Source organism: Sciurus carolinensis, chromosome X (assembly GCF_902686445.1).
Source record: "Sciurus carolinensis chromosome X, mSciCar1.2, whole genome shotgun sequence".
Lineage (NCBI taxonomy): Eukaryota > Metazoa > Chordata > Mammalia > Rodentia > Sciuridae > Sciurus > Sciurus carolinensis.
This window is the reverse complement of record NC_062232.1, coordinates 113,436,163-113,724,520: the sequence shown is the minus strand read 5'-3', so window position 1 is coordinate 113,724,520 and position 288,358 is coordinate 113,436,163. Positions and strand designations below refer to the sequence as shown.

Sequence of the window (288,358 nt, the reverse complement as noted above, 5' to 3'; positions counted from 1 at the left end):
GTTAGAGGCTCTGAGGAGGAGAGGGCTATTGTGACCAGCAAAGGTGGAATAGCCCATAAATGCGGCCCCTCATTCAGGGGTTTACAGCCTAGAGGCAGGGAGAAGGCCTGGAGCAGCAGCAATGTGCAGAGCTGCTCGTGGAGGCTGAGGACACCAGGCTCTGGTGGGGGACCTGTGACAGACATCGTGTATTCAAGACATTGAGGGCTATGAGGCTCCTGTGCTCAGCCTCAGCTCGCTTCCTCTGACCACGCTCTGCACATCCATGGGAGGAAATAAAACCCACGGGTTCTGTCAATGGCAAGTTCAGAGCCTGGCTTTGCAGAAACCTCCGGGTCAGGTCTCCAGGCTGGCAGCAAACCCCTCCTTCTGTTCTCCAGCTTCACAGGCCACAGGCTGAAGATGTCACTTCCTCTGTGTGTGCAGGAAGCCTTGGTGGCTTGGTGGTCCCACCCAGGGTCCTGCGTTCCTCTCGAGGGCTGCCTGCATTGCCTGGAGACTGCTGCACTCTCAAGGAGAGAGTGTGGCCAACACAAGGGGGAGGAACTTGGAAATCCCTTGGAGTGCTACAGCCCCTGGGACTGCGACAGGATAAGATTCAGCTGCGGTTTGGGGCGGGGGACACAATAGTCTCCCTGTGTCAGGTTCCATGTAAGCAAGAAAGTGAGTTTGCTCCCTAGATGAGGAAGATACAGGCAGTTCTAGCCTGAGGGACTTCAGTGTGAAAATGTGAAGGACCTTGGGGGTCTGAGGAAATGCACCTGTCCCCCTTCCTGTTCCCTCATTTGTGGGGCAGCCTGGCTCAGCGGCCATTGCTAATGTGAGTGACATGAGAGAACGTGCCCTCTGCAAGTGGAGACATTTATGATTGGGGGGTGTCCTTATGTTCCATTTCCCCCAAGGACGCTGGGTTTGTCTGTTGGTGAAGGTTGTGCTGGGTCAGTCTTAGGCTGTGACGATGGCCATGGAGGTAGGTGGCCCTGCACACTCTCTCCATGTTGGGCAGTACAGTCGGGTGAAGGAGCTGTGAGAAGGAGCTGCTCCTGCTTTTGCTCAGTGATTGGAACCTGGATATGCTCTAGACACAACATATCTGGTCCATCTTCTGGGTCTTTCTCCTGTGGCTTCATGGGTTGCCTGGGCATTGGCTGCAATGTGCATTTCCCTGTGTCTGTCACAGGAGGGCCTGGACGAGGTTCTGGTTTCAACTTCTGCCCCCTCTTCCTCTTTCCCTAGTTCTCATGCAGCCCAAACCATTTTGCTGTCAACTGCTTGTCCATTCTTCCCATCCAACGGTTGCTGAAAGCTTGGTCCTTGTCCCCAGTGCCAATCCAATAAAAAGGACACAATTTTGAGAAAAAGGAAAAAGAAGGTTATTGCTTTGCTAGCAAAGGAGAAACACAGAGGATTCCTGTCCCAGAAGCTGTGGTTCCACCTATCAGCAGGAACAGGGGGCTTTTAAAGAGGTGACTCAAAGGCTACACTCCCTGTGTTCTCTGGAATAGTAATTCACTCGTTAATTTGTGAGATAGTCATTTCTGAGATCTTCTGGTGCCATCCCCAAAGTCTGGATTGATTACTTGGTTCCTGTGATGGGTGTGTCCTGAAGTACAGATAACTACCTAAAATGGGGAAGCAAGGTGATCCTGTTTCCCCTGAGATTAGTTAAGGGGAGAGATTGTAGAGGAGCAGGGAGAGAGGAAGAGAAAGAAACATGTCCATTTTTAAAATAAGTTGCAGTGGCAGAGCAGCAAGGGCTGTATTCAAAGCATAAAGTGGACACTGTTACACAGGTACTAACTGGACCTTAGAGATCAGAGATTATCAGGTGTGCTCAGGGTGGTATGGCCATCTTTGTCCAGTCCTGATTGTAATACTGGCAGGAGGTTTCTTTAGCCTTCAAAAAGATTTGTATATTTTGCAACATAGGGTAGAAAAAAAGCAAGTTTCCTAAAAGAAATACTCTAAGAAAATGAAAGGGGTAGGTTTCTTCCCTCTTTTACCAAGAAAATTAAACTTTTATTTTGTATTTTACTGTGAATTTGCCCTTATAACATTCCATCATGAGATACTAGTTCCCTCCCTCTACTCCCTGCTTGTGGTGATTCCTGAGTCCTGGCCAAAGTCAGGTGTGTACAGAGAATTCCTCAAGTGGAACTTGTGCAAAGGGGACACCCAGGACAAGTTGCTAGTCTGAGCAATTGCTTTTGCTTAATCTTGTCCCAGTCAGTTGGGTTGAGGAATGCAATGCGACACCTGATTATGGATGATTTAAATTAATATGCTGATGTCGACAGTCTGTTGGCATAGGGGTCTGTACTGTTCCTGTCATATCCCCCCGTCCTTGAGTACTCGGCATAAGCCAAATCCTTCCAGCTGGCAGGGTTTGATCTCTATGACTTATCATTCGCATCACCTGATGGAATAGCTGGCAGGAACCAAGCATGGTGGCATGTGCCTATAATCCCAGCAACATCAGGAAGCTGAGGCAGAAGGATCATGAGTTCAAAGCCAGCCTCAGCAACTTAGCAAGACCCTAAGCAACTAAATAAGACTCTGTCTCTAAATAAAACATTAAAACAAAGGGCTGGGGATGTAGCTCAGTGGTAAAGCTCCCCTGGGTTCAATCCCTGGTACCAATGAAGAAAAAAATAGTTGGCAGGATGTCAGGAATCGGGTTCTTTGTTAAGGAAATTTAGTGCATGGTGCTATTAGAGAAGGTGGGAAGAAAATGAAAAATGTGTGTAACTGCTATCCAATTTGAATCATCTCCTACAGATCCCTCTGGATTTGCATATGACCCTCCAGCCCATGGTGCTGAGTACACTAATACAGTGTGTATGTTGCTCACTGCTGCTGGGCTGCCCACTGGACACCTGTATTTCGGTTAATATTCTGAGTTTCTGTTGCCTATTTTCATTCACATGCAGTCCCCCTTTCTTATATAAAATTATTGACCATTTTTCGATAGCCATATTTTAAGGGGGTGATAGAGGCTATGTGGCGAGGCGGGGGTGCGGCTTGCCCGAACAGGTACAGAGCTGGAGTGACAATCCCTCGGGAACTGCGCCTGTCTTAGGTTGTCCGTGGCAGAGCAACATCCTTACCCGTCATTGGATAATGAGGCTCTAGCCCTCATTTCCTGTCTTAGGTTGGTATGAGCTCTCACGAATCTTACCCGTCATTGGCTGTCACCAGTTCAGCTCACAGGGGTAATGGTTTTTTAAGATCACCATCACGATCCATCATCTCCAGTCGATAGTAATGAACCTGAATAGGTTTCGCCTGTATAGCCTCAATTTCAGCTCTAAGAAAAGCCATGATCTTGTTGAATATCAAAGGACCTATAGATACGATAAGCAGCAAGCAGAGGAGGGGACCTAGGAAGGGAAGGAGATAGGGAAGGAGTCCCCTGAATCCAGTCCATAGTGGATTATCAGTCAGTGCTCGTCGGCGTTTTTCTAAGTCTTCCTGCAGCTGTTTGATCTTGTCCTTAACAATTCCGGACTTGTTGGTATAGAAACAGCATTTTTCCTGCAAAGCCAGACAAGTGCCTCCCTGTTTGGCAGTTAGAAGATCTAAACCTCTCCTATTTTGTAGGACCACTTCTGCTAAGGAATCCACCTGATCTTGAAGATCTTGTATGGTGCTCGAGAGTATCTGTACATCAGAAATCAATTGTCTGGATATGATAGAAGCTACCTGAGCAGGATAGACAGCAATAACTTTAGAGGATGTGGCGGGCAAATGAACCCAAAGCAAGGGGCAACCTTTATTTTTAAAATGTGGATCCCACTGCCAGAATAGTCCCGTGGGTCTATGAGGGGTGTGTAATATAACCAAAACCAAAGGAAGGTTATAAGATATTTGTGTAACAAATTGTTGAGCAATGGCTTCTGTGACTTGAATTAATGCTTGCCACGCCTCGGGAGTAAGCTCTCGAGGAGAAGAAGGGTCAGAATCTCCCCTTAAAATATCATTAAGAGGCAAAAGCACATAAGTGGGTAGTTTTAAATATGGTCTTAGCCATTGGATATCCCCTAGTAATTTTTGGAAATCGTTAAGAGTGTGGAGATGGTCCACACGCAATTGTATATTAGGGATTTGAATTTGATTAGTTTGAAGTTTGAGGCCCAAGTAGGTGTAGGGGTCCTCTGTCTGAACCTTATCAGGGGCTATCTGAAGTCCCAAGGCAGTAAGGGCTTTATAGAGATCCAAATAACAATTGTTAAGATCATAGGTATTAGGTGCAGCGATTAACAAATCATCCATATAATATAATATATAAACTTGTGGCCACTGCTCTCTCACAGGGTCTACTGCTTGAGCAACATATTTTTGGCAAAGACTAGGGCTGTTAACCATACCCTGGGGAAGGACCTTCCATTGAAATCTTTGCATAGGGCCCTGAAAATTGATGCGGGAAAGGCTGAAAGCAAAATAGGGTCTGTCCTCAGGATGTAAAGGAATAGTAAAAAAGCAATCTTTTAAGTCGATGACCATTTTATAATAGTCCCTAGGAATAGCTACCGGTGTAGGGATGCCTGGCTGTAGTGCCCCCATCGGGTGCATAACCTTATTGATAGCACGCAAATCCTGTAAAAGGCGCCATTTGCCTGATTTCTTCTTAATAACAAAAATAGGAGTGTTCCAGGGTGAGGTTGAGGGTTCCACATGGCCGGCTGTCAACTGTTCCTGTACTAACATGGAGGCAGCCTCTAATTTTTCTTGGGTAAGGGGCCACTGATCCACCCACACAGGAGTTTGGGTTTCCCAAATAATTTTGTCTGCATGGGGTACAGGAGGGTCAGGGACTGACACTAAAAATCCAAATACCCAAGTCCAAATTTGTCTGTTTTTTGTATGGGCTGTACAGGCTCAACCTGTCCTTGTCCTAGCCTCCCAAGGCCTGTACCAGGGACAAAGCCCATAAGGAGCATTTGATGAGTAACTAAAGAGTCGGGACTAGCAAGAATAACTTTCATTTGGCTTAGAATGTCTCGTCCCCAAAGGTTGACAGGGAGATCAGGAACAATGAAGGGGGTAACAGTTCCTTTATTTCCTGTGTTATCTTTTGTGTCAGTCCAATTGAGCACCCTGGAGCTAACTAAAGGGTTTTTTGATTGCCCTATTCCTTTAATGTCAGTTAGTGATGAGGTGAGGGGCCATTCTGATGGCCAATATTTTTGAGAAATAACTGTGGCGTCCGCACCAGTATCTAGGATCCCTTGGATTTTCTTTCCTTCAATAAATAAGGTAAGAGTGGGTCTTTTGTGGGAGATAGGTTGGACCCAATACACATCAGAGGAACCTAAAGAGGCTGTGTTTCGTGGTGAATTTTGGGTGGCAGGAGTGTTTCCTGAATTGAGGGGAAGGAGTATTAATTGTGCAATTCTTGTTCCTGCAGGGATGGCCGCTACTCCATTAATAGCTGTGGCCAGTATTTTAATTTCTCCAGTGTAATCGTTATCAATGATGCCAGGGAAGACCTGAACACCTTGTAAGGTGGTAGAAGCTCTCCCAAGAATAAAAGCACACATATGAGGTGGAGGGGGGCCTACAACCCCAGTGGGTACTATTTGGGGTCCTTGCATAGAGTCTAATATTGTATCGGTGGAGGCACAGAGGTCCAATCCTGCACTGCCTGGGGTAGCGCGTTGGAGGGAGGTGATTGTGGAGAAGGACAGGGAGCCTGGATTGGGTTGGGAGTCTGAGAGGAAACAAACCTTATTGCCCCTGGGTTTGTTCTGGAGGCGGTCGGGGCCAGCCCGAGAGGAGTTTCCCGAGAAGTTAGAGGGAATAGGCTGTCCAAGGGCATTGATCTTGGATCTACACTCCTTGGCCCAGTGGCAACCTTTACCACATTTAGGGCAAAGGGTGAGTGGAGGTGGTTTAGCCCCTGTTTGAGGAGATATGGGTCCTTGACCCAGTCTCCCTATTGGGCACTCTTGCGCAAAATGGCCAGGTTGTTTGCAAGTAAAGCAAGTATGTGGGCCAGGGTTGTGAAGGGCCTTGGTGAAGGCGGCGCCAATGGCGAGACCAACAGCATGGGCCGTTCCTACCCGGCACACAGTCTAATGAAGTCAGAAAGGTCCCCTTTATCTTTGTGGGGCCGAAGAACATCTTGACATATCGGGTTGGCATTTTCAAAGGCAAGATATTTTACAAAGGAGCTCTCGTTTTCACTTGGTCCAAGTAAGCACTCCGCAGTTAGATTAAGCCGGGCAACAAAGTCACTGTAAGGCTCGTCAGGACCCTGACGAATTTTTGCTAGGGAGGTGGTGGCCGAGTCCTTTTGAGGGAGCCGTCTCCAAGCGTGCAAACCAGCAGTTTGAACCTGTGCTAGGAGCCCAGTAGGAAAGCGTGCCTGTTTAGGGTTAGCATCAAATGGTGCATTACCCACTAGCTTAACATAGGTCCAGGATTTAGAGGAAGCCTTGGTTGAATTTTTTGGGGCAGTTTCCCGACAGTATTCCCTAAAGTCTGCGTTCCACAACAGGAAGTCACCCACACTGAGGGTGGCTCGGGCCAAAAATTTCCAATCATTAGGGGTGAGCCATTGTGTACTATGGTTCTCTAGCAAGGCCAGTGTATAAGGTGCAGTGGGGCCATACTGTGTACAAGCCTTTTTAAGTCTTTCAAGAAAGCGGAGGCTCAGCCTTTTATAAGAACCAAGGGCTCCACTCTGTCCAGAGGTGGGCTCCTCCTCATCCCCTGATTCCTGGTCCTCCTCTTGTTCTCTCTCTGGTTCTACCTCTTGTTCCTCCCCTGATTCCTCTTCCTGACTTCCTTTTAAATTCTCTGCCTCAGTTTGGGGGGGCTGATCTGCTTGACTGCGAGTGACTGGAAAGGCAAGAACAGGCTGACCACGTGGCTTCACCTTACGAGTATTAAGGGGTTTTGGGCCAGTTTGTGTTAACTCCGTGCCCAAGGCCAGTGAGCGAAGTTCAGCATCAAGGGCTTTTAGTTCTTTTAAAAGTTGGATTTGTTCCCACCTATGTTGGAGAGACTCGCGTAAAGGGGTTAGATTAGGCAAGGGAAGCGGGGAAAAAATGTCTGGGGGGGCAGTAGGTCCCTGAAGGGCCGGAGCACCAAAGGCAGGGGATATATAAGAGGGAGGTGGATTTTTAAGAGGTGGCAGGTCTGGAGAACGGTATCGAGCCGCTGCCTCCTCCAGGGTAGCCTCATCCTCTGGGGTCAACTCATCATGGAGATTTAAAACCGGATAAATCTTAGGGGGATTTTTAGGGGACTCCTTTGGTATGGTGGGGTCTGGGAGGTTCCCAGGGTCTGGGAGGGTCCCAGGGTCCTGAGAAGGCTGAGTAGGGGGCATTTGAATACTAACCGAAGGGCATGCCACGGGGGGGTGGGAGGTGGATTGCATTGCCTGCTCCCCAATTTTTACAAGTTTTAAAGTACCACTGTCAAAGGGTGAACTTTTAAGAATCTCATTAATTAAATTCCAATAAGAAAAGGCAGTGACGGGCACCTTTTGAGGACCAAAAGTCTCATAATAATCTTTGAGGCAGTCTCCTACTCTGAGCCACCTTTTACCATCAATTGACCCCTCAAGGGGAAACCAAGGACACAAATCCTCTATGTATGAAAAGAATGATCTTAAATCCTTTTCCTTAACACGCACTCCCCGAGTCTTGAGGGCCTCCTTGAGACCCGTCAGAAACAAATCATGTGACAAAACTGCTTGTCCCATGGTGTGTCACTCACCTTGCGCCGGCCTCACTCTCCTCCTGGATCTGACTCCCGGTCGCATTTACCGAGGTGATCCGAATCCTGCTTGGCCAAGGCTTCCCTGGAGGGCGGCATTCGCTTCTCAGACAAAAGGCTCGAGTCAACCACGTTGGGCGCCAACTGTCCCGGCCCGCGGGACATCAACGCAGGACGGCGAACCTAAGAGAGAAGGAATGAAAGGGACAAGAGACACAGGGAGTGACAGCAAGACAGGAATTCTGATCAAGCTGCAAATTTTTATTGTTCTCACGGGTATTTATGCTGAGGGAATGAGGGGTATGACGAGGCGCAGGCTGGTTGGCTGTGTTCTTCTATTGGGCTCCTGATAGGGTGCAAGTTCGTGCCGGCGGGAAGGTGTAGTCCCGGAAGAGAAGCAGGGATGGCGCCATAGGCGCCATATTGTAGGAACTATCAGCCAGGAGTGGGGGAGGGACGCTGCTGCTTATTGTAAAGGTCAGAATGTTCTCAGAATGAGAACTTCTTGGTCCCTGACAGTGCAGACCTGTTTACTGCTTCCAGTCTTTTTGAAAAAACAACCAAGGAGTGTGTCCAGTGACGACCAAGGGAATTCCTGGATTTTCTCAATCTCCCCATCAGTCAGAGTTGCCTGACACAGAGTTGGAAAGGCTGTGGTAGATTTCACTCTAGTACCAGCTTGGGCTGGTTGAGCAGTCAGTGTGCAGATCTACAGGATGTGAAAGACAATTTCAGGCAGAAACAAGCACCTGTGCTTCTCCAAAGTTCAGATGGGATTGATCTGGGAACCTGGAATTAGAGGCATGCTTGGAAGCTTCTGTAATTATAGACACATGCTCCCCCACAAATGGTTTTAGATTTTATTTTTTAATTTATGTACTTATGTTTTTGGGGTACTGAGCATCAAACCCAGGGTGCTTTACCACTGAGTTACATCCCTAGTCATTTTTATTTATTTTTTATTTGAGACAGGGTCTTGCTAAATTGCCAAGGGTGGCCTTGAGCTTGCGATCCTCCCATTTCAGCCTTCAAACTCACACACTGGGATTACAGGTATGCACCTCTGCCCTCTGCACCCTACATATTTTTAGATTTTAGAACTCAACTGCAGGATACTACTTGTACATGGAGGAATGAGCAATGCCTTTCACTGCCTGTATACTGTTATTTTGCTTTGATTCTTCAGTTTCTATGTAGTATTGACAATATACGTAGCATCATATGTAGCACTGGCAGTTTTTCTAGTTACCATTTAGTCCATAGGGGTTTGAATTTCACAGCATGGCAGCAGTCCTAGAGAAGTCACAAACTTCACTTGGAGCACATCAACTCAAGAACTGGCCCCATGACATCAGCTATCTGCATGAATGAACAGGAGTTGACTTTGGGATACTGTGTGTATGGGATGAGCTCAGAGTTTGGGTTGTTTTCATTGTCTATGATACATTTTTTGTGCTTATTCAAGAGATGCATTTAAATGCTTTCCTTATGGGACATATTGAAAAGGGTCTTCTAGTACATTTTTGTGCCTACATGGTGAAGACAGCCGTCTCAGGCTGACTGGTCTGTCCAGCAGGTGCATTTTCTTTGAAACCTTCCCACAGCCTTCAGTTTTCTGCGTGACTCAATCAGTCCCCTGACTACAGCTACTTGGTTTGGTACTTTTCACCTGACCCTAGTTGAGCTAGTCATACTTATGAGGCCTAGAGTGAGAATCTGCAATCCCCTTCATACCCTTTCATGCACAGAATGTAGTTTAGAAGACCTCCTAGTAGGTTTGCCTGAGCTATGCTCATTTCTGTCTTTAAAATATGTTTGTCATCCTCCTGTAAGGGGCCAGAGGTGATCTGTGAAAATGGTTTGCTACTCTCTTGACCCAGAAAACCCCACAGAATCACACAAATCGAGAGGTTCAAATCTTTGTGTTCACTGTAAGAATACCCATGAAACTGTGCCGACCTTGAAGGGTATGCATATCCGAAAAGCCATCCAATACCTGAAAGATGTCACTTAAAAGAAGCAATGTAAAAAATAAAAAAATAGAGGAAAATAAAAAAAAGAAGCAACGTGCGCCATTGCAGTATTACAATGGTGGAGTTGGGAGGTGTGCCCAGGCCAAAGAGTGGGGCTAGACATAGGGACAGTGCCACAAAAGAGTGCTGAATTTTTGCTGCACATGCTTAAAAATGCAGAGGGTAATGCTGAACTTTAGGGTGCAGGTGTAGATTCTCTGGTCATCGAACACATGCAGGTGAATGAAGTACCCAAGATGCACCACCGTACCTACAGAGCTCAGGGTCAGATTAACCCATGCATGACTTCCCCCTGCCAAAATGGCATGATCCTCACTGCAAAGGAACAAGTTGTTCCTAAACCAGAAGAGGAGGTTGCCCAGAAGAAACTGAAGAAACAAAAACTTATGGCATGGGAATAAATTCAGCATCAAGTAAATGCAAATAAAAGTTTAGAAAAACAGGTTTGTCACTTCGTTTCTTTCATTTTGTAAAATATTTGTATTCTTCCAATAAAATGTTTGAGAAACTCCCGCCTGTAGATTTTTATTATTCACAATGCATGATCAAGAAGACTGTGTCTCTGCCACATGCATGAACCAGGGCAGAGCTCTAAACTACTCAATCTGGTGCATTGAGGACAGGGGCTTAGGGGCAGAGGTGTGAAATTTCCTGGCTGTGTAGAAGTTTTCTCCTTTATTTATGGAAGTGCTCCGCCAAAGGTAGTAAGTAATAAATACCTCCTTATGAGAAATGACCCTTCTTGTTCACTTCTTAAAAGCCACAAATACAAACTGGGTGCAGTGGCACATGTCTATAATCCCAGTGGCTCAGGAGGCTGAGGCAGAAGCATCACAAATTCAGAGCCAGCCTCAGCAATTTGTGAGGCTCTAGGCAACTTAGTCAGACTCTAACTCAAAATAAAAAATAAAAAGGGCTGGGGATGTGGCTCAGTGGTGAAGCACCCTTGGGTTCAATCCCTGGTACCAAAGGAAAAAAAAAAAATCTTAGGACACCTGCATTGCATTCTTGGTCCCTTGTATCTGAGGCTTCTTTCATCACACCATACCAGTAGATCTTATAAAGTCTTTGTAATAGTAGAATTTCATTAAATGGGTAGAAGGGTTTGGTTTTCATTTGGCATTGATTTTTCTTTAAATATATCAGTACAGTTTCCACTGCTTGTATACAATTTCCAGCTAACTGAAATTACCTGTTCTCTGTGCAACTTACCTTGGTTTAAACATTTCATCAAATAGCCTTATCATTGTGGTCATTGAAATCCATCCCCACAGAAAAGGAAATGAGACTATGGCAGTCTGTCCTGCCTATAGAAGTGCTACTCTGTGTGTCTGCACATGGGTCTGTCCGTGTGATTTCAGAGAGATCTTGGCGGCAGGCGTCATCAACTATATTCTTGCCACTCAGTATGTAGAGGGACCTGAGCTACCATGCCTCTTCCCTGCTTTGCTGAGAGGTTCACCAGTGTGTAGACTTCAAATCACTTCTCTTTTTCTCCATTTGTATCTAGAACTTTATTTATATGACTTTTATTATCCTCTCTTGTGTTTCAGAAAGAGTCTCACGTTAGGCTATGAGCCTCTCCTGACCAACTCTGCTCACCCATGTCTCCAGCCAGTATAGTGTCCCCAAAGCATGTGCCCCTCTCCTAAGAAATTCTCTGAAATGCTCTTCTGGGCTGTGAGGAGTTTTGAAGGGACAGAGGGGTTAGAGAATAGATGGCCAGTGACACTGGGTTCTTACCATTAACCAGAAACCCAGCACCATCCAGTGGTAGGCACACATGGTCTTCTTAAGCTTATGATGGGTAGCCAGTAATGGACCTTAGTTATACTTAAGATGAGGTTTGCCGTACTAGTTGTATTGGCCCCCAGATAATGGGGGACATTGGCCAAATGTATGGCATCTTCTCTATGCAAGGGGATGTGTGAATTAAGGTGACCATAGTCTCAGAAAACCAGGGATGCACTGAGACTAGAACTGTTGCTGCTGGAGGTTCTCTGAGCTATTACCATCCACGGGTGGCAGATTATATAGGGCTGATTCACTTTGCCACTCTAATACCCCCAAAGAGACTACATGACAATGAGAGGTACACAACCTGGTAGAGAGGGACAAGTCTGGGAGAAAGGACATGATAAGAGTGACAAGGTGTATTAAACACCCTCAAGACAGAAGTAGGAGCTACTGGGCAAGAACCTCTTAGACAAGAACTTCTTAGGTTCGTACATGTATTAGCAGCATAAAAACAAACTATTAACTTCAGCAAAATCACAAACTCATCAAACCCCCTCTGTAATGGCTGTAATAGCTCCTTTACTGCCTCTGACAGGCCCTGTGCTAAGTAGCAGTCTGTATTCTTCCTTCACACTCATGGTAATCTGGACAGCCAGGTCCCACGTGTATGTCTCAGAGAAGCCAAGTCACTTGCTTAAGGACATGCTGTCAATGAGTTACACAGGCAAGATTAGAAGCAAGATAGGCTGTGTGCTCTTAAGCCCATGGCACCTTAGAATGGCATGAACTTTCCTTGAATGTGGAGGCTGGTGAACAGATATTCATTAAAGGAAATTTGAAATAGAGATATTAGGTAAAGTGGGTTGGGGAAAGAGCTCAGTTGGTAGAGTGCTTGCCTCGCATGCACAAGGCCCTGGGTTCAATCCCCAGCACCGCAAAAAAAAAAAAAAAAGAGAGAGAGATTAGGAAAAAATTGGCATTTTCTTTGCCATATAAATCAAAAACACCTTTTTTTATGTTTCTATTGCTATCTAGTATCTCTCTCTCTCTATGTGTGTGTGTGTGTGCACGCATATACATATATATATAAACTATTATGTATGCAATTTATTTTCCATTGGTTTCACTCAATGTATTAAAAAAACTTTTAAAAAAGAAAAAATATCTTATTTTATGTCATTTTTTTATGACCTCTGTATTTTCATTTGCTTTTTAAAGCAACTGTGCTCTCTCTGATTATAAAAGTGTTCTCTCTCTTACTGCAAAGGACTTGTCAATTCATAATAGCATGAGGGGAAGAATAACAAGTGAAATACAACCATTACTCATCCAGAAAGAACAACTTTCATTTTTCCTTTTGGTTGTAAGTAAGCAGAGGAAGAGGAAGCAGTTATCCCAACTGGGGCTCGGAACATCTGTATAAAGGCGTTTAATGGACCTGTTCTTCCATTGGAGAACTTTCCTTCCCCTTCCAGCTGTGTGCTTCTTCTGTCTCCTGGTTTCTGCCTAAGACAGACAGACTCAGAATTGTCACCGAGGTCTGGGGTAGAGTGAACTTTAGGCAGCTGGAGCACCCCAAGGTTGTTCTCCCTCAATGTTCTGTGTTAGAGGATGGAGGATGGAAGCAAAGAAAAATGCCCCCTTTGTCTTCATCTGAGCCCCGTTTCAGGTCAGTGGGTATGGGTATGATTTTGCCAGAGACATTTGCTTTTTTTGGTACTGGGAATTGAACCCAGGGTACTTAACCACTGGGCCACATCCCCAACCCCTTTTTTATATTTATTTAGAGACAGAGTTGCTTGAGGCCTCACTAAGTTGCCAAGGCTGGCTTTGAACTCAGGACCCTCCTGCTTCAGCCTCCTGAGTCACTAGGAGTACAGGCGTACATGCCTGGCGGCATTTGCTTTTAGTCTTATACCAATGCCATAGAATTGTGTTGCCACTCTGATCTTTACATTCCCACGTGGAACCAGGAGTGCTTTCTCCACAGTTGTGTTCAGGGCTGGGTGGGCTGTGGGTGTGGTGATGAGGCACCTGGATGCTAGGAAAAATAATAGGAAAATCCTAAATATTAGCAAATATAATCCAGAGCAGCATAAGGATCCATGTGCAGTTAATGTAAGAAGAGTTGACCATTGCAAAGTCTGTTAACATGCTATATTAAGAGACCAAAAGACAATAATCATAGTTCTCTTCATAGATGTGGATGGGAGACATAAAAATAAGAGGTTTTGGGGGATCCAAGATGGCGGACTAGAGGGAGGTTGTGTTCCTTGTCACTCCGTAACTCCGGTTTCAAGCAGAGGATATCTGTTTCTTGGTGAGACAGTTTTTGCTGCTTATTGATCCCCTGCTGTTTACCCCATTTGCCTGCTGTGATCACCTGCAGTCTGCCAGCATATTGACACCTTTTTTGAGTGCAGATTCCTCACTGTCAGGCACCTATCATCCCCCATCTGTCTGTCTCTGGCCGGTCCATAGCCTGCCTTACACTGCTCCATCACCCAACGCACGAGGTTCACCTCCCAATAGTCTGACAACAGTCAGCAAACTGATCGCCGACCACCAGCGGAGCACCAGCTGCCTGCTGTTGCCTGGAAGTTCACTATGACAGTACCTGCAGTTTTGATTACACCTGCCGCCATTTTGAGACAACAGCCAGGCCCCGTAGGACCCCTGGCCGGACTGACTGAGCCCCGTCTCCAGGATCCCTCAGCCCGACCGATCACTCCCTGCCTCTGGGGCCCTCACATCGACTGACTGCTCCCTGATACCAGGACCCCCAGACCAACTGACTGCACCCTATCACTGGGACCCCAGACCGACTGATTGCACCCAGCCTCCAGGATCCCACAACCACACCAAACACACCGGACCTCCAGGACCCCTGCCTGACCAACTGCATCCCACCTCCAGGACCTCCAGCTGATCACATCCACACCCTGAGGTGCAGCTCCCCATTTGCCAACACATTTGGAAGCCAGAGCAGCCATCTTGGATAATCCTGGAAGCTGTAACTCTGATCTTTAGGTGGGGTAAATCCCATCCTGAGACGCCTGCTGGAGGCTTGAAGCTCATTGTCAGGGACTATTTTGTCTAGGATTGCATAGTGTCTGAATTGGGCACTGCTAATATTGATCTCCCCTTAAAGAAAGGGTTTTGGAAAACTATAGGGCCACTATAAGCCTATAGGGGGAAATCTGCAATACCCCAGATCTGCACTGCTAGAGGGGAAGATACATGAACAACATGAAAAAACAAGGGAAGAAAATGATCCAAACAAATCTAGATTCTATATTAATAGAATCCAATGACAGTATGGTAGAAGAAATGTCAGAAAAGGACTTCAGATTAAACATGATTAAGATGATTCACAAAGCAAAGGATGAGATGAGAGCAAATGCAGGCAATGAATGATAATACCAGTAAGCTGAAAGAGCACCTGCAGGAAGCAAAAGATCATTTCAACAAAGAGGTAGAGTCTCAAAAAAAAAAAAAAACAAACATAAATCCTTGAAATGAAGGAAACAATAAACCAAATAAAAAACTCAATGGAAAGCATCACCAACAGACTAGACCACTTGGAAGACAGAACCTCAGACAATGAAGACAAAATATTTAATCTTGAAAATAAAGTTGCCCAAACAGAGAAGATGGTAAGAAATTATGAACAGAATCTCCAAGAACTATGGGACATCATGAAAAGACCAAATTTAAGAATTATTGGGATTGAGGAAGGCACAGAGATACAAACCAAAGGAATGAACAACCTATTCAATGAAATAATATCAGAAAATTTCCAAACCTGAAGAATGAAATGGAAAATCAAATACAAGAGGCTTACAGAACACCAAATGCACAAAATCACAACAGGTCCACACCAAGGCACATTATAATGAAAATGCCTAACATTCAAAATAAAGATAGGATTTCGAAGGCCGCGAGAGAAAAGCATCAGATTACATATGGGGTAGACCAATACGGATAGCAGCCAACTTCTCAACCCAGACTCTAAAAGCTAGAAGGGCCTGGAACAACATATTTCAAGCTCTGAAAGAACATGGTTGCCAACCAAGAATCCTATACCCAGCAAAACTAACCTTCAGATTTGAAGATGAAATAAAATCCTTCCATGATAAATAAAAGTTAAAAGAATTTACAAATAGAAAGCCTGCGCTACAGAATGTTCTCAACAAAATATTCCATGAGGAGGAAATGAAAAACAAAAATGGAGGTCAGCAAAGGGAGGAACTACCTTAGAGGAAAAACCACTCAAGGGAGAAACCAAGCCAACTTAAAAACCAAAAATAAGCCAAATGCCTGGGAATACAAATCATATCTCAATAATAACCCTGAACATTAATGGCCTAAACTCATCAATCAAAAGACATAGACTGGCAGAATGAATTAAAAAGAAAGACCTAACAATATGCTGCCTGCAAGAGACTCATCTCATAGAAAAAGACATCCACAGACTAAAGGTGAAAGGATGGGAAAAAGCCTACCACGCACATGGACTCAGTAAAAAAGTGGGGGTTTCCATCCTTATATCAGATAAAGTGGACTTCAAGCCAAAGCTAGTCAGAAGGGATAAAGAAGGACATTTCATACTGCTTAAGGGAACCATAAATCAGGAAGACATAATGATAGTAAATATTTATGCCCCAAACAATGGTGCATTCCTGTACCTCAAACAAATCCTTCTCAATTTCAGGAATCACATAGACCACAACACAATAATTCTGGGTGATTTTAACGCACCGCTGTCAGCACTAGATAGATCTTCCAAACAAAAACTGAACAAAGAAACCATAGAACTCAACAACACAATCAATAACTAGACTTAATAGACATATAGAATGTTCCATCCATCAACGAGCAGATTCACTTTCTTCTCAGCAGCACATGGAACCTTCTCGAAAATAGACCATATGTTATGCCACAAAGCAGCCCTTAGGAAATGCAAAAAAATAAAGATACTGCCTTGTGTTCTATCACATCATAATGGACTGAGAGTAGAAATCAAAGACAAAATAAAAAAGGGAAATTACTCCAACACCTGGAGACTAAATAATATGCTATTGAATGAAACATGGATAACAGAAAACATCAGGGAGGAGATAAAAAATTCTTGGAGGTCAATGAGAATGATGATACAACATATCAAAATCTCTGGGACACTATGAAAGCGGTACTAAGAGGAAAATTCATTGTGTGGAGCGCATTCCAGAAAAGAATGAAAAGTCAACAACTAAATGACCTAACATTACAGCTCAAAGCCCTAGAAAAAGAAGAACAGAATAACAACAAAAGTAGTAGAAGACAGGAAATCATTAAAATCAGAGCTGAAATCAATGAAATTGAAACAAAAGAAACAATTCAAAAAATTGACAAAACAAAAAGTTGGTTATTTGCGAAAGTAAACAAACCCTTAGCCACACTAACAAAGAGAAGGAGAGAGAAAACTCAAATTACTAAAATCCGTGATGAAAAAGGAAATATCACGACAGACACCACTGAGATACATAACATAATTAGAAGGTACTTTGAAAATCTGTATTCCAACAAAATAGAATCTACCAAAGACATTGACAAATTTCTAGAGACATATGCTCCTCCCAAACTGAACGAGGAGGACATACATGATTTAAACAGATCAATATCAAGTAATGAAATAGAAGAAGCCATTAAAAATCTACCATCCAAGAAAAGCCCAGGACCAGACGGATTCTCAGCCGAGTTCTACAAGACCTTCAAAGAAGAACTCATTCCAATACTTCTCAAAGTATTCCAGGAAATAGAAAAGGAGGGTACCCTACCAAACTCATTCTATGAAGCTAATGTCACCCTCATACCCAAACCAGGAAAAGACACATCAAGGAAAGAAAATTTTAGACCAATATCCTTGATGAATATAGATGCAACAATCCTTAACAAAATATTGGCAAACCATATCCAAAAGCATATTAAGAAAATCATGCACCACGATCAAGTGGGGTTCATCCCTGGAATGCAAAGATGGTTTAACATCCGTAAATCAATAAACGTAATCCATCATGTCAATAGACTTAAGGATAAGAATCATATGGTTATTTCAATTGATGCAGAAAAAGCGTTCGACAAAATACACCTCTTCATGCTCAAAACACTAGAAAAATAGGGATAGTAAGAACATACCTGAACATTGTAAAGGCTATTTATGCTAAGCCCATGACCAACATCATTTTTAATGCAGAAAAACTGAAACCATTCCCTTTAAAAACGGGAACAAGACAGGGATGTCCTCTTTCACCACTTCTATTCAACATTGTCCTTGAAACTCTAGCCAGAGCAATTAGGCAGACCAAAGAAATTAAAGGGATACGAATAGGAAAAGAGGAACTTAAGCTGTCACTATTTGCTGATGACATGATTCTATATTTAGAGGATCCAAAAAACCTCCTCCAGAAAACTTCTAGACCTCATCAATGAATTCAGCAAAATAGCAGGCTATAAAATCAACACGCATAAATCTAAAGCATTTTTAAATGCAAGCGACAAAACAGCTGAAAGGGAAATGAGGAAAACAACCCCATTTTCAATAGCCTCAAAAAAAATAAAGTACTTGGGCATCAATTTAACCAAAGAGGTAAAAGATCTCTACAATGAAAACTACAAAACATTGAAGAAAGAAATTGAGGAAGACCTTAGAAGATGGAAAGATCTCCCATGTTCTTGGATAGGCAGAATTAATATTGTCAAAATGGCGATACTACCAAAAGTGCTATACAGATTCAATGCAATTCCAATTAAAATCCCAATGATGTACCTTACAGAAATAGAGCAAGCAATCATGAAATTCATCTGGAAGAATAAGAAACCCAGAATAGCTAAAAACAATCCTTAGCAGGAAGAATGAAGCAGGGGGTATCGTAATACCAGAACTTCAACTATACTACAAAGCAATAGTAACAAAAACGGCATGGTATTGGCACCAAAATAGACAGGTAGATCATTGGTACAGAATAGAGGACATAGACAAAAACCCAAATAAATACAATTTTCTCATACTAGACAAAGGGGCCAAAAATATGCAATGGAGAAAAGATAGCCTCTTCAACAAATGGTGCTGGGAAAACTGGAAAGCCATATGTAACAGAATGAAACTAAACCCCTATCTCTCACCCTGCACAAAAATCAACTCACAATGGATCAATGACCTCGAAATCAGACCAGAGACCTTGCATCTTACAGAAGAAAAGGTAGGTCCAAATCTTCACCTTGTTGGCCTAGGATCAGACTTCCTTAACAGGACTCCCATAGCACAAGAAATAAAAGCAAGAATCAACAACTGGGATAGATTCAAACTAAAAAGATTTCTCTCAGCAAAGAAAACTATCAGCAATGTGAAGAGAGAGCCTACAGAGTGGGAGAATATCTTTGCCACTCATACTTCAGATAGAGCACTAATTTCCAGAATCTAAACGAACTCAAAAAACTCTACACGAAGAATACAAATAACCCAATCAACAAATGGGCTAAGGATATGAACAGACGCTTCACAGAAGAAGATCTACAAGCGATCAACAAACATATGAAAAAATGTTCACCATCTTCAGTAATAAGAGAAATGCAAATCAAAACTACACTAAGATTCCATCTCACCCTAATTAGAATGGCGATTATCAAGAACACAAGCATCAATAGGTGTTGGAGAGGATGTGGGAAAAAAGGTACACTCATACCTTGTTGGCGGGGCTGCAAACTAGTGCAGCCACTCTGGAAAGCAGTGTGGAGATTCCTTAGAAAACTTGGAATGGAACCACCATTTGACCCAGGTATCCCCCTCCTCGGCCTATACCCAAAGGACTTAAAATCAGCATACTACAGAGATACAGCCACATCAATGTTCATAACTGCTCAATTCAGAATAGCCAGACTATGGAACCAACCTAGATGTCCTTCAATTGATGAATGGATAAAGAAACTGTGGTATATATATACAATGGAATATTACTCAGTTATAGAGAATAATAAAGTTATGGCATTTGCAGGCAAATGGATGAAATTGGAGAATATCATGCTAAGTGAGATAAGCCAATCTCAAAAATCCAAAAGGCGAATGATCTCACTGATAAGTGGATGATGACACATAATGAGGGGTGGGAGGGGAGCAAGAATGGAGGAAGGAGGGACTGTATAGAGGGAAAAGAGGGGTGGGAGGGGTGGAGGGGAAGGAAAAAATAACAATGAATCAAACATCATTACCCTATGTAAATGTATGATTATGCAAATGGTATGCTGTTACTCCATGTACAAACAGAAACAACATGTATCCCATTTGTTTACAATAAAAATAAATTAAAAGAAAAAAAAAAAACAAGAGGTTTTGTGCTATTTTGCCAGAGGCCTTTGCTTTTAGTCTTTTACCAAAATAGAATTGCCATTGTGGTCATTACGTTACTTTCTCTAATATTATAATCACATGTATGCACATAATATACCATTTATTTAGGACAATCTGTTTCAATGGCCCTCACTTCAGTTTCTTTCATAAATCACAAGTTTTATGATAATGCTGCAGGTCAGCCCCCCAGATGACCACAGAGGTCCACCAAAGATGATGGGTCTCATATTATTCCATTTTTGTTGTTTTATTTTGTTTTGTTTTTGTACTGGGGATTGAACCCGGGGACACTTACCCACTGAGCCACATCTCCAGCCCTTTTTTTATATTTCATTTAGAGACAGGGTCTCACTTAGTTGTTTAGGGTCTCTCTAAGTTGCTAAGGTGGGCTGTGAACTCGTGATCCTCCTGCCTCAGCCTCCAGAGCTACTGGGATTACAGGTGTGAGCCTCCATGCCTCCCTGTTTCAATTAAAAAAAAATAGAAAATATAAAATAAAATACATAATTGAATAATGGATTTAGAGTTAGAATTTTAAGGAGAACTCTAAAGTTTACAAACATGTAAAGGAAGCTTAGTTTCACTATTTTTTTCAATTTACCTTTTTTTTTTTTTTTTTTTTTTGCAGTACTGGGGAAGGAACCCAGGCAGGGCCTTGAGCATGTTAGGCAAGTGCTCTTTCACTGAGCTACATCTCCAGGCCCTGTTTACTTTTAAAATAAATATAACAATTTAGTCATCATGAAGGATTTGTTATTGACTAATTTTTTAATCTCCCCAATCTGCTCCTCCTCTGTCTTCTCCATCTTGGTGGATGACAACTCTTTTTTTCTTTTATTGCTCTAGCCAAACACCTTGCTGTCCTTCTTGAATCCTGTTTCTTTCGTGCCCCTTACTAACTCCATCATCAAATCCTCAACTCTACCTTCAACGGACAACCAGAATCTGACCACTTCCTTGCAGCAACTCTGTTAGCACTCTTAACTAGTCTTATCCAAACCACCTTTGCTACTCTCCTGGATTACTCATTTATTTATTTATTTATATTATGATGGGGTCTGACTCTATTGCCCAGGCTGGTCTCAAACTTGAGGACTCAAGTAATTTTCTTGCCTTAGTCTCCCTGGTAGCTGGGATGACAGCCTCCTCTAACTAGTTTCTCTAATTCTTCACTTGCTCTAGGACAGTCAGTTCTTATACATATCTTTTATTAAACATATGTACATATTTGTTTTGGTTAAAGAACTTATAATTACAATTCCTAGATCACAAGGGATGCTTATGTTTAGCTTTAGTAGATAGTACCAAATAGATTCCCCATTTGCTTGGGTCAATTCTTACTCCTCTGAGTAGTGCAACTTCATAGCAATGACAAGGGAAGTAGCTGTGTATAGATTCACCAGATGCCAGTTCACATTATGAAATTAAAAATTAAGTCTCAGCTGGGTGTGATGGGCTGACAGATCTGACTCCATGAGAATGTTATGGGCCAGACTCTAAGGGAAATGACTAAACAGACTCCATTTTGCTCTGAGACTCCATGTTATGTAGGAAATAAGCTTCTCCCATGGGAACACCCCACCTCTGTACCCATCCTCAGTTACTTAGCGTGACATGTTTAGCAATACAAAATGACAATTCTTATGTAATGAAAAACTGCTCTCTTTTGATCTCTATTGCTCTTAACCAATGTACCATGTGAACAGTGATTGTGTGGATGCTAGCAACCATTCTTCAGTTTGTACCTAGGTAAGGGTCATTTTGACCCACTTCCCCCTCTGTCGATGATCTCATGATGTTAGTTTGTAATTTCGAATCACAGCAACAGACACTTATGATTAATGTGATTTTTGGTATAAGAACCCCTACAACCCTGTGGTCGGGGCTGTTCTCCCAATAGCCATTTTTGGGGGCATTGTGTGAGACAGTCAGCTGGCCAGCTTAATAAAGTCTCAAATTTGGGCTTCTCAGTGGTGATTGGTCTGTTCTTAAGTTGCACCCCATAACACTGGGAATGGTGGCTCATGCCTGTAATCCCACCAACTCAGGAGGCTTGAGAAAGGAGGATCACAAGTTCGAGGCTAGCCTGAGCAAGCTAGTGGAGCCCTGTACAACTCGGTGAGACCCTGTCTCAAAATGAGAAATAAAAAGGTATGGGGATGTGGCTTAGTGATTAAACACCCCAGGGCTCAATTCCTGGTCCCTGCCCCCCGCAAAAAAAATTTTAAGTCTAAACCAGGTGTGGTGGTGCACACCAGTAATCCCCATAATTTGGGAGGCTGAGGCAGGAGGACAGCAAGTTCTAGGCTAGCCTCAGCAACTAAGCAAGACTGTCTCAAAATGAAAAATAAAAAGTCTGAAATTCCCCAATATTCTAGGATTCTAAAGAAGAGCAGTAGGGACTAGAGAAAAGTTCCTTGAAACGACTGGGGTTTCTTTGGTTTTTTGTTTGTTTGTTTTGAGGGGGTTTTATTGTGGTGGTGGTTTTTGGGTTTTTGTTTTTGTTTTTGTTTTTTGCCTCTGTTTATGTTGCTGAGGATGGATTGAACCCAGTGAGACACAGGCTAGACAAGTACTCTACCACTGAGCCCCAGCCCCAGCCCCAAATCACTGCCTTTCAAAAGGCATCTCTCCAAAGGCCCCTTCACCAAGTGTATTTATAAAACATTCATTCTCAAAGAAGACATCATCTGAGGGGGGACAGTTGTCTCAGGCTGACATAAAGTATATACCTAGGAGGTGCTGCTGTGGACACAACTGTTGGCTTCTTAGCCATGGTAAGTTCCATAGGAAACACCATGCTTTCAGGGTGACAGTAATAATTTGATTATTGTACTTTAATGCTCAAATTCATCCAATAACTTTTCAATTTTTCTGCTTGTTCAGGAAAAGACTGAAACCAAGGAACAGACTGCCATCTAGCGGTCGTTTGTATCACAGGGAACAGGTTTCAAACATTTTGTTCTGTTCTTATCAGGGCAAGTCATTTCTCTTAGTTGGATCTCAAATTTCTCACCTGTAAAAGGAAGGTGTTCCCTTTTGGTTCCTGTGATCAAGAAGAGTGTACGCGTTGTGATTGTCCCCACGGGCAGTGGGAGATCATAAGTGGTGCCGAAACCCGGGAACTCGAGTTACAAAGAAGGAAGTGATCAGGATAAAACATCGCCTATCTGGGTTCCTGAGCAACTAACTCGACCAGTGCCAACGCTACCAACAAGTAACTCAGACCAACAAAATGAAGATGCTGAACATACTCCTGATGACCATGATGCTCATAGCCTTTCCCCCCTTGAACTAACTTACAACCTCTTTTTAGTCTCTTAGGAGGAACAGTTCAATTATGTACCTTTCCACCTACCCCAGTTTGTGTGTTTCCCCCTTTTTATGTCTCTGCTAACTAACAAAACAACTGCTTCTCTCAATTGTACTTCAGATTTATGCTATCTCTCTCAATGTTGGAATGCTTCTAGGTTCCCGCTGGCAGTCTTAATGTGTGTTCCTACCTTCCTACCAGTCCCAGTCTCTGTTACAGATGCAGAATTGCCAGTGTTACTGTCAAGAAACAGGAGAGATTTTGGCATCACAGCGGCCGTGGTCACCATGGTAGCAGTCTCTGCAGCGGCAGCTGCAACTACAGCAGCAGCATTGACACAACCATACAGACAGCAATAACAATCACTTGGCCGAAAATACAGCTGCAGCCTTACAGACTAAAGAGACCCTAAACCAACATCTAACAGCAGACATACTCCTTGTAAATCAAAGAGTGGACTTACTACAAGAACAAGTGGATATCTTGCAAGAACTTTTGGGACTGGGATGTGTTTATACTTTAAGAGCAGTGTGTGTCACCCCTATTGCTTATAATAACCTTAGCTCTGTGGTTATGTTATCTAAAAATCTCTCTGTCTACCTTACTGGTAATTGGTCATCTACGTTTGATAATTTAACCAGTCAGCTATAAGCTGAAATACTCAGAGTCAATGCCACCAGGGTTCAAGTTGCATCGGTATCTGAGATGTTCTCTTTGTTATCTAAAGCCCTGAGATTGACAAAACAGTGGGCTGGAACAGTAGCTGTTCTGATTATTATCTGCTTAGGAAGAGTCTATGTTATACGCAGCCAAATCAGAGCTCGCCAAGATGCCCGACATCATCAACGGGCTATAGTACAGACTTTGACAGCCGTTGAGACAGGCACATCCCCCCAAGTATGGCTAAGCATGCTGGACCAGTAGTCAAAGACGGGTAAGATCCGTGGAAATGCATACCAACCTAAGACAGGGTTCTGACGCCTGGAGGTCAGAATTCCAATGACGGGTAAGGATGTAATTTGCCATGGACAACCTAAGACAGGCATGGTCCCAAGTCATCTTTTCTTTATTTAAAGAATAAGGGGGAGATGTCAGGGGCGGGCTCTGAGGGCCCCAGAGCCACACCATGGCCTGATCTCTAAGATGGCGCCTGGCAGCTTGCCAGACATAGCTGCACTCATATTCAAGTTTTAGGAAGTAACTCTGGTTGGCTGTTGTACGTGAGGTGATCCTGGTATCTGCCTGGAGGCTGTTCCTTGATAGGCTGACATTCCTGGTAGTCTACTCTCTGATAGGCTGATGTTTTCAATATAAGTCTGAGACTTGTGGAATAAAGCCCCTTTTGGTTCCTGTGGGGGAAAAAAAAAAAAGGAAGGTGTTTCCTACATCGGTAGTTCCCAAACTCAGATGTCCACAAAACACGGATATCTTTAGTGTTTATAATTACAATTGTTGCATTTTGTACACCTGTGGTCACAGCTACTCAGGAGGCTGAGACAGGAGGATCACCTGAGACCAGGAGTTAGAGAGCAGCCTGGGCAAAACACTGAGGTCCTGGACCCTGAAAAAAATTTGCTAGGGGTGTGGCTCAGTGGTAGTGTGCTTGCCTAGCATGCTAGAGGGTCTGGGTTCCATCCCCAGCATTACAAAAAGAAAGAAAAAAGAAAAAAAGTCTGCATAATTACAATTGCTCCTTAGAATGATCCAAGGTCCCTGAAAATGTATATGCTTCACCTTAGATAGTATGATTCAGAAAGTATCACAGTTTTACACATATACAAAAACTAATCCCCAGCTACTTCTTTTTTGGGGGAGAGTACAACTTTTCATTTCTATGGTTGTGCACAATGTAGATTCACACCATTCATGTAATCATACATGTACCTAGGGTAATACAGTCTGTGTCAGTCTACTATCTTTCCTTCTCCCACCCCCTCCCACCCCATCTTCCTCTACACCATCCAAAGTTCCTCCATTCTTCTCTTGCCCCCCTGCCACACCCCCTTCATTATGCATCGTCATTCACTTATCAGAGAAAACATTCAGCATTTGTTTTTGGGGGCTTGGCCTATTTCACTTAGCATGATATTCTCCAACTTCCTTCATTTACCAGCAAATGCCATAATTTTATTCTTCTTTATGGCTGAGTAATAGTCCATTGTGTATATATACCACAGTTTCTTTATCCATTCGTTGGTTGAAGGGCATCTAGGTTGGTTCCACAATCTAGCTATTGTGAATTGAGCTGCTATAAACATTGATGTGGCTGTATCTCTGTGGTATGCTGACTTTAAGTCCTTTCCCCAGCTACTTCTTAATCACTCCTCAGGTAAAGAATCTGCGATGTAGGTGTTAATAGGAGGTCCTTTGACAAAGGTAACCAGGTTTCTTCGCTCCAGGGCTTCTAGAAGCCTTTGATATTCTAATGTGCACTGCAGATCTAGGTATTCATATTAGGTCCATTTTCAAAGGTGTTTGAGTATGGAACCAATACTTGCTAACAGTTCAGTAACACTAATGTCCCTCGGGTCACACTTAGCAATACTCTAGACTAGGAGCTAGCGAAGGCCACTATGAGCCAACATTTTCTTCAGCTGAATCATTATTCACAATATTAAGAGAATTAATATTGGGAAAACAGCATACACCAACCTCATAAAGGTGTATTTTTCAAAGTGTTCTTAGCATTACCAATGAAAGATATTCCCAAAGAACAAAATATTACTGCAATCCCCCACCTTTTGGAGGTCTGTCCACTTTTCTTTTTATTATTAACCCTGGAACCTGCTCAGAATGCCACTCTATCAAATTCTCATTTCTAACCCAGGAGATGCCAAGACCTGCTGTATGTATCATAACAAAGCAAGGATCTTTGATCCCTTACTGTGGTTCAAAGCCCTCATCCTGCATCTGAACTTCACACCACATTCCAGATGTGGACTACATAGACATTTTTTTTTGTACCAGAGTTTGCTGAGGCTGGCTTTCAACTCTCTGATCCTCATGCCTCGGCCTCCTGAATTTCTGGGATTACAGGCGTATGCCACTGCACCCAGCCTCACACATGTTTATTTTAACTCCTTACTCTCCTAGAGGCAGATCAGAGACACCCTTTTATTGCCATCCCTCTTAGGATATAAGGAGGGAAGGCTGAGCTGAAATTCAAACCCCGGGATGGTTTGTTTCCCTGCAAACCCAGAGGCAGTTTATCTCTACACAGTTTTTGTTGTTGTTGATTGGGGATTGAACCTAGGGGCGCTTTACCACTGGGCTACATTTCTGCTCCTTTTTATTTTTATTTTGTTAATTTTTGAGTCAGAGCCTCAATAAGTTGCTGAGGCTGACTTTGATCTTGGATCCTCCTGCCTCAACCTCCTGAGTAGCTGGGATTACAGGTGTGCGCCACCACACCAGGCTCTACCCAGTTTTTGACTTAACATTCACACCAGTGGATTAGAAGGGATTCACACCCCTTGGGTAAACCTGTATCTACATACTAACTTGATTGCTATCTATTGGCTCCTGCCCTTTTATAAGATTCTATTCTGCTCTAGGTACTGGATCATATTTTCATATACAGACCATGGTCAATGGTTGCAAAGAAGACCACAGCAAGTCCCCAGACCACAGGATGTAGGTGCTGCCCTTTGCTCTACGACTTTACCACTCCTTCCTTTAAGAAGTGAAGGTGGAGTCAGTTTCTGCACCCCCAAGAGTTTGAACTGGCCTGTGAATTGCTTAAACCTATAAAATGTAGTAGGACAAACTGGGACTCCTGAGCCCAGTCAGGAAGGCTCTGGTGCTTCTACTCTCATTCTCTTGAAACCCATATCAAAAGACTGGGAGCCTAGCTGGGCATGGTGGCACACGCCTGTTAATCCCAGCGGCTTGGGAGGATCGCTGAAGGAGGCCCCAGAGAACTTCCCTCATGTGCCACTCTTCCCCTCCCGCCCTCCTGCCATGCTGTGGGGAGATGTCTGTGGGAAACTGCAGCTTTTGTCATTGCAGTGGAATAAAAAAGAAGCCCAGGCCTCAGCCAGAGCAAGGCAGGAAGGGAAACCGGGGAGAGCACAGAAGGGACTTGCAATTGGCCCCCACCTAGAGCTGAACTGGCTGTCCCCAGTACTGGGCCCCCATGATCTCTAGCCACACCCTTTGAAGGACATGGAAAATCACAACCCCCAAGGAGAAAGGGAGAGGAATGGGCTCTGCACTTGTTGCAGTTTTCCTTTTCTACAGCCCTTCCCCTGAATGCCAAGGTCTCCCTCCAGCTGTAACGAACACATTTCCTGCCAGGCCTCAGCCCTGTAACCCTAAAAACTTAGACCCTCATTGTAGCCAGTGGCCATTTCCCCCCCTTGAAAATGGGCCCCTCGCTGCTTAATAAAGCACTGCTGATCTGTTGAGGTCTGCCTCCATTTCTTTTTCTTTCTGGATTCTCTTTCATTTGCTTTCAACCACAAGTACAAAGCCAGGCCCTAAGCAACTCAGTGAGACCCTGTCTCAAAATAAAAAATAAAAAGGGCTGGGCATGTGGCTCAGTGGTTAAGTGACCCTGGGTTCAATCCCTCAGTACAAAAAAGAAAAAAAAAAAGACTGGGAGCCTAAGTTTCCTGGGACCTTAAGGAATCTGGACACCCCTGAACTATACTGCAATCTGAACCACTGCATTTGGGACCCCCTCCCTTGTAAGGTCTGTACTTCTGCTCTGTTTAAAGAAAGAAATTCCATCGGTTTAGGTTTATGCCATTCTTTGGATCTGTGTAAACCTCGCAGCTGTGTGTTTCACTGCTGTATCTGTCAAATGGCATGAAGAAAGCATGTTCCAAATGGAAAGTGGGGAGGAGAAATGGATGCACTGGGTGCATTAAGTGGAGCGGGGGCATGAATTCCCTCCTCACAGCTACTCTCATTGCTGTTACAGTGAAGTTGTTTTGCAGCAACTTTTTAGGATCACTGGTGTGAAAAATCATGTCTTCCTCAAAGGACACTTGAGACCCAGTGCCAGTTTGTTGAGAGATGCAGTACTAAACAATTAATGTGGGAGGCAATGTCTCAAAAGTTTAGTTAACCTTCCAGAGCTTACCTGTCATCTGGCTACTTTAGAATTCAGGGAAGAACAATGACAAAGGCACTAGGCCCAAGTCTGTTGTGCCTGCCACTAGAAAGCCAATACTGTGGAGATGAGAGTTGGTGAGAAGGAAATCAGAGTATTCAGGGGCCAGTCCTGAGGGGGTAGAGGGGTTGTTATCCTCAAAGCTCCCTTTAGGAAACTCAGGGGCCCTAAGGGCATTTATGAGGAGGAAAGTAGGGTCACAGGGAAATGGACAGGAAGGCTGCAGCTGAGGACAGCATCTGGGCTCAGTAACAGTCTTTGTCCTTCAGGGGATGTTTTCCTTTCTCTTTAGTCTAAACATTCTTTCCAATCACAAGTGACCTTTGTCTCCTGTGTCAGTCCTTGTAACCCTTTAAAGTAAACATGTTATTTTCCTGCAAATTAAACATTATCTTTGTTTTAATTAGAGAGCAGGGTGAGCAAGTCCTTTGCTGGTATTTGAAGACCATCTAGTATTCCAGGTTCTGAACAACTAAAGATGACTGATTACGAGGCCTGGGTTACTAATTTTTGTCCCCTTCTTTGATCCTCTTTCCTGGAGTGGTCAACTCTGGTAGTTAATAACTCAGCTCTTTAAAGGTTGTTTTGTTGTTGTTGTTGTTTGTTTTTGTGGTGCTGGGGATGGAACCCAGGCCTCCTCCACACTAAGCAAGTGCACTGGGCCACATCCCCAGCCCCCAAAGGGGTTTTTCTTTAGAAGTCACCGACTAGCCAAAGGGAAAAGCAAAGGATAACTCACAAGGTTCAATTTGGGGAAGTAAAGCGAATCTAGAATCAGGTGGGGTAAAACACAGTGGCATAGTCATACCGATTTCACAACAGGGGCTGTGTGTATGAGAGTGCACAGTGTGTGTTTGGGAGGCTGGAGGCCTCGCTTGTTACAAGTGTTCCACGATGAGAATCCACACTGCATTTATAATCACATATTTTGATGGGTCTGTGTAAGGATGGAAGGGAGATCCAGAGCTTCTTCTCAGGGATCTGAGGTGATCCTTTTTCTTTTTCTTCTTTTTTTGTTTTGGTACCAGGGATTGAGCTCAGGGGCACTTGACCACTGAGCCACATCCCCAGCCCTTTTTATTTTTTATTTAGAGACAAGGTCTCCCTGAGTTGCTTAGGGCCTTGCTAAGTTGCTGAGGTTGGCTTTGAACTCATGATCCTCTTGCCTCAGCCTCCCAAGCTGCTGAGATTACAGGTGTGTGGCACTGCACCTGGCTGAGGTGATCATCCATCATATTGTCTGACCATCCTCCATCATATTGCAGCAGACTACTTTGGTTTATGCTTGTGTGTGTGTGTGTGTGTGTGTGTGTGTGTGTGTGTGTGCATGTGTGCAGAGAGGGATGTGGGAGTTGAGTGTGCATTTTGAAAGATGCAGGACATCATTACTACAGCAGCAAACGTCCTGCCAGCCCCTTGACCCTGACTCCAATTCACAAAAGAAGAAATCCAGTAGCTGATGGGTGTGAGGGAAAGCTCATCATCTGTGACTACTTGTTTATCTTTGATTTTGTTTTGGTCATGCCCTCATCTCCTTAGAGCATGACATGGGAGGATGGGAACAACGTCTGCCTTCCTTCCTGCTGGATTCCTAGTGTTTAGCACAGGAGGAGACAAATAATCCATGCTCATTTAATACTTCCTTTACCCTTGATTATTAAAGAGGTAAAATTTAAAACAACCATGCAGATGAAAGTCATTGATGCTGGGGAGACTCCTCACTCTCTTTCTGGAAAACAACTTGTCAAAACATGTCACAAACCTAAAGAGATTATGTTGTTTGAGCTAGCTACTGCTCTTTTAGCCATTGCTAACCTAAACCAAAGAGTTTATCAGTGGTGTGATAAATTATTTAACCATGACAAAGTGTATCATCTATGTTTTGATAATAATTAAACATTAAAAAATAACGCTGTAGGAGAATATTTAATACCTTGGAGAAATCACCACAAGATTGTTAGAAAGTACAAACAAGATGCCATGCAAGTCTGGGTGCAGTGATGCACGCCTGTAATACCAGCTGCTTGGGAGGCTGAGGCAGGAGGATCACAAGTTCTAGACCAGCCTCAGCAATGGCGAGGTACTAAGCAACTCAGTGAGACCCTGTCTCTAAATAAAATATTCAAAAGGACTGGGGATGTGGCTCAGTAGTCAAGTGCCCCTGGGTTCAATCCCCAGTACCAAAAAAAAAAAAAATGCTGTGCAAGTAAATACTTCCATTTAAAAATTTTTATTTACTCTTACAGGGAAAAATAATGTAAAGAATAATGTAAACAAAATGCCATTGTGTTCTAAGTGGTTATCTGAGATATTGCATGCCAGGTAATTTTTATCTTTGTCCATTGCTTTTTCTACATTTTCCAAAGGTCTACACATTGGTAATAAGGTACCATTCAAATTTACTAAACTAGAGCAGCTTGGCCCCCTGGTGGCAGGTCCAGTCATTGTCTGCCTTTAATCAGAGAGGGATGTCGTCATCAGATTGCAGAGCAGATACCACTGCGGGAGCCTGATTGCGTTTGTGTCAGGGCAGCTGGGAGCATCCTGCCATCGTATGGCCAAAGGTAGCAATTACAGCACGGCCACTTTCCCCAGAGGACCTGTAAATCTTGAAAGTTCTACCTGGGATAAAACCTGCAGTCTGTGGACAGAAGAGGGCAGGCAGTTGGAATTGGGGTCCCCTCTGGCTATGGAGAAGAAGGGATCTACTGAAGTGAGAGTCAGGGGACAGAACAGATTTGGTGACAGTCATTGGAGACCAGTAGGAGAATGGGGATGAAGAGGACTGGGGTTAGGGGGAGAAAATGTGCAACTACAAAGGAGCAGTGTCCAGGGAAGAGGAGGAGCTCAGTTCTGAGCCAGCAGCTACAGAATCAAGCCAGGAAGTCTACTTTGGGCTATAGCCTTCTTCATTAAAATATCAAGGTACCTTCTATTTCTTAGGGGTTTATCTTCGTTAGAATGGAAAAACAATTTCCAAAAACAATGGTTTTCCAGCTTTCGCTGAGCTGTGTCCTACCTGACAGTGGTTTTAGGTCCCATACAAAATTTTGGGTGAGGGTCTCTGATCAGTTCTAGCATGTGGCAGAATGGAAGAACCCGTAACACCCTACACCCTCTCTCTATTCCTTTGTAATCTGCTTTTATTACTTGATGTTTTGGCAGGGCCATTTCCCATAATAGTACAAAGATTTGGAGAATATGATATGTTTTCATTTTATTCCACTGGATGTGTGTTCTAATAATCCCTTTCTCTCCAGTTTCTGGGCTCCATGGATCTCTGTATGGTTCGGTTTTTAGGCTCACTGGTACTCACATCTGTGTGTAGGAAAACCTAAGTGGACACTATTCCCCACCTGATGGGAGGGAAAGCAGTGTCTTCACTCAAAGTCTTTTGTCACAGAAACATGGAAATCATCTGCCATGGTACCTATTTTGCAGGCATAGAATGTGCTATGGTCTGTATGTCTATGTCCCCCACCAATATCATAGTTGAAATTAATCACCAATGTGATGGCATTCGGAGGGGAGACCTATGGAAGGTAAGGGCTCTGCCCTCAGAAGTGAGATTAATGCCCTTATAAGAGAGGTCCTAGAGAGCTGCCTTGTTCCTTCTGCCATGTGAGGATACAGCAAGAAGATACCATCTATCCCATATACCAGATCCTCTGTCAACTTGACCTTGAACTTCTCAGCCTCCAGAACTGAGAGAAATAAATTTCTGTTGTTTATAAGGCTCTCAGTCAAAGACATTTTGTTATAGGAGCCTGAACAGACTTAAGACAGAATGTCAAATTGGTATTAGTAGGTTTAATTTTAAAGAATTAATAGGCAATTGGAAATATAAACAAAGACTAAGGGCCTTCCCTAAATGGTCAAGTTTCTTTCTATTTCTCTTTCTGTTCTCTCACTGAACAATTTAGTCCAAAATCCAAGCAATGTATTCAAATTAGGGAGCCAGTGTGACTATGTATTAAGTGGTATCAGGGACTGAGCAGAGTGAGACAAGCATCTTTGAGAAGGGAATGGTGCCAGTGGTGAACCAATGTTGGGGGTCAGAGCCCAGGGGGGATGAAGAGAGCAATGCCATCGAGAAAGGGAACTGATGGCAGTGGCCCAAGAGTCTGGAAACAGGTAGTCTGGCATGGACTTTCAGAACCTTATTGCAGTAAGGAAGACAGTTACATGAGGTGGGAAGTAACAGTTACTGGTTGAACTGTGTCCTTCCAAAATTCATGTTGAAGTCTTAACTGACTTTATCTTGAGACAGGGTCTTTGCAGAACTAATGAAGTTAAGTTGAGTTTATTAGGCCAAGCCTTAACCCAGTATAACTGTTGTCCTTATAAACAGGGCGAATTTAGACAGAAAGATACACTCAGAGGGAAGAGATAAAGGGAGAAGACAGCCATGTACAAGCCAAGGAGAGAGACCTGGAACAGAGCCTTCTCTTCAAACCCTCAGAAGGAATCAACCTTATCAGCACTTTAATTTTGAACTTGTAAAATCCCACAAAAACCACGCCAGACACGGGATATCACATAAGAGAGTTTATTAAGCAAAGTGTCTCCCTGCAGGGTAAGAGAGAAAATGAGAGGAAAAGAAAAGGAAGGAGAAAGGGTGTGTGCTAGAGAGAGTGGAAAGCGAGGAGGAGAAAGAAAGCAAGTGAGTAGGAGGGAAAAAGCAAGAGAAAAGATGGCGGGGAAGCTATCTTTTAAGAATCCAGCTAGGCTAACAGGGGACCAATAACAGAGAACGATACTTGCAAGCTGACTGATGAACCAATAGCTAGCTAGGACGTTCACAGATTGACAAGTGGTTGGGAGGCAGGGAAAATGGCTATACCGGAAAGGGCGGGGAGAGCAGCTTTCAGACTGACAAGCTAGGTTGTGATGCAGAAGGCAGGGAGAGCAGCTTTGTATTACAGAACTTGAGACTCTAAAACCATTTTTTCAATGACCTGGTTTATGGCAGCTGTAGCAAACAAATACAATAATTGAATTTTGGAGGCTGAACTTTGTAGAAAGGGTGTCTACCTTCAGGGCAGGGGGTAGTGGTGAGCATGGCCTGAGCTGGGTTAGGAGCTTAGGGCATCCATGTAGTAACCAGGCCCAGCAGAGGATATCAGAAAGCAAGAACATGGAGGGGGGCTTCCATGGGCATGGGAAGAGGGATCCTGGCAAAAGACTTTAGCGTCTAATGAGGCAAACATGGGGTTTACCCATGAGGTAAACATGGAGCATCTCAGCATAGAGTACCGAAGCCTAAAGTTAGGTGAGATGGGCACCCTGAAGGGAAGGTGGACCATTAAAGTGTCAGTCAAGCAGGGTACTGTGGTTTGAATATGTCCCCCAAACCTCATATGTTAGAAACTTAATTCATAAATTCATATGTTATTGGTATTTAAAATTGGGCCTTTTGGGAGGTGATCTGGTCTTAGGGCTCCACCCGCATGAATGGATTAAGAGGTTATTGAGGGAGTGGCTTTAACTTCTCCCAGGTTTGTTCTGTCTCACCAAGTGATACACTCCATCACCAGAAACTGAGCAAATGTCAGTGCCATACTCTTGGACTTCACAGCCTCCACAACTGTAAGCTAAATAAATATTTCTTTATAAATCACCCAGTCAGTGGTATTCCATTATAACAACAGAAAACAGACTAAGACATGGGCAAGGACAGCTTCCATGATGAGGGGTCAAAGGCAGTAGTTGGAGATCAACCTATTATCCAGAGTGACAATACAATACATTAAGTTACATATAGCAGAATGTGACATAATTGTAAGGAACTTGAACACACTTAAAAGTAGGGAAATTTTTGCAAGGCATGCTGACACATGCCTATAACCCTAGAGACTGGGGAACACTAAAGCAGGATGATGTTCAAGGCCAGCCATGGCAACTTAGCAGGATCCTGTCTCAAAATAAAAAATAAGAAGGGTTGGGGGTGTAGCTTAGTGGTAAAGTGCCCCTGGGTCAATCTCCAGTACCAAAAAACAAAATGAATAAAAAGGAAATTTTTTAAAGTAGGGAATTTTTTGTTTAGTTATAGATGTCCACTTTCATTCCTCTTATTCAATACAGTATTGGAAGTCTTATTCACAGAAATAATACAAGAGAAAGAAAGCTGGACACAGTGGCACACACCTGTAATCCCAGTTACTTGGGAGACTGAGTCAGGAGTATGGCAAGTTGGAGGCCAGCCTCAGCAACTTAGCAAGACCCTGTCTCAAAATAAAGGACTGAGAATGTACCTCAATGGTAAAACACCACTGGGTTTGATCCCCAGTACCAAAAAAGGAAAAAAAAATATACACCCAAAGAGGAAATGAGAGGTCAAATTATCCCTGTTTGCAGATGATGTGTCAGAATTAAAATTAAATTTTAGTTAATACAGACCTTTTTTTAATAACCTTAAGCATGTGGAAGTAATGCTAGATTTTCTGATTAGTAATGCCAATATAAGAAGTTCAGGTGGTTATGTTTAATTAGGATCTCCATGAGAAAACCAACCCAAAACTTACCAAAAAAACTACATTTGTATTATAATTTCTGTTTGTCTGTTTATTTATTTATTTGGGTACTAGGGATTGAACTTAGGGACACTCAACCACTGAGCCACATCCCCAGCCCTATTTTGTGTTTTATTTAGAGACAGGGTCTCACTGAGTTGCTTAGGGCCTTGCTAAGTTGCTGAGGCTGACTTTGAACTCATGATCCTCCTGCCTCAACCTCCCAAGCCAATGGGATTACAGGTATACACCACCATACCCGGTTGCAGTTTTCACTGTTAATAGCCTGAAAAAAAGATCTGCTTTAAAATTTTTTTTTGTTTTAGTTGTGTACAAACCTTTATTTTAATTTATTTATATGTGATGCTGAGGATGGAACCCAGTGCCTCACACATGCTAGGCAAGCGATCTACCACTTAGCCACAACCCAGCCCCAAAATATGCTTTTTTAGAACCAAAATGATCAAACGAATGTATTTTGTCTGAAGACTCACTTTGAATATGTGAACTTGAATTTTTATTTAAAAAATTATTTTGAGCTCTCAGGGTTTTTTTTTTTTTTCTTCTTTAAAGTCTATCACATTTCAGCCCGTTCCGCTGGCATGCACCTATAGTTCCAGCTACTCAGGAGATTGAGGCAGGTGGTTCATTTGAGTCCAGGGGCTGGAGATCAGCCTGAGCAACATATTGAAACTCCATCTCAAAAAAAAAGTTACAAATAAAATCAGGGCTGGGGTTGTGGCTCAGTGGTAGAGCACTCGTCTAGCATGTGTGAGGCCCTGGGTTCAATTCTCAGCACCACATAAAAATAAATAAATAAATAAATAAATAAATAAATAAATAAATAAATAAATAAAATAAAGGTCCATTGACAATTAAAAAAATTTTTTTAAATCAAAAAGTCTACCACATTTCTATTCCAAAGCACATAATAATTAGATTTCAAAAAAGGGAAGACAAATTGGACTTAGACAAGAACCAGAAATAAAAATAAAGAGATGGGAGGAGGAGATTCTATTTCCACTTGAGAGTCACTCTGAGAATCATAAAATGTTATGGTATATAGAAATTCTAAAAAGACAGGAGATAGGCCAGGCATGGTGGTACATGCCTGTAATCCCAGCCTCTTAGGAAGCTGAGGCAGGAGGATCTCCAGTTCAAAGCCAGCCTCAACAACTCAGCAAGGCCATAAGCAACTCAGCGAGACCCTGTCTCTAAATAAAATATAAAAAGGGCTGGGGATGTGGCTCAGTGGTTAAGTATACCTGGGTTCAATCCCTGGTACCAAAAAAAAAAAAGTAAATGAAACAAGGTTAAACTCCCACCGTAGGACCCTAAGATGAATTTGTGACACTGAAGAAGTACAGGTTCATCCTTTGGTCTCACTTCCAAGTCATAGATAATTATTGCAAAAGTAGCTAATCTATGGAATGTTCTAATGATTTGGTTCCTTTTCCCTCTTTTCCCTTCCATAGCTTACTAGGATCTGATCTGTAGTCTGAAAATATGGAAAAAGATTCTCCAGTGAATAGGACTTACATTTTAAGCTGTTGGAAACTATATGGTTATGAAAGAATCCTTTAAATTTTTTCCATTTTTAATTGGCATATATTATTTGTACTTACTTGTGGGTATAGTATTATAATTTGATAATATCAAATTTGATAATATCAAAGGAGCTGTAAGTTCAGTCCTTGTCCCCAGTGCCAATCCAATAACCGGGCACAGTTTTGAGAAAAAGAAAGAAGGTTTATTGCTTTACTAGCAAAGGAAAAACAAAGGGAACTCCTGTCCCAAAGGCTGTGATTCTGCCCATCAGGAGGAACAGGGGGGATTTTATAGAGGTGATTTAAAGGGAATGAGATCAGGGAGGACAAATGAGGAAGGAGAAGATCAGGGAAAACATAAGGGAGGAGAAGGTTAGGGAAAAGAAGATCAGAGAAGGTCAAGGAAAAGGTTAAGAAAAAGAAGATCAGGGAGAAGAAGGTTGGGCAAAAGAAAAAAAAACATGTAAGTTTCAAAGCCGCAGGGGATATACTCAAAGCATCAAGTGAACCCCTGTTGCAGATACACACATACAATGTGCAGTAATCAACTGAGGGCAATTAGCATTTCCATCTTCCCAAATACTGTCATTTCTCTACAGTAACTTCATTTAAAGGCATAATATAGTTTGCCTTCAAGTTTCCACTTTAATATTTTCACTCTGAGTATGCTAATATTCCTCCTGACTCTTGACATTTACCCAAAGCAATTCTCAGAAGTTTCTAGAAATATGTAGAATATACTGTAAAACAAGGAAAGACAAGCTTAAAAATCAACTGACATTCCACCTTAAGAATCAAGAAAAAGGCTGGGCACTGTGGCCTCCCCTGTAATCCCAAGCAGGAGGATGGCAAATTCAAAGTCAGCTTTAGCAACTTAGTGAGGCCCTGTCTCTAAATAAAATATAAAAAAGGGCTGTGGATGTGCCTCAATGCTAAAGTACCCCTGGGTTCAATCCCTGGTACCAAAAAAATAAACTAGAAAAAGAAGTCTACAAAAAGAGTGGTTGGATTTGATCGGTGGATGTGTATGCACATATGAAAATGTCACACTGAACCTCATTAATATGTACAATTAATGTAACAGTGTCCACTTTATGCTTTGAATATAACCCTTGCTGCTCTGCTACTGCCACTTGTTTTTTACAGGGACATGTTTCTCTCTCTTCCTCTCTCCCTGCTCCTCCCTAATCTCTCCCTCCCCCCCTAATCTCAGGGAAACAGGATCACCTTTCTTCCCCATCCTAGGCAGAGTTATCTGTCCCTGAGCACACACCTACCACAGGAACAAGGTAATCCAGACTTTGGGGATGGCACCAGATCACAGAAATGACCAGTTTGCAAATTAACAAGTGAATTACAACTCCAACAGAGAACTCGTGGAATGTAGCCTTTGAGTTATCTCTTTAAAAGTCCCCTATCCTGCTGATGGGTAGAATAAGCAATAAACCTTCTTTTTTCTTTTTCTCAAAATTGTGTCCTCATTATTGGATTGGCATCAGGAACAAGGACCAAGTTTTCAGCAATATTAATATGTTAATCAAAATTTCATTAAATTATTCCATTGTATGCATGTATTCACTGCATTTTGTTTATATGTTCATCAATTCATGGACAATGAACATTTCCACTTTTTGGCTACTTGGAAATAATGTTGCTATGAGCATACCTCTTAGACTCAACAATAAAATGTTAAACCACCATATTTTTTAAAAAGGATCTGGAAAGAGGACATGAAATCAAGGCAAATGTAGAAGGAAGGACATAGTAAAGATAGGTGCAGAAATTAATGAAATAAAAAATCAACAGAGCCTCAAATGGTGTTACTGAAAGCTTTGTCTTTGTCCCTAAGGCCAATCCAATAATGAAGACATGATTTTGAGGGGGAAAAATGAAAGTTTATTGCTTTGCTAGCAAAGGAGAAACACAGGGGATTGTTGTCCAGAGCCCATGATTCTGCCCATCACAGGGAACAGGGGGCTTTCAAAGAGGTGGCTCAAAGGCTACATTCCATGTGTTCTCTGTTGGAGTTGTAATTCACTTCTTAATTTGGGAGATAGTTGTTGGCATCAGATCTGCCATTTTGCTGCTGCAAATATTCTCCCTCCCCCACACCACTTTACAACCCAGATTGTTAGCCCAAGAACTTCCTCGCCAGCCATTGGTCCATTGTTATTAGCCCGTGAAATTCCACTACTTAAGAGTAGCTCCCCTGCCATTCTCTCTCTCTCTCCTCCTCGCTTTCATGCTCTCTCCTCCTGGCTCTCTCCTCCTGGCTTTCACTCTCTCTCTCTTTCTCTCATTTTTTTCTCTCTCACTCTGCAGGGAGACACTCTGCCTGTCTGCTTAATAAAATCTCTTGTGTGAGTTCCTGCATCCGGAGTGGTTTCTGGGTGCTTTCAATAGTCATTTCTGAGATCTTCTGGAGCCATCCCCAAATCTGAATTATTTGGTTCCCGTGATGGGTTTGTACTCAAGGACAGATATCTGTGCCTAAAATGTAGAAGAAAGGCAATCCTGTTTCCCTAGAGATTAGGGAGGGGGAGGGATTCGGGATAAGGAAGGAGAGAAGAGGAGAAAGAAACATGCCCATTTTAAAAATAAGTTGCAGTGGAAGAGCAGCGAGGGCTATATTCAAAGCATAAAGTGGACCACTGTTTCAAAGGTTCTTTGAAAACACTTAAATTAATAAACCCGCTGGATTTGGTAGTACAAGCCTATAATCCAGTGATTTGAGAGGCTGAGGCAGGAGGATCCCAAGTTGGAGGCCAGCCTCAGCAATTGAGTGAGGCCCTAATCAATTTAGTGAGAACCTTTCTCAAAATAAAAAAATGGGCTGGGATGTGACTCAGTGGTAAAGCGCCCCTGGGTTCAATCCCAAGTATCAAAAAAAAAAAAAGATAACTCTATAACAAGAATTTTCAAGGGGGCTGGGATTGTAGCTCAGTGGTAGAGCACTTGACTAGTATGTGTGAGGCACCGGGTTCAATCCTCAGCACCACATAAAAATAAATAAAAGAAAGGCATTGTGTTCATGTACAACTAGAAAAAACTTTTTAAAAAGAAGAATTTTCAAGGGAAAAAAAGAGAACAAATACCAATTTCTCTTGTCAAAATGACATCAATACATATCATACAAACATTAAAAGCAAAATAAGATCTTGGTCTCAACTCTTGAGCTGAGGGAGGGATATACCGGATCCCAGATGCTACCGGCTATTAGTTTGTGGATGAGGAAGAGGAGCATGTGGGGAAGGACTGTCCTCAACTTGATCCCAATGGGAGAAAGTGAAGAAATAAGAAGGAAAATCGTGGGCCCTGCACCAGATTCCAGTCATAGTTATCACCGGGTATTTCACTGCTGGGAAGACAGAGACGACAACTTTTTTTTTTTTTTTTTTTTTTTTTTTTTTTTTTTTTTTTTTTTTTTTTTTTTTTGGTACCAGGGATTAAACCCAGAGACATTTAACCACCGAGACACATCCCCAGCCCTTTTTATATTTTATTTAGAGACAGGGTCTTGCTAAGTTACTTAGGGCCTCACCAAATTGCTGAGGCAGGCTTTGAACTTGGGATCCTCCTGCCTCATCCTCTTTTTTTTTTTTTTTTTTCTTTTTTTTTTTTGGGGTGCTGGGGATTGAACCCAGGGCCTTGTGCTTACAAGGCAAGCACTCTACCAACTGAGCTATCTCCCTAGCCCCGCCTCATCCTCTTGAGTCACTGAGATTACAGGCATGCGCCCCAGCACTCAACAAGACAACTCTTCTTGAACTATATTTTATAGAGCAACATAGTAAACAGTAGCAGTCACTGTAGACAAATTTGAAGAAAGGAGTACAGTAGAGATCCATAGCTGTAAGCCACGGGATGAGCTCTATAAAGCATAGCTGGAACTTGGAAAGCGTTGCCTCTGATAGACAATGGCCTTAGAGTTATTGAGAATTTGATGCAGAAAGGGAAATTTGATCACATACTGTTAGTGACCACTGAGTTAGCAGATCCCTGTGTCGTGGCTTCTATGTTTTGAGTTGATACTGAATTGGACAGTGATATTTATCTTGATGGTAGCATAAGTGTTATGAATTCAAAATATGGATTAAAACATTTAACAGAAGAAAAATCTGATGGCCTCATCATTGAAGCTGCTAGGTGAGCTGCTTCAACAGGTGTCCTTCTTATCAATAAGATTGACTTGGTTCCAGAAGAGTAAAGATTTAAACAAATTAAGACCAACTATTAGCTGGGCTCGGTGGCACACGTCTGTAATCCCAGGGGGCTCAGGAGGATAGGGCAGAAGGATGGCAAATTCAAGGCCAGCCTCAGCAATTTAGCAAGGCCCTAAATAATTTAGTGAGACCCTGTCTCAAAATGAAAAATAAAAAGGACTGGGGATGTGGCTCAGTGGTTAAGCACCCCTGGGTTCAATCCCCAGTACGTCTCCCCACAAAAGAGTAACTATTAGATCAATAAATGGACTAGGAAAAATCTTAGAAGCATAAAGACCAAGAGTTGATCTCTCTAATGTATCAGATATCTCTCTGGAAAGTGTTTGCAGAAAACATAGCCTCACCTTGATCAGAATATTGTTATATTCACATTTGAAGTACCAGGAAATGCAAAGGAGGGCTAAGTATATTTATTCACAGTCTCCTGTGCGAAGAGTGTGAGAAATAAGGACAGTCACTGCATGGAGGTCACATGGCACTAAAGGGGCTGGTAAGAACAAAGACAAACCACAAGTGATTGTCCAAGGTATCCACAAGCTCTGTGGTCTGGAAGAAAGTCCAGTGGGCTGGAAAGATGACACTGAGAGAACAAATCAATTGGTCCTTATTGGCAGGAATTTAGAAAAGGATATCCTTAAACAGCTATTTATAGCCTCTGTAACAGAAAGAATAGCAGTGGACAGCACATTTCAAAGAAGATCAAATTTGTCCATAACAACTTTAGAAGCATTTCTTACTAAAAGGAAGGAGCATTTCTTACTGAAAATGTGTGTGTGTGTATGTGTGTGTGTGTGTGTATAATTTTATTTTGGTACCAGGGATTGAACCCAGGGGTACTTAAACCCTGAGCCACATCCCCAGCCCTTTTTAAATTTAGAGACAGAGTCTCACTGAGTTGCTTAGTGCCTCACTAAATTGCTGAGGCTGGCTTTGAACTTGTGATCCTCCTGCCTCAGCCTCCCAAGTTTCTGGTATTACAGGTGTGTGCCACCAAGCCCAGTCCTACTGGGTATATTTCAAGCATCTATACTTTTCATTACATTTGTTATTAATTCCAGTGTATTTTAAAATAGTATGTTTTTAATTTGGGGGAGGGGTGGGTACTAGGGATTTAACCCAGGGGTACTTTACCACTGAGCCACATCCCAGCCCTTTTTTTCCCATATATTATTTTAATTGTTGATGGACCTTTATTTTATTTATTTATTTATTTATTTATTTATTTATTAATATGCAGTGCTGAGGATCAAACCCAGTGCCTCACACACGCTAGGTAAGTGCTCCACCACTAAGCTACAACCCTAACCGCCTAAAATAGTATTTATTTTCTAGAATACATAAAATTAAGTAAATTGGTACTGTGAAACATTTGAAACTCATACAATAAAATATAATATCCTGTGGGGTTAAATAAACAAAGAAAATAAGATGATATACTGAATAACTATATGCAAAAAATGAGAACCAGAGTGAAATGAACAGAGTTCTTGAAAAAACAACTTATTAAAAAAAAGAAAAAATGACATATAAAACAAGTAGTACAAAATCTGAGTTAAAATCCTTCTCTCTTGGTACATGTCTGCAATCCCAGCTACCTGGAAGCTGAGGCAGGAGGTTCACAAGTTCAAGGACAGCCTAGACAACTTTGTGTGACTGTGTCTCAAAATGAAAAATAAAAGAGGATGAGGATATAGCTCAGTGGTAGAGCTCTTGCCTAGCGTGCACGAGATCCTGAAAAAAAAACCCTTCTCCCCTGCTAACCAAGTGTAAATAGGTTAAAGGAATACAAATTATCAAATGTCCTTTGGTGCAAGGACACCCCCATTGTTGGGGGTGGAGGAAAGACCTACAAAACATGTGGGAAGAATGTCTTGAGGCCAGAACACTGAGGTATCCAGGTGGACAGCATCCTGTGTCTTTAAACCTGTAGCCAGTTCAATGGACCAAAAATTCAGGTACTTGCATGATCAAAGAGCTTTTTTTTTTCCTTTGGTAGTGGAGATTAAACGAAGGGGTGCTCTACCACTGAGCTGAATTCCCAGCACTTTTTATTTTTTCTATTTTGAGCAGAGTCTCACTAAATTGCCTGTGCTGTCCTCAAACTTGCCATCCTCACCTGGGCAGGGTGGCACATGTCTGTAATCCCAGTGGCTTAGGAGGCTGAGGCAGGAGGATCACAATTTCCTAAAGCAACTCAGTGAGACCCTGTCTCTAAATAAAATATAAAAAAGGAATGGGGATGTGGCTCACTGGTTAAGCACCACTGAGTTCAATCCCTGGTACAAAAAAAAAAAAAAACCCACCAAAAAAAAAAAACCTTTCCATACTCCTCCCTCAGCCTCCCCAGTCTCTGAGATTATAGGTATGTGCCACTGCACTGGCTAGAATAGGACTTTTAGAGATGTACTTAAAGGACACCATTAGGGTAGGCATGACTGGCAACTGGTGCCTTTATAAGAAGAGGACATTAGGACACAGACATGTGCAGAGGCAAAACCAGGGTGAGCTAGTCAGTTTTTCAATGCTGTGACAAAATACCTGAGAAAAACAACTTAATGGAAGAAAACTTTATTTCGGCTCACTGTTTCAGAGATTTTAGTTCATAGTTGCCTGGCTCCATTGCTTTGGGTCTGAGTCAGGCAGAGCCTCATGGAAAATAGCAGAGAAAAGTTGCTCACCTTGTAGCAACCATGAAGCAGAGAAAGGAGCCTGGGAGAAGATATAGTCCCCAAGAGCATGTCCCCGTAGATCCTCTTCCTTCAACTAGGTTCCTACACTTTGCACCACCTCCCTGTAGTTCATTCAAAGTATGAATCCATCAGTAGTTGAGGTTACAGCCCTCATATCCAAACACTTCCTAAAAGTCCAACCTCTAAATATTGCTGCATTGGGGACCAAACCTTCAATACATGAGCCTTTGGGGGACATTCCAAATCTAAGCCACAACATGTGGGAAGACACAGGGATAAGACACTGATTTACAAGTCAAGGTAAAAGGCTTTAGGAGAGACCAATCTTGCTGACACCTGAACCTCGAACTTATAGCTTCGAAAATTATGAGGAAATAAATTCCATTGTTTAAGCCACCAGTCTGTAGTACTTTGTTATGGAAATCCTAGCAAAACGATACACCTGGATTCTGGAGTCAAGCTAGGAGAACAAGATCACCTGAGTATCCATGGATTCAAGGTGCTCTTGCCTGATCCACTTCCACCCAATTTAGGGCAAAAATTTAAGGTTATGTCCTTGTTCAGGGAACCACTACTCTCTAGGGATTGTGGAAACAGGTTCTCTAGGAGGATAGGTTGTCCTGAGACTTGACCCATGGAGCTAGAAGCTGGTAGAGCCCATGTTAACTCCTCCCAGCCCCTACTAAAAGTACTGACACCTGAGAAAGAGCTGAGGATGTAATTTGGGACCCTTTCTTGTCACAATACCCTCTTCTTCCTTGCTTCAGTGCCCTAACCTCAGAAGTAAGGAAAACTTCCTGACCTTAAGGCAGAAGGAAGGACAAGCCTTTCCCTAGACCCATAGACTAAGGGAGACTGTAATCTAAAGTTACTTGTATGCCTCCTCCAAAGGGAGGGTTAACCTTTGAATTTAAATCTCCATGGGATTCTTAAGAGCAGCAAGGGGCAAGGAAATGATGAGTCTCTTCATCAGTGTTCAGGTCTCGCAACATCCCACCCTGGACATCAGCTGTCTCCCAGGGGCCACTTCACTTATCATCAATATGGAAGTAAAAGTCTTCACATGGGCTGGGTGCCATGGTGCACACCTGTAATCCCAGTGGCTCAGGAGACTGAGGCAGGAGTAGTGTGAGTTCAAAACCAGTCTCAGCAATTTAGCAACTTAGCAAGACCCTGTCTCAAAACAAAATATCAAAAGGGCTGGGGATGTTGCTCAGTGGTTAAGCAACCCTGGGTTCCATTCCTGGTACCCATCCCCCAAAAAAAAGAAAAGAAGAAAATCTAAAGAAATAATTAAGAAATAAAAAATGAAATTCTCAATAATACTATGTATAATTGATACCAGATATGGGAATTTTTGATTATCTGAATCAAAAGTTGAAACAGATGAGTCGAGTGAGCATGAATATACAGGGGAAGCTTTAATAAGGAAAATGAAAAGGTCGCACCCAACAAAGGATGAACAGGCCTCTTATGGAGTGGCTTTGAGTCAGGAAGGTTCTGGTGCTTATAATTTCTGTGAGCTTTTTTAGAATTTTATTTGTTCTTTTTAGATAGACATGACAGTAGAGTATAAAAAGTTTTCTTGTGGAGGAGACTCCTCTAAATTTTTTGCCATGGCCCTACACCTGGTTTTTAGGGTTGATTTGGTTAAGAACAGGAGGGTAAGGGGCTCCTTCCACATACTGTAAGAGTGGGGAGGAGGAAAGACTTAGCAGGTAAAGACTGGGAATGTAGGCCCTAGAGTTTATCTGCCATTTGGTCCCCTGTCTAGTTTCTGTCTGGCTTTAAGTACTATCAAATAACTATAAGTAAATATTTTCAAAAGGTGTAAGACCTCTGCCAGGTGCAGTGGTGCACCCCTGTTCTGCCAGCGACTTGAGAGGCTAAGATGGGAGGATCATGAGTTCAAAGCCAGCCTCAGCAACTTACGGAGGCCCTAAGCCACTCAGCGAGAACTGTCTCTAAATAAAATACAAAATAGGGCTGGGGATGTGGCTCAGTGGTCGAATGCCCCTGAGGTCAATCCCTGGTACCAAAAAAAAAATTTTTTTTTAAGCAAAAGGGATAGGGATGTAGTTAAGTGGTAGAGCGCCACTAGGTTCAATTTGTACTACAAACAAAAGATTGTAAAGAAGAAAAAGACTGGGGAGAGTAGAAGCACACACAAAAGACTTGAGTAGGTATTTCCAAGTGGTCAGTAAACATATGAAAATGTACTTAGCTTCATTAATCATCAGGCAAATGCGAATTAAAACCACAATAGGATACCACCACATACCGACTAGAGTGGCTAAATCAAGAACGAGAAAATACCAGGTGTTTGCGAAAATGTGGGACAGCCAGAATCTTCTCACTCTGATGGTAGAAGTCTAAATTGGTGCAGCCACTTTTGAAAATCACTTGGGAAATCTGAATATAGGCATTCCTTATAATCCCACACTACCTCTCCAAGGTCTGTACCTAACAGGAATGCATGCAAATGCTTATCAATAAACGTTTTTGAGAATATTCATAGCAGCATGCTTTTTCTCATCCCAGGGTTCTGGGGATGAAACCAGGGTCTCACACATGCTACACGTGCACTGTACCACAGATCTTTACCCGAACCCCATAACGACACACTTTGCAATTGCCAAAAACTGGACCTGGTCCCAATGCCCTTGAAAAAGGGAATGAAAGCTTGGCATGGTGACACATGCCCGTAATCTGTAACTCTGGAGGCTGAGTCAAGAGGGTCATATTTGGAGGCCATCATTGGCAATTTGTAGAGGTCCTCAGCAATCTAGTGAGACCCTGTCTCAAAGTAAAAAGGGCTGGGGATGGGCTCAGTGGTTAAGAGCCCTTGGTAGCAAAAAAAAGAAAAGAAAAAGAAAAAATATATATATATATAATAGAATTATATCAATTATATATAATCACATAATGGTATATACTAAACATCATGAAGATAAATGGGTTACAGTTTCACAAACATAATATCAATGAAAACTGAAGAATCCAGGGCTGTAGGTAGAGTTCAGTGGTAGAGCACTTGCTTAGCATACATGAGGCCTAGTTTGATCCCTACACTACACACAAAAAAATACATATGTATGATTTGATTTCTTTTCGATACTAGGGATTGAACCCAGGGGGGCTTAACCACTGAGCCATATCCCCGGCCCTTTTGTATTTTATTTATAGACAGCATCCTGCTAAGTTGCTGAGGCTGGCTTTGAACTTCCAATCCTCCTGCCTCATCCTCCCAAGCCTCATGCCCAGCATGATTTGATTTATGTAAAGGCGAGAAACATGCAAAACTTTTGTCAGAACAGTAGTTATTTTCAATGGGTAGTGACTTCAAGCACAAGTGACACAGACTAAGTGGCTTAACAGAAATTTATTTCCTCACAGTTCTATCTAGAAGTCTATAAGGAAAGAACTGAATGAAGGAAACAGAGGGAGGAGAGGCAGCTCAACAGTGACACAGGTTTATTTGGGACAAACGTGCAGAGGGGGCCTAATGGAGTTTGGAACTGTCTTCTGCTTACAGCCTAGGGAAGTTATAGGAGAGTAAGGGGGGTTGCACTTAGGACGTTGCTAGGGGGCTGTCAGGGAAGGGTCCTTGTGGCTGTCACCTTCATTCTTGTGGTGGCCACTGTGCCATGTCAGAACAAGGTGTTTCTCAGGATCCTATCAGTCATGATAAAAATCCCCTTTCTTTGTGTAATGGTGGAGTATTGTCTGGGGTTTAGGTCAGGCTGGGTCACAGTGACCGTGGGGTGACACTTGTTCTAAGATGAAGAATATGCTTCAAAATGGCCTTACCTAGGTCACATTCTCCCTAACAAAGTCCAAGATGAAAGTTTTAGCAGGGTTGGTTTCATTTCAAGAACTGCCTCCTTGGTTTATCAATAGCTACCTTCTGCCTTCACCTAGTCTTCCCTCTGTGTCTATCACTGTCCTAATCTTTTTTATAAGGACACCTATTATATTGGAATAGGATCTACCCTAAGAACCCCATTTGACCTTTACTGCCGCCTTAAAGAATCTCCAAATACAGTAAAAAATGTAGTCTTTTGCTATTTTAAGTAATGTTGCAATATATATTTTCCTGTGTAACTTTTTTTGTACCAGGGATTGAACCCAGGGATGCTAACCACTGAGCCACATCCTCAGCCCTTTTTTATTTCTTATTTTGAGATAAGGTCTTGCTAAATTGTTTACAAGCTCACTAAGTTGCTGAGGCTGGCTTTGAGCTTGCGATCCTCCTGCCTCAGCCTCCCAAGCCACTGGGATTACAGGTGTGCACCACTACACCCAGCTTCCTGTGTATCTTTATCTGCTTCTGTGCTCACAGTCTAGGTTAGAGTTCAAGAGTTAGAAATGGAATTGTTGCTGGTTATGAAGTGATAATGGCTTTGGGAATTAATCATGGTATTTGATAAGCAAAATGGATTTCTAATCATTGATTTCTGAGGTACTGGAGGTTAGGATTTCAACATATGACTTTGGGATGTGTATGGGGGACACATTTGATCCCCATGGTAAATTCTACCAAACATAGCAGGAAGCAGAAGAGCAGAAGACAGAATAAGAAAAGGCCCAGGTAGAGCAAAAGGAGGAGGGGCCATCATCATTCCCTGCAGGTTGATACCACCATTAACACAAATGGAAAGACAGGGGAGAGACCCTGAGGGACAGAGACCTAATCACTACCTCAAAGTCACACAGCTCTTTATTTCTAACCCTAGGAGTGAACAATGATACAATCGTGCCTGTGCAAAACTCTGTGTAGGAAGGAAAAAAACTCAAAATATTTAGAAGTTACTAAATCAGAACAGCTATTGCCCCACAGAGGCTCACTCAACAACAGCCTGTCTCAAGGTGAGTAAATAACACAGTTGTCCACTCAGGCCACAGGGCAGGTACTACTGCTGTCCTAATCTCAGGGCCCAAAATAAGGTTCACCATGTCTCTGTGTACAACAAAGGTTGTGAAATTCTAAATGTTCTTCCTTTGATCATGTGACAATATTCTCTCAACTGCCTTAAGACAGAGAAGCAGTCACAGCAGGCAGAAGACAAGTCCAGGCTCTGCTGGGCCCGGTGGTAGGGCCTCTGCAGTCATTGGGCTAAAGGGGCAGGTGATTGGGATCCAGGCAGGGATTTGGTTGAGGAGAAGAGGGGACCCACTATAGTGAGAGTCAGTGGACAGAATGGATTTGGTGACTACTGTTGGAGACCAATAAGGAGGTGGGAGAAGTAGTGCCAGGGATGAGTGGGAGAAGGTATGCAACCACCAGCAAGGCCCAAAGGGGCAGAGTTCAAGGACAAGAAGGAGGGCTGGGGAGATAGCTCAGCTGGTAGAGTGCTTGCCTTGCAAGCACTAAGGCCCTGAGTTCAATCCCCAGTACTGCCAAAAAAAAAAAAAAAGGACAAGAAGGAGCTCAGTTCTGGACTGGCAGTTGTGAAATCAAACCAGGCAGCCACAGTCCTGTTGTACTTCATCATGAGGACAAGGACCACCCTTCTCACCCCCAGGTTTTTCAGGACCCAAGGTTTCCTCTTGAGGATCCCCGAGAGTCTCTCAAATATTCTATCAATAGTGGTTTCCCAGCTGACTTCTCTGTTTTCAGTGTGTTAACAAAGAAGGGGTAACACTCAACCTGTGACTGAAACTGAGACTGAGACTGTCCCTACCTTATGCTTAGATAGTCAAGTTTGACCAAGCGAAGAAACATAAGTGTGGAAAGGAGAGAACTCTTAGGAGTACTGTCCCATGACTCAGGGTTTAATGGCCTGGAAGGCTCCATAGAGCCAGTACTAACATGCTGCTGGGTGGCTAACTGAAACTAGGGAATGGGAGCTGGGGAAGATAAACAATGGCCTACCATAAGTGAAATGGACATACCAGAACTGCTTCGATACTGGGGAAGGAGTCCAAAATTACACAATGTCAGAGATATGGAAATGTTAGAATGGAGTTACGTTGGGAGACCAGCTAAACCACCACCTGACCACATTCCCTGGGAAAGCTCAGAAGATGCTCCCTTCAACAAAACACACTGATGAGCAGGCACACCAACCCTACTGAGAAGATCAGTGGTTCAGTGGTAAGAACACTCGCCTAGCACGTGCAAGGCCCTGAGTTCAATTCCTAGCACGGCAACAAAACAAGACGAAAGTGGTTGTCTTCTGCAAACCAGGATTGTCGGTAGGTAATGTGTCAGTCACTGCAATGGAAAATCATGGTCCTTTTATTCAGTCTCCAGATTTAAGTCATTGCAGAGACCTAGGGCATAACAGTTGAAGGGCAGGCTGGGTACCCTTGGGAAGAACTCCACAAGGCCACTGAAAGAATATATAATAAACATCCCCCATTGCTTGCCCAAAGATGCCAGCGTCATTCACCCTTAGTTATACTGCTGAGGACTGAACCATGCCGGGTGCGATGGTGCACACCTGTAATCCCAGCAGCTTGGGAGACTGAGGCAGGAGGATCACAAGTTCAAAGCCAGCCTCAGCAAAAGCAAGGAGCTAAGCAACTCAGTGAGACCCTGTCTCTAAATAAAATACAAAATAGGGCTGGGGATGTGGCTCAGTGGTTAAGTGCCCCTGAGTTCAATCCCTGGGACCCAAACAAAAACAAAAACAGGAGTTGAACCAAGTTGGTCATTCAGCAAGGAACTCATATGCACTCATAGGCAGTGGAGAACAGAGATGCCGAAGATGGAGATCGGACAGTAGTATGTCAAAGCCAGAGAAGTCATCAGCAGTACCTGGAAACAAATGCCAAGGTTAGGAATGGGTCAAAGTCAGTCAATACTCAAGGGAGTAGAAGCAAACATAGTTCTGGTTCATTGTTGCCCACTTGTTTAAGCCCAAAATGTGATAATTAAAAAAAATTCACATGCATTCATGGATACTAAGTAGACAATTAAAGGAACCTGAAAATGTCTGAAAAAATCTTTTGCAGGTTGACACTAAAGGAGAACAATTTTCCCTTTCCACACCAGTCCCTTGGTTTCTGTCAATGGCAGAATCCTGGACTGTGCAAATTTGAGTGTTGACCTCATTTGCGTTCATTCCATTTGTACATTTTTTGGAATGGTGCCATATTCTAAGGTGACCCAACTAGCTAGAAAGTATCAGGATTTAATAGAAAACCACCTTGTTAATTGAAAGTACAAGAAGCTGAATGAAACAGACTCCTTGCATTAAGAGGATTTGGATTAGGCAATATTTTCATCCAAGAGAGAGATTATCAATAGTGGCTATGCCATTTTTGCAAATTCATATCAACCTAACAAGGTTTTATTGCATTTCCTAGCACCCACCTTTCAGTGCTGAAAATCCTCAGGCCTGGTGAGTCTTGAGACAAGCTTCACATTGCTTTGGCAGTGACTGTGAAACTAAACTGGATTAAAGGGTAGTGTTGCCCCTGGTTTTGAAATCTTCATAAATAAATGTGAAGTGTTTGTTGCTATTCGCTATGTGAATGTTCTTAAGAATTTTAGAATCAACATTAACAGAATTCCTGTGACTCCATAACCCATGCAGATACTTAGCAAGAAGCTTAGGGTAGAGATTTCTTTCTTTGCTAGGGCTATAGTAAACATCTGTGCAAGATTATTGTTCTCTATCATGAAAGAGGATTTTTTTTTTCTGTACACGAGCTAAGAAGTATTTGATTTTTTAAATAATATAATGGGAATTTAACCTGGGGTCCCTTTACCACTGAGCTACATCCTCAGTCCTTTTTATTTTTATTTTGAAACAGGGCATAAGTTGCTGAGGCTGGTCTCAAACTTGCAATCCTCTTGCCTCAGCCTCCTGAGTCACTGGGATGACATGTGACACATGATTTTCTTAACCTACCAACTCATGCCCTCATATTGAGGTGATGCTTTGTAGGAAGCATTTCTACCAGTTTACTGCAGGAGGACCACATTGCCTGTGAGGATCTGATATGTGGTGCTGGCATCCACCCATGAAGAGTGGAGACAGGCATTATGGGATGGGCACAGCTATGTAGTCTGACAGATAAGTACAACACCCAGAGTAGCCTGGACAAGGACTCAGCTTTAAGTTTGGGTTCCAACTTGAAGCGACAAGAAGTATATTGCCAGAAACTTAGATCAGGGAACTAACTAGAACATTCTCAGGGTTACTCTCAGGAACCAAACCTCTGGTAGCTAAAGGGGAAGGAAGGTCTCCAAGTGGAAGAACACATATTGGACACCCTGAGTGTCCACTGGAATCTCTCTACTAATACACTATGGTGCCTTCTTCCTTGTCTCCCTGACACACACATATAAGGAAGCCAGGTGTAGAAGAAGAACCCAGAATTGGGTTCAAATCATAGTTCTGTCATTTACAGTCACCCTTCCATATTTAAAGGTTCTACATGTGCAGATTTGACTACCACAGATCGAAGATATATTTAAAAACCAATTGCATCTGTATTGAATATGTACAAACTTATATCACCTTATCATACCCCTAAATAATACAATATAACTATTTACACAGAACTGTGTTGTATTCAGTATTGTAAGTGATCTAGACATGATTCAAAGTATATGGGAGAATGTACATAAGATTCTATGCAAGTACTATATCATTTTAGATAAGGGACTTAAGCATTCTCAAGTTTTCGTATCTATAGGGGTTCCTGGAACCAATCACCCCCAGATACCAAGGGATGATTGTATTTCCCCGTTATGTGACCTTAGACATTTTACTCACCTTCTCTGATTTTAAATTCCCTCATCTATAAGATAGAAAAACAAGTACCTACTTTATAAATTGCTTTTAGGGTTAATGGAGGCGACAAAAGTGTAACAGATTTATTGAAGTGCCTCAACTCGGGGGTACACACACAAAACGGTTTTAATTTATTTACTTTCTATTTCTCAGCTGAGTCTTCCCTCAATTGCACTATGCCCTGCTGGAGGCATAACATGATATTCTTCTAATGTGTGAAACTCTTTGTCCCCATATTGTGGTAGTTTTTGGCAAGATCATGAGCTCCAATCTTGTCTGTCCTTCCAAGACAGTACTTGGGCTTGCAGGTATGAGTCATGTATACCTTACTTTCTCCTCAAAGATCTAGAAGTTGAGGGGCACCAGGCATGATAGCACACACCTATAATCCCAGTGACTTGGGAGACTGAGGCAGTAGGATCTCAAGTTTGAGGCCAGCTTCAGCAACCTAGCAAGGCCCTAAGCAACTTAACGAGATCCTGTCTCAGAATAAAAAATATAAATAAAAGAGGCTGGGGACATGGCTCAGTGGTTAAGCGCCCCTGAGTTCAATCCCTGGTACCAAAAAAAGAAAAAAAAAATAGAAGGACTTGTTCAAGGCCCTGCTCCACCTAGCAATACCCTAGGCCTCTATCCTTCCTATAAGCCCCAGCAGCATCAGACACAGTGACAGGGCAGTGACTTTGCAATTTTCATGGAAAGGATATATACTAGTTCCCATCTTTATTTTTGCACTGGTGGCTAGCCCTAACAGTTGCTAGTCCTCCAAACTTAAAATGTGGAGTATTAAGTGCCTTTTGCTTTAAGCTTTGGCCCATTTATAAAGCAAATGAGTGACTCAGGGTGGATAAGGGATTTGTAAAAGTCAGTTGCCAACTGGGATTTGTAAAAGTCACATGTAATTGACCTGATCTCCTGCCCCCTGTCCAAAGGAGCCCCATCACCTGTCTGGGTATTCTGGGGAGGACCTGGTTTTGTCCTAATCACACGTCTCTGGTTGTGAGTTCTTGCTTGGCTGCATTAGCTCAGTAAACAGCTGCTCCCCACATCTCAGACTTCCTGACACTTTTCTCCACGTTGGAGACAGTGAAGAATAGAAATCAGGAGCCTGATCCTGGCTGCACATTTGCCTTGCCTGGGGAGTTTTGAAAACTCTCAGTGTTCAGCTGTATGCCATGCTAATTATATTAGAATTCCTGGAGGTGGAACCCAGGCATCAGTTATTATTTATTTATTTTGGTACCAGGGATTGAACCCAGGGGCACTTAACCACCAAGCTACATCCTCAGCCCTTTTTATTTTTTTATTTAGAGACAGGGTCTCGCTGAGTTGCTTAGGGCTTTGCTAAGTTGCTGAGGCTGACTTTGAACTCTCAATCCTCCTGCCTCAGCCTCCTGAGTGGCTGGGATTACGGGTGTGTGCCACCACACCCAGCTCCTCCCTTGTGCAGTCAAGGTGGGGACACAGTGTATTCTAAGTTCAGACAGACCTGAGTTTAGTTCTGGCCCTGTCACTTATGAGCTGATGAATCTAGAATAAACCACCTAAACCTTCTGAATCTCAACTTCTTCATCTCCAAAAAGGTTGATATGAGAAGTCCATGAGCCAATGCAGGTGAACTGTGGTGTCTGGCAGAGTAAGCACCCAATAAATGGAAGCTGTTAATATATTTTTATAAGCTGGTCTGTTGACATTATTAATGGTGGATGAAAAGCAATTTCATACCCTTAGAACCACTAGCTCAGGAAAGTAGTGCTACAAATGGGAGAAAAAGAGAAGATAAATTATAGCCACAAGTATTTATTAAGATTCTAACTCCTGCTAAGCTTTGAGCGAACAATAGAGAATGTGATCCATGCTCCCCAGGTGTTACCAAAAGCTCGGTCCTTGTCCTTGATGCCAATTTAATAAGGAGGATACTGTTTTGAGAAAAAGGCAAAAGAACGTGTATTGTTTGCTAGCAAAGGAGAAGCACAGGGAGTCTTGACCAGAGGTTGTGATTTTGCCCATCAGGAAGAACAGAAAGCTTTTAAAGAAGCTCTTCAAGGCTGAATTCCAGATGTGCCCTGACAGGGGTCCCAGGTGCTCCCTGATGGTGTTAATTTGGGAGATAGGCACTTCCTAGATCTTCGGATGGCATCTCCTTCAGGTGGAGGGAGTGCACTCAAGGACAGACAACTTGGCTAGGATGGGAAAAGGTAATCTTCCCCTGCCCCCTGCCAGGTCAGGGAGGGGGAGAGGGAGAAGAGGAAAAGAAAAACATGTCCCTTTTAAAATAACCTTTGGAATATCAAGGGCTAGACTCAAAATGTGAAGTGGACTACTGTTACACAGGGACTCAAATCTAGTTGTGAGAGAATACATACAGAGACAAAGGAAGGGGAAAGTTAACCCTAACTTACACTAGAGACCATAAATACATTTCCACTCTGTGCTGGAATGGTCAGGAGAGTTTTCACAGAGAAGAATGACCTTGGTTTTGAAATATGGGTAGGATTTGGAGGGGTGGCGAGAGCTTCTCGGGGAGAGGAAATGGCCAAGTACAGATCAGGGGCTGGAACCCAAGTGGGCGGAATGGACTGAAACAGAGGATTTGTTAGGGGGAGACAAGGGGAAGGGATAAGTGTGGATAGGCCAGTTTGTGAACTTGAATTCGAGATAAAGGGCAGTGGACTTTAACCTACAGGGTCTTAAGGTAAGGGTGTGTGTGCCTGTGGGTGTGTAGGGGTGTAATGGGATCCCCTAAGCATTGAATGAAAAGCCATGTATATGGTAGGGTAGTGGGGTCAAGGATGCTAATTACCCCATCCCTTCCCTATGGGATCTGAAACAATAGAGAAATATATACAGAATCTGATGGGAATCAAAACGCGACTTCGTTAATGTTAACATGAAACTCGCTATGTTGGAGAACATAGAGTGGCTCCAAGGCACAGATGACACTTTACTCCTTCCTCCTGAAGTAGACATGTCGAACGGAAAATCAATTGTTAGTTTAACAATCTTTTTTCAAAAATATATTTTTAGTGTAGATGGACACGATTCCTTTATTTTGTTTATTTATTTATTTATTTTTAATGTGGTGCTTGGGATTGTGCCTGAAAGCACCCAGAAACCACTCTGGACGCGGGAACTCATGCAAGAGATTTTATTAAGTGGACAGATAGAGTGTCTGCTCCAGGGTGAGAGAGAGAGAGAAAGAAAAAATGAGAGACAGAGAGAGAGAGAATGAGGAGAGCAAGAAAGAATGGTGGTGGAGTCATTCTTAAGTAGTTGAATTTCGTGGGCTAATAACAGACCAATGACTGATGAGAATGTTCGCAGGCTGATGAGCGGACCATTGACTGACTAGGACGTTTGCAGATTGAGAGTCTGGGTTGTAAAATGGTGTGTGTGGAGGAGTAGAATACTGGCAGCAGCTGATGCCAATGGTACCCCGTGCCTCACTTATGCTAGGCAAGCACTCTACCACTGAGCCACAACCCCAGCCCATAGTTTAAAAATCTTAATTGTCCTTATTTTCAATTCTAGAATCTGGAAAACCTCACTTCATAAAATAGAATAAATGTTCCCATGGTCCAAACAAAGGAGGCTGATTGTATCTATAAAGAAGGACTTAAGGGACTGGGGTTGTGGCTCAGTGGTAGAGTGCTTGCCTAGCACATGTGAGGCACTGGGTTCAATCCTCAGCACCACATAAAAATGGACAAATAAAATAAATAAATAAAATAAAGGGACGATGTCCATCTACAACTAAAAACATAAGAAAAAAGAGAAGGACTTGAAGGAAACAAAATCAAAATGCAGACTGGTCGTTTCAAAGTTACTTTCCTTGTAAGGCAGGTACAGGGAGACAGAAAAATAGGAATATAAGTGATTGGCTAATATCAGGTATTTCAGGTTAGTTCTTTTGTACAAAGATTAAAGCAAAGGGCACTTCATTATCATGCCAATTAAAACTGGACTGTTTTGGAAATCTGGCTGCTATCTCTCTAATCCTGATTTTTACCAAGGTCAGATAAATAGCTAGTTTCACCTTGGTGACCATGGAACTTTAGCATGAGTAACTCCATTTTGCTTTTCAGTCTGGTATGTTAAAGAGCCTAGTTTAAACTAATTCCTACTAAGCTCTGAGAGAACAAAGAGATAATGTGATCCATGTTCTGTAAATAAAGAGCCTCTGCAATTTTTGTTTAACAGAATTAGCCATCTAGTCACAGAGAGGAGAACCCTAACCTGGTTGCAGAAGCAGGAAACAGAATAGTTGCCACTTGCACAGAAAAATGGAGCAAGAGGTTAGGTAATTTACTGACAGTGACCTTGAACATAATAACCTGGCTCAGAATTGGGAACAATGGAAATCCAGCCATCATAAGCATTACTTACTCCTCTTCCCTGTGGGAAGAACTAAATGTGGGGTAGAAAAGGAATAGAAACATTCCACCTGGAGAGTATGAGTGTCCCTTCCCTCTGTGGAAACATAAGTGTTGGGTTAAAAAGAGTATCTTTCAATAAAAGTAATGGACCTGCTCCAAAGAAAAATGTCTTAAATATAATTATAGGAAACCAATGGACTCCCTAGAATAAAGAACCCTTATTGAAGCACTTTTTGGCATGCTTTGTTTCTTAGGGGATTGAAGTGGAAGGTTAACTTGTCACTAGCATATAAGATAGGCTAATGACAGCCTGGCCTAGTGATGCATACCTGTAATCCCAGGGACTCAGGAGGCTGAGACAGGAGGATTACAAATTCAAAGCCAGTCTCAGCAAGTTAGCAAGGCCCTGTCTCAAAATAAAAAATTAAAAGGTTGGGGGTGTGGCTCAGTGGCTAAGCACCCCTAGGTTCAATCTCTAGTACAATAAAAAGACTGATAAGAAAATAGACACAAGGAAACTTATACTATAATAAACTGAGCACCACAAAAAATATATGAGGGCTGGGGATGTGGCTCAGTGGTACAGCACTTGCCTAGCATGTATGAGGTACTGCGTTCAATCCTCAGTGCCACATGTAAATAAATTAAATAAAGATATGTGGCCATCTGTAACTAAAAATATTCAAAAAATATGTATATATATATATGATTGGAGGATAAATTTGTTTCTGTCATTGGTCCAGCACACACCAACTCAGATCATATCATGGTTCTAAGAAATAGAACCTCGGGCTGTCCTTTCAACAAGTAACTTTCAACCAGACATGGTGGTGCACACCTGTAATCCCAGTGACTCAGGAGACTGAAGCAGGAAAATCGTGAGTTCAAAGCCAACCTCAGCAACTTAGTGAGACCCTGAGCAACTGAGAGACCCTGTCTCTAAATAAAAAATAAAAAAGGGTTGGGGATGTGACTCAGTGGTAGAGCACCTCTGGAATCAATCCCCTGTGCCAAAAATTAAAAATAACCTCCAAAACCCAAATAACTTTCTTGTGGCATGTCAGCAAGTTCATAGAATGGTCACCATCCCACAAGACAGGGGGTCTGAATCACAAAATGGAGTCACTGCTATTAACTTTCACATGCATTCAAGCATGTGGGATCACAGAGAGAGTACTTTTTCATATTAGCGTACTTCTGCTTAATGAGTGCTCATTGAATGAATGAATAACTAATGTCTAGGTAGTTAGAAAAGGACTTATAGAAATGGTGACAGTTGAGCACCAAGATTCAAAAATACAACGGCTTATTCAGGATGGTAATACTATGGAGTGCCTACTATGTTCCAGGAACTGATGCTACACAATGAGGTTCCATTTTGGGTCCACCCAATAAGCAAACCAAGCTCCATATTTCCTGACAACCTTTCCTTACCTTCAAGACTCCTCATATCTCTCATATGGGTGCCATTTTCACTTGGCTATGGCCTGAAAAAAATGAAAGAGGTAAAGGATGAAGAATACAAATCTTTAACCTCAAAAGTATAACAAGTGTCTTGCCCTGAGCGCTTCAATGGCTCTAGAATATACAGTGCTTGATATGACTGACTATGGATGATGGAGAGATGCTAATAAAAAAAGGCCTCTTATTCTCAAGGGTATAAAAGATCTTTTAGATACTAACAAACCAAACTTATTTATTTATTTATTTATTTTCCAAACTTATTTATATACATTCTTTATCAGTCAATTTACTCTCCTATACTGTTGGTGAGACTGTATACCAATAGAAACTTTTTGGAAGGCAATTCGCAATGTTCCTTACTATGGTTTGAATATCTTCACCAAAGCTCATATTGAAATTTAATCCCTAGTGCGAGACATTAACGGGGTGAAAACTTAATCCACAAAGTCATATGTTTTGGAGGTAGGGCCTTTGAGAGGTAGTTAGGATTTAAGGAGGCCATGAGGATAGAGTCCCCAGGATGGAATTAGTATATTTATTTTATTTTGTTTATTTTTGTTACGAGATTGAACCCGGGGTACTTGACCACTGAGCCACATCCCCAGTCCCTTTTATTTTTCATTTTGAGACAGGATCTTGCTAAGTTACTTAGTGCCTTAGGCTGACTTTGCTGAGGCTGACTTTGAACTCATGATCCTTCTGCCTCAGGAATTACAGGGGTGTACCACTGTGAATTAGCATCTTTAAAAGAGAAAGAGAGCCTAGCAAACTTGTTCTCTCTCACTGCGTGATACCTTGTACTACCTCAGGACTCAAGAAAGTCCTCACCAGCAAGAAGGGCCTCAAAAGATATGGCTTTTGTACCTTATGCCTTCAGAATTGTAAGCTGAATAAACTTCTATTCTTTATAAATTACCCACTCTGACCAGGCATGGTGGTGCACACCTGTAATCGCAGCAGCTCAGGAGGCTGAGGCAGGAGGATCACAAGTTCAAAGCCAGTCTCAGCAACTTAGCAAGGCCCTAAGCAACTTAGCAAGACCCTGACTCTAAATAAAAGTAAAACATAAAAAGGGATAGGGTTGTGACCAGTGGTTAAGTGCCTCTGGATTCAATCCCTCATACCAAAAATAAATGAATAAATAAATAAAAAGAAAAGAAAACAAATTACCCAGTCTGTGGTATTCATGTCTATCAACAGAAAACAAATTAAGACATCCATTGAAATTGTAATTCCACATACCCTTGACTTAGCAATTTCATTCAAAGGACTCTAGTCTACAGAATTAGTGTGTGTGTGTGTGTGTGTGTGTGTGTGTGTGTGTGTGTGTGTTTGTTAGGGAATTCCCTATAGCATTTTTTAGTAAGAAACATTGGGGCTGGGATGTGATTCAGGGTTAGAGTGCTTGTCTAGTATGTGCAAGGCCCTGAGTAAGAGAGGAGGGAAGGAAGGAAGGAAGGAAGGAAGGAAGGAAGGAAGGAAGGAAGGAAGGAAGGAAGGAAGGAAGGGAGGAAGGGAGGGAGGGGGGGGAGGGAGGGAGGGAGGGAGGGAGGGAGGAAGGAAGGCAGGCCACCATCTGTAGAGGAACAGGTAAATAAGGCATGTGCATCCATACTGTGGACACCCCTCGCAGCTCTTTTTATTTGTTTTTTGCAATGTGGGGGATTGAACCCAGGACCTTAGCACATGTTAGGCAAGCGCTGTATCATTGAGCCACATCCTCAGCTCCCCTTGGCATTTCTTTAAAAGTGTATGGTGCCTAATTATATGTACATATACATACAAAGATGTCAATGATATATTGTTAAGTTTTAGAAAAGCAAGTTTGAAATAAATGCTTAAAATACATTTGCAGAGTTGGATGGTAAGCAAATATTTACTTTTGTAAGAATCCACCATACTCCTTTCTTTTCCAAAGTGGCTGCACCATTTTATACTCTCTCCAGCAATGAATGAGTGATCTAGTTTCTCTGCGTCCTCTCCAGTATTTGGTTTTGTTCTAATCGCTTATTTTTATTTTAGCTATTGGATAGCTATATAGTAATCTCTTCCTATAGTTTAATTTTCATTTTCCTAATGATGAACGATGTCGGCCTTCTTTTCATATGCTCACTGTCCATCCATATATCCTATTTGGTGAAATGTCTCTTCGAATCTTTTGTCCATTTTCCACTGGGATTTTTTGATTTTCACTCTTGGCTTTTTTTTTTCAGTACTGGGGAACTCAACCAGGGATACTCTACTACTGAGCAACATTCCCTGCCCTTTTTATTTTTATTTTGAGATAAGTTCTCTCTAAGTTGCTGAGACTGGCCTCAAACTTGGAATCCTCCTGCCTCAGCCTCCTGAGTAACTGGAATTACAGGTGTACACCACTGCACTGGTTTTTTACTGTTCACTTTTGAAAGTATATTCTAAATTTGAGTCCTTTATTTGATTTGTTTTTCACACACAAAAAAATTTCTCCGTCTGTAGCTTGTATTTTTTTGTTTGCTGTTTGTTTGGTTTTGGACTAGGGGATGAACCCAGGGGCCATCTACCACTGAGCCACATCCCCAGCCCAATTTTGTATTTTATTTAGAGACAGGGTCTCACAGATGCTGAGGCTGACTTTGAACTCTCAATCCTCCTGCCTCAGCCTCCTGAGCTGCTGGAATTACAGGCATGCTCCACCATGCCCGTCTATAGCTTGTATTTTTATGCTCACATGATTGTATACAGAGCAAGTTTTTTAAAAATTTTAATAGAGCTTTGTTTGTCACATTTTTCTTTTATGAATTTTGCTTTTGGTGTCACGTTCAATAATTTTTGTATTAAAACTTACAATCACACACAAAAAATAAATAAATAATAAATAAATAAATGTGTCCATCTACAACTAAAAATACCTTTTTTAAAAAAAATAATGGATCCTCTTACAGACAAAGGACATTTTAAATATAATTCAGGAAGTCAATTAATTCCCTAGGAGCTCATAGAACCCAAATAAAGATCCCTTATATAAGCAATGATAAGTCATAGGTCATTTTCAGAAAGGAAATGAAATAAAAGACTAGTCATGTTATGCAAAAATCAGAAGCAACCAAAACAACCTTCCATTTTAAAATGGTGAAACAAACTGTGGCACATCCATATCATGGAATACAATTCAGCAATAAAAAAGAATGAAATACTGATATACACAACACCCTGGATGAATCTTTTTTAAAAATCAATAATAAATTTATTTATTTTTCTAATTAAAATATTTTTTATTTTTACAAACACATTTTGATTCATTGTACACAAATGGGGTACAACTTTTCATTTCTATGGTTGTACACAATGTAGATTCACACCATTCATGTAATCATACACATACATAGGGTAATACTGTCTGTTTCATTCTACTGTTTTTCCATCCCCCCATCCCTTTTTCCTCTACACCATCCAAAGTTCCTTCATTCTTCTCTTCCCCCCGCCACCCCCCATCGTTATATATTGTCCTGCACTTATCAGAGAAAACATTCGGCCTTTGGTTTTTTGGGCTTGGCCTATTTCACTCAGCATGATATTTTCCAACTTCATCCATTTACCAGGAAATGCCATAATTTTATTCTTCTTTATGGCTGAGTAATATTCTGTTGTGTATATATACCATAGTTTCTTTATCCATTCATCTATTGAAGGGCATCTAGGTTGGTTCCACAATCTAGTTATTGTGAATTGAGCTGCTATGAACATTGATGTGGCTGTATCTCTGTAATATGCTGATTTTAAGTCCTTTGGGTATAGGCTAAGGAGTGGGATAGCTGGGTCAAATGGTGGTTCCATTCCAAGTTTTCTAAGGAATCTCCACACTGCTTTCCAGAGTGGCTGCACTAATTTGCAACCCCACCAGCAATGTATGAGTGTACCTTTTCCCCCACATCCACGCCAACACTTATTATTGCTTGTGTTCTTGATGATAGCCATCCTAATTGGAGTTAGATGAAATCTTAGGGTGGCTTTAATTTGCATTTCTCTAATTACTAGGGATGATGAGCACTTTTTCATATATTTGTTGATCACCTGTATATCTTCTTCTGTGAAGTGTGTGCCCATTTCCTTAGCCCATTTATTGATTTGGTTCTTTGTATTTTAGGTGCAAAGTGTTTTAAGTTCTTTATAAGCTTTGGAGATGAGTGCTCTGTCTGAAGTGTGTGTGGAAAAGATTTTCTCCCACTCTGTAGCCTCTCTTTTTACATTATTAATTGTTTCCTGTGCTGAGAAAAATCTTTAGTTTGAATCTATCCCATTTGTTGATTCTTGCTTTTATTTCTTGTGCTATGGGAGTCTTGTTCAGGAAGTCTGGTCCTAAGCCGACATGATGGAGATTCGGGCCTACTTTTTCTTCTAGGAGGCACAGGGTCTCAGATCTAATTCCTAGATCCTTGATCCATTTTGAGTTGATTTTTCACACAGGGTGAGAGATAGAGGTTTAATTTCATTCTGCTGCATATGGATTTCCAGTTTTCCCAGCACCATTTGTTGAAGAGGCTATCTTTTCTCCATCATAAGTTTTTGGCACCTTTGTCTAGTATGAGATAACTGTACTTATAGGGGAAGAAAAAAATGTATTTTAATTGGAGAAAAGGAAAGCTAGAGAACAATATTGTACTTAAAACATATGCATGTGTGCATGAGTGTGTGCGTTACATATGGATGAACACTTGGATATACATAGAATGTTTCCGAAATAAACTATTATTAGTGGCCACCATTAAGGAATGGTGTGATAAGCAAAATAATGTCCCCTAAAGATACAAACACCCAAAAAAAAAAAAAAAAAAAAAAAAAAGATACAAACACCCTAATCCCCAGTAGCCGTGAATACACCATGGTACAGAGCAATGGGGAGTTAAGGTTGTAGATGAAATTAAGTTGCTAATTCGCTGCCTGTGATGGCAAGATCATCCTGGATTGCTCAGGCATGCCCACTGTAATCTCAAGAGTCCTTTATAAATGAAAAATGGAGTACGGGGTCAGCATCAGAAAGAGATTTGACGATACTGCACGCTGGCTTTGTAGATGGAGAAAGAGGTCATGACCAAGGAATGAAGGTGATCTTTAAGAAGCAGAAAAGACAAGCAAACACAGGGACACTTTGATTTTAGTTTATGAGACTTGTTTTGGACTCTGACCTCCACAATTGAAGATAATAAATCTGTATTGTTATAAGCCACTAAGTTTGTGGTAATTCGTTACAGTAGCAGTAGGAAACTAAGATAAATGAGAATAAAGGTAAGAGAATACACTGAATACTTGTATTTTTCAATTTGCACTTTTCTTTAAAGACAAAAAGAAACAAACATCAAATTTAAGAGTTAAGCGATGCTGTGGATGAATGGCTTTCATCAAAACTCTGTAACCCAGAGGGAGAGAGGGACTTTGAGTGGATTGCTTTAGGCCCACTCAACACTGTGACAACTGAAACATTTCCACTTTAATCCATTACTGATATTGAACTTTTCTGGCTGCATTAGTCAGGGTTCCCAGAGAAACAAAACCAATAAGCGATGTATTATATTATCACGTGATCATAGAAGCCAACAAGTCCCAAGATCTGTATGGGGAGTCAATGAGCTGGGGACCCAGGAAGATGTTTCAGTTTGAGACCAAAGGTAAGCAAAAAGCCAATGTCCCAGTTTAAAGATCACCAGGCAGCCAAGCGTGGTCATGCATGCCTGCAATCCCAGCAGCTCAGGAGGTAGGAGGATCACAAGTTCAAAGCCAGCCTCAGCAACTCAGCAGGGCCCTTAGCAATTTAGCAAGACCCTGTCTCAAAATAAAATATAAAAAGGGCTGGGGATGTGGCTCAGTGGTAAAGCATCCATGTCTTCAATCCCCAGTACCAAAAAACAAAAAAAAAAGATCACCAGGCAAGTAGAGTTCCCTGAGTCTGGGGAGGGTTGGCCTTCTTGGTCCATTTAGGTCTTTACCTGATTGAATGAGGCCTATCCACAGTAGAGAGGGTCATCTGCTTTACTCAGTTTATTGATTTAAATATTAATCTCATACCAAAATGGCCTTATAGACACATTCAGAATATGTTTGATCAAACATTCTTGACCCTGTGGTCCAGTCAAGTTAAAATATAAAATTAACCATTACAATAGCCAAAATGGTTTAAACACCACAGACCCAATAAACATTCACTATTCTACTGACCAGTAATGTGAAGCCAGAGAGGGAGGAAAGTCTTTGATCTTCTGATCTTCCTTACTATATTTATTTTTGCTGATAGATTTAAGGTGCAAGGATTCACTCTTTTGTAGAGGTGCCAGGAGAACATCATTTCCTTGCTTTGTGCAGTTTCTAGAGGCCACCACATTCCTTGGCTTGTGACCCTCTTCCTGTCTTCAAAGAAATAGGTCAAACCTTTCTCACATCAAATCAATCTGACACAGATTCTCCTGCCTCCTTTCTCTTAGAAGGACCTTGTCCTTATATTGGGCCCACCTGGAAAAACCAGGATAATCTCCTGATCTCAGGGTTAGCTGATTAGAAACCTCCTTGCCATGTGACAACATATTCCCAGATGTTGGGGATTAGAAAATGGACATCTGTGAGGGACTATTATTCTGCCTACCACAATAGGACCATCACAGACTTCTGAAAAAAACTCTGTCTTTACATCCATGATCTTTTTTCCAGAGGGACATTGGCTCCCTAATTCAAGGTTGAACCCTTCCCACCTTCTGGTATCCAGGCCTCTCTACACCAGGGGTCTTCTTAGCGGGCATTATCTTCTCAGAATTTATTCTTTGATTTATCATCCTGCCTAGAAATTAGTCATTTCTCTTGGAACCCAGATGACAGAACCACCAACCAACAACCAACCAATTAACCAACCAACCCATCAACCTGAGGTTGGCTTCTCATTATTGAGTGGCATATTGAACCTGAATTCTAAATAGTTCCTATAAACTTCAGGGCCTTTGTAGTCACTGTTCCCTCTGCTTGGAATGCTCTTCCCTGGGTTTTCTTTTTTTTTCTTTTGGGTACTGGGTATTGAACCCAGGGGTGCTCAACCACTGAGCCACATCCCCAGCCCTTTTTATTTTTTATTTAGAGACAGGGCCTCACTAAGTTTCTTAGGACCTCACTAAGTTGCTGAGGCTGGCTTTGAACTCACCATCCTCCTGCCTCAGCTTCTGAGCCACTGGGATTACAGGCATGCGCCACCATCCCCACCCCCACCCCAACTCTCCCACAGGTTTTCTTATGGCTATCTCACTTAATTTTTTTTTGTGGTGCTGGGGATTTGAACCCAGGGCCTTGTGCTTGCAAGGCAAGCACTCTACCAACTGAGCTATATCCCCAGCCCCACTTCCTTCAGTTTGTAACACTGTTTCACAGAGGATCATATAAAAAATGGCATGTCTCTGCCCACTACACCTGTTTTTGTCCCCTTACTCTTTATTTTCCTTCTTAGCATTTATCATGACCTTGCATAGATCACATGTGAAATTGTTTTGCTCTTCTTCCTTTCCCAACTAGAATGTGAGGTCCATGAGAGCAGAACTTTGTTTTATTCACGGCTACATGCCCAGCATCTAGGACCAAGATTGCTGCCTACTAAATTACTCTTCTGTCTATCCCAGTGGCCACACATTTAAAGTACTCGTTATCATCTCTTATTTGGATAATCAAAAGAGTCTTCTAACTGGTCTTTAGGATTCCCACCTCCCGTTCTGTAGTCAAAATAATCTTTGAGCTGGGTGCAGTGTAATCCCAGTGACTCAGGAGGCTGAAACAGGAGGATCATAAGATTGAGGCCAGTTACAGCAACTTAGTGAGACCCTGACTCAAAGAATAAAAAGGGTTGTGGATGTAGATCAGTGGAAAAGTGCCCCCGGTTCACACACCCACACAAAAAGGATCTTTGAAAACAAAACAACAGATTTAATCTTGACATTCTCCTGCTCAAATCTTCAATAACTCCTCACTTTTTTCAGGATAAAGAAAACTTGGCACCAAGGCCCTTCATGATTTGGTTCCCATCATTTAATCACAGAATAAGTATACTTTGTGAGCATCTACTTTGTGACAGACTCTGGAAACACAGTAGTGAATGATAGAGACCTACTGTAGTAAGCTTGTAGGACTAAGTCATAGGTCTTGAAATTGACAAGTACAGACAGAGCAGAGTTGGTTGGAGGACAGAAGGCAGGATAGAACAGCTGGGATAGAAGTTCACTCCTGTGTTCCAAGTTTAAAAAGTGCCATGTGTAACTAGCGCCCATCCCAATAAGTGATTCCTTTACAGAGTAGAAAATTTGCCTTGAATGGCCCCAAGGAATGGGTATTGGAACAAGGGAGAGAGGCAGACAGGGCTTGGGGTTAGTTCCAACCTTCACAATAGGTCCAGAGGGCAAAAAGGAAAGGCAGTAGCACCCAGGGGTAAAATACACTAAGAATCAGGTCCTCTTGTTTGGGCCCCGCAGGTGCTGGAAGGACTCCTGAGAGGGCTTCTCTGCCCAGTGCCTAAAGGGATGCATGCTCACTGAGGGGCCCATCTGCTTACACAGAGGCTGCAGTCAGGTAGTCCTTTCAGGGAAGGTGAACTCAGAGTTAACAGATTTACACAAAGGCAAAGCGCTCCCCCGCTCCAGTGCTGAAGGTCCAACACAGGGCCTCGCACATGTAAGGCAAGCACTCTACCACTGAGCTATACCCCAAAGCTACTTCTCTTCTTTATCAAAGTCCTCTGATCATAAACATAAACAGTCAGCCAAGAAACATCAGGTATTTGAGGGAAAACAACAACATAAAAGAAGTACAAGATGAGCAAAAAAAATCTGATCCTGAGGGAAGCAGATAATGAAAAGATCAAAAAGACCCTCAAAAAGATTAGAGACTATATTACATAGAGAAAATCAGAAAATGCAATCAAAATAATAAAATATTTCTTGGGAAAATAATGATTAGAAAATACAACAAATATGGAGACAGCACAATAGTTAAATTAGATTCTCAGGAAGTCATAGAAAGGCTGAAAGTGATTTCATCTATATTATCAAACTTGTAAAGGGGAAACATATATATACATATTTATAATATATTTATAATATATTATAATGTATGTGTATATATAGATACACATATTTAGTTCTGGTGACTGAACCCAGGGGCACTTAACCACTGAGTCACATCCCCAGCCCCTTTTATTTTTTACTTTGAGAGAGGATCTTGCTAAAATGCTTAGGGCCTTGCTAAGTTGCTGAGTTGGCTTTGAACTTGCGATCCTCCTGCTTTAGCCTCCTGAACTGCTGGGATTACAAGGGTGTGCCATCATGCCTGATGGGAAGAAATATTTTTAAAGCATTTTTCACAATTGTTCAGAAAATTCACTGCATTTTTGCATTCAGGGTTGATGGGTTTCTGCAAGTAGTCTATATGTCTACAACCTATTTCCATATTTGGTGGCACAAATGAGTCACTGAAAAATGACCTCTCTCAAATTTGGAAGTTTTTTGAAAGTTTTGCTCTTCACATCTGTAATGGTTAATATGATTTGTCAACTTGATTGGATTAAGAGATGCCAAAGATTAAGAGGCTTCTGGGTGCGTCAATGAGGGTGTGACTAGGAATGACTGGCATGTGGGATAGCGAACTGAAGTGCAGACCCTCCCTAAGCGTGGGCAGCACTGCCCAATAGGATGGTGGCTTGGATGGAATCAAAGTTGGAAGAACAAGGAAGCAGCTGCAGATGCAGGCGTGGTTCTTCTTGAACGGGTTCTTGATTGCTGCTGGGATCACCTCGCTCCTTCACTTTTCCAAAGTGACTCTGCCAGTGATTCTCCAGGTCGTTTTCAGAAGCCTTGGTCTCGAACTGGGGTAGCATCATTGATCCCTGTTGTTCTGAGGCTTCTGCCCCTTGGACTGAGCAACTGCTGGTTCCTCCAGCTCTCCAGCTGCAGACTCTCCAGCTTCTGGTCAGGTAAGCCAGTCTACTAAAGCCCTTTTTTATAATCATACTTCCTGTTGATTCTGTTCCTCTAGAGAACCCTGACTAATACAGCATCCAACCAATAATTATATTTAGTAAATAATAAGATAAAAGTAACCATTTCTAAGGACTAGACTGATTCAGATATTTAAGAAAATACTGGAATATTTCAACTCTTACAATTGGAACTGGGTGGGATCTTAAAATACCACCTGACTTTTAGGGAAAGAAAACTGAGGACCATAGAGGGGAGATGGGTTGCCCTTGGTCACCCAGAGTATTATTGCAGAAACTGGCCTCCATATTTCTAGCCCATTGCAGAATGAAAATCAGTTTAAAGCTCATGAAAAAACTTATCAGAGTTTCGTAAATTATCTGATTTTCAAAACTTCAGGGATTGCTTCTATCAAACAGATGTTCATTAATAGAAAAAAACAATAGCTACTTCACAAAACAAGATTTTTTTTGTACTGGGGATTGAACCCAGGGACATTTAACTACTGAGGCACATTATTAATTAAATTTAATAATTTAATTAAATAAAGTATTTAATAATAATTTATTATTTATTAAAAATAATAAATTTTTAAATTTATTATTTAAAGACAGGATCTTGCTGAGTTCTTCAGGGACTCACTAAATTGCTGAAGCTGGCTTTGAACTCGAGATCCTCCTGCCTCAGACTCCCGAGTTGCTGGGATTACAGGCATGCACCACCATGCCCAGTACAAAACAACTTTTAAAAAAGTACTGATACAAATAGTGTCAGAAAAAACACAATTCAATTCAGCTCAACAACTGTCAGGGTGGCAGGGAAGCCATTTAGGTCTTTTTTTTTTTTTTTTTTTTTTTTTTTTTTGTCTTTTTTGGAACTAGGGATCAAACCCAGGACTTTGCAAATGTGAGGCAAACACTTTGCCACTGAGCTACATCCCAGCCCGCCATTTGGGTCTTGATTAGGATTTTTTTTTTTGTACTGGAGATTGAACCCAAGGGTACTTTATCATGAACCTATATCCCCAGTGTTTTTTATTTGGAGAGACAGGGTATCAGTAAGATGCTGAAGCTGGCCTCAAATTTGTGATCCTCCTGCCTCAGCCTCCTGAGTCACTGGATTACAAATATGTGACACCATGTCCATTGACCAGGATTTAAATGCCTATTCTCAAATATATGTTCCCAATCCAAACAACATTTTAGGGCTTTTAAACAAAACTTCAGTTTTAGTCAGTTTTTTATCACTGTAACCAAAATACCCCACAAGAAAACTTACAGGACGAAAAATTTATTTGGGGCTCACGGTTTCAGAGGTCTTGGTCTATAGTTGGCCAACTCCATTGCTTTGGGCCCAAGGTGAGGCAGTGCAACCTGGGGGAAGGGCACAATAGAGAAGCTGCCCCCCTGGTGGCAGCTGGGAAGGAGACAGAGAAGGGGGTGGGTCCGTGGGGAAGATGCATCCTTTCCTGAGCACACCCCCCATGACACACCTATACTAGCCACACCCCACCTGCCTATAGTTACCACCCAGTCAGTCCATTCAAACTAGGAGGGACAGGTTAGCTTACAGCTCTCATAATCTAATCATTTCATCTCCGAATATTCTTGCATCAACACAGGAACTTTTGGGGGCACCTCATATCTAAATCATAACACTTCCCATAGAGCTCAGTGGTAGAGCACTTGCCTAGCGTGTGTGAGGTCCTGGGTTTGATCCCCAGCAACTAAAAGATACAATGATCAATAAAAAATTACTTCTCAGTGCCCATCACATTTTATGAGTGATACATGTATAGCCTCACCAATGTGGGTTCTAACTCTGGGTCTGATACTTAAGAGCTATTAAAAGACTTTGGATGCGCTGGGGCTGTAGCTCAGTGGTAGAGTGCTTGCCTCATATGCGTGAAGTACTGGGTTTGATCCTCAGCACCATATAAATAAATAAAAAAAATTTTTTAAAAATTTAAAAAATGAAAGATTGGGCAAGTGATCTCTCTGAGGTATCAGATATTCAAGAAGTTACAATTATTGTATTATTACTACCATGTCTAGTATTATAAATTCCCACTTAAGATGGGGATAATGAAGTACCTACCTCAGAGGATTGTTATGGTAAATGAGATAATGCATTCCATTTTTAAAGGACTTAACACTTAGCACTTTGGCAGGTAGTAATTGCTCAGTAAATGATAACTATTAGTAGTAGGGATAGCACTCGTGGTATTGCAATGCTGCATCTAAAGTGCAAGTTAATTTATAAAGTGAGCATGTCAAGTCAAAGTCACAATTACGCATTTTTTTTGGTGGTATTGGGTACCAAACCCGGGGGGGGGGGCACTTTACCACTGAACTACATTCCTAACCCTTTTTCTTTTTCTTTTCATTTTCAAATGGGGGATCTCACTAAATTGTCCAGGCTGACCTTGAACTTGTAATCCTCCTGCTTCTATCTCTTAAGTAGCTGAGATTAGATGTGTGAGCCACCATAACCTGGCTGTTCCAATATCTTTTTTGAGACTTGACTCTCCCACATTAAAAATAAACTCTCTCTTTTTCAAAACTCTGTTTCAGTGATGGGCATACTGTGCAGTAGGCAAAATGGGCCTAGTTCAGTAACACTGGCTCCCTAGTGTGAGCCCTAACCTTTGGATCACTGTGTCACCTAGTGTAAGCCCTAACCTTTGCTGTCTTCTTGTCCTCTGAGACAAAATGAGCTTAAGGTTTTTCAAAGGCTGACCATGAGACTCTTTTAAGTAGATACCAAGGAATTTTAGAGTTGGAAAAGATTCTGAAGGTGTTGACCAATGCACTAGATAGGTACACAGTATCAGAATTTCAGATGCAATTGTGCTACTTACAACCAAATGAGACATTTAACCTCTGATCTTTCAATATGCTTATGGGTAAAATGATGGCAAGGTCTATGCTGCCTGCCTTCCCAGGCTGTGGAGAAGATTCCAAGAGCGAGTGATTATTACAATAAAGATTGTAATAGCTAACACTTATTGAAGGCCAATAAGTGTTTAATTCTTGTTTAATTCTTTTTTTGTTTGTTTGTACTGGGGATTGAACCCAGGGGTGCTTAACCACTGAGCCACATCCCCAGCCCTTTTTATATTTTATTTAGAGACAGGGTCTCCCTGAGTTGGAGTTGCGTAGGGCCTCGCTATATTGCTGAGTCTGTCCTGGAACTTGCCATCCTCCTACCTCAGCCTGAGGCAGGCCCACCCTGAGTTGCTGGGATTACAAGTGCGCACCAATGTGCCTGGGGAATCCTGTTTAATTCTTAGACAACACCTTTGAATAAGATAGTCCCCATAATTATCCCCAATTTGCACACGGTGAACCTGAAACACCAGGTGTGGCAAAGCACTTTGAAAACTCAAGCAATTGGGACAGGGATGTTGAGGGATAGAAAGACAAATGTGGCTTCGAGCAAATCACATCCCCAACTGGGCCTAATTTTCTCATCTGTAAAATGGGAAGTTTGAACACTTTCAAAGAACATCCCAAACTTTAGAGTCCAAATACAAAAGCTTGGAATATGGTCCATTGTCTATACACTAAAAATAAGTTAATTCAAGAACAGATTCTAAGAAATTCACTTATCAAGCTCTCTACAACTGCTAGCTCTATTAGGTTCTCAGGTTGAAACATGCATGACATTTCACCCACTGCCAAATTGCCCCTTTATTTTATGTTTATTTGACAAGCATGAATGCTTCAAAGTGTTCTAAATATTTCCTCCTTAAAGCACAATAAAAAGACCAAGGAACATTCCCAGTAAAGCCTGCTTAATGTGGATTATAATTTAATAATATGTTTGTGGCTCCTTTGGTCTGCCTCACTGAAATAATTAATGTGCACTTTTCTGTAACACAAATATAATGCATTAATTTCCCCATGTTTAAATTGTAAATATAACATTAAAATCTTTCAGAAAGAAAGAAGGAAGGGGGCTGGGGTTGTGTCTCAGTGGTAGAGTGCTTGCCTAGCATGTATGAGGCACTGGGTTTGATTCTCAGCACCACATAAAAATAAATAATAAAATGATAAATAAATAAAATAAAGATATGTGTCCATCTACAAATAATTTTTTTTTGCAGTGCTGGGGATTGCAAGGCAAGCACTCTACCAATTGAGCTATATCCCCAGCCCCAAAATGCCTCCTTTTGATAGGTACAGTCTAGATGATATATGAACATGATTTCATTTACTTTCATCTATACTGTGGCCTTGTGAGGTTGGCATATCTTATCCTCATTTTACATGTAAGGAAACTGAGTCTCAGATGAATTTGCCTATAAGTGCTGAAGCCAGAATTGGAGACCCAATCTGTGTTGCCCCAAATATTTCCCTTTACTCTTGGGATGGAGTGAGGAGCTTTGATTTCACTCCATTTCTTTGATTTTGGGAAGGTAGAGAGTGGAGAATCATTCTGAATCCTCTTAACAAATTTTATAATTACATCCAGGTTTGAAAGAGACAAAAAAAAAGTTATATGCAATTTAGATGAAGTGAAAGAAAATAGGAGCCCTTCCTTTCTTTTTCTTTTCTCACCTTAATTCCTGCCAAAGCATCATTCTTGTTTAAAGAAACAACTGAGAAAATAGTACAAACTATTTACAACAGCATAAAACACAAATTGCTAAGCTACATTAACAAGATTGAATAGTTATGGAATGTCAAAGACTTGTAGCTTTATTGTGTATCCACACCAGTGGTTGAAGGGAGGCCAGGGTCACCTTGAATCCGTGAGATATCACCAAGGTAATAATGGCAACAAAAACAAAATTCTAATAATAAAAATCCCTGGACAGCTCTTTGCAGTTTTCAATGTCCTGTGTAGCAGTTTCTCCAACATGAGCAACATGGGGGCATTCTCAATTGGAAAAGAATTACTTCAGATGGTCAGGGTTTATGTTTTCTAACATTACCTAAACATACGACAACATAAAATGAGAGGTAAACTCCTTATGCTTATAACAGTTAAACAGCTATAGAGCCAGAATGATTTTGCATACTAAATGCAAACAAAACTTAAAAATTCAATAAAATTCAAGTTACAATCTTGAATTTAATATGATAGATGGTGTTGTTTTACTGAAGCAACACCACTTGCTTCATTGTGAATGTTGGTATTGCATTATTAAAATAGTTTCTCCAAATTGATGATGGTATTATCTCCCTTTGTTTGGAGCCAATATATCATTTATGCATTCAGTCAATCTCTGTTCTTTTCTCTTGGATCTAAAACAATTAAAACAGTGTTCTTTGGTACTGTTAGGGTAATAAACAGATGCAAATTTTGATGCTGAGATTGCATGGCAGGACATGGTTATAAAGTGGTCACCACTTAATGCAATACTGGGAGACAACTTGAGGACCACGGTTCCAGAAACACTGGTGATTAAGAGCATAAACTTTGGAATCAGACAGATCTGAGTTGTATCCTGGCTCAGCCTTTCCACTTTCTAGTTGTGTGAAGTTGGATCAGTTACTTAACCTCTCTGTTCCTCAGGTTACCTCCTCTATAAAATGGGTATGATAAGAATAGTACTTTAATTTTGCCAGCAGATACAGGCACCTTGGTGCACTTTGTAGACATATGTAATGTTTAATCCTGAAATTGTAGAGAAACTAGAAGTCTCTGAGTGTTACATCACAGGCTCTCTGCATCTTAAGAATTACATGGAATTGGGCAAATTGAGAAAAGATGCTGGTCCCCCATCCTTCCCTCCCAACATCTGCATATGCTGTCCCAAGTTCATGTTTTAGGGCAGAACTGGAAAATATGATTGAGTCACAAAAGGGAAATGGCAAAAAGGCAATGCCAGTAAACACAGACAATCGAGAATCAGTTGAACCCACGCCCCACACAGCTGTTTTTATCCAAAGCCCACCAATAAGGGTTTGCTATTTTGCTTCCTGGCCTGGCATGAATCCCTTGATTCCTGAGGCCCCCAAGGTTGAAAATAGCCCAGCCACCTGCCAATGGTTGGGTATATTTTTAGGAGCAGCAGGATTGGAAACAGGGCTCTGTATGCTTGGAACTTGAGCCCGGCTGCTGGGTGGGTCTCTCATCTCCATTGGGTGCCTGGGTCCTGGGTTGCTGAATCCAGCAAACAGTCAGAAGAGGAGAGAGAACTGTGCAGGGAACAGATTGGCATAGTAGGGGAAGGAGGACTTTGTTTAGGGGAAGTGGTGATGCAAGAAGAATGGAGAGAGTAGAGGGTCATAGCTAGGGAATATTTGCTTAAAGGATAGAGGAAAGTCACATAAATGGTAGAACTCTACAACAAGCAGAAACAATAGCAATAGATCTTTTTAAAAATACAGTTTAGAGGCTGGGGCTGTAGCTCAGTGGTAGAGCACTTGCCTAGCATGTTGGAGGCACTGGGTTCAATCCTCAGTACCACATTAAAAGAAATAAAGTTATTATGTCCATCCACAACTAAAAAATAATCTTATTTTTAAACTGTTGATAGACGTTTTATTTTATTCATTTATTTCTATGTGGTGCTGAGAATCGAACCCAGTGCCTCACACATGCCAGGCAAGCGCTCTACCACTGAGCCACACCCCAGTCCCTAAAAAAATAATCTTTAAAAAAAATACAAGTTAGTACACCATGGGGGTAGCTCAGTGGTAGAGTGCTTGCCTAGAATACAAAGCCTCAGGCCTAATTTCCAGCACTGCAAAAAACAGTGTAGTTAAAATTGATCTCATTATCTTCTATCCATCCTTCAGAAGAAAAGCCCAATACACTGGAGCCAATAAGTTGTTGTTTGTGGTGCTGGGGATTGAACTCAGGCCCTTGGCACATGCCACATAAGTGCTCCACAAGTCCAGCCTTTGAAATTGTCCATATGTCATGTATTTGTCAAAGTATACTAGATGAATCCAAAGATTTTTGTTTTCCTTTTACTTATACCCATCTTATTCAAGAAAAAGAAATCTTCTTGTTTCACTGTGGGTCTCTTTATCCTGAGTGATTTATCCAATGCTGTCTTCCAAACCAACATAACATTTCTTCACAGCAAAACACACCCATCTAGACAGAGAAGACATGAATAAATGGGAGAGCAGAAGAGGGAGACTTAATCTAACATGGAAGCTAGAAAACATTACCCTGAAAAAAATAGGATTAATCCTGATTGTACATAAATGGTCATAGAAGTTTTATTGGTTATAGCTGTAAACCATAAACAGCACAAATGTCTATTATTTGGTTAACAGATAAGCAAACTATGGTGTAGCTATACAATGGAATGCTGCTGAGTAGTAAAAGGGAACAGAGTACGGATACATACAAAAGCATACAGGAGGGCATATAGCTGAGTTGGTAGAGTGCTTGCCTCACAAGCACAAGGCCCTGGGTTCAATCCCAGCACCGCCAAAAAACAACAACAACAACAACAACAACAAAAAAAAAAGGAGCCTCAAAGTAATTGTACTGAGTCAAAGAAGCCAGACCAAAAATACATGGTATGTTAATCCATTTACATAAGACTCCAGGAAGTGCAAATTAATCTATAGCTGCAGAAAGCAAATCAGCATTTGCCTGGATGAGGTGGGAGAGGGGAGCCCATGGAAGGGATAATGAAGGGACACCAGGAAACTTTTGGGGTGATGGATATGGTCACTATCATGATTTCGTGAATGTATATATGTCAAAGTTTATCACATTGTACACTTTAAAGAAATGTATGGTATGTTAATTACACTTCAATTAATACAGTTGAAAAGCATTTTTCATTTGGGAGCTGAAGGATGAAAAGTAGCAATTTGTGGTGCTGGAGTTGGGGAGGGGCCGGTGGGATGAGAGGGAGAACCCTCCAGGAGGAGAGCAGAGTGTGTAAAGGTCCTGAAAAGTGTAGAACATACCTCAGGAGTTCCAAAAAGTCCTGTTTGGACAGAGTTGAAAGATCAAAGGGGAAAGTCACTGGGGATAAGGTCAGAGAGGTCAGCAGGGTCAAGAACACTCAGGGCCTTACATTCATCTCTTATTTTGCAAATATTTGCTGAGCCCTTACAATGTGCCAGGAGCTAGTCTAGGTGTTTGGGCTTGTACTAGTTTCTAGGGCTGTTCAATAACAAGGTAAGGCACATTGGGTGGCTTAAACAACAGAAATTTATTGTCTCCATTATTGTCTCATGGTTCTGGAGGTCAAGATGTCAGCAGGATTCTTTTCTCCAGAGTCCCCTGTCCTTGGCATGCAGATGATTGCCTTCTCTTTGTGCCTTCACATGGTCCTCTCTCTGTGTGGCTGTCTCCTAATCTCCTCTTCATGTCAGAGCACCAGTTGGATTGGATTAGGACCCACCCACATGACCTCATTTTACCTCAATTATCTCTTTAAAGACCCTATCTCAAATATAGTCACATTCTGAGATACTAGGGGTTAGGACTTTAACATACAAATTTGAGGAGGTCCACAATTCAGGCCCAAGTTATGGTATATCTATGTAAAAAATAAGGGTGCATGGTCTTGGGGGAGCTTACATTCTAGAAGGGGGAGTCAGAAAATAAGTAGCAGAGTAAAATACATAGACTCTTAGGTGGTAAGTGCTATTTGGAAAAAAAAAGTAGGGCAGATGGTGAGTAACATTGCTTTCATGATATCCAAGGGTCAGGCAGGTGTGTGAATCTGGAGGCCAGGGAAATGCATGGACTGGAGGGACAGTCTTGGAACCAGCAATCAATAAGAGGGTAGAAGTGATGGGAATGGATGAGATCCATGCTGCCTGGCGAAACTGCTTTGTTTCTTAAGTCTGTTCGACCTCTCACTTTTTTTTTTTTTTGTACTCGGGATTGAACCCAGGGGCACTTAACCACTGAGCCACATCCCCAGCCCTTTTTTTTTTATATTTAGAGACATGGTCTTGCTGAGTTGCTTAGGACCTCACTAAGTTGCTGAGGTTGGCTTTGAACTTGCAATCCTCCTGCTTCAGCCTCCTGAGCCGCTGGGATTACAGGCGTGCGCCACCATGCCCAGCTTGACCTCTCACTTCCTACAATGACAACTTCACACTTTTCCATGCTCCTCAAAATTTCTACCACTCCTACTCATCCAAAACATGAACACACATCACCATCACCTTCCCCACTACCATCCCCATCATCAATGGATCGCCAGATCCCAACCTCTTCTGAATCTTGTCCACTATTTCCTGTCTCTTCAGTCACTCCCTCTTTACTCTCTCCAGCCTATCATCATTTATACATGGTCAAGTCTCTCACATCCTTAGAGCCATTTTCCTTGACTTCCTCTCCAGCTGTCATCCTATCTTTTCTCCCTTCATTGTTGAACTTCTCCAAAGAGTTGTCTGTTGTTTTTTTTTAATTTGGTAGATTGAACTCAGGGTGCTTATCCACTGAGCCACATCCCGAGCCCTATTTTGTATTTTATTTAGAGACAGGGTCTCACTCGTTGCTAAGTTGCTGAGGCTGGCTTTGAACTCGTGATCCTCCTGCCTCAGCCTCCTGAGCCGCTGGGATTACAGATGTGCACCACTACGCCCAGCTGAGTTGTCTATTCTTACCACCTCGATTTTTTCACTACCCCACTCATTTCTCAGTCTACCATAATTTGTATTCCACCCTCACTATTCCACTAAAATCTTTTAAGGTCAGCAGGATCTTCATGTTCCTACATCTAATGGGTTTTTTTTTTTACTCTTTTTTGCTATCTTAGGAGCATTTGTAACAGTTGACAACAAATGTTCTTTTAAAGTGACAAGTTCACTCCATTCATTTATGAAAAAAAAAATCTGCCAAATACTCAAGTCTGAGTAACTACAGTTTATCAGTTACCTTTTTTTTTTTGGTATCAGGGAGTGAACCCAGGGGCGCTCAACTACTGAACCACATCCCCAGTCCTTTGTATTTTTTTCATTTTGAGACAGGGACTTGCTAAATTGCTTAGGGCTTTGATAAGTTGATGAAGCTGGCCTCAAATTGCGATCCTCCTGCCTCAGCCTCTCGAGTCACTGAGATTATAGGCATGTGCCACCATGAGTTACTCCTCCATGTAAAAATGAACTTCAATCTATAAAAGCAGCCAGTTCAATTTGTGGCTCAGAGGTTAAGTGCCCCCAGGTTCAATCCCCGGTACCAAAACAAACAAACAAGAACAAAAACCCAGAAAGTAGAATTTTTAATTTGGATAAGTTTCTGCTGACTACAAGGTCCAGAATGTGATTGTTAGAGTGGACAGTTGGGTGGAGGGCAGGGCCACTGGAAATATGGCCAAGGGATAGAATGGCTATGGCAATCTGTAGGTTGATCATGTGGACACTGAAGTCACCCAGAATGATGGCAGCAAGGCTTGAAGTAGAGAGGAAGACCAAGGGCCAGTTGCCAAAGTCTCCAATGAATATACAAGAATGACCAGGAGTTCAATAGATAATAAAAACCAAGAGGGAAACATTAGCACAGCCCAACAGTATGGAACTCAAAGGAGGAGAAATAGTTTGAAGGTGCCATTCACCAATGTGGAGGACACCAACCCCACCTCCTAAACTATAAACCGTGGCATGTTGGGAGAATAAGTAGCCATCATTAAACATGGCTGTAAAGGAAATGGTGTTCTTAGAGGAGAATCAAATTCATAGTAAAGAGGCAGAAAAATGCTCTAAAAAGGTGTTGAAGGTACAAAGGTGTTACAGTTATGTAGTGGCCATTCTAGAAAAGTCATGCTGGAAGGTTTTGGTTACTGAAAGGAGTGGAACTTTGAGTAAGAAGAGAAGAAGCAGAGGATTGGGATGAGAAGCATACTTGCAAGATGGGAGGGCAGTTCATACGTAACTCGGGGGGCAAGGAGGTATCATACTCCCCTAGATTTAGTTCTTGATGACTAGGAGGAATAGACTCAGGCTTTCAAAATTCAGTTAAGGTTTGGAAAAAAAAGGGCATGATCTTATCATGTCCTGTGGATAATGAGAGCAAGATGGGATGATGGGAGTTGTTGATTTTGTTATTTGTTGTGAGATCACTGGATGATTTTTCAGAACAAAGGAACTATGCTTCAAAGAAGTACAAAAATGCATACTTTTTTTGTGGTGCTGAAGATGGAACCCAGGGCTTTGCACATGCTAAGCAAGTGCTGTACCACTGAGCTACATCCTTAGCCCAAATCCATACCTCTTAAGACATAGAAAATTCTTGAAACTTGGAAATGAACTTCTTCAGTTTCTAACAACCCCATTCAATTATGTAGTTTTAGGGGCTTCTATCAAAATATATAGTTACAACAAATCACTATTAAGTGCTATAAACAGGACCAAAAAAAGGCTAAGGGATTTTTGTTACAAATAAATTTGTTACCTATTTCTAAATAATCTTTTAAAAATTTTTTAGTTGTCAGTAGACTTTATGTATTTATGTGGTGCTGAGGATCAAACCTGGTGCCTCACACATGCTAGGCAAGCGCTCTACCATGGAGCCATGACTCCAGCACCACCCCTGAATAATCTTAGAGTCTTTTTTTTTGTGTGTGTGTGTGGTACTGGGGATTGACCCCAGGGGTGCTGAGCCATTGAGCCACATCCCCAGCCCTTTTTTGTATTTTATTTAGAAACAGGGTCTTGCTCAGTTTGCCTAAACTGTTGTAAGTTGCTTTGAACTTACAATCCTCCTGCCTCAGCCTCCTGAGCCACTGGGATTACAGGCTTGTGCTGCCACACCTGGCTTAATTTTAGAGTCTTAATCTGAATAAAGTCTCGTGGTTTGTCATGCTGCTTTTAGGCAATATGGTTCCGAGTGATCACTTCCACTGTGGCCAACTTCACTTAAAATGCTGCAACTCTAGCAGAAGTTTAAAGGTAAGGAAGTGGTTTGAGTTGCTGATGGTTAAATTGTCACAGTAGTTTTTTACTTGCCTATTTTCAGAACCTTGCTAATGTGACCACAAAAGAGTATCACTGGACCTGAAACTCATCTGTCCTTTACAATCACAAGGGGACAGGCAATCATGGGCACTCTAACTGCAGAGAAGATACAATTAAGCCAGCTTGAGTATCCCAGCTTAAAAGAACCACTGGCCAAAGTGTATTTTGGTGACATAATCATTTGTAATTTAGTTTTTACTGGTTAAATGTGTTTTTATTGGGGGTTTTAATTCAAAGACTAGGAGTTTGGGTGCTTGTAATCAGACTAAATTAGAATTGGCTTCTTAAATATAGTTTAGGTGAGGTTTTTTGGTTTTGTTTTTGTTTGCTGGTTTTTTTTTTGGGGGGGGGTTAGGGATTGAACTCAGGGTCCTGCTCGTGCTAGGCACATGCTCTACCAAATGTCCATCCCCAACCCTATAGTTTAGGTGTATTAAATGGTGAATTCCATGTATTTAGTAATGTCATTGATTCTGAATATATATCTGGACTCTGATATCACTCTAAATGCCAATATTAAAAATGTGTTTTGTTTGGTATGGTAGTGCACACCTGTAATCCCAGCGACTTGGGCAGCAGAGGCAGGAGGATCACAAATTCAAAGCCAGCCTCAGCAACTTAACTAGACCCTATCTCAAAACTCAAAAAAAAAAAAATAAATAAATAGGAAGAGCTGGGGATGTTGCTCAGTGGTTAAGCACCCTGGGTTTAATTCCCAGTACCAAATAAATAAATAAATAAAAATGTGTTTTGTGAAGTTATACAGAGAACCTCAACATTTATATAATCACCCCTATTTTATAAATTAAAAAAAATGAGACTATAAGAAGCAAACTAAACCAACATCATATACAGCTAGGAAGTGTCAAAGATGAGGTTCTGACCCATATCTGAATGTCTCCTATCCATGCTCTTAACCACTGCACTGTACTCCAAGGTACCTGCCTCCTGCCACACAAGTTTGGAAAAATACTTACAAATGGATTATGGGACCAGTCACTTTTGAAGTACAAAATCACGTGGGCTGAAGGGGAATATAATTACATACAAGCTACATCTTAAGTATGTGTTGCTACAGGATCTCCCTGTCACCGCTTACTCATCCCAATCAGTGAAATCATCTGTGCCTCTGTGAGGAAACACTCCCAGATGTGCTGTGGCATTCATGCTTACCTTAAAAACATGTTTTTCTGTCCCAGGTATATTAGTTCAATCTGCCTTCCAAGTTGCCCATGAAGAAAGTAGGTGAGCATGATATATCTCCATCTTGGAAGCTTAAGGAAATTTTAGTGTTGTCCTTTGGCATGTTCCCTAAAACACAAGGTGTTCCAAAAGCCTTAGTGAAATCTTAAGCTTTAAACATAAAAATTTTATTGAGCACCTACCAGATTACTAGATAGAAAATTCCAGATTAAACTGGCAGGTCTGCCATTTATATATACAACCCTCAAATACCAAAAAAAAAAAAAAAAAAAAAAAAAAAAACCCAAAAAAACTCATGTAGCTAAGTATGAAGGGTAGGATCTCAGGGAGGGAGTACAAACTGTGAAAAGGAGCCGAGTGAAAGGGTTGGGGGCAGGAAGATATTAGAAATCTACTTGGGGAACAATGTGTGATCCTCCAAACCTCAAAAAATTGCAGTGAAGTTATCAGATTTAGAAAATGCCAAGTATGTCTGGATTACTTTGGAAAATGGCAAAACTCATTGGAGTTCAATGCAGAGCAGAACCAAAATGGCAGGCGCAAATAATCTGAGAGCAGAGAGGCTCTGAAATACAAGGAGGTACAGTCTGAAAATCTTCTAGAGGGTGCTGAGATATGAGTTGGAACTGGAGGTGACCCAAGTCAGTATTTGGGCTATAACATCATTTAGACAGTATGGAATCCTCTTGATGTTTTCTTTAGAGACTTTATTTTCTTAGTATTTTTAGATTCACAGCAAAATTGAGAGAAGGTACAAAGATACCCCATTTAGTCCCATCACCAAGTACGGCCTCCTCTTGAATTTTCACAAGAAAGTTTGACTAGTCTTAGTATGTATGGAATTAGCATGTATGGAATGCTTTCCATGTTCTAGTCTTTACAAACATGCATTATTTTCTCTAACAGGCCACCCCATGAAAGGTTTTACAGATGAAGTAGCTCACCCAGTTTCCATAGCTCATGACTCCATGTTGCTTCTAGTAAACCACACTGCCTCACATGCCTCATTCCAAACAGTCACAAGGAATTCCTGACTTTTCTTTCTTTTCCCTTAATTCTGTGCCTAAGACCCTTTTCTTGTCTTGGTCAACTTTTCCTAGAATTGCAACTAGACAGCCTTGTGTAATGGTGTTTTATCCTGAAAGGTGCATAGAGTACAAGTGCCCCGGTTGCCACAACAGATGGTAAAAACCATCCTTGCTTCTGACACAGGCTCACTAAGTCATAGACCACTCCTGGCATCCCTGAGGCCACTCCCTAGTTCCTGGAGCATGGAAATTCAATAACTTTTTTGACTGGTCACCTAGTAGTTTTTGTTTAAATAATATGGGCCATGAGGTAGAGAAGATGAGAAATACAGAACAACTTCTCTGTGGTTTGACTTGGACAGGGAATCAGGGCAGGAGCAAGTCTAGTTCCAGGGCCTTGAACAGAAATTTTTGGCCAGGTCTGCCACAGACTCAATCTAGTCCAGCAACCTCAACGTACAGATGAATGGAAGAAAGGATTAGCCCGCAGTCATACACTTAGTGAGTGGAACAGGGGAAATTGGTTCCTACTTTTGCAAAAAGTACTCCAGGCAATTAAAACAATCTCTATTCTCTGCTTGGCCACGAAATGACTGCATTGATGGTTCCTGATCCTTAGTTTTCTCAACTAATGAGCTGAGGCAAAAATGAACAGGAGAGGTCTGGGCAAAGGGTACCAAAATGGAGTAGCAATGCCGAGTGTCTGAACACAGATCTGATCTTCCATACCTTTATGGATGGGTTGGCCAGGTGTCTGGATTGTTGGCACAGGAGAAGGCAGCTGAAGTGTTGGTGGCAGCCAACCTTGGTTTTGCTACCTCTTCCCTGCCACTGCCTCAGGGTAATGGGAGAACAGGCAACATTCAAAAGGCTCTTCTCAAACTAACCTCAGCTCAAAAATGGCATACCTACATAAAGCAGTAGGCTCTCACTGAGTCCTCCTCCCAAGATTTCCAGTGCCAATACCTAATGGACTCTGGGACTTTCCTAAAGTGACTAACAGACTTAATCAAAAGGGGGGCCGTTTGCTCAACAAATACTTCCTGAAGGATGGGGTGTGAATGGCAAGTGGATAAGAAGTCGTACTGTGGCTACCCCCAGTAACTCCCAGTCAAGTAGGTGAGGTAGTCGGTGAACAATTTCAAAGGTCAACTCAACATAAGCACCCATGATGTATCGGGCACAATGCAAAGGCTTGGAGATGCCAGGGTGGATGAGACTAAGTGCAGTCCTCACCACCTTGGAGACAAACAGGAAAGCAATGACAGCACAAGTATTTATGACAGAAGTCTGCTGCAGAAGCTGGGAGAACTCTGGAAAGAAGAATCTAAAGGGAGTGTTGATTGGCCAAAGCCACGTGTTAGCAAAGGATTCTTGTCCTTATTTTAGGGATGGGAAACCTGCCATAGTGTATCTTGTAATATAATTGGAGAGAAAGCAAATACACCTTAAATGATGAATGAGTAACAGATGCCCACTTTTGGAAAAGAACACCTTATAACGCACAACATGCAAGGTTTGAAGGGTGTGGAGCCCAAGGTAACCTAAAGCAAATGGGAGTCAAAAGTCACCTAAAGCAAGGAGATATGTCTGTCTGCATTTGGAAACTCAGTTATTTTCTCTGGTATCATATACTTTTTTATGCTGGATTCTCATGAGCTGTACCAGTTACATTTTCCACAACCACATATTGTATCACAAACCAGTCTGACCTGCAAGGGAAGTACAAGCTCTGGTCCTTTTGCAATGCTCTGCTGCCTAACCAGTTTGTGTTTGCAAAAGCAACCCATGGCCAGGTCAAGATGGAGATGTCCTAGTGAAGGGAGGGTGGTTATTATGTGAGGCCCTTTCCAGAATCTTTTCTGGGTCTACTTAGAGCCTGTAATCAGTGGAAAGATTTCATTTCATCAAATTGTATTAATGTCTTTTCTGGATCAGGCAGTATATTGGCAGCTACGGGCTAATTCTCAGGTATTCATAGTCTAGACAGGAAAGAAAGGAAGACATATACATGAGTACTGATTACCTAAGTCAGGAAGAATTGCAAAGCACAATAAGCAACATTCTATGGTGATAGGGCAGGAATTAATAGTTCTCATGGAAGATTCTGGAAGATTCTGGAGAAAAGTGGCATTTGCATGGGGTCTTGAAAGATATGTAGGTATTCCAAAAATAGATAAGGGCAATTACAAAGTGAGGGAATCTTTGAGCAAAGGTATCAGAGGCCTGCGCCTAAGGAATATCTACTGGTAGGCAGGTCATAGCTTGGGTGGGACAACTAGGGAGAATTCTTTGGGCTTTATACTTGTGGACCGGGACCATGGCCATTGCACCTTACTCTTCCTTTCTGAACATCATTAAAATTACATTTTGAAAAATTTATCTTTAATAATACTCCAAGAGGCCTATGGAAGTTGCTGACAATGCAACGTCCTTTCAAGGAGTATTTGGGGCAACCAACGGTGGTGAGTTGTTCCAGCCTCCCGCCCCCATTCCATGGATAGCCAGTTTATTGATGGGAGTATGGGTGCATGGGAAGAGGATTGCCAAAGGCCTTATATACCATGCTAAGGGGTTGTAGGTACAGGTGAGACTGAAAGGTTTTAAGCAGAAGAACAAGGAAATCCATCTATCTATCTATAATCTAAGATCCCTCTTGCTGCTCTTTGGGAGATGGTTTAGACAGAGGGAAGAGTGGAAGGAGGGAGTCCAAACGGGAGACTACTGTAGCAGTCCAAGCAAAAAGTCAAAAAGTCCAAGCAAAAGTCTAAACAGAGTCTGTGTGCTGGACTCTGCCATGGAGTTGAGAAAGAGGAACTGTCAATAAGACATGTCAACTAGCTTGGGTACTCACTGGGTGTGTGTGGGATGGGGGAGGGGAGTGAGACTGGGCCGAAGTTAGTGCGAAGAGAGGTGGACTTCTGAGTCTCCAGGCCCCTCAAGGGGCGGCGGGAGGGAGAGGCGTGTCAGAGGACAGAAGGAAGAAGTTTGGCGTAAGCAGAAGAAAGAAACCCGAGAGGCCAGGTGGCGACACCGAAGCCCCGCCCCCGGCTCCACCTCCTCTCCCTGTTCCCACCCACCCCCCAGCCGCGACTCATCCTCGAGGGCGGGGAGAGGTGGCATTTGAGTCCTCCGGTATCCCAGCAGGCAGTGCAGTCTGGAGACGCTGACAAAGGAGCGGAGGAGCAGTCGCAGCTGCTTTCCGAGGAGCCGGTGTTGCCGAGGTGAGAGTCCCCCACCGTCCCGACACCCACTTCCTCCGACTTCGGGAAAACATGGAAGTTACGTGGCCGAGAGCCCCCGCCAAAAGAACGACCCGTACCCAAAGCCCGGGCTCGGCTCGGTGACTTGACAGCCGGGCTCAGCGGCGCCGGGCTGCGGGTGGGCGGTGGGCAGGAGGCAGAGGGGCTCCTTACTGCCCGATCTCTGGGTGTCAGTGTCGCCGCTGCCCGCGGCTCGCGGGTGCAGGGTCCGGCCAGCTGGTGTGTGGCTCTCCCTTGCCCGGGCGAAGGCAGCGTCGGAAGCCTCCGGGTGCCTGCCCGGTGGAGTTCGGTTGCCCCGGGGATGCGGCTCCAGGGACAACTCTTCGGCGGACGTTGCGAGGAGGGCTGGGAGAGGGAGGCTGGCTCCCTGTCCGGGGTGACACTGCCCTCGCCCTTCCTCCAGCCCAGCCTGTCCCCCCAGCGAGCAACTGGAAGGAAATGGGGGCGGGGGGGCTGGAGCGAGGCGTCCCGGGATGGTTTCAGCTCCGCTCCGTTTGCCTGAAGGCAGATGGAAGTGGGGTGGAGAGCCAAGGGAGGAGAGCAGAGGCTTTCTTGGAATAATGGGGTGGCGGGAGAGAGGGGGGACGTGGCCTGTATCCTTTCCCCCTCCCTGGACCTTCGCACGGATCCTGATGGTTGCACCAGCTGCTCGGCTGTAAACAGGCTCACATGACCGGTTTCACATGGAGCGGGCCGGTGTGGGGACGAGGGCTGGAGAGACCGGGCCCCAATCAGGTGGAGCTCAAGTCTGAGGGCGGACTACTCCCCTCCCAACCCTCCAGCCCCTTAATCAATGTTCTTGCATTTCTCCTTTGGGGAAAGTAACTGACATCTGCCCTCTCCAGACCGAAGAGGCATTTCTGTCCCAGTAGAACCCAAGGGATCTCACGTCGGGGAGCAAGGTGGCAAATATTAAATGAAAACGCGTTCTTTGGGTTTTGCCTAGAAAGCAGTCCTGTTCTTTCAGCACGCATGCGTTCTTAAATGTGAATTCCAGACAGGAGACTTTTTCGGGCAAGGCACACATGGGATTTAATGCATTCTTGATGAAAACCTTGTCCACACTTCCTCTAAGTTCTGGGAAATCTCTGCCTATAAAATATTACATTCAGGAAATTGAGTAAGGTGTGGACACCAACTTTTAGATTACACATATATTTGGTATAAAGCTGTGGGAAATTTGGAAAACAGGAGACAGGGCCAAATGTGTCTCTCAAGTTATTCACATTGACATATCCAAACAGGATGGGAGATGAAACTAGTTACTGGAGCATTTCTAGAACTCTCAAAACAACAGAGGTTTACTTAAATATCAGGATATTTGAAATTTGGGAAGTTTTGAAATCCATGAGGGGTAGTTGTGATAGATTCCCTTTATGTGTAATATATAATTAAATGTAATGGACAAATAGTATATAAAGGAGTGCACATTTCTTCCTTAAATGGTTCAGGGAGGGGATGTGGCTCAGTGGTACTGCACTTGCTTAGCATGTGCAAGGCCCCAATTATGTATATAATTTCTAAATGGTTCTTCCCAGTGTTTTATATTAAAAATTTTCAGAGCAATTTTACATTTAATTTCATTTCCTGAAAACAAAGCAATTAAACTAAAAAAATAAAAAGCAACATCATTCCTTACTAGCCCAATAAAAGAAGTAATTTGCTACCTTTTTCTGGTTTCTTTTTTTAAGTTTAAGATGGAAGGTAGACTTTTAACTCCTTCCTAAAAGTTAGCTAAGGAGCACATTACCAGCGTTGGTTTGAATCTTGTTTTGCCACCTTGTAGCATTCTGGAGAATCTTGTCCTACAATAAATATATTAAATGATTGCCTCTTCGAGGTCCTCGGTATCTTCATCTTTGAGAAATTTTTGTTTTGATCTCTAAGGTTCTCTATAGCTTACAAATTCCCTAAAAGAGTGCAGTTTGAATTGGGAACTATTTTTAGACAAAATAAGTTGGTCAAATAAGGCAAGATAGTAATATTAATTAAATAACATCCAGTAACAGGAAGTATCCAGAACGGTGATAGAAATTGTACCCTGCAGAATTCTCGTTAGGTAAATTAGCCATATAGGTTGACCGGTACCTCTCTCACTCTTCATCAGGAAATTGAAGATGCCCTCTGCTAAATCATGCCTCCCAAATTGGAAATAACAGCAACGCTTGACTTTCTTGACCTTCAGGGTGTGGTACAAAGTCTGATTCTTTCACTTATTCAGCTTCTTCCTGAATTAAGCAGGCTATGTGATTTTCCTGATGACTTAGCAGGAACAGGGGAAGGCTTAGCAGGGTCTCACTTTGGCACTCACTACCTTGGTTAGATCACCAGAGCCAGTGTGTGTTTTTCAGCTTTTCCAGGTTCGAAATTTAATTTTGTCATCACATCTTGAAATTATCAGTGAGTCTCAGGGACTGATTCACACCAACCAAACTCACAAAAGATTTCTGATAACATGGATGCCACGTTACTGACTTACAGTGGGAAGGACTACCAAGGAAACCAGAAGGTCCACGTATAAGCTACCAGCCACCTTTGTTCTGGACTGTATGGAAGCATGTAGAAATTGCTTGTGACCTTCCCTTTCTAGGGTCTACATGGACCACTATTTTCAGACTGTCAGTTGATAGAATTGACAAGATTACGGCTTTATATAAAAACCATTTCAGTGACACCCTTGTATTTGATATGTCCTAGTCACTTGATTAACTTGGCTCAGCTCTAAAGCATCTCTTAAATCTGTTTCCTCTCCATTCCTACTTCCTTAGTGTGGGTCGTCATCATCCCTTCATGCCACATTCATTCAACAGTTACTTGTTTATTTTCTTATTGTAACTACTCTGGAGTCAGGTGTTGTGCTTGATTGGTCAAGAGCAACCACTGTCCTACTTCAGATCTTATCAGGTCAGTTCCCTGCTGATAGTCCTTTAGAGGGTGCGGTGGTTCATGCCTGTAGTCCTGGCAATTTGGGAGGCTGAGGCAGGAGGATCATAAGTTCAAGGCCAGCCTCGGCAACGTGGTGAGACCCCCATTTCAAAAAAAGAAAAAAAGAAGTCCTTCATATTTCCCCATTGCCTACAGTAGTGGTTCGTCCAACTTTGGCATACATCAAAATCAACTAGATGGCTCTTTAAAAACAGATGTCTGGGCCCCACTCCCAGAATTTCTGATTCAGTAGGTCTAAGGTGGAAAGCAGGAATTTCCATTTCTACCAAGCTCTCAGGGGAAGCAGTGGCTGCTGTACTTTTGAGAACCACCCGCAAAGGGAATCCTAAAGCTCCCAACTTGGCTATTTTGAGATTCTTCACTTAGATTTTCTACAATCTATGTCCAATTTACCTTTTCAGCTTATCTCTTGCCACTCCGCCAGACCTACTGTTTTTAAGCGCATGCATGTTCCAAGCTCATTGTGTCTCTGATGTCTCTACACATGTTCCTGGAATCCACCCCCACCATACTCCTGTTGCAGACTCCTATTTGGTGACGGCAGACTGTCACTTTACTTATGCTCCCACAGGACCTTTCTCTCTCCTGGCATATCCATATCCTAATGACTGCTTTGTATCTATTTTTCCTGCTAGATTGAGGTTGGTTTTAGAGGGCCGAGACAACGTTTTCCTCTTTTCTCCATATTTCATAGCATAGTGTGTGGTGCTGAATAGTAAGTGCTGAGGAAATGTTTGAATTTGAGATTTCAGAATTTGAGATTCTGAAACTTCTGAACATGTAGCATCATGTGTTTCATATAATGAATTAATATAGATGATGCTTTGAGAATCATTTATGCATCTTGAAATAACTGAAGACACTGGGATGTTGTAAAACATGGAAGCATGTTTATTACAACAGGGTCATGTTTTTTTTTAAGGCTCATGTTTTTTTAAGAAGACATTACTGCTGGGCATGGCGATGTACACCTGTAATCCTAGTGGCTCAGGAGGCCAAGGCAGGAGGATCACAAATTGGAGGCTAGCGTCAGCAACTTAGGAAAGCCCTGTCTCAAAATAAAATACAAAATAAGGCTGGGGATGTGGTTCAGTGGTCGAGTGCCCCTGAGTTCAACCCTGGGTACCCCCCCCAAAAGACATTATTGTAGGGTATTCTTTATTAATCTTAAAACATATATCATGCAACTTTGACATCTTGAATATGGAATAGCCTACCACTACATATCATTGGTAGTGGCCAATCCCATTAGTAAGATATCAAATTACACCAAAAACAGAAAAATATATAAGCAACATTGCCTACTATTGAGCAAGGAACATTAACATATAAAAATGTTCATATAAAAATGAAATTATAACATTGTAAAAGAGTTGACTTTAGGAATATACCAGCCATCAAAAGTCCTAATAGATGATCCTGGGAATTCAATGAGGAAGAGAGCTGTTTTTAAAATGGGAGGCATAAAGTTTTTAATACTAGTGAAACTAAAGCCACAAAAAGTATTGTTCTTCGCTAGTTAGCATTTACTTGGCTTTGGCAAGGACTCCACCCTGTATGGAGGACAGAGATAGCCCCTGTGCCCAGATAAAAGGGGCTGACCTGAAGGTGGAGCCTGGAATTCTGATCAGAGTAAACAGCAAGAACCAGGGAGACAGGGGTTGGAGATTTAGCTCAGTGGCAGAGTGCTTGCCTAGCAGTGCAAGGCCCTGAGATGCTCAGCCCTGGGAAGGAAAAACCAAAAGAGCCAGGGAGAGGTGGTTAGGCAGCTGATATACTGTGTCCAAGTAGACACAGAAGAGTATACTTTGAACCATCCTTAACTTTTTTTTTACATCTTGAGCCACATTGGTGCAAGAATCCCTGTAGGACCACTTATTTGACTTGATTTCATTTTTTATGCAGCCTCTTTTTCTGCTTTTTGGTACCAGCTACCTAAGATTTATTATGCATCTAATTAGGATTTTTTTGCCTGTCTTATGGACAAAGTATGTCCAGGAGCACTTAACCATTGAGCCAGATCCTCAGCCCGCTTTTATATTTAGAGACAGGGTCTCACTGAGTTGCGTAGGGCCTCCCTAAGTTGCTGAGGCTGGCTTTGAACTCTTGATCAGCCTCAGCCTCCCGAGCCACTGGGATTACAGGTGTGAGCCACTGCCCCTGGCTCTTGCAGCCTCCTTTTTCCAGGGGGAAAAAGAGGGAGGTGTGTTTGGAGGGAGAGGGCAGATGAGAATATTTAAAGGGGTTTCTGTGCTCTTTAACAGTCTCTTGAGTTTTGAATCTATGGTGCAAAACCTTACTGAAATACCCCTGTTTATCTGAGACTCTTATCCTGTCCTTCCTCTGCTGAAGGCAAGGGAAGGGGCAAGAATCCCAGTTTGGAGCCCTGATCTCTGGGTCGATGCGCGAAGCGTATGTGAAGATTTCAGTGTTGATGTTGCTTCTTGTGAGCGAGTAGTTTGCAAACCGGTCACAAGGTGGTGTGCACACATAAGGTTTTCCTTGCAGTTTCATTCAGGATTGCTTTTCTGTGCTGTTAGTACAGAGACAAGGCCATGGCAATCTCCTGTGTCACCACCTCCCAGCTGCACTGTCTGCCTGGAAGGTCGGGGGCATGTTGGAGCCCTGGATTTCTAAACATGGCTGGCCCAGTTTGACTCTGAGGAGCCAGGGGAGATGAGAGAAATGGAAGGGAAGGGAGAGGAGACGCAGCTGGCGATGCTGATTCTCTCTGCTCTCCTCTTGCCTCAACCCAGAGCCAGCAGCCACCTAAGATTTATTGTGCATGTAATTAGGATTCTTTGCCTGTTTTGTGGACAATGTATATTCAGCTATGGGGTAGGGGGTAATGTTCCTTGATGGAGGAGACAGTTTTTAGTAGACACCTGTATGGCAGCTGATAAACTCAGTATCTGCTAAGGCCAGTACTGAGCTTGGGATCTAATGAGATACGCAAAAACAGACAAAAAAATATGGCTACACCTGAAATCTGCTTGAAGACTCACAATTAATCCACATAGAACAAATGTCAAGATATTGAATCCACACAGTAATTGTATTAAAAAATACAACATTGGTAAGGTTCATGGAGATCAGAATATTAGAGGAGTGTTGCAAGGAGGGAGAATTAGAACTAGGCTTTGAAGAATACATAAAATTTTGCTATCCAGGGAGGAAGAATGGGGCAAACCTTGGTTATTAATGTCCTAGTGAATAGTTGTTGGCAGCTACTGCATTTCACAATCAGGAAAAAGAAAGTATGTGTAGCCCAACAAGTGAAATGATCGATCTCTTTTTTTTTTTTTTTTTCCTCATAAAACCGAAAAGGAAACATGAATCAAGACAATGCAGTCTTGGTCATGACTTGAATTTTGGATCATTCTTTGAGAATTCTGATCTTGAAAAGACAGGAATTTTTCTAGAGACAGAGTATGTGTGGCAGTCCATATCAGGGAGGCAGGACTTTTGAATTGAAACTCAGGACATGAGAACCATAGAAGGAAGTGTAAGTCTAGAGATGAGAGGTCTGTCTCCCCTGCCCTGTGCAGTGCTGGGTAACTGTCTTAACCATTCTGGTCCTGTTTTCTTCATCTGTCAAGTGAGAAAGATTGGGAGTTAACATTCTTGGACTTGGCGTGCACTTGACTTTGGAAAGAAACTTCATAAACCGATCTGCAGTGAGGTTTTACTGGCTTAGTATGTAATCTCTCCCAAAGATTTTTACACTTTATCATTTTGTAATATGGACTGGGGCAAAGAGAAAGTGTTAGTCTCCCAGAAAAACCATCAATTAAAAGCAGGTGTTATGTTTCATTATGTTTGTTGGCAGAGTTGCTAATACTGCTCTGGTGACCTGGTGCTAATTCTTTCGTAATTTCTACTGGTTGGAGTTTAGGAGGCAATTTATGTCCAAGCCAAGATAAGTGATAAATGGGAAGAGGAATATGAAAGAAATAAAAAACTGCTCAAAAATGATTGAACCCTTCTTTAATGGTGACAAGGAGATGGCCTATTTATGATCCATGGGGAAATGTGTACGTGTTCAACCAGCAAACAGAAAGCTTCAGAATGAAAAGAATTACTTCTAAGCCTTCTGCCAAGCTAGTAAAATTTCTGCTCTGACCTGTGCCAACTAACTTCTCCTTACTCTTAGAACCAAGAGTTTAGTGCTTGTCTACGTGGTTATTTTTGACTTCCCAGTCAGATTTGGGAACCATCTCATACTCTTTCATAACAAAAAGTTTGGCATTAGAGTTATACATATTCCTAAGTTGCAAAGAAATCTTTTTCTCATTGTCATGAGTTTCTGTTGCATGAAAAATTTTAAGTAATTGAAATCTTATTTAATACATAGTTTGTTTCCAATCTGTTATTTGAGGATCAGAAATTAGAAAATAAAGTCAGCAGAATTTTTACACATTGTTCTAAATTATTTCTCCTGTTTTAAAACCAACACCCTTTCCCCCTTATGCCCTAGCAGAGTTGTTATTGTTTTCTTTAATTCAGGCTTTTGTTTTTAAAGTAAGTATTCATAGGGTTCAAAATTAAAAATACAAAAGGATATCCAGAGATAACTTCCCTCCCTTTCCTGTACTCAGCCACTCAGTTTTTTGTTTTTTTCTTCATGGACAATGGGGTATCCTTTCAAAGATTTTTTTACTTATATCCAAGAGAATAGGTTTACATATTCTTTTTTTTTTTTTTGGTACTGGGGACTGAACCACTGAGCCACATCCCCAGCTCTGTTTTGTATTTTATTAGAGACAGGGTCTCACTGAGTTGCTTAGGGCCTCGCAAAGTTGCTGAGGCTGGCTTTGAACTCATGATCCTCCTGCCTCAGCCTCCCCAGCTGAGCTGCTGGGATTACAGGTGTACGCCACCGCGCCCAGCTTACATATTTCTTTTTTCCCTTTTCCATACAAATGGTAGCACGTGCTTCTGACTGCACTTCTCCTTGCTTTTCTCATTTAACCCTACATCTTTTTTTGGGGTGGGGAGTTTCTGGGAATGGAACCCACGGCCTACCACTGAGCTGCACCCCTAGCCCTCACTTAACCCTACAACTTGAAGATCATGACACAAAGAGCTTCTTATTTCTTTTTGACAGATATCTGGTATCCCAGTGAATGGATCCACCATACTTAAATGAATCCCCTCTTAACGGACACTTGGGTTGTTTCCAGTCTTTTGCTTTGAATAATTAGCTTGTATTGAATGTCGAGCTCTGTTCTCTATGCTTCACATAAATCATTTGATTTAATCCTTAGCACTTCAAAGCAAACCTTTCTCACATACATAACTTCCTAGAAACATATGCCAAATAAATTCCTTCAAGTAAACTGTGGATTCAAGGGTATGGGCATTTAATTTTGGCAGGTATAGTGGTTATGCCAATTTACATGCCCATCAGCAAGTTTAAGAATGTGCCTGGTGGCTTCCCATCGTGTGAGATCAAGTTTTAAAAAATATTTGCTAATCTGAAAGGTCACACACACACACATCACAATATGGTTTTAGTTTCCATTTCTCTTGTGAGGTTCAACATCCTTTTGTAAACCAAAAATAATTTTTACATCCCTTTCTTAAAATAGAGTTAGCTCATTTTTATATTGGATTGGCTTTCTCAAAACTTTGTAGGTCCTCTACTAGGGAAATTAGCCATTGTCTCTGATGCGAGTTGCAAATGATCTCTTAGTTTTTTTTTTTTTGGGTGCTGGGGATCGAACCCAGGGCCTTGTGCTTGCAAGGCAAGCACTCTACCAACTGAGCTATCTCCCCAGCCCCGATCTCTTAGTTTTGTTAAAGTTTTTTGCAGCTAGGGGCAGTGGTGCACACCTGTAATCCCAGCAGTTTGGGAGGCTGAGGCAGGAGGATCTTGAGTTCAAAGCCAGCCTCAGCAACTTAGGGAGGCCCTGTCTCAAAATTAAAGAAAAAAAAAAATTAAAAGGACTGGGGATGTGGTTAAGAACCCATGGGTTTAAACCCTGGTCAAAAATGATAATAATGTTTTTTCATCGTGCAGAATTTAAAGGGTTTTTGAATTTATCAATATTTTTGGTTTCCGGTTTTATGTCATTGTTAGTCTGAGATTACAAAAAAATTTTCCCATGATTTAGTGTTTTTATAGCTTTGTTTGTTTGTTTACATTTAAAGTTTCAATCTGTTTGGAATTTACCCTGAAATAAGGAGTGAAAGATAAATTCAACTTTATTTTTGTCTAGATGGCTATTCAGTTGAACCAGTTCTCACTGATAAATCTATCTTCCACAATTCAGAGATGCTACCTTTTATCATACACTAAACTCTCATCTCAACATAGTTTTACAATGAAACAGTGCATATTTGTTAGTGATGTCAAATTTGAATCTTTTCTTCCTAATAGCCAAGCTTCCTATGAAAATAATTATAAAGCTTAGTATTTTCTATTGAAAAAAATATGCCATACTTCTGAGAGCCAATTATCCAAGTAGAAATGTGTACAGCTTTGATCGAATGAAAGAAATCCAGGGCAAATTAAAATGCAGAATTAGAATTATTTAATCAGATGTTTTTCAGAATAATTTCAGTTTTATTTTATGGAAATGGATGCAGTTTAGTGTAATGGGAAGGAATTCTAGACTAGGAGACCTGCTGACCTTCCCCCACATTCAGTCTGGTGTCTTCATAATTAAACAACAACAACAAATACTTAGAACATTGCCTGGCCTACAATAAGTGCTATCTAAGAGCTTATTAATCATGCAGTCTATGTAAGTAATAAAGAATTTGTAATATTATGAATTATACAAATGTTAGATGTTATTAATAACAAAAATGTCAATAGACACTATTAGCTCAGTCAAAACAAAAACCAGAAACAATTTTGACAGTTATGAACTATATATATGTAATAAAGTATATATGGATATAAAGTAGACTGATTATCTGAGACTATCTGTAGATTCAGTGCCTGTTTATTTGTCTGAAATACCTTCCTCTCAACACTTAAGTGTATACCTATCTTTTCTTTCTTTGCTTTGGGAGGGGTGTCTTTTAAAATTTTTATAAATTGGTGCATTAATCATACATATTAATGGGATTCATTGTCGCATATACATTCATCCACAGAACATAATTTGGTCAATTTAATTCCATAGTACCCATCCTTTCGCTAAAGGCCACCTCACGTGCCATCTCCTGGTCTCTCTTCAAGGTGGAATTATTCCTGTGGTCTTCTGACTCCTTAGTACTTTTTATACAAAATGGTATGCATTATAATAGAGATAGTGTTATTATTTTCATCTCACCAGTTAAACTTGAACTTCTTGAGGGGAGGGCCTAAGCATTACTTTATCTTTGTATCGCTGCTCATCTCCTGATATAGTTTCTGGCATAACAGCTGTCCAGCTGAAAGAAAAAAATAAAAATTTGCACATATAGTTATATAGTATCATATTTGATAAAAGTTGAAAAGACCTCAATCAGAAGAACACTGGAGCCCTGCTAGCTGATAAAAGCATGTAATTTATTCATTGGTTATATTTCCCTCTGAATGTATGAGAACCTGAAATTAAAGTATTAAATGTTTTATAACCTATTTTAAAGGTGTGATCCACAGAGTGAAAATCATTTTCTGTGATTTTTTTGGGGTTTTTTGTATTTTTTTTTTTATTTTTACAGACTGCATTTTGATTCATTGTACACAAATGGGATACATCATTTCGTATCTATGGTTGTACACAATGTAGAGTCACACCATTCGTGCAATCACACTTGTACGTAGGGTGATACTGTCTGTCTCATTCCACCATCTTTCATACTGATTGTGTGTTTTAACTTTTGCTTTTTTTGAGCATGCTGGATCGAACCCTACATTTTATTTTTAAAAGCCCCACTTTGGGGGTGACTTGCTGAATATGGATATTGATTAAAATGAGGTTAGGAAATAAATACAGAACTATTACACTTAACAGTCAGACTTCTGCCAGCTACAACCATCTGGAACACATTCAAGTCCAGAAGGAATCCAAAAAGACCTCTGAAGTTGGAAAATAGCTCTTATGAAGCCTGTGTACTTGACATAGTGGCGCCACGCATGCCAAAGTCCACTTAGTGACTTTGAATTTTCATAGAAAACTCCAAGTCCTGCGTAGCAAATATGGCTATTTAGCTTCCTTTCAAGACATTTTAACTTGTTTTGAGTTTCAGTAGAAAGAAGATTAAAAGAAGTCTCCCACCCCTGCTGCCAATGCACTAAATAAAGCTTTGTTGACATGAGTATAAACGTGATTCTCATGTTTTTCTCCCATAAATCATGGAAACTTCCTTTGTTTTATTTATTATTTTTTTAGTCTTTTTTATTGTTTTTTAAAATCTTGTTTATTTAGTTGATTGACTCACATAAAAAGTTGATTGGCTCACATAAAATCAGTTGTGACAATACTTAGTTTATTCTACTTTTTAAAAAAAATACGAAGTTTCAAGAGGGATGTTCCTTTGATCTCACCTCTTCGAAAGGAGATGATCAGTTTGAGAAAGACTTCTATTTTTCCTTTATTCGGGTATTTATGTAACCTATCATAGGTTGAAATCCTGAATGTGAAAGGAACACGTATAAATTTCTTTGCATGATTCTGGTCAAAGCTCTGTCAGTAAGCCAACAGGAAAGGTCAAGAGGCCTGTTTCTGTGATTCGGGGCCTATTTTCATGCACACTAAACCTGCTTTTTGTGAAGAAACTATATAGAGTAATGAAAATCAGTATCATTTGGTTTTCCTTCTTCCTTTCTCCTTCTATTTCTAGATTGCCAAAATGCTTTGGAGTTTTTAACTGAAACTAAGAAAAGTCCAAAATAGATCTGAGTCTGTAAAAACAGAAGCTGCAGCGAGGGGATTCAGTGCCAATGCATCAACAAAAAAGACAACCAGAGCTAGTGGAAGGAAATCTTCCCGTTTTTGTGTTTCCCACGGAGCTAATATTTTATGCAGATGATCAGTCAACACATAAACAAGTGTTGACTCTGTACAATCCCTATGAGTTTGCCTTGAAGTTCAAAGGTGAGTCTCCTAGGTCTTTCTTAATGAATTTTTAACTAGTCCCTACTAATTTTTTACTTATAGAAACTAATTGTTTTAAAAACACTAATGGCCATTGTGACTTTTTCTTTCAGTTTTGTGTACTACTCCAAATAAGTATGTTGTCGTTGATGCTGCAGGTGCAGTAAAGCCTCAGTGTTGTGTGGATATGTAAGTCAAAATCACTTCCTGGTAACACGTTTTCGGTGCATTAATATTTTATGTTTTTAACTGGAAAGGGATCTTAAAGCTATTCCCATGTAGGCATTGGTAATATCTTGAATTCGTGATGACATTTTGTCTATCAAAGTTTATGAAGTTTCTTAAGAGATTCTAAACAAGTCAACCAAATAATAATATTTCATTATGTTGCCACTAATGTACATGTCAGTATTTCCTTGACTATTTCTTCCTTGTGGTTTTAGTTAAGGCAGAGATGTTTATGAAATTCAAGTTCTGAGTTATGCCTTTTATTAATTTCTCTTGCAGTAATAGGGAATTCAGCTTTCTTTGGAACATCCTCCTATTACAATGACATTTGAGAAACTAGTAATACTGTGGCGTAAGAACAGTGGTAATGTGAGTTCATCTGAAATGATTCAGCTAATAAGCCTGGAAGTTAATCTATATAAACAGGAAGCAAAGCATGTAACTACTCATCTGTAAAAGGTTATCTGAGTGCTTCCAGATAATTTCATCTTAGAGTGTCAGATAAATGATTGTTTGTTCAAGCTGTTGATATTTAATTTTCACTTTAGAAATAGTGGTGACCAGATGGATCCATTGACCAGCCCTTAATTTAAGCTACCAAGTCAACTTTGTTTAAATCTTCTTTGAGAATAAAAAGCAGAAGCCTTTCCTCTTGAATATATTTTCTTCATCTCAAAGCTAGAAGATGATGTATCTTTGAGAACGTGTTTTTTGCACATTTCTTTCTTTCTTTTTTTGCAGTACTGGGAATTGAACCCAGGAGGGCCAATGAGCTATATTCCGACCCCCTTTTTAAATTTTTTATTTTGAGGCAGAAAATGGGTTTGCTAAGTTACCTGGGCTGGCCTTGAACTTGCCATCCTCCTGCCACAGGCTCCTGAGTCACTGGGATTACAGATGTACACCACTGGGCCCAGCTATATATTTCTTTTCATTTTCATTCAGTCTATGATAGGCAAGGGCTATTCCATAAAAATGTAGTCTCGCAATTTTGTTACCCTTGACCTAATTATTTTGTACTCCCTAGGAAGAAGAAAGTACGTCTGAAAGTGGAATTGCAAAATCTCAAAAATGACAGTGCTTTATACACTTTCCTTTTAGAAAAATACAGAGGTCTATTGTTAGACTTCTAGTACCCTGGTCAGAGTGGATTTATCACTTACTCACTTGCTTATTTTTACCTGTGTGTATGTAAATCAGTTTTTAAGTCTTGGATGAACTTTGTTAGGCAAATAGTAGATAAATGAGCCACGTACAGTGTTGCACACCCATAATTCCAGAGGCTCAGGAGGCTGAGGCAGGTGGATCACGAGTTCAAAGCCAGCCTCAGCAACTTAGCAAGGCCCTAAGCAACTCAGTGAGACCCTGTCTCTAATAAAATATAAAAAGGGCTGGGGATGTGGCTCAGTGGTTAAGCGCACCTGAGTTCAATCCCCGGTACCAAAAAAGATAAACAATATAAATTTATGATAATATTTGTGGGGAAGAAATTTTCATATATTCCTAATTAGGCAATATTGCTTTAGATGGCCAGAAAAAAAAGGTTATTGTGTTACCTATCATTCTTTTACTTAAGACTTTTCTTGATGTTTTAGAGTATGTGCTTTCATCAAATATTTCAATTATCCATTTCTTTTTGGCTTGTACTATGATTTTTTTTTAGCATGATTAGTAAATTTCTATTTTTGAGTATTTGGTTATAGTCAGTTAATATTGTTTTACTGCATTGAAATCTCTTGCTGCATTCTGTTTGACAGGCCCCTAGAAACCTAAACAGTAGCTTTTGATTTTTTTTGCTGCTTTACAGTGTGATTCGTCATAGAGATGTTCGATCCTGTCACTATGGTGTAATAGATAAATTCCGTCTCCAAGTTTCCGAGCAAAGCCAGAGGAAGGCTTTAGGAAGGAAAGAGGTCATTGCTACTCTTCTTCCATCTGCAAAAGAACAACAAAAGGAAGAGGAGGAAAAAAGAATAAAGGAACATTTAACGGAAAGTTTATTTTTTGAGCAGTCATTTCAACCAGGTAGTATTGCGTCTTATATGTTTCTAACTTTAAAATCATCAGGGGGCTAAAAATAATTGCTAAAAAGTTAATCTGCCACTTTAAACCTAGTCAACTACTTCAAAACCAATCCTAGAGAATCAGGTACCTGAAATAGAGCAAAAGACCCAGATCTGGATTTTCAGAGGAGAGAATAGCCCTCAGTAGACTAGCCTGTAAGGAGAGGGTAAATGCTACTGTAGCCTTTAAAAAATGTAAATGTAAACATATATATATATATATATTTTTATATATATTGGAGATTATATATATATACATATATATGAGGTTGTAATTGGAGACTGTAGGCATGATCTTGTATGCTAGCAGAATTTGGCAATCCTATACTTTTGTTTCTATGACTTTCCTATATCCTTTCTCATTTAATTAGTTCGAAGGAGGAGAGAGATTGTGTTTGGCAACAGGCCAAGCTTAGTGCACTGTTCATATTATTTTGAAAAAAAAAATCTCATTAAAGTTGAAGTTAATTAAACTAAGTAGATTATAATATCCCCTGTGGGCTATTAATTGAATCCCTCTCCATTCCTCATTTCCTTCCAGCTTAGATATTCAGAAGTGTTATGATATATTCTTTCAACACTGACACTATGCTCATATTCAACTCTTTGGACGTCATTCCCCCTCCCTCCCAACTTCTCATTATCTTCCACCACATGGATAAGAGGAGGGAGATAAAATTTTCCATTGAAAAACATGGAAACTTTTGCATGTAGTGATATACAAATGTGATAGCAGCTGTCCTTGAAATTGTGACATATTGTATTTGAGGGATTTTTAAAAATCTACTTGTCATTACATTAATTCCTAGATCCATATCAGCTTGTTCATCTTTGAATATTTATTTCAATAAGATAGGGAATAGTGCCTTTTTGTGTCTTCTCAGTCCATGCAAGGAGAGCTCAGATTTCCTGGTGATACCAGGACTACGGAGGAGTTAGTAGATTGTTTTCTTTTCAGCATGTATTGTTAATTGACGGCACCATCTTTTCATCTTTCTAAGAAAGGGAACCTTTGAGAGAACATTTTCATTTACATTTGTCAAATGTGTCAGATCAATATTGTGAGGTCAACTTACTTATGAAATCTAAGGCTCTCCCTTCAGAATGCCTCCTCTGAAACAAGAAGGGCTATTGCATGAGCATTTGTTTTTCTTTGACATTAAATTCATCCATTCAAGGGGTCATTGGTACTCATTTTGTATTTATTAACAGATTGGTTTAATAGCCAAGAATATAAACGTTAAGATTTAACAGTGTATGTACATGTACATATAAGGAGAACTTTGTTTAATTTTTTAATTTCTTGGAAATCATCCTAAAAGGCTAAAAAATTATAATAGGTATTGTTTTATTCTTCTTTTACTTTTGTAACGAACTTTGACATCCAAAGTAGCTGAGAGAATTCTAACTGTAAAATTGGAGTAGGTAGATGAATGAAGATAGGTGACATTGGCCTAACATGCAGTGGTTTCTATTTTGGAGAGGAAAAAATCTCTCAGTCATTCATGTCGGAAAGCTCATGGAAGGCAGGCACTTTGTCTTGTTCACCTCTATGTCCTCAGTACTAGCACAGTGCCTGGTCCAGAGTAGTTACACAGTAAATGCATGAATGGACTGAATAGAGGCCCACTCACAATCCTGGCCAACATGCCCCATTGATGGGTAGTTACCCCACTATAGCTAATAATCTGGAAATAATTGAGTAGTTTTTATTTTCTTTAAGTATAATGATGACTGACTGGGTCTAGGTTGACAAAGTGATATCTTAAAATTTCTCCTATTAAATTAATAATCATTAATCATTTCTAGTATATAGATTGTTTTTTTCATTAAGTTTCTCTGAACCAAAATGTCAAAATAAGTTGAGATTGTTTTCTGGAGGATTTTTTTTTCTGGGAGGTTTTAAAATGTCAATATTTTTTCAAGTTGTTAGCTTCGAAAACATTTCAATAAAAGCATATTAGAGGCATTGGAAATACAACATGTCATGAGACTACCGCTAAAAAATGGTTGAAGATTACATTATGAAAAATTTGGATTTTAAAACATTGAAAGTTGGTAAATGAGAATTTTTTTCTCAAGATTATCGTATAAAAGACATACAGCAGTAACAAATTCCAAAAAGAAAAAGAACACCTTTAATCCCACACACTTAGCAAATCTCCTTATGTAAGTGTTCCATGTTACTTTCCACACCATTCCAATGTGTAGAAATACAATTTTATGTTTTGTGAGTTTTTTCATTTAATAGAAATTTAACTGTTAAATTAAGAGAAACCTACAAAGTATACTTTAATAAAATGCTAGAGCCCAGGTTATTAAAAAGAGGTAAAAAGATATAACTGAATTTTAATTACATTACTAATAAACTGCCATGTCTTTGCTATGTTTGAGTCTTTGCCCTCTGGCTCAAGAAAATGATGCTCTTTATTATTTTTTATAATAATGCAAAATTGAAAATGACCCCAAAGCCCATCAATTTGGGAAATGATTAAATTAATAGTGTTCGTAAGATGGGATGCCTGGCAGGTATTTACAAGGATCCGATAGAATGATAGATGTTTATGTATCAACACAGAAAAAGTTTCAAATGTAGTTCTTAGTGAACGGTGAAAAACAGTTATGTAATGGTATATATAATATGTTCTCCTTTATGTAAAGAATTATTTTACATATTTATGCAGGCATTTATGAAATCTGAAAGGATATTACCAACAGCATTACCCTATCTATAGGAGGATGAGATTATGGAGGAAACTTTGTTTTCTATATCTTGTTTTTGTGATGCTGGGGGTTGAACCCAGGACCTCATATATACTAGGCAAGCATTCTAACATTATGCTACATCCCAAGCCCTGTTTTCTATATCTTTATACATTTTTTATAATCATGTACCATCAGGAAAAAGGCTATTTTCATTTTGTTTTTGGCATTTCTGTAACTACTAAATTCTTTGAAATTATCTTTATTGTAAGTTTGTAGTGTGTGGTGTGATTGTCACAAATCATAAATATTTTCCTTGAAAATTCATCTTTGATTTATTAACTAAAGTGAGATGGTTTTTTTTAAAGATACTTATACTATTGTTTCATCCCAAGCAATAATCATTATGAAATTTGAATTTGTTTTTTTACCTATCTGGTGTTGGTGAGGTTCAATTAGACTTTCCAACAGCTGAGGTATTAATAATTTAGAAAAGCATCATTTAATAATAGAATGAACTGTTATTTCATTAATAAAACACCAAGATTGTGTTGCTGTTGGCTATTTTTAATGAAAAGAACATTAGTGAGAAAAGCCATATAGCAGAAAATGCTGTTATTGAGTTTCCTAGAAAGAAGAGTATGTTTGTTGCGCGCATATATATATATATATATATATATATATATATATCCAGAGCTGTAGAACAGCAGGCTTGATAACAATTTTTTTTTTTTTTTGCAGTACTGGGGATCAAACTCAGGGCTTTGTGCTTGCAAGGCAAGCACTCTACCAGCTGAGCTATCCCCCCAGCCCGATAACAAATGTTTGAAAAAAAAATTTCTTTAGTACCAGGAATTGAACCCAGGGGTGCTTAACCACTGAGCTACATCCCCAGTCTTTTAATATTTTATTTAGAGACAGGGTCTCACTGAGTTGCTTAGGGCCTCAGTAAGTTGCTGAGGCTGATTTTGAACTTGTGATCCTCCTACCTCAGCCTCCAGAGCTGCTGGAATTACAGTCCTGTGCCACCACACCTGGCCTCTTAACTAATTTTTAAGTGTATATTGCAGTATTGTTAACTATGGGGACTTGATTGCAGAATGGATCTCTAGAACTTGTTCTCTTGCATAATCAAGAATTATACCTATTGATTAGCAATTTTATCCTTCTCCTCCAGGCCCTAGCAGCCACCATTCTCCTCTCTGGTTCTATAAGTTTGACTATTTAGATGCTTCATATAAGTAGAATCATGAAGGATTTGTTTGTCTATGACTGCCTTATTCCACTTAGCATAAATTTGCCAGACAAGCTGTTATTTTTACAGCTTTCTTCTTTACTATGAATGGGGTAGGGCAGGGGGCATGAACTTTTATGGGCAACTTTATAACATTCAAATAGTGTTTTTTTTGTGTCTTAACATTTTTTAAGATGGTAGCAGCATGCTGTGGTTATTGGAATCAAATCTGTCTGGATTCCTCCCTCAGATATTCCCTGCAGACCTAATGTAATAGCCTCATATGGAGTACAGATGCTCCTTGATTTATGATGGCATTATGTCCCAAAGAACCCACTGTAAGTTGAACACATCAGTCAGAAATGCACCGAATACCCCTAACCTACTAGACCTCATATCTTAGCCGTATAGTCGACTATGGAATGTCAGTTGCTTCCTCTCATGATTGTGTGGCCGGCAGCAGCTGTGGCCCACTCCTGCTGTCCAGTATCATGAGAGTGTCATGCCCCACATAACTATCCCAGAAAAGAGCAAAATCCAAAGTATAGTTTGTACTGAATTCATAATGCATTCACACCATCTTAAGTCTAGCCATTGTTGAGTCAGGAATCATTTATAAACACAAGCCATTCTTTGGGGTACAGGAAGAAAATACTGAACATCAATTTATTTTTAGCACATTCTTTGAGAGTTCTGTTTGTATGTTTTATATTAAGCATACTAGTACAGAACTTGTACATATGATTTATAAATACACGTGCATCAATGTTATATGCTTGAACACTTTCTACTGATGAGGGTGGGATATCAGGGTGGGGGCATTTGGTGCCCACTTTTTTCAGTAGGAACTCACTAACTCACAGTGCCATTTTGGCATGCCATCCTGTAATGACTCAGAGCAGTTTAGTTTTATAGGCTTTGAGAAAAGTATAGCACATAGGTCCCCGTGGAATGGGAATGATGGGGAAGGGGTCAGAGAAGACAGCCAAAAGAGAATCCCAGCGAGTGATGGCCAAGTATGTTTTGTTTTTGGTACTGGGGATTGAACCCAGGGGTGCTCAACCACTGAGCTACATCCCCATACCTTTTTCTGTTTTATTTTGAAACAGGTCTCACTAAGTTGCCTAGGGCCTCATTAAATTGCTGAGGCTGATCTTGAACTTGCGATCCTCCTGCCTCAGCTTCCCAAGTGGCTGGGATTGCAGGCTTGCGTGATGATGCCCAGCTGGTGGCCAGTACTTGTGAGGGAACTTTTGTCTTCAGTTTGCTTGTTTTTAGAAGCAAGCTCAGGGATTTTTGTCTTTTTACAGAAAACAGAACTGTCTCCTCAGGACCTAGTTTACTAACTGTCTTCCTGGGAGTGGTGTGCATTGCAGCCCTGATGCTGCCCACGCTGGGGGATGTGGAATCGCTGGTGCCTCTCTACCTCCACTTAAGTGTGAATCAAAAATTAGTGGCTGCTTATATCTTAGGTAAGGGGTTTAAAGATGCATTTGGGACATATGTGTAGGGTTTTATGTTGGGGGGGTAGTGGGTTGGCTTCTTTTTTCAAAAACAGGTTGAAGGATTGTTCAAAAGCACACTGAGTTCTGAGGTGGGGTACATTTGAAGATTTAATTTGGGGCTTGCATTTCGTTGTCTTTGACTTGTTTATCTAGTGCCTACAACTGTATTTACTCAATTCTTTTCCTTTCACTGACTTACGGTGCTATAATGGATGTATGAAATGCATATGTTTCGTAATACAGTCTTTCTACTGGCAGGAACTGCTCCTGGGGAAACACTTAGACAAGGTGTACACCGTGATAAAGATGAACATGCAACGTTGCTTAATATCGTGAACCTTTCTCTTTAAACCAGTTCCCCATTTCCTGTTCATTCTTGCAGTCATCCTGGCTTGAAATCCTAGAGTTAATTATTTCAACGGAGCCAACCTGTATTCAGTGCCTTCCATGTGTTGAGCAGTGTGATTGTGGTGATGCATGGCTCTTTCCTCATATCCTTCTCTCACTTCAACTCTTTCCAGTATCCTCTCAGTATTCCCTACTGTGCCCTTTCTTTTTTAAATTTCTACATTGTCTCCCTACCTTCTGTCTGTTTTCTTTCTCACTCTTCCTTCCCCTCATTCCCCTGTCCCCCACAACCATCCATCACATTGGTGTCAGGTCAATATCCATTCTCTTTTGGTTTTATAACCATTCCCTACTGAAAACCTCAGAAGTTCCCCATAGTCACTGGATGAAGTTAAACTCCATATCTCAGCATTTAAGACTCTACAATCAGCTGGATGCAGTGGCGCATGCCTGCAATCCCAGCAGCTTGGGAGGCTGAGGCAGGAGGATCGGGCGTTCAAAACCAGCCTCAGCAACTTAGTGAGATTCTATGCAACTCAGCGAGACCCTGTCTCTATATAAAACATACATAAAAAAGGCTGGGGATGAACCCCCTGGGTTCAGGCCCCGGCAAACACACACACACACACACTCAACTCTCCACAATCTGAGACTTCTTGAACCAGTCTGGTCTAGCCACTTTCCTGCGTAAGTCCTTGAGTACAGATGGTTGGATTATTTATTGACTCTGGAAAAGTTCATCTAACGTCCTAGTTCTCCCAGGCCCTTGCTCATACCATGTCTTTACCTGGAATGTCTGCCCATCCCATTGTTCTGTATCTTTTCTGTGCATCTTTTAAGGGGACAACCTTTGGGGACAACTTTGTAGATTGCCCCAGTGTTACATGATCATCCTCCTTTCTCCTGTGTGACACATATGAATGTGTTTTGCTGGGGATAGAACCCAGGGCCCCACACATGCTAGGCATGTGTTCTACCACTGAGCCACAACTCCAGCCCTGTACTTTTTATCACTTGTTCTCCTCCCCATCCATTTAGGACTGAGCACATTCTTATATTATTTACATGTTCACGGTCTTGCATGCAGGATCACTGAAGAAAAGCAGGAACTCTGTGCTTCTGTCTCTGTGGCCCTACGGCCCTGATACAAATAGCCTCTTGAAGCTTCTGTTGCCGAAGCTTGCTGGCTTTATTGACACTTTAAAATGGCATGTCTGCTATAATTATAGCCGATGTGACTGGATAAAATAGGAGGTATGTGTGATGGTGAGATGAACTATGGCCAGACATTAGTGATTTAATTAAAATCTATTCAGTGACTGCCCCTTGCTGTGAATTGGATTTTTTTCTGTATAATATCAACTAAATTCAAATTGACTTTGGGGTCTTGGTAGAGTGTCTGCCTATGTGTTAGATTTTTGAATTCATTGAGGCCTAAAGAATTGCTTGTTGAATGGAAGAGGCTGTCAAATGCATGTCTTTAACTGTTGTCTGTTTTTCCTTTCAGGTCTTATCACAATGGCTATACTTAGAACGTGAGCAAGGATTTCAACTGACTTCTAAAGTAAATTTATCTTGAAAATATGAATGTGGACTGCCTTTTATCTCTATTCACTCCATTAACATGCCACAAACTATTGAATGATTTCAAGTAACTGCAAATGTATAATATATATTTTAAATTTCTCTATAATTTTATTTGAAGGACGCCAGCACATTATGTTACAGACAGCAAGGATGCTTCTGAGTGACACCTAGGAAACTATTTGAAGAAATTCTTTTTATATCTATGCCTGTTGTGCAAAAGACTTTAAAACATTTGTTATTTTCTCATCATTTTTCTAATTCACTTTGATTGATAAGAGTCGTGTGTCCTTCAAAGCTAAAGGCTGAAAAGAACAAAATGACCAGCCTAAAAATAAAATTACATTGACTTCCTAGCTACACACATCAATGTTACTATGTAAAGTATACCTTGCCCTCTATTATTGTAAACAGTTGCTATGGTGTTTCTGAGAGTTTTACAGTTAACGTGTGGAGGGTTAAAAAAGTATAAGGTACTAAGGGATCATGCTTATCCTAGGGTCTCACGGAAGATAGGACATATTTAATTCATCTTGTGAACTACAGATGGGTTGTGGTCCATACACCAAGCATATGGGTTTTTTAAAAAACCTAATTGAAGTAGGTTGACCTATTTGGTCGTCCAGAGTTCTAAGGGAAGGTAGGCATTTGTTTAGTTAGTTGGTTTGCCCTGGCTTTACCTCGGGTTAATGCTTTATGTTAATAGGGGGGGAAATCCCTTTATCTTTTCTCCCAAGACCCTTGCCTGCCTGACTGTAAGTGACTTGCCCAGATTGGGATTATCAGGTATCAGATGGTTTCTGTGGAGATGACTTTTTCACCTTTAAATTCTTAAGCTGAGAATGGAAAACCCTTGATACCTGTGTCTATTTTATATCAGTCACTGAGACATTTTTTAAGTTTTTATTTATTAAAGTTTTTATTTATTAAAACAACTTTACCAAAAAGTCCCCTAAGCACAACTATTTACATTTCTTTGTAGCCTCTTCTGATCTCTAATACATATATATATATGCACACACATATGTGTATATATGTATATAATATGCAGTTTTAACTGTTATTGTCATAGCAACTGATCTTTTTGTCTTAGGATTTTTATCTGAAAGCACAATGCATTGAGTCTCTTGAAAATCATCTTTCAGATCTTTTTACAGAATGAATTTATGCACTGCTACTGTAGCATTCTCAAGGAATATACGTAAACACAAATGTACGCCTGAAGTTGGTTTTTGGAGGAAACAGTTCTGCTTCTAAAAGCTTTTATGTCTAGTCTTTCATAGAAAATCATGTTTAACCATTTGGGGAGCATAAATCATTCAGTGGCTCATGTCTGTACATTGTTTAATGACTGAGAAGCACATAAATATAATCTACTTTGAACTTTGTTAAAAAAATCTTATGTTTGGGAGGCTCTCTTGTTTCTCTATCCATTTTTCAAGCTGTGTGTGTGTGTGTGTGTGTGTGTGCGCGTGTGTGTGGTAACATTGCAAAGAACAGAAATTACTTTTAAAAAATAAAAGAAAATGGAGGCCTGAGTTTCACATTGATTTAAACAGTTTATTTGGTTTAACTCAGAGGAACTCAGAGAATTTTAACTCTCCTATTAAAGTTGTCTCATATTTTTACGAATTAAGTAGGGAAAATAAGAACAGTGAAATATATGAGCTAGAGATGTCCTTAGTTTCTTATTTTACCAAGGTGGTTAATTTTTTTTTTTTTGTACTGGGGATTGAACCAAGGGGTGCTTTGCCACTGAGCCACATCCCAGGTCCTTTTTAAAATTTTAATTTTGACACCACTTCTCACAAAGTTGCTTAGAGCCTAGCTAAGTTGCTAAGGTTGGCCTTGAACTTGCAATCCCTCTGCCTTACCCTCCCTAGTAGCTAAGATCACAGATGTGTGCCACCACACCTAGATAGTTAATTCATCCTTTTTAAAATATCTTTTTGTAGGTGGACACAACGTCTTTATTTATTTTTATGTGGTGCTGAGGATCGAACCCAGTTTCTCAAATGTGCTAGACAAGCGCTTTACCACTGAGCCACAACCCCAGCCCATAATTCATTTTTTTTGGGGGGGGGGGATAGCAGGGATTGAACTCAGGCCCTCGAACACTGAGCCATATCCCCAGCCCTATTTTATTTTTTTATTTAGAGACAGGGTCTCACTGAGTTGCTTAGCACCTCGCCATTGCTGAGGCTGGCTTTGAACTCGGGATCCTCCTGCCTCAGCCTCCTGAGCTGCTGGGATTACAGACATGCATCACCATGCCTGGCTCCATAACTCATTCTGAATTTAACTTTTTGAATAGGTAACAGACATACTTCAAAAATTAAAAGCTATAAAAAGGTATAGAGTGAAAAATCACACCTTCCCACCCTGTCTACCCAGACCTACAAATGACCACTTTTATCAGTTTAAATATACTTCCGATGATTCTTTATGTAAAAAAAAAAAATGTAGTCTTATTTCCTTTATATCTAAATGATAAGAATTTTGTGAGTAGAGAGCTGGGACTTGAGATAGCTCTGGCTCAGTGAGTTTGGTTTATACATGCAGAAGAAAAGGCAAGGAAGTACATGCCACCAGGTGGAGACTGGGTTTGGAATGACATTTACAGAGAGATTTGAGGCTATGATGTGTGCCATGAAGAAAATGTTTTGCTGCCATAATTCAAGGGGAAGAAAGTAGAATGTGAAAGAAGTAGCAAGCTGGCCAAAGGGCCATAGGTATTTCTAAGTTCAATCGTGGAAGAAGCAATGAACTAGTTGTCCTTGTGAGATCAAATATGACTCATCCTGAAAGTGGCTGGCAAACAGGAAACATGCAGCAAGAGACGTGGCAATGGTTGTAATTATCTGTCACTGCAGGTGTTTCTGCCACCTCGAAATGGTTAGGTCAGCACAATCCCGCCGCCCTGGTTCACTTCAAGAGGAGTTGTAGCAAGTCAGCATGTAGGTTTCTAGAAGGATTCTGGAAATGCCCCTAGAACTTTTCCTTCGCCAAGCAATTAAGTGAAAGGACTATAGCAGCCACTGAGGGATAGCTATAGGGTTTCTGCACACCCAGGGAAACAGGTTAGGCTTTCAGAATGTCACTATTGCCAAAGAGAGTGAAGATTTCAAGTATCACCCAACGCCCTGAAATTTAGGGAGAACATGCCTCAAAAGAACAATTTAGACCTAAGGAGAAGTTGGGCGAAACTGGCTAGAAGATTGAAAATGGAGGAGCCTAGCAGGGCCTGGCTGGATGATACTAGCAGCAGAAATGTCAAATCTGTGATTATTGCACTAGGAAGATATTTGCTACACCTGTGAGCTGGGAGTGATTAAAAACATACCAGAGCACAACTTCCGTCTATGGGACTAAGTGCCAAAGAGAATAACAAAAGAGTTGACCCAGCTTCAGAGCATTAGGATGAGGCCTTGTCTGGTGACCACATCAAAGATCCTTTAAGCCATAGGCAGAGAAAGGAAGACTCAATGAGGACACTGTTTAGAGAGGCTTTCTGTGATGAAGAGAACAAAAATGAATGGACTAAACTCAATTTGGCTATTTCCCTTATTTTGTTCTTTTGTTTTTTCTCTGATTTGCCCATCATTTAGCTAATCACAAAATCCAACAAAAAAAACTTCACCAAATTAAAGGGCACCAGCTCTGGGTTACGTCAGCTTCAATACCTAATAAAAACTGGGCCCAGTTTCAGGAAGATGATGGCAGGGAATGTCCAGCTCACTCAATGTATTTTCCAATTAGCTGAGCAATTGCTTTGTGAATCACTGACTTAATGAGAACAAGCGAGGCAGTTCAGGCTGTGATCAAGCTAGGTGGCAGGCAAGCCTGTTTCAATAGAGTGAAAAGAATAAATGATTTCAGGAGAACAGAGGTAGATTTTTGTCCAACAACGTGGAGAAAAACGGTGCAAAATCCCACTTGACAAAATAAAGTGTGAACTGTGCTAATGTTAAGAAAAACATGCGGAACCCTGGAGTAGATGGCGGAATGCAAATTCAGTGCACACATGTGGATAAAATCCCACAGTAATTCACTTTTTTTTGGTCAATTTTTTTGTTGTTCTATTTAGTTATACAGTAAATCACTTTTGCACAATCATAAGTTATGGGAGGTCAAGGCTTGGAGAATTTAAAAAAAACTCTCCTCAAAAATGTATTTTTGGAGCTAATCACTGTGCTAGGTAACCTATATCTTCTGTTGTTCTCAGGCTGTTAGGAAACAGGTGTTTTCTATTTGTTTGTGGTTCTCTTTAAATGTATTTTGTAGTGTAGTTTTGGGTTCGCAGCTGAAACTGTGAACTCTGTGCTGAAAGTACAGAGAGTTCCTTTTGCATGCACAGCTTCCCCCTCTACCAACATCCCACACGGTGGTGGGACCACATTTGTGACAATCCAGAAACTACACTGATGCATCATTATCCTGCAAAGTCCACAGTCTGCCAGGGTTCACCCTTTCATGCACATCTATGGGTTCAGACAAATGTATAATAACATGTATCAGCCAGTATGATGCAAAGTTTTACTGCCCTAAAAATTCCTTGTTGGGCGGGGCGCGGTGGTGCACACCTATAATCCCAGCAGCTTTGGAGGCTGAGATAGGAAGATCATGAGTTCAAACCCAGTCTCAGCAACTTAGCGAGACCCTGTTTCAAAATAAAATCCAAAAAAGGGCTGGGTATGTGGCTCAGTGGTTAAGTGCCCCCAGGCTCAATCCCTGGTACCGAAAAAAATAAATAACAAAAAACATTGACAGCATGTCCTGGATTCGATCCCTGGCACTGGGGGACCCAGCTCACTAAGAACAGAGAATATAGTACAATGAATTTCTCCTATGCACCCACTACTTGCCTTCAGAAATTACTAACCATAGTCAATCTTAGATTTTGTAAAGGCTACGGGAACACAGCAATTGGCATACTGGTTGTTACTTTTGTGGAAAAGGGGCTTCTTCTCAGTCATTTTTATTGTATTTATTTGTAGCACTGGGGACAGAACCCCAGGGCCTTGTGAATGCTAGACAAGTGCTATATAACTGAGCCATATCCCCAGCCCTCATTTTAATTTAATTTATTTATATAGCAGTACCCAGAGGACCTCTACCACTGAGCTCCATCCCCATCTCTTTATTTCATTTTTTATTTTGAGACCATGTCTTGTTAAGTTGCTGATGCTGGTCTTGGACTTGTGCTCCTCCGGATCCATCTGCCTATGTGCACCATGGCACCCAGCCCTCAGTCATTTGTTTTTGTGTTTTTGGTGCTGGGGGTTTAACCCAGAGGCACTTTACCACTGAGTCACATTCCCAGCCCTTTTCATTTTTTATTTTGAGACAGGGTCTTGTTAAGTTGCTTTGCTAAGGCTGGCCTTGAACTTGTGATCCTTCTGACTCAGCCTCCTGAGTTGCTGGGATTACAGGTGTGGGCTACTGCACCCAGCCCTGTTATTTTTAAATGTGACTCAATTGTTCTGCAGTGACCATGTATTGAGCAGTTAACTATGCCAGGCACTTTGCCAATGAGACCTAGACCATTGCTACTGCAAGTGTGGTCTATGGCCAAGCAGCTTGGGCATCTCCTGGAGCCTACTAACAGTGGAGAGTCTCAGGCTCCACCCGAGACCAGTCAAATTAGGGTCGGCCACCTAACAAGATCTCCAGGTGACCTGGACCTGTATTAAGAGTTGAGAAGCACCATCTGACTGGCAGAATAGCCTTCTAACAATCTTGAACAAGGCCGATATTATCATGCCCAAGTTACAGATGAGATGACCGAAGCTGAGAGATACCACTAGGCTTTTCCAAGAGCCCACAGTTAATCAATTTAGGTCTGTGTGGCTTCAGAGTCTGTGATTTACAGCATGCTTCCTTCCAGGGAGAATTCACTTTTGCAGCAACTCCAGTTGAAAAAAATATAGAATCAGAAATAATGTGTGTACACACAACACAAAAATATCCAGTCATCTCAGCCACAACAATAGCAGAAAACCAAACTGCCTGCTCTGGTGCTGGCAATCCCTTGCTCCACTGAAAGGCCTTTTCACTTTTCAGCTAGTTATTATGGTCTCACATAGATAGCTAAATATTTCAGAGTGGTCAGGCAAAGAAAACTGGAACAACTATTAGAGTTACTCCATTTTGACAGTGACTGCTGACCCAAATAGGATTCAAATTGCAAACTACAAACTCTCCCAGAACAAAGATTTGCTATAAACCCAAATAACTGGTAAAGGCATTTAAAAAATGTGTGTCAGGACTGGGGATTTGGCTCAGTGGTAGAACTCTTGCTTAACATGCTCAAGGTCCTGGGTTCGATCCCCGGCACTGGGGGACCCGGCTCACTGGTGCTATCAATCTCTCATATGCTGTTGCTCCCCTGCCTTCACCAGATGCAGGCCCCTTGACCTTGGACTTTCCAGCCTCTGGAACTGTAAGAAATGAATTTCTTTATATAAAAGTTTTTTTTTCAGACCAGTTTGACATCTATAGGCAGGAAGGACAAGTGGCTGACTGAGTTGCATACACCAAGAAGGGAGCCTTAATGCTTGAATCCAGCTGGGTACAATAGGTCCTTTTGTTTTCTGGGCAGCTTTTTGAAAGGAATATTACTGGAAAAGGTAGAAAAAGTGTAATGCCTGGAGCACACCTCCAGTTTAGCAGGAACTCATTAGATCTCAGGAACTTTTCTCCTCTGATCCTGGGAGGAGATTGGGCTATTTCCTCTCTTTCACTGCCCTAATGACTCTGGAGACCTGCATTAATGGATCAGCATGGCTACTCGGTTTTGCAATGAGCTGATGTGATGATTAATTAGCCTCTAGCAGGAACCTGATGAAGTCCTCAGGTCAAAGCCCCAGGGATCTAATTCGGGACAATCTGCACACACACACACACACAAGAACAGGTGAAGAGGCCCACAAAATGGCCTGGTGATAGGCGACCGACCATAGGGATTATGATTGACTTTTTGACAACCAAATGACCTGGACACAATGTGCTGTTGTGAAACAGTAATCCGACTCAAAAGTACTAAACCTGTGTGCTCCACAAAGCTAGTTATGTTTAAGCAGGAAATCAAATTTTTAGTGTAGGGCTGGGGCTGTAGGTCAGTGGCAGAGTGCTTGCCTAGCACATGTGAGGCACTGGGTTCGATTCTCAGCACCACATAAAAATAAATAAGTAAAATAAAGATATTGTGTCCATCTACAACTAAAAAAAATTTTTTTTAATTCTTAGTGTATTTCCTCTGCAATTTAAATAACTATTTGGATTGCTTTATCCCACATTCTAATGGATTGAATTAATGCTTTGCAGCCAACTTACCTCACTAAAAAAATTATAACAATGCTAAGAATGAGTTGAAATAAACAAAAACAAAAGACCTAGGGTATAATAGTTAAGAATTACTTTAAGAATATTTTTTAAATACTGAAGAGTATTTTAAAGAGAGTATTTTCAACACCACATTTTAGTAATGTATTCATCAGTGTATTTTCCCTCCAAAACCTTCACAAAGGCTTTTCTAAAATCCCTTTTTATCTCATTGGTCACCTTTGTAAAGTTAGAAGGGCAGTTATTATTTATCTCTCTGTAGTAGATGAGGAAACTAAGGCCCACAGTTGGCATTTACTGGCTCTCCACGAGAAGTCTGCTGTAAAGAGTAAGCTGTGCCCTACTGATTTACTCCATTATGTACAGAACAGTAGTTTACAGGCTGTGCCTAAACCTGAGTTACTCCATTTTATAAAGCACTAGCTAGCCATAAGTTCCTCCATTTTGAGTATAAATACTGTGAGGCAGAATGACTCTACACCTTGTTTCTACAAGTAAACAACAACCATCTGCTTAGCACAACCATAAGGCACAAACTGATAAATTAACCATGCTAATAAAAATGACCACCTGTGAACTTATCAAATTAATCAGAAGCCCACGAATGCATAGGCATATCAAACTCATATTAAAAAAAGAAACAGGCCTACAAGCTTATCAAACATGTCAGAGCACTGAATGAAGCAACCCCCTTGCCAAGGCCCATAAAACAAGCACCCCAAGACAGGACACAGCTGCACAATGACCCGGTCACCTGGTCACTCATCACAAGCCTTGCCCAGGAAAATTCGAAGTGACAAACCTCTGAATCTATTCTCAGGCTTCAACACAACACGGTTTCTCCTGCCCCTGACGACCTTGCATGGCCCACTCTAAGTTGCTGACACTTCCAGCTGACACCCTGAAACTGCCATCCATCTGGACTTTGGACTGGAATAAGTTCTGTGCTTTGCAAGCTCTGTGCCCCGCATAAGTTCTTTGACTAGTATCATCCTGACTACCACGGTGACTCTGTCTTCAGGTATCTGCTCTTTGCCTTTGCTCTCAGTTCAGTTTCCTGAACTGTGGCCACCTTAACCCTTTCTGTAAAAAAAGAAAAAAAAATATAGTATGTATATATATATATATATATATAGATATAGATATATAGATATATAGATATAGATATAGATATGTTTGTGTAAAGGGTGATGTATGACTTCAGTGTTACAGATATTAGTAAATATTGGAATATAAGAACCTGCAATAGCCCAGCTTATGACTATCAGATCACCCACAAGTATTTGATGAACCACCACAGCTGAGAGTGGTATAGCCTGCAAATTTATTGTTATTCAATAATTCTGACACCGCTGAAAGACACAAACATGTATGGCATGTATGGTCTATGTTAACAGCATCGCTTGCCCAGCAACTAAGAGGCAGAGTCAAGACCAGCATCCAGACCAGACACTGGTCCTGTGTTGTTTCCAACTTCTCAAAAATTGAAGAAAAAGATAGTACAGAAACAGCCACAAAAATTACCCCCCAAGAAAACCAAGGCAGCCAGGTGCAGTGGTGCACACCTGTAATCCTAGGGCTCTTGAGAGGCTGAGACGGGAGGATGGCAAGTTGGACGTCAGCCCCAGCAACCTAGTGAGACCCTGTCTCAAAATAAAAATATTAAAAGGGCTGGGGATGTACTTCAGCGGTAGAGTGCCCCTGGGTTCAATTCCCCATACCACAAACAATTAAAAACAACAAACAAACAAACAAAAAGGCAACAGAGAACACGCCAGGATTATTAAATGAGTTCAAAAACCATCTTGTAATAGGGGCTCCCCTTGAAATTGTCCATCACTTCCCTCCTTCCCTTTTGCCCTTCTAGCCTTCCCTATCCTTTGGACTAAGAAAAGCCCTGCCTAGATGGTAACTGCCACCAAGAGGAAGAGCCTGGGCAGCCTACAGACTCCTAGCCTCCATCCCTCCCCATGAACGCCATTTGCCTCCCTGAGCCAGGGGACAGATCTTTGAGAAGCTACTCCTTTACCTTCCTCAGGGTTGGCCTTGAACCAACCCGACTTGTTCCTCCCAACATTCACCTCCTGAATGTTGGTACTTAAGTGGTGGGCAGCCTGGACTTAAAAAAAAAATATATATATATATATGTGTGTGTGTGTGTGTATATATATATATATATATAAAAAATTAATATTTTTATTTGTTCTAATTAGTTATACATGACAGTAGAATGCATTTTGACACATCATACATAAATGGAGTATAACTTCTTATTCGTCTGGTTGTACATGATGTAGAGTTACACAGGTTGTGTGATCATATGTGCACATAGGGAAATAATGTCCGCTTCATTCTGTTATCAATCCTACCCCCATACTCCCTCTCCACCCTTCACTCCCTCCTGTCTAGTTCAAATTACCTCTATTCTCTCCCCCATTGTGAATTAGTATCTGCATATCAGAGGAAACATTCGGCCTTTGGTTCTTTGAGACTAGCTTATTTCACTTAGTATGATATTCTCCAGCTCCATCTGTTTACCCACAAATGCCATAATTTCATTCTTCTTTAAGGTTGAGTAATATTCCATTGTGTATATGTACCACATTTTCTTTATCCATTCATCTGCTGAAGGACACTTAGGTTGGTTCCATAGTTTAGCTATTGTGAATTGAACTGCTACTAAACATTGATGTGACAGCCTGGACTTTTAATTCCAGTAACATTTTCACTTTGGAAATTACAAATTACACCAATGGGTTATTTGGTAAGGGGAGCAACCTGAAGCATAAGTAGCTGCTTTCATCATGCATACTGAGGGCCTTTGGTTGTGACTATGATGCAGCCCAGAGCAATGGCACTCGGGGTAGGGCACAGAACTAGGTGCCTTCTGTTCTGCCTTCCCTAGCTGCCTCATCAAAGAGGAAGGATGGAATGTTCTGGAAGGTGGGGGGTTCCTACTCAGAAAGTAGGGAACTGGGGCCAGTTACCAGGACTATAGTGCTCCCTAGCTCAAAGGCAGATATCAGCTCCCTCCTCTACCTCTGGGGCTGGCTGTGGAGGGAGCCACTAGTTTGAAGTCATTTCTTCTAAAGGGCACCAGGTCCTAATAGGTCTGACCCCGGCTTTGTGTGTGTGCCACTGTTAAGGTGAGGAGAGCGTGGTGCTCTTCATGAAGAGCAAGGTAAATGCACGTAAAGGGGAAAAGTCAAAACAGCCCAGGGGTCTGAATGAATCCTTGCCATGGAACCTGGGCTTCCCTTCTGCTAGCCCCTTCTCATTTTAGCAGTACTCTGTGTTATTATTTTCTTTCTTTTGTTTTGGCAGTACTGGCGATTGTACCCAGGACCTCATCCATGCTAAGCAAGCACTCTACCACTGAGCACCACACCCCTAGTCTTTTTAAATTTTCTATCTTGAGACAGGACCTCACTAAGTCGCTGAGGTTGGCCTTGAACTTGCAATCCTCCTACCTCAGCCTCCTGAGTCACTGGGATTATAAGGCATACACCACTATACCCAGCTAGGAAAGTACTTTAAAATTACAAAATTATAGAGAACAAATTAATGGTTACCAGAGGTAAGGATGGGGAAGGGTGGATATGACTATAAAGGAGAATAGAAAGGAGATCTTTGTGATGGTAAGTCCATGAATCTATACATTTAATAGAATGGCATAGAACTAGACACACATTGTAATTTTCTAGTCTTTCTATTGTACTATCATTATGTGAGATGTAACCATTGGGGGAGACAGGGTGAAAGGCAACTTCCCGTGAATCTATAATTTATTTCAAAATAAAAAGTAAAAAACAAAACAAAACAAAAACCTCAAGCACAATCCTGCATTTCTTTTAAGTGCCCTACAAAACCTTCATTTTCCAATTTTTCTTTTGAACGAAGTCTATCCCACCCTCACTCTACACCACCCCTCCTTGATTCTTGAGAACTAAAAGTATAGACTTGGGAACAAACTTGCCCACTTGGCTGTGAGACGTTAACCTGTAATGCCAGCAACTCGGGAGGCTGAGGCAGGAGCATGGCAAGTTCGAGGTAGCCAGCGTGGGCAACTTAGTACACCTTGTCTCAAAATAAAAAATAAATAAGGGCTGGGAATGTGACTCAGTGGTAAAGCACCACTGGGTTTAACCCCTGAGCCTGCCAAAATTAAAGAGAGAGAAAAAAAGAAATAGTTTCCTTATCCCCATCTTAATTATCCCACTGGAAAAAAAAAAGTCAGAGAATGTGTGTGACCTTCTTTTATTTGAATCTACGGACCTGATGTTTCAGGTGGAGCTATCCATTGGTAATGGCTTGAAAAGACTGGAAAGATTCTATATCTGACTAAGCCAGCTCTTCTTCCTACCATGGGAAAAAAGCAGAAACATGTTAAATTCCTTTCATCCCCTCAGTGTGAATAGAAGTAGCAACTGGAAGGAGGGAGAAGGGCAGGCCAGGAAGCTCTGGGTATTGAACTGCCCCTGAAGTCAGGCACTTGGAGAAAAGCAGTAGTTCAGCTAGCCTTAGAGAGGGGCCATTTTGAGTTGAACGTAGAAACCTGAACCAGCTTCTCCTCCCCACCTCTCCAGAAGAGATAGACAAAGCTGGAGCCCTTCAGGGCAATCAGGTGGTTATCTCAGGCAGGGTATCAAGGGATCTGGGAGGGGAACATGTGCTGCAGGTCATCAGAGTCCAGACACACCCTCCCCTCCCCAAAAGGCCCCAACTTGGCCTTCATACATTCTGTGTTATCTCCCGGAAACTTCTTCAGTACCCCTCAGTTGGCCCATGCAAGACAACAGTTGATATAAATTGACTCATATTATTTTCTAATTTTAAGCCTGAGGGACCTGAGTTCAAATCCTAGTTCTAACACTTACTAGCTACAGGATCTTAGGCATGCAGTCTAGACCTGACGCCCCTCAGTGTGTTCATCCATTCAGTGGGGGCAACTCCAGCCTGAAAGGGTTTGTAAAGCGTTTGGCACCTCACAGGTGCTCAGCAAATGTTAGCCCTGTTGGCTCGGCTCATTCTTTGCCATGTGGATGCCACATTGCTCACTGGAAAGGAAGCTCTTCTTTCTCCTTTAGTACCTAGCCTAGGGTTGGGCACACAGTAGCTTGTTAATGAATCCTTGTTGGCAAGGCTAAATGGCACTAGTTGTTTCAATGATGCTGCTGATGGAGACCTGAAATGGGCATAAGGGAATGCCAACATTCCACATTCCAATTCAGAGGATGAAGGGGACGTGCTGATTTTTTTTTTTTTTTGGCAGTACTGGGGATGGAACCCAGGGCCTAATGCACGCTAGGCAAGCACTCTATCACTCAGCTACACCCGCTGCCAACACGCTGAACTCTTTACTTCCTTGATACATTGTTAGAGCAAAATCCTTCACGTGGTAAAGCCTGCCTTTCCTCCAGTTACACAACCCCAGGAAGATTAGAAGGCAATGCTTTTATGTACCCTGACAAAATGGTTTCTTAAACAGTTTATCAGGTGTAGAGCAGAAAGAAGAATGAACTACAGACTAACATGCTTATTGCCATAGAAGTGAGAAGATTATCAAAGACAGCAATAAGATCTGACATTGACCTAGTTATATATATACACCCCAATCACTGTCTTGGGACTACACTTCGTGAGGTAGAGTGGAAAGAAGAATGCATCAGGAAATGAAGACCAGAGCTCTAGCCCCAGATTCGATCACTCATTCTCTCGCTCAGCCGTGGCAGACGCTCGGTAAATATCTGATGGCTCATTCAGTGAATGACTATGCTCTATTGGGTAAACTTCAGACATGACCCTGCCTTTTTGGAATTTACTTAGTCAGTAGTTGTGTGACCCACAGGAAGTCTCGCTTCTCACAAATATATTAATATATATATATTTTTGTACCAGGGATTGAACCCACTGGTGCTTAACCACTGAGCTATATCTCCAGCCCTATTTTATATTTCATTTGAGACAGGGTCTTGCTAAGTTGCTGAGGCTGGCTTTGAACTCTTGATCCACCTGCCTCAGCCTCCCGTGCTGCTGGGATTACAGGCGTGCGCCACCGTGCCTTGCTATATTTATATCCTTAAGCAACTATTAGAATTATAGGAGAGAATGCAGAGGCAAGACTGTGCACACTGTGATTGCTTTCTATTATTGTCTGCTATGTAATAGTTATATGAATAGCTTGTGATCATTTGAAAATGATGTCCTAAATCTATTTCAAGGGGGCTGAGCATGCTCTGCCTATGTCATTTTCTTTCCTTACGTGTTGGCAAGCCACCCACAACTAGAGTGAGTAGGAGAGACAGTTGTGCTCTACTGGGCTAAATATCATAGACAACAGCACTCCATTCTGGATTCTCAGATGGACTGGATTTCAGATATGGTTCCTCTTATAGATGGAATCATATTCCCCAAAAAGGTATCTTGCAGTCCTGTGGATGTGCCCGTATTTGGAAAAAGGCTTTTTGCAGATGTAAGGTTTGCCACTATAAAGATCCAACTGCGAGTTAAGAAAAGGTCTTAGGGTGGGCCCTAATCCAATATGACTGGTGTCCTTTAAGAAGAGGCAAATTTGGACACACACACAGAGGAGAACATCACGTGAGACACAGAAGAAAGAAGGTCATGTGAAGATGGAGACACAGATTGGAGTTCTACAGCTCTAAATAAAACACTCCCCAAACAGAAACAGCACCCCCACCCTCTGCCCTCTGCCCTCCATGTAGTCTTGGTGAAGACTGCGATTGTTTTCTATGTATGTACATGAATGCACACGAAAATGATACCTTGGCCCAAGCACACGGACACACAGTCTTCAGAATGACACGAGAGCCCGTGTGGGACACTGAACTGCATTCCATATTTTCCAAATACACCAAAAGGGAACTCTCTGAAGTTTGACGGAGAAGAGCAAGGGCAGGCGGGCATGGGATGCATGGTGTGGGGTATACCAAACCAACAGCTGCCGCCTGCTAGCCTGCTGCAGGAGACTATCTTGGGAACGCTGTGGAGTCCATTCTGGGCCCCAATAAAGGTCAAGGAACTTTTGGGAGAACCAGCCTCATCTTAAGTTTACAAGTGCTATAGTGTCATGTGCTTTCAAGCCAGGCTGTACCTTGTCTCCGCCTAGACTCTTTGTTGGTTACCAAATAGTAATTTTCAAAATAGCATGTACCCACTGATTAAATGAGTCCTGCCGAAAGGATGAGTTCTTTTGCTTAGAATGGCAGCTTCTGGTTGGTCAAAGTTGTCAATAGCCATCAATGGATTCTAAAACTAGGGAGTAAAAGTTTTGTGAGAAACATAATTATTTACATAGTCTCAAAGAAATTCCCCATATATTAGTTATGAAGTACAAACAGAAAAATGGAATCTTTACAGTGAAAATAACCTGAAGACATCATCCTGACCAAGGAATCAAAGGTAACATCAACACTAATCTTCACTAGCTTATTTGTTTTACTTCTGCCAAAAGACATAACCTGACTCATCATTCCAGGCAAAGGACATATCAGGACAAACCAGGCAAATTCAAACTGAAGGACATTCTAATTGACCTGTACTCCTCCAAAAGACCATTACCATAAAAGACTAAAAAAAAAAAAGGCTGAAGACTGTTCCAGACTTAAGGAGATTTAAGAGAACTAAGACACGTGACAACTAATTACAAATGTGATTCTAGACTGGATTGTGGATGATTAAAAAAATAGCTATGCAGGTCATTATTGGGACAATTAAAATTTGAAAATGAACTATAGATTATATGATAGTGTTCTGTATCAATGTTACATTTCCTGAGCTTGATAACTCTATTGTGTTTATATAACAGAATGTCCTTGCTCTTAGGAAACAAAAACACTGTAGTATTAAGGGGCAAAGGGACACAATGTCTGCAACCTTCTCTCAAGTGTTTCAGGAAGAAAACTGGAGTGTGTGAGCTTGTCTGTATGTGTTGAGAGAAACAGTGATAAAGACAATGTAACAAGACCTTTATAACAGATGAATCTTGATCAAGGGTCTATGAAAGTTCTTTTTGCTATTTTGCATACAATTTGCATAAGTTGCCAATTAATTTTTTTTCATATATAAACATTCATTTATTTAGTGTTAAATTTAACAACTTTTTATATACAAGTTTTTTTAAATTTTATTTTTATTGTAAACAAATGGGATACATCTTGTTTCTCTGTTTCAATTAATATTTTTAAAACATATTCTTTAGGGGGTACAGGGTCAGTGGTAGAGTGCTTGCCTGGTATACTCAAGGCCCCAAGTTTGACTCTCAGCACTGCAAAATATGTTTGTTTTTTTATTTTGAAATATATATGTGTATATATGTTATTTTGAGCATTTAATCATGTGCCTGAGGCTGTGCTGTCTGTGAGATATTCAAGGGAGAATAAGTCATGGTGTCTATCCTTAGCTCACAGTGGGGCAGGAGGGACAAACAGAGAGGGGATCATTTTGGCATGTGGTGAAGGCTGCTGTGAGCGCCTAGAGGACAAATATAAAGCCCAGATTTGGGGGAAGGGGGTCAGAGGAGCTCTTTACAGAGGAGGTAGAGGGGAGGTTTAACGTTGGGAAACCCGGTGGAGATTTGAGGTGCCAATGAGACATGTGAGCAGAGGGCCTGACGGACTGGGATATGGGGAAGATGCCTGGACCTGTAGGCAACCAGAAGCCACCTGCTTCCCGAGGACAGACGACGAGGCATGGCACGGATTAGCAGGCGTCAGGGGCCAGGCTGAGGCCGCCATAGCCTCTGAGGTAACATTAGAAGCAGAAGCTTACGTAAGCAAAACCACTTGAGGTTGAAAGGTTGAACACAAGTGTGCTTACAGATGACCTTTGCAGTGATGCACACTGAATGTCTGAGGGACATCAGCCCCCAGATTAATAAATATAAGTAACCTGGATAAGGGCACGGCCCCAGCTGAGCTAGAGCTGCTAATAATAAACAGCGATGCAGGAAGAGAATGTCAAGTGATCATAAGAAACTAAAGAAGTGATTTTTTTGAGAACAGGATGAGCTTTACCAGCAATAAGGATAAGGGAGTAGCCAATTAACACACAACAGGATGGAGAGAGATTGTCGTTAATAGGAAAAATTCTCAGAACAGTACCGGGTCCCCTAATAAAGAGAATCAGCAAAGCAGTACTGCTGTTTCACAAGTCGATGGGGGAACGGGAATTTCCACTCAATTATGAGATACAAGAGCCCACATGAGAAAGTACGCGAATGTTCCTAGCAAGGGCCTGATGGGACATTTTTTTTCCTTTTCTTTTTTAAACTTTAATATTATGAAAAAATTTGGAAAACAGCATTAGTTTAAACCACATGAAATTGCCAAAATTGAACCATTTTTGACCTACGAAGATGACAATTTTGTGTTCCAAATGAAAACAAATGCCTGTATACCCACCCCCAACTTTAACAGTTACTGATGCATGATCAGTTTCATTTCACCCAAATCCCCCCACAGTATCCCAGCAAATGGATTGATTTGAAACAAATCTCTGGGGGAAGTTTGGTTATGCTTTTCAGTATTAAAATCTGTAAAACAAAGTCCAGTTATAATATATAAACCTAAAATTGATCGAAATATTCACTTTATGTGTCTATATAGTATTTTAATTATTTTATTTTCCCAGTAAGTTCTATATTCACATGGCTCAAAATTCAGAAGGTACAAATAACAAAAAGCAAACAAACAAACAAAAAAAGACCAGTGAAAAGTCCTTTTCCATCCTTGTCCCCTAGTCAACAGTTTTGAAGCCCTGTGCACCTGCCAACAGCTGGAGTCCTTAGAGGCAACCAATCAATATTAACAGTTTTTATGTATCCTTCTGGAGCTGTTTTATGCACAGGTTAGTAAATAGATTGCAAAACACTCACTCTTCTGCTTCTTGCTTCTTCTACTTATTAAATCATGAATATCATCCCATACCGACACATAAAGAACAGCTTCCTCCTTTTTTACAAATACCTAGCATTTAATTTTATGAACTGAAATTTATTTAACTCATCAAATCACTATCGATCAACTTTCAGGCTGTTGCCAAGCTGTTGTGAATACAGCTTCCGCTGCAGCAACTGGCCTTACCCATCCTCTTGCACGAGAGCAAGTAAATAATTAGGTAGGAGACATTCCTTAAAGTGGACTTGCAGGATGTAAGAGAATGTGCCTTTGCAATTCTGGTAGATACTTCCAAGTTGTCCTCTTTCCATTGAGAGTTGTTTGCATGCTGTCTGTGCCCTTTTATCAAGCACAGTATCCTGGGAACTCCTCTCTTATTCCCTAGGTCCCATCCGGGACCGCTTCAACAACTCAAAATCAGAAACTCTCCTCTGACCTCGGCTTATTGGACTCCCTGAACTGCTCCTTGGCCACCCCAGTCACTAGCCCACCCTTCCTCCCCTCTTCTTTCCCAGAGGCCATCAGTCGCCTCCTGGCTTCCTCCTCCTTCCAAGTCCGCCCCATGACCAGCCATTTTTGCTTTGCTAGTGTTGATGCCTGGACTCATTCTCCCTGTGACCTTCGGCAGCACTTGCTCTGCCAGTTCCCAGCTCTGTGAAAACCCCACTATGCATTCTCTCCATCACTCGCTCCCGGCTGCTAGCTATTGCTGGAGAAGGTCATGAAGTTGGCTCCACTACAAAGCCCGGCCAGCCAGCCTTAGCTGGGCCCCAAGGGCTTCGAGGCAGTCCTTTTATATACCTGTATCAAATTTCTCTCGGCGATTGTTCCAAATCCTCTTCTCCTCACATCCTCTGCCCGACCCTTGCCCCAGAACCCTCAGTCGATGGCCTAGCCCTGGATTTCAATGAAAGAATACAGGCCACCAAGCAGGAACTCCCTCAGTCCCCTTCTTCACCTGCTTTCCCCAGTTCTCTGCACACTTGACTGTGGTTTTTGCCTCCCAGTCCCCCAAGTCTCATGGGAAAGAGGTACTTCCTTCTCAAGCTTGTTCCTTCCACTTGTGTCCTTGGCACTCAATTCTCCTGCCTTCTCCTCACTTGGCCCCAGGAGCCATCCTCCTGCCCTTTGGAGAAGCTCTTCCTCCTCACTAGGAACACTTCCCTCATATCTGTGCCATCGTTCCCATCAGATTTTTCAAATTTAGTGATCTTTGAAATGATACAAGGAATGTCTGTGCCTCCTGGCTCCGCTTTCTCCTCCCTTGTTGGCCCCCAAATGTAACAACATAATCAGAAAATACTAAGAGAATAAAAATCACCCACAAGGCCACTACCCACCTCTTAACATTTTGATGTTTCTTTCCAATCTTTTTATACACACACACATATATTTATCGATATTTTTGACAAAATTGGGTCATAGTATACAAATGTTTTGTTAGAATGTTTTGCGAGTTACTTTTCTGACCCTGGTAAAGTAAATTATCCTCTCTGAGAGTACATTTCCTCCTGTTTAAAATGTGGACTACTAGAGTAACTGCCTCACAGGGTTGTTATGAGGATTAAATGAGATAAAAAATATTGTTTAAAAAACCACTCATCACAGTGCCTGACACATGGCAAGTTGAATTAATTCGAGTTACTATGCTTTTTAGTTTTTGTGGTAACTGGGATTGAATCCAGGGGCGCTTAATCACTGAGCCACATCCGAAGCCCTTTTTATATTTTATTTAGAGGCAGAGTCTCACTGAGTTGTTTAGGGCCTCGCTAAGTTGCTGAGGTGGCTTTGAACTTGCCATCCTCCTGCCTCAACCTCCCTAGCTGCTGGGATTACAGGCATGGCTTGGCCGCTATTATGATCTTCTTGGCATCAACAAAGATAGCTCTACGATAATTCAGTGAGTTCTGTCACTACCCTGTCCAATATTCATTTGGTACATAAGCAAATATTGATATGGGACAAACTCTCAAAAGCAGAATTTCTGGGTCAAAGCAATGTGTATTTGTAATTTTTAAAAAATTTTTTAGGTATAAATGGACACCATACCTTCATTTCATTTATTTTTATGTGGTGCTGAGGACGGAACCCAGAGTCTCAAATGTACTAGGCAAGCGCTCTACCACTGAGCCACAACCCCAGGCCCCTGTATTTGTAATTTTGATACACATTGCCAAATTGCCCTCCACCAAGTGTAAGTTACCACGATTTCTTTAAATGATAAACTATTGATGGATATTGAGGTTATTTCAAATTATTTTTTGCAGATATGAGTCTGGGCTGTGAAGAATATTCTTATAACTGATTTTTTGCATAGATCCATGGCCATTTATCCAGGGCAGAGGAAAGAGTAAGAGTGAATCTATAGGGATGAGGGTGCAAATGGTGTGTGTGGGAAACTGCTAGAATCAGTGACACAGAGTGGAGAATGGCGAGAGATGAGGTTGGAAAATAGAGCAAGACCAGACTACAAAGGATTGTGAATGCCAAAGTCATTCAATCAGTCACTTGCTGAATATGTATTGACCACTTACTACATGCTAAGCATGGTTTTAGATAACTTCATTCACTGAGTGAGCCAAATTAGGAAAAGATTCCTGCCCTGGGGGAGCTTACATTCTATCAAGGAAAGGCAAACAATAAAAATAAAAATACGTTGGGCGTAGTGGCGCACACCTATGATCCCAGTGGCTCAGGAGGCTGAGATGGGAGGATGGTGAGTTCAGAGCCAGCCTCAGCAAAAGCAAGGCACTAAGAACTCAGTGAGACCCTGTCTCTAAGTAAAATACAAAAGAGGGCTGGGGATGTGGCTTGGTGGTCAAGTGTCCCTGAGTTCAATCCCCAGTACCAAATATATATATATTTGTTACTACAATTACTATTTGTGTGTTAGAGAGTGGTAAGTCCTGTGGAACAAAGAAAAAGTAGAGTAAGTAACAAGGGATCAGGAGTGCTAGAAGTTGGAACAGACAAGATACACTATTAATCGTAGTGGTTACCCCATTATGAACTTTGTACTTACTCTACAAGGAGGAATCACTGACATAAGCATTCACTTATATTCATCATCATCTTTGACATGACCACATATGACTTCATACCTGATATCTAATGAATTTCTTTAAACCAACTTGCTTCCCTGGCTATGGAACCAACCTAGGTGCTTCAACAGATGAATGGATAGAGAAATTGTGGTATGTATACATACTGGAATATTACTCAGCCATAAAGAAGAATGACTTTAGGATAGTTGCCAGCAAATGGATGGGTCTGGAGAATATCATGCTAAGTGAAATAAGTCAATCCCAAAAAACCCAGGGTCAAATGTTTTCACTGATATATGAAAGCTAAACCACTATAAATGGGGGAAGAAGAGAAGTTCTGTGGATTAGACAAAGGGAAATGAAATGAAGAGAGGGATAAAAAAGCCAGTAGAACAAATCTAACATAATTTTCCTGTATACACAAATGAAATGACCTAAATGAACCCCACCATCATGCCCACCCACAAGAATGGGATCCTGGGCTGGGGAGATAGCTCAGCTGGTAGAGTGCTTGCCTCGCAATCACAAGGCCCTGAGTTCGATCCCCAGTACCGCAAAAGAAAAAAAAAAAAAAAGAATGGGATCCTAATTAAAATGTTATATTCCATGCTTGTATAATTTTATCTGAATGGATTCTACTGTCATGTATAACTAAGAACCAATAAAAATTTTGTTTTAAAGAGAACTTCATAACACTAACATGAATGGAAACACAGTATCAAATGGACATAAAGGTCTAGAAAGAGATATCCATTGATACTTAGCATGGACCTCTTCCCTTCTATTCAGAGACTGGTATGTAAATAAGAACAAGAAGCACTTTTGAAACTGTGTACTTACTGTTTTCCAGGCAGGTTACTGTTTTTTATAATTCATTTATTTAGCTACTGGGGTTTGAACCCAGGGGTACTTTACCACTGAGCTACATCCCTGGTCATTTTTATTTTGAGACAGGGTCTCATTAAGTTGCTGAGGCTAGCCTTAAATTTGCAATCCTCCTGCCTCAGCCTCCCCAGTGGCTAAGATTTCAGATGTGCCCTACAGTGCCCGGCTGTAGCTTCCTGTTTTACATGTAGCAGATATGATTCATCTTCACAAAAATAGGAGCTAGGTACTATCACCATTCCCATTGGTTTAGGAGGAAAACCAAGTCAAGTGATAAACCTTCCCAAGTCTCAGTTTGCTTCTAAGTAAATGGGGACAATAATGGGGATGTATAGGAGAGAAGGGTTCAATGGTTTCTTCCCACTCCATGTCATGCTTTGGGGAGACTTAGAGAGAGGACAGGAAGGGGACAGAGACTCTAGCTACAACATTCCCTGACCCACCAGATGCCAGTGGCTGAGACTGGAACTAAATTACTGCTTTAAATTACAAACACCTCCCTCAGAGTTAAATTTATTGGTCACTTTAATTTTCCTATGAAGAACTTTAATCATAATGTCCAAATTGATTTCAGCCTTGCTGGGTTGGAGGTTTTGATTAGAAGAGGGGGAGATGATGTGCTGTTGGAACACCAGCCTCTTTTGGGAGGAGACAGTGTGTATGTGTGGCGGGTGGGGTGGGGGGGTGAGGGTAGGAGGGCACCTGGAGGAAAAGAAACAGCAGAAATCAAGGTGGGAGGAAACGAAAGACAAACCGTCCACTTCAAGTGTCTCTAATTCAAGTGCTTTGGGGAAAGAAGCAGAATATAACAATAAATAATACATCAGTGGCGAGAAAGTGTCTGGGTCCTATTAAGCTGCTCCATCCTAGTAGGTTACGATTGCCATTCAACTTTCTGAGAAGGCAGCCTTGGATTTTTCTTTTATTCTTTCTTTTGTTTTTCTGTTTTTTTTTTTTTTTTTTTTTTTTTGCAGTGCTGGGGATTGAACCCAGGACCTTAAGCTTGTGAGACAAGCACTCTACCAACTGAGCTATCTCCCCAGTCATGGGTTTTTCTTTTAAAGCCATTTTCACTCATAGGAAACAATACTGGACTTTGCCCTACTCAAAGAACCAGAATTAGACATATGTATCTCTCTGCTTTCATTTATCATTGAATAATGAGAATTCCACAAAGTTACACAGATAAACCCAGGGTCCAGGACAGGGTTACAGCAGAAAAGAGTTCAATATAACGTAGTCACCCCGGAATGTGAGAGTATGTCAATGCTCCATTTATAAAAGGCAGGTGATACCCCATATAGAATTATTTATTTATTTTTATCTGTTCTGTTTAGATATATATGACAGTAGAGTGTATTTTGACATATTGTACATACATGGAATACAATTTCAGATCCTGTTCTTTTTTTTTTTTTTTTTAAACAAATGTATCATTTGTCTGGTAAAATGCAGCTCCTTTCATCCCTATTAGAACTTTGGTCAAAGTCAATGGTACAACTTACCTGGACAATTGCAAAAACTTTCAAGGTGGTCTCTCTACTTCTTTCTCCTACAGTGCATTTGCTAAGGCTTCTAGAGAAATCCTTGTACACATGGTAACAATAAGTAAGTCTTTGTAAGGACATCTCTTTGCAATTACAATACTATACAAATCTTTACCTAAAGGGGTCCACTGGATGTTATCCCTTCCTACTGTATTTTTTCACTATCATCAGTCAAATTACCCTATTAACTATAAGTCAAATATGCCAAGACCTAAGTCAACTCAGTGTCTCTGAATTTGCTCATTCCTTTGCTGAGATGCTGTTCCCATCAATACTGATGTGCCTGGAGGATCCCATTGTTTTTTTTTATATAAAGTTTTTTTTAATACCTTTATTTTATTTACTTATTCTTATGTGGTACTGAGGATCAAACCCAGAGCCTCACATGTGCTAACCGAGTACTCCACCACTGAGCCACAACCCCAGCCCAATCCCATTCTTGTGGTTGTCCATGATGTGGAGTTTCACTGGTGGTGTATTCATATATGAACACAGGAAAGTGATGTCCAGTTCATTCCACTGTCTCTCCTGTTCCCAACCCCTCCCTTCCCTGCATTCCCCTTTGTCTAATCCAATGAACTTCTATTTTTCCCTCCACCCTAGAATTATTTATTCATTCATTCACTCATCTTTGCAGTGCTGGCATCAAACCCAAGGATTAGCACATGCTAGTCAAGTGCTCTACCACCAAGCTATATTCCCAGCCCTTTTTATTTTTATATTTTGAGACAGGGTCTCCTGTGTTACCCAAGCTGGACTTGAACTTTTGATCCTCTTGCTTCAGCCTCAGGGTCACTGGGATTAAAGGCCCGAACCATCACATACACCTGGCCTAGTGTAAATATTTGTAAATGGCTTGGAAGATACTGGGGACCAAATGAAAGGTTCTCATGAAAAAAAAAAAAAAAGACTAAGCTAGAAGGGGTTCATCTTTGGTGCATCTTTGCCTAATGACCCCAAAAAGCCCCCAGATGTGATGTGTTATACAGACCCTATGTCATAGAAGAAAAGACCACCTATTATAGAAATTCCAAAGGCACGCACACTGCCCCTGGTTTCACCCTGTGAGGAGATATCACATTCCCTTGATAGCCTGGGACTACATTATTTAGTACACCAATGGCTTCCTTCTCCTGCCCAACATTTGGGGAGTCTCAGACAAGACTCAGATAAACCTGGCACTTATGCTAGACTTTCTACTTGTAAAGAGGGATTACAAAAAGCTTGTTGCTTGGTAACATGTACTTTATAAACCCTTAGATCTGTGGTATGGTAAAATAGAGCAAGTACTTGTACTGTTTTATTTAGCTTTGTGTTTTTATTCCTTTCTTGTCACCAAGATCCAAAGGGTGACACCATGCTTGGTAACTTTCCAAACGGTTCCTAACCAACAGGACCCTGGTAAGCATCTGTGAAGTCAGATTCTTTTCCTGTCAGTAAGTGAGGGAGTTTGGGAGGCCAAGTACACTTCAGTCCCTGGGACTTAGCTTCAAGTCATAGCTTCTTTTTAACTGAATATTTATTTATCTTGAATTTCTATGTTAACTAAAAGTATGAAATCATGTGAAGCTATTTCTAAGAATTTTAGGAGCCTCTGGAAAGAGTCCGGTCTGTCTATTTTCTAAATAAATTCGATTATCTTTCAAAGAAAGTATGAACTGCAGCTGATCATTTTTTAAACAGTGATAAAATTGTATTTGGCCAAATACCAAAACCCAAGACATACAAATTAAATTCTTCGACAGCACATATAATCTAACTGACAGTTTTTTGACAAAATAAACATTTAAATATACTCCCTTCACCCTCATTGATGGCTTTCTTACCTCAAGTAACATTTAACACAAAAAACGCTTTTGAAAAGTAAGATCTCAAATCAAAGCATTTCAATGAGCTACATATATGAACTACATAAACGAACATGTACTGCCTGTGGGAATATAAAATGGTAAAAGCACTTTGGAAAACAGCCTGACAATTTCTTAGAAATTTAAACATACATTCACCTTAAAATGTAGCAATTCTACTAGATATTTTCTCAAAAGAAATTAAAAGACATAAACACGCAAAGCCTTAGACACACATATTCAGGGCTGGGGGTATAGCTCAGTGGTAGAATGCTTGCCTAGCATGTACGTAGGCCCTGGGTTCTAATTCCCAGAATCACACACAAAAAAGCACAACCTCTCATAGCAGTTTTACTAGTAATAACCCCGGTGTCCATCAAGAGTCCAATGGAGCTGGGTGTGGTAGCACACGCTTGTAATCCCAGCGACTTGGGAGGCTGAGGCAGGAGGATCACAGGTTCAAAGCCAGCTTTAGCAATTTAGTAAGGCCCTAAGCAACTCAGTAAGACCCTGTCTCTAAATAAAATATTACAAAGGGTTGGGTTGGAGGATGTGGCTCAGTGGTTAAGTGCCCCTGGGTTCAATCCCTGGTACCAAAAAAAAAAAAAAAAAAAAAGGTGAATGGATAAACTGTACCATATACATACAATAAAATATAATTTAACAATCAAAAGATGAACTACCTTTAAAAAAAAAGTAATGAACTACTGATAAAGGAAGCAACACAGATGAATCCTCCCAAAGACATTATTGCAAGCAAAAATAACCAAACACCAAAAGTATATACCATATGATTATATTTTTATGAAATTGTATAAAAGAGAAATCTTAACTACAGTAATGAAAAGATCAGTGGTAGACTGGAGTCAGCAGCAGGGAGTGGAGAATTAACTGCAAGGAATAGTGGGTATTTTCTGTAGCAATGGAGATGGTCTATACCTTGACTGTAAGGCTAAAATGGGTATAATCTGTAACAAGCAAATTGGACTTTGATAAAACTGATTTTGAAACTGCATAAAAACGTCTGGCGCTGGGGATGTAGCTCCATGGTACAGCACTCACCCAGCATGTGCGAAGCCCTGAGTTTTGGTCCCCAGCACCAGCACACAGCAAAAACAAAAAACTAAAAATATACTGTACCAATACATAAGGTTGATATAAAGAGTAAAATAGGGCTGGGGATGTAGCTCAGTTAGTAGAGTGCTTGCCTTGCAGGTTCAATATCCCCAGCATCACACACACCAAAAAAAAAAAAAAATTAAAATAGTCGCCCAGTGTGGTGGCACACACCTGTGATCCCAGCAACTTGGGAAGCCAAGACAGGAGGATCATAAATTCAACGCGAGCCTCATCATTTTAGCAAGCCCCTCAGCAACGTAGTGAGACCCTATCTCAAACTTAAAAATAAAAAGGACTAGAGATGTAGCTCAGTGGTAAAGCAACCCTAGGTTCAATCCCCAGTACCCCAAAAAGTAGAATGAAAAATAAAAAGGCTGGGCATGTAGTACATACCTATAATTCCAGTGCCTTGGGAGGCTGAGGCAGGAGGATGACAAGTTGGAGGTCAGCCTCAGCAATTTAGCAAGACCCTGTCTCAAAATAAAAAGGGCTAGGGATATAGCTCAGTGGTACAGCACCCCTGGGTTCAATCCCCAGTATAAATAAATAAATAAATAATTTTTAAAAACTGAATAAAACAAAAACTCTTCCAAAGTTGCAAATCAAAAGTTATTTCTGCTTTGTAAGTATCAAGTACCCTGTATAAACTCTGTACCAAGATGTAGCACTTAGAACTAAGTACCAACCCTTTTGAAAAAGCTAAGTGCATAGGTACATATGCATAGTGGAACTCATTAAGCTCTGTACTCTTTGGGCTGGAGCATATATTTTTATCAGGCTCTTTTTAAAAGTGCCTACTGTGCAGGAAAATGGAAACAGGCATAACAAGCAGAGTTTTCATTAGGCTAGAAAAAAAGACCAATGTGTTTATTGGGTTAGACAGGAATTCTGGGAGCAAGTCAAGGACAACAAATGATATTCTATATGAACTCTGGCCTACTGCTGTCATCTGGTGGAGGGCATTTCAATTGAGAAGTCAGCCAATCTGCATGCAGCTTGACTTTGTCTAACTTTGGTCTAATGTGATCAAAAGTCAGAAAAACTGGTGCCAATGATGAGGACAGAGCAGAAAATGTTATAAGCCAGACGTGGTGGCGCACACCTAAAATCCCAGCAATTTGGGAGGCTGAGGCAAGAAGGATCGCAAATTTGGGGCCAGTCTCAACAACTTAACAAGACCCTAAGCAAGTGAGACCCTGTCTCAAAATAAAAAAGAAAAAGGGCTGGAAATGTGGCTCAGTGGTTAAGCACCCCTGTACCCCACAAAAAAAGAAAAAAAAACCCAAAAAACAGATTTAACTGAATTTATCAAGCTTACTTGAACATGGATTCTTCTAGACTCTCTCTTCTTTAATTCTCCAAGACACATACTTACTCATATTTTGTACAGCACCCTGAGAAATACTGGCTTAACTGTTCCCTAGTGTCTGATGACAGATTTGCGATTGTCCTGCCTCAGTCTCCTGAGTTGCTGGGATTACAGGAAATGCCATTGTGTGTGGCCTTTTCTATTTTTTGAGACAAGGTCTTGCTAAATTGCTGTGGCTGAGCTTGAACTTGCTGTTCTCTTGCTTTAGTCTCCTAAGTCACTGGGATTATAAGGTCTGTACCCCCATGCCTGGCAAGACTGTTTTGCACAATTAAGTTTTTCACATTTACTAATAATACTATTATAAACATTCTTTTTGACCTGTTCAATATTTTCCCCAAATAAAATTCCTAGGACTGCTGTATCAGGGGCTGGGGTGTAGCTCAAAAGTAGAGCACTCGCCTAGAATGTATAAGGCTCTGGGCTCAATCCCCAGTACTGTCAAAAACCAAAAAATCAGCCAGTCTTGGTGGCACATGCCTGTAATCCCAGTGGCTCAGGAATCTGAGGCAGGAGAATCACAAGTTCAAAGCCAGCCTCAGTAAATTGGCGAAGCCACATTTCAAAATAAAAAATAAAAATGGGGGCTGGGGTTGTGGTTCAGTGGCAGAGTGCTTGCCTAGCATGTGTGAGGCACTAGGTTCAATTCTCAGTACCACATAAAGAATAAATAAATAAAATAAGGCCTATCAACATAAAAAATAAATAAAATAAAAAAGGCTGGAGATGTGGCTCAGTGGTTAAGTGCCCCTGGGTTCATTCTCCAGTTTAAAAAAAATCGGGGGCTGGGGATATAGCTCAGTTGGTAGAGTGCTTGCCTCACATGCACAAGACCCTGGGTTCAATTCCCAGCACTGCCAAAAAAAAAAAAAAAAAAATATATATATATATATATATCGGAATTGCTTTATCAATGTACATCTTTGAAGGCTTTTGATATATACTGTGAAACTTTCTCCAGAGAAGACATTATCAATCTACAACAGTGAATTCAAATAGCACTTTCCCCATATTTTCTTTCTTTCTTTTTTTTCTTTTTTTTTTTTTTTTTTTGCGGTGCTGGGGATTGAACCCAGGGCCTTGTGCTTGCAAGGCAAGCACTCTACCAACTGAGCTACATCCCCAGCCCCTTTCCCCATATTTTCAACAGCATTATATATTATAAACAGTTAAAAATTTTCTGCTTGTTAACATGGCATAGGAATGTATTCCAAATCAAGTTGAAGGGAATTTAGCAGAACTCCTCTGACTGCCCTAACGTGCTAGTTTCAATACTTTCCTTTCCAAAGATCCCCATCTGATGAAAAGATCATCCAAGAATAGGACTCAGTATAAACCCCCTGTAGAGTTTAACATAAGTCTAGTTAAGGAAGCAAACTAAACCCTTCCTCTCAGAAGAGCCAGACCAGAAATGGAAAGTATAATTAGGTTCCTCTGCTGGATAATGAAATTTTTAAGTATTTCCTTCCTCAGCACAAAGTCACAAGCCAGCTGTTTGCAACTTTCGAGTGCATCCCTTTGCGTTTGTGTTCAATGGAGAGTTACCAAGCACACAAGCAATGCCGGGAAATAAACGGAATTGACGTTAGAGGGCTTTTCTTTTAGACATACAAAAATTGTTGAGGAAAAAGAAAATGCTCTTTTGCTGGTGGTTTGCTTTTTAGTGCTATTTCAACACTTCTAAATGCAGCCTGACGCTGTGTTTTCATAGTTGATGCAACTCTTGGCTATGTCTCTCTTGCTTCTCTGAAACGAACACACCAAGCATATCTTTCTTTTGTTTTGTCTCAAGCTGTACTTACAGTACAAAGAAAAATTTATGGTGAGTGCTTTGTCACTGGGAACTTGTTATTAATATGGAAATCCTGAGAGAATCATTTATTCACACAAAACAAGAAACCAAGGGGAAATTAGCTTCTGCATTTCATCATAAATCATTCAAAATTCAGAAGGGAGGGGAAACTATTGATGAGGCTGAACAAAATGAGTTTTTCTTTGCCAGGAAGAATAAAAATATTAGGTATGAAGTTGTCTAATTTCCTAATTTTTTTTTGGTACAGGGGATTGAACCCAGGGGTACTTAACCACTGAGCCACATCCCCAGTCACCTCCTTTTTATATTTTATTTAGAGACAGAGTCTTGCAGCATTGCTTAGGGCCTTGCTAAATTCCTGAGACTGGCTTTGAACTTGCAATCCTCCTGCCTCAGCCTCCTGAGCCGCTGGGATTACAGGCGTGTGTCACCGTGCCTGGCCTAAATATTTTCTTAAAGTGTTCTGAAATGCATGCCATCATGACTTTCACTGTCACCCTAACAAAGATGAAGGCAGATGTTTTCAGAGACTCGATAAAATTTTAAGAGGCAATAGGGATCTTGTAAATGTCTACTCCAACTTTATTTTATAGATCAACCACTAGAAGTTCAGAGAGGTGAAGAGATCTGCCCAAAGTCACACAGAACTAGTGGCAGAGCTAAAAGTCAGACCTCTTGACTGCTCTGGTCACAAAGAATGCAGTCAGGTCACTCCCCCAAAAGGCTGACATGAGCAATTATGTTACCAATTTCCTTTAATATCAGTAAAGCCACAGAGAACTCTGATTGCATCGAAGTGGCAATCGGTCAACTTATTAAGGATTTACTTAACGAATGCATTCCACTAACACATTTCTTTCTGAGAGACCCACCCTGGTCATTCAGTGTCTCACTCTTGGGTGGGTTGAGCAATAATCGGAGATTCATCTATGATATATAATGCTCTCTACTTATACGTTATAGCCTGTGACAATCAATCTTGTGTGTGTGTGTGTGTGTGCGCGCGCACACGTGGGCGCGCATGCGGGCCCACATGCATTAAGACCTAGGGCCTGGTGCATGCTAGGCAAGTGCTCTATCACTGAGCTATGACCCCATTCCCTGTTTACCATTGAGTTAAGAATACATTGGGGGGCTGGGGATATAGCTCAGTTGGTAAAGTGCTTGCCTTGGAAGCAGAAGGCCCTGGGTTCAATCCCCAGAACCGCAAAAAAAAAAAAAGAATACATTGGAAAAAGTCCATGACATATCACTGCATTTTAGGGAAAGCAAGCTACCTCTTTGCTGGAGTACCTATGGCTTCCTGGCCTTTTGTAAATTCTATAAATTTTAACTATCTGACAGCAAAGTCTACCTCTATGATAGATTATTCAAGCTCAACTTTTAAAATACTAAAACACTTTAGACAAATTGTAAATTAGTTATCCCCATAGCTATCTGAAGTATGATACATGCATTTTCATCATGGATATTTATACAGTTGCTTCTAGGTGAATTTTAAAAATTCATTTAGAAGATTAGATTAAATATATTCTGTAGTGGGAATACTAATAATTCAAGGACCAGATTTATGCAGAATTAGAATCATAACTCATGTGCTTTTAATAACTCACTTGATTTGCCTCAATTCTAAAGAGTCAATAAAAAAGTCCACCTAGATACAAACTCTCAACCCATCCCCCTTTTAAATGTAGAAGATTTCTAATTGTGAGAGTTGTTCAACAATAGAACGAATGTTTGCGAGGGAGTCAGTTCATTACTATAGGATTTCAAACTAGGCTAAAAGACCATCTATCTGGAAATCTTTAAAGGATTCCTGCATTCAGAGGTGGAGTAAGACTTCTAAAATCCTTTAATTCTAAAATTCTGTGATTCCAATATTATCTTTATATCCTACTTTGATAGAATAGGGGTACTTCCATATGTGTATCTATAGTCATTATTATAGATGACCTTGTATCAATATTTTTGTTGTTTTTTTTTTTTTTGGTACCTGGTATTGAACCCAGGGGCACTTAACCACTGAGCCACATCCCCAGGCCTTTTTATATTTTATTTAGAGACAAGGTCTCACTGAGTTGCTTAGGGCCTCGCTAAGTTGCTGAGGCTGGCTTTGAACTTATGATCCACCTGCCTCAGCTTCCTGTGCCACTGGATTACAGGCATGCACCGCCACACCAGGATCAGTATTTTTGTACTTTCTGCTTGAAGATAGGATGGTATCGCACTCTTCCTGGTCATTGTGTAATTTTTTAGTACTGATCCTGTACACAGAATACCCTATACAATGAATATACTTGAAATTACCAGTTTGATTGGTTGATTTGGTTTTCATGAATTTTAAAAATCATATTTTTTTTCCTGAGCCGAAAATCCACCTCACTACTATAGTGAGTTTTCTTATTGAAACTCCGTGAATCTTTAAGGTAAATTTGGAGTGCTGCTCTTTTATAAGATGAGTAAAATAGGAATACTTAATTGAACACATACTTAAGGCTTAAAATGGTTTTTAAAAAATATTTGAAAAACATATTTCCTCTTTCATTTATCCTTTTACTGACAATGAAAATTAGCATACACACAGATACATTAGAAGAGATGTCAACACTATGTACAATATAGTCATCTTTTGTTCTCACATTTTAAAGATGAGTTATGGGACAGACAATCTTAAAAATAATTTAAGAAAAATGAAACGAGCAAAATCAAGATTGCAAAATTATACTGCTATGGGTAGAACTGTGTCCCTAAAGAGGTATGTTGAAGTCCTAATCCCCACTACATGTGAATTTGACCGTATCTGGAAATAGGGTCTTCACAGATGTAACCAAATTAAGATGCAGTCATACTGGATTAGGGCAGCTCTAAATCCAGTGACTGTTGTCATTATAAGAAGGTCATGTAGGGGCTGGGGATATAGCTCAGTTGGTAGAGTGCTTGCCTTAGAAGCACAAGGCCCCTGGGTTCAAAAAAAAAAAAGAAGGCCATGTGAAGACACAGGGACACAGACAGAACCACACACATTGACAGTGGCAGACATTGGAGTTATCTGTCTGTAAGTCAAGGTTTGCCAGCAAGCACCAGAAAATACTAGAGGGACATGTAACAGATTCTCCCTTACAGCCTCCAGAAAACAACAACTCCACCAATACTTGATATTGGATTTCTTGCCTCCAGAATTATGGGAGAATAAATTTTCATTGCTTTAAATCACCTAACTTGTGGTTGAAAATATGTAAAAGTTTTGGTCCGAAACTCAATAAATGGAAAATCATTTAAGAAACAAATCTTCAGGGCTGGGGTTCTGGCTCAGTGGTAGAGTGCTTGCCTAGCATGTGTGAGGGCCTGGGTTTGATTCTCAATACCACATAAAAATAAAATAAGGATATCTTGTCCACCTACAACTAAAAATATTTTAAAAAAAAAAGAAAGAAAAAAGAAACAAATCTTCCCAATTGGGCATGGTAGCACATGCCTATAATCCCAGCAGCTTGGAAAGCTGAGGCAGGAGAATTGCAAGTTTGAGGTCAGACTCAACAACTTAGAGAGATCCTGCCTCAAAATAGAAATTTTAAAAAGGGCTGGGGATGTAGCTCAGTGGTAAAACATCCCTGGGTTCAATCCTCAATACTAGCTCCCCTCAAAAAGAAATGAATCCTCCCAGTAAAGTCAAAGGCAAGAGAATGGAGCACCAACGATGGAATCTTTGGTTTTGAGCGTGGTATAGAAAGAGTTGTGGCATCCTGATGTATAACTAAAATAATACTAACTGAACAAAGTAGGAAATTGTCTGAGCTGAGCAAAGAGTATTGAGACAGTCTAGAGTACCAAGATTTACTGATGGAAGTTCCTTTTACAACCGTGTCTCACTCCCACTGTTTACTGTCTTCATCCGTACTCTGTGTTCTTGAACTCTGCTGTCTTCATGCTGCAAAACTCTTTGGTTAAAGTGTCAATAGTGTCAATAGTGTGTGTGGACCTTCTTGTCTGTCAATGATCTACAACTTCAGCAACAAACATCACTGTGACCACACCTCATTTCTGAGGGGCCCTCATATGTTTACAACTGGTGCACTAAATGTCTGGCAAATAGAGAAGCCAAGTAACAATGACAATATTTATAGGCTTGTCCTTAGTCAATTTATAGAATCCTGTCTCAGTTTCAGGTGACCATCATGATCCTAGGCATCTTGTAAATATTTGGTTTCATCTACTCTGATTAATTCCTGTAGGGCAACCGTCAAAAAATTCTTAGTGCCACAACCGTTTCTCCATGTTTGGGTATACCTGTATCAGAATTCAACATTCTGATTATTCCCAATGAAGAGGGAAAAACTTCTGTTAATATTTTAGATAACTGCTCTTATTTTGTTAGCTGAAGCAATTTAAACCAATTTTCAACTTCATTTCATTAGGATAGGATACATTTCTATTTTTTTTAAAAAACAATTTCATAATTTGGGTTGGGCACAGTAGCGCATGCTTGTAATCCCAGTGGTTGGGGAGGCTGAGGCAGGAGGATAGCAAGTTCAAAGCCAGTCTCAGCAAAATCAAGGCACTAAGTCACTCAGTGAGACCCTGTCTCTAAATAAAATACAAAATAGGGCTGGGGATGTGGCTCAGTGGTCGAGTGCCCCTGAGTCCAATCCCTGGTACTCCCTCCCCAAAATTAATAATTTAATTTGTGTGTGTGTGTGTGTGTGTGTGTGTGTGTGTGTATAGTATAGGGATTTAACACAAGGGTGCTCTACCACTGAGTTTCACCAAGCCCTTTTTATTTTATTTTGAAAAAGGGTCTTGCTAAATTGCAGAGGCTGGTCTATAACCTGCGGCGATCCTTCTATCTCAGCCTCCCAAGTTGCCGGGATTACAGGCCGGCATAGGCACTTCTGTGTTTGGCATAGATTTAAATTTTTTAACAAATAATTTTTTCCCATTAAAATAAGCCCTTATGATTTTCAAATAGAAAATTGAGGCTTAAACAAATATTTATAGCCCGTAGGGAACAATTGGAAGCACATGATTCTTGCAGAAAAGCCCTAATATATTAAGCTTGTATTTAATCAAATCAGTAGTCATGCTGATGAATAAAAGGTAGTTCATAAAAATATAAAAGACCACAATTTATCGACATTGTCTTTTTTTCTGGATTTAATTAGAATACAAAATTGATCAAGGCTAATCAGGTTGAGTACAAATTGAGTGAAGCCCTAATTATATATTATTTTCTTTCCATTCAATTAGCTTTTATTCATCTTGCTCTTCCCCTACGTACTAATTCCAACAAATTAAATACCCAAGTATTCATGTGCAAAATAGTCAATTCTTGGATCAGTATGGTACAACTGGCTTAGTTTCAAAAATTGCTTTTAATAGGTAGCTTTTCCTTACCAGATGGAAACTAACAATTACTGAAAATATTATTAAAAACTAGTAATTTTTAAAAATCATTTTATCCTGTTGGTTAATTGGACAATTACATTTCATTAGACCTTATAGTTTCAGATGTTTGTTTATGACATTTCCTTTTTAATCCCTAAAAATAAATAGAGCTCTGAATTATTAACAAAAATCAAGGTAAAGCATTTTGTAGACATTTCAGCTTATAGACGTATGACTGTATCCTCAACATAGTTCTTAGTTGGAAAACATCTTTGAAAATATTACTACATTGAACTGAAGGCCATGCACAGAATTACACATATAAGTTTTGTAGATACACAGGATTTTAGATTTTTTTTGGGGGGGGGGAAGATAAATAGGAGATAGTCTAAATTACACAATTCTGTTATTGCTCTGACTTGGTTTGGTGTGTGTGTGTGTATGTGTGTGTGTGTGTGTGTGTTCAATGATAAGAAGGTCTTTTTAGTTGAAATCTATACAAATAAAAGGAGAACCAGTATCAGAAGGTAACAGAGGAGAGTTTGTGCTGATTTTAGCTGTTGAATTACAGGAAGAAGATCCAACATTGCTATTGCTTTCATTAGGAATAGCTGGAGATAGACTAAGAGAAGAAAATGCCGCGGGTTCATAACAGGATTCAAGACATTACTCTGTGCACTCTGCTTTGTCTACACAGGAATGCCAAATATGTGACATAAACAACTGGCACTAGTCACAAAGACTGTTTCACAAGAATAGCATCACAAAATCCATAGTACCAAAAACAAAAACAAAAACAAAAACACCTACACCAATAGTACCAATACATAAAAATGCATTCCTTTATTTCCCATTATAATTATTAAAACGTGCTTTCTGGCTAGGGAGATAGCTCAGTTGGTAGAGTGCTTGCCTTGCAAGCACAAGGCCCTGGGTTCAATCCCCAGCACCACAAAACAAAACAAAACAACAATAACAACAACAGCAAAAATGCTTTCTTAGGCATACTTTTCAATAATACTCTCAATCAACAAAACAGGCAAAAATCCAAGGTAGACAAGACAGGCAGAAAATGACTTTTTCTTCAGCAGACTTGACTTTATTTTATAATAATTATTATTATTTTTGCAGTGCTGGGGATTGAACCCAGGACCTCCAGCATGCTAAGTACATGCTTTGCCACTGAAATATACTTCCAGCTCTAAGCATGCATTTTTATGTATTTCTGCAATACCTCTTAATCTAATGCTAAAACCTCTATTCTAAAAATGAATCTACCATATATGAATATCACACACATGCTAGAAAAAAGAAGTGAAGTTGATAGTATACATTTGGGATACTAGTTTTATAATTTCTAGATATATTTAATAATGAACTATAGGTCTGAATATACCTAATGGCCAAAGTAGACTTAAAAGTCAAGTGAAAAATAGCCAGTGAATTTTAAAAACCCCATGTTGATACTCACCATACACTTTTTGCTGACAACTGGGAAGTGTCACAGGATGTATGTTGGTAACGTCTTTTGAAAATCTCTTTGATCATCAAGTAATTTTACCTAAGACAAAATGGCAGATCAAGAGAGACATTTCTTAACTTGCTTATTATGCTTTTCATTGCAAAAGTAATAATTGTTCATTGCAACTAATTTGTAAAATACAGAAAGTATAAAGAAAAAAATTTAACTCATTATTATCCAGAGATTATCAATCTTCAATAAACCCTGAATATGTGTGCATACATGACTGTTTATTTTAAAACAAACTTGGGTTTGTACTATATATAATGGTATTTAATCTACTTTTTGTTTTTAATGATTATCATTTTGTTTTATTTCTAACTAAATTCTACCACATGATTTTATATAACTGTAGTAGGGCTGTTGAATGAACTTAATCCCATTCTTTATTTTAAATCTTTAGGTTGTTGCTATCTTTATTTGCCAAACATATGTGATAAACTAAATAGGTAAATTTTTTTTTGGTAAATTCTTTTACAGCACACAATGAACTACACATACACACATAAACACACATTTATATATATTCAAAGATTAAGGAGAACCGTCTAATATCAAAAAATGACACTGCTATAATCTTTGCTTTGAAGTAAATCTTAAAATCTGCACAATGTTTCATATTCATATGATAACAGCGTCTGGCCGAGAGAAAAACTGACATTCAAGTCTACGTCTTCTAGGGTGGAATATATTTTTAACACTATGACCAGGCAAGGCATGGTGGCCCACACCTGTAATCCCAGTGACTAGGGAGGCTGAGGCAGGAAGATCACAAGTTCCAGGCCAGCCTCAGCAACTCAAAGAGACCCTACCTCAAAATAAAAACATAAAATGGGTTGGGGATGTGGTTCAGGGCTTAAGCACCCCTGGATTCAATGCCTGGTACCAAAAATAAACAAACAAAAAACAAAACAAAATACTGGGACCATCATTAAAAAAATAATCTTAGTGTCGGTTATGGTGGCACACACCTGCAATCCCTGCAACTCTGGAGGCTGAGGCAGAAAGATCATAAGTTGGAGGCCACCCTTAGCTTCTTAGTGAGTGCCTGTCTCAAATTTTAAAAAATAAAAAGGGCTGGGGATGTAGCTTTGTGGTAAAGGGCCCCTGGGTTCAATCTCCAGTACAGAAATCATTATCATTATCATCATCATCATTATCCTAGAGACAGAGATTCCATAGAACTTCTTTAGGAGTATAATCATGGGTCATAAAGCTTTGAAAAAGTCTGGTATCCTATCCCATGGCAGACACTAGTAGTATTAAAAAAAAACAAACAACAAAAAAAACCCATCTGTTCTTTTTTTTTTTTTTTAATGAAAAAGTGCTCCCTAGTAATTAGAGAGATGCAAATTAAAACCACCCTAAGATTTCATCTCACTCCAATTAGAATGGCTATTATCAAGAACACAAGCAATAATAAGTGTTGGTGTGGATGTGGGGGAAAAGGTACACTCATACATTGCTGGTGGAGTTGTAAATTGGTGCAGCCACTCTGGAAAGCAGTGTGGAGATTCCTCAGAAAGCTTGGAATGGAACCACCATTTGACCCAGCTATCCCACTCCTCGGCCTATACCAAAAGGACTTAAAATCAGCATACTACAGAGATACAGCCACATCAATGTTCATAGCTGCTCAATTCACAATAGCCAGACTGTGGAACCAACCTAGATGCCCTTCAATAGATGAATGGATAAAGAAACTGTGGTATATATGCACAACGGAATATTACTCAGCCATAAAGAAGAATAAAATTATGGCATTTGCTGGTAAATGGATGAAGTTGGAAAATATCATGCTAAGTGAAATAGGCCAAGCCCAAAAACCAAAGGCCGAATGTTTTCTCTGATAAGTTCAGGACAATATATAACGATGGGGGGTGGCAGGAGGGGTAGGGGAGAGAAGAATGAAGGAACTTTGGATGGTGTAGAGGTAAAAGGGGTGGGAGGGGTGGGGATGGAAAAACAGTAGAATGAAACACACAGTATTACCATGATTACATGAATGGCGAGAATCTACATTGTGTACAACCATAGAAATGAAAAGTTGTACCCCATTTGTGTACAATGACTCAAAATGTGTCTGTAAAAATAAAAAAATATTAAAAAACAACAAAAAAACCAAATAAACAAAAAAACTATAAAATAAATAAATAAATTTAAAACATGACAAAAAAATTCCTCATAAAAGAAAATTAAGGGCTGGGGTTGTGGCTCAGTGTTAGAGTGCTTGCCTCCCATGTGTGAGGAACTGGGTTTGATTCTTAGCACTGCATGTAAATAAATAAATTAAATAAAAATCCATTGACAACTAAAAAATATTTTCTAAAAAAGAAAAGAAAAAGAAAATTAAGCAGTGCACAGTGGCATATGCCTGTAATCCCAGCAGCTGGGGAGGCTGAGGCAGGAAGATCCCAAGTTCAAAGCCTGCCTCAGCAAAATTCTTTGCTAAAGCCAGTATTACTTTAAAACAATATTTACAGCTACCTAATTTTTGCAAAGTTCTTACATTTCCTACTTGTTCTTGCTTACTTCTAATGGAAGTAACTGCTCCTTATCACATACAACATGCCTTCATTTGCTTAGAGACTGTGATTTTCAGGGGGTGGGTGGTGGTACCAGGGATTGAACTCAGGGGCACTCGACCACTGAGCCACATCCCCAGCCCTATTTTGTATTTTATTTAGAAACAGGGTCTCACTGAGTTGCTTAGGGCCTCGCTAAATTGCTGAGGCTGGCTTTGAACTCGTGATCCTCCTGCCTCAGTGTCCAGGGCTGCTGGGATTACAGGTGTGCGCCACCGTGCAAGGCTGAGACTGATCTTTATTTCACATTCCTTCACTTTATTGATTTGTTATTCTTTTTGGGGGTGGGGGAGTTACTGGGGAACTGGGGATTGAACCGAAAAGTACTCTACCATTAAGCCACATTCCAGTCCTTTTAATATTTTAAGACAGGGTCTCTCTAAATTGCTTAAGGATCTTGCTAAATTGTTTGGCTGGCCTTGAACTTAAGCTGTTAGGAATCTTGCCTCAACCTTCTAAATTGCTGGGATTACAGGTCTGTGCCATCATGCCCACCTGGTAGAGTCCTCATTCTTTGAAGCACCACTCCCCCACACCCCCACCCCCGCCACCAGGACCTCCTTTCTAATTCTTTTTTTTTTTTTGCAGTGGGGATTGAACCCAGGGCCTTGTGCAGGGCAAGCACTCTACCAACTGAGCTATATCCCCGGCCCCTCCTTTCTATTTTTATACCATCTTCCCCCTGTTTCATTTGTGCTAATGGACTCTATATAGGACATAGTTTGTTTCCCTGTGAATATTCATATTCTAACATATACAAGTAAATTAGATTTATCTGTTATTGAATTTGGACAAGAAGGTCCAGATGAATTTTTACCAGATTTGTGTAGGTATGCTTAGGAGGGTGTGACATAAAATATAGACTAGGTGGAATACACAGAATTTGCTTTGGAGTTCCCTTAGGCACACTTCAAAGACAAAGGCAGATGTCCCCCAGAGCAACTGATTTCACAGTAGTTAGTAGATGTCACATCTACTAAGATACTGAGTAGAGACCAAGTCTATTATGTTAAAATTGAACAATAAAAACAATTTCTTTGGTGGTGTTCAAGCCAGAATTGAGGACAGGCAGTTAGTATAAAATAGGAAATCTGGTCAAATGGAGGAAAGGAGGCCATTAGAGTCTGGGAAGTTGGAGACCTCCCTTGGGAGATTGGAATGTCAGTGTCTACAGGGCCTTTTTAAATCACCAAGGTTACCTGCCTAACTGCCCCTCCCAAAATGCTGCAGGCAGGGAATTGCTAATTAATGCCACCAGGGCTCCTGCCTGCCTGAAACCTCCCTGTGGCCCTTCCTCCTGCCATCTGTTTCTCACCTTTTTTGCCATATCAAGGCATCTCCTGGGCCTAATCACATAAGCAGGAAGGAGAGAGATAAGGTGGGAAAGAACAGAACAAAGGAGACCCTAATCTATAAGAGTTGCAGGGCTCACTTCTTGGGATTCTAGAACATCAGCCATGGTCCCCTTCTCCCTCCCAGGAGAAGTCCCTAACATGACCTTTAAATAAAACCTGCATAATATGCTTGCCTTGGCATGCTTCCCTAATGTTCGAACTTCAACATTTGAGGAAGAAGAACTTGTCACCAATAAATGGTGGTATCAGTGCTTCAGATCAAACCCAGGGCCTTGCACATGCTAAACAAGCACTCAACTACTGTGCTACACTGCCTATCCCAAAACTTTTTTTTTTTTTTTTTTTTTGGCAGCACTGGGTCTAGAACCCAGGGCCTCATGCTAGGCATAGGGAGTACCACTGAACTACATCCCCAGACTTCCCAAAACAATTCTTAATTCATATATTCTAAGAAAACTCCAAGCACTTTCAATGTGATAAAATATTTTACATATAAATGCCTTATAAAAGGGAAAACTGTCTTAAGTTGATAAAGTACTATTTTCAATTTAAGCATACTTAATTTTTTGCAGTGCTAAGGATGGAATCAAGGGCCTCACTCATGCTAGGCAAGGGCTCTACCACTAGCCATATCTACCACTACCCTAAGCACGCTGTATTTGAAATATTCAAAGATACCAACTTCCTAGTGGGTCTTAAACTGCTGATATAGTTGAATGTTTTTCAACACCAGTCCACGCTTCACAGCACAAGCAAAAGACCCCTAAGTTTAGTTATTGATGTATCTTTATAAAACAATGTACTTAGTTTGGAAATGAGAATTTTCAGATTTTATTTAGTTTTAGAATATAAAGAGTACATGCTGAGTTAGGTATATTGTTATTGAGATGTCCATTCATTAATCAAAAATACACAAATCACATATATTTCACCAGGTGTATTGGCACACACTTGTGATCCCAGTGGTTCAGGAGGGTGAGGCAGGAGGATATTGAGTTCAAAGCCAACCTCAGCAAATTAGTGAGGCCCAAAGCAACTCAGTGAGACCCTGTCTCTAAATAAAATATAAAAAGGACTGGGGATGTGGCTCAGTGGTTAAGAGCCCTGGGGTTCAATCTCCAGTATCCCCTCCCCCAAAAGTCACATAAATTTCAACTTCTTTCCCTCTCATTTCTTCATCTTCCTTTTCATCATAATGGGTTTTTCACAATTATACACTTTTAAGTTTAATCTCCTTCCCATTTACCTATTTTCCCCTCCCTACTGTAGTTAGACTTTGTTCTGAATATATAATTCAATAGTGGTACTTAGAAAGGAAGAAAAGTGTAATTTATGGAGGTAGTACTGAGAAGCAGGATCTAGTTCTACGGAGTTTAAGAAAAGACACTTCTGTTTATTCAACTGCCCTTTTACTACTGAGTAGGTTGGTGGCTTTCTATTCATTAAATCAAAAAGAACCTATCCCTTCACATATATTGTTAGTGTTTTAAGTAGACCTAAGTTGTACTAACTTATTCATATGATATCAATGTGTATATGTGCAGTAGAGGGACAGGAGTTGAGATGCAGCAAAATACTTTATCAGTGACTCACTCTGTTTGTTCATTTATTCATTCATTCGTTCATTCATTCCCTACCTTATTTTAGAAAATATCTAAGGCAGCTAGCTTGGTAAATTATACTTATATAATGAATATCAGAACAACCAGGTCGGGTGTGGTGGCACACACCTGGAATCCCAGCAGCTTGGGAAGCTGAGGCAGGAGGATGGCAAGTTTTAAGTCAGCCTCACCAATTTTAGCAAGGCCCTAAGCAAATTGCAAGACTCTGTCTCAAAATAAAATATTAAAAAGGGCTTGGGATGTGGCTGAGTGGTTAAGCATCCCTAGGCTCATTCTGATACAAAAAAATCATAACAGTCAACTAAACTGGAATTAAATTTCTCAGTTCACATTTATATAGCACTTAATAGTTTTCAATGTCTTTTTCTTTTTTCTTTTTCTTTTTTTTTTTTGGTACCAGGGACTGAACTCAGGGGCACTCCACCACTGAGTCACCCCCCAGTCCTATTTTGTATTTTATTTAGAGACAGGGTCTCACTGAGTTGCTTAAGGTCTCACTAAGTTGCTGAGGCTGGCTTTGAACTCTCGATGATCCTCCTACCTCAGCATCCCAAGACGCTGGGATTACAGGCGTGCATCACCTTGAACAATTTAATTTTCAATGTCTTTATACGTATTTCCATTTGGGTAAAATGGAAGAGTTATAGTAACTTATTAAATACATTTTAAATAAATCATTTAAAAACAATTTTTATATAAAACTTGATTTTAGTTATTTTATAAAAGTGAGTAAAAGTTGTTATACTTATTTCTGAGAGTAGATAAAGTACCTTTTCTTTTTTCTGCTCCAAGGATATCTGTTTTAACAGTGTTGGTGGGCCTGTGACTTCTAAAATAAAACCATTATGATCATTAGAAAAAATCTGAAAAGAAATCAATGATTATTTCATTATAACAGATCTAAGCATGAAACATGAAAGAGAACTGTGGATACTATGTGATATCACATCACTTTATTGCCTTTTTCTAAATATGGATAAATCTAGGAATACATCAAGAGCAAATTGTCGGGCTGGGGAGATAGCTCAGTTGGTAGAGTGCTTGCCTTGCAAGCACAACGCCCTGGGTTCGATCCCCAGCACCGCAAAAAAAAAAAAAAAAAAAAAAAAAGAGCAAATTGTCTTCTAGTTCACCAAGATTCAGGATTTTGGAACCTGCAGTATAGAAGGACATGCAAGTCCAGGCTGAGACATGCCTTGAATCAAGTTGAGAATTGTGGATGAAGAGGTTCTTTAAAGTGCTAGAGATAAGTAAGGCTTATGAACAAGATCAGTCAGGAAGATTATGGTGAAACAGGGTTAATGAATTGTTGAATTTTGCATTTATTTTCACATGTTCTTTGTCACGGATTTTTTCTTTTTCAGTATATAAAAATGATAAATCCAAACAAATGACATTTTCATTTCACTAAAAAGAAACCACTTATTTGGTTGTCATAGAACCTGGAGCTATAATTTCTTCTAAGTTTCTAAAATTCTTATTTTATAAGCAATGTGGTATTTTCAGATAACATACACTTACATAGAAACTCATCATGTAGAACTAACAGGGAACAGGATTTGGAGGCAAACTTGTGTAACTCACACCAATTTGATGGAGAAAAACATTGCTAAAACCAAATTGGAACAGAGGTTTTAAAACCACCACTTTTCTTAGAAAACAGGTCAGTGGTTTCCTAGGGCAGGAAGGGTGCTGGGGAGGGAGACAGTACAAAAGATCATGACATTATTTAGAGTGTGGGAACTCTTCTATACCTTGATTAGGGTTGTGGTTATGAAACTGTACACAATTACCAAAGTTAACTGTGTACTTAAAAGTTGGTGAATTTTATAATACTTTGAGAAATGAAAAAAAAGGAAAAGTGTTGCTGAGCATTAGATATACCATAGCAAAATATAAAATATACTCCCTCCGAGATTTTTTTTTTTGTACCAGGGATTAAACCCAGGAGTACATAACCACTGAGCCACATCCCCAGCCCTTTTCTTACATTTTATTTAGAGACAGGGTCTTGCTAAGTTTACTGAGGGCCTCACTAAATGGATGAGGCTGGCTTGGAACTCATAATTCTCCTGCCTCAGCTTCCTGAGCCACTGGGATTACAGGCTTGGGCCACCATGCCCAGCCCTCAGAGGCTTTTGAGTGGGTAACTATTACTATTTCAAAGAACATAGACTTCAAGACACCCCTTTCTTACTTTCCCAATCCATTTGGTGAGAGAAGCTGCTTGGGGTACTGGGATTAGATCAATGCTCTTTATAGAGGATGGTTTCTCCAGATCATGGTCATTCTGTGAAAGCAGAAAGCAGTGGATAATTGTAGCACCAATTACTTACTAATCAAATACTTATGGAGATAGCTGTTGCATGCGAAAGAGAATCCTTACTACTGAGTCTGGCTTCACCATGCAGACAGCTCTCATCATGATAAAGCAAGCAGGGAACCTAAGATTCACTTTCAGAAGCAAAGCTTCCCTTTGCCACTTGGAGGTGGTGATTGAGGGGCTTCCCTAGCATCCCAGAAAACCTAGAACATGAGTACTCAATATTAAGTAATATATACTATATACACAAACCCTAAGTTTCAGCGTTCCTTCTTGGATTTGACCTGTACTTTGCTAATGAAAACTGTAATGCTATGTCCAGAAAAGGACCCAAAAAGATTTAGCTAGAACTAAGATATAAATGGGACAGCAGGATGATCTAAAAAAAAAAAATTTATAGATTTTATGTGGACAAAATCAGTACTATATAATTGAGAATTTTAACATAGGCTCTCTTCTTTTCCAAAACACAATGTAAATTAAACTTATATATTACATGTTCCCTTTCTCCTCCTAAAACACTTGGAGAATCTCTTATTCACTTACTCATGCCAACACCCACAGTAATTAGAATTTGGTCAATTAAAGGACTCTGACAACATCTATTATTATTAGTACCAAAATGTGAGTAGGGACAAGACTCCAGAAGGTATCTATTCATTTTTCAGAACCTACTTCAAAATCAGGGACAGATGTTCATGTAAGTTACTCAGAACTCAAAGGAAAAGATGTCTTCTGTTGATGACCCATTTCTTGATCTAATAACTCCCAAATCTGGAAATTGACATTAACTAGAATCTCTCCTACTCAAATTTCAGTTCAACTCCTACCATTACAAATTTCCATAGAAAAGAACACTAAACATCATTCAACTACCATAACTAAGCAACCATGATGTATAGAGACATTAAAAAATGTGAATGAGGGATGTAACTATATTCTGAACATGCTTAAATGTTATATGTTAAAATGTGACCAGGGAAAAAAATATATATATATTTGCAGACATAAAAATGCAATATCTTTTCATAAATCCATTGCCTATAGCTTAAAATTAACATATAGTTAATAAATGATGTAGAAGTAAAATCATTATTGTTTTGCAATCTAAGCATTTTAGTAAAACAACTTTTCAAAGGTCCACTAGGACAGAAAGAAAGCTGGTTTAGACCAGCTATGGTTTTGTATCAGACAACTATGTACTTTGAACCCCACTTTCAAATAATAGTTATTTTAGTTATTTTATGGATAAATCATAAACTGTTACTTAAGATCATTCAAATTATTTATATTAAAAATATTAATTAAATATCAAACAAGAGCTGAGATTTTTTTTTAGAAATTACAATGAAACACAACACTATAACAGTACAACACTACACTACACAACACTACAACAGTGAAAATTTGAAATTTTGGACAATATTAAAGTGTTATTATAATACCATACCAGGTTTAGACTTTCTTCCCAAGACTGACTTATCTGTATCGCAGTGTGTATCTCCCTACAAAAAAAAAAAAAGAAAAAAGAAATCAGTACCGTAGCTTGCCTATCTGAAGGAAAAGTTAGAACTGAATATACAAATAATCAAAGTCATAGTTCAAAGTACACTACTCACCGTTCATGCATTGCTTCTCTATTTACTACATCCATGCCTTCTTCCTGTAAGGTAGGGACATGAGGGTAAAAGGAATGTCTAGTTCCTGTGGTTTTAAACAGTTTAATTTGGGTTGAAAATTTTAAAGTTTCATTTGGGCGCATCTATATTCTTACTCATGGGACTATCGAAGAGCTACAGCATAAACAGATCTCTAAATAAGTATCTTGGTCTGTATTCTTCATTGTTACACAAACTCCCACACAAAGATCTATTACTTATGCATTACAGAACATCAGATATGCAAGGAATGATTAGGCGAAAAACTTTCATTCTGTACTGGGTGCAGTGGTGCGTGCCTGTAATCCTAGCAGCTCGGGAGGCTGAGGCAGGAGGATCTCGAGTTCAAAGCCAGCCTCAGCAATTTAGCGAGGCCCTTCGCAACTTAGTGAGACCGTTTCTAAATAAAGTATATTTTAAAAAGATCTGGAGGTGTGGTACAGTGGTTAAGCGCTCCTGGTTTCAATTCCCAGTATAAATAATAAAGCCAAAGATTCAAAATTATTGATTTTTCCCTACCATTAATACTATATTAATATTACTCATAGTCCAAAACAAACTAAATGTCAGTCAGCATGAGTTTGCATAAGTAAATGATGGGACAAACATGATTTAAATCTAGTCATTGACATCAAAAACATGTATTATATGTTAAGTGGGAAAAAATGAATTGTTTATATAAAATTGTGAAAGAGAGGCACCCAGAAGAATGTTCACCAGAAAGGCAATGAATGTTGGTGAAAATGTGAAGAAATGGTAACTCTTGGATGTTGCTGGTGGGAATGAAAAATGATATAAACTCTGTGGAAAACAGTTTGGCAAGTCCCGAAAGATTGAAATAATTACCAGATGAACTAGCAATTTCATTTCTAGGTATCTACCTCAAAGCAGTGAAAACAAGAACTCCAACAGATGCTTGTACACCAACACCCAGAGCAGCACTAGTCATAGGAGCTACAAGGTAGCAATGATCCAATGTCCGTCGACAGATGTGAAGATTAAAAACTGTGGTACAGTCATACAATGGAATATTATTCAACCCTAGAAAGAAATGAAGTTCTGACACATGCTACAACATGGACGAATCTTGCAAACATTGTTAGGCAAAATAAGCCAGGACAAATACTGCAAGACTCCATTTATATGAGTATGTAGAAGAGTCAAATTCAGACACAAAAAGTAGAGTAGAGGTTACAGGGTGGGGCTGGGGTGGCACTGAGAATGGGGAATTACTATTTAAGTGGTTTTTGTTTGGCATGATGAAAAAGTTCTTTTTTTTTTCTTGTGTACCGGGGATTGAACCCAGGGGTGCTTATGCACTAAGCCACATCCCCAGCAATTGTACATTTTATTCAGACACAGGGTCTCACTGAGTTGCTTAGGTCCTCGCTAACTTGCTGAGGCTGGCTTTTTAAAAATTTTTTAAATTTGTTCTTATTAGTTTTACATGATAGTATATTTTGACATATTATATATACATGGAGTATAACTTCTCATTCTTCTGGTTGTATGTGATATATAGTTAATTGTTTGTGTAATCATATATGCACATAGGATAGTAATATCCAATTCATTCTATTATCTTTCCTATTACCATTCCCCCTTCCTTCCCTTCATTCCCTGAGGCTGCCTTTGAACTTGAGATCCTTCTGCCTCAGCCCCCCAAGTTGCTGGAATTACAGGTGTGCACCACTATGCTCGGCTTGATGAAAAAGTTCTAAAAATGGAGATGGTTGCCCAATATTGTGAATGTATCTAATACCATGAACTATACTTTTTTGGTGGTGCTGGGGCTTGAACCCAGGGCCTCAGGAATGCTAGGCAAGCACTCTGCCTGAGCTCCATCTCCAGCCCTCTAACTATATTCTTAAAATGCTTAAAATGGCCAAACAAAAACAACCAGTCTACTTATCCTGACATTCTTAAGAACATATTCCATGCACAATAAATATCTCCAATGTGACAAATAGGGTGCTAAACATTGTAGGGAAGCAGATGAACCTTCCCTAAAGAGGTCTCAAATCATACAGGAAGCGTTTATTCTCCAAAGTAAATATGAACATAGCCTATGGGGTGCATAAGATGACCTACTGAGAAGCAGAAAGAAAAAAACATTCAATTTTTATAGTTATATAAATGTATAAATATAGACTTAAGATAGAAATTCAATTCACCTACCTATATGTCAATTTATAAATATATATTGATTTAAAATAGCAAGAATTAAATGCTTTCTGATATTAAACATACAGATTGACACAGGTGACCTCACTCAGCCCTTCGGTTCCAGAAGTTGAGGGAAGGGTATTTTGGGAGGGTCTTTACCTGTTTATATAGTCAGCTGTAGTTTACCTGTGCCAAGTTAGCTAAATATGTGTATGTTGTCCACTTTTAACTAAACCACTAACCACAACATGGACAAGAGCCTGAACAAGATTCCTACAGATTGGACATTGTGATGGGCACCTGTAGTCCCAGCTACCAGGGAAGCTGGGGCAGAAGGATCACTTGAACCCAGGAGTTTGGGGCCAGCCTGGGCAACATAGAGGGACCCCATTTCTTTAAAGAAAAAAAAAAAAAAGGACTCCTACGAACACCAGATAAAGCTAAAGCTAGTAATGCAAGTTGAAGCAAATATTGGGAAAGTGGCAAACATGAAACCTGGGTTACTCCTAGCTACACAGCTCCTCTAAGCCTTATTACTATGAAAACACGATGCTGAGCTATTCTGATCTATCAAGGAGCTGTCTAAAGTATGAATCATTAAGAGTATTGGAGATAGAGATCCAAGATGGCAAACTAGGGGTGGCTGCATTCCTGATCACTCTGTCATAGGGATTCAAACAGAGGAAACACTTTCTCTGCGAGGCAGTCAGCTCCCCACCAATCCCCTGCTGTTTACCCTATGCGTCCACCATGATCACCCGCCATCTGCCAGCATATTGCCTGCCTTTGGAGTGCAGATCCCTCATTGACCACAGCCTTTCATCTCCCATTTGCCTGTTTGCCCACCTCTTGCCTGCCTATCGCCCAATGTCCCCCTACCCATCGCCCACCACCCAGTGTTCTCCCACCTATTGTCAGCCATTAGCCTGCAGACTGCCTACAGACCACCAGCAGATCACCTGCTGCCCACTGTTGCCTGGAAGTCCACTGTCACAGTACCCACAGGTTTGGTTACACACAGCTGCCACCATCTTGGAACACTGGCCAGGGCCTACAAGGCTTGCCACCCAAGCCACCACCATCTTGGGGCACAGCCACCTGGGTCTGGGGACTCAGGTCAGGACCTGGAGATATATTGGGGTACCCGCAGGTCTGGTTGCCCCTGAGGTTTTTCTACTCCATATGGTAGTGGCTGCCATCTGACTGTCTCTTTGCAGGGTCACTCCTTTGTGCGAGCGCATGCCTGGTGGTCTCTCTGCAAGCTGAAAGGGCATTGAGATCTTGGGGCTGCAGGAAGACAGGGCCTGGGAAAGCTGAAGCCCAGGTCCATCAGCTTGCAGCGGGTTTGCATGGGCCAGTCTGGGTCTGGCAAGTCTGTGGAAAGGCGGAGACTAGGGGCAGTTCCCTGGGGGAAGCACAGGTTGGAGAAACTGGAGAAAACTGGGCTCTCTCCAGCTCAGGGAGTCCTGAGGTATGCAGGGATGGAAGGGGCCAAGCTACAATGAGTGGGAAGACTAGGAGGGTATGAGGGCATCTGGCTATTGAATTGCCCACCTAACTGGTTGGACACCCACTGGACTGGAACGAACATCAAACTTCAAACAACCCCACTATCAGTGGAGAAGGGAAGCTGAGAACATTTTTGAAAGCCAATAGAAGCAATCAATTTTCCATTGAGACTTTCCTCCTTTATTTTTTTCTTTTTTTGCCCTCTCTCTCACACCTCTACCATCTTTGAATCCATATATTTTTATCCATCAATTTATTGAGGAATGAGATGTCTGAATAGTATATGACAGTTTTGTTGTTTATTCTTATATTTTTACTTTTTAAAAAAATCTGCATATATTTTTTTCTCTCATCTACCTGTCTCCCTGGATTCTCTTTCTCACTTCTCTCATACTAATAGCTATCCTCTATTAATTCTTTCCTCACTCTTACTATAAATTTTTACCTCTATCTTCTCTCACTCTCCCTCATAAACATCACATCCTCCACTACTTCTGTTCCCTCATTGTCCATCATTTGAAAGAAAAACAAAATTAGCAAACTTACTGTTTATATTACAGACAATAATTGAACACTTCATTTCTGTCTATTGTGACAAAGCAGTAAATGCCTTAATAGGAGCCATTTGGTTTAAGGTTGTATATTGCTTGTACTGGATGCTGTTAATAATGGTCTTCCCCTTAAAGGCGAGGTACTGGAAGCTTTCAGGGACACCATAAGACTACAGGGTAGAATCTGTACTGCCTCAGCTCCATACTACTAGATAAGAAGACACACAAACAACATGAAAAAACAAGGGAACGAAGCGCCTCAAACAAACCAAGATGATCCAACAAAAGAATACATAGACAACACTGTAAAAGAAACGTCAGAGAAGGAGTTTAGAAAATGCATAATTAGATTGATCTTCAAAATAAAGGACGGGGGCTGGGGAGATAGCTCAGTCAGTAGAGTGCTTGCCTTGCATGCACAAGGCCCTGGGTTCAATCCCCAGCACTGCAAAAAAATAAAAAAATTAAAAAATAAAAATAAAATAAAGGATGGTATTAGAAAATACAGGAAGTAAAAGATCACTTCAATAAAGAGGCAGAGATTACAAAAAGAAATCAAGCAGAAATCCTTGAAATGAAGGAAACAATAAACCAAATTAAAAATTCAATGGAAAGTATCACCATAGACTAGACCACCTGGAAGACAGACCCTCAGACAACAAAGGCAGACTACATACTCTTGAAAATAAAGTTCATGGCACAGAGAAGATGGTAAGAAATCATGAACAGAACTTCCAAGATATATGGAACAACATGAAAAGACCAAATTTAAGATTTATTGGAATAAACAAAGGCGTAGAGATACAAACCAATGGAACGCACAACCCTTTCAATGACATAATATCAGAAAACTTCCCAAATCTTAAGAATGAAATGGAAAATCAACTACAAGAGGCTTTATGGACCTCAAATGTACAAAATTACAGCCGACCCTCACCAAGGCACATTATGATGAGAATGACTAACATACAAAATAAAGATAGAATTTTAAAGACTGTGAGAGAAAAAAAAATCAAATTACATATAAGGGGATACCAGTTTGGATCTCAGCTGATTTCTCAACCCAGACCCTCAATACCAGGAGGCTCTGGAATAACATATATCAAGTTCTGAAAGAAAATGGATGCCAACCAAGAATTTTATAGCCAGAAAAATTAAGCTTCAGATTTGAAGATGAAATAAAAACCTTCCATGATAAACAAAAGTTAAAAGAATTCACAACAAGAAAGCCTGCACTACAGAACATTCTCAGCAAAATATTCTGTGAGGAGGAAATGTTAAAAAACAATGAAAACCAGCAAAGGAAAGGTCAATCAAAGGAGAAACTAAGTCAAGTTAAAAACCAAAAATAAACCAAGATGACCAGGAATACAAATCATATCTCAATAATAACCCTGAATGTTAATGGCCTAAACTCATCAATCAAAAGACATAGACTGGCAGACTGGATGTTCAAAAAGACCCAAAATATGCTGCCTTCAAGAGACTCACCTCCTAGGAAAAGACATCCACAGACTGAAGGTGAAAGTTTAAGGAAAATCATATCACTCACATGGACTATGTAAACAAGCAAGGATTTCCATCCTCACGTCAGATAATGTGGACTTCAAACCACAGTAAGAAAGGATAAAGAAGGACATTTCATACTGCTTAAGGGAACCATAAATCAGCAAGACATAACAATCATAAATATATATGCCCCAAACAATGGAGCATCTATGTACATCAAACAAACCCTTCTCAATTTCAAGAATCAAATAGACCACAACACAATAATACTGGGTAACTTTAACACACCTCTGTCACCACTGAATAGATCTTCCAAACAAAAACTAAACAGAGAAACTATAGAATTAAATAACATAATCAATGATTTAGACTTAACAAACATATGTATTTCATCCATCATCAAGCAAATACAGTTTCTTCTTAGCAGCACATGGATTCTTCTCTAAAATAGACCATATGTTATGCCACAAAGCTACTCTCAGCAAATCCAAATAGAAATACTATCCTGCATTCTATCCAATCATAATGGAATGATACTAGAAGTCAATGATAAAATAAAAAAATAAAAGATACTCCAACACCTGGAGACTAAATAGCATTCTATTAAATGATGAATACATAAAAGAAGAAATCAAGGAGGAAATAAAAAAATACTTAGAGGTAAATGAGAACACCAATACAACATATCAAAATCTCTGGGACACTATGAAAGCAGTGCTAAGAGGAAAGGTCAATGCATTGAGTTCGTACACTAAAAGAGTAAAAACTCAACATTAAATGACCTAACGTTACATCTCAAAGCCCTAGAAAAAGAACAAATCAACACAAAAAGCAGCAGAAGACAGTAAATAATTAAAATCAGAGCTAAAATCAATGAAATTAAAACAAAAGAAACAACTTAAGATATTGACAAAACAAAAAGTTGATTCTTTGAAAAAATAAATAAAATTGATAAAACCTTAGCCACACTAACAAAGAGAGAGAGAAAACTCAAATTACTAAAATTTGTGATAAGAAAGGAAATATCATGATAGATACTATTGAAATACAGAAGATAATTAGAAACTATTTTGAAAATTTACACTCAAACAAAATAGAAAACCTTGAAGACATCCAAAAATTTCTGAGACCTAAGACCTACCCAAACTCACGCAACAGGACATACACAATTTAAACAGATCAATTTCAAGCAATGAGATAGAAGATGCCATCAAAAGCCTACCAACCAAGAAAAGCCCAGGACCAGACAAATTGTCAGACAAGTTCTATAAGACCTTCAAAGAACTCATTCCAATAATCCTCAAAGTATTCCATGAAATCAAAAAGAAGGGAACACTACTAAATTCATTCTCTGAGGGTGGTATCACCCTGACACCAAAACCAGATAAAGACACATCAAGGAAAGAAAACTGCAGACCAATATACCTGATGAATGCAGATGCAAAAATTCTCAGTAAAATTCTGGAAAATCACATACAAAAACATTAAAAAGATAGTGCATCATGATCAAGTGGGGCTCATCCCCGGAAGGCAAGGTTGGTTCAACATATGGAAATCAATAAACATAATATATCACATCAACAGATCTAAAGACAAGAATCATATGATTATCTCAATTATCACAGAAAAAGCATTTGACAAAATACAGCACCTCTTCATGTTCAAAATACTAGAAAAACTAGGGATAGTAGGAACATACCTCAACATTGTAAAGGCTATGTGGGCTAAGCCCATGGCCAACATCATCCTAAATGGAAAAAAATTGAAAGCATTCCCTCTAAAAACTGGAACAAGACAGGGATGCCTTCTTGCACCACTTCTACTTTAACATCATTTTGAAACTCTAGCCAGAGCAATTAGACAGATGACAGAAATTAAAGGGATACAAATAGGAAAAGAAAAACTCAAACTATCACTATTTGTGATGACATGATTCTATATTTAGAAGACCCAAAAATCTCCACCAGAAAACTTCTAGAATTCATAAATGAATTCAGCAAAGTAGTAGAATATAAAATTGATACCCATAAATCAAATGCATTTCTATACATAAGCGACGAATCCACTGCAAGAGAAATTAGGAAAATTACCCCATTCATAATAGCCTCAACAAAAATAAAATACATGGGACTCAATCTAACAAAAGAGGCAAAAAACCTCTACAATGAAAACTACAAAACACTAAAGAAAGAAATGGAAGAAGACCTTAGGAGATGGAAAGATCTCACATGCTCTTGGATAGGCAGAATTAATATTGTCAAAATGGCCATACTACCAAAAGTGTTAGACAGATTCGATGCAATTCCTATTAAAATCCCAATGACATTCTTCATAGAAATAGAAACAGCAAGCATGAAATTCATTTGGAAAAATAAGAGACCCAGAATAGCCGGGGCAATCGTTAGCAAGAAGAGTGAAGCAGGAGATATCACACTACCAGACCTTAAACTATACTACAGAGCAATAGTAACAAAAATGGCATGGTATTGGCACCAAAATAGACATGTAGACCAATGGTACTGACCAGAAGACACAGAGACAAACCCACATAAATATGGTTATCTGATACTAGACAAAGTTGCCAAAAATATGCATTGGAGAAAAGATAGCCTCTTTAACAAATGGTGCTGGGAAAACTGGAAATCCATATGTAGCAAAATGAAATTAAATCCCTATCTCTCACCCTGCACAAAAATCAACTCAAAGTGGGTCAAAGACTTAGGCACTAGAACAGAGACCCAGAGCCTATTACATGAAAAAGTAGACCTAAATCTTCATCATGTCGGCTTAGGACCTGACTTTCATAACAAGATTCCTAAAGTGCAAGAAGTAAAATTAAGAATCAATAAATGGGATGGATTCAAACTAAAAAGCTTCAGCTCAGCAAAGGAAACAAGCAATAACATGAAGAGAGAGCTTACAGAATGGGAAAAAATCTTTTCCACATGCACCTCAAATACAGCACTAATCTCCAGGATATATAAAGAACTCAAAAAACTTAACACCAATAAAACAAATAATCCAATCAATAAATGGGCTAAGGAACTGGGCAGAAACTTAACAGAAGAAGAAATACAATGAACAAACATATGAAAAAATGTTCATCATCTCTTGCAATTATAGCAAATCAAAACTAAGATTTCGGGGCTGGGGAGATAGCTCAGTTGGTAGAGTGCTTGCCTTGCAAGCCCAAGGCCCTGGATTCGATCCCCAGCACCACGAAAAAAAAAAAAATCTAAGATTTCATCTCACTTCAGTCAGAATGGCAATCATCAAGAATGCAAGCAATAATAAATGTTCCTGAGGATGTGGGGGAAAAGGAACACTTGTACATTGCTGGTGGGACTGCAGATTGGTGCAACCACTTTGGAAAGCAGTATGGAGATTCCTAAGAAAACTTGGAATGGAACCACCATTTGACCCAGCTATCCCACTCTTTGGCCTATACCCAAAGGACTTAAAATCAGCACACTACAGAGATACAGCCAATCAATGTTTATAACAGCTCAATTCATGATAGTAAAACTATGGAACCAAACTAGATGCCCTTCAACAGATGAATAGATAAAGAAAATGTGGTACATATACACAATGGAATAATACTCAACCTTAAAGAAGAATGAAATTATGGCATCTGCAGGTAAATGGATGGAACTAGAGAATATCATGCTAAGTAAAATAAGCCAATCCCCAAAAATCTAAAGGTTGAATGATTTCTCTGATAAGCAGATGCTGATCCACAGTGGGTGGTAGGTAGGGAAGAATGAAGGAACTTTAGATTATGCAGAGGGGAATGGGGGGAGGGATGGGGCAGTGGGGATGGGAAGGACAGATGTTATTACCCTATATGCCTGTATGAAAAAAAAAAACATAATGACCACAACTTCTATGTTGCAAATGAGGTATTTTAAGAAATTATCTCTTGAAGTACAAAACATTTATTTGGCTTTTAGTAATTCATTTAGTTTTTCCAGTTTCTATTTCTTCTTATAAATTACAAAAATAAATTCTTTCCATTAAAAGAAAAGTATTGGAAATAAAAATTCATATTCAGTCTCAATAATAATCTATAGTTAGTAAAATTTTAAATTTTCTAAACATATAATTTCCTGCTTATTTCTACTGTGTATATATTCTGATTCTTATAATATACTAGCACAATGGTATATGTCCAAAATGTATAAGTAAATACAGTGGGTTAGGGTGTGTATGTGTATGTTTATTGGAGGCAAGTACTCAGACGTTTCGTACTGATGTCATGTGTGTTCAAGAGAATTTAGGAGCTATGGATGTACCCCTGTGGTGGAGTGCTTGTCTCCAACATGGGAGGCCTTGGGTTTGAGTCCCAATACCACCAAAAAAGAAAAAAAGAGAGAGTTTAAAGAACTTGGTTGTTTATACCAGGTGCAAAGGTTCACACCTGTAATTCCAGTAACTTGGGATGCTAAGGCAAGAGGACTGCAAGGTTGAGCCCAACCTCAGGAGGGCCAGCCTCAGTGAGGCCCTAAGCAACTTAGTGAGACCCTATCTCAAAACAAACAACAAACAAACAAACAAACCAGGTTGGGGATGTGGCTCAGTTGTAGAGTGTCCCTGGGTTCAATGCTCAGAATAAAAAAAAAAAAGATTGTTGTTTATATTATAAATAGTAAATGTTTTGGAAGAGTGGTGGTATGAGGTGTATGAAAGAAACAAAATTTGACCTAGGCCTTTAAAGATGCTCAAATATGGACAAGCAGAGGGTGGAGGGAAGAATATTCCCAACAGAAGGTAACATATGAACAAAAGTTTTGAGGAAGGAAAGAATATAGCAAATTTACAGACAGTCAAGTCTAGCTTGAAAACAGAGTTTGTGTGACAGAGTAACGAAAAGATAAAACTGGAGAGATAAGACAGGACCAGATTTATAGGATCTTAAACAATTGAAGAGTTTGAACTTAAAGAATTTTGGGTAAAAAAGAATAGTTGTTAGGCCCAAAGGCTTTGAAGTCAAACAGAACTGACTAGAATCCCAGATCCCTAGAATCTTTAACTTATTACCTGTATAACTGCAGACATAACCTGAGTCTTGTTTTTTTCATCCATACAAAGATGATAATAACGAGAATATTGATGTGGTTGTATAAGTTCTCAACACAGTGTCTGGCACATAGTTACGTTCATTACAAATCAATTAATCTTTTTTTTTTTTTTTTTTTTGCGGTGCTGGGGATTGAACCCAGGGCCTTGTGCATGCAAGGCAAGCACTCTACCGACTGAGCTATCTCCCCGGCCCACACATCAATTAATTTTATTAGTGGGTAATGGAAAGCCTTTCGTACTTTTTGTGTAGTAATAAAGTAAAAAATAATGTTTTAGAAAAGTTATCTAGACACCTGTAATCCCAGCAGCTTGGGAAGCTGAGGCAGGAGGATTGCAAATTCAATGCCAACCTCAGCAACTTAGCAAGGCCCTAAGTAACTCAGTGAGACCCTGTCTCTAAATATAATATAAAAAGGGCTGGGGATGTAGTTCAGTGGTTAAGTGCCCCTGAGTTCAATTCCCAGTACCAAAAAAAAAAAAAAAAAAAAAGTTACCTTGGTGTTGCTTGTGGAAGTCAGATAAAACTGGAAGAGATAGGAAATCTATTAGGATATTATCTTTGTAATTTGGACCCAAGGGACAGAAGGAGGAAGTGGCAGTGAGAACAGAGATGCTGTCAAGGAAAAATTAATAGGATTAGAGGGCTAATTGGATGGAAAAATAAGACAAAGAGAAGATTAAATCTTAAAATTGTGTGATGGTGACTATTTTGATACTGTCATGGAAAATGAGGGAAATTCAGAAAGGTAGTTTAAAAAGAAATTCAGTATCTTAGAATAATGGAACAGTCAATCTTTTAGGCAAAATTCTTAGTATAATTCTTCCATTTAATACTTATGTAGATGTTTTCCTCTAGTGAGAAAAGCTCACGGTATTTTGTAATTAAGCCAATGAACAAGCAAACAGCAAGTTTTCCTGGAACTGGGACCAAATTTTATTTAATATTCCTCCCATTCAAAATACGAGTGTGATCTGGGTGCAAGGGTGAACACCTGTAATCCCAGCAACTGGGGAGGCTGAGGCAGGAGGATCATAAATTCAAGGTCAGCCAATAGCAACTTGGCCAGGCCCTAAGCAACTCAGTGAGACTATGTCTCAAAATAAAAAATAAAAGGGCTAGGGATGTGGCTTAGTGGTTAAGCGCCCCTGGGTTCAATCTACAGTACAATAATAAAAAAAAAGGAACATGAGGCAATATCAGCTATTGAGTGTTGTTAGTAAAAGGGAGTTGATTGATGCTTTTTCATTTTATGTCTTGTCTTTTTCCCAAATGGATTTGAGAATTTTAGATGACTTATAATAAGAATGTTAAAATAAGGATAATATTCTAGTATATAGCACCACCCTTTCCCTGTGATGTAACTGTCACAATTGAGAATTTAAGGTTACTTTCTTTCTCTCTCTCTCTCTCTTTTTTTTTCTTTATGGTGCCAGGGATTGAACCCAGGATGCTTAACCATTGAGCTACATCTCCAGCCCTTTTTACTTTTTTATTTTGGGATTGGGTCTGGCTAAGGTGCTGAGGCTGGCTTTGAACTTGTCATTCTCCTGAGTTGCTGGGATTATAGGGTGCACCACTGAACCCTGTTAGTTTTCAATTTTTGAGTACACAAGGTAAAAAGAGAAAACAATTTTTCCTCCCTGAGGGAGACTATGCCTGAAAGATTTATTTGTCAAACGTCTGCACAGTGCTCAATAAATGCTTGCTGAAAGACTGAAACAATTTATAAACAAAGATCAAATTAAATTTCTTTTTAAACAAGTTAGGCTCTTCCCTTAAAGAATTTCTGTTCATGAAAGAGACAAGGTACTTATTAGGTTCAAAAAAAAAAGGAAGATAAAGTCCTCAAAAACATATCACAGAAATTGAATTTCAATGCTTTATTAGACAAGAAAATGCTCACAGAAAGATACTATCTAGACTGTGCCTATCATAATCACAACCAGCTGGCGTAATCCATTTTAAATGGCTTCATCTTATAAACAGCTTCCTTATATTTATGTCTAACTTCAATTTAATTAGTAAAATCCACGTAAGATAAAAAGAAAACTGTAATATGTTACTAAAGTTTAAATTTGTGAAAATATGAATACAGGGATACTAGAAATGCAAGTAAGAAGATTAAAAAAATTTCCTTTATTTTTATGTTTGCATTATAAAATATACATAATAGTGCCAGGCACAGTGATGCAGTCCTGTAATCCCGGCAGCTCTAGAGGCTGAGGCAGGAGGATCACGAGTTCAAAGCCAGCCTCAATGATGGTGAGGTGCTGAGCAACTCAGTGAGACCCTGCCTCTAAATAAAATATAAAATAGGGCTGGGGATGGGCTCAGTGATCAAGTGCCCCTGAGTTCAATCCCCAGTACCCCCCAAAAATAAAAAAAATAAATAAAGAAGATACTTTTCAATTGATTTTACTTAAGACACTATGGAGAAGTCAAGTGCTTACTGGATGCTAATGTTTTGTTTTGTTTTGTTTTGTTTTGTTTTGTTTTGTTTTGTTTTGTTTTGTTGTGAGTAGTGGGTATTGAACCCAGAGCCAAGGGCATGGAAGTACTCTACCACTGAGCTACAACCATCCCCAGCCCTTTTTTAAAATTTTTATGCTGAGACAGCATCTTCCTAAATTGCCTAGTCTATCCTTGAACTTGTAATCCTCCTCCCTCAGTCTTCAAAGTAGCTGAGATTGGCCAGCTTTAGCAACTTAGGGAAGTTCTAAGTAACTTGGGAAGACCCTGTCTCAAAATGAAAAATAAAAGGGGTTGTCGGTAGAGCTCAGTGGTTAAGCACCCCTGGGTTCAATGCCATTATAGATAGATAGATAGATGGATAGATAGATACATAAAAGAGGGTTAGGGATGTAGTTCAGTGGTAAAATACCCCTGGGTTCAATCCCCACTACTAAAAAACAAAAAGTAGCTTAGATAACAGAACTGTGCCATCACCCCATCTGGATACTAAGGATTTTACATCCTACTTAGCAAGTTAGGAAATAAAGTTATACAATGAAATACTGCAATCAAACTCAATTATGTCCTTCAAAATTCATATACTGAAGTCCTAACCCCTAGGTTCCTCAGAATGTGACCTTATTTGAAGACAGGGCCTTTACTTTTGTTCTCCAATGGACGCTGTGTCTGAAAGATTTTAATGGCCAAGTGGTTGTACAGTGTGTTTTCATATGAATGTGAAGACAACCATCGACAAGTTAAGGAGAGAGGCCTGGAACAGATCTCTCTTTCACCTCCTTCAGAAGGAACCCATTGATTTCAAACTTCTAGTCCCTAGAAATGTGAGGTACAACACATTCCTATTGTTTAAGACACACAGTTTGTAGTACTTTGTTACAGCAGCCTGAGCATACTCATCACTATTTCTGCTCTGTATTTCACTGTTTTGGGAGATAGAGAACTACAGACGATGCTTTCAAATCTCTTAAAACACAATATCACTTGTTATTAGGAAAGGAAAATCACAAAAACATTAATTCCTGAATACTTAGGAAGAATTTCTATGTGTTTAGAAAATTAAGTTTGAGCTCTCAAATACCAGAAAACAGCTAATAATCACAATCGAGACATTGTCCATTAATAGTCCAATAGGAAAGGCTGCAATTTAAACTATACAATTATTTCAATGCTAACCCAGAACCTAACATTCACTTAGGATTGTGTGCTTATTTAAAAATAAAAGCAAATTTCATCAAATCAGTTTACAGGGAATAAAAGCACATATTAACACCACATGGAAGCAAAAGGAGAATGTGGGACACTCTACAGGACAAATGACCTGGTTTCTACAATAAAAACGCAGCAGTAAACAAAAATAGGAAGAGAAGGATGTTTTAAATAAAGAAGGTCTGAGAGAGATACCAACCAAGTGTCATGTCTGGATTGGGTATGAATTAATAAAAAAGGCATTTTTAAGAATCTGAAAAAATCTAACATGGACTTAGATGACACTGAGAAATTAATTTCTTACACATAATGATCATTGTGATTATGCCAAAGTGTCTCTTTCTTTCTTCTCTTCTTCTTCCTCCTCTTCCACTTCTTCCTCTTCCTCCTCCTCTTCTTTTCTTCTTCTTCTTCATTCTCTTCTTTTTTTAGTACCAGCGATTGAGCCCAGAGGCACTTAATGACTGAGCCACATCCTCAGTCCTTTTTATATTTTATTTAGAGACAGGATCTCCCTGAGTTGCTTAGGGCCTCTCTAAGTTGCTGAGACTGGTTTTGAACTCGTGATCCTCCTGCCTCAGCCTCCTGAGCTGCTGGGATTACAGGTGTGTACCACCGCACCTGGTGCCAAAGTGTCTTTTTCATGCCCATACATTTAGGTAAAAAGATATGTTTTACTTAAAAAGATTTACTTTAAAGTACTATCCCTCTGTTCCCCTCTAAATAGAAAGAAATAGATGAAAAAATAATGTTCCAAATGTGGATAATTGCTAAAAGTTAGGTATTAGGTACATGGAGGTTCTATTTTATATGATTTTAAACTTCCATTAAAAATTTTAATGCAAAGCAGGGCGTGGTGGTGCACACCTTTAATCCCAGTGACTTGGGAGGCTGAGGCAGGAGGATTGCAAGTTCAAAGCCAGCCTCAGCAACTTAATGAGGCCCACATATACTTAGTGAGACTCTGTCTCAAAATATATATATATATAAAGGTCTGGGGATGTGGCTCACTGGTTAAGTGCCATTGGGTTCAATCCCCACTACAAAAAAAAATTAATGCAGTATGCCAGATATTATACATATATTAATTATATTCATACTCACAACAACCCTGAAAAAGCTACTATTATTTCCTCCATTTTACTGAAAGATGAAATAAATGTCTTTATTAATGTTGTTAAAGTCAAAGTTCAGAATGCAATGGAGAAAGGACCAGACATTTCTGTTTCAAGCTTGCTTTTTTTTTTTTTTTTGCGGTGCTGGGGATGGAATCCAGGGCTTGCAAGCACTCTACCGACTGAGCTATCTCCCCAGCCCTGTTTTAAGCTTAAAAAATTAAGTTCAACAGAAAAAAAAGTAGTAGTAGTCATAGTTAAAGAGTGCATATAAAAAAGTAAGCAACTTAAGACATTTATCAGTTCATTAAACTGAGACTAAGTCTTAATTTTCCATTCAATCAGTACCCAGGTTCAAAGTAGTGTAATATCGATTTTCTCATCACTAATTTTCTACTTGTTTTTCACTTTAAATGTTTATAATACATATTCTGTCACTATGGAAATAAGTGGCTTTCCAACCTACATTATTAACCAGTTCAAACAGCACCAATTTCCTTGAAAATAACCCATTTTCAAATTTTTGGCTTGATTTACGAAAAGCAAAAAACCAAATTGCACAGATAAGTCAAAAGTCACTTTTACTGTTGGTGTGAAGTTTTTTTCATTCTTCAAAAAATTCTGAAATAGCATCATACAAAGACAAGCAGTGAAAAGGTAAAAATTAAAGGAATGGACTGTTTGCGGTGGCACATGCCTATACTCCCAGTGGCTCGGGAGGCTGAGGCAGGAGGATCACAAGTTCAAAGCCAGCCTCAGCAACTTAGCAAGGCCCTCAGCAACTTAGTGAGATCCTATCTCTAAATAAAATATTTTAAAAAGGGCTGGGAGGTGACTCATTGGTTAAGTGCCTCTGGGTTAGGTTCCTGGTACCAAAAAAAAAAAAAAAAAAACAGTTTCATCATACTTTCTTGTTAGTGTAAGGTAACCTGACCTTATGGGACCATCATGCTGGCGAGGTAGAGAGGAAAAGGACATACGAGTTAGAGGACTAACAACTAGGATTATAAAATACCATTAAGGGTTTTGTGTCACTCTAACCGGGAAAGGGGAGCTGGAAAAGAATCTAATAATTTGGGCCTAAATCTTGACTCTGACATTCACGAAGTCTGGACATTGGGTAAATAAGTTCAGTTCTGCTGTTTTTTATTTCTGACCTTGCAAGGCTGTTGTGAGATGAAAAGAGACCACAGATGTACCCATCACAGTGCTAAGTGAATAAGTGCTTCGTAACAGTTAAGCACCCCCTTGCAAAAAGGCTGCTTGTACCTGGGTCAGAAAAAATCCTACCACCTGTGATGGAGTGGTGATTTGATCTTTTTGAGTTTGGTGGCTAATCCTTGGATAATTAAAAGGTTTAATTCTGTATTTGGCTTGTGCTGTTAAATACACACATGCATATAAACACACACAGGCATGCACCAAACATTAAACCAGTAAGGTACAATGTGTCCCTAAACTCAGATCACTAAGAAGTGAATGCAAAACAGTGGCATAAAATTCACTTCAGCTGTCCAAAAATTCATTGGAGAGCTTTAAGAAAACATAACTGTGGTAATTATGAAGCTGAAACTTAGTTTTTATATATAGCATTCTCTGAGATCCTTGGAAGAAACTAGATTTGTAATATAAGGGTACATGGTATTTCTGGAAACTATCAATTTATTAAAATAGCCCAAATAAATAGAGAACTGTATCATTTGTTTTGTTTAGAAAACCATTCCTAAAATTAGAAACTTAATTATACATGACCTGGCTTAGAATTACTGAAACATAGATCTTTAAAAATAAATAAATAAAATAAAATTTACTTTTGTTAATGAACATCTGTCAATTTTGAAATTCTTCTTACCTGTTTGATTTGATGCAGGCGACTGGCAGAAGTACGAATAGGAGAAGGTAGGAACAACTGAAATTTAAAACATAAAAGTCAAGCTCGTGTTAACATTTCTGATTAGTTATTTCTAAACAGGAAGTTAATGTTGAATCATCTAAGACATTTATTGAGTGCCTAATGTATACCAGCAATGATATCAGTTAAGGTCAAAGGTTAAAATATTCAGTTGGATCTTGACAAAAAGAAATTACACTAACCAAAGTCTAATGCATTTCAAAACCAAACAAAATAACTGTTAACATAAGAAATATGGGACAGAGTCTGGCACAGTGGCTGGTAATCCCAGCGGCTTGGAAGGCTGAGACAGGAGGATTGCAATTTCGAGGCCAGCCTCAGGAACTTAGCAAGGTCCTAAGCAACTTAGTGAGATCCTGCCTCAAAATAAAAATCAAAAAGGGCTGGGGATGGGACTCAGTGGTAAAACAGGTCAGGTTAATATCCCAGTACCAAAAAAAAAAAAACAAGTGAAAAAGAAAAGATTTTATCTTTACCTTTCCTTTCCTAAGGTCCTAAGGTACTAGAGCTTTAAATCACCTCATTCTTCTTGCCAGTTTAAGCCCATCCTTAAAGCTTAGTGAAAGGCATTTCTTGGAACAAATAGTAGAAACAGTCCTTATATCAGCAGATAACTTGCCAAACATACAAAAGGAATATAAAAGAAGCAACTCCACCAAACACCTTGGATTCTAGGCAGGGAAACAAAATGTTCATTAATATGAACTGACTTTAGGTAATCGTTTTCAAGTAGCACATTTTACTCTTGATTGCTAAGAACCTTGTTGTCTAGGTCCTTTCTCTTTTTCAGGGCTACTTTCTCTTTTTAGGTCTTTTTTCAAAGCTTATGAGGACCTACACGAGAAGGGCATGAAACAGGGAAGGGATTTAAAGTTAAGTGTGAATATGGGGCTAGAAAATTACTTTCCACATTTATTCATTTGTTCTTTCTGTACCCCGGTTTTTTCTTGAAATGTTAGATAGTGAATTTGCCATATCTAACTGAAAATATTTAATGAGCACCTACCATGTGCTAAAATACTCTGCTCAGCCCTGAAGATCCAAAGATTAAAAAATATATTTTTTCTTATCCTTGAGAAACCAATGTCTACTTAGGGAAAACTAGGCCAAAGTAAGTGCCAAAACCGTTATCATTTCTGGGAGCTCAAAAGACAGCAAACTCTACCTACAGTCTTAGAGAAGGCCCCAGAGTGGAGGTAAGAATTCGTGAGATGGGGAAAGGAAGAAGGGTGTTTGAAGGAGTGGGACGAGATGCTCAGGCCAAAACCCAAGGTTCTCAGAACAGAAGGGTTCAAGGTGGCTGAAACCTGATATGTCAGAGGAAGTTGCAGGAGCAAATTAGGAAAATTTGACTGAAAACAAATTCCAATTTTTGAACTTTAGCATTTGAGTCCAATAGGAAACCCAAAGCATAAGTTCTTATAGCTCAAAGGTATTTTTTTTTTTATACTGGGGATTGAAACCATGGTCACCATATCAGTACTACCAGGGCTACATGCTCAGCCCTTTTTATTTCTTATTTTGAGATAGGGTCTTGCTAAGTTGCTGAGGCTGACCTCCAATTTGCAATCTTCCTGCCTCAGTTCTCCTGAGTTGCTGGGATTATAGGTGTGCAATACTGTACCAGGCTTAAAGGCCTTCTAGGGGCTGTGGGTATAGCTCAGTGGTAGAGGGCTAGCATGCACAAGGCCCTGGGTTCAATTCCCAGCACTGAACAAAAAAGGTCTTCTAAACAACAAGGCTTCTAAACAGCTTTGGAAAGGTAATCCTCGCCTGGCATGCTGTTGCACGGCTGTAATGCCAGACACTCGGGAGGCCGAGGCAGGAGGATTTCAAAATCAAGGCCATGTCTCAAAATTCAAAAAATAAACAAACAAATGAATAAAAAGGGCTGGGATGGAGTTCAGCAGTAGCTTGGCTAGCACGTGAGGTCCTGGGGTTTAATCCCTAGTCCCTCAAAAAAATAAATACATAAAAAAGAAAGGTAACCCTAGTAGTATCGTGCAGAACAAATTTAGAGTGGAAGGAAGAAGGACTAGAAGCAGGGTCACAGGCTAGTAAAGAGAGTAAGGGTTGAATGAAAAAGGAAGGGAGAAGAGAAGGCAGCCAGTTGGAGAAATGATCAGGAAGAGGGAAAAGAACTGGACTAGCTTAAGGATCCTAGTAGCAACCAGTAGGACAAGAAAGACAGTAAGAAGAATAAATTGATGAATGCTCAAAAGTGTGTGTTGGAAAAATAAATGCTTTATGAAGCAGATAATCTGAATTTTTACTATTTTAAAAATTTTTATTTATTTATTTGTTTATTTATTTATTTGGTACCAGGGATTGAACCCAGAGATGCCTCCCCACTGAGCCACCTCCCCAGATCTTTTCATTTTTTTTTTTTTTTTTAAGACAGGGTCTCACTAAGTTGCTGAGGCTGACCTGGAACTTTCGATCCTCCTGCCTCAGCCTCCCAAGTTGCTGGTATTATAGGCACACACTACTGCATCCAACTTTATTGGGTTTTAAAATGTATCATATGACTTCTTCAGAAACCTGTTGCCTCACCAATTATATTTTGCTTAAAGTGTTAACATCAGCTTTTTTCTCCCCTCAACATTTTCTAAAAGTGAACTAAATAGCCAAGACTGTTAAAAGGATAAGAAACTGGGTGCAATGGCTCAGTCTGGTAATCCCAAGGGCTTGGAAGGCTGAGACAGGAGAACGGCATGTTCAAGGCCAGCCTCAGCAACTTAGCGGGACCCCTGTTTCAAAATAAGACATAAAAAGGGCTGAGGAGCGGCTGGGGCTGGGGCTCAGTGGTAGAGCACTTGCCTAGCATGTATGAGGCACTGGGTTCGATCCTCAGCACCACATATAAATAAATAAATGAAATAAAGGTATTATGTCCATCTACAGTTAAAAATTTTTTTAAAAAGGGCTAAGGATGTGGCTTAGTGGTTAAGTGCCCCTAGGTTCAATCCCTGGTACCAAAAAAGGTAAAAAAAAAAAAAAAAGAAAAAAAAGAAAATTCTTACGTGACTAACTGGAAATTCACTACATATAAATTATATTTGATAATTAGCAACAACTACTTTATCATAGTAATTCACTATTATAAAAATGTGGCTAATGTATAAGTATTTCAGTATGTTTTGAATCCTTATCATGTTTAAGGAGCTGTTTTCTGCTCAGAGGGAAAGGAGAGCGTTGAAGCAGAAAAGGCTAATAAGAGACACTTAGAGACCTTACAAACCAGTCGTGGAAGCAAATATTATTTGGAAATGATTTTTAAATGGAAGCAAGGTGGAGTGGAAATACAAAGTGAAGATCAACTGTCCATGCACAGATGGTGGGAGACAGATGAGAGGCACTGGGTGGCATTTGAGTTGTGCAAGGAGTTTAACACCAGAAGCAACAGAAAAGTAAAAACGGGGCTGGGGAGATAGCTCAGTTGGTAGAGTACTTGCCTTGTAAGCACAAGGCCCTGGGTTCAATGCTCAAATCCTCTGAACTGTGCAAAAAAAACAACCTATTCTGGTATATACAGAAGTTCTTTTTTTTTTTTTTTTTTTTGGCAGTGCTGGGGATTTGAACCCAGGGCCTTGTGTTTGTGAGGCAAGCACTCTACCAACTGAGCTATCTCCCCAGCCCCTGGTATATACAGAAGACAAGCAGGTTACACCCGGCAGTACCATCTATTTAACTTTGAAGTGGACATTCTCAGATATTCAGCCCTGAGCCTGGCTCAGTTCCTATTCAGAGGATGGATGTAGAGAAGGGGTTTGACAGTTGTGGACTAGTAACTCGGCTGGCCTGTACCAACCAAGCTCCAGAAATGATATTTCAAGAACCTTTCTAATTCAAGTCAATAATGCGACTAGTAGACCCTTCTCAGGAAAGTCAGGAAATTTTTCTGTATAAAACTTACATTTTAAAATTATTATATATAATACTCATATATAGAGTATTTCATATACTCTATATATGAAATTGTGTTTGTTACTTTAGCTGAATTATAATGATTTTTTTTTTTTTTTTGGAGGGTACCAGAGATTGAACTCAGGGGCACTCAGCCACTGAGTCACATCCCCAGCACTATTCTGTATTTTAGAGACAGGGTCTCATTGAGTTGCTAGAGCCTCACTTTTGTTGAGGCTGGCTTTGAACTGGGGATCCTCCTGCCTCGGTACTTTTTTCCCAGTATTGGCAATTGAATCCAGGGCCCCCTGCTGTTCTACCACTGAGTTACATCCTTAACCAGGAAAAGAGAATTGCAGAGTGTGGTAAACAATTCTAAACTAATTACAAAAGACTTCCTGGAAGAGATTATTTTTCACAGATACCTAAGGGATGGGAAAGACCCAGTTTAGTTCAGGCAAAGGTTTAGAATTTCCTATTGGAAGACTTTGTCCAGGAAATCACTAGAAGATTACCTGACTAGGGCTGGGTTTGTGGCCTGGTGGTGGAGCGCTGGCCTGGTGGTGAGGCACTGGCTTTGATCCTCAGCACCACATAAAAATAAATAAATAAATAAAGGTACCATGCCCATCTACAACTATAAATTTTAAAAAAAAATTGCCTGACTGAAATTATGACATCAGTAGTGCTATAGTGTGAATTTTCTGGGTGGGTTGGGTTTGAACTTTAGCTACAGAATCGCAGAAAATCACAGGAAGATTTTTTAATTGAATAAATTGTGAATCAAATGCTGGACTGGCTGATTTTGTTTGTTTGTTTGTTTTAGTAATAATGTGAAAAATTAATTGGAAGAGAATTCTCTCCAAAGTACTATAGCTAGTGCTTATAAGGAAATTGCATCAAATAATTTTTTAACTTTTATTTTTATTTATCTTTATGTTGTGCTGAGGATTGCACCCTGTGCCTCACACATGCTAGGCAAGTGCTCTACCACTGAGCCACAACCCCAGCCCAGATAACTTTTCTATATAAAACAAAGTAATAAAATAAAATAAAGTATCCTGAGATGTTGCTAAAACTCATGGGTTTCTTCTGTGTTAATTTCTCATATATCTCTTACACTCTAGGGAGAAAAAGTCTTTGGAAGAAAGCCAGAGTACTAGCACCAAAAAATGATGTCACCAAGGAGTGATATCAAGGTTTGTGTGTGTGTGTGTGTGTTCATGGGGGAGTAGGGATGGAAAGAGGGGTTGGGGATGAGCGATAGGCGAAACTAATTCCTAGGATTTCTTTCAAGTGAAGCAATTAAGATAGGAAGAAAGACCAACATAAGTTCTGTTTAAAAGAGAAATCATAGAAAACTAATATTCTACAGACAGTAAATTTTTAAAAATAATTTTTAACTTTTCTACGTATGTTATTTTTAACCCATTTCCTAGTCCTTACTAGAGATAAAAGGCTTAGAAAATTCTGAATGAAGGGTTGTATGCTATGTTTAGAAATGGCTGTCTGGTTCCAGAAATTAAGTTTGTTCTCAGTGGCACTTAACAGGAATTGAGTGTAGGCTGGACAGACAGCAGACAGAGCAAGGCCTGGAATGCTTATACACTTGCTGCGGGTGAGCCGTGAACTAGATTTAGGGTTCATGGCTGCCAACGTGGAAAGTAAAAGCCAATCAGGTAAATATCAACAGCCATAAAATTAAAGTGGATGAACTGCTCAAGAAAAACCCAATCTTGTCTAAAAAGAAGGTGAAACATGTCTTCCACTTCTTTTCGAAGAACAGGGATACTAAGAGGATTCTTGGCAGAGATGGGGAATGGCATGCCAACCTCAGCGTTCTTAAGAGATAAAGAAAAGGGGGGATTTCGAGGGAAGGCAGAGCCCCAATAGTCAGAAGAAACCCTCGTGTTTCTACTACCTAGAAGTAGGGTGCAGTGATTTCTTGAAACTGGTGAAGAAAATATCTGTGCTTAATTAAACAAAATAGTTGTGAGATAACGTACAATTTTACAATGCTTAAGAAATATTCACATTTGTTTGTTAAATGAAACCCTTGGTTCTTCAGGGACCTTTGTTACAGTGATTTTTTTCTAAAACATTGTTTCACCTACACTAAAATACATGAAAACCAGCACCACTTTTTTTATTTTCAATCGTGGTAAAATATACATAACATACAATGTACCACAGTAACCATTTTTAAGTGCACAATTCAGTAGCCTTAAGTACATTCGCATTGTAATGCGAATGTTAGTCTCCAGAACTCTCCATTTGTCAAGACTAAAACTACACCATTAAACAATACCTGCCTGTTCCTCCCTCCTGCCAGCCCTGGCAATCACCAACCTACTTTCTGTCTCTATGAATTTGACCACTCTAGCTACCTGCAGTACCAATTTTAAGAGTAGTCCAGTATGGCAAAGACCCTTAAAATTATAGTTTATGATATCACTCAACAATGCTTACATTTTTTCAGGAATGATGTTTCTACTTTGTAATGTGATATGTTAGCTAGAAATGAAAATACTTTTATTGTTCATGCTTTCTGAAAAATATTTAAATACCATAGAAATACACAAAGTAGAAGTAAATTCTTCCTCTAATTGTAATAATGAATTGCTATATATCTTTCTTTTTTTCTGGTGGGGGGTGGGTACCAGGGATTGGACTCTGGGGCACTCGACCACTGAGCCACATCCCCAGCCCTATTTTGTATTTTATTTAGAGACAGGGTCTCACTGAGTTGCTTAGTGCCTTGATTTTGCTGAGGCTGCCTTTGGACTCATGATTCTCCTGCCTCAGCCTCCCAAGCAGCTGTGATTACAGGTGTGCACCATCATGCCCAGCTCATATTTTTCTTGATATCTATAAATACATATAAGATCCTGAACCCTGGGTCTAGTTACTATCTACTTACTAGGGACAAAGATTAGTGAGGCTGCTGAGGATGGGAAAGTGGAGAGATGGAAGGAACTTGGGTCTCTGATGACATCACTGGATCACTGAATTAACCAACCCTGGAACCTCCATTCTTAGGGACAGCTTATTATTTGATAGCATAAATATTCCTTAAGTCTCTCCTAATTGTATTTTTTTTTTTTTTGTGGTGCTGGGGATTGAACCCAGGGCCTTGTGCTTGTAAGGCAAGCACTCTACCAACTGAGCTATATCCCCAGCCCTTCCTAATTGTATTTTTAAAAAATATTTTTAGGGAGGGGGGCAAGAATGGAGGAAGGAAGGACGGTATAGAGGGAAAAGAGGGGTGGGAGGGGTGGGGGGGAAGGGAAAAAATAACAGAATGAAAAACAACATTACCCTATGTAAATTTATGATTACACAAATGGTATGCTTTGACTCCATGTACAGAGAAACAACATGTATCCCATTTGTTTACAATAAAAAAAATATTTTTAGTTGCAGATAAACACAATACTTTTATTTTATTTATTTATTTTTATGTGGTGCTGAGGATGGAACCCAGTGCCTCACACGTGCTAGGCAAGGGCTCTACAACTGAGCCACAACCCCAGCCCTTCTAATTGTATTTTGTTGCTTCTGCTGAAAGAATTCTAATTAATCATGTCATTCTCCTAGATAATTCAGCACTTCTATAATAAAGGCAAGTATATATGGACATAAGTCCTATAACAATGATGATGGGATATTTTGACACAATAAAGGCATATGTATAAGTTTAACCAATAAGCCCTGGATGTTCCTATCATCAAATGAGTAAAAATCAATTCGATTCTGCCACACATGATGTGTTATATAAAATGGCCTATTTTAAATATGTACTGTACTAAACTGAACTGTAAGCAAATTAAGAGGCTAAAATTCCTAAGAAATATTATGCATTTAAAAATTTCAGGTACATGCTGGGCATGGTGGCACACTCCTGTAATCCCAGCAACTTGGGAGGCTGAGGCAGGAGTTCAAATCCAGCCTCAGCAACTTAGCAAGGCCCTAAGCAACTCAGTGAGACCCTGTCTCTAAATAAAATACAAAATAGGGCTGGGGATGTGGCTCAGTGGTCAGGTGCCCCTGAGTTCAATCCCCGGTACAAACAAACAAACAAACAAACAAATGATGAAAATGTCCGATTTTAAGCTTAAGAAGTAATTTTTTTGGAGGGGTACTAGGGAATGAACCCAGAGGCACTTTACCACTGAGCCACACTTCCAGTCCTTCTTAATTTTTTATTTTGAGACAGGGTCTCACTAAGTTCCTGAGGCTGATCTCAAACTTACAATTCTCCTGCCTCAGTCCCCAAGTCACTGGGATTACAGGCATGCACCCATTGTGCCCGGCAGACAGTAACATTCTAAAATAAATTTCAAGGTGTAACGTTTCATGAGAATGCATCCTACAGATTCACATAGAAATTCATATTATAAGAGAAATTTATGAGCAACGGTATGCCAACAAGTTAATCTACATAAAATGGACAAATGCCTACAAACACACAAATTACCAAAATGATTCAAGAAGAAATAGAAAATCTCAACAGACTTATAACAAGAGATAGAATCTGTCGTCAAAAACCTTCCAACAAGGACATTTCCAGGACTAGATGGTTTCATGGATGAACTCTATGAAACACTTAAAAGAAGAATTAAAACCAATCCTATTCAAATTCTTCCAAAATTAGAGGAGAGGCTGGGGTGTAGCTCAGTGGTGGAGCACAGTTTAGCATATGCTAGGCCCTGGGTTCCATTCTCAGAACTACAGGGGAAAAAAAAAGCTAGCACTTCCTAATGCATTCTGAAAGCCAGCATTTCCCAGATGCCAAAGCCAGCAAAGACACCACCAGGAAACTACAGACCAATATCCCTTCTAAATAAAGATGCAAACGAACATACCCCAGGAACTCAAGGGTGGTTTAACTTACGAAAATCAAAGTGCTGCGTTATATTAATAGAACAAAGGGGGAAAACATGGTCATCTCGAAAGTACAGAGAAAACACTCACGACAATTCCATGCCTTTCTGTTTTCCGTATTAGGGATCGAACCCAAGGGTGCTTTAGTACTGAGCTACACCCCAGCCCTTTTTATTTTTTGATTTTGAGATGAAGTCTCCTTAAATTTCTGGGACTGGCCTTGAATTTGTGATCCTTCTGCTTCAACTTCCCAGAGTTCCTGGGATTACAGGCTTGCAACACCCATCACCCAATGCTCAATGCTCTTGCATGATAAAAACCCTCATGGGTAAGAGTAGAAGGAAACTTCCTCAACATGATAAAGGGTAACCCCACTGTCAACATTACAATGAATGGTGAAACTCTGAAAGCTTCCCTTCCCCCCAACTAGGAACAAAACAAGGATGTGCACTTCCTGAAACTAAAGAGAGCTGATAGTTGAACAACCCTGTGAATGCACTGAAATGTACACTTTATTTATTTATTTATCAGTACTGGGGATTGAACCCAGTGGCACTCTAGCACTGAACTACATCCCCATCTCTTTTTATTTTGAGACAGGGTCTTATTAAATTGTTGAGGCCAGCCTCAAACTTGCTATCCTCCTGCCTCAGCCTCCAGAGTAGCTGGAATACAGGGCAGCATCACCTCACCTGACAAAACTGTGCATTTTAAAACAGTCAATTAAATGTTAGCTGAATTTTACCTCAATACAATTTCCATATAATGAAGCATTCATTCACCTTGGCTTACTGATCACAAGTATGTTTCATATGTTTAATTAGAAAATATTACAATTTAAAGATTTGCCTTATAACACTTATGAATAGGAAATTTTATTTACAATTCAAGATAAGCGTGAGATGAAAGTCAAATTAAAAGTCTGAAAACTACTTTTAAGAGAGCAAATAAATTTTCCTATCAAAGTTAGTATATTCTTCAAAACCTGGAAGATAGATGACCTTATACATAAAAACACATCTTAATGTTAAATCCTTGTGGAATTCAAAAGTTAATTCTGCTTCAAATGCAGCAAAACCTATATTCAATGTACTTGTTTTTCCTTGGTTAGTGTTTGAGAGCACTGTTTCTCAAGAAGGAACTTGTTGGAAATGCAAAATCTCAGGCTCTGCCCCAGACCCACTGAACCAGAAACTATGGGGTGAGAACTTGCCAACCATCTTAACAAACCCCCAGGAGCTCACTCAAGTCTGAGTACCACTGGTTAAGACTTGGACAAGGAGTCTGCTTATAGGCATTTTCTTACCAGGCCATGCCGGCTTATAAATGTTGTGCTGTTTCTTTTCACTGTTAATGTGTCAGCTTGGAATACCTGTGAATTATCACTAAGGAGAAAAAGAAAAAACACTTGTCATATAAAATTTATTACAATTTTTTTAAAACAGTGCTGGAAATGGAACTCAGGGCCTTGTCCATTCTAGGCAAGCACTTGACCACTGAGTTACATCCTCAAGTCCACACATTTTCCCCCCCACACATTTTTTTATAGAAATAACTTTTTTTTTTTTGTGGTGCTGGGGATTGAACCCAGGGCCTTATGGTTGCGAGGCAAGCACTCTACCAACTGAGCCATACCCCCAGCCCTTAAAGAAATAACATTTCTAATACTTAAATAGCAATGCCATTAACTATAAATGGCATCTTGGTGGAGACAACTGTGCAGACACAAACATATACACAGTCTTAGTCCGTTAAGCCTAAACAAGTCACCATGAAAGGCAAGGAATCCTCAAGCATGCCACTTTACCTCTAATGCTACTGAGAATAAGTATAATAAGAATAATTGTGATCTTGGAAATACATCATTTTTCAGTGTAAACCTGTAATTCATTTAAATTTGTGATTGGAGTTGGGCACAGTGGTGCACACCTATAATTCCAACAGCTCAGGAGGCTAAGGCAGGAGGATCTCAGATTCGAAGCCAGCCTCAGCAACTTAGCAAGGCTGTAAGCAACCTAGCGAGACCCTGTCTCAAAATAAAAAATAAAAAGGGCTGGAGATGTAACTCAATGGTTAAGTGCCCTTAAGTTCAATCCCCCATACCAAAATAAAATAAATTTATGATTGGAGCTACAATCCCTCTCAACTCCCAAATATTACATGAACAAGAGGGATAATTGATAGCAGGTGTCGATAGAACTGAGATCTTTCACAGATATGCTTTGTTTGACCTACAAGGTGCTAAACACATTTCTGAATTCATTGTGCAAGTTGAGAGATTTCATAAGAAAAAATCCAGATTCCAGATTTTTGCTTCTATTGAAAATTCGCAAGATTTTGCAACACTGGGCTACATTCCCATGTGGCAACAACGGATTGAAAGTGAGCAGTTGCTGCCCACTGAAAATGAAGGATGTGTCCTCAGCTTGGGCTGTAGCCCAACCAGGTGGCCTCAATTCTATTTGAGCTTATAATCCTGAAGAAGTCATTTTTTCCTTTATGTTTTCTTTTTACTGTGACTTTTTTTTTTTTTTTTTTTGGTATCAGGAATTGAACTCTGGGGTGCTCCACCACTGAGCCACATCCCCAGCCCTATTTTGTATTTTATTTAGAGACAGTGTCTCACTGAGTTGCACAGCACCTCACTTTTGCTGAGGCTGGATTTGAACTCTCCATCCTCCTGCCTCAGCCTCCCAAAGCCACCATGTGCCACGGTTCCCCACTTACTATAACGTTTTATTTTGAAATAGTTTGACTCACAAGAAGTTGCAAAAAGAACACCAATTGTTCCCATGTACCTTTCATCCAGTGATAATAATAAATCATTTTTAACACTTTTTTTGTCTGCTTATATTATGGAAAGCTGGGTCCTTCTCCCCAATGCCAATCAAGCCAATTTAACAATGAGCTAGCAAAGGAGTATAGGAGACTCTTGTCCAGAGGCTGTGGGTCCACCCATCAGGGAGAACAGAGTTTCTAAAGGTTTTCAAGGCTGCATTCCAGGTGTGCCCCAAGGGGGGCCCCAGGTGCACCCTGAAAGTGTGGTGAAATTCACTTACTCATTAATTTGGGAGATAGGCACTTCCTAGATCTCCCAGTGACATGGCCTTCCTGTGGTTAAGTGTGTGCTCAAGGACAGATAACTAACTAGGTCTAGGATAGGAAAAGGTAATCTTGTTCCTGCCCCTAAGTCAAGAAAGGGGAAAGGGAGAAGAGGAAAAGAAAAACATGTCCCTTTTAAAATAAGCAGTGAGGGCTATATTCAAAAGGAAAAGTGGACCACGCTTACACTTTCATCAGGTACCAGTCTTCTGGGTTTTCCCTCTATGCTCTCTCTTACATCTATCTTATTCTTCTCAGGCTCCTCGTCAAAAACCAATTCAAAACCTTTTCCTTTTTCTATAGACTGCACAATAGTCTCAGTGGCCTCCTTACCTCTGTTCTTTCCTTACTCCAAAGTCTCCAAAAAAACACTACCAGGGGCAACTTCCTAAAGAACAGCTTGCTGTCTTACTACTTTCAGTGGCTTGCTTTATTGTCTGAAGAACTAAGTTTTGTTTTGGGGGATGGCCATACTGGGGAATTGAACTATGGGTGCTTTACCACTGAACTACATCCCCAGCCCTTTTTATTTTCTTTTTTTGAGACAGGGTCTCACTAAGTTGCTGAGACTGGCCTTGAATTTGTGATCCTACTGCCTCAGCCTCCCCAGTTGCTGGAATTATAGGCCACCGCTCCGACCTGAATTTAGTTTTTTAAAGCCCTCCACAATTTGGCACTTGAATTTTGCATTTCAGGAAGTAGTAAAATTTCAGTACGAAATCTAGGCACAAATACAGTGACTATCTTTCTCTTTTGCCAAGTAGGGCCCAGTGCCATGACCACAGTTCACAATAACCTAGTTTACATTTTTTGAATAACTGAAAAAGAGCTGGGAGGCTGCAAACTCAAAGTAATGATAAGAAAATGGAAATATTAATAACCTTGATTTGATAGTGTATATATGTATTGAAATATCAGGCTGGGCATCATAAATATGTATACTATGTGTTTTTGTTTTGGGTACCAGGGACTGAACTCAGGGGCACTCAACCACTGAGTCACATCCCCAGCCCTATTTTGTATTTTATTTAGAGACAGGGTCTTACTGAGTTGTTTAGTGCCTCACCATTGCTGAGGCTGGCTTTGAACTTGCAATCCTCCTGTATCAGCCTCCTGAAGCCACTGGGATTATAGGTGTGTGCCACCATGCCAGGGCTATGTGTTAATGGGAAATTTTTTAAAATGGGGGCTGGGGTTGTGGCTCAGTGATAGAGTGCCTGCCTAGCATGCATGAGGCCCTGAGTTTGATCCTCAGCACCACACATATACAAAAAAAGTAAAAAAAAAAAAAATTTTTTTTAAATATTTGAGATTCAAATGTAAACCACCCTGATTTTATCATTATGCATTGTATGCATATATTGAATGATCACACTGTTCTCCATAAATATGTACAATTAAATAACTAATTTTTTAAAATCTCATCATGGACCAACACTAATGTTTCGCTTATAAAAGCTTATATTGGTAATTATAAAAATGTAGGGAACTAATGATCTCAGAAGGCAGTGTAGGGTTTTAATAGGGAAGATAAATACTCGACAGATTCATATGTATGGTAGAGTAAAATAAGTGCTTAGGGAAGTAGATAAAGTGCTAAATGTTACGTAGCTGCTAATTGCCCAGGAAAGGACAATCAGCAGTTACATATTTAATTACATGGCACTTAACTTTTTTAAAAACATGGATGGGCAAAAAAACAAACAAAAAAAAACCCAGACCCTTCACTGGGGATCAGCATTGGTCAGATGAGCATTTGGAATCCAGGGCTAATGGGCAATGTTGACCACTCAGCTGTCTGGCTATTACAGACTTAGGCTTTCCTGCCTCCAAGCCTGTTGTGTATGTTTGAAATGCTGTCCCAGCCATCTGAATTCCTTTCTTCCAATTAAGGCCTATTTCAAATGCCACCTTCTCCCTGAACCTTTTCCTTATCCTTCATCCATTTTCTGCTTCAATTTTTCACTCCCTTCTTTGAATTCCTTTAGCACATTCTTTACCTCCCTAAGCACTTATTTTACCCTACCAAATATTTAAGTTCTTTCAGGATTTATCTGCCCTAGTAAATTGAAAGCTTATTGAGCTTGATTCAATGTTGTAGCATGGAATTTGCATAAAACAAGCAAGAACTCAATATTTTGGAATTGAGAGGATATATAATTTTTCCCTCCTTTCCCAGTCATTTTCCCTATGAGAACAGGAATAGGCAGTCAATTATATAAGGAAACTGAAGGGACACTAACAGGTTACCTATTTCCACTATATTTTGTGTGTTTGTGAAGGGAGCCTGCCTCTTCGGGCTGCCAATAGTATTCTCCCCTAAATTTGTAATCTGCCAATTTTATTTAATAAGACTATAACTGAAAGAAATAATTGAGGTAGCACACACTTCAATTAGTGTAAGTCATGTAAAATGAATTTACATAAAACACTATATGATTCCTAGAACTGAGTTAAAATCAATTTCTAACATGGAAAAAGTGAAGCTAATATAACAGGATGGTATTCAATGACCCACATCAAGTGATCAGTAACAGCTGTCTAAACAATAACAGAATTATGTCAATAATATTCTCATAGCCGTCATTTTTCTTTTCTTTTCTTTTTTCTCAGTATTAGGGATTAAACCCAGGGGTGCTCTACCACTGAACTACATCCACAGTCCTTTTTATTTTTTACTCTGAGACAGGGTCTTGCAAGACAAGGCTGGCCTTGAACTTGTAGACCTCCTGCCTCAGTCTCCTGAGTCATTGGTATTATAGGCATGCACCATCGCACAGGGCCAGCCATTATTTTTCGTGGCCACTACTCTTCTTCTGGCAAAAGTTCAATAAATCAGATAGTGGACAAACTTTTTCTTCAAAGGGACAGACAGTAAATATTTCAGGCTTTGTGGGCCATATCAATCTGTTGTAATTACTCAACTCTGCCAGTGTAGTGGGAAAGTAGCTGTGGACAATATACAGATGCACATGGTTAAGTTCCAATAACATTTTTCAAATATCAAGGGACAGGCTAGATTTGTCCCTTGGGCAACAGTCTGCCTTTCAATTGAGGCAGCAATAATTTAAAAGCAGGATCAAACTGGAGATTTTTAAAGGGGGAAGTTGCTGGCAAGAATCCAAGACACTTTTGTTTGGTTTGGTTTTGGTTTTTGTTTTTGTTTCTGCAGTGCCGGGGCTAAACCCAGGGCCTCATACAAGCTAGGCAAGCACTGTACCACTAAACTACACCCCAGCCTGACCTCTAATTTTTTTTTTTTCTACTAGGGATTGAATCCAGGGGCACTCAAGCACTGAGCCACATTCCCAGTCCATTTTCTTTGTAGTTTTATTTAGAGACAGAGTTTCACTGAGGTAGTTAGGGCCTTGCTAAATTGCTGAGGCTGGCTTTGAACTCACAGTCCTCCTGTCTCAGACTCCAGAGCTGCTGGGATTACTGGAGTGTACCACTGTGCCCGGCCTGACCTCTAATTATTTTAAAAAGGGTCAGAGAAAAAAAAAAGGAAAAAAAACCCAACATCTTTAAATATAGTTATTGACACCAGTAATAAAATCACCAACTAAAGAGAATATAGAACCACAAGGTTCAAAACTTTTGATACTGGTGTACTTTTATTAATACAAGATGTTCACAAAACAGTGCAGGAGCTGTACTATGTTAAATAACTGACATTTAAGGAATTAAATTCTGCAAATTCTGGTGAGAGAGAGAGAGAGAGAGAGAGAGAGAGAGAGAGAGAGAGAGAATCTTTATGTACTGGAAACACCAAGCACAATCAGAAAATTACTTCAAAGAGGTACAACAGTATTTAGCAAGCTGTGAACCAAATGCTTTACTGCCAGGTATAGTTTAGAAAGGGTAAGACACCAAGTATTAGAGACCCAAGTAAGGGAATGAGAAGAGCGAGCTGTGTACATACTGCAATTGCAAAGAAGTGAAAATGAATTCAACTCAGGCTCAGTGTAATCCTGCTCTAAATTGTTCTTCAGAATAATTTCTCTAACCACAGCCTAAGCTTGCAAAAACATCACAAAACATGTGCTCAAATCACTTGGGCAAGTTCCTGACATCAGGCATGTCATACATCATTCCTGTAACTTCTGAGTCACTGGAGCTGATCCACTCTACAGTTTCTATATCTTTAACTCCCACTAGATAAATACACAATTTACACTCACCTTTCTGTACAAATTTTACTCCATGAATCATGATCTTAAGCTGGAGAAATGAACTCTGTAACTGTGCTCTAGTGATTTTTAAAAGTGTCAATCCTTTGCACAATAAAGTAGGAAGGGATAACTAAGGTCATTTTTTTTTTTTTTTTTTGCGATGACTAGGGATTGAACCCAGGGCCTTGTGCATGCTAAGCAAGCACTCTACCAACTGAGCTATATCCCCAGCCCTATAACTGAGATCTTTATTAGATCCAGGACTCTGTGGATTAGGCAAAGGGGTGGAGTCTGTTCCCTCCCTGGAATGTTTCCTGCATTAAACTAGATCCACATGTTCCTTCAAGCACATGTCCTTCATTATTATTTGCAAACTGCTTCTTTTCATAAAGTTTTCCAATAAAACCAACATTCTCAGGCTGGGGTGTAGCTCAGGAGTAAAGTACTTGCCTAGCATGTGCAAGGCCCTGGGTTCATCCTCAGCATCCCACAAAAAGGGGCAGGGACCCAATACTCTTCTTTCTTACTGCTCTACTCTACTAGCAGGGTGGGTCCCATAACGATTCCTTTAGTCCTGCAATAGGACTAGAGCAAAATCTTGAGTTAATAAAAAGTTACTGTTCTTCATACAACATGCAGAGCCACCACCTTTATTTTTCTCTAGATTTTTTTTTTTAAAAAAGGTAATTTTTAGGGCTGGGGAGATAGCTCAGCTGGTAGAGTGCTTACCTTGCAAGCACAAGGCCCTGAGTTCGATCCCCAGCACCGCAAAAAAAAAAAAAAAAAGGTAATTTTTCTTTTTTTTTTTTTTTTTTTGTACTTGGGATTGAACCCAGGGACACTTAACCACTGAGCCACACCCCCAGCCTTTTTTATATTTTATTTACAGACAGGGCCTCACTACGTTGCTGAGGCTGGCTTTGAACTCACAATCCCCCCGCCTCAGACTCCCAAACTGCTGGGATTACAGGCCAGCACCAGGCTGGTAATGTATTATTTTTTGGCCAATCTTAGCTTCATTTTGTGACTATATGTTATTCCCTGCCTCAAATTACCAAAAAGCTGAATTTCTTTAGAGCTAATAATCTTAGACATTAATTAGTAGTGCACAAAACATTAGTTTAGGAGCCCAGAGATACAGGTTCCTAGTACTGGCTCTGTCACTATGTCATTTTGAAGATATGTGGGTCTCACATGTTCAACAAGGAGGGCTGATCTGGTGTCTATAGTCTATGCTATATGTATTACAACTATCAACTGGCATGATGCCATAAAAGGTGGGGAGCAGCTGGGCATGGTGGTATATGGCTGTAATCCCAGCAATTCAGGAGGCTGAGGCACAAGGATTGCAAGTTCAATGCCAGCTTCAATAACTTAGTGAAGCTCGTGTTGGAGAGCCCTCACCTAGCATGCGGAAGGACCACGGTTCGAATCCCCGGTGCCTCAGAGGAAAAAAAAAATAACTTAGTGAGACCCTGTCTCAAAATAAAAAATAAAAAGGGCTGGGGATATAGCTCAGAGGTAGAGTGCCCCTGGGTTTAATCCCTAGTACCAGGGCTTGGGGGTGAGCAGCAAAGTTAATATAACATATAGTGAATGTACTTTTCAGACTTACAGTATCTAGAAAATCTTATGATACTGGGATTACCAGGATGTGAGATCTAAGATATCTCTCTCTCTCTCTCTCTCTCTCTCTCTCTCTCTCTCTCTCTTTCAGTGTTGAGTATAGAACCCAGGGCCTCACATATGCTAGGCAAATGCTGTACCACTGAGGTATGTCCCCACTCCCAAAATCTCATTTAAAAACCTATTTCAGAATTAATAAACTTTAGTAATGCCAGACCTTCAGACATGTGCAAGAAATAGTCAACCATTTTTGAATGCAGTGTTTCTAATTCTTTTTTTCATTATTTGGCCTCTAAGGAGCCTTTTTAGGTATTTTTTCCCCTAATAACTCCCATTCCACCAAATTTTCACAGCACAGATGTATATCTGTGTTTTGTACATAAAATAATAGAACTTTTTCACACACACCCCCTCCCAAGAACCGTCTTCCTTGGGGGAATATTACCCATTGAAAATGTGTAATTTAGGAGATTGAACTTCTATAGTACCTAAACTTTCTGTTCAAATAAAAACTAGTTATAAGAAAGGTCCAAGTTTATTTGCTTGAGAACCATTTTCATCTTGAGTGTGCCAGAGGGGAAGGTCAGAGGTGACAGAACAATTGAGAATGAGAAAAACTGGTTGTGACAGGAGATCTGGAAGCAGGGAGGGATTGGAGAGGGTGTTGTTTCTTCAAAGGAGTGGGTAAGAGATGGGCTGAAATTGGAAAAAAGTGGTGCTCCACACTGATTGGTTGCTGCTTTCAGGTCCTGGTGGACTGTCCGGAGAGGTTGTTCAGGTTTAGATGTGCGTCAACCTCAGGCTGCGGTGGCGTGTGTTCTTCCTCAGGTCAGCCTATTCCACACCCGCCCCCACTCCACCAGGCTGAGGGTGGGATCCCCAGACACCAGGGACAAGGGGGATACCTGCAAAACCTCCATGCATACGAAGAAGGGAATGCTAGAGGAAGTCACTTTCGTCCAACACCTCCCCAATGCTCGCTTGCCTCCTCCAGTGTCAACCCTGCTCACCCAAATCCATTGATCACAGGGGCGCTGTTGGGTCTTAGGGCGTTGCCATCTGTGGCGGTGGAATTCGGCGGCAGCTCCAAGTCTACTTCCATTTTCTCCTGTGCCACATCCGTGTCAAGGTTGAAACCACTGCTTAGTTCAAAGTTCTCAAGGCTTTCTGGCTCCCGTTCACATAAGGACAAATCATCTATTTGGGTAGATAACGGAAGGAGGGAGGCAAAAGGGAAAAAAGGAAGGAGAAAGGTCTTAGACAAATAGGAATGTTCACCTTTGTAGTCCAAAGATCATGAACACCAGTGGGCACAAAGTTTGGCAGGACTGGTTCCAAACGTCCTTACCCCAATCATGCTCTGGGCCCCTATGGCAGAAAAGGTCCCCCACCTCCAAGTCTATAATACAAACGAGGCACTTATCTCGGTCACCGCCGCGATCCCTTCTCCTTTATCTTTCTAAACCGCGACAAGCCCCGCTAAGCCTTTGGGACCAAAACAAAAACTGCAATTTGCCGCCTTCCAGAATCGGTTGAGTTCCGCCCCTTCCCGCATGCGCTCTGTGTCTGAACAGATGACGCTTGCTTACTACGCAGGCAATGAACGTCACTTCAGGCGCCATTGTCAACCTTAACAGGAGCGCACGCGCAATCAAGGAACCGCCTTTTTTTCCCCGTGCCGCGCTCCCACGTCTCTTTCCCTGCTGATGTTTGGCAGTGGGTGTTCCTCTGTTACTATGGTAATCTCAGCGTGATTTCCCATTACTTAGGAAACATATTTGGTAGGAGAGATTTGTATGGGAGCGCCTTCCAATCTGCCCGGTGTCTAATGCTCAGTTTTCTCAGTTTTGGCTTAGAGTATCTCCGTATGACTGAGACCAACAAGCTTCTTAACCTCCCATGATAGATGCTTTCTGTCACGTGGCAGCAGACACACTACACCTTTGGAGTCTTAAAAAAGCTAAAGTTTGAAAAGAAAAACAACTAAGTGTGTAGGGTCTCAGTAAAACGATTACCTAATTGAATCTATTGTGCAGATTGGTTCTGCAGTCGTGCAGAATCAAGTTTTTATTGTGGTTTCCTTTTTACCATAATTGTAACGTGTGTATTTTCATGTGGGATAAATTCTACCTTCCCATAACTAGTCATCAAAGAAAAAGTCCTCAACTAATTTAAAAGATTTGAGTTAAAGCAGGAAAGCTTATTTTCCTAAAACATATCTCTGAATCCATCTAAATCAGTCTTTCCATTTCAGGTAGTATTGGACCTATACATATTCTAACAATACTTCCATGGCTCATAACTTCTAAAAAATACTGCTTTTGAATTTTAACACCAGTTAATGAGTCACATTGAGTACTGAAATCTTAACTCCATACTAATATTATAAAACCACACATTTTAGGAATCATATAGAGTTGTGGCAGAGAAGGTAAAATGAACCCAAGGAAATGACAGTTATTAATTAGTCCTAATATTGATGTAGCACTTTTCACATTACCAAATGTTTTTATATACATATATCAATTGGTTCAATCATCAACCCTGCTCAGGTAATCAGTAGTGAACCTAAAGTAATGCCATTGTCTTGAGATAGTTCATGACAAGTTGTGACAAGTAAAATGATAATCACTTATTCTTCATTCATTCTGGAAATGGAATAAAAAATGTTTCATCATATTAGGCAGAATTAGATTACCTAAATCCTAGACATGAGGATGATTCGGGCTTTCCATCCCTGATGTAAGAAGACAGGTTAATAATAGCTACCATTTATTGGGCACTTATGTGTCTGATGCTGTCCTAATCATGTTAAATATGTGATCATACTTAATAATTCTGTGAGGTAGGCACCATCACAATGCCCATTCTTCAAAGGAGGAAACCAAAGCCCAAAGGGGTTACTTGAATAACATCTAAATGACAAAGCCAAGATTCCTCTGCCCTTCTGTCTAACTAAAAAGACAGATGAGGCACCCCTGAATATTTCTGTACTCCTGTAATCACTCGTAAGCACTTCATAAATATTTATTAAATTAGTTTATGGATAAATACAGGTTTAAATAACCTGTCATTGATAGCCATCTTATAAATCAGATAAACTATTTCTATTTTACAGGTCATAAAATTCCAAAGAGATGATGGCATCATTAGGTAGCAGTAGAGTCCAGACTACTATCAAGATAAGAAAGCCACCGTTAAAATTCCTAGGGTACCTGGAAAATTTACAAAAGATGGTGGCTAAAACTGAGTAAATTCAGAGTGATGGCAAAAGGTAGTGGTTAAAGAGAAACAGAAAGTCGAAACCAAACTGTCTGAAAAACAGAAAAAAAGTATGGAGTATGTTGTGAACAAGTGGTTCTTACCTCCATTCTTCTGTTCATTTTACTCTTCACAGTTTGTTAATAAGATTTAATGAATATATTTTGAGAGGCAACATTTCATATGCCTAAGCATTACAGATATCTAATTTATAAAAATCTAATTACAATCCCTTCCTTTCGGCGGGAACCGCCATCTTCCAGTAACTCGCCAAAAATGACGAACACAAGGGAAAGAGGAGAGGAACCCGATATAAGTTCTCTAGGCCTTTTAGAAAACATGGAGTTGTTCCTTTGGCCACATATACGTAAATCTACAAGAAAGGTGATATTGTAGACATTAAGGGCATGGGTACCATTTAAAAAGGAACGCCCCATAAATGTTATCATGGCAAAACTGGGAGAGTCTACAGTGTTACCCAGCAAGCTGTTGGCATTGTTGTGAATAAGCAAGTGAAGGGCAAGATTCTTGCCAAGAGAATTAACGTGCCTATTTGAGCATATTAAGCACTCCAAGAGCCGAGACAGCTTCCTGAAACGTGTGAAGGAAAATGATCAGAAAAAGAAGGAAGCCAAAGAGAAAGTTACCTGGGTTCAGCTGAAACGCCAGCCTGCTCCAACCAGAGAAGTACATTTTGTGAGAACAAATGGAAAGGAGCCTGAGTTGCTGGAACCTATTCCCTATGAATTCATGGCATAATAAATGTAAAATAAAAGCCTGTGAACTTAAAAAAAAATCTAACTACAATTACACAAAGGGAATAGGTATAATAAAATGACAAAGAGCAATTAATGGACTAAGTGTCTCTGATTATAGTGCAGCTAGCTACATGTCAGGAACCCAAAAATCTGTGAAGATGTAGACAGGACTCGTATAGCACATTCACAGGTTGTAATATCAAAAGGAACAAGTACCGGGCTGGGAAAATAGCTCAGCTGGTAGAGTGGTTGCCTCGCAAGCACAAGGCCCTGAGTTCAATCCCCAGTATGGCAAAAAAAAAAAAAAAAGAACAAGTACTACAGAACCAGAAAGAATTCTGTACATTAAAATGGAAAACACATTATTTAAAGGAGTTATTTGTACTTCTCCCCATTTCTACCTAAACACATCACTATAACCAACCTGGCTGTATTTCATGATCTGCTCTTCCTGTTCCATAGCAATAGTCCATGTCCTCGGACCCCTGGTTTGCTTAGATCTATACCTTAAAACTTATGCTACTCCTCTTTTTGTATGTCCCAGTCTGCTGCCACCTGCCCAATGCCTCTTACCTATAAAGATGTCACAAACATGTCATAATCAGCTCTATTTTACCAGTTGTCATAGCAACTTTAAAGTTACATTTCAATCTGTAGTTACCACAAGAGAAATTGAAATACAAGTTGTATCCCAGGTCACGGAAAAACACCCCAAACCTCCCAAAGGATTTATTCAAAAGGCGAAATAAACTAAATAGGCAACAATGGTGTGAATCAAACCTGTAAATGATGGCCTAAGTAGCATCCTTCATCATGTATGTTCTTGAACTTCCCCTTCACTAGGCAGCTCCTGATAGTTTGGGATTCAACTAAATTATCTGACTTTAAGGAGTTAGGGATTGTATATGGTCAACAAATGATTCTTTGCTAGCTATTGTGAACAAAAGAATCTATTATAATTTTTTGAGCAAAGGGTTTGGGCATTGCTGAGACCTTGTGATTTTAAAGAGCTGCATTAATTGCTGAAAAACATAGGTTGCTGTTTCTAATATACCCGACAGATTAAAGGAGATTTAAAGAAAACTATCCAAAAGTGCTTTAAAGGACTGGGGTTGTGACTCAGTGGTAGAGAGCTTGTGAGACACTGGGTTCAATTCTCAGCACCACATAGAAAAATAAAGATATTGTGTCCATCTACAACTAAAAATATTTTTTAAAGTGCTTTAAAAGTACAAGAAGTAAAATTAAGACTCAATAAATGGATAGATTCAAACTTCAAATCTTCTCCCCAAAGGAAACAATCAACAGCGTCAAGAGAGCCTACAGAATGGGAGAAAATCTTTACCACTTGTACCTCAGAGAGAGTGCTAATCTCCAGGGCATATAAAGAACTCAAAAAACAATACCAAAAAAAAAAAAAAACCCAATCAATAAATGGGCTAAGGAACTGAACAGACACTTCACAGAAGAAAAAATACAATTGATAACAAACATATGAAAAAAATGTTCGTCTCTAGCAATTAGAGAAATGCAAATCAAAACAACTCTAAGATTTCATTTCACACCAGACAAAATGGCAATTATCAAGAGTGGATGATGATATATAATAGGGGTGGGGGGTTGGGAGTGAGAGAAGAATGAAGGAACTTTAAATTACTGTAGAGGGAAATAAGAGGGAGGAGGGGGTGAGGGTATGAATAATGGTGGAGTGAGACAGACATCATTCCCCTATGTACATGTATGATTACATGACTGGTATGAATCTGCATTGTGCACAACCATAGAAACGAAAAGTTGTACCCCATTTGTGTACAATGAATCAAAATGCAGTCTGTAAAAATAAAAAAATAATAAAAATATAAAAATTAAAAAAAAAAATACAAGTAGTAGCCTGGCATGGTGACACACACCTGTAATCCCCAGTGGCTCAGGAGGCTGAGACAGGAGGATCCAGGTTCAAAGCCAGGCTCAGCAAAAGCAAGGCCCTAAGCAACTCAGTGAGACCCTATCTCTAAATAAAATACAAAATAGACCTTGGGATGTAGCTCAGTGGTTCAGCACCCCTGGATTCAATCCCCAATACAAAACAACAACAAAAACACCCTATTGTAATCAGAGATTATAAACATTGAAGAATAAAGTGACAATTGGATGTGGCAAGTTTAATATGGGACAACTGAAATGAAGAGTCAGGGAAAACTTTTTGCTAAATTTTGAAACGAATTTCATTAACTATTATGTGTCCTGTATTTTCTAGGCATGTATGTTTAACAAAACGCAATGGCCTTCTCACTCTCAGAGCTGTTCTATTGGTGAGGATTAAATGAGTAAATATTTCTACAGCTGTTACAATACTGTCTAGAACATAGTAGGTGCTATATAGGTGTTCGCTAAATTAATAAAGAAAAATCCCAGCACTCACACACTCCGCGTTATGATTGTTAGGATTTTCGTAAGACTTAAGAAGAAAAAAACATTTCTTTTCTGTCTAGTACACCCAAATGGATGATTTAAAATATAAATCATCCCCTTCAGACAAAGACCAACAAAATCGAGGGATTTAAGAAATGAGCCGGAATCACAGAGGTCAGAGCGTACAAATTGGGGACTAAATAACGTGGAAATCCCGTGTTTCTGTTTCCCTTGAATATTGGTCCAAACTCCTGAAAGCTGCCGCTCCAACGTCTTCTAACTATTGGCTCTTTTCGAAATAGGGCGCCAGGGTCCCCCGGCCAATGCCATTGAGGAAGGCGCCGGGCCCCCTGGAAATGCTCCTCCCTTTTAAAGGAGGGTCGCGGGGTGGGGCTCTCACGCATGCTCCGTGCCCGCGGGCCCATTGGAGAGATCACCGGGCGCGTGCGCAGGACCCGATGGGTGCCCGGACGCGGAAGAACTGGCCCCGCTGAGGCTCCCGCTTCCGAAGCGTGGGAGGCGGAAGAGACTGCAGGTTGTAGATTTTGGTCTTGGCCCCAACGGGTTCCCCCGGGCCATTAGAACCCAAGAGAGGAAGAGGAGGCCCCGCGGCGGCGGCAGAGGGATCGGATCCCCCACCAGTCCTCGAGGCGGGAGGGGGGCAGGGACGGGCGAAGCATCGATCTCAGGGCTGAGGAGCCTCCGGGACTGGGTCCGGAGCATGGGGGGCTGTACCAAGTCCCCGAGCATGGGGAGCTGGAGCTACCGAGGTCTCCCCGCCGGGCCCTGCGCAACTATCAGGTCCTCGGTGTTACCGCTGCCCGGGCAGCTGCGGCACCTGTAGCGGAGCCCCGCTGGTGGTCCTCAGCGGGAAAAATAGCAGCATGAGTTCCGCCGCTGCCTAGTTTCCTCCCTCTCCTCCTCTCCCTCTGTGCTCCTTCCTCTTCTCCTCTTTCCCACGCCTCGTCCTTATTTCCCGTCCCTGTTCTCTTTCCCTTGCCCTCCTTCCCCTTACCCCTATCATCCTCACTCTCCCATCCTCCCTTTCCCTTTCCTTCCCCTCCCCCATCCACCTCCTTCCCCCTCCTCTTCCTTTCCCCATCCTCCCACTCCCCCATTTTCCCCTCCCCATCCTCTTTTTTCTTCCCTTCTGCCCTGATCCTCTTATCCTGTCCTGCATTTCTATCTAGCTTCTTTCCATCCCTTTTCTTCCTCCTCCATCCTTGTCTTTCCTCCATCCCTCCTTTTCCCTCATCCTCTTTCTTCATTCTCTTACCCTCCAACACAACCTGTCCATCCTTCTCCCCTCCCTCACCACCATCCTCCCTTCCTCATCAGCATCCTCCTTCCCTCCTCCTCTCCTACTTTTCTCCGCCCTCAGCCCCCGCCCCCAAGACTCCGCCCCTTAGCCCCCGCCCCCAGCTGCCAGTCCCCAGCAGCTCAGTCCTGCAGTGAGTCTTGGGAGCCCATAGCTAAGCACCAGGAGCTGAGCACTGCCCGCTGTGCCTGCCTGCAAGTCTCCGACATGGCTCAGGAGAAAATGGAGCTGGACTTTGAGCCTGGCACATCTCATGGGGGCACCCTGAGGAGATCCAACAGTGCTCCCCTGATCCATGGGCTCAGGTGAGCAGGACTGGGGAGGATGGTATATGGGGTTCAGAGGCTTATTGACCCCGTGCAAACAGTCTTCCTTCCCTAAAGTACAAGTTCGAGCTCATTTGAGCTCTCCAAACAGAGGGGTTGGGGACTTGTTTGCTTTACAGTGACTTGAGTCCCAAGGTGGAGTGAAAGTTTGACCTCAGACTCTGGGCCTTGTGGGAAAAACAGCCACCACCACCCCCCCCCGCACCTGGGGGTCATGTTGTCCCACCCTAAAAGGAACCACAGAAAGCTTCTGAAAGGTTGCTTGCCCTGGCTAATTTACACCAGGGAAAGTCAGACTGAAGCCCCTGGAACTAGGCTTGCAACTTGACACCTGTCTCTTAAGAGCTGCTATTTCTAAGCTTGGTTTAGGAACCCTGGCATTAACAGAGGTTTGCTTCAATAAATCACAGTTTATCTAATAACTTGTAATTAAATGGTGTATTCACGTCATAGTAAGTGATTTGGATTTGTTGAAATGTTCTTAGATTCTAAAACTGCCAGAAATGCATTTCAGTAAATTTAAAAAAGGAGGGTTGACAGTAGCTTATATTAGTGAGAATACAGGTTTGAGAAAATTATGGAAAGAATTGACCCTTTAATTTTAGTGGTAGGGTCTTGTGCTCTTGTGCCTTTTTTTAAAAAAATAAGACACCAGAAGGTCTATTTTTAAAGTAGAATCTTGTGATAGTGAAGGTTAGGTTGGCTCACCTCCTGAGCCTATTACATTTCACTTTTATAAGTAGACAATTCATCTTAGGTAGAGAGCCAATTTGTGAGATCCTGTCGAAAAATGGCATTGGTCCAAAAAAGGGGATGGGAGTACAATTAGCCAGAAACATTAATCAAGCACAGTGAGGGCAAAGAAAGGGGTAATCCTTGTGTATTAAAGGGATTATGACATCTGTATTTTGAGAGGGAAATAGGTTTATGTTTTTCTTTCATTAAATATGATTTTGAAACTGAGGGAATGATGGAATGACTTTTTATTTTATACTTTTAAGAATAAACTGGTTTCATTTTTGGTTGTCTTTTAAAATCTGGTGAGCAAGCAATTGCTAGGAACTTGAGGCATCCTACTGACCTGCATTTAGACAATTGTAGGGAAAAAAACACTATTTTGTGAATGACAATTTAAGTACTTGAAAGGTAGCATGTGATAGGATAAAAGAAGAGGTAAGGAGGAGACCAGGCCTGGTCCCAATTTTACTAACTAGCCATGCTCATGAATGAGTCACTTAACCTTTCTGAGTATTTTCTCACTTAAAAATTAGAAGAGTAGAAGTAGTCATTCTCAGTGGTCTTTTGAAGCTCAGTCCAGTTCTGAAAATCCTTCTTGAACTCATGTGGGCATAGCACTCCGCTAGGCACTGCAGGGATATTATACAAAAATGAATAAATTACCTGTGTACCAAGAGGTTTAAGATACCAGACATTTTTCTTTTGGGAGGGGGGCCCATACTAGGGATTGAACTCAGGGCTTCACACATACTAGGCAAGCACTCTACCACTGACTACATCCCCAGCCCTTTTTAGTTTATTTTGAAACAGGGTCTCACTACATTGCCCAGGCTGGCAGGGCTTGAACTTGGGCTCCTCCTGCCTCAGCCTCCCTGGTCACTGGGATTCCAGATGTTCACAACCCGAACTGGCTAACACTTTAATGAAAGGTAAAGTAGGGGCTAGGAGGTATAGCGAGATCGGCTTAGCATGCATCCAGTGCTGGGGGTGTAGCCCAGCAGTAGTGCATTCGTCTAACATATCTAAGGCCAGGGTTGATCCCTGGCATTTCAAAAAAAAAAAAAAAGTTTCACTGGGCATGGTGGTGTGTGAGCCCAGGAGTTCAAGACCAGCCTGAGAGACAGACCCTCCTTCAAAAAGAAAAGACAGAAAGAGGAAGGATAACATGGGTGTCAAGAAACATGTCATCAGACTGGGGTTGTGGCTCAGTGGCAGAGCACTTGCCTAGCATGTGTGAGGCACTGGGTTCAATTCTCAGCACTGCATACAAATAAATGAATAAAATAAAGGTCTGTCAACATCTAAAAAATTTTTAAAAAAAGCATGTCATCTCTAGTGTGTTCTTTGGGTTCAAAGGAGGTAATGATTGCACTAGGTTTGTGGAATGATGACAGAATGTGCACTGCTTGCGTGAGGGCATGGTGTTTGAGGTGGGCATGGAAGGAGAGGAAGGATTCTGAAAGATGGTGGTAGGAAGGAGAGCATTTGAGGCAGAAGAGGCTTCCTGAGGCAAAAAAAAAAAAAAAAAGTACAGGTACGTTTATTTGAACGTCAATTCTGAGGTAGGACACTTGCTTTGGGTGGTCATGGGAGATGTGCTGATATGACTTTCCTTGTAGAACAGGGCTCATGGCACACACAGAAAATGGTAATATTCATGGTCCTCTAGGATAAACAGATTAGCTTCTTCCATCTGAGGGGGGACCTGTTTGGGGGTGTAGCTCTGACCAGAAGCAACTGGAATGAACCAGTCTGGAGCTCCGCCCCACACTGCTCAGAGCTGCCCCCAACCACCAAGGAGATCAGTATCCTGGCAAACCTATCATCCCCAGCACACCAGTCAGACAGCTCTGCCAGGATGTAGGATCCTCTGTAGGGAAGGAGGAACCATTGAAGATTTCACTGTGTACTACGGAACTGATGCTAACATATTTGCAAGCTCTTTCCTTAGAAGACGTTAATTGTTTTATTTTTACTTTGCAGTGACCTTTCACAGGTTTTCCAACCTTACACATTTAGAACTCGGAGGAATAGTACAACAATTATGAGCCGTCACAGCTTGGTAAGTATCAAAGTAAGTATCTGAAGTGATTTGGATTGGAGAAAATACTTCCAAATATAGTTCTTCCTGGAAATTCTGTGCCATACACAATTGTTTTTAGAAATTTATTTTAACTGTCTTGTTTACTACATTTGCTATGGCCATTCAGCTTTGGTACAAAAAGGAGACTGTTAATTTTTTTTCTTTGCTGTGGACTTTGTATTTTAAAAATTTGTTCATCGTTATTTATCACTACTTTCATCACAGTTGTGAGATGTCAGGATTAACTTCTAATTATAGCTGAGAACAGTGGTCTTTATTTGTCCTAGGATGTAAAAATCACTTGCTCAGTGTGTTTCTGATACTCATCTGTTGGGTGATGCTGACTGTGATTGTTCTCTATGGCCAGAGCTGTTGTGTTGGAGATCACCTTATTAGATGGTTGGGCCTGTAGAAATTACTAGGTTTTTGTGTAGTAGCACTTCACATATGGACTCACTCATCCATCAGCTTCAATGCTCTGGAAGACATCTGAGATGTAAGCACACAGACTTCTGAATGGCTGAACTAGATTTCCAGTCTGTGCACAAAGGTTCATCGGTTTATTTATAGGAGAGCCTTTCTGACCTCTGAATCATTTAAAATTTATGCACAATTATAATAAGCTTCCAACCCAGTAGCGCGTGAGAAGCAGCAAATCAGAAGAGTTACATTTGAGTTAAAGGTATACTAATAGCTGCTAGTGAGGAAGGAAAGGGAAAAACTGAAGAACAGAAATTGTAAAAAAAAAAAAATAGTTTTGGACTTGGCAGAAGGACTAAGAGCTGTTGATACTCTTGAGGGTGTCACTGGTATGTATGGAGCAGTATAGTGATGTTCTTAAGGCTCCCTGGGTCATTAGCCTTTTCTCAAATTCCAGTAACACCTATATTTGTATGATATTATACACATTACAGGGTACCTTCAGGCATTTAATTCTCATAACAACCCCTGTGAAGTAGGCAGAGCATAAGATCTTCTCCCAATTAAAAGCAGCAGCAGCTAAGACTCAGACGATCTAAGTGACTTGATTACAGTCGCACAATAGTAAGTGGCAGAGCTGGGATTAGAGCAGAGATCTTTCAGTGTTGTTTCATTTGGCATACTCTGTTTAAGAAAGGGGGAAATATAACACATTTTAGAGAGATTTCCAGCTGAGGTGCCTAAAAATACTTAAAGATGTTAGCTATTTAGAGATTTGGTTTGCTTTGCCTCCTTCCCTGAGGATACTAGAAAATTTAAGTATTTTTGCTGGCTACTGGAGAAATATTTTTACGTGTTATACAGCTGTGCTCCTGATAAGAGTAGCATAGAAAAGAAGGGGAAAATGAATCTGCCTCTGTCCACTTCACTTACCTCTTTTGTAAGATGTGAAGATTCATAACAGTTCTGGTCTAGGCTCATCTCTCACACTGTCTGACAAACACCCTTTGCTCTGGCTGTCCTAAAATACCTTATTTTCTAAAGGAATCCTGATGATTCACTGCTCTTGCTTGATCAATTTGCCACCCTTAACCCCATCCTCCTCTCTAGCTTTCTGGTTCTTCAGAACCCACTCATATCTCCTTTGTACAGGCTTCCTCAGCTATCACGATACTAATTACACTGTACACATTATACTGTAAAACCTTTTTTTTTTTTTTAATTCCAGCTGTAACTCCAGACAGGATCCAAAGAGGAGTTTTGCGGTCTCTTCTCTGGGATTTTTTTTTTAATATTTATTTTTAGTTGTTGATGGGCCTTTATTTTATTTATTTATTTATTTATTTTTTTATTTATGTGTGGTGCTGAGAATCGAACTCAGTGCCCCACACATGCCAGGCAAGCACTCTACCACTGAGCCACACCCCAACCCTCTTCTCTGGGTTTTATGGAGATTTTTTTACTCTTCTGTGTTAGCCTCTTAAAGCACTGAGTCAACCTTAAAAGAGCATAGGAACCAGGCATGGTGGCACACACCTGTAATCCCAGTGGCTCAGGAGGCTGAGAAAAGGAGGATCTTGAATTCAAAGTCAGCCTCAGCAACCTCGGGAGACCCTAAGTAACTCAGTGAGACCCTGTCTCTAAATAAAATACAAAAAAGGGTGGGGTGTGTCTCAGTGGTTGAGTGCCCTTGAGTTCCATCTCCAGTACCAAAAAAAAAGGGCACTGGAAAGGGCGCTACTCTGTAAATTTTAATGTACCTCTCTGTGTCCCTTAGTAACCTGCAAAGAGTGAAATGTTGGCAAATGAAATGAAAAGGAGGATAGTGAAAGAGCTGGGGAATATAGGATCTTAATGATTTTGCCAATTGACTAGATGTAAGGGCAGGAAGGAGGATTCCAAGTGACTGGAGATTATTTCTTGGTGACCGTGGGAATGGTGTTGGCTTGAGGAGTAGAGAAATTGAAAGGATTGGAATTTCTAGGGGAATGAAGATGGATTTCCTTGGGGACATGTGGGGTTCGAGGTGCCACTGGCTCCCTGCTGTTCTCCAAAGCCATATTCTAAATCTTTGATTTTAGACTGCTGGCTTCCTGTCTCACCACTTTCACTTCCAACTGATGATCTTTCTTTCTTCACAGAGAAGACAGCCATGTGTCTTATAGAAACATCAACCTTCTAAGATGCCTTTACCTTCACTTAGGATGCTTCTCCCTGATGGTTCATACATTTTCTGACTCTCCTGTCCCTTGACTATTATCGCCTCTGTCTTCTACCTTCAGTCTCTTCTCTGACTTTTCCTCCCACCTTCTTCTCCCAACTCACATCTAATACAGGGAAAACAAACTCTTTTCTTTTTCGTAGTTCTCCTTTCTTTCCCCGGGCTCCTTTTCAAAGCATAATCAACATTCAGCTGCTTGTAATCCCTTGTCTCCTGATTTCTTCCCTTTTGTAATCTTAATACTCCTACCACAGCTCTGTTAAAAAACTCTCCTTGAAAATATCACCAATGTCCACTTACTTGCCAATGTCCGGAGACTCATTCCTTACTCCACCCGAGTGAGCTCTTTGCTTTACCTCACATCATTAGCCAGCCTGCCCTTGAAACTCTTGGCTTTTTTTTTTTTTCCAGCTGATCCATTACTCTTGTTTCTGATTCTGGACACCGTTTTGCTGTTCAATTTCTGGGCCACTTTCTGGTTTTGTCGAAAATCAACAGGTTGTTTGTTATGTAGATGTAGCATCTACATTTCTGACTTTGGCCCATGGGTTGTAGCCAGCCTCATCCTGACTTTCTTTGGTTCTGACTGGCATGTGTGTGGTCTTCCATGGTTGCCCATCAGAGTCTCCCTGCCTTATCTGTTTGCCTAGTAGCTTTGCATTTTTCAGATGACCTTATTAAGTGCTCATCAGTAAATACGTATTACTTTCATAACAGGTAAAAAAGAACTTTTAAAAAGGATTTCACTGGTGAAGTTTTTCTCTTTTCAAAACCTAGGAGAGAAAAAAGAAAGGTATGGTAATGAAGGGATATCTTTTGAGGTAAAATCATATTTCAGTGGATAATATTTGAAAATTTTACTTGAATTAGCTTTTGCCTAAAACAACCATTTTATACCACTCACTACCTTCCTATTCAAAAAAGTTTTAATGGCATAGGACCTCTTAAACAGGATAATTGTTTTATTTGGTTTTACGATGTTAAAATTCACTTGGATTTCTTAGGGAATGAATTACAGTTGTTTACCTTGTGGATATTAAAATCATGTAAGATCTGTTGATATGAATTATATCTGAAATTTTGTGACCAGATTACAATTATTTTGAAGGATCGTAATTTGGCCCCTAAATTATTTTAACTTTGTGTTATTAAAAAGGAGACAATCTAAGGGAAAGCAACAGTTATTTTAAAGATACACCTTGCATTTCCACAATGCTTTTTCTTTAACTGGTAAGGTTTGTGGTGGTAGCATTATTGATGAAATCTTAGAGTTGATTTAGATCACGGAAGCAAAATCTCCTTGTCACAGTTTTAAAGTATTTTTGAGAACATTGATCATAGACACACTATTACACTATGCTTGTTAACCTGTCTTTCTCTGTATGTACATTGGTAATAATAACAATCAATAACATTGTTTTTTCCCTTTTCATTTGTTCCTTATTTTAGATAAGGGGGGTAATGGATATTACCATGGTCAAGAGTGTTTTCCCCCTGCATTTATACAGTTCCACATTCATTTGGGAAAAGTGCTAAAGTCAGTGCCTGTCTAGCAACAGATGGTGCTTTGAGGTTGGACACCTGGTGTACTTTCTAAAGACTGAGTGTACTGCCTCTAGTGCATTAATGTTCAGGATTTATTAGAGCTGAATTTCTAAGAAGAATATGAAAAAATTATCTAGGAAGAGGTTGGTACACCAGTAATGACAGCAGACTGCTGCTTTGTGATTCAGAAAATAGTAAATGTTTACTTTTTCTTTCCAGTTGCTGTCATCCTCACCTAATCGTATTCCTAGTAGCAGACTGCTTCAAATCAAAAGGGTAAATTTTACTTACTAGCTCAGATCTGAAGTTTTTTGAATCTTACATTTTGATTTTGATTTTCAAGACTTAAATATTAGCCGGGCGCGGTGGCACACGTCTGTAATCCCAGCGACTCGGGAGGCTGAGGCAGGAGGATCGCAAGTTCAAAGCCAGCCTCAGTAACTTAGCGAGGCCCTAAGCAATTCAGCGAGACCCTGTCTCAAAATAAAAAGGACTGGGGATGTGGCTCAGTGGTTAAGCACCCCTGGGTTCAATCCCCAGTTCAAAAAAAAGACAAATATTAAAAATGGGCCAGGATGCAACTCTGGGTAGTTGAAGACAGATTAAAATTTTTCCAAGTGTGCAGATAAAATAGACATGTGGCATGGTTGACACTTTTAGAATGTTAATTCTGCTCCCCTGTGATTATGTCAAATGATGTAGAGAAGTCTTTTGATTTTATTCGAAATAGAGAACTGTGTGGATGAAAATTCTGTTTTTTGTACATGTTTGTCCTTGTAGGAAGAAGGCCTGGATATGATGAATAGAGAAACTGCACATGAAAGGTTAGTGTTTTGAAAGAGCAGGATGTACCCTAATATGTCTTGTTTCTAAACACTAATGGCTTTGCTTTGTTTGTTTTAGGGAAGTACAAACTGCAATGCAGATAAGCCAGTCATGGGATGAGAGCTTGAGCCTGGTAAAGTTTTCCCATGTTTGTTTGTTTCATTTTTTTAGAATCTTGCTGGGTGTGGTGGCACATTCCTGTATTCCCATCAACTCCTGAGGCTGAAGCAGGAGGATCACAGGTTCAAAGCCAGCCTCAGCAACTTAGCCAGGCCATAAGCACCCTAGCAAGACCCTGTCTCAAAATAAAAAATAAAAAGGCTAGGGATGTGGCTTAGTGTTTAAGCGCCCTTGGTTTCAATCCCTGGTACTAAAACAAAACAAAACAAAACAAAAAACAAACAAAGAAACCTTTATATGTTGTTCACTGACTTTATTAAGTTTTTCATATACTTCTGTCCTTTTCTGTTTCCAAATCGATTCTTGTTTTTAATCTCTGCTGTTCCAGCAGAGTAATATTGTAATGCATACATTTCTACTCTTAAAATGTAGTCGTGTTATAGTAGTAAATAAAAGCTGTAATGTGCTGAATTGTTATGAGGAGATAACACTTTATGTTTACAGAGTGATAGTGATTTTGACAAGTCGGAGAAATTATATTCTCCTAAGAGAATTGACTTCACTCCAGTTTCTCCAGCACCTTCACCCACCCGAGGATTTGGAAAGGTAGGATCATTGACGAGATATCTTTTACACAGTGAGTGTTTACTCTCTAAACATGTGTATACAAATCACCTCACTTTTAAAGTATCTAATGGCTTCAGGGGAAAATTAGTGAAAACCTTTGATAACAATTTCAAAAAATGTACATATATATATATATATATATATATATATATATATATCTCACATGTAGACAGCTAAGCAGTTCTGAGGACATTGTTTCTGTTATTTTCAAAAGAACTTTTTGAAAAGTGGAACACTAGAAATATTTTAATATTAAATGTATTTTTCTAGCAATGCTTTTCACCGTCCTTACAAATGTTTGTGAGTAGCAGCGGGTTGCCGCCAAGTCCTGTTCCTAATCCAAGACGGTTTTCCAGGTAAGTGAACTTGAATTTTAAATGTGCTTAAAGTGCCACTCATTACATTTGTCTCTCAAATGAAATTTCTCCCCCATATTTTATTGTGGAAATTTTCTAGCATGTAGCAAAACTGAAAGAATTTCACAGTGAATACCCATAAGCCCACCCACCCTTGTTATTTTACCAGGGTCTATTTTTTGATACCTGTACTGGTTTGTATTCAGAACACACACACACACACACACACACACACACACACACACACACGCATAATTCATCCTTCTTATTTTTTTCCTTTATAAACTTTTTTCTCTTATCTTTTTATTGATGCATTACAGTTGTACCTAATGATGGGATTTATTGTTACATATTCATACATGCACACAATATAACACTGTAAGTTGGCCAATATTGCTCCTCATCTTTTAATTCAACCTTTTTAACAACAACAAAATTAAGATTATAGATCAGTAGTGGCACACGCCTATATAATTCCGGCTACTCAGGAGGCTAATGAGGCAGGAATGTAATAGTAATCCACCTTACGCTTTATATAGAGCCCTTGCTGCTCTGCCACTGAGGCTTATTTTAAAATGGACATATTTTTCTTCCTTCCTTCCTGTACCAGGGATTGAACCCAGGGGCGCTCACCCACTGGGCCACATTCCCAGCCCTTTTTGTATTTTATTTAGAGACAGGGTCTTGATGAATTGTTTAAGGCCTCCCTAAGTTGCTGAGGCTGGCTTTGAGCTCAGCCTTCCCATTGCAGGATTCCAGGTGTCCCCGCACCCCCAGCCATGTTTTTCTTTTCCTCTTCTTCCTTTCCCTTCCTTACCTAGGGTTGGAGAACAAGACTTTTTCCCCCCATCCTAGGCCCAGTTGCCTGCATTTGAGCACACACCCACCACAGGAACCAAGTAATTCAGTATTCTGGGATAGCCCCAGAATATCTAAGGAATGGCTAGCTCCCAAATTAACAAGTGAATCACAGTCCCCCACAGGGAACACCTGGAATGAATCTTTAAAAACCCTCTGTTCTTCCTGATGGGCAGAACCACAGCCTCTGGACAAGAATTTTCTGTGCTTCTCCTTTTCTAGCAACGCAATAAAATCTTCTTTTCCCTTTTTCTCAGAACCCTGTCCTCATTATTGAATTGGCCTCTGGAAAAAGGACAGAGCTCTCCATAACAGGAGGATTGCAAGTTCCAGGCCAGTCTGGGCAACTTAGCAAGATCCTGTCTCAAAAAAGAGCTGAGGAGGGGCTGAGGAGATAGCTCAGTTGGTAGAATGTTTGCCTTGCAAGCACGAGGCCCTGGGTTCAATCCCCAGCACCGCCAAAAAAAAAAAAAAAATGAGGATATGGCTCAGTGATAGAGTGCTGACTGAGCATGTGTGAGACTCCCACACACAAACAAGTCAGTCGAAATCCAAACAACTTTTTAATTATGTTTCTTTTTTCCTTAAGCTGTTGTTGTCCTATGGAATGATTTTTTTAAAAATAGCTTAAAATGCTGTTACTCCAGACTGCATGTCCTGGATCAAATCATGTATTGACATTTCTGTTATTCAGTCTAGTGACAAAAAAGCACTTTCCATTTCTACCTATATGACTGCCAATTTTACTTATTTGATGGGCTATAATGCTGTTTATCTTGAATTTCTTAGAAAAACTTCACGTTATTGTTTGTTTATTCATTAAAGCAGGAGGAGTCAGAGTCCAGTCAAGTGCATTAGGCCCAGTGTTCTTGGTCCTCTTAAAAGGAAAGGTATGTAGCAGCATGGTGACAGTGGTGGACAGTACTGTATATATACTTGACTACTGTTAAGAGAGTAGATCTTTTTCTTTTTTAAGTTTTGTAATTTTTATGTGTTCTAATTGTACATGACAGTAGAATGCATTTATACATTTTGATAGATCATACATGTTCTTAAAAACACACAAAAGGTAAATAGGTGAGGTGATAAACCTAAGTGACTCGATTGGCTTATTAACTGCCTTATTTCCCAATAAGTACGTATGTCAAATCATCAGATTGCATACCTTTAATATACACAATTTTATTTGGCAATTATACCTCAAATAAACCTGGGGAGAGGAAGGGATGCATCTAATTTCTAGGTTTTTTTTAAAATTTATTTTTATTGTAAACAAATGGGATACATGTTGTTTCTGTTGTACATGAAGTAACAGCATACCATTTGCGTAATCATACATTTACATAGGGTAATGATGTTTGATTCATTCTGTTATCTTTTCCTTCCCCTCTACCCCTCCTAATTTCTAGTTTTAAACTTAACCACACCTAAATTAAAAACTAGAATTCTTGTCTGAAATGAGCTTACAGCATTGCTCTCCTTTTTTTCTAAAGGAATGTCAAGTATTCCCACTGTATGCTTTATTGAGGCTAAGTTTTGTAAATTAGCTATTTGATACTGTATATTTTCTTACACTTCTAATCTGAATTATATTCAGGTATTTATGATATATTCCAAAAATATTGCCTCTCAGTGATCTGAATGTAAAAGAGATGCATAATTGTTACATTGTGGAAATACGATAATGTCATAGCAAATATATCTAAACATAATGGATGCTAAGATGTAAGGTGAGATCCACCCCCTCATCACATCATATTATTCCTCAACAAAGCAACAATTGCCCTATATTCAAGTCTATAATTACCTTATTTTCAATCACAAAGCACTAAGGTGGCCTTAATCAATACTAATTTTAGGTGCTTGTAGAAGGCACCCAAAGGCATCTTTTTAATGTTTTGAATTTCTTTGGTACCTAGGATTGAACCCAGGGACACTTACCACTGAGCCACATCCCCAGTCCTTTTTTATATTTTATTTAGAGACGGGGTCTTGCTAAGGTGCTTAGGCCCTTGCTAAGTTACTGAGACTGACCTTGAACTCATGAACCTCTTGCCTCAACCACCAGCCCCAGCTCATCATTTTTAAACAAAGGCAAATTTAGCAGGTATCAGCCATTATTCCTGGGGATGTGATCTTGTGATTGCAAATATCAGAAGGCATTTTAAAGAATTTTCATAATGGCTTTTAAAAAACAATTGATTTTTTAAAAAAATAATTGATTTAAGAGCTGGGGTTGTAGCTCAGTGGTAGAGTGTTTGCCTAGCATATGTGAGGCACTAGGTTTGATCCTCAGCATCACATAAAAAGTAAATAAAATAATAAATAAAATAAAGGTATTGTGTCCATGTACAACTAAAAAATTTATTTTAAAAAGCAATTGATAAGTAGTTCTTTGTGCAGATCACCTTCATGGCCAATGACCAAATCAACTCTCCTAATATTGGGGGAACTGATACTTAGGGTTTAGTGAAATCTGTTCAGTCATAGTATCACACACAGATTCAAAAAGTATTATATTTGAGACAACTTAAGATTAAAGATGATGTGCTATGGAAAATAGATCTTCATATGGTGACAATATTTAAGTTTGGTGAATAAGTTTTCTTTAATAAGTGGTCTTTAATCTTGTAAGAAGTTATTTACAATCTAGGAACATACTCAGGCAATTAGTAGAAATAATACTTGAAAATGAAACTGATTATTGCTATTATTATATTTTGTTGCAGGAAGTTAATGGAATTAGTATGGTTCAGTTTCATAGCTGTTCCAAAATAAACCAGCAGATGGAGAGATTCTTTGCTAAATAGGGCTCAAGTTTTTTGCTAGTAAGGTGGAGTTGAAAGCCCCAGTATTTTTTTAAAGCTACATGTTTAAACATGGAAAAAAGCAAATAAAAATATAACTTTCTGAATTTTAATAATTTTCAGAATAGTTCCAGAGGAAATATAACATGAATGAATCAAAAATATGGAAAAAATGAATGCCCCCTTTTTTCTTATTTAATATTTTTACTTTCATAAGAATCTTGTACAGTTTTAAGTTCAAAACTTACGTTCATTACTAAATTTAATTATTTCCTACTGGGTATATAGATAGTACTATGAGTTAAAAAGTCTATAACATTTCATTTTCAAACCAGGGCTGGGAATGTAGCTCAGTCATTGCCTGCTTTGTACCAGGATCTGGTTTCCATCCCCTACATCACGGGGAAAGGGGGGTGGGGTGGGGGCAGTCACAGGGACCCACCTGTAATCCCAGCTACTCTGGAGGTTTGAAAATTCAAGGCCAGTCTTGGCAATTTAGTGAGACCCTGCCTCAAAATAAAATATAAATAAAAAAAGGGCTCAGTGATAAAGTGCCCCTGGGTTCAGTCCCAAGTACCATAAAAGTAAAAATTAAAGTGTCATATTCAAGCTCAGATAAAGAGCTTCAACAGCAAGGAATGTGCATGTTTTAAATAAAAGCATACCTTATTTGGAAAGGGACTTTTTCTCCCTGATTTAGAGCTGTAAGGCAGTCCCACTAGTTGGTGGCAAAATGTTTTAGCATTATTTCTTTTGGTGCCAAATTTTGCTGTTATCAGTTCTAAAAAAATCTAGAGAATTAAGTTAGTAGTATAATACTAAATTTGTGAACTAAAAATGATTGCTTCTAATTGCACATGTACTTTCAAACTTGTATTTTTAAATATCTTTTTAGTTGTCGATGGACCTTTATTTTATTTTATTATTTATATGTGGTGCTGAGAATCAAACCTAGTGCCTCACACATGCTAGGCAAGCAAGCACTCTACCACTGAGCCACAACCCCAGTCCCAAACTTGTATTTTTAATCTTCATTAAATAGTCTAAAGCAAACTTTTACTTCCACACTGTTTACTGACAATACATTTTTAACCCATTGATGTCATCTCAGGAAATGTTCAGATGTTCAAACAAATAATCTTTGTGGGCTGGGGTTGTGGCTCAGTGGTAGAACGCTTGCCTAGCATGTGTGAGGCACTGGGTTCCATCCTCAGTACCACATAAAAACAGATAAATAAAATAAAGGTATAGTGTCCATCTACTACCAAAAAAAATGTTTAAAAAAATAATTTTTGCTAACCATCTAGCATAAACTATTCATTCTAAGCTTTTCGCTTGGTAATACTTTAGTTCAGCTGTTGTTAAGCTTTACTTCATTTTGCCTGATGTAATCCACGTTCTATTCTTTTTTTAAAGAACATGAATATATTCATAACATGCTACTTGTAATGAATGAGAAGTTCTTTTAAGACTGTTCACTTTTTGGTTGAGATTATGTGGAAACATTTCTTCTATACTAAAGCACATGGGAAAATAGCTTTTAAGGAATAACTCAGAGAAGTGTTCTGAGCTGCGGTTAAATAAAGATCACCTAATTTTTGCACCAGTCTTATAAAATTGCATTAATGTCACATAACCTCTTTCTATCTTAGGGGAGATGGAAACAGAAAGTCAGCCCAAGAGACTCTTCCAGGGCACTACCAACATGCTGTCTCCGGATGCTGCACATCTGTCTGATCTCAGTTCATGGTAAAAAAAAAAAATGAAAGAAAATCAAACGGATATTAGAGTTTGATCCATTTTTTAAACAGCCACTTTGAAAGTATATTAGGATAATTTAAAATATATTCAACTTCTAATCCATGCTCCCTTAGAGGAGTCTCCACAGAGGTTTGGATAATTTTGAATATCCCAGATCATTTGAAAACTAAGAATACTTCCTTTGGATACACCTTCAGTTTCATTCCTAGGTCCTGTTAGGTCAGCCTCTCGATAGATGGGATGGTTTGGTAGCATGAACAGCTATCTGGTGTGAAAAAGTCACAGGGTTGCTGTGGGTAATGTACATTGATCGGAGCTGCCATGTTTGCATTTCATATTATTTCCTTTTAACTTAGCAGAGAATACCAGCATTCTCTTAGGTGTTGCATTCTGTAAATGCCATGATCTACGGTTATAAAATCTTTTGGAAAATTGAGGGTATTTCAGGGCGATGTGAATTAAGGTTGCATTTTTATAACACTTCCTGATTCTTTTGGTCCAATCATACAACTGATAGTCTACCTCATCCTAGTTTAGGTCTTTAACTTTAGGGCTTTCCCTGTTTCTGTGAGAAAGTTAACTTCTTTTCCTGTATCTGAAGTTGAACCGAGTATTTGCATACAGAAAATACATATGGGGGGAAGAGACAGTAGCATTTACCAGGTAATATCTGGAAATCTTTAAGTATGTCCCAATCAACTCGCTGAGTACTCATGTTCAAGACTACAGTTGTTTAATGTCTTTCAGAACTTTTTTCGTTTCCTGAGTTTATGACTGAGTGTCTTTAACAAAAAAGGGGGCACTTACTTTAAAAATAGGATGGTATTCTCTGAATGGAAGATGTATTGACAGTTTCTTCCCAAATCAACTTACTCATTGTTTTGTGTAAGATAACTTGTACTTCTAGTTGACTATGAAGTCCTAGATGATTATTGTTGTTTGTTAGACTCATTGATCAGTACTTCCTTTTGGATTGTTCTAGCTATTCAGCCCCATAGTCTCTTCCCCCTCATCTCTGCATGTCCCTGATTGCTCAGTGTGCTAATTTTGGTACAGAGTGCCTTCCATGGACGTGGATGATTGCAAAGAGCAATGCCTGAAGCTTGTCAAGAGGACTAGCAGATGAAACTCTATACTTAGTGCAAACTGCATACTACTTTTATGGTAAAGTGAGTTTGAATATAGGCACATGACTAGAAATAGTTTTGCTTACACAGTTAGTAACCAGGTGACCAAGACGACAGCATTTTGCCAAACTAAAAACATGCAGGCAGGGGGTTGGGGCTTTAGCTCAGTGACAGAGTATGGGTTCAGTGTGTACAAGGCCTTGGGTTCAACCCCCAACACACACACACAAATAGAGGGTGGGGAGATTTATTTTTATATCATCTTAGGTCAACTTCCAGATGTTACAAAACAGGTTCACACCAATAAGAAAGGAAAGAGGAAGCATGCTATTTACCAAGGGTTCTTGGCTTCTTGTCTAGGCATTTATTCCTCTGAGTAGCACACCCTTAGTCATGCATGGCAGTGGCTATTGTAATTTCTGGTTTTGGTAGTTCCATATCCATGAGTAGACCTATGAGTGTCTATTAGAGCCCTGGGAACATTGTCACTGATGATGAACAGAAAGTTTGACTTTTGAGCACAAAAGGCTATTATTGCCTCACACAGGAGAGATTTGCCATATTCATGATCACTCCTAGAGTGCTAACAGATGGCCCAAGTAATATGTGATGATGAACTTTATTCCTTACCAGGCATGATGGTGCACACCTATAATCCCAGCAACTCGGGAGGCTGAGACAGAAGGATGGCCAGTTTGAAGCCAGCCTCCACAATTTAAGCAACTTAGCAAGACCCTATCTCCAAATAAAGTAAAAGGGCTGGGGACGTGACAGTGGTAAAGTGCCCCTGGGTTCAATCCCTGGTAATCCCCCCACCAAACAAAAAGAAAAGAAAAGGCTGAGGCAGGAGGATGACTTGAGCCCATGAGTAAGAGACCAGCCTGGGCAACATAGGATAGGTAAGTAATGAATTAAATTTTTTAAAGTATGTTTTTAGTCATTAATAATAGTCAAAATTAGTGTTTAGCTTCTGTACTCTGAGGTTATTAAAACTTAAAATTGTGCTAAGAATTTTGGGAACCTTCTATTCTGATGATAACACTGGTATCGATGACGAAGAGATTTTAATTATGAGTTACTCTTTCTGTAGAACATGAATCCCACTTTTGCAGAAACTTTTCTTCTAAAGGTGGTTTCAGTGATCAAAATCAGACATCCATATTCTTAGAAATGAGGACAGAGATAGGAACCAACTGCACCCTGGTTTGTATTGCCAGGGTGTCAGTCTACTTGATAACAAAACTAAGGAATCAATTTTTACACTACCTTTTAGAGAACAGATAAAGGATCAGCTCTTTAGTAGTTATCTCATCATTTTACTCTTTATAGTTTGTTCCCTGCCCCACCTCATAAAGAAAGAAGAAAGATTGGGTTTTATAATCTTTAAAGTTCATGGACTAGATGGTAATATTTAAAATCTGACATCTTTGAAGTATAAATTAAATTTGAGAAGGGATCCATTTGGAGTTTGTATCCAGTTACAAAAAAAAAGCATACTTTTTATTTATTTTTTTTATAAACTAAATAAAAATTCTGAAGTCATTACAACTAAATCTGAGGAACAACATTAACCACAAGGCAGGAATTATGTCTTTTTCTTTAGTCCTTGTGAGCATTAAGTGTTTGAGCATAACTCAGAAGTGTACCTTTGCATGGTGCTTTGATTCTTTTTGCTTGATGGGAATTCTTCCTCTGTTCCTTGCTCTATTAGGAGTAAGACTTCGGTATCTATAATATGCTATATCAAATAAAGGCATTTTCAGGGTTGCTGGCCCTGCAGAGAAGATTAAGTGATAGTCTGTTTCTCCTACATTAAAGGAAACATTCTCCCATGAATTTTCTTGCCCAGTGCATCAGTATTAATGAGTTCATTTTAACATTTTGTATTAAGTTTGTCTCAGTGGTTCTAACATAATTTTTAGTGTTATATGTGTCATGCCAAAAAATAGCAGCATGAATATATGACAGGTACAAAAATAAATATTAATAATGATATATTTCATAAATTAATAAGAATGTATACATAGACTTTAGAGATGTTTATATGAACCAATTAGACCTGTGTACATATACTTTTAAACTCCTGTCCCCAGGGTAATGGAAAATGAGCATATTTAAATATGTGATCTTATGTGGGAGGATAATGCTGGACCCCTGAAGGCAAGATGATAGAGCCAGAGAGCCATATGTATCAGTTCAGTTCATAGCATGGGGTTGGGGCTGCCCTGTGTGTAGTCACCTTATACTAAAATCTGCACTAGGCTTGATAGGACTGTGACTGATTCTAGTGCATTTACCTGCCTGTCATTAATCTGATAGAAACTTATGGATCGGATGAGCCTCTGCCTCGTCCAGTTGGGGAGATAACATGAGTCACATTGGATATTCTAGTTTTGTTATTTTCTCCTTTGACTATTTTAATGATTCACTTATACTTTCACCCATAGATTTTCAGACAGAGCGTACTTCTTTCACAGTCATGTACTTTCAATTGTGTGGTTCCAGTATTGTCTTGATAATGTATATTCAGTGGCTGCAGTGAATTAGTTCACTACTGATTGGGCTACTCCTATGTACAAAATGAATTGTCTAGGCCTTTTGCTTTTCTACAATCGTATGGTCTTTGGCCATTAGTGGAAGCAAAGCTCATTAGCACTTCCATCAGAGCTTAAGTGAGAAAAGAAGAGAGAAACTCAAATTAGACCATACTTAGCTGTTTTTAGAAGCTCTGGTATAAGCTTTAATAATGATCACTATGAGTTGGGTGCGGCTGCGCACACCTATATTCCCAGCAGCTGGGAAGCTGAGGCAGGAGGATCATGAGTTTAAAGCCAGCCTCAGCAACTTAGTGAGGTGCTAAGCAATTCAGTGAGACCCTGTCTCTAAATAAAATACAAAATAGGACTGGGGATGTGGCTCAGTGGTTTAGTGCCCCTGAGTACAATCCCTGGTACCAATAATAATAATAATCACTATGGAAAATTACTTCTGTACAGTGATCTCTCTACAGATTCAAACTTATATGTCTTGCTTTACATGGATATCCTAACAGTTGGTGATTTGTGACCTGAATAGTCTCTGCTTCTGTGACTATGTGTAGTCATGCCAGATTTACTAGAACAGAAATTAGATTTTATGTTTAGTAAGAGTGCCTAGCTAAAACTTCACCAACTTCTGAATCTAAATTGCAAAGGAAACTAAAATGTAAGCATGCTGTTTTTCTCTTAATGAACCAGATTATATACATTTTTATGTAATCATAGAGAAGAAATTCTGAAATAAAAAAATTTTTTTTTAAACTTTCCTGGTAACTTCTCCATTTGTTTATTTCTCTTAAGGTAATCAACAGTGTTAGAAGAAAAATTTCACTGCATGAGGTCATATTATGCATTTTTGAATTAATAAGGATTCACCCAAGCAAGCAAGTCTTAGTACAAATGAAATCTTTTAACCCAGGACTCACCATAAGTCTGGTTGCTGGAATAAGGAATTCTTTATTTATATTCAGATTATCTGCATGGTGGCCAAATTTTAATCTAAGCCTGTTTTCTTCCTGCCAAGTAGCATAGAGCGTGTCCTTCGGCTCTCCAGCCAATATGTGCTTTAAGAAAGTAAATTCATTTTAATATTAGTCTAGGCAAAAAGCTGCAGAAGGAAAAATCACATATGTTCCAAAGGGAAATAGAAAGGTCTTTTTGATTTTTCCAATGTCTTGGATTATCTGTGCAACTTTCTTTCGGTAGTTTGAATAATTCATATTTTAGACCCATTTTGCCATTTAGTTGAACAAATATCAGAGGCAGCTAAATTTTCCAAACTTCGTACTTGAAAGTGGAATTATTAATGATGCATTTGACAGCAGTGAGCATAGTGTAGGAGTAGTGTGGAGTATACTGTTTCCATTTTATTTTTACTTCTCCAAAGCCTATTTGTAGTCTGTCTCCACTTAAAATCACTCCACAGGCAAGAGAAGGAATGATACTTGGGGGCTGGAGGTGTAGCTCACTGGTAGAGCACTTGCTTAGCATGCTTGAAGACCAGGGTTCCATCCCCAGCACTAACAAGAAAGGAAAAAAAAAAAAAGAGAGAAAAAAAAAAGAAAAGGGAAAGACATGACATTTATTTGTTTTATTTTTTTGGTACTGGGGATTGAACCTAGGGGTGCTTTACCACTGAGGCCACATCCTAGTCTTTTTTTTTTTTGAAGGCAGAGTGTCACTGTCACTAAGTTGCTGAGGCTGGTCTCAAATGTGCAATCCTCCTGCCTCAGCCTCCGGAGTTGCTGGAAATACAGGAATGTACCATAATGCTCAGCAAGAAATGACACTGTAAAAGCAGAAGAGTAAAGAAGCAGGAGGGGGCTGGCTACATTTCACTGAGTGTGATGTATGGCCCAGAGACTTCCAAATATAGCATAGGTTTAACTTGGAAATTTATAAAATAATATTAAAGACTCCTAACATTTAGACCAGTGCCTCTTAGGTCAGAATAGGTTCTTGCAAATGAGCTAGTGGGCCAAACCTCAAACTAGAACTCATATTTCCTGATTCATAACTCCTCGAATTCTGTGCTTTTTTCCTTTGAAAAAATACAAAGTACAACTGTGTAATTTTTTTTTTTTTTTTTTTTTTTTGGTACCAGGGATTGAACCCAGGGCACTTAATTACTGAGCCATGTCCTTAGCCCTTTTAATTTTTAGTTTGAGTCAGGGTCTCGCTAAGTTGCTTAGGGCCTGCTAAGTTGCTGAGGCTGGCTTTGAACTTGGGATCCTTCTGCCTTAGCTTTCCAAATGTGTGTCAGTGTGGCCAGCTATGTAAATTCTTAAACTGCCTACTGCCTCTCCAGCTTGTCTCTTACTATGTTCTCTTTGTTCCCATACTACAAACACACCAGCCTGCTCTTGATTCCTAAAACGACCCTCGCTTCCTCCAAACCTTGCTTAGTTCATGCCTATTTGTCTTTCAGATTATAATGCAAATGTCACCTCTGAGCAGCCTTTCCCAGTTCCTCCAGGTTAGATCAGGTTATCCATATTTGGGTGCTCATAGGCTCTTGTATCTTGCTTTGAGTACTTGTATTACAAGTGACAAGTACATATTTATTAGCATGATTACTTAAATGTCTCTCCTAAATTCAGCGAGGGGCAGGGAACATGTCTATCTTTTATGCCTTTGTCCTTCTAATATCTAGCATACTTCCTACACTTGGCAGGCACTCAGTAAATATTAGACTTAGCAAGGAGTGAATTCAGGCAAACGTAGAACATAGAGCTTGTATATTAGATTGATGGGAGTCAAAGTCAGAGACGTGACTTGATGTGAAATTGCAAATTTCTCAAATCCCTGCAAAAGTAAGAAGCCAGATTTATAAGGCAGTCTGGCTTTAATTGTTGGGGAGCAGTGGGTTTCCTCGACTGAATAGGGCAGGTATCCCTGACCTGAGTTATAGAGGTGCCTGATGTCCAGATCAGTTTTAGTGGAAACACAGGAACAGAGGCTGGTTAAAGTAGCAGTGGTCATGAGGATATCGGGATCATGGGTAGAGAGCATTCATTTAAAAGCTTAACTGGAGAGTACCTAAGGAATCAAAGGACAGAACCTTTTGGAGATGGTAGGGAGACCTTTGAGATTTGGAAGCAAGAGAAAAGGAAATGGCATAAGGAATTTGTATAAAATGAGAACAATATGAAGGGCATATAATTGGAGGGGAAAATCATTTTCTTTTCTTTCTTTTTTTTTTTTTTTTGATACTGGGGATTGAACCCAGGGGCACTTACCATGAGCCACATCCCCAGCCCTTTTTATATTTTATTTAGGGACACGGTCTTGCTAAGTTGCTGAGGCTGGCTTTGAACTCGTGATTCTCCTGCCTCAGCCACCACAACCGGCTAGAAAACATGTTCTATTGAAGGCTTCTTGGAGTGGGCAAGTGGTCAGCTCTAGGGTGGTTGAAAGACTTGTTTTAGAGTAGAGGAACCGGGATGCAATGTGGTTGATGGCACACTTCAGGCAGCCCAGAATGGGCACCTCTGAGTCCAGGCTGATGGGAAGGTAAAAAGATAAACGCGAGGACAATAACCTCTGAACAGAAGGTCAGGGGACCCTCTCGAAAACACCATGGCATGCAAGATGAATGCTTATCCTGTGGACAGTCTGCTGCCTTGCGGGGTGGGGGCACTCAAATGATACAGAACCTTGAGAGTCTGTCTTTCAGAATTTATTTATATGAATATAATTTCACAGGTATTAGTACATTATGTAGTTCATTGCTGTTGCTTTTATGCTTTTTATTATTTACAACTGCTCCACTGATGTGTGAGTCTTGAAACCGTGTCGTTGCATGTTATGTTTATCCTGATAGATGCATTTGCTTATAATTCTTTTTGCTTTGTCCTCAGTTCAGATATTTTGGATGCAGTAGTAGAAGCAGTGGCTTATCCTCAGACTCACTGGCTACAGGCAGCGCTCCTGCAGAGTCTCCAGTAGCATGCTCCAATTCATGCTCTTCGTTCATCTTGATGGATGATCTCTCACCCAAGTGACTTAAACATTTCTGATTCAGTGCTTTTTAACTGCTGTTTCCCACATAAAACATTCAGTGAGGAACGCAGAGAACTTTGATCCATAACGAGGATTGAAGTTGACAGATTTCAGTCATTCTGATGCTGTTATTTTGGAGCATCTCTCCCCTCTAAAGTTTAATTACTTACTATCATGTCTGTTTTTGCTGATCTCATTTACATTTAGTGACTAAATCTCAAAATACTGATGTTTGATCACTTAGAAGATTTGCTTTTCCTTAGTGCCTCAAAGAGCAGCTGCTTTCCAGTCTGTATGCTTAAGGGAAGCACGGATGTGAATTTGCTCTCATGGTTCTTTTCCCCAGCAGTGATGTGATCAAGTTGATCAGAAATTCTCTTGCTTGAGAGATTTTTTTTTTTTGTTCTCTGTTGACTACATAGTTTCTAATCTCTTTATTTCTCAGCAATCTGCAAATTGCTTTTGAACAGATTAAATTTTTAGTTTTCTGCATCAGCTTAAAGCACATTATTTCATTTCCTTTCCTGTTTGAGCTGCTGCTTACTTGCCATATCTCACCGAGGGAAGAAACGCCTAGTCGCTTCTGTCTCTATCCTTGTCGCTTCTTTGCTGTTGGAGTGTATGATGTGAGGACTGATTTTAGTGCTGACAATGTAAATGAACTTACGGGATGCCTGGGTTAGTCATCCAGGTTCTTATGACTTTGCTGCCACAGTTGATAATTCTCCTCCCAAACCTGTTGTCCTAAGGAATATATAAAATATTGTTGATATTTCTAGGTGGTGTTATCAAGGAGAAGAAATTCCTAGGCCTTGACCAGATGTGGGGAGCATCTACAAATGAATGAATAATGTATTTGCGTACAAAGCAAGTGGTCCATGGAGCTGTCATTGTCTCCGGTGGTATTATGAGGCCTTAGGTGCCTTGGGGTACATTGTCGTGCTGTAAGGGATGTATATCATAAGATAGCGTGGAAAAGGAGGCTTTATGTGTGTGATAGCCACATCCTATTTCAGTTGCTGCTTTTTTCTGATTCCTTTTTGTCATTGGATTTGTTTGTTTTGTCATGTGGTGACTGGTGTTTTGGTTATTGTGTTGCCGCCAGAGTCGGAATCCAGTTTGTGTCCATGCTGCCTTATAGTAAGGGCAGTTAAATCTCTATGAGGAAGCTTTTAGGAGCTGAAAAAGTCAATGTTATTGTGCATTCTGCTTTTAAGAAGTTGTTGAGCTGTAAGCACTGTACCTACCAATAAGTGCTAGGTATCATGTTATTTAATTTTACAAAAGGAAACTCGTGGCTGAGCTATTTAGGAAATCTGAGTATAGTCTCTTGTTATGTTATTTATTAATTATATCATGTAAAATGTCATAATAGAGTTCTTTTCGTGTTCAGACATCGTGGTTGGATTGTCTGTGTCTAATGTGCACGTTGCCTGCTAGGATCATGCTATTCTATTTTTAAATGAATGTAAGAAAACAAAAACTACTGCCCTTGTGCTTTCGAAGGCAAAGGTCCTTGATTTTAAAGGAAGATGGTGTGCTTTGAAGGCACTCACAGACTAGTAATAGCAGATGGCTCAAAGGGGAACGTGTTCTCTTCCAGTTATAGAGAACTTCACTTAGCTTGCAGTAGTTCCGTTACAGAATTAGATGTGTCCTTTATTTTAAATTGTAATCACTGCCATCACAGCTACTAAGAGCTTTTGTTCCTGTGTTGCTTTCGCCTGGGCAAAGCCTACAACCCTTCAAAGCTAATGTCATTGTCCCCTTGTGTGCCATTTTAAAGAAAAATCTCGTTGATGGTACTTGGTGTATCTATTCTGTTTGTAAAAGAACCATGTTAAGATGTTTTTGCTTCTATAATGATAATGGTTTTGTCTTTCAGGAGATTTGTCCACCTTCACTCTACTGTCTTCTTTGCCTTAAAGTGATACTCTTGGGTTCAAATGTAGGACTGTTAGGAGAGAACCTTCGAAATGTGATGATATTTAAATAATATTTTTGAAATCCAGTGGTGGGCTAGAGCAGGAAATTGAAATTGTTCCAGTGGTATGAGAACTGGGAGGCAAGATGATTCACTTTATTGTTTAAACCAAGGTTCATTTTCAGTTTTTATTCTTTAAATGGACTGAAATGTTAGACTGTGCAGGGAATGTTTTGAAATAAATAAAGGATAGAGATATGCTAGCCCACAGATGAGCTTTCTTGACAGTACCCCTTTATTTTTATATAAAGTCTAATATTTGAAAAGTGGTTATTGTTATAAAGTAAAATTCCCTCTTCCTGTTCTAATACTATATCATATATTTCAAGCTTCTATTTGAAAACAAGGACAAGAATAATACAATAAGATATCCTCCAGATACTGTTTTTGCTTGACTGACTTAATAATCATTGTTTCATGACAACTGCTTTTGGAATAATAGAACAATAATAGAAAGTTTTGTGAAATGCTGGCCTTGCGTATATCTTAGAATGCAAATTTAATAAAGTGTGTACATGCATAAAATACAGTGTTTAAAAGTCTATCTCTTTTATTCTTCTTGATAATTGTTTTCTGCTCCATATCCCAAAAGTCCATTCTCTGTATCTAATGGCAAATCAGGTTTTGAGTTAAAAGGTATCAGGAACACAAAGAAATCATAGCTAGATTGAAGTTGGGACTGTTTTCCCAAACAAAAGAGAACCTCTCCACATAATTTGTCAAAAATTCAAGAGTATTTGTGGAATTGACAATTTAGAAGGTTCTTGCCAGGGTCACACATATTTTTACTTGCTTTCAATTATATTTTATTTTTTCACATATTATAAGCCTCTATAAATTAGTTTTGAATAAGACAGTGAGATATGTAAATAGGCAAAAATAAGCCTTTATCCTGACTCGGGTCCTAAACCCTCAATTTTATTTCAGTTTTCAAAAAGTAAATGGACTACTTTATTTTAAAAGACTTTCCATTTTGAAATAATTTCATATTTGTGAAACTCTTGCAGTTAGCCCGAAGTCCCCACGTATCCTTCCCCTCTGTACCCCAGTTGTTAACCTTGAACCACGTTTGCTTTGTCATTCTATGTGTGCTCATGTGTGGTCTCTGTGTATACCATCCGAGAATAAGGTGTAGATGTGAGACTCCATTACCCTTAAATGCTCACGTATAAATTTCCTAAAGACAAGAACATTCTACATAAACCACATTACAACTATCAAATTCAGGAATTGAACATTGATTCAAAATTGCCATCAAATCTGTAGGCCCATTCCAATTTGCCTATGTTCCCATAGTTTTTTAAGAAAAGAAGAAACAATTTTTTCTTGACCAGGATTTAATCTAGACTTCTGTATTACACTTGGTCATCATCATGTCTTTACTGTCCATCAATCTGGAAGTCCCTCAGTCTTTCCCTGTCTTTTGTCAACTTCAAATTTTTGAAAAGTGCTTGTCAGTTATTTTGTAAAATGTTCATTGGTTTGGGTTTGACTGTTGTTTCCTCATGATTAAATTCAGGTTTTGCATTGTGGACAGAAATACCATGGAAGTGATGCTGTGTTCTCAATATGTCATTTTAGGACGTACATGGTGTCACTTTTTTCTGTTCCTATGCTGTTCACATTGATCCCTGGTTAAGGTGGTGTCTACCATGTTTCTGCACTATATAGTTCTGTCTTGTGTAACTCCATTTACTGATAATGAGAAACCTGGTTCCTTTTATCCTCAATGTAATTCCTCCTCTATTCTATATGTCACCAGTTTCCTACCTGCCAGCCACCATCCAGACTGCCTCCTTGGCCCCAACCATCTCCTTGGAACTCACCCTGTTACCCCACTGCCCTGGCTGCCTCTAAGGAAGAAAGGGAAAGGGGAGAAGGTCTAAATTTTTCATCTTAAATACACCTGCTTCACACCCACCTCTAAGCTCCTTTTCCTCTGATTACAGCTCAAGAATTTCTTTTTCTTTTTTGTGGGGCTGGAGATTTGAACCCGGGCTTTGTGCTTGCAAGGCAAGCACTCTAGCAACTGAGCTATATCCCCAATCCCTTAAGAATTTCTTATATGCATTCATTTAACAAATATTTATTGAGCTCTGTACTGGGAACTGTAAATGCAGATTAAGTCCATGCCTTCAGGGAGACCAGCATGGTGGAATAAATAGAAGTACACTAACCATTAGAGGCTCTGATTAGGGCATATTGGGGAGCACAGAGTAAGAGCCTGGGCTGGGGTACTGGAATACTTCCCAGAAGAGGGAACGCTGAAGCTCAATTATGAAGAACTTGGTGGATGTAGGAATCAGGTAGAGGGAAATAAGATACAGGCAAGAAGAGACCAAGGCACAATTAGAGAAATTTAAGTCATTTGGTAATAGGAGAAATGAAGCTGGAAAGGGAAACAGGCCCTGTGGTCTTTTGAGGATTGGGAGTCTAGCTTAAGTGGGTGGAAGCCATGGGTGTCAACTTAAGCAAGGAGAAAGTGAGGTGGTAGAAATCCTAACAAGCATCAACATTTAGGAGTCAGGCTGAAGACGAGAGGGCAGCAAGAGGTGGGAGAAAAAATCTACAAAAAGTGCTAGCTGAGGTGAAACTGAGGAGGGGAGTGGTCTGCCAGTTAGATGTGAACTAAAATTTCTCATCGGATCTGATAATTAGGTCCCTGAGAGACTTTCCTTAGTGTACTTTTAGTGGTTGAGCTGAATTGCAGTGGCCTGATAAACGGGGGTTTAGGAAATTGAGACTGTTAACATATATAGTCTATGTCCAACATCTAACCTCCTTTACCTTTTTTCCCAACACTTGTTCCATTACAATACAAATTCCCATTTTCTCCGGCATTCTCTGTGGCTAACACTGTATCTGAAATGGAATAGTCACTCATAAAATTTTGTTGAAGAATAACCCACACTCTAACCTATAGGGGGAGCTGAAAGAAAATCCCCCAACCTATAAATGGGAGGTGAAAGCATGTCACCCGAACCTATAGAAGGAGCTGAAAGAAAATCACAAGGGAATGTTAACCTATAGGAGAAGCTGAAAGAAAATCTCCCGGGGAAGTATTAACCACACACTCTAACCTCTAGGAGGAGCATCAAGCCTCGTCTTCCAGACATTCCTGAGGAAAACTTGAGTGAGGAGTCTTCATCAAGGAGTTCCACCCCTAGGTAATATTTATTGCTATATACCTAATATTTACCTTCTATCTGGGGCACGTGATACTAGCTTTCCATTTATGATAGTGATATGATGTTTTCTGTTTAGCAGATTACACTTTTAAGACCTATATTAAAAAATAGACATAGCAAAGAAAAAGTTCAAGCATCTTAAATGGACAGTATGAGTGACAGATAATGACCAAAATCCTTAGAAGTAAAATATATGTAATAACTTGATTCAGGGAATGCTGGAGCCACACTGGTGTATGGGACTGTTGTGAAGAAGTTAAAAGGTGTTGAATCTGTGTGGAATGCTCTTTTGGGGTTCCTCTTGAAGTCTCTCTTTTTGAAATTCTGCTCTTTGCGATAGAGAGGTATGGTACCTCTCCTTTAGCTTTCGAAAAGACACCCCCTCTTGTTTTCAAGGACAAGAGGGAAGTTGGGTGGGGCGCAGGGAAAAAGGGGCCTAAGGAGCCTGTCAGGCCTGGCTTGCTTACTTATATCTCTGGTTAAAGAAAGGAGAGCTAAGGTCAGAATGTACCCCTCAGAGAAAGAAGCTTCTAGTCGTATCCCTGAGGCCTCAGCTAAAGGAATTTGTATCCAGCGTCCCTGGGTTACTACACTGAAATTTGGATTGAAAGCTCAGTGAGGTGTTTATTTGTCGGAGTCTGTCCTTTAGGCGCTTATCTCCCTCCAGAACCTGTGGGGTCCGGGGTTGGAGGAGGAACTCCATAATTGGGTTATGGGTGGAGGGTCAAGAATTCTAGGATTTGTAATCCTGACCATGTGTGTTTCCTCCTCAGAGAACAAAATTAACATTCCATAGTGTTTTCAACCTATTTGCCTTTTACTTAAGAGTGTTTTCTTAATTCATTTTAAATTGTGAAAATGGAATTAGATTATGAATATGAAAAAAAGACTCATGATAAAAAGTTAAACCTCATAGAAGTATTCAAGGTAAAAAGGAATAACTCCTGCTGACCACCTTCTCATGCATGATATGATAGTTTGATTTGGTGTACCTTATTATCTTTTTCTATAAATATGTAACATAATTTAATAGATGAACATGCACATTTTTTTTTTTTTTGGCAGTACTGGGGATAGAACTCAGGGCCTTGTGCTTGCAAGGCAAGCACTCTATCAGCTGAGCTATCTCCCCAGCCCCGAACATGCACATTTTAAAGCTTTTTTTTTTTTTTTTGGTACCAGGGATTGAACACAGGGGTGCTTAACCACTGAGCCACATCCCTAGCCCTTCATTTAAATTATTTTATTTTTTAAAAATTTATTTTATTTATTTTTTTAAATATTTTTTTAGTTGTAGATGTACACAATACCTTTATTTATTTATTTATTTTTATGTGGTGCTGAGGATCGAACCCAGTGCCTCATACGTGCTAGGCAAGCGCTCTACAACTGAGCCACAACCCCAGCCAGCCCTAATTTTTTTAATTTTGAGACAGGGTCTCAGTAAGGTACTTAGGGTATCACTGAGTTGCTGAGACTGGCTTTCAACTTACGATCTTCCTGCATCAGCCTCCCAAGCCACTGGGATACAGGTGTGTGCCACTGCACCTGACTTAAAACATTTTTTTTGTGTGATCAAGCTTGCATTTTATTGTGATAGGACAATTATTACCAATTAAAAAGTTAGAACACACAATAATATTTAATACATCAAATATGTAACTTTTAGACACATGTAAAAGTACTAGAAACATATCACTGACAAATATGTATACAACATTTAAATGGAAAGTTTTTTTCACTCAATTCTTTTTTTTTCTTTTTTTTTTTCACTTTTTTGAGATTGATTCATTTCCTTGTACACAAACGGGGTGCAACTTAAGACGTTTTTGAGTGTGACATACTTATAAAAAATGTACAGCTTGAATTAATCACAAATTGGATGTTATATGGAAAGTTCTGTGTGACCTGGGTGATGTTTACATGAGTTTATTCAATTTGTGCATTCTTAGTGAATGACTTGGAAGTGGGATTAGGGGGGTGCTTAAAGAGTTCCAAAAATGTACTATGTAGACCTGGGATGTTAAATAGGTTTATCCAGCTTGCATTCTTAGTAAATGACTGGAAGTGAACATTAGGGGGCGCTTAAAGAGTTCTGGAATGTTCTGTATAGACCTGGATGATGGTTAAATAGGTTTATTCAGACTGTGGTCATTATTAGAGAATGAGTGACTGGAAGTGAGACTTCAGGATGGAGCTTGGTTTGGTGGTGGCATGCTTATAATCCCAGTGAGTCAGGAGGCTGTGGCAGGAGGATCACAAGTTTGAGACCAGCCTCAGCAACTCAGCAAGATCCTATCTCAAAATAAAAAGGTCTGGGGATACAGCTCAGTGGTAAAGGGCCTCTGAGTTTCAATTCCCAGTAAACCCCCCCCCCCCCCCGCCACAAAAAATAAGTTCAGGAATTTTCCGAGTGGTAAATAGGTTTATTAGTTTATAAGCATCATTAGAGAGAATAACTGCAGAGGGCATTAGGGGGTTCCTTAAGAGTTCTAGATTAAGTTCAGTGATGATTTATGAGTTTATTTTTAGCAGCAGTATAGCACTTATGTAAATATTCCATAATTTAATCTTCAATTGATTGTCATTTAGGTTTTTATTATTTATCAGTATACACAAATAAACATTCCTCTATGGTTATGTGTGCCCTGTAAGTATTTCTCTAGGAGAGATCCTTAGACAGTGATAAATTGCAAGGTCAAAGGGTATGCATTTTACTCATTATTCCTTTTGGAAAGCTAAGACAAGTTCAGTGTAAAAAAATTCTAACAGCAAAAAGGTTATATAGGGAAAATCAGTTTTCTTCCTATCCTTGATCCCCCAGTCCCATCAGATCCTTGGAAGCAACCAGTGTTATCAACTTCTGGCAAGTTCTTATAGAGATGGTCTCTGCATTGCATTTGCACATATACTGCTGAAAGCCATCCTTCCACCCTACCAAGATTGAACCAATTTTATAATCTCACCAATAGGATGTAAATTTCCCATGCTTTCTGAAAGATGATTCAGGGGTTCTGGAAAGACTTGAGAAAAGAACAAATTTCATTCATTCCTTTTTTTTTTTTTTTGTACAGGGATTGAACCCAGGGGCACTCAACCACTGAGCCCCAGCCCTATTTTGTATTTTATTTAGAGACAGGGTCTCACTGAATTGCTTAGTGCCTCGCTTTTGCTGAGCCTGGCTTTGAACTTGTGATCCTCCTGCCTCAGCCTCCCTTGTCCCTGGATTACAGGCATTTGCCACTGCTATTCATTCATTCATGCTTTGGAAATACACTTACATGCTTCAAAATTTGAAAGATACAGAAGGTCTCCCTCCCATCTTTATCCCCCAGCCACAATGACTCCTCTCCCCAAAAGCAATTGTTTTCAGTTCCTTGTGCACCCTTACAGAGAAAGTTTGCATGTGCAAAATTCTATATATTCTCTTTCCCAAAATTTTACACAAATAGTATCATATTTGTTTGAGCCATTACAGCATAACCTCTTCTAACCTTTTCCCCTCAGAATCACAAGTGACGTTAAAATAGCGATTGTTCATTTTTTCTCATGAGACTGTGGGTAAGCTGGGTGGTTCTGCTGTTGAGGGCCAGGCTCAGCTGATGATCATTAACCGATTAGTTGATAAATCATTTGGGGGTTGGTTTGTCTAGAGTGACTTCAGCTTGGATTATCCAGCCTCTACTGTATGGGGTCCTCGGCCTCCAGCAGTCTAGGCAAGCTTGTTCTTGTGTATCAGGGTTCCACAAGAACGAAGCACACAGAAGGCCTCTGGAGGCCTATCGTTTTGTCCAAAGTGAGTCACAAGCTAGCCCAGATTCAAGGATGCCAGGTCTGCAAAGTTACCTTGCAAGATTTTGGGGGGGTTAAGAGAGGGGAAGAACTGGGGCCATTTACTCCTTCAAACACAATAGGTTTATTTCTTTTTCCTGTACCTTACCTTTTTTACCTAATACTAGGTCTTGGAAATGATTTCACATTCGCCCACAAGAGCTGCTTCATTTTTAAAATTCCATTTCATTTTAATAGTCCCCTAATGACTGAAATTTATATTGTTCTCAGGCTTTGTTATTATCCAATAATGTATAATAAGTAGCTTTGGACATATGTCACATAAATTCCTAGAAGCAAAAGTACCATGTCAAAGGGTGTGTGTATTTATAATGTTGGTGATTCCAAATTTAATTTTTTTTTTTGGTGCTGGGGATCGAACCCAGGGCCTGTGCTTACAAGGCAAGCACTCTACAACTGAGCTATTTCCCCAGCCCCTTAATTTAATTTTAATTTTAATTTTTTATCCTTTTAGTTAGAAACTTGTCAAACCTATGTAAAAGTTGAAAGAACAGTACAAATAAGCAACCATATATGCTTCATCAAGCTAAATACTAGTTAATATTTTGCCACAATTTATTCTCTCCCCCATATATATCACAATATAACATTACCATGCTTGTGTGGTATACATATTTCATGTACCATTTGGAAATTAAATTGCAGATCAAGACAGTTGGAATCAAGAGGTTTTTCAACTTGTATTGCCTAAAAAGCAACAGTGTTTACCTACATAATCACAATATTATTAGCATATCCAATAAATTTAAGATGAGAAATTCACAGCCTATATTCATATTTTCCAAATTATCCCAATAATTAATATACTTTTAAAATTTTTTTGGAGGGGTGTACTGAGTATTGAACCCAGAAACGTTCTACCACTGAGCTACAGTCCCAATTCTTTTTATTTTTAGCCATGGTCTCACTGAATTGTCCAGGCAGATCTCTAATTTGTAATCTTCCAGTTTGAGCCTCCCGGTTGCTGGGATTATAAGTGTAGGCCACCATACCCGGCTGTCTCAGTAATTTTGTTTTTGGTACTGGGGATTGAACTCAGGTGTGCTTTACTACTGAGATACATCCCTATCCTTTTTATTTCTTATTTTGAGACCGAGTCTCATTAAGCTGCTGAGGGTCTCACTAATTGCTGAGGCTAGCTTTACACTTGTGATCCTCCTGTCTCAGCCCTCCAAATTACTGGGATTCTAGATGTGCACCCCTGTACCTGGCTATCCAGTAATTTTCTTTATAGCTGTTTCTTCAGTGAGGAGCCCAAACTCAGGATCATAGTCATACAATATATTTACTTACGATGTCTCCAGTTTTATTTCATACAGAACGTGTCCTATTTTTTCTCTCATCTTTCATGAAATATTCATTTTGAAGTGTCTGGGCCAGTTGTCTTGTGTAATGTCCTGTAATTTGGATTTGTCACATCATTTTTCTCATGATCAGAGTCAAGTTAAACATAGTTGGCAAAAATACACATTGGCGATTCTCCTTGCGTCACATCAGAAGGTTAATTTGTCTCACTGGTGGATGCCAAGTGTGATCACTTAGTCAAGGTGGTATTCTCCAGATTTCTCTATTGTAAGGATATCTTTTCTGTCTTTGTAATTCGTAATAAACCAGTATTAAAAAGTTAGTGTTACTGTATAATTGTCCTGTTGCCCAATTACTTTCACCCAATCATTTTACAATCCATTATGGCCCCCTACCTGAACCGTTTTTTAAGATGGAGGCTGCAAAGTTGTATTTTCTTAATTCTGTCATTCATCCACATTTACTAGGTAGCATTTTTCATAAGGAAAATGATCCCCTTTTTCTTTATCACTTCAAATTTATAAAATTATTCAACATTATAACTGATTTAGTGTGCTATAGCACATTGAATGATGTATGGTACATGAATAGACAGATCAATGGAATAAAGCAGAAAGTTCAGAAACAGCCCCAAGTGTATGTGAAAATTTAATATGTAATAAACTTATACCCAAATCATTGTGACACAGATGAACTTTTTTAATGTATGCTATTAGGATAACTAGATAGTCATTTGATTATTTGGTCCCATACTTCACATTTTACCCTGACATAGACTCCAAAATGGACACACATGTAAAAATTAGAATTATACAAATTCTAGGAGAACATGTAAATTAATTCCTTTATAATCTGAGCAATGGGAAAGCCTTTCTAAGTATGACTCCAATCCAGATGCAGAAAAAGAGATGGGTAATTTCAACTACATAAAAATTAAAACCCCTTGCATGGCAAAAAAAAGACAAGCAAAGTCAAAAGAGAAGCAGTCAAACTGAGAGAAAATATTTATGATATATATCCTAAATAAAAGGCTAATGTCCCAAATATATAAGAATTCAAAATCCGTAGGGGGGAAAATGGCCAAAAATCTGAAGAGGAAAATGGACACAACATGAAAATGTCACAGAAGAAAAGTATGCAAATCACATGTAATAAGAGACACGAATGTGTTTTAAACACAGGGCAACCTTGACCATCTGGATCACTCAGGAGGATAGGCCAGTGTCAAGTTAGGTTAGGTTGTCCTGTTAGGCAGTTTCTGGATCTCCCTAGGTATCCCCTTTTATGCCTTTATCCTACTTATAATTATAGTATTTGTTTAGTGCCTTCCTTGAGTATTACATTATCAGATGCACGAAGAGTAACGAAGACTACCTTGTTCATACTAGTCTCCCCTGCTCTGTGCACAAAATAAATGCTCGATTAACACTTGCTGGTTGAAAGGTTTAAATTTCTGGGTCCTTACATTCAATGCAACTTTCCACTTAACAGTTGAATGAATGAATGAACAACATGGAGGCAAGGAGTGGAGTCTAAATTCACATTTTCTTTACTTCCACCTCCCCCTACTCTTTCAATTCTTGTCCAGTTTTCATACCACAATCTCTTTCCTATTTTTCCTTCCTAATTTTGTTTTGTTTCCATTTGTTAACTGAAGTAAAACCTTCAGCAAACATAACATTCATACCTAGATAAAAAATAAGAAAAGTTGCAAATTTTCAAGTGAAATTAGATATTGGCATCTAAATTGCTTGAAAATGTCTTGCTTCTTATCTTTCTATAAGTGCCTTATGTACCAAAGCTAGAACACGGAGAAATAATTATCATTAAAATAATTCCAACATTTGTTTTCTAGTATTGCTAAAACTACTTACTAGGATTTCACTGCAAACCTACAGCATTTCAGCTTTACTTTTGTGAATTAACTTGAAACTCTTTCATAACTTTCTTTAAGAAAATGCATTCTAGGGACCAATAAATGTTTGAAATGGGACATACTTGTGAATTGGGAGACTGCGTGTTTATGAGTACCTATTGACTGGATTTGTTATTGAGCCAGTAAGCAATCATTCTTGTTTTTTTTACCACTAGAAATTCCTGATATGTTTTTCTATTACAACTAATTTTCAACATGTAGAGTAAGCTGATTTTATATGTTGATTTTTTTACATCAGAATTTACATGAGTCACTTGATTTCACAAGCCGGGTAAAAATAGGTTTTTTCCCCAGATGGTCATTATACAAAGGAGCTCTGGTAGTAGATCCTGTTTTCTCTAATACTGTAATTATAAATCGATCCAATATAACCATTACTTTGAAATTTTGCTTAGTTGAAAGGCACTATAGAAAATCACATGTATTAGAACAGAGCACCTTAAATCTGCTACACATCTGTTTTATCCTTATTTCCTGTGCGTATTTGGAGTTTCGGTACCTTGTATAACATTTTATAGGGTTTTTCACCCCTGTGGCTTTGATAACTGTGGAGTACAAATTTGAATTGGGACAACTAAAGGTTTGGGATTAAAATTTAGGTAGCAATCTTTCAGTAACTTATTGCAAATAAGTACTACATGCCCATTGAAGAATATATGAAAAGTAATAGAAGATAGAAAGAAAAGAACAGTTTTAAGTGAAATAAAAATCAACATAATTACACCAGACAGAAACAGCTGTGGTTTATGGGATTTTCTACATAATTAAACTATACTTTATATGCACATTTCCATCTAAAAATCACATAAACATTTGGAGTATTTTTTTTTAAGAAGTACATCGCCATCCAAGGCATTTAAGTTTTGTGGGTTAGCACACTACTAAGATGAATGGTTTGAGAATTCCGAGTCCAGAAATCAAGTACATAGAAGTCCTGTTGCAATTACCTGCAGATGTCAGTGTGGTTCTGAGTGGCAGTCAACAGTTTGTTCCAGGATGTGGTGGGACACTTGAAGTCTAGTTGTGACCCAGTCGTTTATTAAACAAACACCAGTTCCGTTTAGATGAGAAATATGAGCTGCAAGAGCCTTAAGTGTCTGAGATTCTTTTTACAAATTTAATTGTGGACATATTCTCTAATTACACGGTTCACAGAAGATTATGTCCTCTTGTTCCCAGCCCTGATTGTTTGACCAGTCTTTCTTTGATTAGTTCTAGTCCTAGAGAAGCGGAGTTAGTCATTGGATTCATAAATTGAACCTCAACCCAGATAGCAAGTCCGAGGGTTACATTATGAGCTGGTTTGGTGTACTTTCTGCTGTTGTTACATTTAAACACAAAGTTGGAAACTGATAATTCCCTCTCCAAAAGAGCATCATCTATGCCATTTCTTGCTTCTCCTTTCTTTCTACAGGATTCTCTTTCCTCCAGTTTTGCAAGAAGAAAAGTCAGAATGTTCGTTAGGCTAGGAAACTGTCAGAGACTTGCAGTGCCTCATTATGTCAAAACACCGATGTTTCTCGGGCCATGACACAAATCTACCATCTGTTTCATGAGCTCACAAGCTTCCTCTCAACTATAATTTGCTATATATATTGGTACATAAATTGTTGGTAGCTTATGTTACCCAGTAACAGAATCTGTTTGGCAGAGGCTGTGGGAAAGGTGGCTTTGTGGAGGAAGATTTTTCTTTTTCTTTCTAAAAAAGAAAATAGGTTTCTTTATCTCCAAACTTTTCTTCAAATGTAGGAAAGGTGATGAACTAGCCCAAACAATCTGCCTTTTATATTACTTTAATCCAAATTGCCTAGTAAGTTCTCACTTTGGGAGTTATTTTTGCTACGCTGGTTATCTCCGTACATAACCAAGTGCCCTCTTAAATTTGTTTTTCTTTTATAAGCAAACTTCGTACAAATCACTGTGAAAAACTGCCTTGACCTTGTAGCTGTAAAAGATCACAGCGTTTTGGGACATCCCACATCTGTCTAATGTAAATTTCTTCTGTTTTTCCAGTGTTCTTAGTGTCACTTTTTGGGGTTTGGATGTTGAATTTACATTTCAAGAACATTGGTCAGGGCCTGGCGTTCTCTAAGTGTAACAAAATCAAGCATTCTGCACACTGCCTTGTCAGCAGTACTTTAATTTTCATGTAACTGAATGAGCTATATATTTCTACCTACCCACTTTCTTGCCTTTTTTTTTCCCCCTGGGTATCAGGGTTTGAACTCAGGGGCACTCGACCACTGAACCACATCCCCAGCCCTATTTTGTATTTTATTTAGAGGCAGGGTCTCGCTGAGTTGCTTAGGGTTTGCTAAGTTGCTGGGGCTGGCTTTGAGCTGGTGATCCCCCTGCCTCAGCCTCCCTAGCCACTGGGATTACAGGCGTGTGCCACCTCACCCAGCTACTTTTTTGCCTTTCTAATCAGCTGAGCAATGTGTATGCTGAAGGCCTCCCTGCACCAAAAAAAAAAAAAAAGCCAAAGACAGAAAATATTCTGACTTCCCTTCCCATTAGTTATAGACATCATGTGCTGCTAGAGGCTGCAGTGTACTTCATGCATACATTTTGAGAAGGGAAGGTGACTGTTGTCCTGTCACCCTCCTCCATGTAACACCAGCTGTAATTTGCACAGGCTTGTTGCACGATATTGCCTTCGTGAAAGTGACTTGTTTTCCATTATGGTCTATGTCTGTTGCATAGGTCTCTATGAAGAAGCAATGCAGGGGTTACTAACCCACTCCTCACTATGAAACAAAAGGAGAAGAAATGAAAAGAACTTCTATTGCACTGGGGTTGTGGCTCAGTGGTAAAGCACTTGCCTAGGCACTGGGTTTGACCCTCAGCACCGCATAAAATAAATAAATAGAATAAAGGTATTGTGTCCATCTACATCTAAAATAAATAAAAAGAACTTCTATGTCATCCTGAGGTTTTTTTTGTTTGTTTTTTTTTGTTTTGTTTTGTACCAGGGATTGAACCCAGAGGTGCTTAACTACTGAGCCACATTCCCAGCCCTTTTAATTTTTTATTTTGAGACAGGGTCTTGCTAAGTTGCTGGGCCAGCTTTGAATTTGTGATCCTCCTGCCTCAGGCTCCTGAGCCACTGGAATTACAGGCATGTGCCACTTTGCCCAGCTGTCATCCTAAGACTTTAAAATTTGTCATAAGAAAGATTAAGGTAGCCTGGCATGGTGGTGCATGCTATAATCCCAGGGGCTGGGTAGGCTGAGTGAGGAGGATGGAGAGTTCAAATCAGGCTCAGCAACTCAGCAAGACCCTGTCGCTAAATAAAATATTTTAAAAGGGCTGGGATGTGGCTCAGTGGTTAAGTGCCCTTGGGTTCAATCCCTGGTACTAAAAAAAATAAAAAGATTATGGCAGAATTATTATATGAAGAGTTCCTTTGTCCACACCCTCGTGTCTTTCATTTTGTACTTTGTTTCCACCTCCCAAGTCCCCAACTCTTCACATGCGCAGATCTCTTCTCACAGTACAGCCTCTGAGGAACGAACAGTTTGCTTCTTCTAGAATTGGATTGCCCCCACTGTGTTGCAAGAGACATAGGAGTTAGCTGGGATGGGGAGACAGATTCTTTGTGTCCTTGGGGGCATTTATTGATAGTATAAACATCTTTTCTTGGTTGGTACTCTCCCAGAATGCCAGTCATGTAGGTGAGAAATTAGCAGCTTGAGCTCTGAGACCCATTTTTCTTGCTTTTTATTTTTTTCATTATTTCTCAATAATGTTCTTTTGAGACCCGTTTTTATAGAGCAAGTAGATGAAGGCAAATGAGAGAAGGTGAAACCATCAGAGGAGGGCTGGCAGAAGAAGAGCAGAGGATGGATTTGGGGACAGAAGGGAAAAGTAGGATGAAAGATCCTGGAAGAGTGATCAAGGAGGGAAACTTAGTGTCATACTAAACCAGCGCTTCTTCAGCAATGGTGATATGCCAGGAACAGGAAGTGGGTGGAACAAGTCCAAGGAGGAATTTTAGGAGTGTGATGACTGGAAAAAAAAATAGTACAGGATGCCCCTGGCAGTCTTTGATGACTTTATTTCCGTAAAAAAGGTAAGATTGAAAAGGACCAAGAAAGGAATGGCGTACTTAATCTGAAAGTTTGGTGGCAGCTAGAAAGGTGGGAGGGTCCCTTGTAAAATAGTCGACAGTGTTGCTGCTGTCATTGTTGATAATGCATTTGTCTGCCTGACATTGAGTAGACCATGACATAGGAAAGAAGTCAGAGGAGTCCCCTGAGCAGTGCTCAAGCAGAACTTTCTGTGGGGATAGTAATGTTGTCCATTTGCGATGTCCCATGGCTGTTGAAAACACAATGTGGCTAGTGTTATCAAGAAACTGAATTTTTAGTTTAAATTCTTTTCATGTAAGTAGCCACACATGGCTAGTGGCTACTATAATAGGATATCACAGGTCTAGAGGGAGAGGGTACATGTAGGAGTGAGAAAGTTGGAAGGGAGGAAATACAGAGCAGAGTGGGAGATGGTAATTTAGGGAGTAGTCAGAAAAAAAAAAAACTTTATCTGGTGAGGCATGCTTTCACATCTCCAATAGCTAAGGGAGTTCAGATCCATAGCTTCAGTTTTTTAGCAACCAAACTGTCAAATTGGGAGGAAGATGTGGGGGCCTAAGGAGAGAGATTGGAATACTCACAGTATAAGGATCAACTGGGCAGTGGTGGGAGTCAAGCCACAGTTGTCAATATCAATGTGTGGTATGTCAAGTCTAAGGGGCCTGACATGGGCCTAATTTGTACGAGGCCAAATGGATGCAATTCCATAGAAAGTTCCTTTCAGAACCAGGTACAGTGGCATACACCTGTAATTTCAACAGCTCAGGAGGCTGAGGCAGGGGGAATACAAGTTCAAAGCCAACTTGGCAGAACTTAACAAGACCCTGTCTCTAAATAAAATATTAAAAAGACTGGGGAATGTGGCTCAGTGGTTGAGTGTCCCTGGTACCAAAAAAAAGAACTTTCTGAAATAAACAAACTTAAAGGATCTGAAAGAGTTTATTATGCTGTTTAAGCTTAGAAAGTTTATGTTTAAGTATATCCCAGGAACTCTGTTACTCTACCTTAAATATTTCCTGGTGTTTTTTCTGGTAAATTAAGCTTTGATAGTGTACAGTGTATTTGAAGGAATCTCACCAGACAGGTTGGGCCCCTTCTGCCTGGGTGATGTTTGGTTAGCGTGATCTACCAGATTCCAGTGCTAGCTCTCCTCTTGTTCTCAAAGCTTAGGGGCAAGTCACCAACACCCATCTCTGGTCGTGGAGGGTAGAAGTGGAGGGGGGATTTCCTTCTAGCTATAAAAATCAGCACTATATAAACTCAGTGCTATTTTACTAGCACTGTTTCCAGATGTTCTCTGGGTAGGAGGTAGGGGCAGGAGATGCTTATTGCAATATAGACCCTATTTGTAGAGAAGGAAGAAATAAAAGAGATGAGCATATAGGAATGGAAATTGATTTTTCTGAATGTTTCAAAGAATTGTGAAATAAGAGTTTTTTTTTTAACTCCAGGCATTAGACAACAATTTAACATTTTGGTTTTTTTTAATGGAAATATCTTGCTAAGCTTAAAATTTTAACTTCTGAAAAAAGTACATCCTTTGGCTAACTAGATAATCCTGTGGTCATTTCCCTGTAAGGCTTTGATTTCTTGTTTTCATTGCAGTCTAACACTCCTGGAAGAGGCTGATTTGTGTCAAAAGCTCATGATGAACAACCCTGATTAGAACTCTTCCTCTGACGTTAAGATTTAAACTGAAGCTGAGTGCAGTGGAGTATCCCTGTAGTCCCAGCTGCTTGGGAGGCTGAGAAAGGAAGATTGATTGCTTGAGCCCAGAAGTTCAAGACCAGCCTGGGCAACATAGTGAGACTCTGACTCAAAAAAAAAAAAAAATTAAACTGAACCCAATGTTGTCTCATTTAATGTATTCCGGTGGCCAAGGAGAGGGCAACACAACCATTCTTGATAGTTCCAGCTAGGGCTTTAAGGAGAAAGCAAACATGTTGGATCCTCAACTTGCCAATATCAGACCTAGGGAATTGACTTGCCAATTGTTTCATCTGTCAAAAGTGATCAACGCTGGGCACAGTGGCACACGCCTGTAATCCCAGCTGCTCCAGGGACTGCTCCAGGAGGATTTCAGGTTCAAAGCCAGCCTTAGCAACTTAGTGAGACCCTAAGCAACTCTGAGACCCTGTCTCTAAAGAAAAAAAAAAAATTAAAAAGGGCTGGGGATGTGGCTCAATGGTTAAGCGGTCCTGGGTTCAATCCCTAGTGCACATACATGCCAAAAAGTGATCTGCTATAAGGTACCAAGGTGTTTCCCCATTTAAACCTTGAAACTGGGATAATTCAGCCTGTTTGAGTAACCCCAGTAGCTACAACCAAACTAAGTTTCCAAGATTGAATTGCTGAAAATAGAACCTGTTATGACTCTAAAGGATAAGAGAATCTCAGAAATTTGAGACTTTCAGTGCATTCAGGCACTTGTTAAATACCTTCCAAGAAAGCCTAACAGTGGTGATGAGGTGGATCTAGGACAGGTGATTCAAAAGTAGTGTGAGATATTTGTCCAGAAGGGTGACTAGAACCTGTTCCCCAGAAGACAAAAGAGACGTGATAGCTCAGGAAGAACACGGGACCAGTGGCTTGGGTCAGTTTTGTTAGTTACTGATTGGGTCATATTGGCCTTAAACTGTCTTAAGTCCTTAGTTCGTTTTTCTAGAAAATGGAGATGGGTGTTACCTGCTAAACTGGCTTCCTCAGAGGGATTCTTGCCTGATGGGAGACCATACTGAATTAAGTCTTTTCCCACTCTTCAGATTCTGTGACTTTTTGGTAGTAAATGTGAAAGTACTTTGAAAAGTGTTAAGTGATATAAAATGTAACATCTGTGTCGTTATCATTGTTATAAATGCCTCTTGTGGGTTTCCAGAGGCTGATGTTCTCCCTACATCTGCTAGCGGGCCCACCCCACAGCAAGTTTCCTGACTTCCAGGCCAGGGTTCTCTTTCTGACCCCATAATGTCGCTTTTAAAAATTAATAAGCTGAGCGACCAGCAGAGAACTTCCCAAGGAGGGCCCTGCTATTTCTCCTCCCACAAACATTTATTTTCTCTTCCTTGGCAGAGTGCAAACTTCACTACAAGCCACTGAAGAAAATAATGTTTTCTGTTAAAATCACTAAGCTCAGTGACCAGGCAGCTCAAAATATAGCAGGGTGTTTCCCAGGGAGGTCAGGTCCTCGCCATCCCCACCCCCATCCAAATTTATCATCCCTTCCCCAGCAGAATGCAAGTTGCCTTATAAACCACTGGGCCTGGGCTGTTTTGACCTAGATAGGCCAACTTCAGCCACAGGAAGCCAGTAACTGAACAGAACACTCTTGGCGCGGATTGGCCATAGGTTAATGACAGGATTCCTTTCTCTCTAGATGGTCAGTGGTGTTCCACCCCACCTCTCGCAGAGTATGTCATTGCCCTGAGTGAAAGGGCCCAAGGGCAGTGCTTAGAAATGAGTTTAAGCTGTTATACATCAACCAAGGATAAAGTCCTCTGCTTCTGTCACACACCATTCCTTCTGACTTAGCATATACTGCCTTGGGTTGTTTGTATTTTTTCCAGAACACAAGCATATGGCACGGATCCCTTCGTACAACCCTTGTAGCCCCTTGAACATTGAGCAAAATGTTCTGTACACAATATTCACATGATCTGAAAAACAAATTCCAAGTAATGTAGAAAATACGATCTTTTGAAGTATTTACAGTCCAAAAGAAATTATACTGATACAAATCCAAGAAACTTGGATGTCTGCTTGCTTCCACCCTTTCACCTCGAATGATGCAGATTGGTTTAACAGCCCACCATGTCTCAGTAAAGTTAATGTATGGTTACCTCTGGCAGTCTTGATGCTGGGACCTACGAGTGCAATTTGGGCATTAGTTAACTTTGCCAATGACTGTGATGTATCATCTATAATATATGATACGTGATATGGCCAGTGGAGCCAAGCAAGTCACTCGGAGAGTGAGTTATTGGCTTTCTGGACAGAAAAGGTGTTGGGTCAAGTCCAAAAACAGCATTGAATTTTCCTACTCTGTAAGCAGCAAGAAAAATGAGGGCCAAGGTGACCACAATCCTATCTAGCTTCTACATCTGCATTTACCAAGATGTTTTTAAAGCCCTTGATGTTAACTCCAAAAAAGCAGTAAAAATGGACCCAAAGCAGAAAGATGTAAAGGGTGCCTTCCTGTCTCTAGGGACAATTAGGCAACCAGCCAGCCTGGCCAGCTGAGAGAGAACAAGGCAACCTGCCCAGCGAGACAAAGCAGAGGTCAGGCAAAGAACTGAAACTATTCTGCAAGAGGGATGGGGGTTTTGAAAAATTAAAAACAGGTCAAGAAGGAAGCCAAGGGTGGGAACCGAACCCTGAGCCACAGGCCTTTGGATGTACACACTCCAGATCAGGGTGTCACCCTGAGCTTTGCAAACAGTCTGGCTTTGCCTGCGTCAAGGTATGTTGTCCTCAGCCTTAGCTTGGATGAATTTTCCATTCTCGGGCTGATTCATTTTAAATTCAACAAAACAGTAGAGGCTTGGACAGGAGAACAGATTTTCAGGCCTCTGTACCTTCCTCTGAACTGATGCTAGTGTTTTTTAACCCAGCACCTTCAAACAAAGGGAGAGCATGTTAGCTTCCTTCTGGGAAAGGAAGGAACCCAGCTCAGTGTGGTTTGGGTCATGCTTGCTACTGAGGCATTAATCAGGGTCCTGACATAACTGGAAAGGGCTGGTTTCCTATTCATGTATAGAATCATAAAGGGGGCACAACATTCAAACAAAAGGCCAAGGAAACCTCTCCCAAAGATCCTATCAACTGAAGTTATGGACCAAGGAGTCTGGCCAGACGGAAAGCCCATTTTAGAAAAGGACCCTGTTTTTCCAGGCATTCCTGTTACTCCGGATATGACTATAGTTTCAAAGAGGTCACTGGAGTAGACCTTAACTTCAAATGGCCCTTGGGGAGTGGCCAGTTATTCATGGTAGGGCTATTTTTCATTATCTCTAGCAGAAAGGAGCCACAGATATCCTATGCTTAAGATGGTGGCCAAGTGTGGTTTGATAGCTCTCCATCCATTTTACCTCTCAGGTTGTTTAGTCAAAGTATGGCTTGAAGAATGGCTTCCAGATCCAGCGGGTGGGGCCTAATTAGTGTGAGCCAAGCTTAAGTAATCTCGTGCCCCTGGATGTTTCAGATATACCGGGCTGCAAGGGTTAGTTTGGGAATGAGCATGTGACCCAGCTCATATCAACAAGAGATGAGGGAAAGTTTTCTCATCATTAAGAACAAGGTCTCCGTCCCTCCGTATCTTGTCATACATGGATTTGAGGTCTGAAACTGCTGTAGACCTCATTCAGACTTCAGGGCAGTCAACTTGGAGCAGGTCAGGATGAAGGAGAGAGTAGAGAGAAGGAGCTAAGGCTATAGTCAAGTGTCCACTGGCCTCTGAACTTCCAGTTTTGTGAGTCGAACACTCTTATTTTGGGGGGTGGATGCTGATAAGAGAGACTGGTTGATCACTGAGACAGGCACTCCTGAGATCATTCAGTGGGGACTGAACACAAACTTGACTCAGAAGAGACTAATGCAGAACACAGATGACTCATTAACAAGAAGTGTATACCTTCCCAGTGCCTGGAATTCTGTGTACTCTTAATTTCCATTCCTAGCACCCAGGTGCCTGGAAAACCAAGTTGGAAGTACTAATAGGAATAACAGCAAAAATACTAGAAACAGTCCGATATGCCCAAAGTCACATAGCTAGGAAATAGAGAGTCTTGAGGGTGTAGAGCTAAATTGATCCAAGTCCAAAGCCCAAAGTCTTAACTATGAATTTGTCTAGTCTTTAGTGGCATCAGGAAAATATTTTTTATTTATATTTTGGTACTGGGATTGAACCCAGGGGCACTTAACCACTGTGCTACATCCCTAGCCCTTTTTTGTATTTTATTTAGAGACAGGGTCCACTTCCTTAAACAGTGCTCTACACTTAGCAACAACTTCTTACAATCCAGATCTTCTTCAGTATTCACTCAGTTACCAAAAACTTTATTCCCTGCCACACAACATCCAGATAACTGTTTTTGGTATTGCTTAGCCTTTTAAATTGATCCCTTATGCTTGAGATTTTTGAAACCATCCTCAGTCTCTTGCTGATTTTGAGAGAGAACCCTGGTCTTAATGGCACCAAAAATTGGAGTTTTGTTTTAAAATCAATTTCAGAAAATGACATTGGCTAGCTTTGTCCCTACATCCCAGAAGTCTCCTTTATGTGTATACAGTAGACCTCTTCTCACTGTTTTCACAGTGTCATGCTGTGAAATTGCCCATTTTTGCCTGAATCACATCATTGCAGTAAATGATGTTTCTTTTCTCTTTTCTTTTTTAAAAATTTTTTATTTTTATTTTTTGGTACAAGGGATTGAACCCAGGGGCACTTAAGCACTGACCTACATCCCTCACCTTTTTTATATTTTATTTAGAGACAGGGTCCTACTAAGTTGCTTAGGGCCTCAGTTGCTGAGGCTGGCTTTGAATTTGTGATCCTCCTGCCTCAGCCTCCTGAGCTTCTGGGATTAGGCATGCACCACCACACCCGATCTCTTTTGTTTTTTTATTATGTCTTTATTGTCTAACTAGATGGTTTTCCTTGTTCATGTTGGAGTCTTTGCTCCCCCAACAAAATCGCAAGCTTCTAGCAGGCTTTGACCTTGTTTTCTGCTTCCTACACGTTCCCCGTAGCTCCACATGAGTGTTCAGCACATAGTAAACTTTCAGTAAATGCTGATGGAATTGAATTATGAACTATTGTCTCATGTTCAGCCTTTCCTCTAGGGCTTTCAGCTAGAACATTTGGCTGAAACGCCATACAGACAAAACCGAATTAGGAAAAAACATGCAATGTATGTTAGAGTCAAGGTTTCAGGCTGAGCATTTCGCATTACCTAATATTTTGACTTCTTGTCAAGTCAGTTATTATCTGGTCTCACAAACATTGCTTTCCCTTTTGTATCTTCTAAATGGAAATTTTCTTCTCTTTGCTCCCAAATTTCACTGTTTTTTTGCTCTCAAATCTTAGAGTTGTGCTTTTTTGTCTTGCTGAAGAAGGTACTATCGTGGCCATCCCTGAGTGACCTAATTTGGAACATGTGCCATTTGACTTCTGTCTTCACTTTGCTTTGCTCTTTCTTTCTTTCTTTCTTTCTTTCTTTTTTTTTTTTTTTTACATTAACAGCTGCATGTAGATGACAAGAACTCAAAGGTGACAACAGAAACAGGAGGTCCAGTGCTGGCTGGCTGTCTTTGTTGCTCACACTTGGAAAGGGGAAAGACGGCATTCATACAGAATGAAACACATGAGAGGATTCTGGGATAGGAGGGGTCTAGGAGAGTCATCAATTTTAACCTAATCTAGCCCCTTAAGGAAATCAGCACTAAAGCCGTTGCCAAAACTTTGCTTATTCCTAATTTGGACTTCAAAACTTCTCAGAGTTGAAGGAGAAGGCCACTGTTGTCTTCTTTACTTTGTACACTGTGTCCCAGACAGTGTGCATCCAGAGTCCTGTGTTCTCGGTGCCTGAGCAGGGCCAGTGGGGAAGACCTAACCCATCATGGAGGAAACAGTAGTCCTGACTGCCCATCTTTGTCATGAGGTCTCCCTGCACTTAAAAATGGCAATGACTGGATTCAGGTAGCAACGGCCCCCTTCAAATAGACATCCACGAGAACTGACTGCATGAGTGTAGAAAAAGGCCCTTCCGCACTGCCCCAGCTCCCACCCGGGGCCTCTCTGCACCTGTGACTGTTTGAAATCTGCACCCTGCCAGCTTTGTTCCTCAGTAATCCCTGCTGAGGGAATTTGGGCCTGCTCTCCACAGCCACTTCCATCTGCACTTGGCTTTCGTCTTGAGTCCACAGTTCTGGCAAGTGCTGACTTCTTCGAAGCCAGTGAGAGGAGAGTGCACGTTCAAAATCATCTGCCTGGAGTTGGAGCGAGTGGAAAATGGAAAACATGCTCAGTTTGGAGGCATCTCATTCTTTTGGAAAATTATGAAACCTCCACTGGTTTATTGTTTCTAGTCTGCCAAGTGTCTTCTTTATTTTTTTGTTTTTTTCAGGGCAGAGGACGCCATCTTTGAGTCTCATTCTTAATAACACACAAATTTTATGTGGTGTTTCTCCTGCCCTTTGCAAAATTGCCAGATAAGGTGGAGTTAAGGTTTAACTTATTATTTTGGTCATTTATTACAGAGGGGTCACGAATAATCTGTGAGCAAAAATAAGGTGTTAGCCACTCTGGGAGTCCTCTGTGACTCGGTATGTTAATTACCTAAAACTTCCAGGCATTTCTTGTACCCCTTAACTACCCTGCTACCTACTTCAGCAAAAGGCAGAATATGAAAATTGGATGTTTGCTCATATCTCTCAACATTCTGTCTTCCCAAGTTCCCCTCTCATACTAGAGTGGAGGAAAAGACTATGAGTACATTAGGGGAGTATATGGCTACAGATATATTTCTATGTTTGGCCATGTTGGGGACTGAACCCACGGCCTTATACATGTTAGGCAAGCCCTCTAACACTGAGCCACATCCCCAGTTTAGGGCTATGTATTTTTTGTAAAAAAGTCTTCCATTTGTATGTGTGTGTGTGTGTGTGTGTGTGTGTGCGCACGCATACCAGGGATCAAACCCAATGGCAGTTAACCACTGAGCTACATCCCCAGTCCTTTATTTTTTAATTTTCCTTTTTTCAAAGATATTCCTGTTTTTATTTTTTGTGGTGCTGGGGATCGAACCCAGGGCCTTGTGCTTGCAAGGCAGGCACTCTACCGACTGAGCTATCCCCTTAGCCCTTAATTTTCCTTTTTTGAAGCAGGATCTCACTAAGTTGCTTAGGGTCTTGCTAATGTGCTGAGACTGGCTTTGAACTTGTGATCCTCCTGCCTCAGCCTCCCGAGCCACTGGAATTACAGGTGTGCACCACCACACTTGGTTAAAACCTTCCATTTGTAAAACATAAATCACTTTGTTTATTCAAGGTTATGGGATTAGAAATTAGATTATAGAATCATATTTTTAAAACATTTTATCGAAGGAGAGTGTACACATGAAAAAGTACAGAAATCATTGGTGTACAACTTCATTAATTTTTACAAAATGGATGTACCCATGTATCCATATCCAGAAAAAGAAAAAAAATCTTCCCTGTATTAGCAGCCTGTGACTGCTGTAAAAAAATTACCACAGATTTAGTGACTTAAAACGACAGAAATTTATTCCCTCACATCTGTGGATGCCAGAAATCGGAAGGCAAATTTCCAGCAAGTCTGTGCTTCCTCTAGGAGCTCTAGGGGGGGCTCTTCTTTCTCACATTTTCCAGCTCTGGTGGTTCTAGGCATTCCTTGGCTTGTAGCTGCATCACTCCAAAAATCTCTTCCTCTGTCTTCACATGGCCCTTTCCTGCCTCTCCTGATCCTTTCACTCATGTCTCTTATAAAAATACTTCACACTGGGCACGGTGGCACACACCTGTAATCCCAGTGGTTTGGGAGGCTGAAGCAGGAGGATCATGAGTTCAAAGCCAGCCTCAGCAACTTAGTGAGGCCCTAAGCAACTCAGTGAGACCCTGTCTCTAAATAAAATATAAAAAAGGGCTGGAGATGTGGCTCAGTGGTTGAGTGCCCCTGGGTTCAATCCCTAGTACCAAACAAACAGACATACAAAAAAGAAAACACTTCTCATTGAATTTAGCTGCCCCTGCCCCCAGATGATTCAGGATGGTCTCATCTTCAGATTCGTAACTTAATTACATCTGCAAGGATCTTTTTCCCAAACAAGGCCACATTTACATGTTCTGAGATATGCGCATATCTTTCTGAGGGGCCACCATTCAATCTACACCCCTGGCCTCTCCTCCCAGCCACTTCCCTGTCAAAGGTAACCACTGTCCTGATCTCTGACAGCATAGATTAGTTTTGCCTGCACTGACCTTGTATAAATGGGATTGTTCAGGGTGTGATCCTTTGTGTCTGGCTTCTTTTTCTCAGTATCATGCTTGGGAGATTTAGCCACATGGTTGCTTGTAGGTATCGACCATTTTCACTGCTGTACTGAATGGATATTATCATCAATGTTCATTCTGCTCTTTTCGTGTGTGCGTGTGGTAGTGGGGATTGAACCCAGGGTACTCTACCACTCAACTATCTCCCTAGCCTTTTCTATTATATTTATTTTTCTCCTCTGTCCCTCTATCCCCCTTCCTCTATTCGACCAGCTTTTCTTCTATTTATTTATAGTATTTTTTAAAAACTAGTGTAGTATAGATATACAAAAAGGTGACATTCACTGTGATATAATCACATGTGGACACAGAATAATTTGGTCAATTTCATTTCATTGTTGCTCCCTTTTCCTGTCCTTCCTCCCTCCTCACCATTTCTCTTCCTGTCCTCCACTGATTTCTCTTCTGTTTGTGGGATTCCCCCTGCCTTTTTCTTTTCCCTTATTATGGTCTGGCTTCCGCATATGACAGACAACATTCAACCTCCAAGTTTCTGGGTCTGGCTTATTTCACGTAGCATGATGTTTTCCAGTTCCATCCATTTACCAGCATATGCCATAATTTCATTCTTCTTTATGACTGAGTAAAATTCCATTGTGTGTGTGTGTGTGTGTGTGTGTGTGTGTGTGTGTATCACATTTGCTTTATCCATTCATCTGTTGATAGGGATCTGGGCTGGTTCCCTAACTTATTTAAAAATATGGAACGCTTCACAAATTTGTGTGTCATCCTTGTGCAGGGGTCATGCTAGTATTTTCTGTATAATTCCAATTTAGCATATATGTTGCCAAAGCTAGCACACCTTTTTATTTTTTATTTTGAGACAGGGGTGTCACTGTGTTTCTTAGGGCCTCACTAAGTTGCGGAGGCTGGCCTTGAACTTGCCATCCTCCTGCCTCAGCCTCCTGAGTCACTGGGATTACAGGTGTGCGCCACCATACCCAACCCATTCTACTCCTCATAGACCTTTGGGTTGTTTTAAGCATTGGCTGTTATGACTAATGCTGTTATGAGTATTTATGTATTTGTGTCTTGGAGCATACATGCATGCATTTCTGTTGTGTATACCTAGGAGTGGAATTTCTGGGTCCTAGGATGTATGCATCGTCAGCTTTGGTAGATAATGGCAAGCAATTATAGATTTTTACACTTAGAATAAATCTTTGAACCAAGACCAGATGACTCATTTAAATAAAACTCAATCCCAAATCTACAAATTTAAATACCACCGTTTCTCCTGATCCTAGACCTTTTGAATCAAACAGATTTTATTGTACATTGTCATCGCAGTTTGAGTACCTTATCAAGGTGCTGGGCCAAAATTATGCTGCAGTTCCTTTGTTGGATCCCATAAGTGAAAGAGAGCTTAGTGACATTGGCCATGGGGTGAGGCAAGAAGCAAATTGTTTGGCTAAGGGTGTTAGCTGTTAATCAGCTTCCTCCCTGCAATTAGACCTTTTGTTTGCTCCAAGAGTGAACTAGCTCAGGCTTAAGTGTCTCAGGCAGACTCTCTCATCCTTGCTTGTGGGTGTCTAGCAAAAAGCATTATGTGGGAAGCATGCATGCATGTATATATGTATGTATGAGGTGCTGGGGGTGGAGCCCAGGGCCTCCACCACTGAGTTAACCCCAGTCCTTTTAATTTTTTTTCTTGTTAAGTTGCCCAGGCTGCCCTTGAACTTGCAATCCCCCTACCTTAGCTTTTTTTTTTTTTTTTTTTTTTTTGGTAGTGGGGATTGAACCCAGGTGCATTTAACCACCAAGCCACATCCCCAGTCCTTTTGATTTTTTTATTTTAAGACACGGTCTCACTAAGTTGCTTAGGGCCTTGCTAACTTGCCCAGGCTGACCTCACACTTTTGATCCTCCTGCCTCTGCCTCCTGAGCCACTGGGATTACAGGTGTGTGCCACCACGCCCAGTGTATTTCACTTGGAAATAGCTTAGTGATATCTATGCCCTGAGCTCCTGAAATTTTCATTGGAAGAAGTGTGTTTCTAGCAAGAGTCCTGTCTTTCGGACCCTGAGCTATGATAAGCCAAAAGCAGCTTGAAATCTAACAAACAGTTTAACAAGGTCGCTCCCTCTGCCTGCCCACTTGCGTGTGTGAGTTTTAAACCACTGAGTATACCTAAGCCATTGCCTCATATAGACGTCTCACCAGGAACTTCAGCTTCTCTGGGAAGAGATAAAAATAAACTATTTCATGCCACTGTTTCCACAAATCTTAAAAGATCACGTTTGTCTTTAATAGCACAATATAAAACATCTCCTGTCGATAGTTATTTTACTTCAAGAAAACGGTGCAAGAACCTCTAATGGCAAATTTTGCACACATTTTTAAACCTGAATTCTTCATATAGATTACCAGGCATGTTTGATTCCAGCCATATTTTCCCACATAATTATTTCTCTTAAATCTCTTAATTATTCCATTCTGTTGAATACCATCTGTCCTGCTGAGGGACAACTGCGTCTAAACAAATCAACAGGTTTTGCGTCATTGTCTAAATATGAGGGAGAAACAGTCCCCAAACTATACTCTGGCAATTGGGTGGAAATGAAGAGTTCTAAATCCCACATTGGGCAGGCCTCATCCTGAGCTCCCCTGGAAGCTAACTTTCATAACTCGTAGAGCCCAAAACAAAGCCAAATGAATTTTGGAAAGGTCAGTGGGAAAGGGATTGGGGTGGGACTTTCCCAGAGAATGTTTGAGCCTTTACTCCATGAGCTGTCTGGTCACCCGGACAATTTGTCCTTCCCAGGGAGGGTGGGGAAGGGAGGAGAAGTCATTCTTCTCTCTTGGTACCTGGGCCCGGGGGTCTGGAAACCTGGGGTTTGCCCAGTTGGCTTGGGAGCAACCATCTCACCCTGGGAACGAGCCCATTTGAACCCCATGAACGGTGAAGTTATGTCAGGAACCTTGGAGAACGAGCACAACATCTGTGGGAAGAAAATAGCCGAGGATTGTCTGCCTTGTGTCTTGTTTGCTAGAGAACTGCTGATGTGTTTCAAATAATCAAATAGTGTGCACTGGAAAAGTGCTTGTCCCTGAAGTCAGTTCCAGGCACCCCAGAGCTCCAGTGCTTCTGGTAAAGGCTTGCAGACATTGCTCTTAGCACGCCACTTTCCAACAATAATTGACCTTTCTCCTTTTTTATTTTCTTTTTTCTCACCCTCTGTCTTGTTCTCACTGCCCCCCTCCCACCCCTCTTAGTGTTCTCTTTATATGTTTATTTCTTCCCTCCAAGATGTGGCCAAGAAGTCCTGATGGCTCTCAGAGTTACAAAAGAGGTCAAGTCCACTGGTCTGATAATAACCAGCAGTTCTGAGAAATCGATAAGTCCCTGAAGATGCATGTCCTCCCGCTCCGATTCTATCAGCCCCACCCTCCTCTTCTTCTCTGTGCTCACTTCTAAGTCAGTTTGTGCAAAGGGACCCGAATGAGGGAGTAGCTGGGCTCTCCTTTCAGCCACCAACGCTTGATTTCCCACACACCCAGGCAGCCTCAGTGTGGGTAAAGATGCCGCCTCTCCTCCCCCACAGCCCTGTGCAATGTCAAGGGGAAGAGGAAAGGAGCACGTCATTGTAGCGTTGGGAATGGGCGGTGCTCCCAATCAGGTGGCGGGCCCATTAGTGCACACACACTTCCTGGCCGCTGCCCTGGCCCCTGCCCAGAGCTCCAGCACACTAATCACCAGGAAAACGTGCGCGCCTGAGTGTCAGCAGGGAAGCAGCCAATGGCTCGCTGCAGAATTAGCCCGCAGCATCTCTTTCTCTAGCTGCCATCCAGCACTGGCAGGGGCAATCACGCCAGTTAACACCCCAGATCGCCTTGGGATTATGAATGGAAGGAAGGGAGATCCCCGTGCAAGCAAGCAGCTGTCCCTTTGGTTAATTATTGGGATCCACAAGCCCATCCCCATTGCCAGGGCTCCAGTATCGAGATGATGAAATAGGTGATTAAGGGACTTGGAGGCCAGTCCACACTGCAGCTTTGTCTGGAGTATTCCAGCGACAAGTGTTATTAGTCCACTAATCATAACATTGCCTGCAGTGGAATTTCCTTGGGAAGGAATGGGGCAGCGCCTCCATGCCAGAGGGCTGCACAGCATGAAAATACTAACACATCACAATTGGCTGTTCTGTGGGAAGGCCATTCCAGCATCCAATTCAGGAAATGGGTCACCAGGCTGGGAGATGCACTGCTATTTTGATTTACTTCCTTCGACTCTCAAAGTTTGCATACACTTTCCTTAGGGTAGAATCAAACTCCTCCAAGTTCCTGGGCTTCTGGAGTGCCACACAGGGGAAGGTGCAAGCAGGTTGGGAAAACAGGGGCGTGGATTCCCTGTGGTCAGTCTCGCGAAGTCCACTGGCTTCTAGGAATCAGACCTGATGCCCTTTAAGCTACTCCTCTTGGCCCCCTTCAGTGCATCTTCGCACAGGTCTGGGGCCATGGCTTTTAGGAGCCTGCAGCTGTGCCTGCCAGACAACAAATGTTTAGTTAGATGATGAAGAGATACAAATGGGTTGCAGGGTGCCAGAGCCTTCTCAGTAATGAGCATAGCAAATCTTCCATTTCCAAGCATCTTAGAAGGACGAGATGTACTCATTTGGAGTCTCCACTGCCAGGGGTATTAGTACCAGCTGTTGGATTCAGAGACCACCCCTGTCGATGGGGTTAGGGACCCAGCCAGCCCCTTCTTTTGTTCTATACCTCTGGTCACTTGGGCTTTAGGAAGCAGGAGTCAGGAGCCAGGGTTGGGTAGTGATCTGTGGTTCCGTTACCAAGCAGCTGCTTCTTCTTTCCTGGATCAGTTTGATTTTTCTTAAATCCACGCAGTTGTCTACTGCCCTGGAGTAGCAGCAAAGGGTACTCACGAGTCCGTTGGTATTTGCAGATTTTACATTGGGCAAAGCTTATAGTCACTGGGGGCTCTGAGTCTAGCCCCTGCTCCCTTTTTGATTTTAACCATTTAACTGCTGGGTAATTCTGGATTCACATTATTTTTTTTTTCTTTTGGTACTAGAGAGCCAACCCAGGGGTGCTCTACTGCTGAGCCACATCCCTAGCCCTTTTTCGTTTTTACTTTGAGACAGGCTCTAAGTTGCCAAGGCTGGCCTCGAACTTGCTATCCTCCTACTTCAGACTCCCAAGTTGCTTGGGATTATATGCCTGCACCACCACACCCAGCCATAGCATCTTTCTTGACCTGATGTATTCTGTTTTTTTTTTTTTTTTTTTTTTTTTTGCGGTGCTGGGAATCGAACCCAGGGCCTTGTGCTTGCAAGGCAAGCACTCTACCAACTGAGTTATATCCCCAGCCCTGTATTCTGTTTTTTTGGGACATAAATTCTGGGCTTTAGCTCACCTGCCCAGAGCTGTCATCCCAACAACATTCCCTGGCACCCCCCAAAAAATCATGAGAGCAAGTTCCCCCAAAGGTATCTGGCAGACCCTAGGACACAATGCTTACAGAGGCTCTCCTTGAGCTGCATCTGAACTTGATTCCCAACAGTTGTGCTAGTGGCGCATTGGGGCATTGAGGCACTGTGGTAAGGTTTGAAAAGAGGTATCTTGGGAATAAGACCAGAGGGATTGCTTGTTCTCTCTCTCTCTCTCTCTCTCTCTCAGTCTCTGTCTCTCTCTTTCTTCTCCCATTAGTCATGACCTGTATCAGCAAACAGGAAAGGGAAATCTTTGTGACAAACTTCCCTGGCGAGACTACTTATTTGGGCTTGGGACTTGAGAAGTGTTTGCCTTTTAAAATTCTAGATAGTGTTTTAACACTATTTCCACTGTTTAGTTGTCTGGATTTTTTCAAACAAATCTTTAGAACCCAGGTTGTCACAAGTAACTGTTCAAATTTACAGTACTGTAGAACTATCACAGGGTTATTGCGTATACTGCAGGGACAATAAGAGGTACGACTCAAAAGTCATGCGAGCAGCTGGGCACGGTGGTGCACGCCTATAATCCCAGCAGCTCCGGAGGCTGAGGCAGGAGGACCATGAGTTCAAAGCCAGCCTCAGCAACTTAGCGAGGCCTTAAGCAACTCAGTGAGACCCTGTCTATAAATAAAATATAAAAAGGGCTGGAGATGTGGCTCAGTGGTTAAGTGTCCCTGGGTTCAATCCCTGGCACCCCCCAAAAAATCATGAGAGCAAGTTCCCCCAAAGTTATCTGGAAGACCCTGGGGCACAATGCTCACAGAGACTCTCCTGTGAGCTGCATGTGAATTTGATTCCCAGCTGTGTGACTTGCTAGCTGTGGGGCTAGGCAAGTTCCTGTGCTGCTGTTTCTTACCCTCCAGGTCCTAGTGCAAGAGGGTTGGAAAAGTTAAAGGAGAAAATGTTGGGGATATGCTTTCTTAGCCCAGTCCTGGAAATCAGCAAAGTGGTCACTAAATATTGACTTTTCTCATTATGAAAATCACCTCCTTGGCTTTGTTGTTCCATTTCCTGTTCAATAGCAACTGAAGGAGCCACAGGAGCCCCCCCCCCAGAGTCTGGCTATTTTTGAGGCTCCATTTGGAATGGGATGGCCCCAGCAGTCCAGGGGGTGGGAGGCAGTGGGGAGGGAGGCATTATTCTCCGGGTTGCAGCTGTGGCAGCCAGTACAGTATCCCCCACATGCCAGATGAATCAAGCTGAGGGCCAGATCCGGGCTGTGGGCCAGAGGTTCCCCACCCTGATTTATAGTGTGGACAGAGATGTGGGTGTTTTGTGAATATATTTTGATGATGATAAAAAAAGAGAGGGGAAAAAAAACACCATTCCTTAAAAATGTGCTGAGGGAGGAAGGCTGAGGCCTGTCCGTGAGATTAGAGCAGCCCGACTGTTAGCAGTAGCAACTTGCAAGAAAGAGGCCCCTGGAAAAGCAGCCCGTGAGAGGCAGTGCCCCTTGGAAGGCAGTGAATTGTGAATGAGTTCCCTGTATGCCAGCCATTGGGGGAGATCAGGCTAACTGTCCCCTCTGCAGGTGTGCAGTACGGGGACTTGGCCTGCATTTTAACTCCTGTCAGCCCCAAGAGCAGAAAAAGGGAGCACTGGGTCTATGGGGCTCTGGGAGACCCTGAGTCCCACGCTTTCTCTGCACTCACATTTATCTAGGAACCAGCTAGGCTTTGCTGTTGGGGTTGGGCCTAGGTCATTACCAATGGGTAGAGGACAACAGGCTCAGTGTGGGAAGGCTGACTTGCCTGGAGTTTGGGGAGGGAAATACCTCAAGGATTTGTTCTCAACCTTCAACCCACCCAGTGCATTTTTTTTAAATCCAGGGGAACTTAATCATTGAGCCACATCCCCAGCCCTTTTTATATTTCATTTAGAGACACTGTTATTTTATTTAAGTTTCACTAAGTTGCTTAGGGTCTTGCTAAGTTGCTGAAGCTGGCTTTGAACTTGCGATCCTCCTGCCTCAGCCTCCCAAGCCACCATGCCTGGCTCAACCCATTGCATTTGAGGGGTCTCCAAGTTCTGGGGCTGAGGGAGCCAAATGGAAGCGGGGAGGCTGAACTTTGATTAGGAGTGGGGGCTCCCTCCAGAATGTTCCCCTCTGGGACAAAGCAGAGCCAGGCACAGCCTCCTATCCTGGCTTTCCTCATGAAGTGTCAGGCACAGATGCCCGGCTTGCTGTATTTCATTGGGGAAAGAAACTCAGCTAGGTTTCCTTGGACCCGTACAGATCTCTGAAGACAAGGGTTTTATTCTCCAAAGGTGAGACCACTAGATGGACATTGTGCTATACCACACAGCACGTAAAATCACATCAATCTGCAAACATTTCTTTTTCCAAGGGAAGGGCAGTGAGCACTCTCATGCCAAGAACCAGGAATACCTGACAAGTACAATCTGGTTTTTTTTTTCCCTTCACCTCACACTGCTCCTAGCTTTGGGCCCTCTGTTCAAACTGGGCCTCATTCTCGTCCCCAGCACCCCTGCTCCCCCACCAAGCTCAGGTTCACTTTCAAACTTTCAATTCTGGAATTTTCTTGTGCTTTCATGAGTCAAAGCTTCTCTGTCATTTCACATGGCTGGTTCTGTGAGGAAACAGCCCCTGGTATTCCTAAGCCCCCCATTACTGCCTGTCCTGGAGCTTTGGGGTACATGCTGCCCACAAGCACATCCTCATGAACTTCAATCTGCTGACTAGTCCAGAAGACCAAGAAAACAACTGACCAGCAAGTCTGAAGGAGAAGGTGAGAGGTGAGTGCCTCTTTTTCTTTGGCTGCCTGTCCAGATCCAGCACAAGTGGGTCGTTGGAGCTTTCCCTATTTTTTTATTTTCTTTCCTTTCCTTTTCTTCCTTCCTTCCTCCCTCCCTCCCTTCTCTCTCTCCCTCTTCCTTCCTTTCTTTTCTTTCTTGTTCTTTCTTTTTTCCTTTCTTCTTTCCTTCTTCCCTCCCTGTCTCCCTTCTCTCTCTGTTTTTCTTTCTTTCCTTCTTTCTTTCTTTTCTTTTCTTTCTTTCTCCTTCTTTCCTTCCTTCTTTATTTCCTTCTCTCTTCTTTCCACATACTCCCCTCATTTATGTGTTCTCTTCACTGAGGCATGGCTCTTTCACATCCCGAACGCTGACTTTGGGTTACTTTGTGAGTCTCCTCTGATTTCCCCCAACAGGCAGAGCTTCCCCTGCCTTGAGCCCTGGAAGTTCTCTGCTTTATATCTAGGATGAGAACCAAGACTCCATGAGAGGGGCTCTGGTCTGTGTCACTTGGGGCTGGCTCCTTCAAGGAATGGTGAGAAGCCCCCTGAAATGAAATAAAATAGCTCCTCCGGCTTTTCTTTTTTAATTTCCCACTTCCTGCCTCAGAGCTCAACAAAGGACTTGTGTATGGGGTGTGTGTGTGTGTGTCCCATGGCAAAAGAATGCATACAGGACCCTTGTTGTTCATTCACTTTGCTTGGGAGAAAACAGAAGTGGGTGTCTATTCCCAGCAATATTAAGGAGCAGCAACGGGGCCCCTCGCCATCTCTCCTTCCAGCTTGCTCAGAAGGTCCTTTCTGAACAGTCTGATTTGACCTAACTACAAAGCCATATTGCAGCCTTCCGACTACCTCCCACTCCCCATTTGGTGCCCCCAAATAGTGTGTTCAGTTGATGTTTGGGAACATTGTACACATTCTTGGCAGAAAGGAAGGATTGGGGCCATTCCTGACTCAGGATGCTGGCGTTTCATGCTAACAAAGGTCAAGGTTTCTCCTCCCAACAGTCCTGCTTTTTGATGATCTGGCAACAGCCGAACCTGTCACTGCTTTGGAGGGCCCGAGCTCCACATTTGAGAGCTTCTGCCAGGGGCTGGGCTCCATAAAGCTTGGGTTTTCTTTGAGAGCCAGTTGAAAAATGGAGTATGCACTGTGGGTGCATGCTCCCCACAATTCTAGGAGGAAATTCTTGGCTAGGAGTGTAGCAGAGCCCATTTACAGACTGAATGCGCTAATTATAAATGGTTCTTATCTTGTCATTAAAGCAGATCTGGCAGGCCTGGGACTTGGCAGCCCTTGGTCAGCTATTAGTTCCATGCTACTGTACTGGCTGGGCAGTCATAAAACCGTATCTCTTTGAAAACCAGTCCATCATGTACGCCAGCCTCCTCTGCACCCATTAGCCCAAATTGGTGTGACTTGATGGTCCTATCTTGGGCTGCTCAAATGCTGCATTTCATTTCTGTCTGGAGTTTTAGGCAGACTGGAGGGAGGGCACCGGGCTGCATGCAGTGAGGTGGGGTCTGAGGATGTGCCTGCCCCCAGCGCCCCACCTCTCTCCCCTTCCTGCTGGAAGTCAGCCGTCTGGTTCACCTCCGGGTCTTGTGCCCCACTCTGTCTGTCAAGACTCGCTAAAGAATTCACTGCAAGTTGGAGTTCTTGATAAGATCCTGGGGCATGACTCGCAAGCATTCTTGCATATTAACAGGAGTATGAAAGAGGCCAAAAGCTCCCCCGATGGAAGCCACAGTGCTGGGATAAGAGTGCACAGGGTAGATATTTTTGGACTGAGCCTTCTCAGAAGACACTGAGAATTTTAGGCATCAGAAAGTAGTGACTGGAGAAACAGGGGCCTTGGGAAATCCCACCAGAGATAACACCGAGTCTTTAGTCACTTGGTACTAATCTCTCCATTCTACCCTGGCAGTGGGGCACGCTGGTTTTCTTGCTAGAGAGCATTTATGAGGGTGGCACATACCTTTGCAGCACCCCTAGGATAGCTCATAGTCTAGGCTAGAATGCTGAAGCCTTTATCCAGCATTTCTACACTTTGAATTGGCTTTCGTTTAAAAGTCTCAAAAATGGAGAAAGGACCCAATCTTCTGTTGGCACAAAAACACAAATTTGGGAATCAAGTTGAACCACTGCTCTTTTGTTCACTTCTAAATCCCAGTGGCTCAGGAGGCTGGGGCAGGAAGATCTCAAGTTCAAAGCCAGCCTCAGCAACTTAATGAGGCCCTAAGCAACTCAGTGAGACCCTGTCTAAATAAAATATAAAAAGGGCTGGGGATGTGGCTCCATGGCAAAGCACCCCTGGGTTCAATTCCTGGTACCAAACAAACAAACAAAAAAGAGCCAAAGGAACAAATCTCTAACAGTGAAATTTCAGATATCAGCCAGCAAATGGTTGGGTTCGTAAAGAGATACTGAGAGAAGGCACCTTTCTGGCACATCTGAAATCATACTAGTGACTCTGAGTGTCAGTCCCCCATTTGGGAACTAGTATCTAGTGGAAAAAGTGTGGTCTCTGGGGTCTGTGTGTCTGGGGTCACATTCCAGCTCTGCCACTTATGCTGTGGGACCTTGTATAAGTTACTCAATGCTTAGTGCCTTGGTTTCCTCATTCTATAAAACAGGATAGTTATCATGCCTAATTCAGAGGTTCTTATGTGGGTAAGTTTAGATAACTTGAATATATATAAACATTTAGCAGAGTGCCTGGTAAAATGGGAAGCACTTAAATGGTATCTAACCTTGCCATTTTCTCACTAAAGATGCTTTGCCTTTCAGGTCCCTGAACTATGTCGGTCACTTTGGGGAAACTCAATCCAACTGGAATTATTGAGTCTCTTCTGTGTGTGCCCAGTCTGTGCTGGGGACACTGTAAAGAATATAACAGAAATCCACAAGGGAGGAACTGTTCTCAAGGAGCTTCTTTGGCAGGATGTTTTGTTCTTCCTCTCAAGGGCCCCATCTGGCACCACGTAGAGAGGCCCGGGTTCTTTCTTACACAGTGCAGCGAGGGCTTTAAACACATGGGCTCCGCAGCAGGCAGGCATATATTCAATCCTTCTCTCTGCCTTTGGATTGTGCTATGACCTTGGGCAAGACGCAATACCTCGGCATGCCTTTGTTTCCTCATCTGTAAAGTGTGCATCAGAATTACCTCTTTATATATTATGTGCCCAATGACATAGATTTATAATTGTTCCTTTATACAGTTGTCTTTTTTAAATCCATATAGGAAAAAGGTCTTCTAAAAAGTACATTTAAATCTTTAAGATTTCCCTTTAAGTGTTACATTTGCCAGTGTTCTTTATTTCTTCACGAGGATTCAAATTACTCTCTACTCTCATTTCAGCCTCAGGAATTCCTTTTACCATTTCTTGGAGTCTCCTAGGAACAAACTCTCCCACTTTTGGTTTATCTAGGAAAGTCTTTGCTTCTTCATTTTAAAGGATAGTTTTGCTGGACATAGAATTCTTTTTTCATTAGAGTGTATTTTGACATATCATATGCACATAGAGTATAACTTCCCATTCTTGTAGTTGGACATGGTATGGAGTTTCACTCGTCGTGTACTCACATGTAAACATAGGAAAGTTACGTCCAATTCATTCCACTGTCTCTCCTGTTCCCATCTCCCCTCCCTTCCCTTCATTCCCCTTTGTCTAATCCCCCATCCTTATAGTGTGTTAGCATCCGAATATCAAAGAGAACATTTGCCCTTTGTTTTTTTGGGATCAGTTTATTTCACTTAGCATTTACATAGAATTCTTGATTGACAGTTTTTTCCTTTCAGTACTTTGCATATGTCATCCCAGTACCCTCTGACCTTCCTTCTTCCTTTTTTTTTTTTTTTTTCTGGGGATAGAACCTAGAACCTTGCACATACTTTGCAAGAGCTCTGCCACTGAGCCACACCCTGAGACCCATGGATGGCTTCTGTTTCTGCTTGCAAGAGTCTCTTTGCCTTTGACTTTCAACAGTTTGATTATGATGTGTCTAGGTGTAGATCTTGTTGAGTTTATCTCACTTGGCATTGGTTAAGCTTTTTGGATGTGTAGACTAATGCTTTTATCAAACTTGGGGAAATTTTGGCTATTATTTCTTCAAATATTCTTTCTACTTATTTCTCTCTTGCTCCTCTGTAAGATACACATTAAGTGTCTGTTGGAATGCTGGATGGTGTCCTATAGATCTCTGAAGCTCTGATCATTTCTTTTTTCTTTCCATTTGTCACACTGGATAATATAAATATCTTCAAGTTTACCAGTTCTTTCTTTTTTAAAAAATTGGGGGGCTGGGGATATGGCTCAGTTGGTAGAGTGCTTGCCTAGCATGCACAAAGTCCTGGGTTCAATTCCCAGCACCAAAACAAACAAACAAACAAACAAAAAATTAGTTCTTCTTAGTTATACATAACAGTCAGTTCTTTCTTTTTTTTTCTTGACCAAATCTGCCTTTGAACAGTCTAATAAATTTTACATTTCAGTTATTTTAGTTTCAACTCCAGAATTTCACTTTTAATAATTTCTTTTTTCTTTTCTTTCTTTCTTTCTTTCTTTTTTTTTTTTTTTGATACCAGGGATTGAACCCAGGGATGCTTAACTACTGAGCAACATCCCCAGCCCTTTTTACATTTTATTTAGAATCAGGGTCTCACTAAGTTGACTAGGGCCTTACTAAGTTGCTGAGGCTGGCTTTAAACTTTCGATCCTCCTGCCTCAGCCTCCTGAGCTGATGGAATTACAGGTGTGTGCCACCACACCCAGCTATTTTAAATAATTTTTATTCTCTGTTGAGACATCATTGTCATACTTCACTTCTTAGACAGGGTTTCCTTGAGTTCTTTGACCACATTTAAAATAGCTAATGTAGAGCTGGGAGAGTGCAGCTCAGTAGTAGAACTGTTGCCTACCATGCATGAGGCCTTGGGTTCAATTGCCACTACTGAAAAAAAAAAAAGCTGATTTAAATCAATCTAAAAAGTCCAATATGTGGGCTTCCTCAAGAACAGTTTCTATTAATTTGTTTGTTCCTTGTGTAATAGACTATTTCTTGAAGGTCTCATTATTTTTGTTGAAAACTGGACATTTTGGGGTGGGTATTGGGGATTGAACTCAGGGCCACTTGGCCACTGAGCCACATCCCCAGCTATATTTGGTGTTTTATTTAGAGAAAGGGTCTCACTGAGTTGCTTAGGGCCTTGCTTTTGCTGAGACTGGCTTTGAACTCACAATCCTCCTGCCTCAACCTCCTGAGCTGCTGGGATTACAGGCGTGTGCCACTACACCAGACCAAAACTGGACATTTTGAATATTATTATCTATTGCAGTCCTGGAAATCAGATTCTTCTTTCTCCCCAGGGTTTACTGTTGTTACCACTTGTTGTAGTAGTACTTATTCGTTCAGTGACATCCTTTTGGATTTCTATCAGGGGCGGTCAGTCCTATCTCACAGCTACAGTTTATAACATATAACTCCCCCTACTGTTTGCTTCAGTTGCCCCACGACTCTTCTGATGAAACTCGAAGCCAGTCATTTTGAGAGATAAGTTTTAAATATCAAGCTTGTCTTGATGCTTTTTAGACCTTAGCTGAGCAACTTCTATTCAAATAACTCATAAATCGCAAAGCCAATCAGCATCCATTATCTGCTTTCATGTCAGAAGGAGAAAAAAAATGAGATTTATATGGCATGAGAGAAGATCTCATTTCATTCTTCTAAGAATCTTGAAAAGGGCCCCAAATGAGAATAAGCTACCATCCAGAAGGAGAATTGAAATCCAAATCACCCAGAAAAGATGCCTCTTGTCCTTTCCTTCCACTCCCAAGCTTTCCTGCCTTTGAGGGGTGGGACGCATACCCTGCAGACAGCTCTCTGAGTCCTCTGGTGTTGCAAGAGGTAGAGGTGCCTGTGTGAGGCTCTCTGTCTCCACAGCAAAAGAGGTAGCACTAATGGCAATCTGGAGGTGAGCAGTGCCTGGGCACAAGGACTGGAAAGGTAAGTAACCTGAGAAGCGTGGACAGACTATCTCTGGCAGTGGATGGGGTGAGAGGAGGGAGAGAAAGTGGGAGAGGGAGACAGGCAACCCAGCAACGAGACAAAGAATGGTCATAAATTCCGTAAGACTGAGAAGAGGCCCTTTGCTTTTTCTGAGTCCATAGTTTCACCAAACAGCTTTTAATATTGTTATCTGGGATCTTGAAATGTTCTTCAACTATCACCCTTCTACAATCGTTCAACAAATATTTAACACACGCCAGGCACTGGGAATACTGAGATGTTTAGGTTCTTCATGGTTAGAGGGAAAACTAAGGTATCGAAAATGACATTGTAGGGGGCTGGGGCTAGGTCTCAGTGGTAGAGTGCTTGCTTAGCACGTGTGAGGCACTGGGTTTGATCCTCAGCACCACATAAAATTAAGTAAATAAAATAAAGGTATTGTGCCCATCTACAACTAAAAGTATTTTAAAAATAAAAATAAAGCAGAATCTATGTGAACCATGAACTAAAGTTTGCTCATCCTGAGATAGGGTATGGACCAATACGATAGTAGTCAGAATAACAAGGGGGTTCAGAAGGTAATAAGATTGGTTGAGGGACTGGGGTTGTGACTCAGTGGTAGAGCGCTTGCCTAGCATGTGTGAGACACTGGGTTCGATTCTCAGCACCACATATAAAAAAATGAATAAGATAAAGGTCCACAGAAAAATGACATTGTCCTGAGAGCAAGACTGTGACTGAGAGAAGACTGGGGAATTGGAGTGCCAAAAAGGCCCCTCACTCTAACTTAGAGTGGGGGTAGGTATATTCTGATACATTCTGAAGTGGAAAAATAGCTTTGGAAAATGAACATAGGTGTGTGGAGTATTCCAGAAGGAAATGAGATTAGAAAGCTAAGTAAGGTCAGATCACAAAATGCCCTGCATGTTTTAAGGAGGCATCTGTGTTTTATCTTGAAGCTTATGGAGGAGTCCACGAAGGATTTCACAGGGGAAAGACCTGCATAATGTAAGAAGGTGGTTAAGAGTGCAGCATGAGATCCTGTCATTTGTGACAACATGGATGGGCCTGGAGGACATTATGTTAAGTGAAATAAGCCAGGTGTGAAAAGAAAAACACTGCATGATTTCACTCTTGTGGAATATGACAAAAGTTGTTCTCATAGAAGTCGAGAGTAGAATGGTGGTCAACAGAGACTGTGCAGACAGCTGGGGAGGGGTTGGTCAATGGGTACTAAGTTACAGTTAGATAGGAGAAAGATTCTGGTGTGCTGTTGCACAGTAGGGTGCCTGTACATAATGATAACGTACTTCACGTTTCAAAAGGTTGTGAGAAAGGATTTTGAATATGATCTCCCTAAAGAAATGGTAAAACTTTCAAAAAAATATTTTTCTTAATTGTTTATGGACACAGTGCCTTTATTTATTTTTATGTGGTTCTGAGTCAAACCCAGTGCCTCACACATGCCAGGCAAGTGCTCTGCCACTGAGCTACAACTCCAGCCCCAAGAGATGGTAAAACTTTAAAGTGATGGGTATGCTAATTCACCTAATTAACTACTATATACATGAATCAAAACATCATGCTATACCTCATAAATATGCACAGATATTATATGCCAATCAATAGAATAAATTCTTATTTTAAAAAAGACTGCAGAATCCATGTGCTAATGATGTTCACAGTGTGGTTCCTGTACCAGTAGCATCAGTGTCACTGAAAATGTAAAAATGCAAATTCTTCAGTCCCATCCCAAACCTACTGAGCCAGAAACTAGAGATGGGACCCAATTATCTGTGTGTTAATAAACTCTCCTGCGAAGACTACCTAGGTTGGAAGCCTAGCTTTCCCACAGGATAAGCCAAGGCAAGTTCTGAACATTCCTGAGCCCCAGTTTCCTCCACTGCAAACTGAGAATTACAAAGTCATTATGAGAATTAAGTATGTTAATAAATATAAAGTGCTTAGAATAATACCGGGTCCATAGCAAGCCCTCAATAAATGTGGCATATTATCATGAATGTTACTACCACTTGAATTTCTTCTGGATGGCCATTTTTTTTTTTGAGGCATGGAGAGAGACTTACTTAGGAAAGCAGAGACACCTTCAAAGGAGAATGTGGGCTATCTTGAGAGTGAGAAGCTTTAGGGTAAAAATAAGGAATACATATTCAAGGGAGAATACCAGCCATTTTGAGAGTCAGAAGCAGCCTCAAACATTTTTTTTTTTGTACCAGGGATTGAACCCAGGGGTGCTTAGCCACTGAGCCACATCCCCAGCCCTTTTTTGCATTTTGAGACAGGATCTTGCTAAGTTGCTGAGGCTGGCTTTGAACTCGTGATCCTCCTGCCTCAGCCTCCCAAGCCGCTGGGATTACAGGCATGCACCACCTCAAACATTTTTTATATGGTTCATTTTTCCTCCCCTCCCTTCTCCCTCTCTTTTCCTGTTTAAAAATATCTATTAAACATCTAAGTAGAGGAAATTGCTTGGAGATAGTGATAGCATCCTTATGAGACTCCAGATCCACTCTTCAATACAAGAATTAGAATTCAGGTTCTGACCTTAGACAAGGCCCCTTCCCTACTAGTCCTCTGTGTGCTCATTGGTGGAGTGAGGAGGTTGGAGCAGATGATTTCTGAGGACTTTGATATTCAGTAATTCTGCTTACTTCTAAATGAGTCAGATTTAATAATCACTTATTGAGTACTTTTGTTGTAACTTCTGTAGACTCTCACCACAAGCCCATGAGATAGGCACTATTATGCCACAATTAAAAATGAGAATGTGAGCCAGGCTTGATGGCATGTGCCTATAATCCCAGCGGCTTGGGAGGCTGAGGCAGGAGGATTGAGAATTCAAAACCAGCCCCAGCAAAAAGTGAGGCCCTAAGCAACTCAGTGAGACCCTATCTCTAAATAAAATCCAAAAAAGGGCTGGGGATGTGGCTCAGTGGTTAAGTGCCCCTGGGTTCAATTTCTGCTACCAAAAAAAAAAAAAAAAAAAGAGAGAATGTGGAAGCTGAGAGAAGATAAGCTTACCCCAAATGGTATAGCACCCAAGTGGCAGAGTCGAGATTTGTCAGGTCTGACTGATTTGGGTGCCAGTGTCTCTTCTAGCAGGTCATACTGCCTCCTATAGCACACTGTGGATTCCTTCAGAGAGATAAATTGGCTTGTTCAAGGTCACACAATTAAGCAGGGGCCAGGGGAAGGACTAAAGTCCAGAGTTTTTGACTCCAGGGCCAGTGTTTGGTCTACAAATCACAGTGGCCTTGAACAATGAAGGCTAACAGCGTGCTAAGCGCTGGACAGATGAATGGCCCACGTCTTGCCTACAGGCTTCAATAATCTCAAGTTAATAGACAACACACAAGCCTTGTAATGAACAGCCACATGGCACAGAGGTCAGTGGGCCCCTGCAGGGTCCCTTTGAAATGCCTGAAGGGTTCCAAGAGAGTTCAGAATGGACTTCCTGCCCTAGGGTTCTGTCAGGAGCAATTTGAAGGTGTTATGAAAAGTGACATGCTGGCTTTCTGGCCAAGCCAACCTACAGATCACACAAGATATCCCCATCCGTGATCTTCAGAGTGAGGTCTGCTCGTTAGGGTGTAGAAAGAAAGTGTGAGAACTTCTTTTTCTGTTGCCTATCAATTTTATTTATTTTTAATTTTTTATTTTGGTACAGGGATGAATCCAGGGGCGCTTAACCACTAGGTCACATCCCCAGTCCTTTTTATTTTATTTTTATTTTGAGATGAGGTCTTGCTAAGTTGCTTAGGGTCTTGCTAAGTTGCTGAGACTGGCTTTGAACTTATGATTCTCCTGCCTCAGCCTCCCGAGCCACTGGGTTTACAGGCATGTGCCACCACACTCGGATTGCCTAGCATTTTTAAAACTTCTATTTTCTGGATATGCATTATGACATAAAACATACACACTAAGAAGAATCAGGAGTACCTGTTTATATTTTATAAATAATAGATGCACACACGATTTAGAAATGACTTTGAGATGTATTATGTACTATTCATAATTATTATATTAGTATAGTAAATTAACATGATCTGTAAATTTGAAATATGTATACATAAATATGTAGGCACACATAAAATGATAAATACATGAAATTATAAACATATATATACACATACATAATACATATATATATGTGTGTATATATATGTATAGACTTAAACTTTTTTCTTTCTTTCTTTTTTGGTAGTGAGCATTGAACCCAGGGGTGCTTTACCACTGAGCTATGTCCTCAGTCCTTTTCATATTTTAGTATTGAGACAGGGTCACATTAAATTGCTTAAAGCCTTGCTAAGTTGCTGAGGCTAGCCTCAAATTTACAATCCTCCTCCCTCAGCCTTCAGAGTCACTGGGATTACAGGTATGTACTAACACACCTGGCTAGAATAAAAAACTTTTTTATAAATAGGGACATGAGATAGACACTACAGTCCTCCATTATCTACTAGGAATAGCAGTATTCTACATCCTGCTTCTGTGTTAGTATGGCATAAGCCTCATCTTCTTTGGAATTTTATAGGCACAAATGTATGTGGGTCATCTAGTCTGGTCCACGTGCCTACCCTGCACGTGGAGACTGGCTGAAACCAAGTCCCAGCAAGCTTTGTAAAGTAAAACAAACAAACAAACAAAAAAACCCCAAAATACTTCGGTGCTGGGGATGGAACCCAGGGCCTTATGTTTGCAAGGCAAGCACTCTACCAACTGAGCTATCTCCCCAGTCCCCCAAAATACTTCTTTACCAGGTTTTACTAGTAAAAAAATAGTTGGGACTGAGGATGTGGCTTAGCAGTAGAGTGCTTGCCTGGCATGCATGTAGCTCTGGGTTCAAACCCCAGTACCGCCCACCCTCATTGTTTTTTGGGTGCATGATCTAATAGTAGGGGGTCAGAATATCCATTTTGGTCCATCCACACAAAGGAATATATTATCTCTTGATATAAAACGATATTGGAGAAAAATATAGAAAGTTATGGAGAGATGGTCTCATATTGTGAAGTAAAGCAGTTACTACTAAAAAGGGTTGGTTAGAAATTTCTATAAAGGAAAAACCCACAGGTCCTGGATACAGGCAAAGACCAGGAAGAAAGAGCATGGTGTACTCAGCGCTGCGGTGTGAGCGCAGGCATTTTTCTTGTCTTTTTTATAGTTATCTGTTTCCTAAAATTTAGATAAGAAGTTTATATTGGTTTGTAATCAGGAAAAACACTTCGTGTGTCTGTGTGTACGTTGCTGGGGATGCAACCCGGGACTTTGTGGATGCTACACCCTCAGCTCCGGAAAAAACACTTTTTAAAAAAGACAATTGAGCACATGCCCTTGAGAAAGATGTAAGCATCCTCTCAGGGCAAAATGCAGACTTGCAGAAAGAAAAATGTGCCCAACATGTCGCTCTAGCACACTGTTCCTCCGCGAGGGTACTCCTGGAGGGGTTTCTTCCAGGTCTCAGGACCGGAAAGAGTTGTGCTGCTTTGCTTCTTATCTTATGGACACTGTGACTCATGCAATTCAGTGATCTTCAAAGGGTTTTTTTTTTTTTTTTGGTCTGATAATCCCCTGAGATTCTGTTTAACTTTTTATTTTGAAGTAATTTTTGATTTATATGGAAGTTAGGAAAGAGGAAAAAAAAAGTGCAAAGTCCCCCCAATATATCCATCCAGCTCTCCTTAATATTTACTGACTTAACCACAGTACAGTCTCTTTTTCATACCAGGGAATTAACTTTGGCATGACAATATTAACTAAGCCATTTAGTTTATTCAGATTTTCCCAGTCTTTTCACTAAGGTCCTTTTTTCTATTCTGGGATCCCACGTGGCACTAAGTTGTCATGTTTCCTTTGTCTCCTCCCATCTGTAACTGTTCCTCAGTCCCTTTGTCTTTCATGACTTTGACATTTTTAAAAAATTTATTATTTTTTTTATTTTTACAGAATGCATTTTGATTCATTGTACACAAATGGGCATTTTTTTAAAAGATACTGGTCAGCAGTTAATTTGTAGAACCTCCCCTAATTTAGGATTAGATTGAGTTTACTACATTTTGGACAAGAATACCAAAGACGTGATATCATGCCATTGCCAGTGCTCCCTGACCTTTTAATAACTGTGTCTCCTTGCATATTTTTATCACATAATTTTAAAACCACAAGTGTAAATGATTGCAAAGATGTTATTTCTAATTTACAATAAATATCAGCATTTAAGGTAATACATTTTTATATCCAAATGGCTTATAATGCTCTCCCTATGAGATTTCTCTGCAAGAAATTATATTTATAAAGTGAAGTTAATTTTACTTCCTATATCCATTAAACAATAAGTATTAAAAATTATTGCAATATTATACACAATGATCAAAACAAAGAAAATATATTAAAAGTTTTAAAAATAGTTATTAGTTGCAGAAAGTAAATTTTTATTTAAATATATCTCAGTGAAATGATGGGACTTTTTTTCATGTATCCATGAGTAAAAATTACTTACTGCTAACCTGTTGTGGTGACTGGTGCATGTCTATCATCTCAGTGACTCTGGAGGTTGAGATAGGAAGATCAGAAGTTTTTCTTTTTCTTTTTTTATTTTTTACAGACTCCATTTTGATTCATTGTACACAAATGGGGTACATCATTTCATTTCTATTGTTGTGCACCATGTAGATTCACACCATTCATGTAATCATACATGTACATAGGGTAGTGATGAAAGATCACAAGTTTGAAAACAGCCTCATCAATTTAGCAAGGCCCTGAACAACTTAGTGAGACCCTGTTTCAACATAAAAAAATAAAAACAGGACTGGGGATGTAACTCAGTTTTAAAGCACTCCTAGTTTCAGTCCCCAATGCGAAAAAATACTTACTGCTAGAAGATGTTATTTAGTATCAATCGTATTTTTAATATTTTATTTACATAAGGTTAAGAAAACTTCCATGTATATAATGAGGAGAATTAAAAATTTTTATAACACTGTCATATAAATCTTATGAGCACCTTCTGGGTTACATACCAAAAATCAGAGTGATCACCCAACAAAAATAATGTTCTTTTTTCATTTTTTATTAAGATATAGTTCACATACCATAAAGTACACAATTTTTAACTAGACAATTCAGTTGTTTAATTATACTAAAAATACTGTGCAACTATTACTACTACCCAAATCCAGGGTGTTTTCATCACTCTAACACACACACACACACACACACACACACAACTACACACCTGAAATCCCAGCAACTTGGCAGGCTGAGGCAGGAGGATCCCAAGTTCAAGTCCAGCCTCTGCAACTTAGCAAGATCCTGTCTCAAAATAAGAAATAAAAAGGACTGGAGATGGGAGTGGGAGAATATCCCTGAGTTCAATTTCTACTATGAGAGAGAGAGAGAGAGAGAGAGAGAGAGAGAGAGAGAGAAACTCCTTGCACGTTAGCAGTCATCCCTTGTTCTCCCACTCCTGACCCTTATAACTACTAATGTTTCTGTCTCTGAGCTTACCTATTTTGGTCATTTCATAGAAACAGAGTTATATAATATGTGCCTTTCTTAGTTCATTTTCTGCTGCTATAACAGTATCACCAGAATACCAGACTGGGTAAATTATGAAGAAAAGAAATTTATTTCATGGTTCTGGTGGCTGGCAAGTCCAAGATCAAGCAACATCTGTGAGGGCTTTCATGCTGTGTCATAACATTACAGAAGCATCACATGCCAAGAGAGCACAGGGAGAGAGAGAGTGTGTGAGTTTGTGCCACAGCTATAACAAATAATTCTTGTGATAACTGACTCACTCTGAAGACAATGACATTAGTCCATTTATGAGGACTGAATTTTTGTGTCTTAATCACCTTTTAAAGATTCCACTTCTCGGCTGGGTGTGGTGGTATAGGTTTATAAATCTAGTGACCCAGAAGATGAGGCAGGAGGATCACAAGTTTGAGGTCAGCTTCAGCAACTCAGTAAGACCCTGTCTCAAAATGAATTACAAAAAAGGGCTGGGGATGAGGTACATGTGGTAGAACACCCCTGGGTTCAATCCCCAGGACAAAAACCAAAACCCTCATCTCTCAATACTGTTACAATGCCAATTAAAATTCAGCAGGAGTCTTGGAGGAAACATTCAAATCATAGTAGTAGCTTTTTGCATCTGGTCTGTTTCACTTGGCTTAATGTTTTCAAGGATTATCCACGTTGTGGCATGAATTATCACCTTATTCTTTTTTTTAAGAGTTAAATAATATTCCATAATATGGGTAAACCAACTTTATCTATTCAGCAGTTAGACATTTTTTCCACTTTTTGGCTATAGTGAATAATGCTGCTTTGAATGTTGATTTACAAGTTTTTGGGTAGACTTATGTTTTAATTTCTCTTGGAGTGAAATTATTGGGCAACTATATGTTTAACCCTATGAGAAGTGGCAAAATGTTTTCGAAAGTGACTGCACCATTTTCCATTCCCAATAGCAGTTTCTCCACATAGTTGTCAACACTTATTATTATTATTTGGTACTAGAGATTGAACCCAGGGGCATTTAACCAATCAACTACATCCCCAGCCCTTTCTTATATTTTATTTTGAGACAGGGTCTTGCTAGGTTGCTGAGTCTGGGCTTTGAACCTTTGATTCTCCTGCCTCAGCCTCCCAAGCCACTGGGCATGCTAACACTTAAAATTATCTTTTTGTTTTGTTTTTGCACTACTGAGGATTGAACCCAGGAGCACTCTTACCACTGAGCTACATCCCCAACGCTTTTTATTTTCTTCTTGAGACAGGGTCTTGTAAAATTTTCACAGCTAACTTGCAATCCTCCTGCCTCAGCCTCCAGATTAGTTGGAATTATAGGTATGTGCCACTGTACCAGTTCTGAAAAAAACAATTTTTTTGAGGCAAATTTTTCTGTGTTGCCCAGACTGGCTTCAAATTCCTGGGATCAAGCAATCCTTCTGCCCCAGTCTTCTAAATAGTTGGGTGCATGCCAACATGCCTGGGTCCTACTTTGAAGTTTGTTCAGGGTTTTTACATCTCTATCCATAAAGGATATTTTTTCAAACTATTTTTTAAGTTGTTGATGGACTTTTATTTTATTTATTTATTTTTATGTGATATTGAGGATGGAACCCAGTGCCTCACACATGCTAGGCAAGCGCTCTGCCACTGAGCCACAACTCCAGCCCCATAAAGGATATTGTCTGTAGTTTTTGCCCAAGTGTGAGGAGAAAAAGACTTGGGTAAAATCTCCTCTATTGAGAAAATGACTATCACAGATTCTTTGTCAGTAAGCAGTCTAAAAAGGCAGCCTAGCCTTTCTGTCAAACACATTTATTCACAAGCCTCTTTGTGTATGTGTGTGTGTGTGTGTGTGTGTGTGTTTGTGTGTAGTGTCTGAATTTATTTTTTCTTTCCCTTTTTATTCATGCATTATAATTGTACACAATAGTGGAATTCATTGTTACATATTTGTACATGTACACAATATAACAATGCATTTTGGTCAATTTTGTTCTTCCCTACCTTCCCTTTCCCTTCCCTCCTCCCTCCCCCAGGTCCCCTTCTAGTCTCCTGGTTTCCCTTCTATTTTCATGAGACTCTTCCTCACCACCCCCGCCCCAACTTTTCTCTCTACCTTACACATATGAGAGAAAACGTGTGACCCTTGACCTTCTAAGTCTGGCTTACTTCACTTAACCTAATGCTCTCAAGTTCCATTAATTTTCCTGCAAATGGCATAATTTCATTCTTCCTTATGGCTGAATAAAACTCCATGGTGTACATACACCACATTTTCTTTATCCATTCATCCGTTGGGGGACACCTAGGCTTATTCCATAACTTGGTACTTGTGAATTGTGCCGCTGTCAATATGGATATGCATGTGTTGCTATAGTATGATAACTTAAGCTCTTTAGAATAAATGGTAGGGAGTGCTATAGTTGGTCATATGGTGGTTCCATTCCTAGTCTTTTGAGGAATCTCCATATTGATTCTCCATAGTTCTTATACTAATGTACAGTACCACCAAAAGTGTAAAATTGATTCTTTTCCCCTCCATCCTCTCCAGCATTTATTCTATTTTATTTTTTGGTACCAGGGATTGCATCCAGGTGCACTTAACACCTGAGCCACATCAACAGCCCATTTTTTATGTTTTATTTAGAGACACAGTCTTGTGAGTTGCTTAGGACCTTGCTAAGTTGCTGATGGTGGCTTTGAACTTGCAATCCTCCTGCCTCAGCCTCCCGACCTGCTAGTATTACAGGCGTGCACCACATGCCCGGCTCCATTCTAACTTGAGTGCAATGACATCTCAGGATAATGTAGATCTGCATTTCCTTAATTGATAAATGTGTTGAACATCTCTTCATATATTTTTGGCCATTTGTATTTCTTCTGTTGAGAAGTGTCTGTTTAGTTCATTTGCCCATTTATTGATTGGGTTATTTGATATTTTTGGTGTTAAGTTTTTTGAGTTCTTTATATACTCTGTTAATCCTGTCAGAAGAAGAGCTGGCCAAGATTTTCTCCCACTCTGTAGGATCTCTCTTCATCCTCCTAATTGTATCCTTTGCTGTGCAGAAACTTTTGGATTTGATGCCATCCCATTTATTAGTTTTTGGTATTATTTCCCGAGCTTTAGGAGTTCATAGGTTCCTTTGTATCCCCTCCATTTGTGAAGAGAGAGGGAGGTGAACAGGCGCGGTGGTGCACGCCTGTAATCCCAGAGGCTCTGGAGGCTGAGGCAGGAGGATCGTAAGTTCAAAGTCAGCCTCAGCAAAAAGCGGGGCCCTGAGCAACTTAGTGAGACTCTGTCTCTAAATAAAATACAAAAAAAGGCTGGGGTGTGTCTCAGTGGTTGAGTGCCACTGAGTTCAATCCCCAGTACAGAGAGAGAGAGAGAGAGAGAGAGAGAGAGAGAGAGAGAGAAAGGAGAAGGGTAGAGAAAAGGAAGAGGGTGGTCCTTTAATTTTATCTCCCCTCTGCCTTCTGGAGAAGGGGGACTATTGAGAGGAGGGATGCCTAGCAAGGACTGAGGTAAAATGTAAACATTTGTCTACCTTTCTCTCTCATCTCCCTTTCTGCTGCTGTGCCCAGCCCCTGGTGGCCTCAATTAACCAGGTTCTAGGGTATCTCGAGGTCTCTGCCCTCCCCCTCAGATGGGGCCTCAGGTCCTGAGATTACTCTCAAAATCGGTTCCCTATTGGGTGACCCTTGTCTGCAAATCTTACTAAGTGACCAGATGGCACCCACTTGCTTGAGCCACATGTTCTTGTTTGCTAAGGCCTCCCTGAGTTACCCTGTCCAGATTCTCTGACCGTGAGGAATGTCAGGCCCTAAAGCTGTGGAAAAAAAAAAAAAGAAAGAAAAAGATAAGATTTAAAAAAAAATGACTCACTAGAGGCCAAGATGGAGCTATTTCTTTCTTTTTAAAAATATTGTTTTTATCTGTAGATGGACAGAATACCTTTATTTTATTATTTATTTTTATGTGGTGCTGAGGATGGAACCCAGTGCCTCACGTGTGCTAGGCAAGAGCTCTACCACTGAGCCACAACTCCAGCCTCAAGATGGAGGTATTTCTGCAGAGCAGGGTGCTTTAATGTACTTTTCAAGTAATGTACATGGGCAAGTTTATTTGGTGACACAGACTCAGGGAATGGGGAGTGAAAGTTGATACTTGCACCCTCACAATGCCCCTCCCAACCCTGTCTGTCCTACAGGTTTGTTGGGAGTTAAGTCTCTGGAGAGACTTTGTGATGGGGATTATTTTTTTCCTCTGCGGGGCTTACTGGTTCATAACTTCTCCAGACCCCAAGGACACTTCCAGATTGAAGGGGGTGTCACAGGAGTATTTTCAGATAGAGAATTTAAGCCTTGCTCTGACCTCATGTGCTTTGTGTTCCCAGCTGAACTGAAATTTTCCAAGACTTGAGTTCATTTACCTTTAGTCAAAAATTCCCTTTCATGGTTCCATTTCTAGTAACACATGGGCCTGTAAGTCTTTTTGGCCATCAGGTATCAGTTGGTCAAAAGTGCAGCACATTTAGGTGGAGCCAATGTGGCTGACATGTCCTTTGAAGTTCAAATAGGGTTGGAAAGGAGTGCAATATTGCTCACATGATGTCAAATTCTACATGTTTGACATATAGTGAGTGACAATTGACAAACTCAAGCACATTCTGCTCACAGAGCCAAAGACCTCTTAGGAATAGGGGGTCTGCTTCTCTGTTGACAGCAGACTCAGACTGGGGAGGTCTTTGGTAAAGAATCAGAATGTGGTTTGCAATCCTTACACAAGTAATGGCCTATTTGGATGGTTCCAGCATTTTAGCAGGCAGGCTTAACCTCTACCCTTGCCTTCATTCTGAAGGCAAAATTCTTTCCCCAACATGTGTGGCTGAGAGAAGCTAGGTGTATATAGGCAAAGTGCTTCTGCTCCTTGAAGACTACTCCCAAAGATTAGGGTCTAGCCATCTGTGGCCAAGCCAGAGAGGGCTAAATACTTGGCAAATTTCTACCATCTTCGTCCATAGCAGGCTTTCGAGCACTCTTTTCTACTGCATCAGAATGAGACTCTCGAATCCTCGTTCGGCACTCCTGGCAGCCTGGGCCCATCGCCTGAAGTTGGTATTCAAGATGATAATAATAGCTGACATTTTGCTGAGAATTTATTATGGGTCAGGCATTGGCTAAATGCATTATGTACATTCTCTCTTTTTAATTTGCACAATAGTCTTGTTATGACACTTTATTCTTATGTTAAAGACAAGGAAACCAAAAGCAAGGGAAGACAACTAAACTTTCTCAAGGTCCAACTGACTGGAAATCTGGCCTGTGCGACTCAAGAGACTAACCCTTCACCATCACACTATGCCGTCTCATTCATTCACGCAAATGTTTGATCAGCACGAGTTACGCGTTCGCACCCTTCTAGGCCCTCGGGATACAGCAGTCAGATCATCACACTCTGGAACATGACACCATATGGGCCCCTAGAAGCAAACCCTCTGGGGGTCGATGGCATAACAGTGGATGATACATCCATTTGCTATCAGGCTGAGGGATCTCAAAAATGTGAGAGCCCTACATTTAAGCACAGGGAGTGTTTGAAAAACTCCAGTTATGAGGTAAAGGGGCAGGGGGAGAGTTTGAGCTCAACTTTGACAGGGCTCTGTGTGCTCAGTATAAGCAGTGACCCATGCTCCAGTGTTGGAGGTAGGCCACATGCCTCACTGGTCTCTATAACTCTGTGAAGGGCAACCACCCAGGGCCCTCCTAACCATAGACCAGCCTTAAGTGTTTCAAGCACCCCATACTTGCCTGCCTTTTCTGCCATTAGCAGCTAGATGTGTGAAGTTCAAGGCTCCCTGCAAGGAACCCTGGGGGCAGGTCACAGGTGGGGCTGAGCTCACCCTTCTTATAGATCAAAGAACACCTGGGCCCACTTGCTGGGGGACCCAGGGGAGCTGGAAAGGAAGGGGGAGGAGGGGACTAGGGCAGGCTGGAGCTGAACTGTGATCGATTGGCTTGTTTTGCTCTTACACTTGTGTTTACCCAGCTGGGCCTGCTGCTGCCCAGGGTACCGGCATGTTCATGGTCACTCTGGCCAGCCTTTGGGGCAGTGTCAGAGACTTGGCCAGCTTCTGGCAAAACTGAGGCAGGGGAGTTTTTCATGTCTGCAACTTTTCTGCCCTACTAGGCCTCTTTCCTCCTCCAGTAACACCACCCCCCAACACACACACACACACACACACAGAGTCTCTCAGCCATAAAAATCTTTCAGGCTTTCTTCCCCTTAGTGGAACCTAGAGTCATGCAGGCATCTAAGACATGAACAGGTAAACATCTGCCAACAGCCATCTAAGACTTAAACAGGTAAACATCTGCCAACAGCCTCTAGCCTAATTCTTCTGGCATTTAAAAAACCCTGGACATCTCGGGCAATTATTCCTTTCAAGGTAGACAAGAGCAGAGAGCCTCAGGAAAGAGCCTCAGGAAATGCGACAAATGTCTAATGGAAAAGTTGCAGATCCAAGAAAACAAGTAAGTGCCTTGTTGCTGACTGAGGAACAAAGTTAAAACAAATCCTGGCATTTCAGTCAAATGCTTTGCCTGGTTTAAATAGCAATAGGAGTCTTGGAAGCCCCCAAAGTAGAATGATTGCAAAACTCTCTCTTTCTCCGCCCCCCCTCCTCTGTGTGTGTGTGTGTGTGTGTGTGTGTGTGTGTGTGTGTGTGTGTGGTGGGGAGGAGCAGAAGGAGTGTGTGTATCAGGATTTGGGAATTCAAAGGGCCCTTCTGGGTGCATGTGGCCAATGGTTTATCAGTGCTTAGAGTTAGTACTACTTTTCTTAAAAACAACCCAATCCCAAACCAAACAGCAGGTAGCAACTTGTGGCAAAGGGCCTCTTGGGCTTGGAGTAAGTACTACAGTAGTGGTTTAGAGTGGGGACTTTGGAATCAGACAAGCCTGAGGGTGCGTTAAAATCCTAGCTTAGGTACTTATTAACTGTTTGACCTTGGGAAAGTTGCTTTGCTGTTCTGAGCCTCACTGTAATGCTCTGTAAAATGGGGATAACACCTGCTCACCACATTGTTGTGGGGTTTGAATAGAACGAAGCATGCTTAGTGCTTAGGGACTGATCTGTGTGACTAATGTATATGATCAAAGATGTGGACTGTGGAGAAGAGAGGTTGGAGCACCTGAGAGGTTCAGCACTTTGAGGGAAGTTTGAAAGGTGGAAACAACTCAAATGTCCATCAGGGGAGGACTGGATAGGCAAATGTGATATAGAAATACAATGGAATACTATTCAGTCCTAAAAAGGAAGGAAATTCTGACTCATGCTACAATATGGACGAATCTTGAAGGCATTGTGTTAAGTGAAATAAGCTAGTCATGAAAGGACAAATGCCGTACAATATGATTCCACTTATGTGAGGTACCAAGGGTAGTCGGACTCATAGAAACAGAAAGTAAAATGGTGGCGAAGCGAGAAATCAGGAGTCATCTTTTAGGGGGCACAGAATTCCAGTTTCTGGAAATGGATGGTGGTGATGGTCACACAGCATTGTGAGTATACTGAATGCCACTGACCTGTACATTTTAAAGTGGTTGCAATGGTAAATGGTAAATTTTATGTGTATTTACAATAGTAGAAAGTGAAAGTATGTTTGGGACTTGATGGGACTGCGGTATGTGTGAGTGAAAGTCTGGCTGGAATTGTCTTTGCTACCCTCCTATACTGAAGGAGAGGGGTGGATCGATGGCCTGGATCTGTCACTATACAACAAAATACAAAAGAATGGAAATTTCTGAGTTCTGAAAAGACAGCCAGCAAGAAGAGTAGGGTCCACTCCTAGATTATGGTCACCTGGGATGAGCCCCGGAGCCCACTTGGACCACCACTGAGGCCAGGCTTGGAGACCACAGAAGTAGGGGGGAGGTAATTTGGGCTGGTCTGAGGTAAAAATTGCAGAACTTTGCAAATGCAATCAGCTCCTCAACTCCCCACCACTTCCTAGGCAGAGTGGGTGGGACCAACCTCTCCTCTTCCTCCAATCCCACTCCTTCCAGGTTCCGCAGGGCCCCTCAAGGCTGCCCCTTCTCACTCGAACCGGCTGCCTGATTTCCCTGGAGAGGAGGTTGCGGAGGTGGGCCTGCCAGTGTCCACATCCCTAGCCGATCAACTTCTTCACTAGACCATCCCGGTCTCTGCACACGTGGAGCCTGTGTGCATAGACCCACCGAGCCCAGGAGCGACAGAAGCTGCAGGGATCCTAGCGTAGGTACGGAGGTAATTAGGCACGTCTTCTCTGCTCCTGAAGTAATGTTTATTTATCTTTCAAATTCTGCCAACTAAAATGGCATGGGCTGTGATTTACCATCACACCATTATGTCATACTTCCTTATGGCTTTTATGACCAAGAAAGACTCCAGGCACAGTAGCCATATTATGTCCCAGTGAACCCCTGCCCAAATTGAGTCACTGTTTCTGGTCCCTGTCGCTGGTCAAAAATGACATCCCAGGTTAATTGCTGTTTGGGGGGCATATTTTAAAGCAAATGCAAAAAAAAAAAAAAAAGAATGTTCGCATTTTGTGACTGAAATTTGCATCTGTCTTTTTACTCTCTCCTGGCAAATATGCTTTATGTTTATTTAAACAACCTTTAATAAAAAGGTACAGCTGCAAAGCATCTTACTACTCTGTGCTTTCTGGTCAAGAAAATTGCCCATAATCACAGTTGACTTTCCTATTCGAAACAGAATTTTTTTTTTTTTTTTTTTTTTTTTTTTTTTTTTTTTTTTTTTTTTTTTTTGCGGTGCTGGGTGCTGGGGATTGAACCCCGGGGCCTTGTGCTTTTGAGGGAAGCACTCTGCCAACTGAGCTATATCCCCAGCCCCAGAATAGTCTTTTTTGTTGGTGCCTAGTATGGTTCAATGCATGGATGTTATAAATGTGATGCGTGCTTATCTGGAGTTGCAAGCAACTTATTTATTCAATCAACAAACTTTTGGGGGACATTTGCTATATGGTGTTTAAGAACTTTTTGAAACGGGAAATCATATGTAGAGGCATGAAATAGCATGGTAGGTCACTGATATGATAAAGGTAGCCATTGCTACCACGGGCGCGTGTTGTGATGGGTTATAAGGTGCGACACAAGTAATTTGTAAATGATAATAGTTAATGTACTGATGTTGCTGAAGGATTTACTTTAGTTGTGAGTTGGGGTACATTCAAGGTTATCCTGACAATAATCATATCGCTCTCTATTGCTTACATTTCAGTATGTTTTAATAAGAGTCAGAGAAAAGGGTCTGAATAATAGCTAGCATGTCAAGAATCATCTATTCCCCAAGTACACTTGTGGGAGTGTGTTATGCAGGTGAATGTCATCTGACAGTTATATCGCAATTTGAAATTGTTGGAGTGGCTCACAAGGTCTATGTTATGTGGGAGAGTGGAAAAGAGATGAACCCAGGAAGGTAAAATGGGTGGATGTAGCTTTTCAGAACTTATGTAAACACATCTTGGGCTGGATTGACCCCAAAATTTTGCTGAGTTAATGGTCACTGACATCATAGAGCTGCTGCGTCTTTAGCAGGTTTCAGTGTTTCCCGAAGTACAGAGATGTGATCTTGGTGCAAGTAGCCACTGTCAACCTGTCCTTGTGAATTTTACCTGTCTTCAGGTACCTATGGCTATATATCTCATGATCGACTACTTCTAGGACTAGCTGTATTGCATGTTAAACTCCTTAAAAATGAGAATGTAGCAGGCCATATAGCCCATCTCATAGAGTGCCTGCCTCTCATGCTGGAGGCCCGGGTTCGAGTTCCCATCCCTCTCAGATTGTGGAAATAAAAATGAGAATGTAATCCAAAAGGCAGTTTCCAGATTAGGTTTCAGGCAATGAGTCAAACTGGAAAAGGGACTTCGTAATAATGAACTTGATATGCTATCTCTATGAGGAAGCCAGATGGGATGTGGCGGGGGTGTTGGAGGACAAAGAAGGGGGAACTTCTGTTGTCTTACTTTTCTGATATAAAGTGGATTTCTGGAGTTGACCAGAAAGTACTAGGTAGAACACCTTACATACAAATAGATTACCCTTTCCTTGAAAATCATCCCCCTGCTTGATTTTCTAATACTGTATTAGTGTGGTTTCTACTTTTTTTTAAAAAACGAAGCTTCGTTCCGTTGCACTGTTTTTCTTTTTTTCCAGTGTATGCCTGGGAAAAAGGAGGCTAATTCTTTTAAAAATAAGCAGCACATTCAGGAATGAGCTGGAAGCCTGCTAGAATTATTGTTAAGGAGACCAATTATATGGAGATTCAACCTCCATAATTAATCAGTGAACATCTAAGCAGCCACATATCTGATGGGAGGGAGGAGGTCCTCTCCTTTGAGAGAGGGAAAATGACTACTCCCTTCTGATTGAAGAAGCACCGTTCCAGATCTCCTGACTGCTGACATGCAGATGTACATCTGGCTGTAATCTCTCACTCCCTGCTAGCCTTTGCCAAACTGTGCGGAACAGAAATTCAGTTTCTCCCCCATGTAAAGAGACAGAGAGAAATTGAAGAGTTACTTAAAATTCTGAGCACTGGCTAGGAGACGGAACATGCCCAAAGCAATAAAAAGACTCTCACTTGAAAACCGTGGCTGAAGAAAGATTTGAGCAGTTTAAACAACTGGTGGAGTTGATTGGGGTGAGGGAGTAGGAGCCTCAAAGCCACAGACAAGCCTTGATACTCTGCAGACAAGCTACGAAATATTTAAATTGTGTCAAATCTACTTGGGCCCGATGAGCAAGACAGAATAAAACTTGATATCGTTTGAAGGGATTTATTTGCCCTTCGGTGTCCATGTTTCTATAAATCTTACTCTGAATTTTATGTGGTGGTGTTGTAAACAGTTGAATGGGGAATTAGGCTCTGTTCCCCCCTCTGAGCCGTCCCACCTAAGGGAAGAAAGCCATCATCCCGTCAGGGTGGTGGCAGCCTACCCAAACTGCAGGACCAGCGCTGGGAGGAACATGATGCCCTTTGAAATTTTGCCTTAGAAACCCATACTTCATAAATGACTTTTGGATTCAGTATTGTAGCCATCTTGAAAAATGAACAGCCTCAGGGAAGGACACCGTATCAAGTTACTAGTTCCTTAGTGTGGTGGTTGCCCAAACTGGGTGTTTCACACACCTCTCATTTCTATTGGGAACTTTTTAAAAAGCACAGGGAAGAATATACCAAACATTTGCCATGCAGAGTGCAAATACAGTACTGTATTTACTTTGTCTTCCTCTTTTTTTTTTTTTTTTTTTGTGCTAGGGATTGACCCAGGGGACACTTAACCACTGAGCCACATCCCCAGCCCTTTTTATTTTTTATTTTGAGACACAGTCTTGCTAAGTTGCTTAGGGCCTTGCTAAGTTTGCTGAGGCTGGCCTCAAACTTGTGATCCTCCTGCCTCAGCCTCCCGACCTGCTGAGATTACAGGTGCGTACCACCATGCCTGGCCTTTGTCTTCCTCTTTTATGACCAAAAAAAAAAAAAAATTACAGGAATGAGTTTTATCCCCAACATCACAAACAGAACAAAGTTATAGGAATTTTTTTTTTTTGCACTTTGCAAATTTTCTATAGAAAGCATGACCAGATTTTATTTTAAAAATTAAAAAAAAAGCGAGTGCAGACTGACCACAAAATGAAAACCAAACACAAGATTAAGTGACTAGGAACTTAGAAAGGAGATTTGAATGTCTATTTTACAGCCATTTGCAGGTAGTTCTTGCTACGGGAAAATTTGAAGCTCTCTTTACCACCCATCTCAAGCCAATCTATTTTCATTAATTTAATATCTTTCCAGGCCATGAATAATGTGTGATGTAGTTGTAGGTTTCTTTTTTGGTTTTGTTTTGTTTTTACTCAGCAATATATTCTTGAGATCAGTCCACATGGGTGCACAGTGATCTAGTTCATTCTCATTGCTCAGCTGTAGCCTAGAGTACAACAAAGACACATTTAATTTATTTATCCCCCAATTGATGGATGTGTACGTTGTTTTTAAACAACTTGCAGTGAACACTGCTGTGTAGGTCTTTGTACACTGGATAGGAATTTTTCCAGAGTGCATACCTTTCAGAAAGGTTTCTGGGTTAAAGAGCATGCATACTTTTAGTCTGAATATTAGCAAATTGCTAGCCAATAGAACTCGACAAAATAACAGTCCTGCCTGTGGTACAGGGGTTGCCATGATACCATAGCATGGACAATGTTGGAGCTTTAATTTTTGGTAATCTGATGAGTAAAAATAGTATTTTTGTTGATTTTTATTTTTCTGAGTACTAGCGAGGTTGAACACCTTTTCATATATTTGTTTATAGATCATTCTGGTTTCTTCTGCCAGCTGTCTGTTGGTATTCTTTGCCCAGTTGCTTTTAGTTTGGTTGCCTCTTAGAAGTTGCCTGGTAGTACAGTGGTCCCTCCTCATCCTAGTGGAATATATTCCAAGGATGCCTGAAACCATGAGCTCTCTACATAATGTTGTCTTAGTCAGTCTTTCATCGCAGAGAACAAAATGCCTGATGTGAACAACTTAAAGAAGATTTCTTTTGGCTTATTGTTCCAGAGGTTTCTATCCACAGTTGGCCGGTTCCTCTGGACCTGAGATGAGGCAGAGCATCTTGACTGAAGGGTGTGGCAGAGGAGAGTTAGTCAACTCATGGCAGTCAGGAAGCCGAGAGAGAGAGGATGAAGTTGCTGGGGACAAGGCATGGCCCCCAAGGACCTCCTCCCTTCTACTAGGCCCTACCTCTTGCACTTTCCACCCCGCCCAATAGTCCATTCAAATGATTAATCCCTCCATGGCTTAATCTACTGATGAGGTCAGAGCCCTCATGAGCCAATCAATTCCCAAGGGACCCACCTCTAAACTCTGCTGCATTTGAGGACCAACCCTTCAACCAACAGTCTTTAAGGAATACTTCAGATCCAAATAGCTCAGCATATGATTTTTTTCTTTCCTTATTGAGAAATTTTGCTTGTTCACTTCAAGAAGCATTTTACAGCTTCTCTTTGGCATATCTGAATTGCCGGCATCGTTATTCAGTAAAATAAGAATTACTTGAACACAAGCATTGCAGTACCATGACAGTTGATCTGATAACCAAGATGGCTCCTAAGTGAATCTGGGTGGTTAGCTTATACAGCATGGAGATGCTGGATAAGGGGATGTTTCTCATCCCAGAAGGAATGGAGCAGGAAGACAAGGTGAGAGTTCATCACACTACTCAGAACAGCAGGCAATTCAAAATTTATGATCTTTAAATTCTATCATTTTCTTCTTTTCTTATACCTTTATTTTATTTATTTATTTATATGTGGTGCTGAGAATCAAACCCAGTGCCTCACACATGCCAGGCAAGTGCTCTACCACTGAGACACAACCCCAGCCCCTCTATCATTTTCCATTTAATATATTTGGATTGCGGTTGACCACAGGTAACTAAAACCATGGAAAACAAAACTTCAGATAAGGGGGAACTACTACTACATGCATTTTATGTCATTTGGATGCCGTTTCTTTTTAATTGTGTGATAAATGCCTTCACCCATATATGGCTTGTCTGACTGTCTATTTTTAGGGATGGGGTCTTGTTTTCTTTGTTGCCCAGGTTGGAGTGGAACTTCTGGGCTCACAGTCATTCTATTGCCTCAGTCTTTCAAGTAGGTGGGACATCAGGTATGCCACCATGCCCAGCTTTTAAGTTTAGACTCCCAATTTTTCTTGAGACATTTTAATGTTTAATAAAGTCATGTGTGTCGATCATTTCAATGAAAAATTGTGACTTTTTCGTAATTGAGTTTTCCCTATTCTAAAACCACAAAGTTATTCTGTATTTGCATCAAAATGCTATGAACATTTGCTTTTAACTTTTAGAACTTTAGTTCATTTTGAATTGATTTAAATTATATTTGTAGTTGGCAATAGGCCTTAATTTTATTTATTTAGTTTTATGTGGTGCTGAGAATTGAACCCAGTGCCTCACATATGCTAGGCAAGCGCTCTGCCACTGAGCCACAACCCCAGCCCTGATTTTTTTATATTTTAATTTTTTTAATTTGTTTTAATTAGTTATACATGTCAGTTGGAGTTTAAAGATGTTATCTAATTGTATTTTTTCTCACATGGATAATGCTAGTGCTATTTATTCAATAACATCCATTATATCCTCTATGACTAATAATCTCTGTTCTACATCTAGTTCACATAGATGTATATGAGTTGTCTTAGGCCCTTTTTACATTCCACTGGTCAACTTTTTTTATCCATCTGCCAATACTACACTGTTTTAAGTGCTATAATATTTTAATAGCAATCTGCCCCTCATTACTCTTCTTCAAAATTATCTTACCTATTTTTGATGCCTAACTCTTCTTTTTCAATCTTACTCTCTGTATGAATCTACTGTAAAAATTAACTTGTTAAGGTCCACCAAAAATCTTGTGACTTGGTCAAACTTGCATAGAATGTATAGGTCAATTTGAAGACAATCACTGCCTTTATGTTATTTCCACAATCCCAGGGTGCTGGGGATTCGAACCCAAGCCTCCATAATGAGAGGCAAGCACTCTACAAGATGGCTATATGGCCTGACCTACTGCCTTTATGTTGAATCTTCCCATACACGAACTTGATAAAGCACCAAATTAAAAAAAATGTGTTCTTTTTAGACATATCTGAGAGTGGAGTGTATTTTAATATATTATACATACATGGAGTATAACTTACGATCCCATTCTTATGGTTGTACATGAGGTGGAGTTTCACTGCGGTGTACTCAAATATAAACATAGGAAAGTTATATACAATTTATTCCACTGTCTTTCCTGTTCCCATCCCTCTCCCTTTCCTTCATTCCCCTTTGTGTAATCCAAAGAACTTCTATTCTTCTCTCCCCCACTTATTGTGTATCAGCATCCACATATCAGAGAGAACATTCAACTTTTTGTTTTTTGGGACTGGCTTCACATACAGCATGATAATCTTCAGATCCATCTATTTACTGGCAAAAGTCATTAAATCATTCTTTTTTATGGCTGAGTAATATTCCATTGTGTATAGATACTACATTTTCTTTATCCATTCTTCTGTTCAAGGGCACCTAGGTTGGTTCCATAGCTTAGCTATTGTGAATTGAAATCTCTCAACTTTTGAAGATACCTTTTTCAAAACTTTTTATTTCAATTTAATTGTAGATACACAGGAAGGTGAAAATATAGTCCAGAGAGTTTCCTTGTACTGTTCATTCATTTTCTCCTACTGTAATATCTTACATAATTTTAGATAACATAACTAGATATAACATAGGTATAGCTTACATAACTGGAGTACAACATTAGGACAATGTGTATGTGTAGTTTTATGCCACTTTATCCCATGTAGATTTGTATAACCACCATCGCAGTCAGACAGAGAATTATTCTGTTACCATGAAATGTCCCCCTTGCTACCTCCATAGTTACACTCGGTCTACCCCATCTCTAACCTGCAGAAATCACTAATCAGGATAACTGCTATTCATCTCTACACTTTTATGATTTCAAGAATATTTTATGACAGGAATCATATAATATGTATGTTTATTTGCTTCAGCTGGGGGCAGTGACTCATGCCGGTTATCCCAGTAGCTTGGGAGGCTGAGGCAGGAGGATCACAAGTTTAAGGCCAGCCTTAAACTTTTTAAGGTAACTTAGAAAGGCCCTAAGCAAATTAACAAGACCCTGTCTCAAAATTTAAAAAAATAAAAAGGGCTGGGGATGTCACTCAGTGGTTAAGTACCCCTGGGTTCAATCCCCAGTACCAACAACAACAAAAGAATAGTTTACTTCTTTTTATTGAAGAGTGGTAAGTAGTCCAAGGTATGGATGCATCACAGTTTGTTCAACCATTTACATGTTGTGGAACAACTTGGTTGTTTCCATTTTTGGTATTTTCAGTTGGTTACCTTTGCTTTTTCTTCCCCTATTTTCATCTTGCCTTCCTGTGAGTTACCTCAACATGTTTTTCAGAATTCCATTTTGATATATCAACAGAATTTCTAAAAAATAAAACTTATTTTTGATTGTTCTTTTAGTTACACATGACAATAGACTCAATTTTGACATATTTACACAGAATTTTGAGTGCATCTCTTTGTGCAGCTTTTTGTGGTTGCTCTTGGGCTCACATTATACACATAACTTATTACAGCCTTCTGTTGTCACTTTACCAGTTAGAATGAAGTGCGAAAACGTCTCCTCCCCTCTCTTGTTTATAATATAATTGTCTTAAATATTGAGAAACATCAGACAACATTTTACTCTTTGCTTCAACTGTCAAACATAATGTAGAAAACTCCAGAGAAAAGGAAAACCTATTGTATTTACCCATATTTTTGTACTTTCTTTGTTCTTCCTTCCTTCTTGGTGCTCCAAGATTCTTCCTATCATTTCTTTCTGTGTGGAGAACTTCCTTTAGCTATTCTTTAAAGGTTGGTCTGCTGGCAATACAGTCTTTTAATTTTCCTTCATCTGAGAATGGCTTGACTTCCGCTGGGTTCCTGAAGGATATTTTTGCTGGATCCAGAATTCTGTGCTGGCAGTTCTTTTCTTTCAGCACTTGAAAAATGTTGTGCTACTTCCTTGTCACCTCCAAGGTTCCAAAGAGAAATCCATAATCATTTGGATAATTCTTCCTTTATAGAGATGATACAGTTTCTTTCTGACTGCTTGTCAAGTTTTTTTTTTCTTTGTTCTTGTTTTCAGAAGTTTGTTTACGATGTGTTTTGGCATGAGTTTCTTTGGGTTTGTCCTATCTGGGGTTTACACAACTTCTTCTTTTTAAAAATATTTTTTTAGTTGTTGATGGACTTTTTAAATTATTTTTTATTTTATTTAAATATGCAGTGCTGAGGATGGAACCCAGTGCCTCACACATGCTAGGCAAGTGCTCTACCACTGAGCCACAACCCAAACCCCAGCTTCTTGACTCTATAGGTTTATGCCCTTAGTCAAATTTGAGAAAATTTCAGTCACCTTTCTTTTTTTTTTTTTTTTGCGGTGCTGGGGATTGAACCCAGGGCCTTGTGCTTGTGAGGCAAGCACTCTACCAGCTGAGCTATCTCCCCAGCCCTCTTTCTTTCTTTCTTTCTCTCTTTCTCTCTCTCTTTTTCTTTCTTTTTTATTTTTGATACAGGGTATTTAACTCAGGGGCACTTGACCACTGAGCCACATCCCCAGTCCTTTTTATATTTTATTTAGAGACAGGGTCTCACTGAGTTGCTTAGGGCCTCGCTAAGTTGCTGAGGCTGGCTTTGAACTCGTGATCCTCTTGCCTCAGCCTCCTGAGCTGCTGGGATTACAGGTATGTACCACTGCACCCAGCAGCCACTATTTCTTTGAATACTTTTTCATTTTTTTTCTTTTCTCTTCTTCTGGGACCCTGATGACATGAATACTATCTCTTTTGCTATAGTGCCACAGGTCCCTGAGGCTCTGTTCATTTTTTTTTTCTTTTTTAGTGTACCTCCTCTCTGTTGTTTGTATTGGGTTACTTTTACTTTTCTGTCTTCAAGTTTAGTGTTGCTTTCCTCTGTCTCCCCTATTCTGCTATGGAACCCATCCACTGAAATTTGTTGTTCTTTTGCTTTTACAGTCCTGAAGTTTCCATTTGGTTCTTCTATTTTGTTGCTAGTGTTTGTTCTTTCTTTCAAGTGTGTTTATAATCATTGTTCAAATATTTTATACATATTTTTGTTTGTTCTTTTTAGCTATACATGACAGTAGAGTGTATTTTGACATGTCGTAGATCCATGGAGTATAACTTCCCATTCTTGTGGTTGTACATGATGTGGAGTTTCACTGGTCGTGTACTCATATGTGAACACAGGAAAGTTCTGTCTGATTCATTCTACTCTCTTTGTTCAAACATTTTATGATGGCTACTTTAACATGTTTGTTAGATAATTCTTTATCTTGGCATTTGTCAGTTGTCTTTTCTCATCCATGTTGAGTTTTTCCTGGGTGTTGGTATGAGAAGTGTTTTTTTTTTTTTTTTTTTTTTTTGAGACACTATCTTGCTAAGTTTCTGAGGCTGGCCTCAAACTTGGAATCTTCCTACCTCAGCCTCCTGAGCTGCTGGAATTACAGGTTTGTGCCATCATGCCTGGCCAGGAGAAGTGATTTTTGATTAAAAATTTAGCCTTGGGGGTATTGTATCTAAATCTATTATTTCAGCACACCTCTCCTGACACTGCTCGGTGGTGGAAGAATGGACAATACCTCACTGCTGTCAACTGGAGGTAGACATATAGGCCCCTCATGTGGTCTCCAACCGCCCACTCTGCCTTCTGTGACATCATATTGGCTCTGTGGTGGAGACACCTTACAGCCTTGGGGTCCAGTGGAAGTGGGATCAATCATGCGTTTTTTGTGTTGTGTTTGGTTGAAGAGAAGAGTTATGAAGAGTTTTCTGTCCTATTAGCTTTCTCCTCTTCTGGTACTTTGGTTACAGGTTAGAGCTTTTTTTCCCTGTGCTTGGTGTTCCTGAGTTGCTGGCTTCTCTAGCAACTATCCTAGGATATATGACGCAAAAAGAAAACAGAAGGAACTCACCAGTATTTCTTCAGTTCTCAAGGTCCCTGGGTCCCTAGTAGTTTGCCCTCTTTTCTCTGTCAGAGTCTTATGTTTGTTTTATACATAGTTTTCAGGGTTTTGGGCCATCCTTGGCAGAAAGAATAGGGAGAAGTACTTCTGCTTCACTTTGTCCTGGAACTGGAAGTGCAAGATCATGTTTTATGGCTTCTAAATTTTTTTCATAATTTTCTCCATAAAGGTTGTACACGATTGGTGTGTGTGTGATCATATCATTAACTGTGGTAATCAAGTAAATGAACGTGAACACCACTCTGAAATGCACGTAATGAAATACCTAAAAATACTTGTTCAGGAGATGTTTCTTGGAATGCTACATACATACTACCTATGATCCTAGCTCCTTGCTACTAACACACACACACACACACACACACACACACACACACACACATATCTAATTTTATTTATTTATTTATTTATTTATTTATTTATTTATTTATCTTTAGTACCAGGAATTGAACCCAGGGGCACTGAACCACTAAGCCACATTCCCAGCCCTTTTTTATTTTTAATTTAGAGACAGGGTCTTGCTAAATTGCTGAGGCTGGCCTTAAACTTATGATCCTCCTGCCTCAGCCTCCCAAGCCACTGGGATTACAGGCATGTACCATCATGCCAAGCATATGTTTTGAATAGTATTTGTTATGGTTTGAATATGTGTCCCTCAAAAGCTCATGTGTGAGAAAATGCAAGAAGGTTCAGAGGGGAAATGATTGGTTCATGAATGCCTTAACCTAATTAGAGGATTAATATACGGAAGTGAATTAACCTGGTAATAACTATAGGCAGGTAGGATGTGGTTGGAGGAGGTAAGGCACTGGGGACTTGTCTTTGGGGCATATATTTTGTCCCTGGTGAGCAGAGCTCTGCTCCCTGGTTGCCTTGTGGTATCCTGAGTTACTTTCCTTCATCACACCCTTATAGCATGTTCTGCCTCACCTGAAGCCAGAGCTGTGGAGTTGGACCCCCAAGTACTGACACCCCGGAAACCGTAATACAAAATAAATTTTTCCTCCTCTACATTTTTATTGTCAGGACTTTTTGGTCACAGCAATGAAAAGCTAACCAGAACAGTATTCCTTCACAAAATTACACATTCTAATTTTAAATCACCAAATTACATATTATAATTGATTATTTCCAGTATATATAATATGGCTTTTTCATATTAATCTACCAGCACTCTGTTGCATGCTCTAATTAGTTTTAATAGTATCTCTTGCATTTTCTTTCTTTCTTTCTGTCCTGGGAATGGAACCCAGGGACTCACACATGCTAGGCAAGCATTTTACCACTGAGCTACATCTGCAGTCCTTTTTGACTTATTTGCAAACAGGGTCTTTCTAGATTGCTAAGACCGGCCTCAAACTTGCAATCCTCCTGCCTCAACCTCCCAAGCTGCTGGAATTACAGGCATGGGCCACCAAGCCCAATGTTCTTGTGTTGTTCTCTGTGGGCAATCATATAATCTTCAAGAAAGATGACTTTTTCTTCCTTTTTTTATCTATCTTTCTATCTATATTTATTTTCTGATACTACTATGTTTGCTGAGTCTTAATTATAATGTCAAACAAGAGTGATAATGACAGGTATCCTTATCTCTCTTTTTTTGAATTTTAAAGTAAATGCTTGTACACTTTTATCATTATCATTTATTGTAGATTTCTTGTGGATAGATTTTTTTTTTATCAGAATGAAGAAGTTTCCTTTCATTGCTAGTTTTCCAAGATTTAAAAAAATTTTTTTTAGTTGTCAATGGTTCTTTTATTTTACTTATTTGTATGTGTGCTGAGGATGGAACCCAGTGCCTCACACGTGCCGGGCAAGTGCTCTACCACTGAGCCACAACCCCAGCCCCCCAAGATTTTTTAAAATTATAAAAGGGTGTTTTATCAACTTCATTGCATAATTGTGGTGATTGTTTGTTTTTTCTTTTAATTTGTTTATGTAGCGAGTTATATTAACATATTTTCTTTTTATTTTTCTTTCTTTTTTTGTGGGGGAGGTAATGGAGATTGAACCCAGCAGCACTTTATCACTGAGCCACATCCTGACCCCTTTTATTTTGGGACAGGGTCTTACTAAGTTACTTAGGACCTTGCTAAATTGCTGAGGCTGACTTTGAACTTGTGATCCTCCTGCCTCAGCCTCCCACCTCACTGGGATTACAGGTTGGTGACTCCACTGTTAGCTTTTTTTTTATTAATATATTTTCCAATGTAAAATCACCCCTGCATTCCTGGAATATACCTTTCATATACATATATGCATGTATGGATTTGGATACCTCATATTTTATTTGAGAAATTTGCATCTATATTAAAAGGATGATTTGATCAGTGTTTTCCTTTCTTGAACTGTTCTTGTCCAATTCTGAGATAAAATTATGATAGTCCTATAAAATGAGTATTTTTCTTCTTCCATTATTCTCTGGATTAAATAGAGGTTATTTCATCTATTTCAAATTTATTAGCATGGAATTATTTATAATATTTTAATATTTTCAGTGTTTTCTATTGCCAGATACATAGCATTTAGATCATTACATCATCTTGTTGAAGTGTTCTTTTTAATGGATAATGACCTCTTTAACCTCAATGATATTTTGCCATGACATTTTAAAATATGATATAAACATGGTTATACGAGCTTTCTTTTGCTTAGTATTTGCCTAGCTTATACCCTTCTATTCTTTTACTTTTAACCTTTTTGTGGGGTATTGAAGAATAAGGTGCCATCATCTAGGAATATTTCTTAAAAACATGATTAAGCAAACCTTAATACATTTGTGTTTATTATGATTTCTGTTAGATTTTTTTCTATTTTATTTTTATTTTCTATTGCTTTTACATAGCTTATTTTTAATTCTTTCCATGACTTTACAGAATTCATTAATTTGTTTTATCAGTCCTATCTCCTAAAATTTTGGAAATTGTATTTCTGTTATTTTAGTAATTACCTTTATATTTTTTACATGCATTTCTTTTTACCTGGCATACCCCTCTTTATTGCTGCATATTCATAATAGTAAGCTATGCAACCAGCCTAGATGCCTGTCAGCAGATGAATGGATAAAGACAATGTAGTATGTACATATGACAAATATTATTCAGCCATAAAAATTGATATCCTATCATTTATGGCAAAATGGTTGGAACTGGAGGACACGTTAAGTGAAATAAGTCAAGACACAGAAAGACAAATACACATGTTTCTATTGTATGTGGACATTTTTGAAAAGTTCAGCTGGGTGTAGTGATACACCCATCTGTAAACTCAGTGACTTGGGAGGCTGAGGTAGGAGGATCACAAGTTTGAGGCCTGCCTCAGCAACTTGGTGAGATTCCGTGACTAGACAGACTTTCAAATTAATATGTAATTCTATTAATCCCTTGAATAGTAAAATAAACTTGGTATGTTTTAACTCCAACTCTCTACTTCCTATTTTAAATGAGACTTGAGCCATATTTTAGGTGCCACCTTACTCTTCATCACCCCCAAAACTGGTCATTAAAATTTATTATTTTATTTTGTTTTTGTTTTGCATTTTTTATTTGAAATTTTTTTTAGTTCTAGATGGACACAATACCTTAATTTAATTTATTTATTTGTGTGTGGTGCTGAGGATTGAACCCAGTGCTTCACACATGCTAGGCAAGTGCTCTACCACTGAGCTACAACCCCAGCCCTTTGTTTTGCATTTTTAAAACAGCTTTATTGAGATAGAAATTGCTACGACTGGGCTGGGGATATAGCTCTGTTGGTAGAGTGCTTGCCTCGAAAGCACAAGGCCCTGGGTTTAATCCCCAGCACCGCAAAAAAAAAAAAAAAACAAAGAAAGAAAAGAAAAAAAAAGAAATTGCTACGACTTAAGAATATTATCATCATCCCACAAGAAAACAAATTTTTACAGTTGAGGTTTATTTGAATTTGCCTTAATGTTTAACTAGTGTTTTACTCCTTTGTTTC

At 40.4% G+C, this 288,358-nt stretch overlaps 3 protein-coding genes, 1 long non-coding RNA gene, 5 other non-coding genes and 5 pseudogenes across 12 annotated transcripts; 8 read left to right on the top strand and 6 right to left on the bottom strand.

Moving 5' to 3' along the window:
• The first annotated feature begins 9,580 nt into the window (after positions 1–9,580).
• LOC124972212 (60S ribosomal protein L17-like) lies at positions 9,581–10,159 on the top strand (annotated as a pseudogene).
• Positions 10,160–33,518: 23,359 nt separating this feature from the next.
• Positions 33,519–41,307, top strand: LOC124971662 (COBW domain-containing protein 6-like; annotated as a pseudogene).
• Positions 41,308–74,829: 33,522 nt separating this feature from the next.
• Positions 74,830–188,965, bottom strand: LOC124972303 (P2R1A-PPP2R2A-interacting phosphatase regulator 1-like). Of its 4 annotated transcripts, XM_047536578.1 has the most exons (12): positions 188,768–188,965; positions 188,430–188,616; positions 179,826–179,904; positions 169,670–169,726; positions 152,168–152,211; positions 151,999–152,053; positions 150,423–150,515; positions 148,996–149,054; positions 142,613–142,702; positions 95,461–95,560; positions 80,908–81,045; positions 74,830–74,896 (listed from the first exon to the last, which is right to left on the bottom strand). In XM_047536578.1, the coding sequence occupies exons 2-8, from the start codon at positions 188,519–188,521 to the stop codon at positions 149,028–149,030; spliced, it is 447 nt and encodes a 148-aa protein (XP_047392534.1). In that variant the 5' UTR covers positions 188,522–188,616; positions 188,768–188,965; the 3' UTR covers positions 74,830–74,896; positions 80,908–81,045; positions 95,461–95,560; positions 142,613–142,702; positions 148,996–149,027. The 4 variants fall into 4 exon arrangements, with proteins under 4 accessions (XP_047392534.1, XP_047392535.1, XP_047392533.1 ...); XM_047536579.1 differs by lacking the exons at positions 74,830–74,896; positions 80,908–81,045 and adding an exon at positions 121,397–121,493 and having other exon boundaries at positions 94,764–95,560; XM_047536577.1 differs by lacking the exons at positions 74,830–74,896; positions 80,908–81,045 and having other exon boundaries at positions 94,764–95,560.
• Positions 85,076–108,350, top strand: Mospd1 (motile sperm domain containing 1). Its single transcript, XM_047536576.1, has 6 exons — positions 85,076–85,189; positions 96,956–97,209; positions 97,323–97,398; positions 99,245–99,462; positions 104,748–104,909; positions 106,798–108,350. The coding sequence occupies exons 2-6, from the start codon at positions 97,056–97,058 to the stop codon at positions 106,827–106,829; spliced, it is 642 nt and encodes a 213-aa protein (XP_047392532.1). The 5' UTR covers positions 85,076–85,189; positions 96,956–97,055; the 3' UTR covers positions 106,830–108,350.
• On the bottom strand, positions 134,998–135,071 carry Trnaa-ugc (transfer RNA alanine (anticodon UGC)). The gene has a single exon. It is a non-coding gene; the product is annotated as a tRNA-Ala (tRNA).
• On the bottom strand, positions 176,740–176,813 carry Trnav-uac (transfer RNA valine (anticodon UAC)). The gene has a single exon. It is a non-coding gene; the product is annotated as a tRNA-Val (tRNA).
• On the top strand, positions 188,716–191,439 carry LOC124971661 (60S ribosomal protein L21-like; annotated as a pseudogene).
• A 3,904-nt stretch (positions 191,440–195,343) lies between these two features.
• Pabir2 (PABIR family member 2) lies at positions 195,344–220,023 on the top strand. The gene is given in 11 exon segments (XM_047536102.1): positions 195,344–195,473; positions 198,216–198,306; positions 202,721–202,777; positions 203,282–203,325; positions 203,405–203,459; positions 203,951–204,052; positions 204,344–204,429; positions 206,113–206,177; positions 209,747–209,843; positions 217,380–217,393; positions 217,396–220,023. Coding segments are annotated over 11 exon segments (837 nt in total). The 5' UTR covers positions 195,344–195,375; the 3' UTR covers positions 217,524–220,023.
• LOC124972759 (uncharacterized) lies at positions 199,962–200,048 on the bottom strand (annotated as a pseudogene).
• LOC124972758 (uncharacterized) lies at positions 200,112–200,246 on the bottom strand (annotated as a pseudogene).
• On the top strand, positions 209,473–209,613 carry LOC124972774 (small nucleolar RNA U109). Its single transcript, XR_007106550.1, has one exon. It is a non-coding gene; the product is annotated as a small nucleolar RNA U109 (small nucleolar RNA).
• On the top strand, positions 212,653–212,797 carry LOC124972773 (small nucleolar RNA U109). Its single transcript, XR_007106549.1, has one exon. It is a non-coding gene; the product is annotated as a small nucleolar RNA U109 (small nucleolar RNA).
• A 1,209-nt stretch (positions 220,024–221,232) lies between the features above and the next one.
• On the top strand, positions 221,233–235,531 carry LOC124972024 (uncharacterized). Its single transcript, XR_007106424.1, has 3 exons — positions 221,233–221,385; positions 222,592–222,672; positions 235,483–235,531. It is a non-coding gene; the product is annotated as an uncharacterized LOC124972024 (long non-coding RNA).
• Positions 235,532–244,636: 9,105 nt separating this feature from the next.
• On the bottom strand, positions 244,637–244,742 carry LOC124972694 (U6 spliceosomal RNA). The gene has a single exon (XR_007106490.1). It is a non-coding gene; the product is annotated as a U6 spliceosomal RNA (small nuclear RNA).
• Between the last annotated feature and the right edge of the window lie 43,616 nt (positions 244,743–288,358).

Bases quoted from the DNA above. Each gene is read 5' to 3' on its own strand.
- Mospd1 (XM_047536576.1), top strand. From the start codon at position 97,056: ATGCATCAACAAAAAAGACAACCAGAGCTAGTGGAAGGAAATCTTCCC. The intron at 97,210-97,322 runs GTGAGTCTCCTA...TTTTTCTTTCAG, and splicing joins GTTTGCCTTGAAGTTCAAAG to TTTTGTGTACTACTCCAAAT. The intron at 104,910-106,797 runs GTAAGGGGTTTA...TTTTCCTTTCAG, and splicing joins AGTGGCTGCTTATATCTTAG to GTCTTATCACAATGGCTATA.
- LOC124972303 (XM_047536578.1), bottom strand. From the start codon at position 188,521: ATGGAAGTAGACTTGGAGCTGCCGCCGAATTCCACCGCCACAGATGGC. The intron at 150,516-151,998 runs GTATGGTATTAT...CTGCTTTCACAG, and splicing joins GGGAAGAAAGTCTAAACCTG to AATGACCATGATCTGGAGAA. The intron at 149,055-150,422 runs GTAAGAAAGGGG...GTTTTATTTTAG, and splicing joins TCACCAAATGGATTGGGAAA to AAGTCACAGGCCCACCAACA.